This window comes from Diceros bicornis, chromosome 34 (assembly GCF_020826845.1).
Source record: "Diceros bicornis minor isolate mBicDic1 chromosome 34, mDicBic1.mat.cur, whole genome shotgun sequence".
Lineage (NCBI taxonomy): Eukaryota > Metazoa > Chordata > Mammalia > Perissodactyla > Rhinocerotidae > Diceros > Diceros bicornis.
Window position 1 is genome coordinate 27,998,783 of NC_080773.1, and position 288,358 is coordinate 28,287,140.

The 288,358-nt window shown below is 39.9% G+C and overlaps 12 protein-coding genes and 2 pseudogenes across 25 annotated transcripts; 7 read left to right on the top strand and 7 right to left on the bottom strand.

Annotated features, from left to right (window-relative positions):
- Positions 1-3,021: 3,021 nt before the first annotated feature.
- ZNF577 (zinc finger protein 577) lies at positions 3,022-51,565 on the bottom strand. Of its 4 annotated transcripts, XM_058530078.1 has the most exons (6): positions 27,473-27,892; positions 23,283-23,326; positions 19,369-19,569; positions 17,230-17,356; positions 16,857-16,952; positions 3,022-11,429 (listed from the first exon to the last, which is right to left on the bottom strand). In XM_058530078.1, the coding sequence occupies exons 3-6, from the start codon at positions 19,381-19,383 to the stop codon at positions 10,072-10,074; spliced, it is 1,596 nt and encodes a 531-aa protein (XP_058386061.1). In that variant the 5' UTR covers positions 19,384-19,569; positions 23,283-23,326; positions 27,473-27,892; the 3' UTR covers positions 3,022-10,071. The 4 variants fall into 4 exon arrangements, with proteins under 4 accessions (XP_058386061.1, XP_058386063.1, XP_058386060.1 ...); XM_058530080.1 differs by lacking the exons at positions 23,283-23,326; positions 27,473-27,892 and adding an exon at positions 51,481-51,565; XM_058530077.1 differs by lacking the exon at positions 23,283-23,326.
- On the bottom strand, positions 31,946-67,522 carry LOC131397287 (zinc finger protein 649-like). 5 transcript variants are annotated; one of them, XM_058530076.1, is made up of 6 exons: positions 66,955-67,522; positions 64,401-64,584; positions 60,193-60,319; positions 59,810-59,902; positions 57,649-59,220; positions 31,947-36,046 (listed from the first exon to the last, which is right to left on the bottom strand). In XM_058530076.1, exons 2-6 carry the CDS (start codon positions 64,413-64,415, stop codon positions 34,800-34,802), a joined length of 3,054 nt encoding a protein of 1,017 aa, XP_058386059.1. In that variant the 5' UTR covers positions 64,416-64,584; positions 66,955-67,522; the 3' UTR covers positions 31,947-34,799. The 5 variants fall into 5 exon arrangements, with proteins under 5 accessions (XP_058386058.1, XP_058386059.1, XP_058386056.1 ...); XM_058530073.1 differs by lacking the exons at positions 57,649-59,220; positions 59,810-59,902; positions 60,193-60,319; positions 64,401-64,584; positions 66,955-67,522 and adding exons at positions 42,223-42,318; positions 42,605-42,731; positions 45,650-45,854; positions 47,833-47,959; positions 48,330-48,441 and having other exon boundaries at positions 31,947-36,412; XM_058530075.1 differs by lacking the exons at positions 57,649-59,220; positions 59,810-59,902; positions 60,193-60,319; positions 64,401-64,584; positions 66,955-67,522 and adding exons at positions 42,223-42,318; positions 42,605-42,731; positions 45,640-45,854; positions 48,330-48,441 and having other exon boundaries at positions 31,946-36,412.
- Positions 67,523-72,338: 4,816 nt separating this feature from the next.
- Positions 72,339-91,662, top strand: LOC131397286 (zinc finger protein 613-like). The gene is made up of 5 exons (XM_058530070.1): positions 72,339-72,466; positions 76,945-77,152; positions 79,450-79,576; positions 79,859-79,951; positions 85,148-91,662. The coding sequence occupies exons 2-5, from the start codon at positions 77,138-77,140 to the stop codon at positions 86,839-86,841; spliced, it is 1,929 nt and encodes a 642-aa protein (XP_058386053.1). The 5' UTR covers positions 72,339-72,466; positions 76,945-77,137; the 3' UTR covers positions 86,842-91,662.
- Positions 88,984-97,030, top strand: LOC131397290 (zinc finger protein 350-like; annotated as a pseudogene).
- A 5,485-nt stretch (positions 97,031-102,515) lies between these two features.
- Positions 102,516-118,985, top strand: ZNF432 (zinc finger protein 432). Its single transcript, XM_058530069.1, has 4 exons — positions 102,516-102,576; positions 107,603-107,745; positions 108,930-109,025; positions 114,488-118,985. Exons 1-4 carry the CDS (start codon positions 102,569-102,571, stop codon positions 116,203-116,205), a joined length of 1,965 nt encoding a protein of 654 aa, XP_058386052.1. The 5' UTR covers positions 102,516-102,568; the 3' UTR covers positions 116,206-118,985.
- Positions 118,986-121,551: 2,566 nt separating this feature from the next.
- LOC131397292 (zinc finger protein 614-like) lies at positions 121,552-141,776 on the top strand. The gene is given in 6 exon segments (XM_058530088.1): positions 121,552-121,774; positions 131,703-131,924; positions 138,952-139,078; positions 139,358-139,453; positions 139,797-141,252; positions 141,254-141,776. Coding segments are annotated over 5 exon segments (2,010 nt in total). The 5' UTR covers positions 121,552-121,774; positions 131,703-131,840; the 3' UTR covers positions 141,501-141,776.
- A 4,420-nt stretch (positions 141,777-146,196) lies between these two features.
- On the top strand, positions 146,197-162,388 carry LOC131397291 (zinc finger protein 615). Of its 6 annotated transcripts, none has more exons than XM_058530085.1 (5): positions 146,197-146,280; positions 149,598-149,810; positions 152,545-152,671; positions 152,952-153,044; positions 158,138-162,387. In XM_058530085.1, exons 2-5 carry the CDS (start codon positions 149,796-149,798, stop codon positions 160,093-160,095), a joined length of 2,193 nt encoding a protein of 730 aa, XP_058386068.1. In that variant the 5' UTR covers positions 146,197-146,280; positions 149,598-149,795; the 3' UTR covers positions 160,096-162,387. The 6 variants fall into 6 exon arrangements, with proteins under 6 accessions (XP_058386068.1, XP_058386069.1, XP_058386066.1 ...); XM_058530086.1 differs by having other exon boundaries at positions 146,266-146,310; XM_058530083.1 differs by lacking the exon at positions 146,197-146,280 and adding an exon at positions 146,291-146,310 and having other exon boundaries at positions 149,345-149,810.
- A 4,622-nt stretch (positions 162,389-167,010) lies between these two features.
- Positions 167,011-167,089, top strand: LOC131398020 (U2 spliceosomal RNA; annotated as a pseudogene).
- A 994-nt stretch (positions 167,090-168,083) lies between these two features.
- Positions 168,084-184,604, top strand: LOC131397293 (zinc finger protein 350-like). Of its 2 annotated transcripts, none has more exons than XM_058530089.1 (5): positions 168,084-168,188; positions 173,155-173,360; positions 178,780-178,930; positions 180,136-180,231; positions 183,020-184,604. In XM_058530089.1, exons 2-5 carry the CDS (start codon positions 173,346-173,348, stop codon positions 184,366-184,368), a joined length of 1,611 nt encoding a protein of 536 aa, XP_058386072.1. In that variant the 5' UTR covers positions 168,084-168,188; positions 173,155-173,345; the 3' UTR covers positions 184,369-184,604. The 2 variants fall into 2 exon arrangements, with proteins under 2 accessions (XP_058386072.1, XP_058386073.1); XM_058530090.1 differs by lacking the exon at positions 168,084-168,188 and adding an exon at positions 170,208-170,301.
- Positions 184,605-203,624: 19,020 nt separating this feature from the next.
- On the bottom strand, positions 203,625-204,638 carry LOC131397306 (vomeronasal type-1 receptor 4-like). The gene has a single exon (XM_058530102.1). It carries the CDS (start codon positions 204,561-204,563, stop codon positions 203,625-203,627), a length of 939 nt encoding a protein of 312 aa, XP_058386085.1. The 5' UTR covers positions 204,564-204,638.
- A 15,029-nt stretch (positions 204,639-219,667) lies between these two features.
- On the bottom strand, positions 219,668-220,693 carry LOC131397297 (vomeronasal type-1 receptor 4-like). The gene has a single exon (XM_058530093.1). It carries the CDS (start codon positions 220,691-220,693, stop codon positions 219,668-219,670), a length of 1,026 nt encoding a protein of 341 aa, XP_058386076.1.
- A 15,020-nt stretch (positions 220,694-235,713) lies between these two features.
- LOC131397303 (vomeronasal type-1 receptor 4-like) lies at positions 235,714-236,733 on the bottom strand. Its single transcript, XM_058530099.1, has one exon. The coding sequence runs from the start codon at positions 236,653-236,655 to the stop codon at positions 235,714-235,716; it is 942 nt and encodes a 313-aa protein (XP_058386082.1). The 5' UTR covers positions 236,656-236,733.
- Positions 236,734-256,610: 19,877 nt separating this feature from the next.
- Positions 256,611-257,630, bottom strand: LOC131397304 (vomeronasal type-1 receptor 4-like). Its single transcript, XM_058530100.1, has one exon. The coding sequence runs from the start codon at positions 257,550-257,552 to the stop codon at positions 256,611-256,613; it is 942 nt and encodes a 313-aa protein (XP_058386083.1). The 5' UTR covers positions 257,553-257,630.
- A 21,148-nt stretch (positions 257,631-278,778) lies between these two features.
- LOC131397299 (vomeronasal type-1 receptor 4-like) lies at positions 278,779-279,804 on the bottom strand. The gene has a single exon (XM_058530096.1). The coding sequence runs from the start codon at positions 279,802-279,804 to the stop codon at positions 278,779-278,781; it is 1,026 nt and encodes a 341-aa protein (XP_058386079.1).
- Between the last annotated feature and the right edge of the window lie 8,554 nt (positions 279,805-288,358).

Sequence of the window (288,358 nt, forward strand, 5' to 3'; positions counted from 1 at the left end):
ACTGAAAAAGGAAACGCTATTGGCTGTGCACACTCTGAGTGACAGAGGGCAATCATTTTCAACTAGCTATAATTCTCCAACATCACATCCTGGTATAGGTTCTTCCGAGCAGATCTAGGAGCTGCCCCTCTTCCCAGGTAAAGTCCACAGACATATCGTCAAATGACATTAATAGCCGTAATAACACATCTTCTTCAATTTGTGGTGATCATTACTGATGTGGAAAAGATCTCTAAGTTTATGTTCTTGTTTTCACCATAAGTTACAAATGCTATATCTCTGTGTAATAGTTTTCATTATTCATTACGGAAAGAAGTAAAGTGCCATTAAATCTATGTTGCAAGTGAACACTTAATTATCAACAAATCCAATAAATTAGAAGTTTTTGAAAGGCATATTCATTAAATCCTACAGGCAAAAATATCCCTAAAATAGTAACCTCTAAAAAACATTTTAAACATCTATTTAAAAGTTGGAGAACAAAGGGCTAACATTTAAACACAGCAAATATCTGTCTTCAAGGAGCTTTTATTTTGAGCACGTTTCAGAAGAAAGAAGAAACAATAGAATCAGACACGAAATGATCACACACACAGGAATTATCAGCACAGAATATTAATATGAATGTTCAATATATTGAGAAATAAGATATCTAAAATATGAGGAAAGAATATTATTAAAATGACCAATCAGATGTATATGAACCAGCAGAAAGTTTAAAAATAAAGTACAGTCAATCCTCATTATTCATGGATTTCTTGTTTGTGACTTTACCTACCTGCTAAAATTTCTTCATAACCCCAAAATCAACAATCAAAGCACTTTGTGATCATTTGCAGACATGCATAGAATAATTTGAGTACAAATAATTTGAGTTGCTCATTGTGTATGTTCCCAGCTGAGTCTGAACAAAATGCTCTGTCTCCTTGTTTCAGTTCTCCTACCAGAACAAGTGTCCTTTTCGTGGTCTGTTTAGTGCCATGTTTTCTTTTTTTTTTTCACATTTTTATGCTTTTTGTTGGTGATTTTGCTGTTTAAAATGGCCTCCAAGCACACGTGCTCAAGTGCCGTCTAGTGTTCCTAAGTGCGAGAAGGCAGTGATGTGCCTTATGGAAAAAATATATGTGTTAGACAAGCTTTGTTCAAGCATGAGTTATAATGCTGTTGGCCATGAGTTCAATGCTAATAAATCAATGGTATATATTAAATAAGGTGTCTTTAAACAGAAACACACATAAAACAACATTATTCATTGATTGATTGACAAAAATGTAACCAGGGGCTCCCAGGATCCTAATCCATATTTCCCCTAGGAGCAACAGTTCAATACTTGCTAATTCAGTGTTCATGGCAATTTTACAGAATGTAAGTACTGTGAATAACAAGAATTGACTGTATATAGTAACTAAAATTAGAGACTCAATTGACAAAGTAATAGCATACAGATATAGCTGAAGAATTAACACACTGGAATAGAGATCTAAAAATACCCCAAAGAATGCAAAGAGACAGACCATATGAAGGAGGGGGTAAGAAATACAGAGGTGAGTTCTAAAATTTATATAGATGTACAAAAGACTTGGAATAGCCAAGGCAACCTTGAAGAAGAAGAAAAACTGGAAGACATAACCCTACCAGAGTTTAGGGACTTATTATGTAAAAACCCACTGTACCTAGGACAGTGTCATATTATTAGTACAAGGATAGTAAATACAACAATGGAACAACATACACAGATCCCAGAAAAAGATTCAGTATACATAACCACCTATTTTATGACAAGATGCCAATGTAATTCAGTAGGGGAAAAGGATGGTCTTTTCAATAAACTGTAGTAGTTGAATTGGATAACTATATGAGGGGAAATGAATGAACTTTCACCCCCTGCCTCACACATTCAGAAAAATAAATTCAAAACGGATCATAAGCCTAAATATAAACACTAAAATATTAAAATTTTAGGGGAAAACTTACAAGAGTACATTGATTATCATGGGATATGCAAAGATTTCATAAACAAGATGCAAAAAGCACTAACTAGAAAGCAAAATATTGACAAATTTGGTTATTATTGGGCATGATCTTTACCAAGTCTCACAACCATGTCCACTTTAAAAACATTGCTCTTTATGTGTTTGTCAGTTATCATACTGATAAGGTCTTATATAACATAAATGCAGCCTACCAGTGGTTACAGGTAAAGCAATCACTTTAATTGCTTGTGTTAGACAGAGAAAGGTGTAAAATCAATGATCTAATTCTCCATTTATGAGGCTAGCAGGAAAAAAAACAGTAAATTGAACCTAAAGTAGAAGAAAAAACTAAAGATGCTATAAGCAAATCAATAGTAAACTGATAAACAAAAGAGAAAACTGGAAAGTTTACTAAAATCAGCAAACCTATAGCAAGACTAAGAAAAAAGAGAGAAGACAAATTAAAACAAAGTGATGAAAATTAATCAACACTACAAATCCTAAAGACATTATCTTTTTTGGGGGGAGGAGGGAGGAATATTAGCCCTGAGCTAACATCCGTTGCCAATCCTCCTCTTTTTCTGAGGAATATTGGCCCTGGGCTAACATCCATGCCCATCTTCCTCTACTTTATATGTGAGACGCCTGCCATAGCATGGCTTGATGGGTGGTGCATGGGTCTGTGCCCGGGATCTGAAACCGTGAACCCCGGGCCTCCAAAGTGGAGCACACGCAAACTTAACCACTACATCACCGGGCTGGCCCTTTCTAAAGACATGAAAAGGACAATATGGTATCTGCTTTTTAATGACAAAAAATATGGTATCTATTTTTGAAAGACATCATAGTGAAACTCTGAAAACCAAAGATAAAAAGTAAATATTAAAAACAGCCAGAGGAAAAAAAAGACACATTATATACAGGGAAATACTAATATGAAAGATTGCTGACTTCTAACCAGAAACAATTCTGGGAGCCAGAAGATACTAGAATCACACTTTATTTTTAGGTATTTATTAATTTTCTTTCCTTTTTTAATTGAGGTAACATTGGTTTATAACATTATATAAATTTCCAGTGTACATAACTATATTTTGATTTCTGGGTAGAATCACACCTTTAAAGTGACGAAAGAAAAGCACTGTCAACCTAGAACCCAGAATACTTCCAGGGAAAATATTATTAAAAAATGAGTGTGAAATAAATATATTTTTAAATAAACAAAATCTGAGAGAATTCACTGCCAAAAGACCTGTACAGAAGAAACGTTAAAGGATGTTTTCAGGCTGAAGGAAAATTACACTAGTGGAAAACTCAAATCAACAGAAAGAAATGAACACCACCAGAAACGACAAACAGGATATTTATAAGACTACGTTTTTATTCTTCTCATTTTCCTTAAAAGACAAATTGTTTAGAACAGAGGTGGGCAAACCCAACCCACTGCCTATTTTTGTAAATTAAGTTTTATTGGAACATAGCCAAAGCCATTTGTTTACAAGCCTATGGATGTTTTCACTATAGAACAGAGCATTGAACAGTTGTGATCGAGACTGTAATGGCTTGCAAAGCTGAATATATTTACCATCTGGCCCTTTACTGCTTTGGAACAAAATAAATAACACTGTGAGTTTATAACAATAAAATACTAAAAGGTAGGGCAACAATAGCTCAAAGGACAGGGAGTAAATCCAAATGGAATTATACTGCCATAAGGTTATTAAATTTTTTGAAGTGTGAAATGGAATGTGTGAATTAGAAGTGTGAAGTGGGAAAGGTAAGGTGTCATGTGTGAAACGAGTAGTGTAAAATGGCACATATCAATTCTAAGTCAACCTTGATAAATTAAAGATGCCATATTGTTAGCCCTATAGCAACCACTAAAATAATAACAACAAAATCAATAATAATAATAATAAAAGGCACATTATTCAAGCTAGTACAGTCTGCCCTTGTGGCACCAAAATTCACGACCACTCCATGTGCAAAACACACTTTTCCATTCAGATTGAGAATGACACAAAGATTCCCACTCTCAAATTCTATATCATACTAGGGGACCTTACCAGTGCAATAAAACAAGAAAAATAATAGGATTAAAGATCAGAAAAGAAGTATTAGTTATTTGCAGACAACATAACTGTGTATAAAGGAAACCCAAGAAAGCCTACAGAAAACTACTAGAACTTATAAAACTAAAATGATACCAGTTACAATAGCAAAAAAAAAAAAATCCTAAAATATTCAAGAATAAATCTAATAAAAGATGTGCAAGATTGCTACAATGTAAACCACAAAACATTGCTGAAATAAAGAATATCCAAATAAAAGGAAAGCTATACCATGTTCATAGATTGAAAGACTGTACACTGTTTAACTGTTCTTCTACCTAAATAGATTTATTGCAATCACTATCAAAATTACAGAAGGCATTTTTAAAACAAATAAATAAGCTCATTCTCACATTGATAAGCAATGGATATAGAAAAGCCAAAATAATACTGAAACAGAAGGAAGAAGTTGGAGAACTTAATTTTATCTGATTAAAGACTTACTTTAAAACTATAATAATCAAGACAAGTGCAGCATTGATGTAGAGGCAGACACACAGGTAAATGGAAGAGATAAGAGTGTCCAAGACTAAACTCACACTAATACATTTAATTGATTTTTAGATCAAAATGACAAGTGAGTCCACTGGGTAAAGCCATTTTAACCAGTGTTGCTGGAACAACTGGATATCCACGTGGGAAAATAGAAACTTTGATCCTTAATTCACTTCATATACTTAAGTGCTGGCAAATAATTATTTCCTCTGAGGAGTTGGCCTGATTTCTCGTTATGAACAACATCTATCATATAACTTCTAGTGTTTCTCATGTTATTATTTATATTAGAATTCTAAAGATCACCCCTCAAGATTCCTGCCCCTTAACTGTTCAATCAAATATTAATTTAGGTACTACTGTGAAGGGAGTTTGCAGATGTAATAAGATCACTAGTCACCTGACTGCAAGATTGGGAGATTAACCTGAATTATCTAGGTGGGCCCAATGTAATCACATAAGCAGTTAAAAGCAGAAGAGGAAGGTGGAAGAGACAGTCAGCGAGACGTGTCAGAAAGGGAAGTTGGAGAGATCTGAAGCATGAGAGGAACTCAATCAATTGCTGGAGGGGGTCCACCTGGAAAGCATCAGAACGAATGCAGGCAGCCCCTAGGAGCAAAGATCGACCACCAGCTGACATCCAGCGAAGAAACAGGGATCTCAGACTTACAGTCACAAGGATATGGATTCTACCAACAACCTGCTTAAGCTTGGAAGCAGGTTCTTCACAGAGCCTTCCCATAAGAGCCCCATTGGCCCATACCTTGATTTCAGTCTAATGAAAAATAGAGCAATCAGCCAAGCCAACCCAGACTTCTGACTTAAAGAACTGTGAAATAATAAATTTGCATTGTTTTAAGCTGCTAAAAGTTTCTTTTGACACCAACAGAAAACTAACACATTATTGATACCAGAAACATTAGAAACAATTTGTAATTCAACTTAAGTACATCATATATTCTTACATATTTATTCACTAGTATTCCTTTATATGAACCCTATGACCTACATTTCCCCATTGTAACTTCATCCTAATCTTGATTTTAGTGTTTATTTTCTCTCAAACTCTGAATTTAGGAAAGTGTATGTTTCCATTTAATAGTTTTTTAAATTTTTTTGCTTGAGGAAGATTTGCCCTGAGCTAACATCTGTGCCAATCTTCCTCTATTTTGTATGTGGGTTGCCACCACAGCATGGCCACCGAGTGACGTAGGTCCACACCCGGGAACCGAACCGAGGCCACCGGAGCACACCAAACGTAACCACTAGGCCACGGGACCGGCCCCCAATAGTTATTTTTATAAGCCTCTGCAAATCCATGAGGATGAAAGGCAAAATGGAGAAACAAATAAAAACCCACCAGGGCCTTGGTCAATTTCTTCTGTTGTTAGGAAATGGCCAGCACTTTTAGGGTATTGTCTTTTTCTGGTTCTGAACACCTGACAAGAGATCTGTGATCAAGAGTAAAGGAGACACTGTTCAGAGAGAGGCCTAGCTTTTAGAATTTGGACAATTACTCAACTATTCTCTTTCAATGAAGGATGGATTCTTAAAAGTATAAGGCTGTGGTTGGAAAAAGGAGCCCTCGGAGATCAGACTAACCAGCCCACATACCACCTAGGAATTCCTAGTCTTCTCCCCCCATCCTCCCTTAAACAGATACAAACAGAGAGAAAGCCAGTGGGAACCTGGAGTAACTGCACCCCTGAACAAGATGAGTACCAGGCAACTTGTGGTGGGGTGGCTGCCTCTTGATTTATCTGGGGTCTGGCAGGTTCTAGAATCTAGAGACCCAAGTTCTGGACTGGAAATCAAGACAAAGTGGGTGGAATCCGTACATCTGTACACCAGCGTTGTAGGTTCTAAAGTGTGTAAATCAAATTTCTTTCTGCCTAAATCATCTTCCCATTCATAACAATAATACTATTTAAAAGTTGCTCACTTAGTCCTCAAGGCACTGCATGGCAGACATTGTTCTGTAAGCTTTCTGTTCATGGTAACAGGGCTGGGAAGAAGCGGCCTGGACTAGACACCCCATAGGACACACAGGACACATTCAAATTCCCCTTCTGGCCCCCAACATGGATCCATCTGGCCCCTAGACCAAGAAGAATGAGAGCAAATGCATCCCATGCAATGGAGTTCCCTGGAGCCACTTCCTGCCTGGGGCACACAGCAGGACAGACCCACCAAAATCCAACCAGGTCCCAGCCGAGCCACTGGATGGACTTGGAATTGAACCAAACAAGAACAATTCCCTCTCATGCTGCTTACAGAAGCCCCAGTGGCTTTTGGTCGGGGTTCTGACAGGTACCCTCTTCAACCACCACTCAGACTCAGGTAGAATTCACTCTTGTGGAGAAAAATGACTGAAGGCAAATGAATTGCGTGTCCCAGAAACCCCTGTGGCTGCCAAACAGCCAAGATGCACAAGCCCCTAACCAGGAAGACAATGTACCCCAAACTGTACCTCCCAGAAACCTCAGCAGCCCACCACAGGTGCCTGATCTCATAAAAAAAAGCAAAGAGGAACTGGACACAGGCCAAACTACACTCCCCAAATTCAGCTGGGCTTGGTCCTCCTCATGGGACCCCGTCCTCACTGATGACAACTGCTTCCTTTGGGCCCCTTCCTGGAAGGCTGAACATCCTAGGGACAGAGGCTCTAGTGCCTAGACTGGGCCTGGTCTGCCCCTTTGCTCACATGGAGAGAACCCCACAGTAAATTATATTTTATAATCTACCTGACACAACATTCTTGAGCATATAGCATATTTATAATAGCTGCTTTTAACATCATTTTCTACTAATTCTCTCACCCACACCACTTCTAGGTCTCTATTGACTTTTCTTCATGTTCATGGGTCCTATTTTCCTGCTTCTTTGCATACCTGCTAGGTTTTGATTAGATGCCAGACATTGTGAATTTTTCATTACCAGTTGATGGATTGCTTTCTAATCCTTTAAATACTATTGGGCTTTGTTCTGGGAAGCAGTTAAATTACTTGGAAACAGTTTGGTCCTTTAGTGGCTTGTGTTTATACTTTGTTAGGAGGGTTCAGAGCAGCCTGTAGTCTAGATCCCATGTAAGCCACCCACTGAGGCAAGACTCTTCTGAACTTCCACTGTGATTCTCCAAAAGTAAGGAGTTGTTTCCATTCCAGCTGGTGGAAACACAAATTATTCTCAACCTTGGGCAAGCTCCAAGGATGGTTCTGCCTGTTCATTTCCAGTGGTTCTTTCTCCAGCCTAGGGAGCTTCCTCACATATATGTGCTGATTACAACTTAAAAACTTGTAGGGGAACTCTACAGAACTCTGTAACTCTTTCTGGGTGCAGCTCTCTCCTCTCCTGTAATCTGCCCCACAAATCTGAGCCACCCTCAATTCTCCAAACTCTCAACTTTTTCTCAATTCAGGGAGACTGCTAGGATCTCTTTAGGTTCCTCCTCCCTATGCTGCAGAATGGAAACTCACTCTCAGCAGTAAGCTGGGGCAATTGTAAGGCTCACTTCACTTGTTTCCTTTCTTTCAGAGATAGCTGTCCTGCGCTCCCTCTCACCCCATGTCTGAAAACAGTGCATCCATATATTCCACTTTTTTAGCTATTTAAGGTGGGAGGTATACACATGAAACATTTAATGTTAAGAAAAAAGACTTTCTTGGAGTTGGCTGTGAAAAATATTGGTCAGTATTTAGGTGCATTATGGTATATGCAGATATGTCAATTTATACAATTTTAGAATACATACAAACATATGTGTGGCAGCATTTTCAGCAGCATAGATTTCATGTTCCTTTAGGACATTTAACAGTTCTTTTCCAGTGCTGATAATTTGATTTATACATTACAAGAGCACTCCATGGTACTCATATCTAACAACCACAGTGTAAGATTCACTGATTATAGAAAAAAAATGTTAGTGTACTTAGATCATAATTACTATAATTATTTCTCTGGGAACATGCTTTTTTAAATTTATTTGATGGCTAGGTTGGAATTTACTGCAGTGTAAATTCTCTGAAATCTAATGTTTTTTGGTAGGTGGAATAATGGCCTCCCAAAGATGTCTATGTCCTAATCCCCAGAACCTGGAAATATGTTACATTACATGGTAAATAGGAATTAAGGTAGAAGATGGAATTAAGTATTTTAGGACCATATAAATTGTTTCTCGAGTTTTAAAGCTTCACAGAAGGTTCACAGAGAGGAATTGTGCCTCTGGAATTGTTCACAGGATGGATTGTACCCAGAGCCTCATCAATACTTGATTTAGATGATGAAATTTGGCACTTTTGAGCTGATAAATTTTAGTGAGATTTTGGACTTTGAGTTGGTACTGTAACGGGTTGACACATTTAGAGATGTTGGGATAGGGTAAATGCTTTTTGTATGTGGGATGGACATGAATCATTGGGTGCCAGAGGGTGGTCTGTGGTAGGCAGAATAACCGTCTCCTAAAGATGTCCACATCCTAATCTCTAGGACATGTGAATATGTTGGATTATAAATCAAAGGGGACTCCAAACAGCAAATAGAGTTAAAGTTGCTAATTAGCTGATGTTAAGTGGGGAGATTATCCTGGATTATCTGGGTGGGCCCAATATAATCACAAGGGTCCTTAAATGTGGAAGAGGGAGGCAGAAGAATCACTGTTAGAGTGATGAAAGAGTTGACCCGCCATTGCTGCTTTGAGGATGGAAGGGGGTTGCGAGCCACGGAATTTGGGGCAGCTTCTAGAAGCTGGAAAAGCAAAGAAATAGATTCTCCCCTAGAGCCTCCAAAAAGAAATGCAGCCCTGCCAACACCTTGCTTTTAGCCCAGGGAGATGCATTTTAGACTTTAGACGTCCAGAACTGTAAGATAATAAATTTGGGTTGTTTTGAGACACCAAATTTGTGGTAATTTGTTACAGCAGCCATAAGAAACTAATATAGCTGTATTTCCACATTCATTATATTCGTAGGTTTTCATTACATGATGCAATTCCTGGTGTCAAGAAGGTTTCATTTATTAAAGAAGTCTTTCCCAGATTCCCAAGGTATAAAATTGTGATTCATGAGTTAATCTGGTGTTAGAATTTCCATCTTTTATTGCTTTCATGGGTTTCTCTTTTCTATGAGTTCTTCCACATTTTACTAAAAATATTTTCCACATTTGGTGTGTCTAGAGTTGTCCCTCCATGCTTCTCTGACATGTGGTGAGGCACAATTTATCACTGAAAACCATCACATTCTTTCCTGAGGTTTTAGTCCTGTGGGAATTCTTTGATACCAACCACGATATGACCTCCAGGAAAAGGCTTCCCCACAATAGCTGCATTTTTGCACAATATGCTTTCACTAACATTTAGTAAGTCTAACTTCTCACACAAGTGTTCTCCACAACCACTGCATCCATAGCATTTCTGTCCTAAGTGAGCTCTAACATAAAGGCATGGAGGATTCTTGCTAAAGGCTTTTCTGCATTTCTGGTTTCAGAGGATTTTTTTCCTACACAATATCCGTAACATATAAGACATAATTTATTACTGAAGGTGTTGTCACATTCACTGCATTTGCAAGGCTTATTCCCTGTGCAAAATCCCGATTATCTACTGAAGTCTGACTCCTTGGAAAAGGCTGTTCCACAATCACTACATTTCTACCCCCTAGGAGCTCACTGATGTTTAATAAGGGCTGAGTTCCCAAAGAAGACATTTCCACAGGCACTGTGTTCTTAGAGTTTTGCTCCCCTACAAGTTCACTCATGTATAAAGAGCCATGACTCCCTGAGGAAGGTTTCTCCACCTTCAGTGAGTTTATAGCTTTCTCTCTTGAATGAGTTTTCTTATGTTTAATGAGGACTGACATGTGGGCAAAGGCTTTGCCACATTCACTGCACGCATATGGTCTCTCTCCTGTATGAGTTCGCTGATGCTGAATGAGCTTCGATTTGCTTCTGAAGGCTTTTTCACACTCACTGCATTCATAAGGTTTCTCTCCTGTATGAATTCTCTGATGCTTGGTCAGGTCTGACTTAAAAAAGAAGGTTCTTCCACATTCACTGCATTCATAAGGTTTCTCTCCTGTGTGAAGTCTCTGATGTGCAATGAGGTATGCCTTCTGGGAAAAGGCTTTCCCACACACACTGCATCCATAAAGTTTCTCTCCAGTATGAGATCGCTGATGTCTATTGAGCCGGCACTTCCGGCTGAAGGCTTTTCCACATTCACTGCATCCATAGGGTTTCTCTCCTGTGTGAGTTCTCTGATGTACCATAAGCTGTGACTTTCTGGAAAAGGCTTTTCCACATTCATTACATTCGTGGGGTTTCTCTCCTGTGTGAGTTCTTTGATGTTCGGTGAGCTGAATCTTCCTCATGAATGTTTTCCCACATTCATTGCAACCGTGGGGTTTCTCTCCTCTTTCAGTTCTCTGATGTCTAACAAGCTGTGCCTTCCTGGAGAAGGCTTTCCCGCACTCATTGCATTCATGTGGTTTCTTTCCTGGATAAGCTTTTTGATGGTCATTGAGCTGTGATTTAGTGCTACTGGGTTTAACACACCCATGGTATTTAATTTCAGTAAGAGATTTATCATGCTGGATGTAGAGAGATGATTTCCCATATCTACTAAACTCATCAGAATCCTTTCCTGCATATCTTCCATTCTGGACTACAAAACCTAAATGTGATTTCAAACTTTTACAATGTGAGCCAAATTTATTGTGCCTTTGTTTTAAAGGAATAAGAGTTTTGCATACATCAAAATTATTTCCAAGTGCATAACTCTGCTGACATCTTTCCAAAGTTTTAATCTCGTTTTGGTTTTCTGGGTGCCACTGCATATGGTCAATCTCCCATATTTCTTCTAGGAAAAAGAACAATGAAAAAATCTATGATAACTTTAGGGAGCAAAAAGGTATAAAAATGCCATGGTTTGAGCTAGCTCTTATAAGATCCCAGTCTAAAAGAAATGTACCCTATGGATATGTATCCTATGCTCTGTGAAAAAAGAGAATATTATAAAGCAGTAAAAGAAAAAATAGCTACTTTAGAAACAATGATGTATAGTCTACAATGAATAAATATAACTTGGACTTCTTTCCAAATAGGACCTTGCAAAATTGGGACAGGAGTGGAAATAGAACCACACTGTGATTGGAACAGAACAAAAGAAGATGGAAAGGATGGATCCATTCATCCAATAAACATCGAATGGGCTGGTATTTGGGAATATATAGAATATTAGAATGTCAGAATTAGAATATATTAGTCATAGTAAAGTGACTAATTTTTTATTAAACTTTAGTATGACTAATATATTCTGGCTCCATGGAGCTGTCATTCCAGTAACAAGAGAGAAAGAGAAAGAGCGAAAGAGTGAGAATCAACAGGTAAGCAAAGAAATAAGAAAATTACAGAATGTGAAAACTGGTGTATGAGAAGGTGGTAGAGTATCTGTAGGCCAATCTTAGATAACAGTAGTCATCTACAAGAGAAAAAAAGTTAAGTTGACATCATAGGATAAGAATGAGCAATGTTATGCAAATAACTAGAAGAACATTCCAAGAAGAGGGAACGGCCAGTGCAAAAACCTAGAGGCAGAAAAACCTTAGGCCTTATCAAGAAACATAAGAGAGACTGATGTACCTGGACTATCCCAAGCTTGAGTGAAACAGAAATAGTTTGGAAAGGTAGGTAGAATTGAGAACAAACAGACCCCATAGAAAAACTTTGTTAGAAATTGGGGGGCCGGCCCAGTGATGTAGTGGTTAAGTTCAGCATGCTCTACTTCAGCGGCCTGGGTTTGCGGGTTCGGAGCCCAGGTGCAGACCGACACCACTCATCAAGCCATGCTGTGGCAGTGACCCACACACAAAAATAGAGGAAGATGGGCATAGATGTTAGCTCAGGGCCACTCTTCCTCAAGCAAAAAGAGGAAGATTGGCAACAGGTGTTAGCTCAGGGCCAATCTTCCTCAACAACAACAAAAAAAAATTAGTAATCATAAAAAAATTAAAAAAAAGAGAAACTGGGGTTTTATGCTAAGAGCAATGGCAACACGCCACCAAGCATTTTTTGGCAGGAATACAACACGTTCTGAATTGATATTTCTAAAATGTCACATGACTGTTGTATGGAGAATGAATTGGAGAGATGAAATTGTTGAGAGAATACACAAGAGGCTATGGTAGATTTCAGGCAAGACATAACAGAAGCTTCAGCATGAATGACTACACTGGAGATGGAGAAATATATAAAAACAAAGGACATAGTATAGAGGAGGAATAGACAAGACTCACTGTCAGAACTAATGTTGGAGGTGGAAAAGGGAAGAATCAAGGATAGCTCCTCGATATGTGGTTTAAGCAACCACATAGGTGCTGGTGTCATTTAAGAAGATGAGGAAGGTGTGGGAGACAGGTTTGACAATTGTGGGAGGATCAGGTGCTCCATTTTGAGACACACATCAGGTTTGAGATAACTAATACATATTCAAGAGAGAATATGAACTACCCAGTTAGATCTATGAGTGTGGAGAAAGGTCTAGCCTTAAGATAACAATTTTAAGTCATGAGTATATAAACATTATTTAAATATTTGGACTACATGGGACTAGGTAAGATAATTTAGGAATAACGGATAGAGAAAGAGGAAGGCCCAGGACAACAGCTTCATATGCTCTAAGTTTTAAAACTTTGGGAGAAGGATATGCACAGAGAGAGTATGACAGGCCCATCCACAGACAAACCATAGCTATGCTGATCAAACAAATAAGCACCATGGGTTTGAGTAACAGAGGGTTGGAATTGGGAAATCAGAATGTAGGATCCACAGCATCTCATTCCAACTTTATCATGGTAAAATATTCAATAATCACCTTGTTACTAAATTTTTCACCTCTCATTCCAACTGCACACCAAAGTTAAACTTTCCTACAACACTAATCACCTACTTAGAGTAATGCTGTCTGTAGTCAATACATCAACTTTCTATGTAGGTATGATACAACCTCACCCAGTCCAATGCATCCAAAAGCATATATATCCATCTGGAATTTAAAAATAGGTCCCTGGGCCATCTGCCCACGTCCCAGAGAAGAGCTACAGTTGTACTGATTTGTGGAAATATCACCTTCTCCAACCAGTTTAATCATATGGTAACTGTGTACAGCACAGTCCAATAAAACTTTCTGCAATGATGGAAATGTTCTATATCTGTGTTTTCCAATATGGCAGCCACTAGCCATGTATGGCTATTGAGCACTTGAATGTGGCTAGAGTAACTGCAGAACTGAATTTGTAATTTTAGTTAATGTTAATTAAATTTAAATTTAAGTAGCCACATGTGGCCAGTGGCCAGCACACTGGATAGCACAGGTATAGACCATCAGATCCTATATTTGCCATTATAATCTCCTTGATACAGGCATCTCCAAATTTTCTTCTTTCAACTAATGCCACAGTCTTCCTTAATCTCTGTTCCTACATCATCTCTGGCACCCATCAATTAAGAGATCTTGAAGAATCATTCTCCATCCAGGAACAAAACATTCATCTGTCCTATATCTTCCATTTATCCTAGAACTCCAAGCTATGCCTTCCTATTATTACAAAGCTAATATCCAGCTATCGAGCAAGACTCTCCAGAGCTAGCAAAAAAAGATAAAACCAAATTCACACTTTCTAAGCCAATAATTAACATAAAATCTAGAGTAATCAGCCATTTCCTTTCACATAATCTCCTAGAGGCCAATCCATTAAGACTGTCCCACATCATCTTCCTCCTTTCCATGTCTGAAGTCTTCTTTTTATATTATTACTGACGCACAAGGCCTTCCATCATCATTTTTATTCAAAACCCAGATATCTTTCTTGCAGAACTTATTTTATCATGCTTCCCAAAACAGCACTTGATTCTCTCTGTAACACTATCAAAGCTCAGTTTTCTCTAATTTTGGAAAACAGTCCCTGTCTGTGCTTCAAAATCAAATGCTAAAAATTTTAGAATTTTACGCACTCATGTCAACCCTTTCCAACTGGGACTTTTATACTTGGAAGGTATTTCTGTCCTTCAATATATCTGAATCTCTCTTGGAGCATATTAGAGGGGTGGTTCTTCAACTACAGGAATCAAAGCAGAATTGCCTGGCAAGCCTTTCAAGCTTCATATGCTCAGGTCACTCCCTGTATCTAGCAAATCGGAAGCCAAATCTCAAGAGACAAAGCCTGTAGTTTGAAAAAGTTCCCACATGGTTTACACACATCTCTGATTAAAAAACAAAATTAAAAACAAAATGAAACAAAACCAAATCTGATTTCAAGAAAGATGTAATGAATGGATGCAAGTGATGCTATCAGTGAATGATTATGTAGTCTACATTAAGTAAGGAAGAATCAGATACAGACCGTTTTATTTACATGGAAAAAAAAGCCTCATACCAACTAGTAAAACAATACAATAAAATATACGATCATGACCGAGTTAGTGTGGTGTAGATACAAAGTAGACATGAAGTCAGGAAAGAGGGAGTTCCATGTGTGCACCAGAACTTCAGAGATAGAAAAAGAGCTCAGAGCAAAAGAAGGCAGTATCGGTATCTGACATTCAATAAAATATATCACAAGCCAACCCTGATGGCCTAGTGGTTAAAGTCGGGTGTGCTCCGCTTTGGCGGCCCGGGTTTGGTTCCCGGGCACGGAACCGCACCACTTGTCTGTCAGTAGCCATGCCATGGTGGTGGCTCACACAGAAGAACCAGAATAACTTACAACTATACACAACTATGTACTGGGACTTTAGGGGGACAAAGAAGAAAAAAGGATGAAGATTGGCAACAGATAGTAGCCCTGGGAAAATCTTCCCCTAAAAAAAAAATATATATATATATTTGTTTGTCACTCATTCTTGGGACATCTTCTTCCGACCCCCCTCCTCCCATAGCCCCAATACTTCTCATTCTACTTGGCTGGATCTTATCTTCTCAACCTCTATATACGTGGACCTCTTGTTTTTCCAAGCAACTCTCACTCCTCATGTTTTCTCATCAAATTCCACTGCTTTTAATGCCCTCTACCCACAGAGGAATGCAGCCATAACATCAAAGGAACTAAGAGAAACACTGAAATCAGCCAATGTATGTAGCAATTGGGGCAGTGCAAGTCTACATTATCATGGGCTACTGTGAGGTGGGAATTGAGAGCGTGGAATTTCCAAAAGGCCTTTTCGAAACAAAGAAAGTTAACAGGAACAGCAGAGACCTTCAGAAATAATAGAGCAGATGAAATAGGGGAGACTCAAGGCAACTCAAAGGCATCCAGGCGCCATGGCACAGAGCAGGACAGGAGAACCTAAAAAAAATGCACCAGGAGGAAAAGGATCCACCAGGAGGAGAAATGATCTCAGGTTCTGACACTGAAGCTGAAGGAAAGAATTTAACAGGATAATTATCCTGGGTCCAGGCAAAATACAGAATTAGAGGCAGATTAGACTATAGCAAGTCAACTTGGGAGTATCTGTCAGAGTACAGAGCTTAAATCTTCGGTATATATGATACACTCTATGATGGTGAAGACATTACTGGGAGAAAGGATACTGGCTTTGCATCCAGGAAGTAGGACATCACAGGCCAGCTGCCCTGGTGGCTGGCAACATGCAGGGGATTTGAGTACAGATTAAGTCAATTTGGGGCTCTCCAGCAGAGAATAGAGAGCTTAGGCCTTGAGAATGAATTAAACTTTTAATACGAGAATCAAGCAGAATTAAAAAAACGGGGTGAATAAGTAGACAGAGGTGCCCTGAGAGATGAGGTGTGTGTGGTTCTTAGATGAATTAAGGTGAGGTGGATTGTCAGGGAGGGCTATCAGCCCTTTGAAAAGGGGCAGGGATACTGCAGCAGTAGAGAGCAGCGCTAAGTGCAAAGTGATCTGTGTGGGTAGTGAGAGGAACTTCATAGCAAGCAAGGTGGAAAACAGGAAGTGAGACTGTTACAAAGAAACAGAGAAGACAGGAGCATGCTGGGAAGAATGGAACCAGGTTAAGAGATCAAGGTCCCAGATGAGAAAGACTTTAATCAGATCTAGAAATTTTAACAAAGGAAGACGTCATCCTTTAAATAGCAGGCAAGGAAGAACAGCCCTAATAAAGAACAGAGATGTAGAAAGGTGTTAGGTTTCTGGGTTACCAACTGGGATTAAGAAAAGTTCTCTAAACATTTCAACAGTGTCAACCCTTCACTGATCAATTGGAATTTTAGTGTCATCTCTCCCCATTTTCTTGGTTTTCTCTCACTCACCTGGACAGGTTTGACTATGGGCTGCTCCCTCTACTATCCATGGTGGTTCTCCTTGCTCCAAATGGAAGAGTGAATCTGGTTTGGTAGCTTGATATCCTGTAAATGGGAAATCACTGAACACTTAGCACCAAGTCGTTAAGCTTGGGGAATCTATGAAAACTGGGTAAAGTTATATTTCAGGGACCATATCATTTGTACTTTGGTAAAGTAAAAGCCTTTTACTCGGGAAAGGAGAGCACACATTCTACGACCAAAGAGGAGAATAAAAGTCTACCACCTACAATGCTTTAGTCCAAACCATGAAATATTTCAGGAACCTTACAGATTTCACTGAATGAGAAAGAAAAGGAGCTGACTGTGATGCTGTCCTTACCTACTGACAGCAGGTTGCTGTAGTTCTCCAACATTACATCCATGTACAGGTCCTTCTGAGACGGATCCAGGAGCTGCCACTCCTCCCAGGTGAAGCCCACAGCCACATCCTCAAATGATAATGATTCCTGTAATAACAAATCCCAGTGCAATCTGAGGTGGAATAGATGATGTGGAAAAGAGGGACAGGAACATGTTCTCTCATTTTCCCCGTGATAAACTATGCACACTGTGACTATTTCACGCACCATAGGACCATGTGCCTTAGTGCACTCAGGTTACTGTAACAAAAAACACAGACCACGTAGCTTATATAAGCAGAAATTTATTTCTCACAGTTGTGGAGGCTGGCAAGTCCAAGATTAAGGTGACAGTATGGATGCATTCTGGTGAGGACCCACTTCCTGGCTCCTAGAGGGTTCATAACACCTTCTCACTGTGTCCTCACAGGGTGGAAGGGTGAGGGATCTCTGTGGATTCTCTTTTATAAGAACACTAGCCCCATTCATGAAGGCCTCAGCCTCATGACCCATGTACCTCCCAAAGGCCCCATACCTCCTAAAACCATCATCTTTGCGGGTTAAGATTTAAACATATGAATTTTGGGGGCACACAAACATTCAGACCACAGCACTGTGGAACGCTACACTGTGGAATAGAATTAATTCTATAATTAATTTTCCTAGCTTAAAAATGTACTAAAATAATATTTGTATAGATATAAAACAATGTGCAGTAAGAATATTTATTATTTCTTTGTTTGTAATAGTGAAAATCTATTAGTAATCTAAATGTCCATCAAAAGCAGACAGGGTTAGATTACAGCATGACAAAATGCTACACAAACATTAAAATCAATGAGGAAGATGTAAAAATACTGATAGCAATGATCTTCAAGGCATTCTCTTAAATGAGAGACATCAGGCCCCCAAAGAGTATACATAATATGATCCCAGACATGGAAAAAAATCTTAACATATACAATTATATATGTATAAGTACACATACATATGTATACATTTCTATGTACATATGTATGTGTACATATACATATATATGTGTACATATACATATACATATGTACATAGAAATGTATATAAACATAGACATATTCTACCACATGTCAATTATAGAAAGGGACTGGATGGAGACCCAAATTATTAATATTTGTTATCCTTTGGGTTGGGGGTTGGGAAGGAAAAAGGTGAAAGGGAATACTCTCTTTTGGCGCAAATACTTCCGTTAGCTTGAATCTCTTGCATGCAAATGTAGCCAGGTATCATTCGCATAGTTAAAAATATGAAGACCAAAACAAGAATAATTGGCTCTGACTTCATTTTTTGAACCTGAGGTTAAGAAGTATAAAAGGAGCATTGTCAATATGTGTACTCCAAGCTGTTATCAAAGAATGGAACTTTCAGCTGTCTCCTCCCAAATCAGTAAAAACATCTGGTGGAGAGAATTCTTCCTGGAGAATCACTCAAAGGTCAAGCGGCCCACTCATTCTATTGGATAATCCAGGCTCTATTCCTGGGTAAAGTCAGACTACCAGAAGGCTCTACTGTTGAGGTGCGCTGCTTTTGAACAATTTTGTCCAATCAAATTCTGTTCCGGCCTTACCTCCTTAGCTTACTTGGAGGAAAACAAGAAGAAAGAGCCAAAGGAAACATCCTATGCCTTTATTACATGACTGATATTGAGGACACTGTCTACCAAAAAAACCTCTCTGAAGAGCTAACAAAAGAAATTTCTTAAGACCTAACAGCAACGAAATGTTTACTTCCCCTGAAGAACTGGTTTGCCTTCTCACAGACATTGCAAATCATGTAACTTTTCACGTTTTTCTTGTTATTACGGATGCCAAGAAAAGCAGACACAAGTTCAAAGCTAAGGCAACCCTCAGGGTCTTACACGGTCACTTATCTAGGTTTGAACGTTAAGAACTTTGCATGAACCCTATGACCTACATATCTCGCTTCCTAATTCGCCCTGATTTTACGATTTTACGATTATAACCTAAACTTATTTTCTGACAGGTCCTGATTTTTATCAACACATACTGTCTCATTTCATCTGTCTTTTAGAAGCTTCCACAAATCCCTTGGGAAATAAAGGATGTAACAGGTAAAACAAACCTCACCTGGGCCTTGGTCATCTCTCCTGTTCTTAAGAGCAAGCTAGCAACTCCAGGGTGTGCTCTGTCTTCTGTCTACTCTGGGCCTGCCCAGAAGTTGTGGTCGGATATCTCAGGTCAGGCTGCTGCCAGAAACGATGATCTCCCAAGCCTGGAACCTCCTTCTTCCTGTATTACTGAAAACGTCTTGTTCCTGTAGACTAGAACCTGTGGATTCAAGAGCAAATTCAATTATAAGAGGACATGCACCTGGGACCTCAGCTCTCTCTTACCATGTGGACTTACTCTAACAGAAGGCTCCAACATTTCATCCATCTCTTTAACACCCTGGAAGCTTTTACATCTTGGGGCCATGCTCCATAGTAAGATATGGAATGGGCAAGAGGAATGCCTGTTTTTTGGCAAAGTTAAAACAGAGTGGATGTGAAAGAGGAGATGGGAAACAAAAACCAGTTCATGGTCTTGTCCACTGCCAAGTTCTCACAAAGATCAAGTTTCGGGAAGACAACATACAGAAGTAGTGGTTCTGGAAACTGACTTCAAACCACCTGTGCCCACATATGCCTAAATTTTTTGTTTATTGCACTGAGGTAATTATTCCAGTTTGAATACTAATATACTTAAGAAATCATAAGCAGCGTCTTATGTAATCCTCAACACTACTCTGTAGGGTACTCATTATTACCTCCATTTAAACACGAGTAAGCTGAGGCTTGGTCAGGTGAAGTGTGTTGCCCAGGTTAAAAACCTTCCTAAAGAGCAAGGTAGGAATCTGAATCCTCATCTGCTCTCTCCATTATGATGTTTCTCTCTCCCATCAGCCTCACAATACAAATTTGTTCTCTTTCTCATGCACTTTAAGAACTTTACTTCCTGGTGCATCATACTGTGAGGTGGCTGTACAGTCAGTTGCAAAAATAGGGCCCTTGGAATTGGCTCTTGTAATATTCACTGTGCACACCCAGCCAGCTCCTTTCACACAAGCAGGAATGCAAAGGTAGCCCCATCCTTGCCTCAGGAACAGCAGATCAGAGATCAGCCTCTCCAAGAGCCAAGCTGTGGAGCCACGCTAGAAGGTCACACTCTGAGGACACCAATACCAAGAGGTCGACTTGAATTTTGCTTTTACCCTTTCAGGCAGCAAATTATTCTCAAAGACTCTCTCTCTAGCTCCCCAGTATCCTCTGGGGATGGCTCATCTCTGACCCATTCTCTGACCAACTGGTAAACATACCATCCCACCACCATCTCTAATCCTGACACTGCTTTGTCCCAGTCTTGGCCCATCAGTCTAGTCTCCTTGCAGGGCCAGCCCAAAAAGGATGGCACACAGCTCAAATATAGAACTCCTTATGGACAGGAGAGAGGTAGAAAAGGTGCTTATGTGTGAATGAGTTAGAACTGAGATCTCTAGGGTCGGAGGATCAAGGGCCCAACCATTTCCCAGGAGCTCCCCGGCAGACTTTCCCTCACACCTAACAGATCAGAGCTGAACCAAATGCTCATGCCTGGAACACAGTAATGAAACCAAGAATGGCAATGGAACTACCCTGATTCGTAAAGCTAATCTGCATTTTCCTACTGAACTGAGGTTAAGGTCAAGTTCCCAGATGGATGGCTACCTAAATAAAATAGGGATTTTCTTAACAAAAGGAGGATAGATGTCAGTTTGGTAGCCAAGAGTAGCCAATTAATTTTATTAATTAATTTTAATAGGTTAGAGGAGAAAAGCCTAAATTGATATTGAAAAAACAGCTTGTAAAAATCAGTATTGCTTTTGTTACAAACCCATAATAGCCTAGGAATGGAGGGGCTACTTTTTTAGACTCACTGTGGCACAAGGGGAAATAGATATTTGGTCTTTGTCCCAGGTTCCTGGCACAAAGCTCCGAAAACCCTTGTAATCTCTCAAGTGACAAGAGTATCTTTTATATGCTAATAATATTACTGGTGGCTAGGGGGCCTCAGATAGCTTCAGGATGGGGGCTGGTCCCCAGAAAGACCAAGGCATGATTAAAGGGTTGGAACTTTCAGCTCCATCCTTGGACCCCCAGGGAGGAGAGAAGGGCTGGAGATTGAGGTTAATCACCAACAGCCAATGATTTAACCAACCATGCCTATGTAACGGACCCTCCATAAAAATTCCAAAACCACAGGGTTTGGAGAGCTGACGAACACTTTGAGGTGCTGGGAGGGTGGTGCACTCCAACTCCATGGGGACAGAAGCTCCTGTGCTCAGGACCCTTCTGGACCTTGCCCTATGTACCTCTTCATCTGGCTGTTCATCTGTATCCTTTATAATAAACTAGTCATAGTAAGTAAAGTATCTTCCTGAGTTCTATGAGCTGTTCTAGCAAATAACTGAACCTGAGAAGGAGGGTGGGAAACCTCTGATTTATAGCCAACTGGTCAGAAGTACAAGTGGCAACCTGAGACTTGCAACTTGCATCTGAAGTGGGAGCAGTCTTGTGAGCCTGAGCACTTAACCTGTGGGGTCTCTGCTGACTTCTCGTAGTTAGTATCAGAGCTGAGTTGAATTGCAGCACATCCAACTGGTATCCAGGGAGTTGGAGAATTGCTTGGCGTGGGGAAAAACTCCCACATATTTGGTGTCAGTAGCGTTGTGAGAAAAAAACAGCTCATGGATAAAAACAACAACAACACAAAATCCTATAAAAAGATACATAAAGTATAACACTATTTTTATAAATTTTTAAAATGCACCCGAGAATACCATATATTTGTTGGTAGATACAAACACACTTAAAAGTCCAAAAATGATCATGAGGTAAAATTTCAAGTTAGTGGTTACATCTAGGGAGGAAGAGGAAGGAATGGGGTAGGCACTTGGAGGGGGCACTTCATTTGTATATGTAACATTTTCTTTCCAAAAGAAAAGATGAAAAAAGGAAAAAGATGTAAAGCAAAACAAAAACCAAGCAAAAATGAAACACTTTATATGCTCAGTTGAAAGCCAGTGACCCCCTGTCAGCACTCCCACGCAGCATGGAAAGGGTGCAAGAATCACCATTCTCATTTGTCACTGGTCTGACCATGCCTCCAAATGCAATTAGAGGAAAGAATCAAATAGCAATTATCAATCTTAGAGAAAAGGAGGGAAATCACCAACGTTTGCACAACATTACTGTAGACCTAGAAAACCCAAGTAATAGAAATGGACAATCACAAAAAGTAAGAGTTTAGTCAGTGGTTGAAACTGACGTGACAATGACACATGAAAAACAACACTCCTTTACATAAATACTGTCTGTCAGTATTAAGTGATAGAACATTACTAGGGGATATTCTCAATTATGTACTGAAAATTCTCAAAATAAGCATCACTTCTGACTCAATGTTCTGTTTGGGGTAATTTATGCAGAGAAAACAGTGGCAAAGTGAGCAAAAACATATGTAAGGTACACTAAACATATGTTTATGTCCACTAATAGAAGATTAATTGAATGAATAACTATAATCCATCTAATGGAATACTCCATAATAATTTAATATTTTAATATACTTACTGAAATAAAAAATGTCCATAAAATACAGCTCAATGAATAAAGCACATTTATACTCTTATGTGTAATATGATCCTGTATTTCTGCAAAAGTAAAGCAATACAATCTATATCTGTGTGTGTGTGCGTACACACACTTACAAAAGAAAATATAACAATGTTAATAATTATTATGGCTGGTCCAATAGATCAGGAAAGTGAGTTTTATATCTTTTTTTTCAATAAGAACAAGATCTTTTAAATTAAAATTAAACATTTTTAAAATTTAAAAATTTTAAGCACAAAAATATCTCCACTTGAAAGGGAACCCTCATTCACTGCTGGTGGGAATGCAAACTGGTGTAGCCTCTATGAAAAACAGTATGGAGAGTCCTCAAAAAATTAAAAATAGAAATACCTTATGATCCAGCTATCTCACTTCCAGGTATTTATCCAAAGAACCTGAAATCAACAATCCAAAGAGGCTTATGCATCCCTATGTTCATTGCAGCATTATTCACTATAGCCAAGACGTGGAAGCAACCCAAGTGTCCATTGACAGATGACTGGATAAAGAAGATGCGGTATATACGTGCAACGGAATACTACTCAGCCATAAAAAATGACAAAATCATCTCATTTGCAACAACATGGATGGACCTGGAGGGTATTATGTTAAGTGAAATAAGCCAGACAGAGAAAGACAAACACTGCATGATCTCACTCATATGTGGAATATAAACTAACACACGGACAGAGGGAACCGTTTGGTGGTTACCAGGGGGAGGGGGGTTCGGAGGTTAGCACAAGGGGTGAAAGAGTGCATTTATGTGGTGACTGACAAACAATAATGTACAACTGGAATCTCACAATGTTATAAACTATTATGACATCAATAAAAAATTTTTTAAAAAATCTCCACTTGAAATAAAATTAAAGATATTGCCAAGTCATTATAAATCAATACAATATATGCTTTTGGAAGGAATGTAGGGAGGACGGAAGGGAATAAGCCATTCGTCCCATAGATGTACTACCTTCCAGATTTGGCTGATTGCTTCATCATGTTATAGTTTATCTTGTTCTTCCTCACCTCCCCTACTCTCAATTTTTCCTATAAACTGGGTAGTTGAACTGAGAGGTGTGATTACTTCCAATATCTAACTATTTAGGCAAGAATCTTTCATTTATGGTGCTGTATACTTCTTATTGCAATATGTTAAGAAGCATGAGGACAAAAGAAAAAAGGGAAGAGAGATTGCTACAGAATAAAAGAGACCTGAGAGATGTAAGCAGCAAACGCAACGAGAGCATGTTATTTGGATCATGATTCAAACAATCCAATGTTAAAAGACAACTTTGAGATGATCAGAAAAAAACTGAATATGGACTGGGTATTGGATGAAATAAAAGAATTATCATTAATTTTGATACATTTGAAAATGATCTGCTGCTTACAAATTTTTTAAATGACCTTACCAGTTGGAGACGCATACTAGAGCATTTACAAGTTTAGGGACGTGAAACCTTGAATTTGCCATGAAATTCTCCAGAGGAAAAACAAAAGTGGAAGAGGCATAGATGAACATGATTGGCCACAAGTTGATAATTGTTGAAACTGAGTGATGGGCACATATTTTACTATTCTCTCTACTCTGAATCTCCATGAAAAAAGGTTAAAAAGAGAAAAGTCATCAGGGCCTGATGAGTTCTACTAATCTTGACAGCATAGGTGATTCCAGTATTATGTAAACTCGTGTAGGTCACAGAAAAAGAGAAGTTTCTCTACTAATCGTATGAAGCCAGCATTTCCAAACACTAATCAATAAGATTAGAAAAAAGAGAATTATAGATGCTTAGTCATTGATTTTCATCCTTCCTTCTTTTCTAACATACACATTTAAGGCTATAAATTCCCTCCACTGAATGCTTTAGTTGGATTCAACAAAGGTCGACATGTAGGATTATTTTTAAAATGTAATTCAAAACATTTCCATTCTAATTTTCTTTGATTCATGGATTCATGGATTATTTAGACGTGCACAGCATACTTGTCAAACAAATGGGGACTTTCTAGTTATCATTTTGGTATTGCTTTATAGCTCATTCCACTGTAGCTAGAGAAAATAGTCTGATTTCAAACCTTGGAAATTTGTTTAGACTTGCTTTATGGCCCACCACATGGTAACTGTTCATAAATGTTCTATGCACATTTGAGAAAAATTGTTGGGTAGAGTGTTTTATATTGGTCAAGTTTGTTAACCATGCTATTCTAATCTTTCGGGGGTTGGCACTATGGTGGGTTGGTGGCCTGTTTTTGTAACTGTTTTATTGGAACACAGCCACACCCATTTGTTTATGCATTCTCTATGGCTGCTTTCACATTACAATGGCAGAGTTGAGTAGGTGCAGACAGATCACCTGGCCTGCAAAGCCTAAAATATTCACTGTCTCTTTACAGAAAAAGTTTACTGATCTTTGTTAATCTATAGCCTTCTAGCTTTTCCTCTTTTTGTTCTGTTACTGAGAGAGGCATGTTAAAAATCTCCCATTATGACTGGGCATTTGTCATTTCTTCTTGTATCTAGCATACCCTACAGTTTAGGAATTCTACTAAGAATATACCCAATAGAAGTCTGATGCACCAAAATGCATGTACAAAAATGTTCATATTAGGGGCCAGCCCAGTGGTGTAGTGGTTAAGTTTGCACGCTCTGCTTTGGCAGCCTGGGCTTTGCGGGTTTGGATCCTGGGCGCGGACCTATGCACCACCCATTAAGCCATGCTGTGGCGGTGTCCCACATACAAAATAGAGGAAGACTAGCACAGATGTTAGCCCAGGGACAATCTTCCTCACATACACACAAAAAAAGTTCACATCAGCATCATTCATAACAGTCACAAGTCAGTAATAATCCAAATGTCTATTAATAGCAGAATGGATAAATAAATTGGGGTATAATCATACAATGTAATACTACATAGCAATGAAAAGAAATGAACCACTGCTATATGCCACAACTTCGATGAACTTCACAACAAAATACTGAGCAAAAGAAGTCAGGTACAAAAGAACATGTACTATATGATTCCATTTGTATAAAGTTAACAATCAGACAAATTTAATATGCTGATTTTAGAACAATTACCTTGGGAGAGGAGGGAGGAGATTAGGATGAGATGGGGGTTTCTGGGGTGCTGTAATATTCTATTTTTTAATTTTTAGTGTTATACTCGAAAAAAACTTTTAAAGAAAAGTACAGACCAGTTTCACTTATAAATGTAGAAGCAAAAATTTTTTAATTTTTTATTATGAAAAATTTCAAGCAAAAGAAGGAACAGTTTAAAACCCACGTATAAAAAAAGAAAAGAAGAATAAGATAATCAAATTCCATGTATCCATCGTGTGACTTCAATAATTATCAACTCAAATCTAATTTTGTTTTATCTACAACACTACAACACACTCTCTCCTCTTCCATCACTGGATTATTTTTTTTTTATTATTTTTATTTTTTTGTAAGAAAGATTAGCTCTGAGCTAACATCTGTTGCCAATCCTCCTCTTTTTGCTGAGGAAGACTGGCCCTGGGCTAACATCCGTGCCCATCTTCCTCTACTTTATATGTGGGACGCTTGCCACAGCATGGCTTGATGAGCGGTGCATAGGTCTGCGCTGGGAATCCAAACCCGAGAACCCTGGGCCGCCAAAGCAGAGCACGTGCACTTAACCACTACGCCACCGGGCTGGCCCCATCACTGGATTATTTTGAAGCAAATCCAAGACATCTTTTTATTTCTAGATATAAAAATATTAAATATTAGCAAATAGAATCCAGCCCTATATTAAAAGAACAAATCATTATCGACAAGTATGGTTTCTTCCAGGAATACAAGATTTTGGGAAATCTAGTAACATACATCAGAGAAAATTTTAAAGAGAGAGAAAGAAATAATAAATGAAAATAATTTTAGGCCTGGTCCCGTGGCTTAGCGGTTAAGTGCGTGCACTCTGCTACTGGCGGCCCGGGTTCGGATCTCGGGCGCGCACCGACACACCGCTTCTCCGCCATGCTGAGGCTGCGTCCCGCGTACAGCAACTAGAAGGATGTGCATCTATGACATACAACTATCTACTGGGGCTTTGGGGGAAAAAAATAAATAAATAAAATCATAAAAAAAAATAATAATAATTTTAAAGATAAAAAGCCTTTGAGGAGATCTAATATATAGCATAGTGATTACAGTTAATAATACTGTATTATATACCTGACAGTTGCAAAGAGAGTAGATTTTAAAGGTTCTCATCACAAAAAAGAAATGATAATTATATGACGTGATACAGGTGTTAGCTAAAGCTATGGTGGTAAACGTTTTGCAATATATGTGTACCAAATCATCATGTTGTACACCTGAAACTTACAGAATGTTACATATCAATTATACCTCAATAAAGCTGGGGGTAAAGAAGGCTTTAGAGGAATAAAAACTTGATAAATCACAGTTACCATTTATTCAGACTCTACTATGTGCCAGGCACTACACACTGTACTTAAAAAACATTTACTCATTTAATCTTCATAATGACTGTACTCAGACATTAACCTACCCAGGTCATGAGCAGAAGCAGGTTCTTGTCACTCCACAGTCCATCCACTTACCACCTGGCCAAAATTACCTGCAGACGACAAAAATGCTCAACTAGAAAACATAAAGGAATCAACTTAGAAGCTATTAGTAATAATATGAGTAGAATGAGGTGACAAAAGAAGTATATCTTTTTAATTTTTCCTCTTGTGCATTACACTAGGGGAAAAAAAAAGACACCATTTACAATTACAACAAAAATATAAACTATTTAGGAATAAGCATAACCAGCTCTATGTCCAAGATCCACATGGAAAAACACCACAGCTGGTCAAAGAAACAAAAAACTGGGGTTAAAGGAAATCTATCATACATTCCTGCAAGTGTTGTACCTAAACGTACGTCAGTTCTACCCAAATTAAAGCACCCACTTGATGGAACATAACTGCAGCAGTTTAAAAAAAGAAAGAAAGAAGAAAACTTCCAAAGAGTGTGTAATACGGAAATGGTTATGCTAGGATGTTAGATTAAAAATGTATACAATTATGACAATACCTATACACTTGATCCCCACACTAAAAGTGAGATATACTGAATTTTCACAACAGCTATTTTTTGGAGGAGTACTTAGGAGGATGGGGATGTCATTACTTGGGTTGGGATGAACTTGAAAACAAATTTTCAGTAGAAATAGACTGTAAACATGGACGCAAAAGAACCAGTAACCTCATCTCTAAAATTAAGCATTCGATAAGCAATGAACACAGACTCCCCAAGAGCTGTCCCCAGCACGGACATGACTCCCACTTCCCCCAACCACGGACACCCCAAACGCTACTCTCCAACAAAGACCTCCCAAGTGCTCGTCCCAACACGGAACCCCACGAGCTCCCCCTCCGCGGGGAACCCCAATAAGGAACTCCCAACGGGGATTCCCACCCGCTTCCCCCAACGCCGACCCCTACGCGCTCCAGAACAAAAAAAAAAAAAACCAACGCGCTCTCCCTGGCCCCGAAACACGCACAGAACCCGACACTAACCTGACCGACGACCTCCGTGTTCACCGCTGGAGACAAATCATGGAACCACTTCTCTAAACACTTTGCCTCAGGATCCATAGCCCCGCAGCCCCACCTCCGCGGCTGACAGGCCCCTCCAAAGCTGAGAGGACGGCGCCCGACGAGGGTCATCTGCCTTCATTCCAGCGAACTAGACTCTGGCTCTCGGCCGTCTTTCTGTGACGTAATATATCCGCGCCCGGTTCGAGGATATTTATGGGAGCAGCCATTTTCCCACCTACTGCCGTACAGCGGGCGAAGTCTCTTTTGTTCTGCCTTTCGCGGGAGGGCGCAAGAAGGTGAGAAGTTAATGAAAACGACTTTTTTCATCCCACTTCCAGGCTGCTTGAACCACTGGGCCCCGACTGTGCAACATTCGCCAGGGGCGCTACACAAACCGCTTAGCTTCTCAGAAGCTCATGCCTGCCCAGATCTCTCTGCCGGATGCGGGGAGATGGTCGCGGACATTAAGGCACTTTGATCCTAAGGCTAGAGAGAGGATAGGTGGGCGCGGCCATGCTAGAGTAAGTTCAACCGGGAGCGAACCTGAGCCGAACCCGAGCAACAATTGGTTGGGAACCAGCTAGTATCCTGGGAATGCTGGCTGGAGGGGGCTTTGTGGAGGAAGCGGCATTTGAGGCCAGTCTAGGGTTTAGAGAACCCCTGACGAAGGCACTGGCCAGAGAGTGGGTAAAACGGCAGGATTATAAAGCTCACGTTACGATTGATGTGGAGGTAAATGGGGAACGCAGTTGACCGGGGCCGCAAAAGGGGCAGTGCCAACGGAGAGGCGTGGCTCTCCTTTCCACGGGGGAGGAGCCAAAGGCAGGGCAAGTTTTCCTTCCAGAAAAATGGGAACTACCTTGAATCAAAAGCTATAAGAAAGGGAAGTGGGTCTGTTCGATATTGCGGCCCAACTGATTAAACTGACATGACCCACTCCCCATAATTACACAACCAGGCTCAGAGCGCCTTCGAACTAAGGAGATTGATCATTCATTCACCTAGTAGATGTTTATAAAATACCTACTATGTGTCAAATACTGTTCTGCATGCTGGGGATACAAAAGCTATAAACGCAGACAAAAATACCCTTCTTTGTGGAGCTTCACATTCTACTAGAGATATCACATTAAATTGCTGGTTTGATTTCCTTATTACAGCAAGAGTGTTATGATTCCCACCTACAACGTGACCTATGATGCTTGGAAGGCAGAACGTTGAACCAAAGATGATTATTCTCAAGCTTTAAGATCTAATGGAATTTGCTTTGCTAAGTTTTGGATTTGTTTGGGACCTATCACCCCTTTCTTCCTTCCAATTTCTCTCCTTTGGAATGGGAATGTCTATCCTATTCCTGTCCCACCACTGTATTTTGGAAGCACGTAAATTTTCTGGTTTTAAAGGTTCACAGCTGTAGAGGAGTTTTGCCTCAGGGTATATTGTACCTCAAGTCTCACCCATATCTGATATAGATGATGTTTAGTTGAGACTTGGAACTGTAGACTTTAAGAGTTAGTGCTGAAATGAGTTAAGACTTTTGGGTCTGTTGGGGTTGAATGCATGTATTTTGCATGCAAGAAGGACATGAGTTTGAGGGGGGCAAGTGTTGGAATGTTATGAACTGAGTGTTTAGGTCCCCTCATATTCACATGTTGAAGCCCTAACACCAGCCTGGTTATATTTGGAGATGGGGCCCCTAAGGAAGTAAGTAAGGTTAAATTGTTACCGCACAAAGGGCATGATCTGCTCAACACGAGACAAAAGCCCATCGTCAAGAGGCAAGGTGTTGGAAAAGAAAGGGCAGTTTATTGCAGCTTGCTAGCAAGGGAGAAGATGGCCAAATAATGTCTCAAAGAACCATGTTAAGGGGGCACAAAATCTTACAGCAGTTATATAGGCTGGTGGGTTATAGGGGAGGGGTTTAGGAATGTTGACCCTCTGGTGTTACAAACTGGGAGTGCCACACCAGATCTTTCAGTTTTCATTGATGATGGCTATCAGCATAGACTCTCTGTTCAGGGGTAATCACAGTCCTGAGGAACTCAAAAGAACAAAGTTATCATCTTATCGCAGCTGGAAGGTATATGCACAAGCAGGGGTCATAAAATCTACAGAGCAGTTAGATCTCCTGGAGGGTGCATATCCAGCTGGGTTAGTTTGTCAGATGTCATTCAAAGTTACAATAGGGTTTTTCTTTTCTACAGTATGGCTTCCCTTATGTCAACTTGGTCATGAGTCGGTATCAAAATGAGGTCATAAGGGTGGGGCTCTGATCCAATAAGTTTAGTGTCCTTATAAGAAGAGACACCAGAGAACTCTCTCTTTCTGAGTGCAGACAAACTGAGGAAAGGCCATGTGAAGACATAGTGAGAAGGTGACTGCCTGCAAGTTAGGAAGAAGACCAAACTGAATCTGCTAGAACCTTAATCTTGGACTTCTAGTCTCTAGAATTGTGAGAAAATAAATTTCTATTGTTTAAGCCATCCACTCTGTGGTATTTTGTTATAGCAGTCAGAACAGTCTAATACAGTAGTGAATTACATTGCTTAGAAAATTAGACAAATTTTAAACTACTTTGCATTCTAATGTAGTCATGAAGTATTTATCTTTTTTATATATTGTTTATGTGTTGCATAGAAACTTGGGAAACATTTGCAGGATCATGGTGAAAAGAATATCATTTTGGATTAGGTAAATTTAATAATATGGGCTTACCATGAATTGATTCTGGCTCTAATGTGTGAGCTCAATTAGAGTGCTTCCAACAGTTTGCTTGGTTGGTTGACTGAAACCTGACTCAAAGGTGGCCTACAATAAAGTTTAAATGCCAGAAATTGGGGGGCCAGCCTAGTGGCATAGCAGTTAAATGCATGCACTCCACTTTGGCAGCCTGGGGTTCACAGGTTAGGATCCTGGGCACGCACCGAGGCACTGCTTGTCAAGCCAAGCTGTGGCGGTGCCCCATATAAAGTAGAGGAAGACGGGCATGGATGTTAGCCCAGGGCCAATCTTCCTCAGCAAAAAGAGGAGGATTGGCATCGGATGTTAGCTCAGGGCTAGTCTGCCTTACAAATAAATAAATGCCAGAAATTCCTTCATATTCTGTGAAGTACCCAAAAGTATATGGAATTAGCAACACTATTGTGGATTTATCATGTAAAACGAGCTTACTCATCCCCTAAATATGTATACCAGTACTGTCCAAAAGTCAATCTCTTCAATGAAGCTGATCTGGCTACAGAAAATGGAAGTATACTATTATAAGATTCTGTACCTCTATATATGAAGAGGTATAATAACAATTGAACTTACACTGCTAAGTTTATGATGCATGCTGTACTCAAGGAAGCACTTAAATAACAAAGTTACAGCCAATAAGCCAACAAAGGAGATAAATAATCTAAAACATACTCAGTTACTCCAAAAGAAGGTAGAAAAAAAGGAAAAGGGGAGAAAAGAACAGTTGGGATAAATATCATATTGCATGTTATTACATTAAACCTAACTATATTAATTCTCACAATAAATATAAATGATCTAAACACCCGAATAAGACAGATTGTCAACTAGATAAAAAAGGAAGGCCCAGCTATATGCTGTCTACTAGAAACTCACTTTAAATATTGTCACAAATAGGTTAAAAGTAAACCATGTTAAACAGAGATATGAAAGATAAAAAGAAAGGCCTGTCAAATTTCTAGAGATAAAAACTACAGTTTCTGAGATAAAACATACACTGGATGGGATTAATGGCAGATTAGACATTGCAGAAGAAAAGATCAGTGAACTTGAAGACAGCAATAAAAACTATCCAAAATGAAACACAGGGGGGAAAAAAGATTTAACAAGTATGAACAGTATTATAGCCTAATTTACAAAAGAAAAGATCAGTGAAGTTGATGACAAGGCAAAAGAAACTATACAAACTCAAGAACAAGAGAACAAAATCTAGTAAAAGCATTTATTAAAAAGAGAAAAGCCTTGAGCTCTTGGCCAATGAGGTAAGAGGTACCATTGTGAGGAACGCCAAGTGGAAACCTCAAATTGCCCTCCACTCTCTGATCAAGAGAGTGAATGAAAATATTGTGGGAGGGTTTATATGATATGAAGAAGTAAAATGTATTGCGTACCTTATAAACCCCACAACACATTGTTATTATTAACATGTTAAGCATTCCTCTACCTTTTTGATCTAATGAAATGCAGTTATGACTGTTTATAGTTATAATGTCCTTGTTTGTTCAGTCTAGCATTGATGTCAATTTTGATTGATTGTTTTTTCTCCTCAACATTGTTCTCACTTTCCTGCTTTTACACATGCCTGGCAATCTTCTAGATATCTGATATACAGGGGTTAACAGAAGTTCCATACCCTCATGAAGTTTACAGTCTTAGTCTATTACTTACACTCAAGACCTTGTACTTGAGCATAAACTCAGAAATTTGATATTTGTTGTCATATGCTTTGTATTGAGACTGATACAGTGAGTAATGTTTATACATGACCCAAGATCTTTATATATTCCATATTAAAATCTTTAAGAAAAAAATTGAGATATTCTCTTCAAATGATTCTAATGGTTTTTACATTGTGCATTGATTTTTAAAAATCACCGTTTACAATGTCATTAAGATACCTCATCTACTGACTGGCCTCCACTCTTAATTTCTCCCTAAGAGACCTGGCTTCATGCCCTTCCTCAAATCCGTTTTCCAGCAGTAGACTTGGTCTGAACTTTATGCTATATCAGTTTTGTGCCACCCTTACTGACCTTACCCCTGACTACAGTTCATATGTTGCATATGATTGTATCTGATTATACAGATCAGATTCTGAAAATATTTGCCAGATTGGTCAAAGGCTTGTAGTATTCCAGTCTGGAACTAGGTTGAGCCCCATCTTCCAGAGCTCTTTTACCTACTCCTGATCCTGTTCAGTCTCTTCAGCTCTGTGGAATCTGAGATACCAAGCCAGGGTTAATTCTCCTATGAAGATCTACTTTTCTCCTCCTCCTATACTCCCCATACTTCCTCCAAGTCCCCAAGTTGAGAGGAAATGAGAATAAATGTCAGGAAGAATGTTGGGGTGGTTCCATCAATGAGGCAAAGGGTAGAGTTTAGACAGGGAACTACCTCCTGGAAGGTAGTTCCAGGTAGTTCCACTACCACAAGGAAGAGTGCAGCTGATTAGTTATCCAGGAGTTTAGAACTTCATGTTCCCAAGATTCTGAGAATAATAATTTGAATCATCAGGGAAGGGGGAGAGCTAGGATGAAAGCAAGAAGAGTCATCTTAATTTGTGTTCAAATTGCCTTATAACTTTCTCTTTTCATGTTTTCAAAAAAATCACCAAGAGCTGTGTTGGAACGTATTTTGTTATTTAATTTATAGGTTTGAATAATTAATTGTCCTTGGGTCTTCAGTTCATTTTACAAACCTGATTTCTCTACTTTTTCAAATCTAGAAAAATTTTAAAGTCACATGGTAACATTGTATAATGCCTGGTCTTATTTATAAATTAAAGTTAAACTCATCCAAGGATGTTGTTACATTTATTAATTTAATATAGTCATTTCCTTTTTGAAGGACTTCAGTTGTCTGAAATAATATTTAAATAAATTTAGAGCCAAAGAAATGCAACAGCTAACCATCATCTGATATTGGGTGGGCATTGAATTTAAAAAAAAATAAAGGAAAGAAAGAAAAAGAATATACAAATGGGAGAAGTGAATATAATGTGATAACCACTGATGTGGGGCAGAGACTATCTCCCTTGAATTATGGAGTCATTAACACAGTAACTAGGAATATGGTTCAAGGTATCCTGTCCAAAAATGTACATCAGGTGTATTACGTGATGTATAATGCAGTTGGAAATGGTACATAAAGCTATCAAACATTCCTTATTTTCACAGGCCTTCTTTGCTTCACAAGAACTTTAATATTTTGTTAAAGGTATTCCACAATTAGTGTGTTCAGTGTTTTATTTCATATGATTGCATCTGCTAATGGAGCAGGCAAAATGTACCACTCACTGCCTTCTAATATTCTCTCTATTATGTACTGACATATATTGAGGCCAAAGAGTTTCCCACTATCGTTATATTTCTACCCACCAGGAGCTCACTGATGATCTATCATGATCACTGATGCTGGATAGGGTCTAATTTCCAAAAAAAATAGCTTTCCTAGCCTCTGCATTCAGAAACTTTCTGTTTATACATAACCATATAATCAGCTAGACATTATTGCTGAAGACTTTTTCAAGTTGAATGTACCAGTTTTTTCCTATGTGTTTTTTGTGACATAAAATAAGACATAATTGACCACTGAAGGCATGACCACATTCACTGCATTCCTAAGGTTTCTCTCCTGTGCAAACCTTCTGTTATCCCCTGAGGGTGCACATCTGGCAACTGGCTGTCCCACAATGACTACATTCCTATCTGCTAGGAACCCACTGATGTTTAATGATGTCTGTGGGATCACAGAAGGCATTTGCACAGTCACCGTATTAACAGGGTTTTTCCCATGCATGAGTTCACCAGTATCTAATAAGCTGTGACCCTTTCTGGAAAGATATTCCACCTTCACTGAATCTATACATTTCTCTCTTGTGTGTATTCTCTTATGTTTAACAAGGCATGACATGTGGGAGAAAGCTTTCCCACACTCGTTGCATCCATAGGGTTTCTCTCCTGTATGTGTTCTTTGATGTACAATGAGCATTGTTTTTGTGGTGAAGGCTTTCCCACAGTGACTGCATTCATAGGGTTTCTCTCCTGTGTGAATTCTCTGATGTTTGATGAGTCCTGATTTTTGTGAACAAGATTTTCCACATTCAGTACATACAAAGGGAGTCTTTCCTGTATGAAATCGCTGATGTGCTATGAGACAGGCCTTCTGGCTGAAGGCCTTACCACATTCAGTGCATCTATAGGGTTTCTCTCCAGTGTGAGTTCGTTGATGGATAAGGAGATTACCCTTCTGAATGAAACCTTTTCCACATTCACTGCATATATAAGGTTTCTCTCCTGTATGAGTTTTCTGATGTAGAATGAGCTGTGATTTTCTGGAGAAACCTTTCCCACATTCACTGCATCCATGGGGTTTTTCTCCTCTTTCATTTCTCTGATGTATAATGAGCTCTGCCTTCCTGCAGAAGGCTTTGCCACATTCAGTACATTCATAAGGTTTCTCTCCTGTATGAGTTCTCTGGTGTTCAGTTAGCTTGAACCTTCTGGAGAATGCTTTCCCACATATACTGCATACATGGGGTTTATTTCCTGTATGAGTCTTCTTATGTTCAGTGAGCTGAAATTTCCTGAGGAAGGCTTTCCCACATTCATTGCACTCATAGGGTTTCTCTCCTTTGTGAGTTCGCTGATGTTCAGTGAGCTTGAACTTCTTGGAGAAAGATTTTCCACATACACTACATCCATGGGGTTTCTTTCCTGTATGGATTCTCTTATGTTCGGTGAGCCGAGACTTCTTGAGGAAGGCTTTCCCACATTCAATACACTCATGGGTTCTCTCTATTTTGTGTATTTGCTGATATTTAAGGGATTGTAACTTAGTGCTGATGGGTTTTCTACTTTCATGGAATTTAATTTCAGTATGAGTTTGCTCATGACTAGCATGGAGAAAGGATCTCCCATCTCCATTAAACTCAGCAGGCTCCTTTATGTCACAGCTTCTACTCTGGTTGATTAAATCTAAATATGATTTCAAAGTTTTTCCATGTAAATCAAACATATCATGATTTGGCCTTGAAGGAAAACTACTTTTGTTCTGATGAACTATATTTCCAAATGCATCCTGTTCATAACATTGTTCCATCCTCTTCGGCATTTTTTGGTTTTGCAAGTGCTGCTGCAGATGATCATCAACTTTCTCAATTTCTAGGAAAGAAGAGAACAATGAATTCTTCCATGAGCATCATATGGAATAAAAGTGCTTCAAAAATACCTTGAGGTGGGCTGGCTCTTTAGTGGAAAACTTATGATATCAACATAAAAGAAATTCCAAGTATAAATGTGCTTTATCTCTTTTGTTTTAAACATTTTTTAATTGTAGTTAAATATACATGAGATAAAATTTACCATTTTAACCATTTTTAAGTGAACAGTTCTGTGGCCTCAAGTACATTCACATTGTCGTGCAACCATTATCACCATCCATCTCTAGAACATTTTCATCTTCTCCAACTGAAAAACTCTGTACCCATTACACACGAACTCCTTATCTCTTGGAAATGGTTAACAACACAATAATATAAAATATCAAACAAACCAAAAGATGACACTTATTAGTGTAAAACAGGGTAAATTCATAATGAATTAATGTAGATTTCTCTGCATTATAAACAGGGCCCTGGAGATGGTAAAATACAAAGAAGTCAGTGTTAGCATCAGATCATAGAGGTTGGAGGGACACCTTATCCAAAGTGGTGAAGGACACATTCATTCATTCAACACATCCTTCTTAAATGGCTATTACCACCAGGCATGGCGCTGGTGCTGGAGAAACACAAAAATATTCTTTATTTTCACTGAAGTCATATTCTAGGGATGGAAAGGGAAACAGAATAAATAAGCAAGAAAAGGAATAAAGTAGGCAGTTGCAAATGTGACTGTGGTTTGAAGAGGCAAAGGAAATGAAGAGAAGTGGAAGAAATCAGGATTTATTTGGAAGGAAAGATAAAGAAAATTTACTAATGGATTTGATGTGGGGAGAGGTAACAAGAGAGAATCAAAGGGTATTCCTCAGTATTTGGCTTGAGCCAATGGGAAGCTGGGTAGTGCCTTTTAACAAGGTGAGGAATATTGTTGAAGTTCAGAATGTGAGGGAAACCAAGAGTATTTTGAAGCATATCAACCTTGAGATAATTATTAGCTATCCAAGTACAGACATGGAAATCCCAGTCAGTTATATAAAACTTGAGAAAGGTCATGATTGGAAATAGTAATGTGGAAATCATCAGTAGTATTATTATAAGTATTATAAGTATTATTTAAGGTCAGAATATTGGAAGAGGTCACATTCTGAGAACATAAAGACTGAACGATGATGAAGACATAAGACCACGGCTTCAGTCACTTCAACATACACAGCTTTGGGATTTGCAGAGCCCACTGAAGAGACCTAAACATGAACCACAAGGTAGAGAAATAAGCAGATGCAGGTGTTAGAACAAATATCCCAAAGAGGCAAGCTGCAATGTTGGACACACCACACCTGCTTTCAAGATAATTCTAACAGACTTTTGGGTGCTCATCCTGTTGCTAAAATATGCCATTCTTCTTCATTATGGAGACGATTATCAAATTAACTTTCCCAATCACACAGTTTTACGGTCAACACCCTAACTTTGTATCTAGCTGTAACACATTCTCTCATGTTCCCACAGAGAGAGGGACATGATGATCCTTATGGACTTTCAAAACATTCTAGTGGGGCATGCAGTCTTCTCTAGAAGTAGATCTGCTGCTGCACCAGCTATGGGAACCCTCACCTTCTTCATCATGTGGTGCTTTTATAGATGTCATATTGGAATTTTTCCCATTTCACTAATCTTTCCTCTTGCCACTAACAGCATCTTCTTCCTACAGTTATGTCTCCGTTGGCATCCATTAAGGAGTGCTAAAGGACCACCTTCCTCCTGAATCAAGACTCGTGACAGCTTTACCTCTTGTTTTTCTTGGAACATCTGGCTATACCTTATTATTGCTACAATGCTGCCACCATGGTGAACGGTCAGACTACCTAGAGCTGGAAAAATAAAAAACCTTACCTTTATCATGCCAGCTTTATTATTAACACATAAAATTTGCAACAGTAAGCCTGGTAATAGAAGTTTAAAATTACCACAAGGTGCCCAGTTTATCTAAGTTTCTACTGTCCTAGTTCCCCAACAGATATCTTCTAAGGTGGGTCTCTTTGTGGCCAGTTTCAGGGCAGTCTTTTGACTGTCCCCACATGGGCTTGCACATTTCCAGTTTCATGCCTTCTTATCGTGTCTCTTCATCATCATCTTAACTCAAAACCCAGCTATATCTCTTGCATAAGATACTTTATGATACTGTCATTCTCCATTCTCTCTGTACTACTTTAGGCTACTTTTTTCTAAATTTCTAAAGTAGTCCCTATATTTACCCTTCACTTTAATTTTGTACAGATTTGCATTATAGCAAAAACGTTTCACACATTCAAAAGCTTAATTTGTAAATATTACATGATGATTTGTCCAACTTTTGCTCATAAAATCTTTGCTCCAGAAAGATATTTTTTTGTTTCCCACTAAATTCACTCTCTTCTACTGTGTATTAGGGCTGCAGTTCATCAACTAGCATCACAACAGTACCCCTAAAGAGCTTTGCATAAAGACACACACAGGCCCTCAACCCAATTCTATCCAAAGCAGACTCGCTGAGGAAGAGGCCTTGGTCCGGGTATTATAAAAGCCCCTTCAACAAAATTTAAGAAATGCTTGATAGGTAGAAAACTATGGTCTCTCTCCAGCCTGGCTAAACAGTCACTCGATGAAGAAATAAGTGAACAACCAAGATGTATTTCATTCTTGCACAAGGAAGAATGAAAACCAGGCCCTTGACTCAAGAGTGGTAAAAAAGCCTCAGGCACCACCAAATTATACTGAGACAGTATCTTCAGGAGTGGCTTGTGTGATTGGGGCACAAAGTACAATGGAAATTCAGAGAAGATATTGTTATATATTGTGTAGTATAAACCACTTCATGAAAAGAGAATTCAACGTGAAAAATATATACTGTCCGAAAAGGAAGGAAAAATAAAAATCACATGCTTACTTCTCAGTTCTTATCTTACTTGATGAATCAGCAACTCTAGACAATGTTGATGGCTCTTTCATGAAACACTTGCTCACCACCTGCTCTCTCCCAACCATGTTTATTACACACTCATCTGTCAAATCTCTAATTGTCCAAGGTGCTTGTTCTCTTTATCTGGACTCACTCCCTAGATCTCCTCTGGTCCCAGTTTCTATGCCTAGACCTAACCTCTCCCTGAACTCTCTGGGTACATCCAACCACAGCATAGAGCTCCTTGGATTCTAACAAACACCTCTAACTTACAATCTCCATTTTGAACTCCTGAATTCCCAACCCAAATCTCCTCCTCCACATATCTTCTCCATCATAGTAAATAGCAACTCCACTCTTTTCATTACACATGCCAAAAACTCTTAGCATCATCATCCATCTGTTTCTTTTTCTCTCTCACTCCATGTTGTGGGCTGAATTGTGTCCCCCAGAGAGATATGTTTAAACCCTAACCCCTAGAAGCTGTGAATGTGACCTTATTTGGAAACAGAGTCTTTGCAGATGTAATCAAGTAAAGATGAGGTCATAATAGATTAGGGTTGGTCCCTAATCCAATGACTGGTGTCCTTATAAGGAGAGGGAGGTTTGGGGATGGACACACAGAAACATGCAGGGAGAAGGCCATGTAATGACAGAGGCAAAGATTGGAATGATGTGTCTACAATCTAAGGAACACCAAAGATTTCTGACAACCACCGGAAGTGAGGAAAAGGCAAGAAAGGATTCTTTCCTAGAACTCTGAGAGGGAGCATGGCCCTACTAACGCCTTAATTTCTGAATTCCAGCACCTAAAACTGTGAGAGAATAAATTTCTGTTGTTTTAAGTAACCCAGTTTGGGTAATCTATTACAGCAGCCCTAGGAAACTAACATACCCCATATCTACTTCAATAGCAAATTCAATCAGCCGCCATATATATATATATATATATATATATATATATATATATACAGAATCTTCCAATACTTTCCCCTGAAGCCTAGCTGAAGTTACCAACAACCAGGTCTCCTATTTGCTTTCTGCTTCAACACCTGCTTATTCCAGTCCGTTTTCTACCCATAGCCAAAGTGATACTGCTAAAACATATATTATCTCATGTTGCTGCTATATTCTAAACCTCCTCAAGTTTTCTCAATTCATTAGGAATGAAGTTGAGTCCTTGAAATGGATTACAAGGCTCTACACGACCAACAGACCTATCGCCAACCCCCAACCCCCACTGATCTCATCTCCAGTTATTTTCCTTCTTGCTCACTCCATTCTACCCACATGGGCTTCCTTGATGATCCTCAAACACACTCCTGCCTCTGCTGTGAACTTCCCATTCTCTCTACTCTTCACTCAGGAAACCTACTCACGTCACTCATCTCTCTGCTCAAAGGCGCCTTCTTATAGAGGCACTCCTATTCCTGAAAGGGCCGTCCCCAGCCTTACCACCCACTGTTCCACTATGCTGATGGATTGATGTCCACAGCCCTTTTCACCACCAGACATAATGTCTACGCACTGTTTCCCATGTTTTCTTATTGCGATAAAATACACATAGCACAAAATTTACCATCTTAATCATGTTTGAGTGTACAGTTCAGTAATATTAAATACATTCATAATGTTGTGTAACCATCATCACATCACACTTTTCATCTTGCAAAACCGAAACTCTATACCTATATGTGTATTTTTGTTATATTTGTGCCTCCTCCTTTTCAAGAGTGGGGACTTTGAAGAGAAATTTCTGTGTCATAGTAATATGGTCAACTGGGACTTAATATCATCAGACTATGAGGAGGAAAAGGAAAGCTTTAGGGAGAAGAATTCAGCAACAAAATCTAAGTTGAACTAAGAGAAAGATTAGAATTAACAAATATACGAAGGAATTATAGTAAAGTGGACATGAGCTTTAGGCTAGGAACTGAGAATGAGAAATTTTATAAAGGACTTTTCTAATTAAACTAAGAACAGGAATAGGAGAGACTTTAACTACAGGAGCCCAGAGAGTAGAGAAGATTCAAGGTAATGCCAGGATGGGCAGAATTTAAGATGTAGAGAAGTACAAGAGAATCTCAATTTAAAAAAGGATGATGGAAATGGATTTTCTTGGAGAGAAAAGGGTTCTAGTTCCTCACAAAAAGTGTGAACTCACAGGGAGTTGCCATGGAGACAGGTAAAATGCATGGAATTCGCATATAGATTAGATCGTATTAAGAGAGATGTCATCTTGGGAGTCTCCACAGAGAACAAGAGCTTCACATATGTGAATAACATAAGGCTTTAAGGCCTATGAGACAGAGCGGAGGTTGAAAACAGAATCTTTGAAGAAGCTCAGAGTGCAGAAAAAGACAAATTAAGGAAGCAGATATATGCACACCAAGAGACCAGGTTACCATGGGCATAAAGCATCCAAGGTGGGGTAGATGTTATGAAGAGAAATAAATACTTCCCAGTGAGGCAGGAAGGTGTACTAGTCAGAAGACGTGATGAATTCAAAGTTTCCTCTTAGAAGAGAGACATGGAAGGAGGAATTTCATAGCAAGAGAGGTGAAAGGAACACAAAATCATACTCTGACAAGTGATGAAGACTGGGAAGCTTTGAAAATCCAAGCAAGAATAATCCCAGGGGACAAAAAGATGACATCTAAGAAGAAATAAATAGAGATTAGTTCCAAGACAAAATAAAGGGGCATATTTGCCTCTAAATTCCCGTAGAGAAAAAGAGCTCTTGCAGGGGGAGAGCGATGCACAGAGGTTGTTTCTGAATCCTCAGACAACCCCATGTGATGCCTTCCCTCAAAGATGAGGAAGTGATTTCCACAGCATTCCCCGTCCTGTCCTGCTGGTGCCCTCTCACTTACCTGGATGGGGTTGACTGTGAATTTTATCTTCTGAAGTCCATGGTGGTTCTCCTTGTTCCAATTTGGAGAGTACATCTGGTTTGTTGACTTGATACCCTGTTCACGGGAAATGAGAGAAGATGTAGTTAGTCTAATCAGATTGCACTAGGGATCTGTGACAATATGAGAATGGTACATTTTAGGGACTGCCCAATTTGCGTGTTTGCAAATTAAAGGCTTGTCTCTAAGATGAGGAGAGATTACACCTTCTCATCTGGGGCCCGGGAGGGGACTAAGAATCTACCACTTCAGACACCACAGACACTCCAGAGCTTTCAGAAACTGAGAATGGAAAGGCCATTGACTGGGGACCCTCTGAGTGACACGGGGGAGCTGTCCTCACCCACTGACACCAGGTTGCTGTAGTTCTCCAACATCACGTCCCAGTACAGGTCCTTCTGAGCAGGGGCCAGGAGCTGCCACTCCTCCCAGGTGAAGTCCACAGCCACATCCTCCAGTGTCAGCGATTCCTGTAATAACACGGTCCTGTTTAATGTATTTCTCTTGTTACTGAAATGGATGGTGTGAGATGATAGAAAATATATATACGGGTCTCTGCCTCTGGTTTCTGACACAGAGCTCCTGAAACCTTTGTAATTTCCTAAGTGGTAAGAGCATTAGGAACATCTTTTGTTCTAACAGTTGGTCTTTGACCCTGGTTCCTGACACACGGCTCCTGAAACCCTTGTATATTCCTAAGTGATAAGTATGGGGTTCAGAGAGCTTCTGGGCTGCTGAACAAGTGGAAATGCGAGGAGAGCAGCTCGCCCAGATGGGCATGGAAGCTCTGTGCCCCTTCTCACCTACCTTGCCCTATGGATCTCTTTCATCTAGATGTTCATCTGTATCTTTTATCATAACCTTTTATAATCTGGTAAATTTAAGTGTTTCCCTGAATTCTGTGAACCACTCTAGCAAATTAAGTGAACCCGAGGAGGGGGTCATGGGAACCTCTGATTTGTAGCCAAGTCAGACAGAAGTTGTGGATAACCTAGGGACCTACTATTTTCTATTGGCATCTGAAGTGGAAGTGATGCTATCTCCAGGTAGATGGTGTCAGAATTGAGTTAAACTGTTAGGACACCCAGCTGGCGTCAGAGAATTTCTTGGTGGGGGAAACCCCTCCACATCTGGTGTCAGAAGTGTTGTGAGTGTGGTAGTGGTATAAAAGTAAAGGAGAAACACAGGAGGAAGGATGAGGTTTTTCTCTATTCAAATGTGAAGGAAGCTGTTCTGCTCATTTTCATCATGTAGGCTACATCTATATTCCTATTTTTTTCAATGCATTGTGAAAGAAGCAAAGTCATATTAACATATTCAGTCATCGCACATTCAACAAATCACGAACTTCTGTAATACGCAGCCATTAAATCCCCTTGCTAACCTGAGATCATTTGCAATATATGTATTTCAGCACCTACTTGTCAATCACTGAACTATATGCTAGTGACATGAGAATGATGTAGTATGATTCCACTCATGTAAAAATGTCATAATAGATGTACGCATTTACGAACACAGATTCATGCCTATGTATGCACACACACGTGCACATATAAATACATATACAGATACAGATGTCCATACAAGTAAATGGCAAGAATTTGTTAATGATGTGCCAGAGAATTAGGAAAAAAATATACGGAGGGGGAACTTTGTTTGATCACTATGTGTACTAGATAATTTGAGACTTTTCACCAAATATGTGGTGTCTTTTCCAATGTTAATTTTCCAATTCTCTGACACCAACTGGGTGTCCTACAATTCAATCCGATTCCTGACGCTAACTACCCAGGGTTAGCATAAGGCTCCACAGTTTCAAAGGGCTCAGTCCCACAAGACTGCCTTCACTTTAGACACCAGAAGCAAGTACCAGACACCCAGGTTACCTGCACTTCTGTCCAACTTGCCTACAAATTCGGGGGTTTCCACAACCTCCGCCCTCAGGTTCGATAATTTACTCACAGAAGTCAGCAAAATGGTATACTTACTATTACAGTTTATTATAAAGGATATAAATGAAAAGCTACATGAAGAGGTACATAGGGCGAGGTCCAAAAGGATCCTGAGTGCAGGAGCCTCTGTCCCTTTGGAGTTGGGGTGCACCACCCTTCCAGCAGGTGGATGTGTTTGCCCCCTTGGAGGCTCTCTGAATGCAGTGGGGGTTTTTATGGAGGTTCCATTACATAGGCATGATTGGTTACATCACTGGCTACTTGGGAGAGAACTCAATCTCCAGCCCCTCTCCCAACCCAGAGGTCGGAGGGTGGAGCTGAAAGTTCCAACCCTCTAATCAATGGTTGGTCTTTCTGGGGACTAGCCCCCATCCTGATGCTATCTAGGGGCCCACCCTGAGTCACCTCCTTAGCATAAACTCAGATATGATTTGAAAGGACTTGTTATAAATAAGAAAAGACAGTCCTACCACTCAGGAAATTCCAAGGGTTTTAGGAGCTCTGTGCCAGGAACCAGAGACAAAGACCAAATATATATATTTTTTATTATGCCACAATGAGTCATTTGTGTAATTAAAATAAAGGCAATACAGAGGTGGGAGGTAATAACTAGATTTTGAACACAGGGAAGGGCTCTGTATTTTCTGAGATAAGGTGAAGTTCTAAAGCAAACCCTGTGGATCTCAACAACCCAAGCCATCATCAAACAACAGAACTTATAACTCCTTCTGGCCAAATCTGTACTCAAACCCCAGTTCAATGACCTGTTCATGGAAGACCCTTGAAAGCTCTGTGAACCTTCCATTTTCCTGGGCACTCTAGTTTTTAATGCTAGTTTTTATTCAAGGATAAACCCCGATTGCAACAAGGCTGGGTAGGTAAGTCATCAGGCTGTGGTCTCCTAAGAACTCTGTCCACTGAATTCTACTTAATCTAGTCCCACGAGGGACTCAGAATAATCATGTAAGAAACAGCCACACATAACCTGCTCGTATATCTTTTAGAGGAAGAGTACCAAGCACACACAGTCCACCACGTCACCATCAAAGAAATCTCCCAAGACTTAAGTGCCATGGTACAGTGACATCTCCCAAGGAACTGATCTGCTTTCTCCTCAGAGTCAGTGCATATCCTGTAACTTACCATGATCCTCTGGTTGTGATGGCTGTCAGAGATAATGAGCTACAAGCTGACATTTATGTAACCACCAGCGTCCTGCAGAGTCATACATTATATTCCAACACTGGTCATGTAGTATGAACAATATATTCCTGATTCCACTTTGTCCTGATTTTAAAGGTCCAGTTTAAGTTTATTTCTCCCTAGAGCCCATTTTTCCCAATTTATACTTTTCATTTAATTGAAATGATTTTTTTAGGCCTCTACAAATTCATGAGGGAATCAAGTTAAGAATAAAACAAACCAAAAGTCACCTGGGCCTTCATCATTTTCTTCTGTTTTGGGAGATGTCCAGTAACTGGGATGTTCTGTTTTCAGTCTCTTCTGGATCTGCCCTAAATTTCTGTTCAGAAATCTCAGTCTCAAGTCAAAAGATGTTGCACGAAATGACCATATGCAACTCCAGGAACCTCCTCCTCATCCTTTACTTCATCTCTCTTGCTCCTTGGAAGCCAGGACCTGTGGGGTGAAGAGCAAGTTCATTTTGGATGATACATTTCCTCTGGACCCAGATGCTGGCCCTGCTTCTGTGCACCCACCTTAAGTCAGGGCCAATATTCCTAACTGTGCCTTTATTTCATGCCTGTGATATTATGATTTATAAGAAATATATATATTTGGTTATTCAGATGACCAAAATACATTTCTCAGATATATTTGGTCTTAATCCACAGTTCCTGGCTCATTGCTCCCAAAACCTTAGAATTTCCTAAGTGTTGAGAGTGATAAGGTGTCTTTTGCGGAGTTTCGGGCCCAGCACAGTGGCACGTGGAACCTCTCCGAAAAAGGGGCTGATGAGCTGTCCCCTTGGATTTTTATGGAGAATTCGTTACATGGTCATGATTAACTAAGTCATTGGCCACTGGTGACTGATTCAACCTCCAGCCCCTCTCCTCTCCCCGGAAGTTGGGGGCTGTGACTGAAAGCTCTGACCCTCTAATCCCATGCTTGGCTGCACTGGCAACTAGCCCCCACCCTTAGATGCTTTCCAAAATTCACCTCAGTAATGTAATAAAGGATTATCACTCTCATCACTTAGGAAATTCCAACGGTTTTAGGAGCTCTGTGCCAGAAACGGGGATGAAGACCAAATAAATATTTCTTATTATAAATCACAATATCACAGTAACTCACCCAAGTCATCCAGTAAGAGCAAGAATCCAGATTTAAAAACCAGATTCATTTTATCCCAAAATCCACACACTTGTCACTGGGTCAATATTATTTGGAGATACTCAGATCTTTCATTTAGAAAATATAAAGGAATCAATTAAAAAGCAATTAGTAGAACTCCAGTTGATAGGAATGCTGAAATATTTAGGGGAAAGTATACTGATGTCTGCAACTTACTTTGAAATGCACCAAACATATTTTTAAAAAGAAAGGAAACAAGATGAATTAATGAATGGAGGGATGGATAGATAACAAAGAGCAAATACAGTAAAATGTTAATAGTACAACCTAGGTAGTAGGCATATGTTCACTGTAAAACTCATTCATCTTTGCTATATGTGTTTGGAATTTTTCATACAAAATGGTGAGTTAGAATAAGCTATTAGTAATAACAAAAGTTCAGTGGGGCTGGCCCAGTGGCGTAGTGGTTTAGTTTGCACACTCCATTTCGGTGGCCTGGGGTTTGCAGGTTCAGATCCTGGGTGTGGATCTATGCACCACATATGAAGACATGCTGTGGCGGCGTCCCACATAAAATAGAGGAAGATGGGCACAGATGCTAGCCCAGGGCCAATCTTCCTCAGCAAAAATAGGAGGATTGGCAACCGATGGTAGCTCAGGGCTAATCTTCCTCACAAAAAAAAAAAAAAAGTTCAGTGAAGTGACCATAACAAAATAAACATTTAATATTTTTAAATTGCTTTACTATGTTGAAGAAAATGAGATAAAAGATTAGGGGGAAAAAAAAAAGACCCTATTTACAACTGCAACACAGGCAAAAATCCAGAAAGGAGATGAGAGTCAGGGAAACACATCCTTGGGAAATGCCAAATCCTAATATAATCCTAAAAGTAATAACTAAATATTTTAAATATTTCAATGCAACCCAAATAGATGCATGTATTTAATCAGATTCTAGTCACAATGTCACTGGTTCTCTCTCCTGTTTATGTACTAATGTAGCCATTAAAAAGTTCTTAAGAAAATTTGCATTATGGAAATGTTTACAATATGAAATTAGCTATAAAAAAAAAAGCAAATTACACCAATGTTTCCACAGTTTATCTGAAGTATGAAAATTAAGCAGAGAAATAAAAGACAAAAATTGAAATACACTAACGTTGGAATAAGAGTTATCTTTGGAAAATAAAACTTGGGGGGCTAGAAATGTTATTTTACTGGTGTCAGAAAGAACCTGAAAGGAACTATCCAACTAAACTTGACGTAAGAAGGAAAGAAATCTCATCTTTAACAGAAAGCTTACCAGTTCAGATTTGCTCAATCCTTCATCTCCCTAAACTTCAAATCAGTAGGGACGAAAGGTGAGCGTGATGTAGGGGTCTAAGGAGATTCGCCAAAGAGTCCACGGAGAGGGAACTGTACTTGAAGAACTGAGGGGGAATGTAACCTTCATCAGGTGTGTCTCACCCCGGGGTTCTCCATCCCCGAGCCCCGCATTAAATTCGGACACCGCTTTCATTGACAAACACCAACTCCCCTCCAGTTCTCAATCACTGAGCCCTACCGACAGAGGGACCCGCAAAGACCCCAAACTCTTACCTCAGAACTCTCAGTCCTTGCTCGATAGACCTTTAATGCCTGACCACCAGAGCCTCCATGCCTGACAGCAAAGACATTCTAACTTCAGACCACGGTCCCGGACCACCAGCTCCCCCACGGACTCTGCGGCTCCTCCCTACACGGACACCCACAGATCCTCGCTCCCCTTAACCTATTCCACGGAGAGACTCACACACTGACCTGCTTGTCTTTTGATCCCTCTGCGATCTCCTGGCGGCTATGCGGAACTTTTGTGAATTCTTTCATTCCAGGTCCCCAAGCCAAGCACCGGCCTACGGCGGCCGAAGAGGGAGCGAGCACTTTCTACGCGGCACGGACAATCGGACTTCCGGCGCCTCTTTCGAGGGTAATATGTCCGCGCCCTCTGCGCCACGGCTCCCTGGGGGCGGCCATCTTTGAATATTTGTCCTACAGAAGGGGAATGGCTGTTTTTGTGCCGCTCATCAGGATGGCTCGAACAGTGAAAAGGCACTGAACTGTTCGCTCACCCAACACTTCAACCTCTGTGCGGGAGGCTGGAAGGGTTGCAAACAACGCTGCACAACCTGCATAGATTTTCAGAGGCTCGAGGCTACACAAGGCAAACATGGCCGGGCTACGACTACCTCGGCGAACAAGAAGGTGTTGGAAACGGCCCAATGAGCTGGGCCATCTTAGAGGAATTTCAGGTGTCCGTACAGCAGAGAACACGACCCCGAGACGCTAAGCTTAGATAATAAAAGGGCACGTGACAAGTCCCCGCACCTCAGCCACTGAGGTTAGACTCAGAAGGTGTGAGTGAGGATGAAAATATAAATTCATAGCTAAGGTCGCCTTTGTTTCAGGCCTCTTTGGAAAACACCAAGTGTTGACGTTTGAAATTGTGGTCTATGAAATGGTTGGATACACAAGCCACTAGGATGCTGTCGTAGCATCAGCAATGTGGTGCCAATGGTTTTTAAGAAATCACACACAACCATTCCTTCCGGGGCAGTGTCATCACAGCCTTAGAGCCTCCGCTTGCAACTAAGATTACTGGACAAAGATTCTGGAGCATCTATGTGCTGTTTTGTCACTTTCTTATGTCCTCCCCCACTCTGCTGCCATTTTACCCTCTCTCTGTGCCTTAAGCCAAGCTCCCTCCAGCCGTAGCAGCAGTGAGCTGTGGCAGAGACAAATCAAATATTCCTTAAAAACTTTTAAGACAATATAAGTTGGTCAACTATAACTTTATGGAAATGTCCAAAAGCTATTAAAACTATCCATTGAATAGGAGTTGCTATAATTTTTTTGAAAAGAGAAAATTTGAGAATTGGCCCATCCACAAATTGGGCTGCTTCCAAATAAAAATGGAGTTCAATATCTTTTCATGTTAATTGGCTATTCACAGTCGCCTCTTCTGCGAATATTTGCCCATTGATTTTTACTCTGTTGTCATTTTCTTATCGATTCCTAAGAGTTTTTTATGTAGTCTAAACTTTCCTCCTTTTTCAGTTGTGTTGTGAATATATTCTCCCAGTCTGCAGCTTATTTTTACTGTTTTTGATGTCTGTTATACGAAATTATCTAATTTTAATGTAGCTGAAATTTAACAATCGTTTTCATTGTTGTAAGTATTGACTTCCCATAGAGTATTGACTCCAATTATAAGTCTTTTTAAAGAAATCCTTCCCCCATTAAGATCATAAATTCATTCTTGTATATTTTCTTCTAAAACGTTTCGAGTTTTGTTGTTCATATTTAGGGTTCCAGGGCTCAGCAAACTCCCATGGATGAAATCCAGCCCACAGCAGGTTTGGCTTTGCCCTTAAGTTAAGATTGGTTTTTACATTTTCAAAAGGTTAAATCAATAGAGAATGTATGTGGTCTGCAAAGCCTAAAATACTTACTATCTGGCTCTACAAATAAGTGCTGATTTTTAGAGTCTAATACATATAGCATTGATTTGTGTAAAGTGTCAGGTAGACACCTAATTTTATTTACTTTTCCATAGGATAACTAATTATCCTAGCACCCTTTTAAAAATAACTCTAATAAAGAGTTTGGCTAGCCTCTGTCCCTGGTTTCTAAGAAAGAGGCAACCACTAAACTCAGAATTTCCTGAGTGATAAGAGTGTCTTTGATAGCTGGAGGCATCAAAATCTCTGGGTTCAAAATATACTAGAAAGCTAGAATAATCAAAACAGCATGGTACTGGTACAAAAACAGACACACAGATCAATGGAACAGAACTGAAAGCCCAGAAATAAAACCACACGTCTATGGACAGCTAATCTTCGACATGGGAGCTAAGAACATACAGTAGAGAAATGAAAATCTCTTCAATAAATGGTGCTGGGAAAACTGGACAGCCACATGCAAATGAATGAAAGTAGACCATCTTCTTTTACCATACACAAAAATTAACTCAAAATGGATCAAAGACCTGAAGGTGAGACCCGAAACTATAAAACTTCTGGAAGAAAATATAGGCAATACACTATTTGACATTGGTCATAAAGGGATCTTTTCAAATTCCATGTCTTCTCGGAAAGGGAAACAAAAGAAAAAATAAACAAGCTGTACTTCATGAGATTAAAGAACTTCTCCAAGGCGAATGAAACCAGGATCAAAATGAATAGACAACCAACCAGCTGGGAGAAAATATTTGCAAATCATATATCTGACAAGGGGTCAATCTCCATAATATATAAAGAACTCACACAACTAAACAACAAAAAAACAAACAATCAGATCAAAAAATAGGCAGAGGATATGAACATATACTTCCCCAAGGAAGATATACAGATGGCCAACAGGCACATGAAAAGATGTTCAACATCACTAATCATCAGAGAAATGCAAATCAAAACTATGCTAAGATATCACCTTATACCCATTAGAATGGCTATAATCACCAAGACAAAAAATAACAAATGTTGGAAAGGTTGTGGAGAAATAGGAACCCTAATTCACTTCTGGTGGAAATGCAAACTGGTGCAGCCTCTATGGAAAACAGTATGGAGATTCCTCAAAAAATTAAAAATAGAAATACCTGGGCCGGCCACATGGCTTAGCGGCTAAGTGTGCGCACTCCGCTACTGGTGGCCCAGGTTCAGATCCTGGGCACGCACCGACGCACCGCTTCTCCGGCCATGCTGAGGCCACATCCCACAAACAGCAACTAGAAGGATGTGCAACTGTGACATACAACTATCTACTGGGGCTTTGGGGGGGGGGGAGGAGGAGGATTGGCAATAGATGTTAGCTCAGAGCCGGTCTTCCTCAGCAAAAAGAGGAGGATTAGCACTGATGTTAGCTCAGGGCTGATCTTCCTCACACAAAAAAAAAAAAAGAAAAGAAAAAGAAATACCTTATGATCCAGCTATCCCACTACTGGGTATCTATCCAACGAACCTGAAATCAACAATCCAAAGAGGCTTATGCACCCCTATGTTCATTGCAGCATTACTTACTATAGCCAAGAAGTGGAAGCAACCCAAATGTCCCTTGACTGATGATTGGATAAAGAAGATGTGGTATATATATATACAATGGAATACTACTCAGCCATAAAAAAGATAAAATTATCCCATTTGCAACAACATGGATGGACCTGGAGGATATTATGTTAAGGAAAATAAGCCAGAGAAAGACAAACACCACATGATTTCACTCATATGTGGAAGATAAACTAACACATGGACAGAGAGAACTGTTTGGTGGTTACCAGGGGCAAGAGGGTTGGGGGGTGGGCATAAGGGGTGAAGGGATGCATTTATGTGGTGACTGACAAACAATAATGTACAACTAAAATTTCACAATGTTATAAACTATTAAGACATCAATAAAAACAAGTGTCTTTGTTATTCATGGAAGGACCCTCAAACCACAAGTAGTTTCTGCTAAGAAGATGGCTCAGGATAGGAGCTGGCCAGCCAGGAAGACCAACCATGTGATTAGAAGGTTGGAGCTTTGAACCATGATAGCAGTCTGACTTCCAGGGTGTAGAGGAGGCTGGACATTGAGTTCAACCCCAAATCAATCATGTCTATGTAATAAAACCTAAATAAAAACTCTGGATAGGAAGCTCAGGTGAAGTTCTCTGGTTGGCAATTCTCTTTTGAGTATTGTCATACCCCAATGCTGGGAGGGTAATGTATCACTGAGGATGACAAAAGATTCAGGTTCAGAACCCTCCCAGATTTCTCTCTCTGTGTCTCTTGTTTTGGCTCATTCCAATTTGTATCCTTATGCTATAATAAAACTGTTATTATAATAATAGGACTTTTGGTGAGTGCTGTGAGTTTTTCTCACCTGAGAAGGGGTCTATCGAACCTGAGGGTGGACATGGGAACTCCTAAATTTGTAGCCACTTGGTCAGAAGTGAGGGTGGCCCTGGCAACCCCTGAACTTGCAGGTGGTGGGTGAATTTAGGACAGTGCTCTTAACCTCAATTTTGGCTAACTCCATATAAGAACCCTTTTTGCACTGACTTGTAAGTTAGATATCTCAGTTAGATATCCAATTTCCATATATATAGATCAATTCTGAGCTGTCTTTTACGATTTGAAATATGTCTATCCCTGTACCTAATATCGCAATATATTAATTACTATAGATTTATAGTAAATCTTCTTTGTTATGAACTAGAGAAAAATCCCTATCATATTTCTTTGTTAGAATTGCTTGAAATGTTCTTGGCTATTTGTCTCCTATGAGAATTTTAGGACTGGCCTGTCTAGGATTATCAAAAGCCATGTTGAGATGTTTTTTGGTTACACAGCAATAGATAATTAAAACAAGGTTCTTGCATACCATATTAAGGAGATTGGACCTTTTTTTTTTTAAGTCCATAGAGAGTTGGAAATGAATTTATGAACAGGATTTCCAGATTGAGTAAGCACCTGTTAGGTTAGGTTATGTTATAATAAAACCAACCACAAAATATTGGTGGCTTAAAACAACAAAGATTTACTTCTCACTCATATTACATGTGCATGTGGGCTGTCTGGGAGTTCTGCCCTACATCATTATTGCCATAAATCGGGACCCAGGTAGAAGGAGCAACCCCTACCTGGAATATTACTGGTTACTAAGAGAGATGGAACCAGAACATAGAAGACTACACTCTGGCTCCTAAGGCTTCTATTGAGAAGTGACAATCACTTCCCCTCTCACTTCATTGACCAAAGCAAATCATACAGTGATATGTAACTTCAAATGGATGGAGAAATATGATCCTTCTATGTACCCAGAAGAAGAAAGGTCTGGAATATTTATGAACAGCCCTAATGACTAAGACAGCACTTCATAAAGACTGAACTATTGGGAGTATGGAAATGAAAATGGCAGCAGGAATGGAGGTACAATTGTGCACAGGGCTGCAGGTCACAGAAAGTTTACTAGCACTTAAATCAGAGGGTCTGACAGGTGTTGGAAACACATCTGTAGTTACACTGACAAAAGCAGGGATGTTATGGTTAAATTGCTGGATTAAAGGACAAGTCATTGATTTTAACACAATATTTTGCAACATCTGAACCCACATACATGGGGTAGCCTCACTCACACTGGGTGAGCCAACCTGGATATCTGGCTCAAGGGATGGAGGGTTAATCAGCAAAATCAAATGTGTACCTTTGCCTTTTGTCTTCCGGTAGTGTTTCTACAGCTCTCTGGGATCAAGTAAATGTTCCTTGTTTTTATTTTTCATTACAAAAATTTCATTTTCATTCGAGTCATATAAAAAATAGAAAGAATTCTTAATTCCTGTGTACCCACCACCCAGCATCAATATCATCCCTTCTATTCATCAAGAGTATTTTTGTGATTGAGGGATTATGAGATAAGCCAGTGATCCTTGGGTTTATGTAATCTGATGCTGAATGTAGGACAAGTCTTGATGGCAAAATGCCAAGATCACCTGAATCCATTCAACAATGGATTGGGCCATTGTTGTGGAGACTATCAAGGAGACCATCACCAGATAAATCCTCTACAGATACATCTTCAACATGCCAGTTCTCCTGAAAACCCACTGCCAATTTTAGGGTTGTTACCTGTTATGATAGGATGGGGAGGTAAACTTGGAGGGGACTGTACCACGTAGTGATAAAAAATCATAGAAAACTTTAAAATATTTATTCCTTGTGACATGGCCTTGGCATGCTTTTCCACCAGCTCCCACACTGCTGATAGTCAGCATAAGGTGAAAAAAGGTTAAGATTCTGTAACTCAGAATAGTCTTCTCATTGTTATCTCTTCCTTGCACTCCAGACAGGCCATAGCTACTAAGGAGAGACCTGATGGGGTCAGCAATATGATTGATCATTAGCTACCAGTCTCACATCACAGTGAAACAGGATTGAGTTACAAATGACAGAAGGCCAATGAGTTTGCCAAGCAAGAGGTAGTTTATTTAACAGTCAATCTCACAAGATCAAGTAGAGACTTTAAATATATGAGTGAGTTTAGGTTTAGAATTAAAATGTAACCTGGAAAGAGTAGGATAACACTTCATTGTTATCTTATAGCAGTTACTTCCCTGCAAATAGGGTTTGAGGGCGAATGTGAGAGATGGAGAGTGAGCAAGGATGAGGAAAGAAGATGAATCAGATATTTTCCACCTTTCCAGTGGAAAAGTTCTTCCCACTGAGACCCCTTTTCTTATTTTGAACATGTCAAGGGGAAGTTGAGAAGTACTTATCTCACTGTAGGTACAGTGACTTTCTTGTTGGAAAGTGGTTTGGGGTGGGAGCTGGTGAGGGACAAGGTGTGCGAAGACTCCTGATGTACTAAAATGATTTAGCTGCTCACAGGTAAGAATCTCTGTCTTCAATAGTACAGTGCCCTAGTCAACTTCCTGGGCTTTACACTCAAGACAATGGAGAGCTCCCAGTCACTCCTAAACAAATCCTTTGGAAATGCAGACAGAACAGGAGTGTTTAGATATCCCTAAAAACTACTTAAAATCTCTAGTCTTTTGCTAACCAATATGTCACACTGTACTTGAGATTTCATTATCACCCCTCATACCCCCAAGATTCTCAAACCTTCCCCATATGCAAGACTGTTGGTTTCTGGGTTTGGAATGTAAAGTCTGTCAGTGTCCCTGGGATTAATGTTAGCCCTTCTTATTTCTGTTTTTTTTTTTTTCTCATGCTATATTGTATTGCTTAAGGTGCATATACCAGCTTGTCTACATTGCTTACTGAAAATATGGAGATAGATGACTTACGCTTCTTCACAAAGGCTGGTTTTGGCGATGTGACCAGTGAGCATAAAAGACCTCTCAGCCAACTTATGCCTTGGTTCCCCTGAAACTGAGATACTGCACATATATTTTGGTGGCTTGTGATTTGGAGACGAGTAGTGTTCTATGTGACTGAAGAAGGTCCCTGCAATCTGTGCCTGCATGCTGCAGAACACTTTGATGTTTACCTGTGTTTTATTTTATTGTTGTTTCTCTCACGCTGCATTGTAGTTTTTGTCTTTTTTCAAGTTTATGTAAGTGTAACCCGTGGAGTCTCAGGAGTCCAGTCAATCACCTTAAAGTGGTGACTGCTGTGGTTGCAGTTCCCCCATTTTAATGCAAAAAGGAAACTTATTTTTGTAAAATTAAAATGAAGCTCATCATATCTTAGAGTTTAATCTTCATTTAAGAAAAGAATTTATGAGACTTTCCAGCTACATTCTAGAAAGGGATTAATAAAAACATCTCCAGAGGCCAGCCTCGTGGCCTAGTGGTTGAGTTCGGTGCACTCTGCTTCAGTGGCCCGGGTTCGTGGGTTCGGATGCCAGGTGCAGACCTACACCACTCATCAGCCATGCCGTGGCAGCAACCCACATACAAAATAGAGGAAGACTGGCACAGATATTAGCTCAGGGCTAATCTTCCTCAAGCCAAAAAAGAGGAGGATTGACCACAGATGTTATCTCAGGGCAAATCTTCCTCAGAAAAAGAAAAAAACACATCTCTAAATTTTGGCAAGGTCTGGCCCCATGGCATAACGGTTAAGTGCATGCACTCTGCTGCTGGCGGCCCAGGTTTAGATCCCGGGCGCACACGGATGCACCGCTTATCAGGCCATGCTGTGGCGGCATCTCACATAAAGTGGAGGAGGATGGGCATGGATGTTAGCTAAGGGCCAGTCTTCCTCAGCAAAAAAAAGAGGATGATTGGCATGGATGTTAGCTCAGGGCTGATCTTCCTCACATAGACCAAAAAAAGGAAATTAATAAATAAAGAAAAATAAATCTTGGCACAGCCTCTTTCAAAGGGAAGCACACCTTGTGCAGTATGGGGGAAACAGAAGCCTGTTTTATTTGGCCTTAGGAACAAGCCACATTGTCCAATCAAGCAATACTAGGACTAAAGCTAATACTAAATTTCCATCTTCTGATAGCAGGGGCTATCTCGCAACTGTTTAGAATTCAAAGGGGTATAAAACCTGTGAAGTGTCATTAATTTCAAGTCCTAAATATCTGGCTGGTTTAGAAGAAACAAAACTCTTTATAAAAAGAAGATGACTTCTACTGTATTTCATCTCATCTAAGATACTTTTGGTTGTTTGATGCACTGTTATTTTAAGTGCCAAGTTCTCCATTTACATATGTTAAGTCATCAACTGTATGCAGCATTTTAACAGCATTGTTTATATATGGGACAAAATTTCCCTCTTAGAATCAATGAAAATGTTTTACTCAAGAAAGGCTCAAAATCTTCCAGGCCCATTTACTAATACCAGCAAACAGTGGAGCGGGAGGAGGGCGGGGGCAGATATTCAGGATTTTATTAAGATTTCTTACTAAAATAGTGAACCGTGTAGTTCAGTTACAATTTATGTAGCATTATAATGACACAAAGACTCAATGCAGATATTCTATGGAAAAGGTTTATGGACATTTAAGCACATGGACCAGGGAGTCACAATTGTTATGCTAATACGTGCAATTCCCAAATATGAACAATCATCTTTATAACAAAAACAGATACAAAACACTTATTATCACATAGTTCTGATATAATATTTATTTACATATTTAAGACTTTCTATAATGCTGCTTATTATGTCATAATTGCAGAAAATGACTTCCCTTACAAAATGATATCCATGAAAGCATGATTCCCCAGATTCTTTAAAGCATAGAAGTTTTTCCTTATTGTCAATTCTCTGATACCAATGTAGCTGAATTTCACAACAACATCCCCACAATCAATACATACAGAGATGTTCCTTCCTATTTGTTCCCTCTGGGCTGCATTCAGTTGACGTTTATTGGGAAAGGTATTTCCTCCTGTCTGGCATTCTAGCCAGTACCATTCTCTGATAAGTAATGAGGTGTGAATTTGAAAAGAAAGCATGTCCACATCTGCTGCAGTCTCAAAGTTTCACTCCTATGTAAACTCTGGTGTAATGAGCTATTCACTCTCAATGACAACTTTTGGATATTTACTTCATTCATGATTTCTCTCCTCTATGAGTTTTCTGATGTAAAATGAGGCTGAATTTGTGGGAGAAAGTTTTCCAACAGTGACTGCATCCATAAGGTTTCTCACCTGTGTGAGTTCTTTGATGTATAATAAGATGTGACTTCTGGGTGAAAGATTTCTGACATTCGCTGCATTCATGGGGTTTCTCTCCGGTGTGTGTCTTCTGATGTAAAACGAGGCTAAACTTGATAGGAAAAGTTTTCCCACATTCACTGCATCCATAGGGTTTCTCTCCTGTATGGATTCTCCGATGAATAATGAGGCTAAACTTGTGAGAGAAAGTTTTCCCACATTCGAGGCATTCATAAGGTTTCTCTCCCGAGTGAATTCTCCGGTGAATAAGGAGATATGACTTCCGGCTGAAGGCTTTGTGGCATTCACTGCATTCATAAGGTTTCTCTCCAGTGTGAGACCTCTGATGAATAGTGAGGTGTGACTTTTGGGTGAAAGCTTTCTGACACTGACTGCATTCATAGGGTTTCTCACCTGTATGAGTTCTTTGGTGTAGGATGAGACTAAACTTGATGGAGAACGTTTTCCCACATTCACTGCATCCATAGGGTTTCTCTCCTGTATGAGTTCTCCAGTGAGTATTGAGGAGTGACTTTACACTAAAGCCTTTCCCACATTCACTGCAGTTATAAGGTTTCTCTCCTGTGTGAGTTCTCTGATGTCTAATGAGCTCAGATCTCTGGATGAAGGCTTTCCCACATTCCTTGCATCCATAGGGTTTTTCCCCTGTATGAGTCTTTTGATGTAAAATGAGGCTAAACTTAAGGGGGAAGGTTTTCCCACATTCATCACAACCATAGGGTTTCTCTCCCGTGTGAGATCTCTGATGAATAATGAGCTGTGACTTGTTGCTGAAGCTTTTCGGACATTCTCCACAACTGTAGGGTTTCTCTCCTGTATGAGTTCTTTGATGTAAAGTGAGTTGTGACTTATCACTGAAGCCCTTCTGACATATGCGACACTCAAACCGTTTCTCTCCTGTGTGAGTTCTCTGATGCTTATTAAGGCATGACTTATCAGTAAAGGCTTTCCCACATTTATTACATTCATAAGGTTTCTCTCCTGTATGGGTTCTCTGGTGTAAAATGAGGTGGGATTTTCGGCTGAAGGTTTTCTGACATCTACTGCAACCATAGGGTTTCTCTCCCGTGTGTGTTCTCTGATGCTTAATGAGGTCTGACTTCTGGGAAAAGGCTTTCCCACAGTCACTGCAGTTATAGTGTTTCTCTTCTGTCTGAGTTTTCCAATGTTTAATAAGCTGTGGCTTATGTCTGAAAGCCTTTACACATTCATTATATGCATTGTATTTTTCTGTGGTATAAATTTTCTCATGCCTAGTATAAAGAAATAATTTTTTATATCCATTAAGTTCAACTTCATTTCTTTCATAGCTTCTATTCTGAGTAATGTACTCAAGATTAGGTTTCAAATGTTTCCCAAGTGTGTCAAAGGTATGAGATCTTTGTGCTAAAGGCACATCAAGGTTTAAGCTCAGAGAAGATGTTTTTCCAAATGCATTATTTTTGTGGTGACTCCCCAGAGTTTCAGGGTTGCCTTGGTTTTCTTGGTGCCAGTCTATCTGATTATTAACTTGCCAGGTGTTGTCTAGAAAGGAGACCAATGAATCCACAATGACCATGTAATAGAAGGAGTAGAATCTCATAGAAAAGGCCAAGGAGAGAAGAGGAAATGAGACTGTGGGTATATAATGAAAGTCTGAGACATTTATAAGTGGAAGGAGGAAAAAAATGGATAAACTACAAGAGGTATGGGAGATACACAAAATGAGAAGAAGAGGGGAGAATTTATGAATGCCTGAGTATGTAAGAAAAGAGAGCTATAACCATGGACTAGGGAGATGGAGAGAAGGAGAAGGCAGGTAAACTGAGGATGCCAGGGAGAAAGATTAACTAGGAGAGCAAGTTCCAAGGTGAACTAAGGAGGGATCTGATTAGAATATATAAAAGAAGGAAATGTATTCTTTCAAAAACCAAGCAAAAGAGTCTTAATATGGAGAGATTAAAAAGTCGAGTCAATATTAAGGTATGTGGAAGCTCATGTCAACTGTTCTGAGTCACATTCAGAGCTTAAAAACTTCAAGATTACTCTAAACGACATTTCAGAGGTGCCTCCCTATTTCTGACCAACTGAGATTTTACTTCCATTTATTCCCCATGGCTGGTTTTTCACTCACCTGGATGAATCTGACTCTGGATTTCTTCCTCTATTATCCATGGCGTTCCTTGCTCCATCTGGTAGAATGCATCTGCTTTGGTAACTTGATACCCTACTCAAGGAAAATTATAGACAACCTATGGGCCCAAATACTTGGGCTACAAGGCCTCTGAAAAATGAGGAAGATTACATTTAAGGGGCTGAATACTTTGAATCTTGGCCAAGTAAAGGCCTTTTTCTTTGGAAGTGAGAGAAAAATACTGTTAGCCAGAGATGTACTAAAATCTATGATGTATTAAACACAAGTCTAAAAAGTACGGCTCTTGTAAGGCTCCATCCTTTCATCATTGAGAAAGGAAAGGCAATTGATTCCCTACATTACCCCAGGAAAGCTCTGCTTACCCACTGATACTAGGTTGCTATAATTTTCCAACATCACATCTTGATACAGGTTCTTCTGAACGGGGTCCAGGAGCTGCCACTCCTCCTGGGTGAAAACCACAGCCACATCCTTGAATGACAGTGACCCCTGTAACAGAACATTCCTATTCATTCTAAAGGGATTATCATTGGTTAATACTATAAAGATAAATGGGAATTTCTTATAATAAATTTTCCCATGGTAAGTATTTGACTGCCTTCTGTATAACCAGTTTTGCATTATACTTTGTACAAAATACTAATTTTTTAGTTAAAATATCCTATCTCTGTTCTTCCATCCAATCATTCACTGACTCACATGTTCATTCATTCACAAAAGCAAAACAGAATATAGCATTCTTAAATCCTTTAATCTAGAAACCATTTACAACCCATGTGTATGCACCTATATGTCAGACATTGTATTAGGCATTCCTTTATGAATAAGACTCACTCCTACCCCGAAGGAGCATATTAGTTTGCAAAGAGAGAAATGTAAGTGCGTAAGAGTACAATACACTTTTACAGGGCAAGTAAGAAATATATGCCATGTGGGCGCCAATGGGAAGGAAGAAAATTATAAAGGTTAAACTTCACTGAGGTGAATTTGGAGCTAATTCTTGAGATCAACTTTATGTTTTACAATGAGTTGCAGAGGGGAGAGGTGGCATAGCATTCCAGAAAGAAGTAACATGAACAACAGCACAATGAAACAATGAGCATTCAGAACACTGCAAATGTTTCTTCTGAACTTGTTGTGAAATTAAATGACTGAATTTAGAGCAGGTAGTGCACATTGTAGGCACTCAAATTTTTTTCACTTATTATTATTTGTTATTTATATGCTGATATGGAGAGATTTCCAAGGTACAGGATTAAGCGCATATAAGTTACAGAAAAGTACATAAACTGTAACCTCGATTATGACAATGTAGATTTTTAGGTTCTGTTCAGTAAAGGGTTAATCCAGCAGCCCTGGCATGCCCATGCCCTGCACGTTCCAAAGAAAGGCCTCTCTTCAAGAAGACTAGCCCTTGACTTGCTCCTGGGAGAGAACCTCTAAACCCCTGTAATATCCAGCCTGATAAAAGGGTTTTCATATTCCTGAGGCCCTGGGCTATGCTGTATCAGTTTGACTTCTAGAGGGCTGGAGACTGAGTAGCTAAGGTCAGTCATGTATGCTGAATGCCTGTGTTGACTGACTCCCAATAAAATCCCTGGACACCAAGGCTCAGGAGAGCTTCTTTGGTTGGCAACACTTTGCACCTGTTGTCACACATCACTGCTGGGAGAATTAAGTGGTGTTCATGCTACTGGAAGCCTCCAGATGAGTAAGCGGAAGCTCATGCCTCGTCTCTCCTGGACTCCACGTGTCTTTGCCGTTGCTGATTTTAATCTGTATCTTTTCACTGTAATAATCCATAACTGTGAGTATAAAAGCTTTTTTGAGTCCTGTGAGTTGAGTCCTAGAGAATCACTGAAACTGAGGATAGGCCAGGGACTCTCAGCTCAAATTCATACAAATTCACATTTACATATATAAATGCTGAGAAGTGAAGTCAGAAGAAAACACATAAAAGTTTTTAGATTGTTTACCTTGAGGGTGGTGGAAAAGGATTGATGGGGAACTTTTAGGTTTTGCTCTTTAACTTCTGTACTATTTGAAACTTTGACATTGAGAATACTCTAAGCTTCAATAATATAATTGGAAATTTTTTTAAATAGAAGAAATAGGTAAGTATTGACTATGTACTGAGAGTTGATGCTGCATTTTTGGGTGTGAAGAGATTATGAAGGGGATATTCTAAGATTTTACTAGTAAATCTAACTTGGAATTCTTTGCTAATCAATATAAATTGGAATTTCTCAACCTCAGCACTATTGACATTTTGGGCTCGATAATTCTTTGTGGTGGAGGCCTGTACTGTGCATTGTAGGAGGTTTAGCAGCATTCCTGGCCTCTATTCACTAGATCCCATTAGCATCCCTCCCCAGTTGTGACAATCAAAAATGTCTCCATACATTGTCCAATGTCCCCTGGGGGAACAAAATCATCCCCAAATGAGAACCACTGATTTAAATAAAAAACTGAATTTTGAGGGCTGTGCGTGGAAGACCATTTGATGGTCATAGAATCCATCCATTCTTCTTGATAATCCAGGTTTTATCCCTGGATAAAGTTGGACCACCAAGAGGCTCTAATTTGGGCAATACTGTTTTGAAACCCTGAAGCATGCTGATCACTAAATGTGGCTTTGGTATGACACCACTAGTTTATCTGAGGACTACTGAGAAATAACCAAAGGAAAGTTATCACTTTATTTATTAGTGGTTTGCTATTGAGGGCACTGAGCACTACATGATCTAAATAATGATCCATCACAGAAATTTCTTCCTACTCAAATGACATGAACTATTTACTTTCCTAGAGGACCTTTCTCCTTAAGGCAAAGCAAATCACCAATGATTTTTTATTATGGCCATGTGGTAGATTATATTTCCCAAAGATGACCACAATAGTATTTCCCATTCCAAAAAACCTTCTGCAAACCTTCTGCCACACCTCCATCAAGAGATGGAGCCTATTCCCCTCTCCTTGAATCTGGCTGGTCTTAGAGACTTGCTCATAACCAACAGAATGCAGCAAGAGTGACAAGTCATAACTTCCAAGGCAAAGACAGAAAAGGCTGTGCACCTTCAGTCTGGTTCTCTCAGAATCCAGCATAATGCTGTAAGAAGCCCACACCACATGGGGAGGTCATGCATAAGTAGTCTGGTCAACAGCCTCAGTTTAGCCTAGCATTTGAGTCATGTCATCTTGAATAGCAGACATGGGAATGAAGAAGCCTCCAGATGATTCTAGTCCCCATACTTTTAAGTTTCCAAGCTGAGGTTCCAGACATCATGATGTAGAGACAAGCTTGCAGTAAAAGATTAACACAGCGAGTCTGGGTTGTCCACACCTAGCACATGCCAAAGAAAAGTCTGGCAATTGCCTGTTTGTGGGAAGTAACCTCTAAGCCCTTGAAATATCTTTGTTTACCTGCGAGCCTTGGGCCACACCAGATAGTCTACGCTATCAATATGATTTATGGTGGGGGCCTTGGGCCACACTGTAGCAGCTTGACTTCTGAAAGGGGTGGAGACTAAGGTCAGCCATTCATGTAATCAGCTTTGCCTATGTGACTGACCACAAATAAAAACTCTGGACACTAAAGCAATACTCAATGTGTGTCGTTACACATCACTGCTGGGAAAATTAAACACTGTCTACAAGACTCCACTGAGAGAGAACAATTGGAAACTTTCACCTGGTGTCTCCTGGACCTGGCCTTATGCACCTTTCTCTGTTGCTGATTTTAATCTGTATCCTTTTGCTGTAATAAACTATAATCATGACTATAACAACATTGCTGAGTACTGTCAGTTCTTCTAGCAAATCACTGACCCTGAAGGTGGTCTTGGGAACCCAAAAATATCCAAGCCATCACCATGTGGCTCACTTCCTGACTCACTGAATCCATGAGGATGAGGACAATAAATTTTCACCACTAGGTTTTGGAGTGGCTTGTTATGTAGCAATAGATAACTGGAACAACGAATACTAGAGACGAGTTTGCAGCTCAATTTTATTAACTATTTAGAACCTCACAGGGTATAATCTATGTTCTAACTTTAAACGATTGTATACACATATGCATTCTCATTGCAACCTGGCTGTGAAGTTGATCTTTTGTCTCAATATTTTTTCCTGAATTCTGACATTTATCTTTTCATGCTGTATCTGGTATAGAGTAGTATTCATAAATATTGAATAAACGTATTCTTTTATTTATTTATTTATTTATTTATTTATTTATTTATTTTGCGAGGAGGACTAGCCCTGAGCTAACATCCGACACCAATCCTCCCCTTTTTTCTTGAGGAAGATTGGCCCTGGGCTAACATCTGTGCCTGTCTTCCTCTACTTTATATGGGATGCTGCCACAGCATGGCTTAACAAGCGGTGTGTTGCTGCGCGCTCAGGATCTGAACCTGCGAACCCCAGGCCACCGCAGCAGAGCATGCGCACTTAACTGCTGCGCCACCAGGCCGGCCCCAAACATATTCTTTTAATATATGTATTATTAAACCTCCTCAAACCTACTGGAAAGCCAAATGGAAAATAAACGTATAGAGAGACAACTCACTTGGGACTTGAACATTTTCTGGAGCCCTTGGACACAGCCAGAAACTCTAATATCTGCTCTGTTGTTGATTCTGGGCTCTTCTCTGAAGCTCTAGTTCAAGGTCTCTGGTCAAGGATATAGTGTTGATCTTGGTACTTTCACTTTCTTTCCTCATAGGAACTATTTTATCCCAGGAAGCCAGGACCTGGGGAGGACAGAAATTCACTGCTGTAATAAACTGTAACTGTGAGCACAACAGATTTTTTTGAGTTGTGTGAGTCTTTATTTGTATGTGTGTATGTATTTTAAATATACACACATATATAAATATCTAAAATTTAACTGTGTTTTCTTCAGGGGGTAGGCTAATATGATATGCTAAAGAAAAAAAAGTAATACATATTGCCTGATGGTTTATTTTACAGTAAACATATAATTAGTTCATAATAAAGAAATACAAAGCTTTCTTCATTATATTATGTAATTTTACCAAAATTGTACTCAAACCTAAATCTACATTTAGAGAAAGACTGTTATAAAGAAATAGGGGGGAAAAAGTCAAATGAGAAGTTTTTAAAAGCCAAAAAAATCCAGAAAAACAGATATAAATACTGGAATAATGCTTGCTAACCTGTCTTGGGTACCTGCTATGTGCTAGGTACACTAACTGTCTGAATAATTAGTACTGACTATTTTTTTTAAACAAATGGGAAAAGAATCTCAGAGAGGTTGAGAAACTTGCCCAACTTCACACAGGAAGTGGCAGAATATGGATAAAAACCTGCCCATATCCAAAGTCCATACTCTTTTCTCTGAGCTAAACTTACCTGCAGGTGTTCTGACTGCTTACCTGGAAAACCTACAAGAATCAAGTGAAACATATTAGAAAATAAGAGTTCAGTAATGAAATGAAAGATAAAATGCTCAGAAATGAAAGATAAAATGTTTTTAAAATTAGCTCCTTTTATACCCACCAGAAAATAAAAAATAATAAAAAGTTCAAGGGAAAGAGAAGCTATTTACAAGGGTAGCAAACATACATAGGCTCTAAGAAATAAACCTAACAAGCAATGTCCAGACCTATATGAATATTTTAACATGTCATGTCTATCCAAATTATTGCAAAACTTCAGTCAACGTTGCAAGGAGATCCACAACATTGAATACTATGCAGCTACCAACAAGACTTTGTACCAAAAGTCAGTAATACTAGAACAATTTCATCATACAAGGCTGTTTCTTTTAAGAAGCAAATTACAAACTACATATTACAAACTACATATGCAGTGTTATCATATCTTTGTAATAAAATGAGTCATAGAAAAGGAAATATACCAAAATTTTTAAAATGTGTATCTCTGAATATCAGGATTTTGGATGTGGGAATGTCCTCTCACGTATGTAAGGACCAAAAAGGGAAGATCCCAGAGAAATATGCAGTAAATTTGGAGACCAGAGGGCCTGACACCACATCTTTCATAATAAACATTTTACCTTAGATTTGTTTAGACCTTGATCATTGCAAAACATTTTTCATTACTGTGGAGACAGTGAAAGGAAGAGGTGATTTAGAGGACAGAGGAAGTTAGAAAGCAAGTTTTGAAGAAGGCACTAATATAACCTATGAGAAGTCAATGAGCCTTAAAAACCCAAAATGCAGACACTTCTCAAGCTCCAACTCCCATAAATCTCTCAGGTGTCAATGCTTAACATACCCAAAATATGGGCCACCGGCTACTTCAGTTCATACTTCATGAGTTCCATCAGATTATCACTGGCCTATTCAGACCCAGACCCAAACACTCAGACCCCCATGACTCTCAGTGACCATTGGAGACCCTTAAACACAAGAAATAAAGCTGCCCAGGCAGCTATCAACAGCACAAGGCCCCCCTATTTACTGACCACCCTCAATGGCCCCCCAATCACTGACTTCCTTTCCCAAACACTGACCTAAGCCAAAAACATCAAAAACACTGAACTACCCACCAAGGATGTTTCAGTCACTGACTTCCCTTCATGGACACTCCCATTAGTAAACCCTCCCACGGACGTCCCAATCACTGACGGTCACTAACGTTCTTCCAGGAATGCTCCAGTCGCTGACATCCCCCCCAAGGCCGTCATAAGAACTGATCTTCCCCCAGAAGACTTTTTCAGACACTGACACACCCTCAAAGACACCCCAATCACTGACCTCCTGTCATTCGCCCCCCTTCACTGACCTTCCCCCGAAAGAGGCTCCAACCATCGACCTATCTCCTAAGTGCATCTCAATCACTGACCCACCCCCTAGGTCACGCCAATCACTGATTTGCCTCCAAGACCGCCCAGGTCACTCACCCCCTCCAGAGGCTACCCGAAGCCACTCCAATCTTTCTCCAGGCCACTCCAATCCCTGACCATTCCTCTCCCTCAGTCACGGAAGGCATCCCCGCCCCACAGCGGCTTGCTCGTCTCAGGGACTCCTCACAGCCCTCCCCTACCACAAACCACAAATCTCCACAAACCCAGCTCAACCTGATTCCGCTCCCAAAACGGGAAAATGAGACCCCTTAACAGAGTCTTCGCGCACCAGCTGGATGGGTAGAAAGAGCCACGGTCCATCACTTCCGCTTCAGACTCAAGAAACCCTGCTGTTCCACCTCACTGGTCAAGTTTAACCTCTGCAGCACCCGAGCCTGCAGGCTGCCAACCACCACCCCGGGGTGTCCGTCCACAGACGAAGATTCGGTTCAGCTTTCGGGTCCTTTAGACAAAAGACACTATGAGAGAGTATGGCGGCACCCTGTTAGCGGATTTATGCGGGAGCCGCCATCTTGGAAGGCCGTCCGTACAATCTCTTTTCCTGCCGAAGAAAACGTTTCTTGTCCGCGTTACGTCAATCATTAGCGCCCCAAATGGGGATGTGCGTGCCCGTCTATGCGTGACCAGGGTTCCATCCCCTTCAGCAAGGCGCACCAAGCCCAAAGATGTCCGCCTGTGCTTTGCCGCTGGTAGGTGCGAAGCAGCCCAACTTTATAGTGGGCGCGGCCATCTTGGAAAAGGTGCACATATCCGTACAGGAAAGGAAGTCGACCGAAGCGGGTTGGGAGCAGGTGGAGCGAACCCGGGGAATGCTTCTGGAGAACAGTATAGGGTTTGGAGAAGCCAAGGTGGTACGGAGAACGCAGCATGCCTCACTGTGGGCAAAGAGTAAGCAAATTTAGTTGAAGGAAAAGATCTTCTCCAACCAGGATTGGTAGTGGGGTTTAGGTGACATCACCAGGGCGAAAGGTGAAGGGAAAGAGCTAGTGGGAGGATAGAGCTAATAGACACGGCGGGGCTATACTTTTAACCAAGGTGGAGAGTGGTGAAATGGGAAAAAATAGAAGCCCAGAAATGGTAGAAATTTTTGTGCAGGCTTTATCTCAGCTCAAATGTTTTCACATATAATTTCTAGTGAAGAAATTATTAGAATTGGAAATGTGGAGTCGTGGAGTCAAAGAGAATGAAAAATTTTAATTGGGTAATTACAGATTGTTGTCCAAAAATGTTCTATTAATTAATACTTTACTGGCTGCTATCTTTCCTCCCCCAAGAACTCCAACTTAAAACTAATGGCTGTTGACTGAAATAAAGAGTCCAGATAATATTAATGAAGGAGTTTATTCAATAATCAGTGTGGGGAGTTCGAGTTCTGGGAAACAGTTCAACAGAGTGCACTGATGGAACTGCTCCAAGGTGTCTGGGTTTAAGTCCAGCTTATATCTCTTTTACAAACAGTGTACGTGCGAAAAAGAAAAAAACCTTACAACTAATTTTCATTTATGTCAAAAGTGATAGAGTACATCTGGTTTTTCTCTAGATTATACATTAAAGATAACCTAAACAAGAATTTCTTGGCCTCAAACAAGGCCTAGGATGCTGATGTTATCTATGTATGGAGGGAGGCAAGGACCAGGGTCATTAACTATTCTTTCAATCTCTAAGAAATGCAGCTGGGTATGTAGGAAATAGGTACCCTTTATCTACCCTTGTTGCTGATGTCTCCAGCTGGCGTCCTCAATCATGAGGTCAGGAATTATAAAATACATTCTTAGACAGGCCTGCATGGCTGCTTCACAGTACAACATGGATTCTTGTACTGACTTAAGCCTATGCAGTTTGTTTGTTAGATTCACCTATGAGACCAGGGAGAGGGTCCCAGGTTTTGTTTACATAGCTAATTTTTATTAAGTATATACACAGTTTTTCTTATTTATTTATTTTTTTCGTGAGGAAGATTGGCCCTGAGCTAACATCTGTTGCCAATCTTCTTCTTTTTGCTTGAGGGAGATTGTCCCTGAGCTAACATCTGTGCCAATCTTCCTCTATTTTGTATGTGGGACACTGCCACAGCATGGCTCGATGAGTGGTGTGTAGGTCTGCACCCGGGATCCGAACCCACGAACCCCAGGCCGCCAAAGTGGAGTGCATGAACTTAACCACTACACCACTGGGCCAGCCTCAAGTGTATAAGATTTTAAACAGGGAACGATTTCAAGTGTAATAATTACATTATTTTAATACTCTGAAAGCTATAGATGGTGGACATGAATATTATCGTCACTTTACAAAATAAAAAAAGAAAGGCTATCAGAATGCCTGTTTCCTCACCACCTCATCAATCTTTTAATCTTTGCCCATCTTAAGGATGAATAAAAATCTTATTTTTGTTTTATTATTTTATAAATTGCTTCTTTATTTCCTTACTTTTTATTCTATTTTGGTTGATGTCTTTTTCTTAATCATATTGTGGATATTTATACCTATTAATTGTACCCCCATTCTCCCCACCTCTAAGCAACCACTAGTCTACTTCTGTCTCTATAGATTTGCCTATTCTGGATATTTTATAATTGCAATCCTATAACATGTAGTTTTTATGACTGGCTTCTTTCATTTGGCATAATGTTTTCAAGGTTCATCCATGCTATAGCATGTTTCTGTACTTAATTACTTTTTATACCTGAATAATACTCCATTGTATGGATATAGCACTTTTTATTTTTCCCTCCAGTTAATGGATATTTGAATGGTTTCCACTTTTGGCTGTTATAAGTAATTCTGTTATAAACATTTGTGTAGAAGTTTTTGTGTGGACATATGTTTTCATTTCTCTTGAATATAAACTGTGGACAGATTTTTGGCCCCTCTCCCTGGTCTAACAGGTGAATCTAGCAAGCAAATTGTATAGGCTTTAAGTCAGTACAATAAAATCCTTGCTGTACTGTGAAGCAGCCGTGCAGGTCACCTTCAGCCTGTGTCAAAATGACTTTGCAACTGCAACATTTTGCATTTCGTCAGTTTATAAGGTTTCCAATTCTTCAACATGCTCACCAACACTTGTTTTTTCATATAAATGAAATCATTTAGTTTGTACTTTTCCTGTTTGGCTTCTTTTCCTCAGTGTGATGTTTTTGAGATTTATCTATGTTGTTGCATGCACCTGTATTCCATTGTATGATTATACCACAGTTTGCTTACCCATTCGTATATTGATGGACACCTGGATTGTTTCTTGTTTGGGGCTATTATGAATAAAGGTGCTATGAACATTCTTGTGTAAGTCTTTGTGAGATTATATTTCAGTATTCTTGAGTAAATATCTAGGAGTGGAATTGCTGCCTCATAGGGTTCTCAGTTTTATTTTGCAATTCAAAAGTTTAGGAGGTAGTTTTGTAAAGTTTTTTACTCTTTCAAAGATTTTGATATTTTAAGTAACATGGATATACTGATAATGGATTTTTCATTTGGGGGCACTGTGTATAGATTTGTCATGAAGGAAGGGTCAAAACAACTCTCCTACAAACACAGTCTTCCACACTCATGCATTTCCTTTTCCCTTTCTTCCAATACAGTTATTTGTCAATTTTGGTTGCATGAGATTTAGTGTTTACATTATGATGACTATGTAAATACTATTTATAGCTCATCATGTAGTATATGTAAAGGAAACTGGGACCCCGCTCCCTGGTCTAACAGGTGAATCTAGCAAGCAAGCCACGTAGGTAAAGTCAGCATAAAAATCCATGCTGTACTGTGAAGCAGCCATGCAGGCCATGTGAAGCTTGTGTTAGAATGACCTTGCAACCCCCCACCCCTCATGACTGAAGATTCCAGGTGGACAGATCCACACAGGAAATGATAAACGCTACCTTGCTCTCACGTTTCCCAGCTGCATGTCTTACAAACTGAGAGAAAAAGTAAGGACCCTGGCCCTTGCCTCCTTCCACACATAGATAACACCAACACTCCAAGCCTTGTTGGATGTATAACCAAAAAGCTCTTGTTTATGTTATCTTTAAAGTATGTAGGTACTAAATGTGTGAGCCCTCTTTGGCACATACACTGCTTTGTTAAAAAAGGTGTATAAACTACACTCGTTATCTGTGGACCTTGGAGCAGTTCCTCAGAATCCTCTGTTGGACTATTTCCTGGGATTGGAATTCCTCACTTTGATTATCAAACAGTCTCCCTTAATTAACCTTTACCCAGACTCTTTATTTCAGTCTACAAATACTATGTTCACTTTTCCTTTCTTGCACAACCTTTTAATCTCCCTGGTGTTCTTATTTATTCCTTCCACAAATTATGGCCTTTGGTTCTGAGGAAGCCCCGCCCTTGATATTAGCTTCACCCATGGCACAGGAGAAGCCTGGCACCGCGTGTGGAGAAACTCCCACCTCTCATCGGATTCTCTCTCCCCATTGGCTCCTGACTGCTCCCCTCACCTTTATTCGCTGGTAACCACGTCCTACCCCCCAAAGTTAAGCTAGGTTTCTTTCAATCGCAGTTCTTCACTTCCTTTGATGGCCTTATCAGTATGCCCCTACCGGGAGTGCTTCTCCAGGCTCTTTTCCGTCCTCAGAATCTTCCTCCTGCCCTCCACATTCAGCCAGAAGCGTTCGGAGGAATTTGCCTTTCGGCGTGTAGGTTTGCTCTTTTTCCCGCGCTGAAAAGGCATTTTGTACGGACACTAATTTCTAAGATGGCTGCGCCCACTGTTTCGGTCCCAACTCTTCCTTTGTGCAATGTGGATTACTTTTCTCCCCAGCCCGTTGAGGTGGACGTAGCCCACTCCATGTTTGTCTCATGTAACCTCGAGCTTCTGAAAATCGGTACAGTTTGCGGCGCAGGGTTTAAAGTGCTGAAAAATGGTGTAGTCTCAGTGGCTTCTCTTCGGTCGGAGGCTGCCACTTCCCCTTCTGTACGTCAAACATTGCAAGATGGCCGCCCCCAGTGTCCGCGGCGAGTTGGGCGCGGACATATTACCCCCTAAGGCGAAGCCGGAAATCCAGGTGTCCGTGCTCCGTACCAACGCCTCAGACCCTCGTCGGCCGCCGTAGGCCGGCGCGGAGGCTGGGCGAGGGCGGAGTTGAGTAAGAATTCACGGAAGTGCGGCTTCTAGGAGGTCACGTTGGGGTCACGAGAAGATCAGGTCAGTGTGTGGCTCTCTCGGTGGAACAGGGTGAGAGGGCCAAGGCGTCTGTGAGTGTCCGGGTGGGGTAGAGGACCGTGGAGTCCGTGGGCGGAGAGGAAGCAAGTGGGAGTTGGCGGCTGGGGTGTCTGGTTGGGGTGCCTTTGGGGTCAGTCCTGAAAGATTCTGGTGGTCAGGGATTAAAGGCTGGTGGAGATCGACGATTTTAAGTCCGTGGTGAGAGTTTGGTGTGCTGTCTGTAGTGTAGTGATTGAGGACTGGGGTGGGGAGTAGTTTTGTCAGTGAAAGCTGTGAGTGGTTGGATTCGGGATTAAATATGAGGCTCGGTGACAGGAGGAGGGGCTCATGGTCAGTACACGCCGGTGTCTGGTCCAGGTTTCAGGATTATTCCTAAGGGGTGTGACTGCTGCTTGAGGAGGTCCAGGTGTGTCAGTCACTGGGAGGGCTGAAGCTGGTTGGTGGGTGGGTTGAAGTTCCAACGTTCCTTTCTCCCTCAGTCCTTCGGGTCCCAGCCCCTCTTCATGGCCTAGTTTGCAAATCGCCTTTGGCTTCCCACATCTCTTCCTCTCCACTGTGTAGATATGACAGCTTTGTTGGAGATCGAGGATTAAGCACATCTAAAGTGGTAAGGTTTCTACTAATAATGAGGATTTTGTCTTTCCTGCAAGTTTACTGTGTGTATACACACGCGCGCGCGCGCGCGCGCGCACACACACACACACACTCGTACATATTTCATCATCATTCTAACACAAGTAAAATAACATCTTTTACCCAGTTCTGTTCCCCAGTGGTAACATTTGTTAAATTTTTCATATATTTCCCTTTTAGTCTTCATTTTTCTATGCTTGATTTTCACAATTCCAATAAACTGCTGAAATATTGGTAAAATTAGCCTTGTGCATTTAATTTCATATCATAAATATTGATATAATAAAATTTTTTCTTTAAAAAAATTTTTTTTGTAAATTTCTGTAACAGTATACTAAGAGGCAAACCGTGCCATTATGAGCGGAATCACTCAATATGTGCATTCGTTTAGATAGAATTTAAGTACTTAAGATTATCACTTAAGTACTTAAGTTATCACTATTGGGAGCAGGTTATGATTCTGCATTTACTCAGGGGTGTGGTTCCCTGTCTCTCATCTCCACCTTAATTTTTAATTTTTTTGCCATTGTGAATGGCGTCTTTTTACCTTTGACCTTTTTTTCTCTTCTTTCAATTTACTATTACATAGAAGAGCAATTGCATTAAAAATATTTATTTTGTTTCTGAACTCTTTTTGTTATGAGCTTCCCGGTTCCTCATGACTTTATTCTGAAAATTTTCAAACATATAGCAAAGTTTAAAGAATTTTACATTTGAATATTTGTATACCTATCACCTAGATTTTATCATCATGATTTTATTGTGTTTCCTTTATCACATATCTATCCATATGTTACTCCTCTACTTGTCATTAGTGTATCTTTTTACATTTTTTAGTGTATTTCAACATAAGTTGAAAACATTTATACATTTCCCCCTAAATACTTCCTTAAGCTTATAATTAGAGTTCTACTCATAGCTTTTTTCTAGTAATAGCTTTATTATTCACATATGATAAAATTCATCCGTTTAAAGTGTCCAATTCTGTGGGTTTTAGTATATTCACAGTTATGTGCAACCATCGCTACAGTCAATTTTAGAACAATTTCATCACTTCAAAAAGAAACCCTCTAGTTACCACCCCTTATCCTTCTATTCCCCTCACCTCCAAGCAACCACAAATCTACTTTCTGTCTCTATGGATTTGCCTATTCTGGACATTTCATATAACATGTGGTGTTTTGTGATTGGCTTCTTGTTTTTGAGGTTTATCTGTGTGGTAGCACGTATATGTACTTCATTCCTTCTTATACCTGAATAATATTCCATTGTGTGGATCCAGCACATTGTGTTTTCCTTTCGTCAGCTGATGGCTGTTTGGCTCGTTTCCACGTTTTGGCTATTATAAATAATGTTGCTATAAAACATTTGTGTGTGAGCTGTCATGTGGACATGTTTTTACTTCTCTTGAGTATAAACCTGGAGTAGAATTGCTGGGGCATGGAGTAAATATGTTTAATTGTTTGAGGAAATACCAGACTGTTTTCCAAAGTGGCTGCGCCATTTTACATTCCCACCAGCAGTGTATGAGGGTTCCAGATCCTCTGCATACTCACCACCACTTGTTATTTTCATGTTCTTATTATAGCCATCCTAGTGGGTGTGAAGCGATATCTGTGGTTTTTATTTGCATTTCTCTGAAGACCAGTGATGTTGAGCATCTTTTCATGTGCTTATGCTATACATAACCTTGAAGTACATATCTTTTCACTAAATATGTATTGTTAGCATTTTTAATAACTGCATAGTATTTCACTGATTGTGTGTACTTGTACTTATTCAATTAATCCTTTATTAGTAGACTTAAATAATACCTTCACATCAACTTTGCATGTATGTGCCATTATTTCCTTTGCAAAAATTCCTAGAAGTAGATTTTTGGATTCTAGTAATAACTCTGTTGAAAGTATTCAATACAAAGTGTTAAACTATTTTCCAAAAATATTCAGTCATGCAACACTGCTATAAGAAGTGTGAGTTTTGAAATGCTATCAGTTTTTAGATATAAATTCTATAATTAGCCATCTGACTAAAACTTATTTTTGATCTATGTTGACTCGAATCTCTGAAACTCTGACTCTTGCTCAATCATATTGGGGGAACTTCTTATAATTGCTCCCTGTTATCTAATATTGACTAATCTTACTTGATTCTTTATCAAATTAACTGGGTAGCATTTCCAGAATAGTTATAGATGATGGTGGCGATACTGCTCATCCTTGCCTTGCTTTTGGCTTTAGACAAAGTACTTATATTGTTTCACTGGACGTTTGTAGGATGTATTTGATTTTTTTTAAAATTAAGGCAAAATCCACAAAGCATAAAATTAACCATTTTGAAGTCGGCTTTCAGTGCATTCACAGTATTGTACAACTACCCACTTCTATCTAGTTCCAGAACATTTTTATCACCCCAAAAGGAAATCTTGTACCCATTAAGCAGTCACTCCACATCCCTGCCTTCCCCAGACCCTGGCAACCACCAGTCTGCCTTCTGTCTCTATGGATTTACCTATTCTGGATATTGCGTACACATGAAATCATATAATATGTGACCCTTGTGTCTGGCTTCTTTCACTCACTTGGCATACTGTTTTCCTAGTTGTATGTTATGTCCTGGGGTACTCTTTTGGTGCTTAGCTAGGCCATTTACAACCCTGTCTTAGCCTTCATTTCCTGCTTGCACTGAACATAGAGATCAGCCAGAGGGAAAGCTTAGGATCTTCTCAGGTCTTTTCTGAGCAGGCGTTGCCCTGTGTGTGTACGTGGCTTTATGAATTCCCCAGTGTACACTGGTGCTTTTGAATAGCCTAATTTCCCAAAGAAACTCTCTTCTTCCCAGCCTTTCAGCTGTGCCTCAACTCTAATCTTTTGTTCCAGGCAGCTACAGGTTGTTCGTCTGCCTTAGAAGGTTTTTGAGAAATGCCTGCTGCTTTTCCTCCCTGAGTGAATTCCAAATTAGGTGAAACAGGGATGAGCATGTTGCATCCATCCTTCAGGTAGGCCCAAGACAGGTTAGAAGAGACAAACACCTTTCTTTTCGAATAAGGTCTGCTCTGCTCCTTCTAGGACCTAACCAGGGTCTCACTCTGGGAAGGCCGGCTGCCATCTCCAAGACCACCACCAAACTGGGGAGGGGGTGAAGAAAAGGCAAATCAAAATGGCACAGGGCTTTCCTACCATTCTTTTTTTTTCTTTGATGAGGAAAATTGGCCCTGAGCTAACATCTCTGCCAGTCTTCCTCTATTTTTTGTGTGTGGGATGCCGCCACAGCATGGCTGGATGGGCAGCGTGTAGGTCCGCGCCTGGGATCTGAACCTGCGAACCCCAGCCACTGAAGTGGAGCGCAAACTTAACCATGACACCACTGGGCCGGCCCCTTTCCTACCATTTTTAAGTTGCCTTTTTCTTCATTCAGAGTTCACTCTGTTGCTATGAACCTTTGACTGTTTTTCAGCGTTCTGACAGTTTTTACTTGATATTTTGATGTTTCTCTGGAGGATGAGCCCTTGGAACTTCCTACTCTGCCATTTTCACTCAGTGAGATTTTCCTCCATGATGTGCTTGATTGTTTTTTGTCATTGGCACTTTTTTAAAGAAAGAAACTGATGCAAATGCAACTTAAGTTATATCCTGTCGTCCATCTCCTTCTTCCCTCCCCAGAAATAACCTCTTTCTTGAACTTGTTTTATATAATGCATGGTTTTTTACGTTTACTAAACATGTATATGCACAAGTGATAGTTTTGTTCTATATGTTTTAATTTTTTTTCTATTAGTTTTCCTTTGTTTCTTTCACATAATGATTAGTGAAGATGGTCTGTTAGATAATGCTTTGCTTAGTAAATTTGTCTTCAAACTGAGGTGCGTCTACACATTAGGTGTACAAAGACTTCTGAACAGGTACATGAGCACACCTGGTTCTAAAGAAATAGATGTCCTGGGGCCAGCCTGGTGGCATAGCAATTAAGTTTGTGTGCTCCGCTTCGGGCTGCCCAGAGTTCGCAGGTTCAGATCCTGGGTGCGGACCGACGCACCGCTTGTCAAGCGATGCTGTGGCGGCGTCCCCATATAAAGTAGAGGAAGATGGGCACGGATGTTAGCCCAGGGCTAACCTTCCTCAGCAAAACAATAAAAAATAAAGGAATAGATGTCCAGATCCTCACCTTTTATATGTTCTCTTCCCAAAAACTGCTCTGTGTGGGAAGCCCCCTGCGGCGGGCGCATCGTGCTGTGCTAGTTCTCCTTTCCCATCTCCCCTCTCACGGTCACCCCACTTCCACTTCACAGAAAGAAGACAGATTCAGAATCTTACGTGTTATTGCTCCAGAGTATAATAGTCTCTGGGGCTCCGAATAAAGGGACAGATGGCCTTCAAATCAGGTGAGTGACAGTAGCAGTGACAACATCTGGGGCCAGAGGAACTGTACACTCAAAGTAAATTTACTTTTCAGCCCACAGGTCTCGGATCCAGGAGCAAGATACATCAAGTGAAGTGAGGAGGAGATTTCAAGACCTGGATATCATCATTTGTGGGGACACCATTGATCAGAGACTAAGATTTCTAACCTGAAATTTAGGGCAGTTCAAGAAGAGACTAGAGACACAGCATCCGAGTTACTGGCCATTTCCCAATAACAGAAGAAAATGATCAAGGACCAGGTGACTTCTGATTTGTTTTATTCTTTCCTTCATTCTGTGGTTGATTTCTGGAGGACTTTAAAAGTCAATTGAATTAATTGGAAGAGTATAAATTGGTAAAGTAGGATTGGTGCAGAAATAAATTTAGACTCTAACTTCAACATAAGGCAAAGTAGGATCGTGGGTATATTCTTCATAGGATCTACACTAAGTGACTAATGTTGGCACATCATGTGTGACTAGAGAATCTTACGGGTTGTATTAGCTGTCAACTTATGTCTGATTTCTCTGACAGCCATCACATCCTGTGGGAATTATGATGATCACAGAATATGCACTGACTCTGGGGAGAAAGCAGACCAGTTCCTCAGAGGATGTCACTGTGTAATTCATGGCACTTAGGTCTCAGGACTTTTTAAAAAGGATTCTTCCTAGAGGTGATATGGTAGACAATGTCCTTAACCTCAACCTTCTCATAAATGCAAGAGCCAGGTTCCTCAGAGACCCCTTTGTGAACAGACCAAGAGAACTCAGTAGGCACAGTTCTTCATGGGACCATAAGGTGACCCGTGGATCCAGCCTTGTGGTGGTCAGGGTTAATCTAGGAATAAAACCTAGATGACCTAAGAAAATGGAAGAATTGCATGACTTTCAAAGGTCCTGTATGAACAGGTGGCTGACCCGGTATTTGAGTTCAGATTTGGCAGTCAGGAGTTGAAAGTGCTATTGTTTGTTAAAGTTGTTGGCATCCCAGAGGATTTGCTGTAGAACTTCTCCCTATCTAAGATAGTACACTCTCCTTACCTGTAATCAAAGCCAACCCTACTGCTCATCTTCTATTGCCTTTTAAAAATGTAATCATACAAATGTGCCTGGATTCATTTTTACAACTCCAGGGATTACAAAGTTCATAGAGCAAAAAAGTAAGATTCCTCGTCATACACTTCTTTTCTAGTCCTCTAGTGTGGCTGAACAAATGGACAGTAGTGTGTACTTCCTGTCACTGTACTGTGTGTCCATCTATGTCTGTATAGATATTGACAGATGCATCTGTCTCAGCCCTTAGATCTTTGGGTAGTGCCTTTCCATTATTGTATTTGCTCTTTGATAAACTGAATTGGGAAACGTTAGACCTTACTGTATCCTCTATATTTATTATTCTCTCTTTTCTATATTCCATTATTTTGTTCTTGTGCTGCATTTTTTTTTAATATAAGCTCCATTGTGCAGCATGAGGTTTTCTACTACCAACAATTGAGCAGGAAGTTTTTTTTTTTCCACGGGGAAAGATTCGCCCTAATCTAACATCTGTTGCCAGTTTTCCTCCTTCCTCCCCCGCCCCCACAAAAGCGCCAGTACATAGTTGTGTATAGTTGTGCCAGTTTTCCTCCTTTTTTCTTCCCCCTCCCCCCACCAAAGCCCCAGTACATGGTTATGTATAGTTGTAAGTTCTTCTGGTTCTTCTATGTGAGCTGCCGCCACAGCATGGCTATTGACAGATGAGTGGTGTGGTCCCACGCCTGGGAATAGAACCCAGGCTGCTGAAGCAGAGTGCACTGAACTTGAACTGCTAGGCCCTCAGGGCTGGCTCATCCTTGTGCTTCATTTTGAGTAATTTCTTCAGATTTACCTTCCAGTTCATTATCTCTTCAATGTATCTGATATGCTGTGAACCTGCCTGGTAATGTAAATATAAATTATATGTGTATATGTATTTATATGTTTTTTGAAGGATGCTGTTTATTTTCTTAGCTTGCTTAATGTTCTTTAGTAGTCTCTGGTTCTTTGGACATGTTTTGGAAAGATGCTTTTATTCCTCCTAACACATAACACACTTATTTAATATATACTATCTTGTAATTATTGTGTCTGGAGTTTCTTCATGGTTGATTCTGATAATGGTTGTGAAGATTCATGGTGAATACAGGAATATGTTTTATTCATCCTGATATCACTAGAATATATTTAATGGCTACCAAATATTTGCTTGCTTCAAAACAATATATATAGCGCAAATGCTTCAAATATATATATTGCAGATGTTTCTAGTTTAGCAAGAGGATTTAATGCTAATTACAGACACTTCTGATTTGTTGAATGATGGTTGGCCGCACAATTACAGAATATTTTTCTAGACGTAGGTTCGAACATGGATAGATTTGGCTTCTTTAACAATGTAAAAAATCAAAAATCAAAACACCTAAGTATATAGATGCTGCAACCTATATGGTGAAAATGAGCAGAACGACTTCCTTCACATTCTTTCTATTTCAGTAACTAGAGAAACACTCATATTAAACAGGACCGTGTTATTACAGGAATTGCTGACACTGGAGGATGTGGCTGTGGACTTCACTAGGGAGGAGTGGCAGCTCCTGGCCCCTGCTCAGAAGGACCTATACCGGGACGTGATGTTGGAGAACTACAGCAACCTAGTGTCAGTGGGTGAGGACAGCTTCCCTGTGTCACTCAGAGGGTCCCCAGTCAATGGCCTTTCCATTCTCAGCTTCTGAAAGTTCTGGAGTGTCTGTGGTACTCTGAAGTGGTAGATTCTCAGTCTCCTCTCTGGTCCCAGATTAGAGAGTATAATGTGCCCTCTCCTGAGAGAAAAGCCTTTACTTTGCCAACCTGCAAATTGCATAGTTCCTAAAATATAGCACTCTTCCATGTTGGCAGGCCACAGCCCAATTCAAAGAGCCTACCCCTTCTGTCATTTCCCACGAACAGGGTATCAAGGCAGCAAACCACACGCACTCTCCAGATTGGAACGAGGGGAACCATGGACAATGGAAGATGAAATCCACAGTCAAACCTGTCCAGGTGAGTGAGAGAGAACCAGCAAGGAGGGTGCTGAGGAAGTCATATTCTAGTTATTCAGAGGAGTCACAGCTGTGAGAGTGTCTGAGGACATGTAAACTGAGCCTCCACAAATCTCCCATAGAAGAGCTCTTTTTCCTTTAGGTGTTTAGAGGATTTCACCCCTTATTATTTCATCTAGGTCTCGATTTGTTTTCCTCTTAGAATTCTCAAATCTTACTATCCTTCTTCCTCCTTCTTCACTATATCACTACCTATTCCTTCTACTTTTCTTGCTATGGAATTCCACCTTCCGTGCCTCTCTCCAGTGAGAGATATTTGATGTTAGCACTGTCTTATGGCTGCTGCACCTTCCTGCTCCTTTGGATAATGTTGATTTCGCTCCCTAACATCTGCCCTGTCTTGGATTAGGGGTTAGGATTTCTACATGTAAATTTAGTAGGGGACATAAACTTTGAGTCTGTAGTACCTTCTGTTATTTACATCACATATCCTGGCTGTGTAGGTAAACAGTCCTCCATCTGTGTTTCTCCTTCACTCTCACACCACTACCACACTCACAACACTTCTGACACCAGATGTGTGGGTTTTTCCCCACAATGAGCAATTCTCTGTGACACCAGCTGGGTGTCCTACAATTTAATTCAATTCGGACACTAGCTGCCTGTAGACAGCATCAGATCCCAAGGTTAAGGGCTCAGCCTGGCAAGACTGCCCACACCTCCACTTCAGACACGAATCAGAAGTCCAGGTGGTCACCTGTGCCTCTGACCGACTGGCTGTAGATCAGAGGTTCCCACAACCCCCTCTCTGGGTTTGATTAATTTGCTAGAGTGACTCACAGAACTCAGAAAAACATTTTACTGACTAGATGACTGGTTTATTATAAAAGGATATAACTCAGGAACAGCCAGATGGAAGAGATGCATAGGGCAAAGTATGTGAGAAGGGGTTTGGAGCTTTCATGCCCTTTCCGGGCCCACCATTCTCCACGAATCTCCGTGTGTTCAACAACCTAGAAGCTCCCCGAACTCCATACTTTTGGGACTGTGCGGAGGCTTCATCATGTGGGCACAATTGACCATTAGCTCCATTTCCACCCCTTCTGCCTGCTTCAGAGAATGGAGGTTGGGCTGAAAAGTCCAAGCTTCTGATCATCACCAAGATTCACCTCATCAGAACAAAAGACACTCCTATCACCCAGGAAATTGCAAGGGTTTTAGTTGCACAGTGTCAGAAACCGGGGGCGAGTGAAGTGTAATTTTTCCTAGATGCTTCCTTACCTCCTCAGCTTGTTTATTTCAAGTCTTTTCTATTTCTGTTCATTTCTTAAAATTTCTCATTCTCTGTTAGTAATTCAAACCACATCATTAAACCTCATGTCTGCTGTGCTTTAACTTCCTTGTGTAATTGTTCTTTCTGGTCATTATTTTAGTTTATCTTAAATGATACTGGTGGGCTGGATTCATTCCCTTGAAGCTTTCCTTTTCCTTATGATAGTCTGATGACATTAAGTCCCAGTTAATCATATTACCAATCATGTAAAATGGAAATTTCTCTTCTGTCAGCGACCTCCATGATATGGTATCATCTCGCTTATACAGAGTTTGCTTTCCTTTTTCTAAACTCAAAGTCAACTATCTTTAAAGGAGTCTCTCCAGTGTGTTCCATACATGAGAATCTTTCCTTGGCTCATTGCTTTAAATATTGTTTGATTACCTTAAATGTTTTTTGATAGCCTATCACACACTGGCACTGACAGCTGTGAAGAACAACAACAAGAAAATTCTTCTTGGAGATTACGTTCTAAAAGGAGGAGACACAAAATTCATCAAAATAAATATATAAATACAATGTCTTGTGGTGAAAGTGCCAGGAAGATCAATAAAACTGCAAAATGGAATAGTGTGTGAGGGGGCCAGGAGCAGCTCTTAGCAGCTAGGAATCTAGTGTAGGCACTGTGATCTTAGGTCCTCTAGGAATGGGAATGCCTCTCTGGTGGAATGCTTTTAAGCAGCTATATGAGGGATGTGAGTAGGTCCTTTAGGTGAATTGTGTTCCAGAGTAGACAAAATAGTAAGTTCAAGGGCCCAAGGCAGGAGTGTGTTTGAGGAACCTCAAGGAAGCTAGTGTGAATACAGTGGAATGAGCAAGAAGGGCAGTGGATGGAGATAAGGTCAGTGTGGCGGTAGCTAGAGTTTGAAGTGGACAGGTCACATAGGACCTTTCAAGGGCATTTCAAGGACTTGATTTTTTTTTAAATAATGAGATGAGAAAACATCAGGGAGTTTTCAGTAGAGGAGTGACATGAAATAATTTATATTTAAAACAATCACTTTGGCTACTTTGTAGGAAAGAGACAGTAGCAGTCAGAGGTTGAAGCCTGAAATCCAGTTGGGAGCCTATTGCTGTAGTGCAGACAGAATGCTTTCTTCCACCTGGGTAGAGGGGGTGAGGGTTGGTCAGCTTTTGAACATGTTTATAAAGGAGGACAGAAGGAATTTCCTGTTGAAGTAGGTATAGGGTATGAAAGAAAAATACAAATGAAGGACGATGATTTTGGCATGAGTCCCAGGAGGAGTGGAGTTGCCATTTCCTGAGGTGGAGAAGGAGATGTTGGGTTGTGAAATCATAAGTTCTGTTTTGCACATTGTAATTTAGATGAGCTTATTCACATCCAAGTGGAGCACTCTGCTGCATTTGGATATACCTGAGGAGTTCAAGGAGAATTTAGGACTAGAGATAGAAATATGGACTGAGTGAGATCTCCTATGCTATGAGTACAGATTGAGAAGAGCCTTGGACAACTAGCAGTCAGAAAGATGAGAATTTGTTAAATGTATGGTCTCCTAATGCTTGAATCAAGACCTCTGCTTTTGAGAGTGTGTTCTTGTTAGATTGGGGTGATGGCCTGGGCTGGTCTATATATAATGCTGTAAGCAAGCCCTCTTGAGTCCAGTTGGTGAACCACAACCTTAATATGTGCTAGAAGAGATTGAATTTAGTGAGAAATAAAGCAATACAGTCTAAGATAAGATTTTAGTAGCAAATAGAAATATACGTGTAATATGTAGAAGATTAGCTTTTGAATGAGGCATCTTTTGCTACAGTTCAGGGCTGTGTGAAGTTAATTGTCAAAATGAACAGTAAAGTTGGGGAATTCTTTAGAAATTTAGGGGAAACAGAGGTTAGAGTGATGTAGAATGGGGGAATGATGGAGAGGAGGCATATCTAGGATTTGAATAAAGATGATGAAGGGCAAAGAATGAAGGTGTGAAGCTGGAAATGGGCAAGCCCATGTGGGGACTGTCAAAAAAAAAAGATTGGTCTGAAGCCAGTCACACAAAGGCCAATGTTAGAAGGTATTTGTTGTGCAACGAGTGGAGTGTGAATGTGGATAAATGGGGTGATCTTTGGTAACATAACTTTTATTTCCAGGCTGACTTTTGTGGACCTTGTTAGTAATTGGGGTAGAACAATGGCGTTGTATGTTGAATTTGTATTTTCCTTGGATATGTAGTCTTACCCTTTAACTGGGTGGCAACAGTATAGCAATAGTAAAGTACATTGAGGAGTTTCTAAGAAAAATAGAAGGCAAAACTGCTAAGAGTCTTGTTCTGGGATCAGAAGTGTGATCCTTTAGGACCCCTTAAATGATGGAAACCAAGATGTCTATGTAGGATTTTGAAAGAAGATGCTGTTAATGGCAAGATGTGGGTTTGGGGATCATTACATTGAAATGGGAGCAATTTAAATATTACATGTGTACAAGTACAAAATGTGACTGAAAAAGGTGACAGTTCCCTAGTGTGATATTGTGATATAAGAAATATATATTTGGTCATTGGCCCTGGTTCCTGGTGGCACAGAGCTCCTAAAACCCTGGTACAGTCATGTGCTGCATAACAACGCTTTGGTCCACAACGGACCAAATATGCCTATACAACTGTGGTGCCAGAAGATTAGTACCATATAGCCTAGGTGTGTAGTAGGCTATACCATCTAGGTTTGCATAAGTACACTCTATGATGTTCACACAATCACCTAAGGATGCATTTCTCAGAAAGTATCCCTGTTGTTAAACCACACATGACTGTAGTTTCCTTAGTATAGGAGTGTTTATTTCCCGTATCAGTATAGAGTGTTTGGTTCTCCTCAGTGGGCTTTTTAAAACCCAAACTCTTATTGCTACAGTATCTATAAACTTGGTCCCATGCCTTCATCTTCTTTCAGTTTACACATTTTTCCAAACATGATCTTATCCAGTCCTCTGTCCTTATATAATATTTATATACTAATGATTTCCACATTGTTATCTGTGGTTAAGACCTTTCTCAAGATTTATATATCCAATTGAGTTCTTCATGTCTGTGTTGGATATCTAAAACCCATCTGAAGGTTGATATGCTTTGAAACGTACACTTAATTTCCTCATATTCCAAACCTCAGTAATATTTCCCATCTCATTAAAGCCACAACCCACCTATCTAGTGGCCTAGGTCAAATAATTAGGAATAATACTTGATTTCTCACATTTGTTAATCCCCCCATGTTGAAACCATGAGTGAGCCTTGTCTTTTCTCTCTCCAGATTATATCCTGATTTCCTGCACTTTGCTCTCCATTGCTCCCTCAAACCACTTTTCGCAGTTTGTACCTGCCGCCTTTATCCCTGCTTTCTTGTTCAGTTTTCCCTAACTTGAACATATGCTCAGTGAAAATAAGGAATATGTTTCTATATCCTGATCACTAGTACAATGCTTTTAGTAGATAGTCATAATTTAATAAGGATTTCTGGACATATGAATGTGTCCCACATAATTTTCAAACAAATATCCCTTTTTCTTCTGTCATCTAGTGCTAATAGTAACTTGATTTTATTTTACTATCTCTGCATGCTTCATAAGGTCACATTTAGAAAGCAGCCAAATCTATATTTACTCATTTTGAATGATCTAACTTTGTTTATACACTGACTTTTTACCTTTTATTTTGTTTATATTTTTTTAATTTCTATTATTCTTTGTTTCTATTATTGTGTTTTACTTTTGTCCAAGTGATAACGAACATATTTACTTGGAGTTTCTTTAAACTGAGGTCATAGTGTTGTCAATAAAACCAACCTACACAAAGCTGTTTGTGAAATAATTTTATTCTCTACCAAGCTCATGGGAAGATTCATTCTTCTCTTCTTTCCTAGAAATCAAGAAAGATGATGGTCATCAACAGGTGCACTTGCACAATCGAAGATGTCTAAAGAGAATGGAACAATGCCATAAACATAATGCATATGGAAACGTTCATCAGAGTACAAGTAATTTTCCTTCATGGCAAAAAGATATATCTGACTTACGTGGGAAAACTTTGAAATCAAATTTAAGTTTAGTCAACAAAAACAGAATCTATGCAGTAAAGAACCTTGTTGAAGTTAATGGAAATGCAAAATCCTTCCTCCATGCAAAGCATGAGCAATTTCGTACTGAAATTAAATTACCTGAATGTGGAAATTCTATGAATGCAAATTCACAATTCATTAAGCATCAAGGAACTCAAAAGGTAGATAAACCCCATGTATGCACTGAATGTGGGAAAGCCTTCATCAAGAAGTCTCGCCTCATCGATCATCAGAGAGTCCATACAGGTGAGAAACCTCATGGATGTAGTATATGTGGGAAAGCCTTCTCCAGAAGGTCCAAGCTCAATGAACATCAGAAGACTCATGTAGGAAAGAAACAGTATGAATGCACTGAATGTGACAAAGTCTTCCCCAAGAAATCACGGCTACTTATTCATCAGAAAATTCATACAGGAGAGAAACCCCATGTATGCAATGAATGTGGAAAAGGCTTCATGAAGAAGTCTTGGCTCATTAATCATCAGCGAGTTCACACAGGAGAGAAACCTCATGGATGCAGTCTGTGTGACAGGGCATTCTCCAGAAAGTCCAGGCTCATTGAGCATCAGAGAACTCATACAGGAGAAAAACCATATGAATGCACTGAATGTGACAAAACATTCCGCTGGAAATCACAGCTTAATGCACATCAGAAAGCTCATACGGGAGAGAAATCATATGTATGCAGTGAGTGTGGAAAAGGCTTCATTCAGAAGGGCAATCTCATTGTACATCAGCGAACTCACACTGGAGAGAAACCTTATATATGCAGTGAATGTGGAAAAGGTTTCATTCAGAAGGGCAATCTCCTTATACATCAACGAACTCACACTGGAGAGAAACCATATGTATGCACTGAATGTGGGAAAGGCTTCAGCCAGAAGACATGCCTCATATCACATCAGAGATTCCACACTGGAAAGACTCCCTTTGTATGTACTGAATGTGGAAAATCCTGTTCACACAAGTCTGGTCTCATTAATCATCAGAGAATTCACACAGGAGAGAAACCCTATACATGCAGTGACTGTGGGAAAGCTTTTAGAGATAAGTCATGCCTCAATAGACATCGGAGAACTCATACAGGAGAGAGACCCTATGGGTGCTCCGACTGTGGGAAAGCCTTCTCCCACTTGTCATGCCTTGTTTATCATAAGGGAATGCTTCATGCAAGAGAGAAACCTGTAGGTTCAGTCAAGTTGGAGAATCCTTTCTCAAAGAGTCACAGCTCCTCACATTCAAGTGAACTCATACAGGAGAAAAACCCTGTTAATACGGTGAATGGGCAAACACCTCCTGTGGCAGCTCAGACTTCATTCCATGTCAGTGGGCTCCTAGCAGATAGGAAGGTAGCCATTGTGGGACAGCCAGATGCCAGATGTCCATCGTCAGCAGATAAGGAATTGGCACAGAGAAACCTTATGAATGCAGTGAATGTGGTAGTGCCTTCTGTGATCAGTTACGTCATATTTTATGTCACAAAAAACACTCAGGAATAAACTGTGGTACAGTCAAGGTGGAAAACCCTTGAATAAAACCTTTTAGCTCATTATATGGCTGATAAGTATATACTGAGAGACATGGTGTGAATACAGAGAATGGGAAAGCCTTTTGGGGAAAGATAGACCTCAATGCTTCATAGGTCACATATCATCAGTGAGCTCCTGTTTGGTAGAACTGTAATGACCGTGGAAAAGTCCTTCACCAGAAATAAGACATCAGTAGGTGTCAGAGAGTTCACACAGGAGGGAAACTCTGGGACCTTTGAAGGCACTGAATGTGGCAGGGTTGTCAGTGTTACATTCTGCCTCATCACTTGGCAGAGGAAATCATATAGAAATAAAACTGAACACACCAACTGTGAAACCTTCAGCAAAATATCAGGAAAAATGCATGAAGCAAATAAGCCCTGTGAAAATGAAGAATATTTTAGAGATTTCTGTCAAAATTCTAACATACATCAGAAAATATACATAGTGTACATTTTAGGACAATATCCCTTGAATCAAACTCCTAGTTGATATGTCAGTGTCTCCTTAATTCAAAGGAGGTTGTCTGTGTTGCAGATCATTGGTTAAGGTTATAACACAGCGCACCCTCCCTCCCTTTTTTTGGGCACGAGTCTTTTTCCACTCAACATCATTATATGGTTAGCTCTTGCATTTCTTTGGTTCTAAATTTATTCAATTTATTTCAGACTAGAAGTCCTTCAAAAGAAACTGAATACATTTAGTTCAATAATGTAACACAGCATGTTTGGATCTGCTTAACTTTATGACTATTACCCCAAGGAACAAAGCTGAAAACTCATGAGTAACCTAGTAGCCAAGCTCTTACCCTGGAAGACAGTTCCCATCCGGCACACACACCACTCAGAAAAACTTTAACAACTATTTCCTTTACCTGCTACTGTCTAGGATCTATGAATGATGACAGTGATGAACTAAACAAAAAGTCCTTTCTACCTGTGAGCTAGCAACTTTTTTAAAGCTAGATTTCATGCATATAGCAATTTTGCCCTCTAGCAAATGTAATCAAAGGATGTATGCACCTACATTTGTTGAAAGGGACATACGGTATAAGGAACAAAGTGTCCTGATAATTTCTTGTTCATGGGGCATATTATTTGGAGGGAGAGAATGAAAGGATTCACTTAATTTTACTTACATAAAATAGGGTATGGATACTTTAAAAAAAATGTTTTGTGTCTTATCTCTCTACCTAGATTATAAATTCTTTGATAGTTTATAGATTATTGTATATTCCCCAGCACACAGAAAAATAGAAATGAATTATGTGTAGCATTGAAAGATGAGTGAATGACATAATGGAGTAGTCAATCAAAATTATTTTTGTCACTGGAGGAAAGGAGCTACTGAAAAGAAATTCTAAGGATCAGTGTTATTCCAAGAAACATTCAAAAAAAAATCCTGAATAGAGGCTCCTGTCAGAATATAAAAGGGACAGATCAGAGAAGGAATAGGATCCACAGAATAAGCCCAATTAATGGAAGAAAATAACATTAAAAATGAAGGGCAGCATGTGAGATGGGTGAAGGTGAGATCCTTTCAGATGTCTTGGAGAAGAACCCTTACATTTGTCCACAGGTCTGTCACCTTTTAGACTTGCCACCATTTCATATATCCTGGCTCCTCTGTGACGTGATGAATTGAGACGTGATTTAGCCTCATCATTCCTTCTCACTCTCCTGGGAAATGGGGCCCTTGTCCTCTTTTATACACAGGGTTCTTTCCCTTGCTTCAATAAAGACAAATCCAGCTTAAAACCAGTGAGTACTGCTTATAAGGAAAAAAAGTGGAAATTTGCTATGGAATGGTTGTCTCATAATTGAATTCCAAACTCTGGGTTTTTGAGTAATTCACTACAACAAATATTTTTTTTGAGCATCTGTACTGTGCCAGTCAGTGTCGTAGACACAGCTCGCACTGGTAACCATGCAAAATAATGGCCTCTAAAAGGATGGATTTGAGACAGATGCTCTTCAGCAGAGAATCAGAAATGGATTATTCTTCAACTCAGACTTCAGATCCACTCCACTTCTTGTCTTGTGAATCTGCACATCCTATCATAGCAGGCGTAGTGTCTTTCTCACTGAAACCTTCAGTCAGGGTCCCCGAATGGAGTGCCCAGGCCTGCCCTAACCCCTGAGGACCAAGTGCTGAACTCACCTTTCAGACATTGGCATTCCAGGTAAATAAAATGTTAATGGGGTAGACAATTCCAGCTCGCCTTATTTAAGAAAGCCGTACCAACTTATAGCTTGTACTGCTCCACTCCCTCGCCTTCATAAAAATTATTGCTGTGGCCAGCCCAGTGGTGTAGTGGTTAAGTTCGCGAGCTTCACTTCGGTGGCCCGGGGTTCGCAGGTTCTGATCCCAGGCGCGGACCAATGCACGACTTGTCAAGCCATGCTGTGGCAGTGTCCCATATAAAATAGAGCAAAGTGGGCACAGATGTTAGCCCGGGGCCAATCTTCCTCAGCAAAAAAGAGGAGGATTGGCAACAGATGTTAGCTCAGGGCTAATCTTCCTCACCAAAAAAAAAAAAAATTGCTAACATTTATTAAGTGTGCTCTTTGCCAAATGTTAACTGCATTATAATAATTAGTTATTTAGTACTCTCAAATGCTCCATTTCCATCTTCATGTATTTTAGAGAAACATTTATATACGTTTGAAGCCTCATTCCTTTCTCCTTAGTACAGGTAACCACATACTGTATGCAGTTGTACATGGCTAAGAACTGAGAGTACTGAGATCAGGGTTTGGGGTCTCAGAGGGTCACTCTGCCTTGTATGGCTCAGTGATGGAGAACTGGATTTGAGGGGTGATTGTATTTGCTAGGGCTGTCATAACAAAGTATCACAGACTGGGTGGCTTAAACAACAGACATTTTTGTCTCACAATTCTGGAGGCTTGAAGTCTGAGATCAAGGTGTCAGCAGGGTTAGTTTCTTCTGAGGTCTCGCTCCTTGGCTTGTAGAGGGCCTTCCTCCTGTGTCTTCACATGGTCTTCCCTCTGTGTGTATCTCTGTCCAAGTTTCCTCTGCCTACATGGACACCAATTATATTGGATTAGGGCCCACCCTAATGACCTTACTTTAACTTAATTACCTCTTTAAAGACCCTATCTCCAAATACAGTCACACTCTGAGGTACTGGAGGCTATGACTTGAACATATAGATTTTGGGGGAACACAATTCAGCCCATGACAGTGCTGCTTTTCAATGAATGCCGTTCAAGTTCGGAAGTTTATATTGGGCTAACTGATGGAGCTGGCAGGTTGTCAGTAAATGGTTGTGTCTTTTCTAGATTTGACAATTAATATAGTCATATGGTTAGTATCTGAGGAAGCCCATGTGTGTTTGTGGTTTAGAGGCTGAAGCTTTGTAGACCTAGGACCTCTGAGCTGCTGGGACAGACCTGTTGAATGTTAGTTTCCCCTTAGTCCTTCAGATAAGTCTAAATCCCTCTTCAAGGACTATTTATGTATACAGTCATGCATTGCATAATAACAAGGATACCTTCTGAGAAATGTGTCATTAGGTGATTTTGTCATTGAGCAAACATCATAGAGTGTACTCACACAGACCTAGAGGGTATAGCCTACTACACACCTAGGCTGTATGGTACTAATCTTCTGGGACCACTGTCATATATGCAGCCTGTCATTGACTGAAACAGGTGATGTGGTGCATGACTGTATACACAAACACACACACACACCCATACATATATTATACACACAAACACATATTTCCTGCAAAAGCAGTTGGTCCCTTTGGGGACAATGTTAAGGCAGCCACCACAGGTGAGAGGAGAGAGTCCATTATATTGAAAGTGCTTTAGGCTGAAGAATGAAGTGGAAGCTCTTCAGCCGTCCCTCAGTGGAGGACAATGGATGCTCGTGGGGAAAGGAGAGTTGACTTTTGAAGGAATATACCCTGGATGCGTCTAAGAAGTTGCATTCACTCATTTCTGCCCCTGAGTATCACTGCATTTGGGCTGTGTACCTTTTCCTCTGATGGTGTTACGGAGTCAAATATGAAGGTTCTGGGGCCTTAACCAAATTGCCCTGATATTTGAGATACAGGATGAGAGGTGAGTTTGGAGGATGCAGGAGAGTCATAGAAAGCTCATCAGAGAATGGTTTGTGGCCGTGAATGGTGGAAGATGAGATCAAGAAGATCCAAGAAGTCGGTGGTTTATCCTGGGAGTCTTTCACCCAAGCTCCCGAGTTTGGATTGTAGAAAGCCATGGGAGTGCTGATGTCGGATCTGCTGCTTTGGGGGCAAGCATGGAGCTTGCAGTTTGTGTGTTTCTATGTTTATGGTGTTTCATGTGCCACTGAGTATTGTAAGAGATGACTTCAGAGGCTCAAGTCTTGCGTCTGTGACTATATGGCCATCCTCCAAGGGGACTCTGGGTAGTAAACTCCTACAAGGTAGTAGCAGAGAGCTAAGTTTTATTATGAGGGTATCTGGTAAGGGAATGCAACTGTTGTTAAAGTCATGTGCTTGGAGACAGGCAGAGCTGGGGTCAAATTGTAGCTCTAACACAGAGTGTTCCTGAGCAAGATATTTAATCCCGAAGTCTTAGTGTGACATAATGAGAAATATGTATTTATTCTCTGCTCCTGGTTCCTGACACGGAGACCCTAAAACTCTTGTAATCTCCTGAGTGATGGGTTGATAGGAGTGTTTTACACAAAGCTGTTAAATCCCTTGGAATTGGGTGATAGGAGCTTCTTTTCTTCTAAGAAAGTGACTCTCTGTGGGCTCCTGGATGGCTCCTGGATGGCTCCTGGATGGGGGCTGGTCACCAGAAAGACCAAGGCATGATTAGAAGCTTGGAACTTTCAACCCCATCCCCTGTACTCTGGGGAAGGGAGAGGGCCTAGAGATTGAGTTGATAATTGATTATTCATTAAAATATATATATATAATCATTTGAGTCTTTTAGCATATCTATGAAATATATATATAATCATTGGAATTTTTTATCTTTAAAATGTATCCATGAATCAAGTAGGTCAATTTTTTAAAAAGTAAAGGCAACATATGTATGCATATATTTAGCACTAATTTTTTTTTTTTTTTGCTTGAGGAAGATTGGCCCTGAGCTAACATCTTGTGCCCGTCGTCTTCTATGTTGTATGTGGGACACCACCACAGCATGGCTTGATGAGCAGCCTAGGTCCTCGCCCAGGATCCGAACCTGCGAACCCCAGGCCACCAAAGCGGAGTGCGCAAACTTAACCACTATGCCACTGGGCCGGCCCCTATATGTATATATTTAATATTTATATAGATAGATATATTTACCAAACAAGTTCCCTTTTGTGTTGGGGCTCCCCAAGACCACCATTAGGTTTGATAATTTGCTAGGAGGACTCACAGTACTCAGAAAACTTGTCATACTCAAGGTTATGTTTATTATAGAAAGGATAGAGATTAAAATCAGCAAAGGAAAAAGGAAAAACCAAACCCACAGTGTGGTTTAGGGTGGGGGCCTTGGGCCAAGCCAAATGTGAACAATGTGTTTAGAGTGGGGGCTTTAGACCACACCCACACTGTGATTTAGGGTGGGGGCTATGGATCACGTGGTGTCAGTGGACCTCTGGAGGGGCTGGAGACTGAAGTCAGACACCTGGGTGTCCTACCAGACTGACGTGACAAGCCCCAGTAAAGACTCTCGACATCAAGGCTCAGGTGAGCTTCCCTGGTGGGCAGTACTCCCAGCCTGCTGTCACACATGCAGAGAAAGGAACACTGCCCATGAGTCCACTGGGGGACGACAATTGGGAGCTCCAGGTTTGGAACTTTCCTGGACTCTGCCCTTTGTGCCTCTTCTCTTAGTTGATGTTAATCTCTATCCTTTAACTGTAATGAACTGTAACCGTGAGCTTTTGATGAGTTCTCAGTCCCTCTAGTGAATTATCATGGTTTTATGGAATATTCTCCCTAACTCCCGTAGCTCTGTGCTGCATTTTGGGTAATTTCTAGTTCACTAATTGTCCCTTCAAAGCTCTAATATGCTTTTAACATATGCATGCACCCGTGTGTGTGTGCGCGCGCGTGCATGTGCGTGTGCTGCTTTTTTCAGAAATACTTTTTTCTCAACTCTGCCTGTGTCTTTATAGTTTTCTGTTCTTTAGACAATACTTTGTTCCCTACAACATTTTAAACACACTATTAAACATGTTGTATCTTGTAACTCTGGCATCTGTTGTCTCTACATGGTTAATTCTGATCCACCAAGTTTGGGAAGGCCCTTGATGAATGTAATAATATGTTTTATTAATATTGACGTCACCCAAATGTGTATAGTGTTTGGCAAATAAGTGCTCATATATATATATGATTCTTGGTTAGTAAGAGGATTTAATGGCTACACATTATAGAAATTTCTAATTTGTTGAATAAATGGAATAATGAATGTATAATTGCAGAATATTCCAGTGGTATTTTCCTTCTACTACAAAGTTTTTTTTTTTTAAAAAACTGCTTGTATTGGTGCAGCCTATATGGTAAAAATAAGCAGAACAACTTCCTTACCATTCCTTCTGTATCAATAAAAGGGAAATACTTCATGTTAAATAGGACTGGATTATTACAGGAATCGCTCATGTTGGAAGATGTGGCTGTGGAGGCCCCTGCTCAGGACCTGTACCAGGACGTGATATTGGAGAACTATAGCAACCTGGTGTCAGTGGGTGAGGACAGCTCCCCTGTGTCACTCAGAGGCTGCCTCATCAGTGGCCTTTCCTCTCAGCTGCTTAATGCTTCAGAGTCTCTACAGTCCTTTAAGTGGTAGATTCTCAGACCCTTCTCTGGCACCAGACAAGAATGCATATATATAGTTCCCTCTCCTGAGGGAAAAACCACTACTTTGCAGATGTGAAACTGTATAGTCCCTAACATGTAACATTCTCCCATCTTGACGTCCCAGCCCAATTCAATGTGTCTAAATCTTCTGTCATTTCCCATGAACAGAGTATCAATCCAGCAGCCAGATGCACTGTCCAGGTTGGAGCAAGGGGAAGAACCATGGACAATGGAAGATGAAACCCACACTCGAACCTGTCCAGGTGAGGGGGTGAGAACCAGCAAGGTGGGCGGCCGAGGAAGTCACATTCTAATCAGTCAGAGAAGGTGCCGTGGCTGTGAGAGTGTCAGAGGCTATTTAAACAGCAGTTCCTCATATCCTTCTTCCCATATGAGAGCTTTTTCTTTGTAGGAGTTTACAGGAAAATTTACCCTTTTTTCTTTTTCTGAGATCTGATCCCTGTTTATTTTATGTACATTTTGATTTTTTTTCTTGTTTGCCTAGTTGTGTTCTGTGAGAGAATAGAAAATATGTCTATTGGTCTCTGCCCCTGGTTCCCGGCACAGTGCTCCTGAAAACCTTGTAATTTCCTGGGCGATAGGAGTGTCTTTTGTTCTAATGAGGCAGCTCTGGGTGGGCTCCTGCATGGCTCCTTGGTAGGGACTGGTCACTGGAAAGACCAAGCTGTGATTAGAAGCTTGGAATTTTCAGCCCTGCCCCCTATTCTCTTGGAGAAGGGCTGAAAATGGAGTTAATGATCAATCATGCCCACATGATGAAGCCTCCATAAAATCAAAAGCATGGGGTTCAGGGAGCTTCCAGGTTGGCAAACATACCCACACTGGGAGGTTGACACAGCTTAACTCCCTTGGGACAGAAGCTTCTGTGCTCAGGACCCTCCCAGACCTCGCTGTATGTATCTCTTCATCTGGCTGTTCATCTGTATCCTTTATTATATAATGAACTGATGAACATAAGTGTTTCACTGAGCTCTGTGAGCTGCTCTAGCAAATTAATAGAACCCAAGGTGGGGGGAGGGTGTCTTTGGAACTTCTAGTCTATAGCCGGTTGGTCAGAAGCACAACCTGGGCTTATGACTGGCATCTGAAATGTGTGTGTGTATGTGTAGAGGGGCAGTCTTATGGGATTGAGTCCTTAACCTGTGGGATCTGATGCTATCTCCAGGTAGATAGAATTGAGTTGAACTGTAGGACACCCAGCTGGTGTCTGGAGAGTTGCCTGTTGTGGGGAAAAACCTCCACACATTTGGTGACCAGAAGTGTCAGAAGTAAAATGTTCTGTGTCAGTAGTTAAGGAGACTCACAGGAAAGAAACACATAGGAAGGAAAAAAGGTATTTCCTTAACATCTTCCTAGGTTTCTCACATCTCCTCCTTTTTTGTCCACTGTCACAGTGTCTCTGTCTATTTCTTCCACCTCCCTTGCTATGAAATTCCACCGTCCAGCCCTCACTCCAAACAGAGATCCTTAAATTCATAGTCTTCTAACTAGAGAGAGAGACTGCCAAAAGCTTGGCCTGAGGCCAGTCATGTGAAGGCTAATCCTAGATAGTATTTGTGGGGGAACTGGTGGAATGGAAACGTGGGTAAATGGAGTAATCAAGGCAGCCTTAACTTTTATTGCCGGGCTGACTGTTTGGAATTTATGTATTAGTAACTGAGGGAGCATGGTGGATGGTGGGAGGAGGGTTGGATGTTTTCTAGCTCTACATAGAATCAGGTTTTCCTTCCACCTCTATTTTCTCTTGTAACAGTGACTTTCTTGTTGTGTACTATCTCTGCATGTTTTGCAAGGCACTTTTTAGAAAGCAGCCAAATCTATATTTATTCATTGTGAATTATCTAAGCTTGTTTGTATACTTACTGTTTTTGCCACTTGATTTTTGTGTATTGTGTTTTTACCAATGTCCAAGAAATAAGGAATATTATTAAAGTTTCTTTTGTACTGAGATCATGCAGTCAACATGAAAGAGCCAATGCACACCTAGGCATTCATTGGTCCCTTCTTTCCTAGAAGTCAAGAAAGTCGATGATCATCTGTGGGGACACTTGCATAACCAAAGATGTCTAAAGAGAATAGAACAATGCTTTGAGCATAATGCCTTTGAAAATATTGTTCATCCAGACCAACATCATTTTCCTTTAAGGCAAAATCATGGAAAAACTCTGAAATCAATTTTAAGTTTAGTCAATCAGAACAGAAGCTGTGAAATAAAGAATCCTGTTGAGTGTAATGGAGATGGGAAATCCTTTCTCCTTACAAAGCATGAGCAAATTCATACTAAAATTGCCTGAAATTGGAAAACCCATCAGCACTAAGGGTCAATTTATTACGCCTCAGAGAGCTCACAAAATTGAGAAACCCCATGTATGCAGTGAATGTAGGGAATCCTTCATCAGGAAGTCTCAGCCCACTAAACATCAGAGAATTCACCCGGGAGAGAAACCTCATGGATGTAATATTATGTGGGAAAGCATATACCACAAAGTTCAGGCTCACTGAATACTGGAAAATTCATATAGGAGAGAAACTTTATATATGTGCTGACTCGTGTCTCATTTTGCATCAGAAAATTCATACTGGAGAGAAACCCTATATGTGGAATAATTGTGGAAAGGGCTTTACCCAGGTCAGTTTCATTGTGCATTGGTGAACTCATACTGGAGAGAAACCTTATATATGCCGTGAATGCGGACAAAGCTTCGGCCTCATATCACACCAGGGTGTTCATACAGGCAAGACTCCCTTTCAATGTAGTGACTGTGGAAAATCCTGTTCTCAGAAGTCAGGATCTCATTAAACATCAGAAAATTCACACAGGAGAGAAAGCCTCATAAATGTAGGGATGTGGGAAGCCTTCACCACGAAGCATCAGTTCATTGTCCATCGAAGAACTCATACAGGAGACAGATCCTTTGAATGCACTGTGTGTGAGAAAGCTTTTGCCTAGGAGTCTTGCCTTATTAAACATAAGAAAATACACACCTGGGAGAAACCAAAGACACAGTGAAGGTGGAAAATCCTGCAGAGAGTCACAGCTCCTTATATACAAGTGAAACCCTGTTAACTTGGTGATTATGTAAATACCTTCTGTAACCCCTCAGACATCATTAAATATCTGTGGGTTCCTGGCAAATAGAAACATGGTCCTTTCAGAACAGCCTTGTGCTACATGTGCACCCTTAGGAGATAGCAGAGAATTTGCATAGGGGAAAAAAAACCCTTATAAATGTAGCAAATGTGGTAGTGCCTTCAGTGATAAGTTCCATCACATTTTATGTCTCAACCCATAGGAAAGAAACTCAGTTACACTCAATGTAGAAAAAGATTGAGCAAAAAAATTCTAGCTCATTACATAGTTGATAAGTGTGTACTGACAGAAATCATGTGAATGCAGACACTGGAAAGGCCTGATAAATTCATCGTACATTAAATATATTCATTGATATAGAGAGAGGATCTGATGTTAACCCCAGGGCCCATACATCCTGATTGCTCAATTTTGCCAGCTCATTTCTGGAATGCCGAGATCTTTTAAGTGAAGCAAAACATTACTGTGATTATGAAAAGAGGTAAGTCAACTGGATCTGGATGTTGCTAGAAATGGAAAACTTTATAAGTGGTTGGTCCGAAAAAGCAGTATTTGATTAATGGAGTTTGGGACACATACATAATACCAGTTCAGTTTCCCAAGGACAGTGTGAAGTATTAATTGAAAACCAGTACTTTATATCATTGAGAGGTACCTAAGAAACAATAGCCTTACGCTGAATCTAGTTGTTCATTCAATGAATATTTATCAAGTATGTACCTCCTTTGCACCTGAGGACTGAGGACACAGTGATGAAAGAAACAGAAATGTCATTGCCCTCCTGAATGAGCATTGAGTTAGCTGAATTATATGTAAGTGGTATCTTCAGACTCTATCTAACACACTCAGAGTATGTAAACTGTACATTAGGTGAAATGGACATGGAGTAATTGGATCAAGGGATTTGTATTTAGAATGAGGTAGGGTTAGAAAAATCCTAAAATAAATTTTTCCCTGAGGAGAGTATTATTTATTTGAGATGGAGAGGGGGGAAGGACTCCTATTAACAATGTGTAAGTAATCCAGGATATAAATGCTTTTTAAAAAAATGTCCATGTCTTATCTCCCCATGTTGATTATACATGCCCTGATAGTTTTGCACTAATTCAGTAGCTACTAGCCACATGTGGCTATTTAAATGGAAATTAATTATAAATTAAAAGTTTAGTTCTTCAGTATCACTGGCCACATTTCAAGAGCTCAGTAATCATATGTGGCTAGTGACTACCATATTGGTAGAACATTTCCATCACCACGGAACAGTCTGTTGAATGGTGCTGGTTTATAGAATCATATATTCCTCATGACGTAGGAAAATTAAAATAACTATATATTGATTTGGAGGATGAAGGTGAAAGGACTAAAGGAAAAAGTATTTTGTCATTGTAGAGAATGAGCAATTGGAAGGCAGTTCTAAAGAACGGCGTTGTTCAAAAAATGTTTTGTGTGTCTGTGTTATTAGAGAGACTCAATGTCTGTCTGAATATAAATGGAGGAGAGCAGAAAAGGAATAGGATCCTCAGGATAAGTAAAATAAAAAGCATGAGAACCTTGGCTGACATGAAGGAAAGTATAGGAGATGAAAGAAGGTAAGATCCGCTGGGGGTGTACTGGAGAAGAAACCTATTTATTTGTTCACAGGCCCGTCATCTTGGACAGTTGCTATCATTTCAGAGATCCCATCTCCTCTGTGACTCGCTTAATTGGACATGTGATTTTCCTTATCTTTTTCATTCCTTCTTACTCTTAAGAGTGGGGCTCTTGGCCTCTCTCCAGAGTCTTTCCCTTGGTCCAATAAAGATATCCTGGTAAAATTTGAGTCCTGTTTAGAGAACAAGAAGTGGAAATTTGCTATGCAGTAGCTGTCTTACATTTCCATCAAAGATCCTGGATTATTGGATCTAATTATTTTATATTATAATATAAAAACATATATTCACTCCAATATATGTTTTTAAGCACCTAACCTTGGCCATCTCAGTACTTGAGATTTTATTCTGTAATGCAGTCATTAGATAAGTGATAACAGGAACATTTCATGATTGATTTGTTTTATAAGGACACCTTGCCTTCTGTGTGATGACGAGATAGTAAAGGCCAAGGGTGCAAGCAGGGACAATTCTAGTTTCTCAGGTGAGAGATTGGGCCAGCATAGTAATGATGGAAGAGTGAGGAAGGATGGAACTGACTTCCTGCTTTGACCTGTGGTTACGTGATTTTATCAGGTGCATTCTGAGAATTATAATGGCTTATGGGATTGAACATAATGCGAGCAAGTAGGTGAACTTGGCATCTGTGCCACAGCCTGTGTTCTCAAGATCTCTGGTTCCTCAGGGTGAGTGAGCCTTCTAGCTCAGGGCTGGGGTAGGGGGAGGAGGAGAATAGGAGCTGCAGCAGGGCTAGAAATGGGTAGTAAGCCTGCAAATGGCTGGCCAAGACCTCTTGGTGAGGTGATGCAGATGCAGAACTATGGGAAATCCAGTTCTTTGAGGTCGTTTTATTTTTTGCACATGAACGTTCACTGTAGTTCCAGTTGCAATATCCAAAACACTGGAAACAACCCAAAGGTCCACCAACTGGTAAATGATTAAACGCGTTTTAGAATACTCATCCAGTGGGATACTAAGTAACAAAAAGGAATGAACTATTTGAGATAGGTAGCTAGGTAGACATGAGCAGGGGATCATAGTTGGAGACCTTGCTGCATCAGTGGAGGGTCTTACTGGCATCCAGACATGAGCGGGGGGTCATGGCTGGGGACCTTACTGCATCAGTGAAGTGTCTTGCTGGCATCCTACAAGATGCAGCTAGAGGGGAACTGAGACCCACCTGGCACCACCACTGGAGCCTGAGGGCATCAACTGTGACGATAAAAATAATGGGGGCACAAACAACACATACAAAACCTTCTGCTATACACCTCTAGAGGATATTGGCCTTTAATTTACATACAAGTTCCATATGCATTAGCCCCCCCTTCCTGGGGGGGGGATGACTGCCATGACAGTTCCGGAGATTCCTCTAGAAGGTCAAGAACTCCCCCTCCCAATGTGTGAGTGGAGGAAAGAACATTATTGGTGAATAACCATGCAATGCTAATTCCCTTCTAAGCAGCCCAAATAAAAATAAAACTAACCCAAGAAAGGGGGCAGAGGCGTTCTCTGGCACTGCCCGCTCCTCACTTGGAGTGTGTCTGACCTTCCCTCTAATAAATCTTTGCTTGCTTGCTATTGCCGTTGTGTCGGTGTCTGAATTCCTCTCACACTGACCAAGAACCTGCGCTATCAGACTTTTCAGTCTGGTTACATATTGATATGTAAAAACAGTGATGAATGTCAAAACATTTATGCTGTGTGAAAGAAGCCAGATTAAAAAAAATACATACTGCAAGGTTCTATTCATAAAACGCAAACTAATCTATAGTGACAAAAGCCGGTTCATCGTGCCCAGCATGTAGCATGTTTTGTACTGGGACCAGGTGAGGGGCATGGTTGGGATGAGGCTGGAAAGAAGCTCACAACGTTCATTGTTTGTACTCACTTTGTGATCGCTGCATCCCCCATACCATCTCGCTTTTCCAAACCTTGTTGGTCTTCCAAAGGCACTGCCACCTGCAGGTGCACGCTGAGCTGCCCAGACAGCGTTTGTTCCGTACGGACACCGCCCCTCCTCAAAGATGGCCGCGCCCATGGTGCTCCTGCCTAACGGCGCAAACGCTGTATGGCTAAAGTAAAGCTGAAGTTTTTCTACGACTTCTAAATCTTTTCGCATTTAGACTAGTGATTGAGGAGTTCATAAGTTATTTTAATTTCCCACCGAGCATAGACGTCACAGCTTTAAAAGCCGCTCAGAATATACGCTGCGTCCTTTTGGCCGTGATGGGCTCTGGCGTTTGAAAACTTTGAGCTGTTCACCGACCCGTACGAGGCGGCCCCGTCCATTCAAGGTTATCGCCACGTCATGTTTGCCTTGCGTGAGCTCGAGTCCCTGAAAAATCTCTCCATTTCCCTATAAGGGCTCAGGTGCGGAGAAACCGGACAGTTTCAGCAGCGCGCTCTCACCGTCACGTCATTGTCGCAGAAGCGACCGCCTTGCCTTCTGTACGTTAAGCACCGAAAGATGGCGGCCCCCAGAGCGCCGAGGCGACGGCGGCGCGGATATATTACCTTGTAAGGACAAGCCGGAAGCCCGTATTCCGTTCTCCATAGAAACGCGGCAGAAACGCAGATGAACGTCCTCCGACGTTTTTCGGGAGAGAGGGGTGGGCGAGAAGACAAGAATTGAAAGAGGTGTAGGGAAGTAAGTTTGGGTCAGAAGAGGTCGATGCAGGTTCAGGAGGGAATCAGGTCAGTTTGTGGGTCTGTCTGTAGAAACGGCGGGGAGAGGGGGCGATCTGTTGGCACCCACGTAGATTGTGGCTCCTATGAGTCGATGAAGGTAGCGCAGAGCGGGTGTTTTTTTTCTTTTTTTTGGAGAGGAGCATGAAGGAGTCTGTACTCGGTGTCTGTGATCTGGGTGTCTTTGGGGTCAATCATTGGGGCTCTGGTGGCCGGTAATTAGAGGTCTGAACAGATCAACTACCGAGAGTCCTGAGGTCAGGATTTAGGGTCTTCGCGGGTCACTGTTCCTGTAGGTGATTGACAACTGGTGGGGTGGTGTTTGTCATTGAATATGGCATCTGGTTAGGGTTCTGGAATAATTTGGAGCTCAATCATAGAGGAACCGTTAAGGGAGGGCAGTGTACCTGTGTATCTGTCTGGTTTTGGTATTAATCAGGGGGGTAGAGGCCACTGTCTTTTGTGCAGAGATGTGTGGCAGCAGAAGGCTTGGAGGCTCAGAAGTCCTGGCTGGTATGTGTGTTGAACTCAGACTTTGGCTGCTGGAACAGACTTACTGAACGTTAACATTTCCCAAAAGTTTCAGGTCCAAATCCCTCCTTCACGACGAATTTTCTAATTCCTTTCGGCTCCCCACATCATCTCATCCTTTTGAACCCGCAGAAATGAAAGTTTTTGGGGAGATGAACGATTCAGCATGTTTAAAATTAATAAGCTTTTTATTTAAGTTTCTATTTTTATCTTTCCTTCTGCAAGTTCACTGCATATTTTCTTTCAGGTTCTATATGTGAGTATATAAAGGCTGCTGTTTTCCCGGCATTTATATTTTTGAATTGTTTTTCAAATTTATAATTATAGCTCATATTCCTTCTCTCTCCTTTTTTTTGGTGTGCTCATTGTTGGTCATGTTGAAGTGTGTATATAAATAGGATATATAAAGACTTTTAATAAGGTCCGAGAGCAACAGAATTTAAAAGAAAAATCTACAGTTCCTCACTATCCATATGGCCTCATTTCTATAATTGTTGTGAAAATCACCTGCCACTGAGGCACAGTGCTGTGCACATTCTCCTTTGCCACTTTTTCTTTCACATTCATGCTGCTTTCACACTTTCAGCATCTGATGTTTCATTAGCCTGAGGTGTGATCCTCTGGGGAAACAAATAAAGAGACAGAAATACTGGGGACCACGTGTACAGGTGAGTGTACAGCAAGAGGGAATGTACCCATGAAAGTAATTTTGCTCTTCAGCCCACAGGTCCTGGCCAGAGACAAGAAAAGAATGAAGAAAGAGGAGGTCCCAAGACCTAGATATTGTCATTTCTGGGGACACTTGTGACTGGCGACTGAGATTTCTAACTACAAATTTAGGGCATATCCAGAAGAGCATCGCAGTTGCTGGCCATTTCCCAAAACAGAAGAAAATGAGCAATGCCCAGGTGACTCTTGTCTTGTTTTATTCTGTCCTTTATTCTCTAATGGATTTGTAGAGGCTTGTGAAAAATCAGTTCAGTATCTAAAAAGAAATAAACTTTGAATCTGGGGGCCAGCCCAGTGGCGTAGTGGTTAAGGGCGCCGCTCTGCTGCGGCGGCCTGGGCTTGGCAGGTTCGGATCCCGGGGACAGACTTATGCACCACTCATCAAGCCAAGCTGTGGCGGCGTCCCATGTACGAAGTGGAGGAGGATGGGCACAGATGTTGGCTCAGGGCTAGTCTTCCTCGGCAAAAAGAGGAAGATTGGCAACGGGTGTTAGCTTAGGTCCAATCTTCCTCCCCAAAAAAACAAAACAAAACTTTGAATCTAACTCCAGCATCATGGCAAAGAAGGATCAAGAATATAGTGCTCAGGGGCCGGCCCCATGGCTTAGTGGTCAAGTGTGCGCACTCCGCTACTGGCGGCCCAGGTTCAGATCCCAGGTGTGCACCAACACACCGCTTCTCTGGCCATGCTGAGGTGGCGTCCCACATACAGCAACTAGAAGGATGTGCAACTATGACATACAACTACCTACTGGGGCTTTCGGGGAACGAAAAAAAGAGGAGGAGGATTGGCAATAGATGTTAGCTCACAGCCGGTCTTCCTCAACAAAAAAAAAAAGAGAAAGATTGCCATGGATGTTAGCTCAGGGCTGATCTTCCTCACGAAAAAAAAAAAAAATATATATATATATAGTGTTCATATGATTTCTAGTAAATGACTAATATTGAAACATAATGTGTCACTGAAGGATCTGCTGGATTATGTTAGCTGTCAGTTTGCACTGAATATCTGTGACAGCCAACACAACAATAGGATCATGCTAAGTTACATGATATGCAATGACTGTGAGGAGAAAGCAGACAGGTTCCTCAGGGGATGTCAATATTTTATGGCACTTGGGTCTCAGAAAAATTTTTATATTCTTCCTAGAGGTGATGGGATAGACAGTGTTTTGAACAGTAGCCTCCTAATAAATGCAGGAGCAGATTGCCTACTGCTGTTTATTACAGGGTTTCTCAGAGACCCCTGTGGGAATAGACCAACAAACTCAGTGGACACGATTTCTCAGGGGACCAATGCAGAGTCACTCAGAGGACTCAGCATTGTGTCTGTCTGGGTTTAGCCAGGAATAAAACCTAAATGGTCTAGGTAAATGGAAGGATCACCTGGCTTTCAGGTGGTCCTTCCTGAACAGGCATTAAAGTACAGATTTGGCATTAGACAATTGCAAGAAATTTTGTCTGGTAAGGGCTTGAGTTATTGGGTTCTGGGGTGTTTGCTTTATAACTTCCCGTCATTTCAGGAAATGCAGAGTCTTACCCCATTTTCAAAGCCAGTTCTTACCTGCTCTTCTTTTATTGCTTTTATTTTCTGTAACTATACAAATTATTCCTGGATACATTTTAAAGAAAAAATTTCCAATGATGGAGTGCACATGGGCAAAATGTAAATTCCTTCTACATAACGTTCTTGCTCATCTGCTCATACTGCTTTAACAAATGTTTGGTAGTATGTTCTTGCTGTCACTGAATCTGTGTGTGCATGTGTATATGGGTGTCTACTGACAACTCTCTGTGGATTTATTTACATATCTGTGTACACGAACACATTTATTATGACATTTTGTGCATCAGAGGAATCATACTCCAAAGAACATACCCTGTTGGCCTAAGATGGTATAATTAAAGCACCTAAAGGAATAATGACTGCAATTGATTGATGAATATTAATTATATAAAATTCCACTTGTCTCTAGTCCTATGCAGAAAAATAAGTTAAACTATGTAAAGCATTTAGATGAGTGCCTGCTACATAGCAAATGATGTGTGGGATCATCCATGCCTTAAATCTTTGCCAGTACTTAATAACAGGACATTATCGAATTGCGTAATTTTCAACAGTCTGAATGGTCCAATGTTCTTTTTCCTTATTTTGCATTTTCCTCATCACAGGCAGGGTTGAAATCCTTCTTGTAGATTTGTTGGCCAGTTGGATTTGCTCCTGCAAAATACCTATCCTTATCATTTTTACATTAAAAAAACTATTTTTTTCTTAATGATTAATAGGAGTTATTTATATCCACTTGATGTTGATCCTTTCTTTTGTTTATAAAAAATATTTTCCAAGCTTGTTACTTTTCTCTTAGCTTTGTCCATGATATCTTTTCCAAAGCAGATGTTTTAATTTTTCCTCTCACAAAATTTATTTATTTATTTTTAAAGATTTTATTTATTTATTTTTCCCCCAACGCCCCAGTAGATAGTTGTCTGTCATATCTGCACATCCTTCTAGTTGCTGTATGTGGGACGCAGCCTCAGCATGGCCGGAGAAGCGGTGCGTCGGTGTGCGCCCGGGATCTGAACCCGGGCCACCAGCAGCGGAGCGCGCGCACTTAACCGCTAAGCCACGGGGCCGGCCCTGTTATTTTTTTAATAGTTTTTGGCTTGTAACATGAATATACTTCATATTTGCCTCTATTGCTTTTATAGATTGTTTTATGGTTGGGACTTTAAACAGGAAAAGGTATTTTTGAGTGTGACATGAGATAGTAACCTAAGTTTTCGTTTTTCCAAATGGATCTATATCTCATATGAAATAATGCAGAATGTGATAAGATCAGCAGTGTTAAGAATTTACCAAGTCTGCTGTATTCTCTCTGTAGTAATCTCTGCAGTAACATGGGGAGAGGTTATTCCATCAGTTTTCCCTGATCTGGAAGTTCAGTTGATAAGCAAGTCTCAGTTCATTCCTTGGTGGCATTCGGGCCCTGGCTGCGTGGCCACAAGATCAGGACATTGAAGATATTCCACGCTTCTGAACTGTTTTTATTCACAGGACTTCTGACACCAAATGTGTGGGTATTTTCCTCACACCTACTAATCCTCAACTCTCCAGACACCAACTGGGTATCCTACAGTTCAACTCAATTCTGACAAAACTACAGTTAGCCTCAGATTCCACAAATTAAGAGTTCACTCCCACAAGACTGCCCCTACTTTTAAGTGGCAGTCAAAAGTCCCAGGTTGTCACATGTACTTCTGGTGACCAGCTCTAAATTTGGAGGTTCCCACAGCCCCCTTGTCTAGTTTGTTAATTTGCCAAATGGCTCACATTCTCACAGAACTCTGGAAAGTGCTTTACTTACGTTTACTGGTTTATTATAAAGGCTACAACTCAGGAATAGCCAAATGGTAGAGATGCTGGGGGAAAGGGTGCAGAAAGTCTTCTCAAGGAGCACCACCCTGCCAGCACCTCAATGTGTTCACTAACCCAGAAGCTCTCCAGACCTATTGTTTAGGGTTTTTTATGGAGGCTTCATTACATTGGCAGGATTGATTAAATCACAGGCCATTGGTGATTGAACTCAACCTCTAGTCCCTCTTCCCTCCCTGGAGATTGGGGGTCTTTCTGGTGACCGGCCCCCATCCTGAAGCTATCTAGGGGCCCCCAGCCATCAGTTATCTCCTTAGCCCACAGAAGACACTCTTATCACTGTGGAGATTCTAAGGGTTTTAGGAACTGTGTGCCAGGAACCAGGGACAAAGACCAAATATATATTTATCACAATATTCTGAGGGCTTCTGTTGTTTTTATTTCAGTCAGTTTTGTCTTTCTGGTGATGGGAATGAGTCTTTTCTTTCTGGTTGTTTTCATAATCTGACTTTTGCAACTGGTGTTCCATAATTGCAATCTGACGTGTCTAGAGGCAGATTTCCTGTTTGGCTTTGCTGACTTACTAAGTCCGAGTTATGGGATGTTGACTCAGTTCTGATATTTTCTCCTCCTGAGGTCTTCCTCTTGCTTCTCTGTTTTTCTATAATGTCTTTCAAAAACTATGTATAGGTATATGTTAGACCTCACCCTATCCTTCATATTTATTAAACTGTTCTTTATATTTCCCATCTCTTTGTGTGGCTGCTTTATTTTTTGGTTGTTTTTTAAAATGCAGATTCCAGTTCACTAATTATCTCTTCAGTGTAATCTAATATGTTAACCTTTTGTGAAATAATAAGAAATGTATACATTGGTCTCTGCCCCCAGTTCCTGACGTAGGGCTTCTAAAACCCTTGTAAATAGAGGTGCTGGGAGAAGCTTCTGGTTTTTGATCCCAGTCCTGGCAGAGAGCCCCTAAAACTCTTTTAATTTCCTAAGTGATTAGAACACTAGGAGCATCTATGTTCTAATATTTGGTCTTTGACACTGATTTCTGACACTGAGTTCCTAAATCCCTTGGAATTTCCTGGGTGATAGCACTGTCTTTTGTTCTAATGAGGTGACTTGTGGTGGGCTCCTTGAGTGGGGCTGGTCGCCAGCAAGACCAAGCCATGATCAGAAGCTTGGAACTTTGAGCCCTATCCCCCATTAACCAGAGAGGGGAGAGGGGCTAGAAATAGAGTTAATGATCAATCATGCCTACGTGATGAAGCCTCCATAAAATCCCAAAGGTACGGGGTTTAGAGAGCTTCTGGGTTGGTGAACATGTGCAGTGCTGGCAGACTGGCACACTCCTTGCCACATACCTTGCCCTATGCATCTCTTCCATCTGGATGAAATCTGTATTCTTTATCATACCCTTTTATAATAATCTGGTAAACAGTAAATAAACTGTTTTCCTGAGTTCTCTGAGCTGCTCTAGCAAATTAATCAAACCCAAGGAGGGGGTTTTTGGAACCTCCAATGTATAGCTGGTTAGTCGGAAGCACAGGCGACAACCTGGACTTGCATTTGGTGTCTGAAGTGGGGATGGGGGGCCAGTCTTGTGGGACTGAACACTTAACTTGTGGGATCAGAGGCTATCTCCAGGTGGATAGTGTCAGAACTGAGTTGAATTGTAGGACATCCAGCTGGTGTCAGAGAATTGCTTGGTGATGTGTTAAAAAAACACACACATCAGAACTCGTATCAGAGTCGTAGTTAATATGAGCAGGACAACTTCCTTTATGTTCCTTATGAATCAATAAAAGGGAAACACTCACATTAAACAGGACTCTATTATTACAGGAAACCCTGTCATTCAAGGATGTGGCTGTGGACTTCACCTGGGAGGAGTGGCAGCTCCTGGCCCCTGCTCAGAAGGACCTGTACCGGCACGTGATGTTAGAGAACTACAGCAATCTGGTGTCACTGGGTGAGGACAGCTCCCCTGTGTCACTCAGAGGGTCCCCAGTCAGTGGCCTTTCCTTTCTCAGCTGCTTACACTTCGAAGTCACTATAGCGCTCTGAATGGCAGATTCTCAGTGCTTCCTCTGGCTCCTGATAAAAGGGTATAATGTGCTATGAACTGTTTTTACTACCAACACAACTGACACCAAATGTGTGGGTTTTTTTTTTTACACCAAGAACCAATTCTCCAGCTCTCCAGGTACCAACTGAGTGGCCTGCAATTCAGTTCAATTCTGACACTAACTACCCAGAGTTAGCGTCAGACTCCACAGGTGTAAGGGCTCAGTACCACAGGGCTGCCCTCACTCCAGACACCAGTCGCAAGTCTTGGGTGCCCATGGTACCCACACTTCTGTCTGACATGTTTATAAATTGGGTGTTCCCATAACTTCCCCTCAGGTTTGATAGTTTGCTAGAATGGTTCACAGAACTCAGGAAAGCACTTTACTTACCATTACCAGTTTATTATAAAGGATAAAACTCGGGAACAGCCACATGGAAAAGATGCACAGGGCAAGATATGGGGGAAGGGGTATGGAGCTTCAGGCGTGTCACCCTCCCAGCACCTCGATGTGTTCACCAACTTGGGAGCTCTCCCAACCGGGTTGTTGGAGGGATTTTTATGGAAATTTCATTATGTAGGCATGATGGCTGAAATCATTGGCCATTGGTGATTAACTCAATCTCCAGCCCCTTTCCTCCCTGTGGTGGAGGGAAGTTAGAGCTGAAGGTTCCAACCCTCTAATCATGCCCTGGTCTTTCTGGTGACCAGCCCCCATCCTGAAGCTACCTAGGAGCGCCCAGCCACCAGTCATTTCATTAGGACACAGAAGACATGTAGCACTCCGAGAGTCCAAGGGTGTTAGTTCTTGTGTCAGAAACTGGAACTTAGACCAACTACTTTAACATAAGATGCTCCTATCCTGCCTTTCACTTAGGAAATTACAAGGGTTTTAGGAGCTCTGTGCCAGGTACTGTGGACAAAGACCAAATATATATCACCATGTCACATGTGCCCTCTCCTGAGAGAAAAGCCTCCTCTTTGCAAATGTGAAAACTTTCTAGTCCCTTAAATGTAATAATCTCCCATCTTGACATATCCCATCCCAATTTAATATGTCCAAGTCTTCCTTCATTTCTCATGAGCAGGGTATCAAGCCAGCAAACCAGATGCACTCTCCAGGTTGGAACGAGGGGAAGAACCGTGGACAATAGAAGATGAAATCCACAGCCGAACCTGTCCAGGTGAGTGAGAGAGAACCAGCAGGGCGGGTGCTGAAGAGGTCGTATTCCAGTCAGAGAAGGCTGGGAGGGTGTTTGAGTATGCAGAGACAGTGCCCCCATGGATATCTCTTCCCACAGCAGAACTTTTTCTGTAGGTCTCTGGAGGGAAATATACCCCTTTTTTCTCTTCTGAGATCTGATCCTTGCTTATTTTATTTTACATCTTGATTTTTGTTTGTGTGCCTAGTTTTCTCCTTCCTGGGGTTCTGTCACCTACCCCTTCTTTGTACCTGTCACAGTGTCTGTCCCTATTACTTCCACTGCCCTAGCTATGCAATTCCACCTTCCAGGCCTCACTCTAAAGAGAGATCTCTGAACTCATCTCTGTTTTCTGACTGTTGCACTTTCCCACTCCAATGAGAAATACTGTGGGGCTGGCCCAGTGGCGTAGTGGTTAAGTTCATGTGCTCTGCTTCAGCGGCCTGGGGTTCACAGGTTTGGATCCCTGGTGTGGACCTACGCACCGCTCATCAAGCCACCCTGTGGCAGCATCCCATATAAAGTAGAGGAAGATGGGCACAGATGTTAGCCAATCTTCCTCAGCAAAAAAGAGGAAGATTGGCGGCAGATGTTAGCTCAGGGCTAATCTTCCTCAAAAAAAAAAAAAAAAGAAAAGAAAGAAATACTGATTTCCCTTCCTAACATCCAACTCTTCCTTGTGTGTTGTGCTGTCACAGTAACCTAGTCTCATACTGTTCATCAATCCGGTTCCTTAGTTTCTCTTTTTCCCCCACTCTCAGGTTCTTCAGCGGTTTTGTTTTCCATTTTCTCTACTGTATTCCTAATCCTTAAAATTTTCCTTCAGTGTCATGAATTAACCTCTTTCTGTTCTCGGGATGAGACTCCCAATTGATATCTTCCTTAATACTGTCTAGCATACACTTTTAGTTCTAGATATTTTACTGGCCTAAGATTTCCCAGTTCCTGAGTAAGGCAATAGGAATCATCTTCCCTCCACAAAAAACCCTTTCCACCATCCTATTTTAATGTTAGATTCTCCTTTAGTACTGTATCTCTTATCCTGTCCACACTGGTGTTATCTCGAATGTTCTTTACCTACAGAGTTCTTGTCTTAAAGGTCTGGGCTCTTTCTGTTGACTGTTTAACTAGAAAAGACTGTTTTACATCCTACATCAGTTCTAGCCTAAATCATAGCTTATCTCTTCTTCAGTTTACTTCCTTCATACATTTGATATTTCTGATTTTCCTTTGGTTCATCTTAGGTTTTAGCATTGTATTCATTTCCATAAATCATTTGTTTGTCTCATTATATTCTTGTTATTTTTTTTAACAGCTTTATTGAGATAATTCACATACCTTACAATTTGCCAACTCAAAGCAAACAATTCAGTGTTTTGTAGTATATTAACTGAGTTATGTAACTATCACCACAAGCGATTTTGGAAGATTTTCATCACTTAAAAAAATATGTTTCTGGGGCTGGCCCGGTGGCATAGTGGCTATGTTCATGTGCTCCACTTCGGTGGCCCGGGGTTCACAGGTTCAGATCCCGGGTGCAGACCTACGCATCGCTTACCAAGCCATGCTGTGGCAGGTGTCCCGTTTATAAAGTAGAGGAAGATGGCATGGATGTTATCCCAGGGCCAGTCTTCCTGAGCAAATAGAGGAGGATTGGCAACAGATGTTAGCTCAGAGCTAATCCTCCTCACACACACACACAAAGTATGTTTCTTCCCAAGCCCCAGCCCTAGGCAGCCGCTCATGTACTTTCTATCTCCGTAGATTTGCCTGTTCTGGACATTTCACATAATAGAATCATAAAATATGTGGTCTTTTGTGTCTGGCTTCTTTAATTTAGCATAATGTTTTTGACGTTCTTCCATGTTATAGCATGTATCAGTACTTCATTCCTTTTTATTGCCAAATAATATTCCATTGTATGGAGATACCACATTTTATTTTATTTTATTTTATTTTACTATTTTTTTGGTGAGGAAGATTTGCCCTAAGCTAACATCTGTTGCTGATCTTCCTCTTCTTTTGCTTGAGGAGGATTAGCCCTGAGCTAACATCTGTGCTGATCTTCCTCTATTTTGTATGTGGGTTGCTGCCACAGCATGGCTGATGAGTGGTGTAGGTCCGCGCTCAGGAACCAAACCCGTGAACCCTGGGCCACTGAAGCAGAGCATGGTGAACTTTTTTTTTTAATTAATTTATTTATTTAGTGTGTGTGTGTGTGTGTGTGTGTGAGGAAGATCAGCCCTGAGCTAACATCCATGCCAATCCTCCTCTTTTTTTGCTGAGGAAGACTGGCCCTGGGCTAACATCTGTGCCCATCTTCCTCCACTTTATATGGGACGCTGCCACAGCATGGCCTGACAAGCGGTGTGTCAGTGTGCGCCTGGGATCCGAACCCAGGCCACCAGCAGCAGAGCGCGAGCACTTACCCGCTACGCCACGGGGCCGGCCCCCAGCATGCCGAACTTAACCACTATGCCATGGGGCTGGCCGTGAGACCACATTTTATTTACTCATTCATCTATTGATGGACATTTGGATTGTTTCCACTTTTTGGCTTGTATGAATTATGCTACTGTGAACATTGGTGTATAAGTTTTTTGTGAACATGTCTTTTCATTTTTCTTGGGTATATACCTAGAAGTGGAATTCTCGGGTCATGTGGAGTCCAGGAAGGGTTCACACATGGTGCTTCTAGACTCAGGGTCAGCATTACCTCCTCCCAGCCAAGATGTGTGACAGTACGCACAGAGTATTGCCAAGCAGGGAAGCTCACTTGAGTCTTTGGTGTCCAGAGTTTTTATTGGGGCTCAATCACATATTGCCCACATGGCTGACTTTTAGTTTCTAGCCCCTCCTGAAGTCAGACTACCTGGTTCCTCTGAAGGTCCAGAGGTCGGAACTGATACAGCATGGCCCAAAGCCTCCATCATAGATCACACTGTTAGACTGTCTGGTGGCGAAAGCTCCTGGGCAAACAAAGACACTCCTATCAGGCAGGACATTCCAGGGGCCTAGAGATCACCTCCCAGTAGCGAAGTGCTAGGGCCAGACGTCTCTTTGGGTGAGGTTAAATCTTCACTGAAGGTGACTGTGAAAATGAACAATAAAGGGATTAACTTAGAAATATAGAGGAAATAGAGCTTATGGTTGTATAGTAAGAATGGGAGTGACAGCATGATATGTACGAGGTATATCCACATTTTGAATTAGGAAGATGGTGCCATGAATTAGGAAAGAAGGCATGAAACAGGAAATGAGCAAGGCCATGGGGTTGACTCTCAAGAGTGGCCTGAAGTCAGCCAAATGGAAGCCAGTGTTAGAATGTGTCACAGGAGAAGTGGAGTGGAAACACAGATAAGTGGAGTATTCATGGTGATGTCCACTTGTGCTGCCAGGATGACTGTTTGGATCTGACTTGTGAATAATTGAGGTGGCATGGTGGAGGGTGGCTTGGTTTTGTATTTTTGTAGCTCTAGGTTGTCCTACCTTTCACCTGGGCAGTGGTAGTATAGGAATAATAAGGAACAGCCAGATGCTCTAAGAAAAACTGAAGGTAAAGCTGACACTACCTCGGTCTTAAAGGAGGAAGTTGATCCTTTTGTACAACCTAACTGTTGCCAACTGAGACATAAATGTAGAATTCCTAAAGTAGATGCTGCTGGTGGCAAGTCAGGGAACAGTATATCAGGGACGTTGAAATGGGAAAAATTTGGATGTGACTTCCCTACGAATGCAGAATTTGATTGAAAAAGGTGACAGTTTCTATATCCCATGCAGCAGCACATTGGCTTCTGAAGATGACTGCAGGGTACACTGGCCAGCTGCAAAATTTACTAACAATCGTTGCCATATTTCATTATGAATGGAACATAAGATAACATCACACAGCTAGACTAAAGGTTGGTGTGTTGATTATAGGAGTTGTCCACTAAAAATGACTGATGTTTTGCAAAGTTAGTGTGATGGTGGTCTACAGAAGGGCAAATTTAGGAACAGGATTATGATGCAAGAGTCTGTCTCAGCTCACTTTAATTCAAATACATTCTAACCTGCTAGGTCACAAATATATTTATTCAATATACCTCAATATGCATATTTCCCTGATCTCTATCATCTGAATTTGGTTCCTCTAAGTGGACTTAAAGAATCCCAAAACTCTAAATGTTGGACTGTCTAAAACCTTGGTTCTATACCTTCATAATCTTTCATTCTACATGTCCTCCCAACATATCACCCAGTCCTCTTTTCTTGAATATTAGGTATATATTGATTATTTCCACATTTTATCTCCATTTGTACCTCCAACTGGATCTTGATGTCTGTACTCCATATGTAATAATCATCTCCAAGTTTATGTTCCACGATGCGTACTTTTTTCTACACATTCTGGGTTTCAGTAATATTCCTCATCTCAATTTGAGATGCTTCCACCCACCCAGTGGCTGAAGTCATCTAGTTGGCGGAGTAATCCTGGATTCCTTAGTTTCATTAACCACTCTCCCCACTGAACCCATTATTCAACCTTGTCTTTTCTTTATGCGGATATATCCTGATTTCCTCCACTTTCCATCATCTCCATTGCTCCTTCAAACCACATTTAACAATCTCCAACTCCCTTTTTTTCTTTCCTTCTTCTTGATTCGGTTTTTCCAAACTAGATTTAAGATCAATGAAAGTAGGGCATATTTTATATATTCCAAACACCAGCATAGTGCCTTGTACATGGGAACCATTCAATGTATAGTGTTGGAGTGAACAAATGCAAGCCCCGTCATGTTGGATCAGTTCTCTCTGCCACCTCTGATCTAGTGTCTTTCCAAGTTCTGTCGAATGGTTTCCTCCAAACCCTGTCATTTGCTGTGAACAGTGACTTGCTTGTATTTTACTATTCCTGCACGTTTTGCAAGTTCCTATTTAGAAAGCAGCCAAATCTACTTAGATTGTCAACTGTGTAGCCTTATAGGTAATTGGTACACCAACTGCCTTTTACTTTGTGTTTGTTGATATTATTGTGTTTTTACCAATGTGTAAGAAATAAGGAACATTTATACGTGGCATTTCTTTTATACTGTTATCATAGGGTTGTCACTGAAGTGCCATTCTTTTTTTTGTGTGTGTGAGGAAGATCGGCCCTGAGCTAACATCTGCCAATCCTCCTCTTTTTGCTGAGCAAGACTGGCCCTGGGCTAACACCATGCCCATCTTCCTCCACTTTATATGGGACACCACCACAGCATGGCTTGCCAAGCGGTGCGTCGGTGCGCACCCGGGATCCGAACCGGCGAACCCCGGGCCACCGCAGCAGAGCGTGCGCACTTAACCGCTTGCGCCACTGGGCCAGCCCCCTGAAGTGCCATTCTTTTTAAAACACCAAGGAATTTTTTAAACATTTTTATTCTAAACAAGATTATGAAAGCATTCATTGTTTTCTTCTTTCCTAGAAACTGGCAAAGTTGATAATCATCTGCAGGGTCGCTGGGAAAGTCAAAGAATGCTGAAAGGTATGGAACAACACCACGAAGACAATGCATTTGGAAATATTGTTCCTCAAAGCAAAAGTCATTTTCCTGTCAGGCAAAATCATAGGTTCAAGTTCTATATAAAAACTTTGAAATCAAATTTAAGTTTAGTCAACCAGAGCAAAAGCTATGAAATGAAGAACTCTATTAAATTTAATGGAGATGGGATCTTATTTCTTCCTGGAAAGCATGAAGATTTTCATTCTCCAGTTAAATACCCTGTAAGTGCAAAACCCATTAGCAATAAGTCCCAAGTCATTAAGCATCAGAGAACTCATGAAATACAGAAAGCTAATGTATGCAGTGAATGTGGGAAAGCCTTCTTTAAGAAGTCTCAGCTCACTGATCATCAGAGAGTTCATACAGGAGAGAAACCTTACGGATGCAATCTGTGTGCGAAAGTATTCTCCAGAAAGTCCAGGCTCAACGAACATCAGAGAATTCATAAAAGAGAGAAATCCCTTATATGCAGTGATTGTGGAAAAGTCTTCACCATGAAGAGCCGTCTGATTGAACACCAGCGAACTCACACTGGAGAGAAACCCTATGTATGCAGTGAATGTGGAAAAGGCTTCCCAGGGAAGCGTAATCTCATTGTACACCAGCGAAATCATACTGGAGAGAAATGCTATGTATGTAGTGACTGTGGAAAAGGCTTCACTGGGAAGAGCATGCTCATCATACATCAGCGAACTCATACAGGAGAGAAACCCTACATCTGCAGTGAATGTGGGAAAGGCTTCACCACAAAGCACTATGTCATCATACATCAGCGAAATCATACAGGAGAGAAACCGTATATATGCAGTGAATGTGGGAAGGGTTTCACCATGAAGAGTCGCCTGACTGAACATCAGCGAACTCATACAGGAGAGAAACCCTATGTATGCAGTGAATGTGGAAAAGGCTTTCCCAGGAAGAGCAATCTCATTGTACATCAGAGAAATCATACAGTAGACAAATCCTACGTATGTAGTGAATGTGGAAAAGGCTTCACTGTGAAGAGCATGCTCATCATACATCAGCGAACTCATACTGGAGAGAAACCCTACATCTGCAGTGAATGTGGGAAAGGCTTCCCCTTGAAGAGTCGGCTGGTTGTACATCAGCGAACGCATACTGGAGAGAAACCTTACAGATGCAGTGAATGTGGGAAAGGTTTCATCGTGAATAGTGGACTGATGTTACATCAGCGAACTCACACTGGAGAGAAACCCTATATATGCAAGAAATGCGGAAAAGGTTTTGCCTTTAAGAGCAATCTTGTGGTACATCAACGAACTCATACTGGAGAGAAGCCCTTTATGTGCAGTGAATGTGGGAAAGGCTTCACCATGAAACGCTATCTCATCGTACATCAGCAAATTCACACAGAAGAGAAATCCTATATATGCAGTGAATGTGGAAAAGGCTTTGCCATGGAAAATGAGCTCATTTTACATCAGCAGATTCATACTGGAGAGAAACCTTATGCATGCAATGAATGTGGTAAAGGCTTCACTGTGAAAAGCCGTCTAATCGTTCATCAGCGAACTCATACAGGAGAGAAACCTTTTATATGCAGCGAATGTGGAAAAGGCTTCTCCTCAAAGAGAAATCTCCTTGTACATCAGAGAACTCATAATGGAAACAAACCCTAACCATGCAATGAATATGGTTACACCTTCAGGAAGAAAATACACCTTGTGTAACACCAGAGATTTCACAGAGGATAGACTTCCTTTATATGTACTGACTGTGGAAAATCCTATTCCTACAGTATTGGTCTCATTACCCAGCAGGGAATTTACCCAGGAGACAAATGGTATGTATGTAATCAATGTGAAAAAGACTTCAACGTGAATTCAGCACCCATCAAAGAACTTACTAAAGAGAGAGACCCTATGGATTCAGCGATTGGAGGTAACCTTTCTCTCATTTGTTAAGCCTTGATAAAAATATGACAATACATATGAGAAATGTATAAATCAAGGTACATAATCCATTGCAGAGAATCTGAATTCATTCCATACAAGTGAACTCTTGCAGGGGACAAACCATGATGGTTCAGTGAACTCATTAAACATCAGTATGCTCCTAGCCTACTTGAATATGGTCAGTGTAGATTAGCCTGTTGCTAGATTTTTCACCCTTGGGAAATTATGGAATTTGCATAGGAGTGAAATTTAATGAATGCAGAGAATGTGCTAGTGCCTTCAGTGATCAATTACCTCATGTTGTATGTTAAAATTTACGTAGAGAAAAACTGAAACATTCAATGCAGAAAAGGCTTGAAGAAACATTTCTAGGTAATTAGATGTCTGAAAAGTATGTACTAGGATAAATCTTATGAAGGGAGAGAGCAGGAAAGCCTTCTATGGAAATAAAGAGTGTATCTCATCAGTGATCCTAAGACATCACCAGTGAGCTCATACACAGTAGATGATCATGGGAAAGCCTTTGCCTAGAAATAAAACCCCAATAGTTGCCTGATATTCATGCTAGAGAAACATTTTCAGATGGCAATCAATATGCCAGGAATTCAGTGATACTTTCTGTCTCATCATTTCTCATGAATTCATACAGAAATAAAACTGTATGAACATACTCAATGTGGCATAACTTCAGCAAAATAGCATAGAATTCTGAAGGAAAGAAGCCTTGTGAAAATGATGTATACTTGAGTTTTTTATTACCAGGATATCACCTGATATCCATTTTGGGACAGGATACCTTGAACCAAATTCTCAATGATTCCATAATTTTAAAGTAGCCTATTCTCAACACTGATTGAATTTTTTTTTTTTTTGTGAGGAAGATCAGCCTTGAGCTAACATCCATGCCAATCCATCTCTTTTGTTTGCTGAGGAAGACTGGCCCTGTGCTAACATTTATTGCCAATCTTCCTCCTTTTTTTTTTTTCTTCCCTTTTTTCTCCCCAAAGCCCCAGTAGATAGTTGTATGTTATAGTTGCACATCCTTCTAGTTGCTCTATGTGGGACGCCGCCTCAGCACGGCCCGACAAGAGGTGCATTGGTGTGCACCCGGGATCCGGACCCAGGCCGCCAGTAGTGGAGCGCACACACTTAACCACTAAGCCACGGGGCCGGCCCCAAATTTTAATGTTATATACGATGCAGGGGTGTTCTGTGCTCACCTCGTATCATTATATGATTAGCCCTTGCATTTGTTAGGCTCTAAATTCATCTCTTTCAGTCTGCTATGTACTTCAAAAGAAAAAGGAGTATATTCATAAATGTAATTCAGTATATTTGGATGTATTTATCCAAGTTTATAAGTAGCATTAAGTAGTTTATAAAAGCACCTTAAATATGATTTTTCTAAAATTTGTTTCGAAATAATTTTAGACTCACAAGAAATTATAAAATATACAAAGTTGCTGAGTACCTTTGCTCAGCTTCTTCAGTGATATTTTTACATAACCATACTACATAGTCAAAACCAATAATATGACATTGGTACAATGCTGTTAAGTAAACTATAGATCTTATTTGGATTTCACTAGTTTTTGCATGCACTAATTTGTGTGAGGTTTTTTCTGTTTTGTTTTTTGGTGTAGAGTTCTAAGAAATTTTATCACATATATAGATTTATGTAAATCCCACCACAAGCAGGATGCAGAATTGTGCCAACATGAAGAAACATCCTCGTGCTACCCCTTTATGGTCACACTCTGCCCCCAACCCTGACCCATGGTGACCACTGATGAGTACTCCACCACTCTAAATTTTGTCATTTCAAGAACACTGTTAAAATGGAATCATACAGTATGTAACCTTTGAGGTAGGCTTTCTTTCACTCAGCAAATGGCCCTTAAGATCTATCCAATTTGTTGAGCATATAAATAGATTTACTTTTTGTTACTGAGTGGTATTCTTTGGTATGGATGTCCCATGGTTGGTTTGTCCATTCACTGATGACAGACATTTGGGTTATTTCCAGTGTTTTACTGTTATGAATAAAGATGCTATAAACATTTGTCTACCCAATTTTGTGTGAACGTAAGTTTTCCTTTCTCTGGGCTAAATACCCAGGAGTCACATGTTAAGTTTGTGTTTAACTTTATAAGAAACTGCTAAATTTTCTAGAGTGGCTGTACTAATTTACATTCCCACCAGCAGTGTAGGAACGCTTCACTGGTTCATATCCTTTCTAGCACTTGGCACTGTCATATTTGAGTCTAGCCATCCTGTCGGGTGTGTGGGAGTATATAATGATGGCCTTGACTTACATTTCCCTAACAGCAAATGATGTTCAACACCTCTGTGGACATTGAGAACCACATTGGGTAATGTCATCATTTTTGCTTTCAACCATTAAACATAATCTAAAAAACTCAAATGGAGAATAGCCTATTATATGTGGTGATATATTTACCCTTTGTATTCCTTTTTCTTATTCCTGATGTTACACGTTTCCTTTGTTATTTCCTTTTTGTCAGAACTTTTATCAGTTCTCTTTTAGCAGGTCTGCTGGCAACAAATTCTTAGTTTCCTAGCAATAGCGCTCCTGTTTTCTTTTCTATCCAGAGTTACTTCCCTTGATATAATAAGGATATTCAATCCAGTTTACAAAAGGTGAGTCCTGCTTTTGACAAAAAAAAAAAGACATCTCCCATATAGTGTTGTGGCAGAGTTCAATCCCCAACTTCGTGTTGAGTAGTTCATTCCTTTAGAAACATTTTTTGAGCATCTACACTGTGCCAGGCACTGGGGACACGTCAATGAAGAAAACAGGCAAAGTCATGGCCTTTATAGAGCATACAGTCTAGTGAAGGAGATTGAGTAAAATAAATACATAATAGAATGTCAGTTCTGATAAATGCTATGAAGAAATATCAAGCCTAGTAGAAAGGTTGTACTGGAGGAGATGTTTTAGTAAGGGTTTTCAAGGAAAGCTGCTCTGGGCGGATGTAATTTGAATCAAGACCTAAGTGTACTGAGGGGAGCCAGCCAGCATAATATTTGTAAGCCAGGAACACCCCAGATCTGTTTCTAAGTGTTTTCTCGGGGCTTCCTGCCTCAGGATTCTCTGAGAAGCTTGTAAAAGATATAAATTCGCGAGTCACATCCAGACCTCCTAAACCAGAACTTCTGGGACTAGGGCCCAGGATCTGGGTTTATAAAATGAGCTTTCTGTTCTACATTTAAATTTGAACATCTCTGCCCTAAATCCTGGATTAGTGCTCCCGCCCCCCCCCCCCCGGGGTATTAAGATGGACTTGAGGCAGATATTCTGTAGCAAAGAACCAGACATGAGTGCTCCCCTAGTCTGACGCTCAGATCCTTTCTACTTGTCCTGTGAACCTACACATGCTGTCATGGCAAGGGGTCAGATCAGCTCATGCCTGAAACTGATCAGTCAGTGTCCCAGAATGGGCTGCCCAGGCGGCTCTGAGCTCTCTGATGCCCACCAGATGCTGAACTTACCTTTCAGAGCTTGACATCCCAAGTGAATGGGGCTGAAATTTAATCCCTGAAGGGAATATAATATTCTTACTATTAAGAAATTATGAAAACAAATTCTTAATGTATCAAAATTTGAAAACATATATAAGCAAATGAAATTTTAAATCATCCATAATTGTACCTGAATCAAGCATTGTTAACAGTATATTCTCCCCAAATTTTCAAATGCATGTAAGTGTATTTCTCTTATGAAAGAAAAATGAGTCTATTTTATATTTACTATATTATTAACATGTACATCATTAAATATTCTAAAACTTTTCTAAAATTGACATCTTTTTATAATACTAAAGTAATACATATTTATGATACAAAGATGTATTAATGGAGAATTGCAAAAATTGAGAACGTGAAAACTTCTGACATTCTCCACCCGTTTAGCACAAACCCTAATGTAATCCAAACTAAACATTTTATTGAACCAATCACAATTTTCAAAAAGACAAATGTTTATGACCCCCTCATAATGGGATCATAATATATATATTATCTTGCAGATACGTTTTTTGTCCTCTGAAGAATATGGTTATCTTTCCTTATTTATACTGACAATTGTAGTATATTCTTTTTAATTGCTATATACTGTTGAGTGGATCTTCCATAACTTACTAAAGTATTCCTCTATCATTGTACATTTAGATTTTTCCCTTTTTTTAAATTACAAAAGCGCCGTGGTTAATATTAAGAACACTTTTTACCGAATTAACTGTTAGAATTGCTGGGTCAGAGAGAATGAAAAATTTAAATTGGATCCAGGTTGCCTTCCAAAAAGGGGGTGTCTACTTAAATCCTCTACAAGTAAACCTCCAACACCTGCATAAAAATAACACTTTAAAGTGTGCTCTATTTTTACTTTGAGAACTATGCAAAGTATAATTGCATTATCTCATAATTTCATACTCTCAAATGCACCCGTCATTTATTTTTGGAAAAAATATGTAGACATTTGCTCCTTCACTTCATCCCCTTCCCCACCAGAGGTCGCTGTGTATGTACTCCCCTGTGGGTACAGTATTAGCATTTTTATGGAAATCCGCCGCATTGGCTTCGCCCCTTCAATGGCTGTCTTACTTCCTTCTAAACCGCAAAGGCCTTACCCACTCCACACACAACCGCTCTCTCCCCAAACCTAAGACTTTAAGTGACCACTGCTTTTCTCAACCCTGTGACTGCCGCCTCTCCGGTGACATCTCGGCGTCTACAAACCTTTTTTATCTTCCCAAGTCGTGGGGCGGTCTGAGCCCACTCTGCCGTACGGACACACGCCTTCCTCTAAGATGGCCGCGCCCATGGCGCTCCAGCGTAACGTCTCCGATCTAGAGTGCACACAGGGCGCCGCCATCTTTCTTTGTTCCCCAGCCGGCTGAACGTGCCATGTTGGCCTTGAATAGGCAACGGCCTCTGAAGTCTTACGCAGTTAGCACAGCATTGTTGCCTGTCCCTCGCAGCGAGCAGGTAGAAGCATTGAGGTGGCCAGGAAAGACTTAGATTCTTCCCGCAGCCGTTATGGCCCCTCCCTTCAGAAACGCCGAGGTGGGCGTGGCCATGTTACGTCATAGAGCGGGCCCGCAGCCGGAACTCGGAAATCCGGCAGCGCTCGGAGGTCCTTGCCGGACTCCCGGGTCCCAGCCGGTCAGCGTCCGTAGGGACCGCGAAGGAGGGCGTTCGAATAGGAAGTGCTTTCGGACGTGGGCTCAGCCTTTTGGCGCTGCCAGGGATGTCTGGACAGGTTCGGGATCAGGTGAGTCGGATTCCGGGCTTGGATTCCCGGCCCGTGGGGACCGTGAAACGTGAGCATGTGTGAAGGACCGTAGTTGGGACTTTACTTGGCTTCAGTCACTGAGGGATCTGGGCGTTAAGTGATGGGGCCTTTGGCACTCGGTGATTAAGAGTCTGAAGAAATCATCCACCCCGAGGCCGACTCTGTCAGGTTCGAGGTCCACGTGGAGCACTGGCTTGTGGGACTGTGGTTGAGAAGTGGGATGTAAAGTTTGTATCAGTGAACGCGGGGTCTCTTCCAGGTTCGCGATTTAAAGTGGGGCAGTGTTAGAGAAGCCTGGGTTAGGGGATATCCCTGTTGGTTTCTTGGGCATATTTGGGGTTTAATATGCCGTTGAATATAGGACTCAGTCATAGAGGCGCCAGGTGGAGGTTGTCGGTGTTGGAGGAGGTCCAGGGCCCCTGGAAAATCGGTAGGTTCAGGCTCAAACCTTGAATGCCGGAAACAGACTGGTGGGGTGCATTTCCCCGGTTAACTCAAATCCAGTTCACTCCTTCAAGTTCAAGTCCGTCCTCACGGACCTTACTAAAAACTTTTTGTCTTCCCGCATCACCACTTTTCTCACTGTCCCCTCAAAATTCAGTGTGGTTGGCAGTGATCTAGTGATATGTTTACTATTAAAGATGTAAACATCTTGCCTCCAAATTTATTATACTTCTTTTGGATATTTCCTTTTAGGGTCGTTCTAACTCAAGTAAAAGCATCTCCTTTACCCTAATTCTGTTTCACAGTGAGAACCTTTTTTTTTTTTTTTTTTTACATTTGGGATAATCTATATAAACATAAGGACAGTTGATTGTATAACTTCATTTCTCATCCTCAACATATTTGCATATGAGATGATATTTTATACATTTTTTAATAGTTGCAATAGTATCAACACAGATTGGTGAGCCAGTGGCATGGTGCCTGGAATCCAATGTATTCATTACTGTGAGTAGTATTGACATAAAATACTCAAAAGTATTCAATTATAATTTCAGTAACCCATTTTGACTTTCTCATTGCACAGATTCTTCCACTTCATTTAAACTTTTACTGTGTCCTCTTTTTTTTGTCTCAGAGATTTCTGGCTATGTTTATTTCGTGGTAAACTTTTCCTTGACAGCTTTTTGCAATTAGAGTTGGTGTTTTTTCATTCCCTCTTTTTTTTTTTTTGGTGAGGAAGATCAGCACTGAGCTAACATCTGATGCCAGTCCTCCTCTTTTTGCTGAGGAAGACTGGCCCTGGGCTAACATCGTGCCCATCTTCCTCTACTTTACATGGGAGGCTGCTACAGCATAGCTCTACAAGCAGTGCATTGGTGCGCGCCTGGGATCCGAACCAGCGAACCCCGGGCCATTGCTGCGCGCACCTAACCACTTGAGCCACGCGGCTGGCCCCCGTTCCCTCTTTTTTTTTGTACTATAGAAAAGGAAGTCCTTGTTGTTGTTAGTCTGAGGTTTAATTTGTTGTTAGTCTGAGGTTTAATTGACATACCATAAATTCGCCAAGTATAAGTATACACTTCAGTGATTTCAACTGAGTTTCTAAAGTCAACCATCAGCACAATCTAATTTTAAAACATTTCTGTCACCCCAAAAAGTTTTCTTGGTTCTCCATGCCCTCAGTCTCCACTCCTACCCCCAGCCATGCACAACCACTGATCATCTTCCTGCCTCTGTTAATTTGCAATTGCTGGACATTTCATATAAACAGAATCATTAAATATGTAGTTTTTTGTGGCTGCCTTTTTTTCATTTAGCATAATATTTTTGAGGTCTGTCTATATTATAATTATCACCAAGTTTTTTCTTTTTTTTTCAAATGACTTCGGGCAAAATTGACATACAGTAACCTGCCCATATTTAAATCGTACAGATTGGTAAGTTTGACATATATACTCATGAAACTGTCACAATGAAGATAGTGAACACACCCATCACCTCCGGAAGTTTCTTTGTGCCCCTTTTTAATCTATCCCTCTTATGTTTCCCCACCCCTCCCCAAGCAACCACCGATCTATTTTTCATTACTATAGGTTAGTTTATATTTTTTAAAGTTTTATTTAAATGAAATCATACAGTATGTACTTGTTTTTATTCTGATTTGTTTGCCTCAGCATTAATATTTTGAGATTCATCCTTGTGTGTCTCCATAGTTCCTTTTTGTTGCTTTGTATTCCGTTGTAGGGATATCAATTTATTCTGTAGGGTTTACTAATTCACCTGTTGAGGGGCATTTGTGTTGTTTCCAATTTGTAGCTATTACAGATAAAGCTTCTATGAATGCTCATGTTCAAATCTATATTTGCATATATTTTCCTTTTTCTTGGGTAAATCCCTAGGAGGTGAATGGCTAGATCATATAGTGGGTGTATGTTTCACTTTTTAAGAAATTGCTAAACTGTTTTCCATAGTGATTGTACTTTGTATTTCCACCAGAAATATATGGTTGTTCATGTTGCCACATCTTTGCCAACACTTGGTATCACCATTCTTTTTAATTTTAAGCATTCTAATAGGCGTAGAGCAGTATCTTGTGGTTTTAGTTTGTATTTACCTAATGGTGGCTAATGATGTTGAGCATCTTTTCATGTGCTTGTTTACCATCCATATGTCTTCCTTGGTGAAGTCTCTGTTCAAGTCTTTTGCAGTTTTCTGTTGTGTTTTCTTATTGTTGATTTTTAGAATTCTTTATATGGTCCGGATACAAGTCTTTTATCAGATAAATGATTTGCAAATATTTCCTTCCTATTTATAGTTTACCTTTTCTTTTTGCTTTAGAATGTCTTTTGATGTGCAAAATTTAATACCAATTCAATTTATCAGTTTTCTTCTTTTATAGCTCACTGGTTTGGTGACACATCTAAGAATTCTTTGCCTAACCCAAAGTCATGAGAAATGTCTTCTGTGTTTTCTACACAGTAATGTGTGTGTATATGTGTGTGTGTTAGATAGATAGATAGATAGATATAGATATGGATATGACTACTTATTTATTTATTTTGTGAGGAAGACTAGCCCTGAGCTAACAGCCGTTGCCAATCCTCCTCTTTTTGCTGAGGAAGATTGGCCCTGGGCTAACATCCGTGCCCATCTTCCTCTACTTTATATGGGACGCTGCCATAGCATGACTTGGCAAGCGGTGCGTCGGTGTGCGCCTGGAATCTGAACCTGCAAACCCCGGGCCGGCGCAGCAGAGTGCACGCACTTAACCACTGCGCCACCGGGCTGGCTCCTGGATATGACTTTCTTTTTTAGAACAGTTTTAGGTTCACAGCAAAATTGAGTGGGAACTACATAGAATTCCCAAATACCCCCTATTTCCACACATGCACAACCTTCTTCACTGTCAACATCCTGCACCAGACTGGTATATATTTTTTTTTTTTTTTAAATATAAACAGCATTTCTTTTTTTTTAAAGATTTTTATTTATTTATTTTTTCCCCCCAAAGCCCCAGTAGATAGTTGTATGTCATAGCTGCACATCCTTCTAGTTGCTGTATGTGGGACTCGGCCTCAGGATGGACGGAGAAGTGGTGCCTCGGTGCGTGCCCGGGATCCGAACCCGGGCCACCAGCATCGGAGCGCACGCACTTAACCACCAAGCCACGGGGCCGGCCCCAGACTGGTATATTTGTTAGAATCATTCAACCTCTGTTGACACATCATTATCACCTAAAGTGCATAGTTTACATTAGGGTTAAGTCTTGGTGTTGTACATTCTGTGGGTTTTGACAAATGTACAGTGACATGTATCCATCATTTACTATCATACAGAGTAGTTTCACTGCCCTCAAAGTCCTCTGTGTTCTGCCTGTTCATCTTTACCCTCTCGCCAACTCCTGGCAACAACTGATCTTTTTACTGTCTCTATAGTGTTGCCTTTTCCAGAATGTCATATAGTTGGAATCATACAGTATGTAGCCTTTTTAGATTGGTTTCTTTCACTTAATATGCATTTGTATTTCCTCCTTGTCTTTTCGTGGCTGGATAGCTCATTTACTTTTAATGCCTAATAATATTCCATTGTCTGAATGGATAAAACTGCTATAAACATCCATGAACATGTTTCTGTGTGGACATAAGTTTTCAGCTCATTTTGGTAAATACCAAGGAACGTGATTGTTGGATCATATGAGTATGTTTAGTTTTGTAAGAAACTGCCAAACTGTCTTCCAAAGTGGCTGCTCCATTTTGCATTCCCACCAGCCATGAATGAGAGTTCCTATTGCTCTGCACCCTCTCCAGCCTCTGGTGGTGTCAGTGTTTTGAATTTTGGCTATTTTAATAGGTGTGTAATGGTATCTCATTGTTTTAATTTGTTATTCCCTGATTACATATGATGTTGAACATCTTTTCATGTGCTTATTTGCTATCTCTATATCTTCTTTGGTGAGGTGTCAATTCAGGTCTTTTGCCCATTTTTTAATTGAGTTGTGTTTTCTTATTGTTGAGTTTTAATAGTTCTTTGTATATTTTGGATAACAGTCTTTTATCAGATATGTCTTTTGCAAATATTTTTTCCGGCCTGTGGCTTGTCTTCTCATTCTCTTGAGATAGTTTATAATTTTAGCTGTTACATTTAAATTTATTATCTATTTTAATTTAATTTTTTAATGTATGGTGTGAGATAAGGATCTAGGTTCAGATTTTTGGAAATGGATATCCAGTTGTCCCAGTACGATTTGTTGCAAAGACCATCCTTTCCCACATTGCATTGTCTTGCATTTTTATTGAAAATCAGTTGACCATACGTGTATTTATTTCGCAACTCTCAATTCTATTGCACTGAATTATATATCTATCATTATCTCACTACAATGCCTATCTTTATTACTATGGCATTATAGTAAATTTTGAAATAGGTTAGTATAAGCGCTCCAACTTTATAATTCTATTTTACAATTGGTTTGGCTATCCTAGGTTCTTTGCCCTTTTTTTGTGTATTTCTTTTTTTGCTGAGGAAGATTCACCCTGAGCTAACGTCAACGTCTGTCGCCAATCTTCCTCTTTTTTCGCTTGAGGAAGGTTAGCCCTAAGGTAACATCCGTACCAGTCTTCCTCTGTTTTATATGTGGATCTCTGCCACACCATGCTGATGAGTGGTGTATGTCCGTGCCTGTGAACCTGGGTCGTGAAAGTGGAGTGCACTGAACTTAACCACTAGGCCATGGGGCCAGCCCTAGGATTCTTTACCTTTTAATGTAAGTGTTAGAATCAGCTTCTTGATATTTATAAAATTCCTGGGGTACTTTTGATAGTGATTTCATTGAATCTTTATCCATTTGGGGAGAATTGCCATGACAACCATACTGAATCTTCCAATCCATGGGCTTGGAATGTCTCTCCATTTATTTATATCTCTTTAAATTTGTCTCAGAAATGTTTTATAGTTTTCAGTATATAAGTCTTGCATTAGTTTTAATTTCTTCTTAAGTATTATTTTTTCTTTTCAATGCTATTGTGTGTGGAATTTCTTCTTAAGTTTCCTTTTTGACTGGATCATTGCCAGTGTAGAGATATACAACTTACTTTAATATATTGATATTGTACCCTGCAATCTTGCTAAACTTATTATTATTATTTTGTGTGCGTGTGAGGAAGATCAGCCCTGAGCTAACATCTGATGCTGATCCGCCTCTTTTTTGCCGAGGAAGATTGGCCCTGAGCTAACGTCTGTGCCCATCTTCCTCTACTTTATATATGGGACGCCGCCACAGCATGGTGTCATAAGTGGTGCATTGGTCCACGCCCAGGACCCAAACCCGCAAACCCTGGGCCGCTGAAGCGGAGCGCGCACACTCAACCACTTGCGCCACTGGGCCGGCCCCATTTGTTTGTTATTTTTAATACGGGTTTTTTGCATGTATTTTTTAGGATTTTTCTATATACAAGATCATGTTGTCTATGAATAAGGACAGTTGTACTCTGCATTTCTCATCTGGATGCCTTTAATTTTTATTTCCTTATTTATTTATTTATTTATTTAATGTTTGTTACCGATTGAACTGGTTAGAACTACTAGTGTAGTAATGGATACAAGGGGTGAAAGCAGCCATCCTTGTCTTGTTCTCACTTCTAGGAGAAAAACATTCAGAATTTTACCATCAAGTGTGATATTAGTTTTGTTTTTTTGTCAATGCCCTTTGTCAGTTTGTCTCCTACTATTCCTAGTGTTTTGAGAGTTTTAATCATGAATGGGTATTAGATGTGGTCACATACTTCTTCTGTATCTATTGAGAAAAACACATGGGTTTTATCCTCTACTGTATTAATTTGGAATATTATATTAATTTATTTTCACATGATAAACCAACCTGGTATTCTTGGGATAAGTCCACCTTAGTTGTTAGCCATGGTAATAATCTAGGTATTGTAGTGACATAATGGTAGATACATAATTCAGTGCAATAGAATTGAGAGTTGAGAAATAAATACATGTATGGTCAATTGATTTTCAACAAAAGTGCATATAAAAAATACATGTTTTTTATGTTATGCAGCACTTATTTTGCTAGTATGTTGTTAATGATTTTTCACGGAAGAGAAATCTTTTTCCGTGCTTTGTCTGGCTTTGGTATCCTGGTAATACTTGCTTCATAGAGTGAAGCCACCTGGGCCTAGGCTTTTCTTTGTGAGATGACTTTTAATTACTAATTCAATTTCTTTACTTGTTATATATCTATTCAGATTTTTAAAGTTTTTATTATTTGTCTCTTTTTGTTATTTGTTTTGTTATTTGTCTCTTTCTAGGCATTTGTCCATTTCATGTAAGTAGTATATATATTACTTTTTAACCAGTGGTTATTCAGAAGTGTGCTGTTTAATGTCCAAATGTTTTTTTGTTTTTAATTTTTTGTTTATTGCAGTAACATTGGTTTATAACATTGTATAAATTTCAGGTGTACATCATTATACTTCTATTTCTGCCTAGATTACATCATGTTCACCACCCAAATACTAATTACAACCCATCACCACACACATGTGCTGAATTATCCCTTTCGCCCTCCTCCCTCCCCCCTTCCCCTCTGGTAACCACCAATCCAATCTCTGTCTCTATGTGTTTGTTTATTGCTGTTATTATCTACTACTTAATGAAGGAAAAAATACGGTATTTGACCTTCTCCCTCTGACTTATTTCACTTTGCATAATGCCCTCACTGTCCATCCATGTTGTCACAAATGGCTGGATTTCATCGTTTCTTATGGCTGAGTAGTATTCCATTGTGTATATATACCACATCTTTATCCATTCGTCCCTTGATGGGCACTTAGGTTGCTTCCAAGTCTTGGCTATTGTGAATAACGCTGCAATGAACACAGGGGTGCATGTATCTTTATGCATTGGTGTTTTCAAGTTCTTTGGATAAATACCCAGCAGTGGAATAGCTGGATCATATGGTAGTTCTAGCCTTGATTTTTTGAGGAATCTCCATAGTGTTTTCCACATTGGCTGCACCAGTTTGCACTCCCACCAGCAGTGTATGAGAGTTCCCTTCTCTCCACATCCTCTCCAACACATGTTGTTTCCTGTCTTGTTAATTATAGCCATTCTGACGGGCGTGAGGTGATATCTCATTGTAGTTTTGATTTGCATTTCCCTGATAGTTAATGATTTTGAACATCTTTTCATGTGTCTGTTGGCCATCTGTATATCTTCTTTGGAGAAATGTCTGTTCAGGTCTTTTGCCCATTTTTAATTGGGTTGGTAATTTTTTTGTTGTTGAGATGCATGAGTTCTTTATATATTTTGGAGATTAAGCCCTTATCAGATGTATGGTTTGCAAATATCTTCTCCCAACTGTTAGGTTGTCTTTTCATTTTGTTGATGGTTTCCTTTGCTGTGCAGAAGCTTTTTAGTTTGATGTAGTCCCATTTGTTTATTTTTTCTATTGTTTCTCTTGCCCGGTCAGACATGGTGCTTGAAAATATGTTGCTAAGACCGATGTCGAAGAGCGTACTGCCTATGTTTTCTTCTAGAAGTTTCATAGTTTCAGGTCTTACATTCAAGTCTTTAATCCATTTGGAGATAATTTTTGTGTATGGTGTAAGGTAAGGGTCTACTTTCATTTTTTTGCATGTGGCTGTCCAGTTTTCCCAACATCGTTTGTTGAAGAGACTTTCTTTTCCCCATTGTATGTTCTTGGCTCATTTGTCAAAGATTAGCTGTCCATAGATGTGTGGGTTTATTTCTGGGCTTTTGATTCTATTCCGTTGATCTGTGTGTCTGTTTTTGTGCCAGTACCATGCTGTTTTGGTTACTATAGCTTTGTAGTATATTTTGAAATCAGGGAGTGTGATACCTCCAGCTTTGTTCTTTTTTCTCAGGATTCCTTTAGCTATTCGGGGTCTTTTGTTGTTCCATATAAATTTTAGGATTCTTTGTTCTATTTCTGTGAAAAATGTTGTTGGAACTTTGATAGGGATTGCATTGAATCTATAGATTGCTTTAGGAAGTATGGACATCTTAACTGTGTTAATTCTTCCAATCCAAGAGCATGGAATATCTTTCCATTTCTTTGTGTCTTCTTCTATTTCTTTCAGCAATGTTTTATACTTTTCCGTGTACAGCTCTTTCACCTCTTTGGTTAAGTTTATTCCTAGGTATTTTATTCTTTTTGTTGCAATTGTAAATGGGATGGTATTCTTAATTTCTCTTTCTGCTACTTCGTTGTTAGTGTATAGAAATGCAACTGATTTTTGTATGTTGATTTTGTATCCTGCAACTTTCATTCTGAAGTTGATACCTAATTCAATTTTGTTGTGGTTGAAAATATATTTTTAATTGATTGACGTTTATTTTATATCCTAACATGTGATCTTTCCTGGAGAATGTTCCCATGTACCTTTGAAAAGAATGTATATTTTGTTGCTGTTGAGTGTAGTGTTACATAAATGTCAGTTAAGTTGATTGACTGTGTTGTTCAATTCTTCTTTATCCTGGCTGATTTTCTGTGTGTGTGTGTGTGTTTTAGTTATTGAGAGTGGGATATTGAAGCTTTCAGCTGTTATTGTTGAATTGTCTCTTCCTCTCTTCAGTTTTGTTATTTTTTGCTTCACGTGTTTTGCAGTTCTGTCATTAAATGTGTATAGATTTATAATTATATCTTCCTCGTATATACACACTTTTATCATTATTGCCAACCAGGGAAAACTCACATAAGCTTTGGTGTCCACAGTTTTTGTTGGGGCTCAGTGAACATAGACATGATGGACCACCTGTGTGGCTGACCTTAGTCTCCAGCCTCTCCAGAGGTTGAGCTGATACCACGTGGTCCAAGGCCTTTTACCATAAATCACATTATTAGCATAGACTATCTTACATGGAAGCCTCCCAGGTAAGCAAAGACACTCTTATCAGGCAGGATGTTCTCAGAGCTTAGAGGTTCCCTGCCAGGAACTGAGAGCAAAAGCCAAACCTCTTTTGGGCCAGGTTAATCCTTTAGTGCACAGAGTGAAATAAGACAGTCCTTAGATTTGCTTAGTGCATTGATCGTCACACTGAGGTGTGTGTACCCATAGAGCATATAAAGACTTCTGAAGCAGTATATGGGCACACGTGCTTTTTAAAGACACAATGTCCAGATCCTTGGGACCTTCCATATGTCCTCTTTCCTGACATTGATCTGCCTGGTAATTCACCTGCCTCTAGAGGCAAATGCTCTGCCGCTTCTACTTTCCCACCTCTCCTTTATAGTCTGCCGCTTCTGCTTCACAAAGGCATGCCTTTCACTTGTTGAGAACCTTGTTGTATTGCCCAAGAATGCAAAAGCCTCTGGGGCACCAAAGAGAGGAACAGTTGGAAATACTGGAGTCCTTTATTTAAGGTAAGTGCACAGTAGCAGTGACAACATCTGGGCCCAGAGGGAATGTACACTCAAAGTCATTTTGCTCTTCAGCCCACAGGTGCTGGCTCCCCAGGAGCAAGAGCCATCAGGTGAAGGAATGAGGGAAGAAAGGAGGTTCTTGGACTTGGATATCTTCATTTCTGGGGACAGCTTTAACTGGACACCAAGATTTCTGACCATAAGAACCTCATGGCAGATGCAGGAGAGACAAAAGACTTAGAATCCATGTCACTTACTATTTCCAGAGCACAGAAGAAAATGATCGAGGCCCAGGTGATTTGTTTTGTTATATCTTTCCTTTGTTTTCTGACGAATTTGTGGTGACCTGAAAAAAACCAGTTCAACTAAAAGAAGTATAAATTGGGATAGTTGGGTTCTGGGGAGAAATTAACTTAGACTGTAAATTCAAAATCGAGGCAAAGTGGGATCAAGAATATATTGTTCATAGGGGTCAGACTAAATGATTAATATTGGAACATAATGTGTGACTGTGGTGGTTCCTATGGGTTACATTAGCTGTCACTGTGTGTTTAATGTCTCTAACAGACATCACAACCAGAGAAACACGGAAAGCTACATGATATGCACTGACTGTGGGGGGAAGGCAGTTCCTTGGGGGCTTCAATAGTTTATGTCACTTAGGTCTCAGGAAATTTCTTTGATGGATTTTCCTAGAGGGAATCAGTGGACGGTATCCTTAACCACAGCCTTCTGATAAGTGGGAAAGCAGATTTCCTACAGCTGTGTCTTACAGAGGGCCTCAGAATCTCCTCTGGGTATATATCAGGCAGAGCTCAGTGGATACAGTTCTTCAGAGGACCATAGCCTGGTGTCCCAGGGACCCAGCTTTATGGCAGTCTGGTTTTGTTCAGGAATAAAACCTAAGTGGCCTAGGAAAATGAAAAGGTTGCATGACTCTCAAATGGTCCTCCCTGAACAAGTAGTTGAAGTGGAGTTTGAGTGCAAATTTGGCAATAGTGAGTTGAAAGTAATTTGCTCAAGTAAGAGCTTGGGTTGTCACCATTCATAGAGTTTGCTTTATAACTTTCACTCCATCTCAGAGTAGAGTGAGAGTGGAGTCTTTCTCTATGTTTAAATATAATTCTTATTTACTTTTTCCTTTTTTTACCATTTTTTTTTAAGTACACAGATGACTCATGGTAAAAGAGTGCCTCTTAATCCCCTAGTGTAGCGTTAACAAACACCTGGTAGTGCATACTTCTTTCCTTGTACGTGGGGGTGTATTTACAAGTGCATGTGTATATACATGTACATATCTACATACCTGAATGTGTACATCTATTATGACATTTTATAGGAATGGAAGGATACTCCAAACAACATAGATAACAGTAAGGGGCTCCCCACTAGCTAAAGTACCACTGGCCTGGTACCAAATTGAGCATCTAAAAGCAAGATGACTGCAGGCCAGCCCGGTGGCGTAGTGGTTAAGTGCGTGTGCTCTGCTTTGGCAGCCTGGGGTTCGTGGGTTTGGATCCTGGGTGCGCACCGATGCACCACTTGTCAAGCCATGCTGTGGCAGTGTCCCATACAAAGTAGGGGAAGATGGGCATGCATGTTAGCCCAGGGCCAGTCTTCCTCAGCAAAAAAAAAAAGGAGGATTGGCATTGGGTGTTAGGTCAGGGCTAATCTTCCTCACAGACACACACAAAATAAATAAATAAAAGCAAGATGACTGCAGTTGACTGAAGAACATTACCAATATAGCTATATAAAATTCCATGAGTTTATAGTCATACTCAAAAAAAAGACCATTGGAGTTTGAGAAAACAAAATCTTTAATCTTTGGAATGATAAAGTAACATAAACATATGTTGTTTTTGGGAACAGAGGTGGAGGCTCACCCTGAGTTTGAGAAATAGATTCAATGTGAAATAATGCGGGCTTCGTTGATAACAGCTGAATACTCCTTGACTATTGCACTCATATATGAACCACCTCTCCAGAATGAACCACAGTGGTCATTTTCATGTACATCCTCCAGACTGTTTTCAGTGTATTGATGTTCTTTACATATTAGTGCTGACAGGTCAGCTTTCTTCTTTTTCACCTGATGCAATGAACTCCAAATTATGTATGTGTGATAATTTAATAATTCACCTATTGATGAATATTTAGTTGTTTTTTTTTGTGAGGAAGATTAGCCCTGAACTAATCTGTTCACTAATTGGTAATCTGGTACTAATTGGTAACTATCTGTTATCAATCCTCCTCTTTTTGCTGAGGAAGATTGGCCCTGGGCTAACATCCATGCCCATCTTCCTCTGCTTTATATGTGGGACACCACCACAGCATGGCTTGATGAGCAGTGGATAGGTCCACACCTGGGATCCAAACCTGCAAACCCTGGGCCGCCAAAGCAGAGCAGGCTAACTTAACTACTACGCCACTGAGCCAGCCCCTGAATATTTAGATATTTTTGTTATTGTAAACCATATAACCATGAACGTCCTTGTTAATGGCTTTTTGTGAAATTGTATCTGTATTTCTTCAAAGTGGCTACAGAGAAACCAATTACTGGGTGTGGTTATTTCACATTTTAATGTATACTTCCAGTTGCTGTACAAATGGCTGTTCCAATTTATGGTCAATGTAGCATTGCGGTAAACAGCATTGACTCTGGAGCCAGTTGCTAGTTATGTGACTGCGCACTTCATTTAGCCATTACACACCTTAGTTTTCTCATCTTTAAAATGGGGATAATGATGATGATACCTACCTCATCAGATAGAGTATAACATGAGTTAATCTATACAAAGAGTTTAGAAGAACACGTGGTGTATAGAATGTGATATGTAAGAACATCCAGTGCCCTGAATCTTGCCAATACTTGTTATTATGTTATCAAATTGCATATTTTCCACAATCTGTATGATTCCACAAACTGTAGTATTCTTTTGCCTTATTTTATTTTGCATTTTATTAATCACCAGCGGGGTTCAGATTCTTCTTATGTCTTTGTTGCTCCTTTGGATTATTTCTTTTTTGATATGTGGTCCTCATTCTTTGCTCCTTTTAAAAATTCTCTTTTTGTCTTACTGATTTATAGTTGTTTATCTCGACTGTATATTGATCCTTTTATAGGTTACAAACATTTTTCTAGACTCTTACTTGTCTTTTAGCTTTGTTCTTAATATCTTTTCCCATGCAAAAGTTGTATTTTTGATTGAAATTAAAATTGTCAGTCTTTTTCTTTATGGCTTTTTACTTGTGTTGTAAACATTCTATATTTTCTTCTATTCTTTTGTAAGTTCTTTCTTTAAAAGTTTCTGTCCAATATTCATTACCTATTGGTGCTGTGAAATAATAACAAATATGTTTATATTGGTCCCTGCCTCTGGTTCTGCTAATATTTAGTATTTTAGCCTGGTTCCTGACACAGAACTCCTAAAACGCTTGTAATTTCCCCAATGATAGGAGTGTCTGACACAGAGCTCCTAAATCCTTTCAGATTTCTTGGGTGATAGCAGTATCTTTTGTTCTAATGAGGTGACTCTGTCTGGGCTCCTGGATGGCTCCTGGATGGGGCCTGGTCACTAGAAAGACCAAGCCATGATTAGAAGCTTGGAACTTTCAGCCCCATCCCCCATCCTCTGGAGAGGGGCCAGGGGCTGGGAACTAGATAATGAGTTAATAATCAATTATTAGATCATGCCTATGTGGTGAAGTTTCCATAAAAATCCCAAAAGTACAGGGTTTGGAGATCTTCTGGATTGGTGAACACATCTACGTGCTGGGAGGGTTGTGTACCCCAGCCCTGGGCTCGGGACTCTCGCCCTATGTACCTGTTCATCTGGCCGTTCATCCGTATCCTTTATAATATCCTTTATTATATGATAAACCAGGAAACATAAGAAGTGTTTCCCTGAGTTCTGTGAACTGTTCTGGCAAGTGATTGAGCCCAAAGAGAAGGTTGTGGGAACCTCCGATTTGTAGCCAGCTCAGACAGTGAGTTACCCAAAGACCCACCAGTTGAGATTGCTGTCTGAAATGGGGGGCAGTCTTGTGGGACCGAACCCTTAACCTGTGGAGTCTGCGCTAATTTCACTTGGTTAGTGCCAGAATTTCTTGGTGTGGAAAACCCATGCCAGGGTCACAGAATTCTGGTCACAGAAGTGTTCTGTATGAGTGTGTAAAGGAAAACAGAAGTGAGTTTTTCCTAGACAAGTGCCTAACAAATTACTCCAAAAACGTAGCAACTTCAAACAACACATGTTTTTTATCTCTTCCTTTCTGCGGGTCAGTAATACTGGTTGGCATAGTTTAGGTGGTCTGTGTTGTTTTTACTCACAACACTTCTGACGCCAAATATGTAGTCTCTTTTCCAACGCCACTTCTCCAGCTCTTTGACACTTAACTACCTGGAGTTAGCATCAGATTACACAGATTTAAGGGTTCAGACCTGCAATAATGCCCCCCAGTTCAGATGCCAGTCACAACTCCTGGGCCTCCTGTACTTCTGACTGACCGGCTATAAATCAGGGCTTTCCACAGTCCCTTCTTCGGGTTTGATAACTTAGTAGAACACTCACAGAACTCAGGAAAGCACTTTACTTACGTTTACAGGTTAGGATACAACTCAGGAACAGTCAAATGGAAGAGAGAAATAAGGCAAGGTATGGGGGTATGTCACCCTCCCGGTACCTGAATGTGTTCACCAACTTGGAAGCTTGCTGAACCTGTAGTTTTGGGGCTTTTATGGAGGTCTCATTACTTGGGCATGATTGATTAAATCATTGGCCATTGGTGATTGAGCTCAATCTCCAGCCCCTCTCTCCTCTCTGGAGGTTGGGGGAGTGGAGCTGAAAGTTCCAACCCTTTAATCATATGGTTTTTTCTGGCAACCAGCCCCCATCCTAAAGCTGTCTAAGGGCCCTGGCTACCAGTTCTCTCATTAGCATACAAAAAATACTTATAACTTTCGAGTCGGCCCAGTGGTGTAGTGGTTAAGTTCGTGCGCTCTGCTTCAGAGGCCCAGGATTCACAGGTTTGGATCCTGGGTGCACACCTGCACACCACTCATCAAGCCATGCTGTGGCAGCATCCCATATACAAAGAAGAGGAAGATTGGCACGGATATTAGCTCAGGCACCATCTTCCTCAACCAAAAAGAGGAGGATTGACAATAGATGTTAGCTCAGGGCCAGTCTTCCTCACCAAAACACAACACTTTGGAGATTCTAAGCATTTTAGGAGCTGTGTACTAGGAACCAGGGATAAAGACCAAATATTTACTTATCATATCACTGCTGGGTACTTTGTTTCACAGCCTCTCATGAGGCTGTAGTCCATGTGTAAGCCAGGGTGGAGTCTGATCTGAAGGCTTAAATGGGGAAGGATGCACTTCTGAGCTCACTTCTGTGGTTGTTGGCAAGATTCATTTCCAGAAGGGCTGATCAGATGAGATCCTCAGTTTCTACCTGCGTGCTCGTGTAAGACTACTTAGTTCCTTACGGCCTGCCTCGCTAACGTGCCAGCTTGTTTCATCAGAGTCATCAAAGGACAGATTCTTTTGGCAAGGTGGAAGTCATGTATAGGCTAATTGTAAAAGTGGCATCTCGTCACTTTTACCTTATTATTTTCTTTAGAAACCATTCACTAGGCCAGCCCATGCTCAAGGGAAGGGTACTGCACAGGGCCATGAATACTACTGTATACTAAAGAATTTGGCTGACCTTTATCTCTGACTCCTGAGAGGTAACCTCTAAACCCCCGGAATTACCCATGTGACAGGAGTATCTTTATTATTCATCCTGGGCCACTGGGCCCACACTTTATAGTTTATGCTAATGAGGTGATTCATACGAGCCCTAGATAATTTGTCCTAATGAGATAACTCAAGATGGGGACTGTCCATGCCAGAGAAACCAACCATGTGATTAGAGGCTTTGAGCCATGTGATATCAGTCCAACCTCCAGGAAGGGGAAGGACCTGAAGATGGAGTTCAGCCAGGTGGTCACTGATTCAGTAAATCATGCATATATAATGAAGCCTCAATAAAAACTGGACACTGAAGTTTAGACGAGCTTCCTTGGTGGGCAGTACTCTTGAGTATTGTCACACATTGTAGCTGGGAGGAGATAATGCTGTCCAGGACTCCACGAGGAGAGCCATGTGTTTCAATACCAAATGGCCTTCACGTCTGGCCTTTTTTGGCACCAAAATCAGGACTTTGAAGCTAATATTCCATTCTTTCCTGAATTTTGTAGTTTGTGGTAGGTAATTTGCCTTGTCTCTGGATGCTTTTATAGTTTCTCTTTGTATTTGGTGTATTGGAGTTTCAGTCGGATGTGTCTAGGTATAGACTTCCTGTTTGGAATTTCTTGGGATTCCTGAATCTGAGGTTTGGAATGTTTAATCAGTCTTGAAAGTTTTCAGCTTTTAGATCTTGGTGTACTGCTTCTCCATTACTCTGTTTTCTCTTTCAGAAACTATAAGTAGGCATACATTAGATCTTTTGATGCTATACTTCATATTTATTAACCTCTTACTTATGGTTTTCTTCTTCTCTCTGTGCTGCATTTCCTGTAATTTCTTCAATTATATATTCCAGTTCACTACAGCATATCTAATAATGCTATTAATCTGTCCATTAATACATGTATGTATTATATGTCTGTCAGAAGTTTTTTTTTTTTTTTCAGATCTTTCTAATCAACTTTAATAGTCTTTCTGGCTTTAGATCTATCTTGTATAGTTTCTTTTATTCTTTTATATTTATTAAAAATACTATCTTTTAGGGGCTGTCCCTGTGGCCTGGTGGTTAAGTTCGGTATGCTCTACTTTGGCGGACCGGGTTTGGTTCCCAGGTGCGGACCTACATCACTCATTGGCGGCCATGCTGTGGCAGCAACCCACATACAAAATAGAGGAGGATTGGCACAGATGTTAGCCCAGGGTGAATCTTCCTCAAGCAAAAAGAGGAAGATTGACAACAGATGTTAGCTCAGGGCATCTTCCTCAGCAAAAAACAAAACCCCACTATCTTGTGAGTTCTGGATGTGGAGTCTGGTCATGGTTGATTCTCATGTTGGCTGTGAAGTTTCGTGGCAATGGAAGAATATTTTATTTGTCCTGATGTCATTTGCATGTTTTTAGTATTTGGAAATAGGTGCTAAAATACATAGATAGTAAGATAGGATTTTGCTTCTACTAAAATGTGTTTGAGGAAAGTATATAGATACAGGCTACATGGTAAAAATTCAAACAATTTCCCTCACGCTTCTTCCATATTAATAAAAGGAATTCACATCATATTAAACAGGACTGTTATTACAGGAATCGCTGACACTGGAGGATGTGGCTGTGGACTTCACCTGGGAGGAGTGGCAGCTCCTGGACCCTGCTCAGAAGGACCTGTACCGGGACGTGATGTTGGAGAACTACAGCAACCTGGTGTCATTGGGTGAGGACAGCTCCCCTGTGTCTCTTAGAGGTGCCCAGTCACTGGTCTTTCCTCTTTCACTTGATGAAAGTTTTATAGTCACTATGGTCTTCTGAGGAGTCAAATTTTCAATCCTTCCTCTGGCCACAAACGAAGGGGTGTAATCTCCTCTATCCTGAAAGAGATGTTTTATTTTGCATATGAGAATTGTTTTGTCTCTAAAATGTAATATTTTCCCATCCTGACATAACTATACCCCAAGTCACTGTATCTAAGTCTTCTATCATTTCTCATGAATAGGGTATCAAGTTACCAAACCTGATGTGCTCTCCAAGTTGGAACATGGAGATAAACCATGGATAATAGAGGATGAAATCCAGACTAGAACTTGTCCAGGTGAGTGAGTGAGAACCAGCAAGGGGAGTGGCTGTGGAAGTTGGATTCTAGTCATTTAGAGAAAGTGTCACAGCTGTGAGGGTGTCTGAGCCCACCTAAACAGCTCTTCCACATGTTCATCTCACATGAGAACTCTTGTTCTTTGTGGTGTTTAGCTTTAAATATACTCCTTGTCTCTTCTTGGATCTGATACTTATTTATTTCACCTTACATCTTTGTAATTTTCTTGTATAGTGGAATTATATGGTCAACAATAAAGAGCCAGCCCCCACCACATCATCTTTTAAGCACTTTTATTCTATACCAGTCTCATGAAAGAATTTGTTATTCTGTTTTTTCCTAGGAATTGGGAAAGTTGACAGTCATCTGCAAGATGAGATCTGCAAGACATCTCAAAACCAAAGATTTCTGAAGAGCGTGCCACAATGCAGTGAACAGAATGCATTTAGAAATATTGTTCATCTGAGCAAAACACATGTTGCCCTAATGCAAAGTCATATGTTTGACTTATGTAGAAAAGCTTTGAAATCAAGTTTAAGTTTAGTTAACCAGAAGAGAAGATGTGAAATAAAGAACTTTGTTGAGTTGAATAGAGATGAGAAATCCTTTCTACATGGTAATCATGAAAAGTTGTATACTGGAATTAAATTCCCTGAAAGTGCAAAACGAATCAGCACTAAATTCCAAGTCTTGAAGCATCAGGGGACTCACAAAATAGAGAAACTCCATGCATGCATTGAAGGTGAGAAAACCTGCCTCAGGAGTTCTCAGCTCAGTGACAATGAGAGCATTCACACAGGTGAGAAATCCCATGGATGTGATCCATGTGGGAAATCCTTCTCCAGAAATGTCATGTCCACAAAACATCAGAAAACTCATACAAGAGACAAACCCTCTACAACCAATGAATACAGAAAAGGCTCTACTGTGAAGAGCAGCCTCATTGTAGGTCAGCAAACCCACTCAGGAGACAAATCCTATATATGCAGTGAGTGTGGAAAAGGCTTTACAATGAAGCGCTATCTAATTGCACATGAGCGAACTCATAGTGGAGAGAAACCTTACGTATGCAATGAATGTGGAAAAGGCTTCACTGTAAAGAGCAATCTCATTGTGCATCAGCGAACTCATACAGGGGAGAAACCCTATATATGCAGTGAATGTGGAAAAGGCTTTACCATGAAGCGCTATCTTGTGGTACATCAGCGAACTCATACTGGAGAGAAGCCCTATATATGCGATGAATGTGGAAAAGGCTTCACTGTGAAGAGCAATCTCATTGTACATCAGCGATCTCACACAGGGGAAAAATCTTATATATGCAGTGAATGTGGAAAAGGCTTCACTGTGAAGCGCACTCTCATTATCCATCAGCGAACTCATACGGGGGAGAAATCTTATATATGTAATCAATGTGGAAAAGGCTTCACCACGAAGCGCACGCTCATTATACATCAGCGAACCCATACAGGAGAGAAACCGTATGAATGCAATGAATGTGGGAAAGCCTTCAGCCAGAAGATCTGCCTCATACAACATGAGAGATGTCACACAGGAAAGACGCCCTTTGTATGTGCTGAGTGTGGCAAACCCTATTCGCACAAATATGGTCTCATTACCCATCAGAGAATTCACACCGGAGAGAAACCCTATGAGTGCAATGAATGTGGAAAAGCCTTCACCACAAAGTCAGTACTCAATGTACATCAAAGAACTCACACAGGAGAGAGACCCTATGGATGCAGCCATTGTGAGAAAGCCTTCTCCCACTTGTCAAACCTTGTGAAACATAAGAAAATGCACACAAGAGAAATGGGTAGATTCAGTCAAGTTGGAAATTCCTTTAAGAGAGAGTCACAGCTCATTACTTATGAATGAACTCACGCAGAATGAAAACCCTGTTAATGCAGTAACTGTGGAAATGCCTTCTGTGGCAACTAAGACTTCATTAAACATCAGTGTTTTGGACAGATTGGAATTCAGTTATGGTACTGCCTGTTGTCAGATGTGTGCCCTGAGGAGATTAGAGAATTTGCCCAGGAGATAAACCTGGTGAATACAGTGAATGTGGCAGTGCCTTTAGTGATCCTTACCTCACATTTTCTGTCAGTGAAAACATGTTGGAAAAACTCTGATACGCTCAAGGTAGAGATGCCTTGAGCAAAACTTTTAACTTCATTCTATGTCTGAAAAGTGTATACTGAGACAAATTCTATGAATGCAGAGACTAAGAAAGCCTTCTGTGGGGAGATAGAATTTATTATCAGGGATCGTCATAGATCATATGAGCTCATTATTGATAGAAATATTAAATATATATGATATATATATATATAAAATGACTATGGGAAAGCCTTTACCTAGAAAGAAGACCTCAGTGAGTGTCAAGAGTTCACACTGGAGAAAAATTTTAAGAGGACAATATACATGGCAGGATTTTCAGTGATACGTTCTGCCTCATCATTTGCGAGGAAACCATATAGAAATTAAAACTTGATGAACATGCTAACTGTAGAGCACCTTTTGATGAACATGCTAACTGTAGAGCACCTTTAGTCAGATATCAGAACTCATGAAGGAATGAAGTCCTGTGAAAATGATACATGTTTGAGTGCTTGTTACAAGTTTAACCTCATTAGACATCAGATAATTTACCTGATGTGCATTTTCAGACAATACTTTGAACCTCCTTTCTAGTTGCCTTGTCAATTCCATAGTTTTCAAAAGTAGTCTGGTTTCCTCATCACTGACTCCTTGGGATTACTCTACACAATGCAGTAATTGTTCATTCTATGGAATGTTCTATAACTGCCTCCATAATGTATGATTAGCTCTTGCCTTTCTCTGGCTCTAAATTTGATGGTAAGTTTAGCATACTGAACGACTTTAAAAGGAAATTGAATATGAACACGTATTTGCACTTGCTTAACTAAGTTTATAAATACAACCAAATATTTTACAAAACCACTTTCAAAGTTATTTTTATAAAATGTATAATTTGAAATCATTTGAACTTATAAGAAAATGCAGATGTAGTCCAGAGACTTCCTTAGTATCCCTTCCCCAACTTGTCCCAGTAAAAACATTTTATGTAACCATATTTTATTATCAAATTCAGGAAAATGATGTTGGTAGTAGACTGTTAACTAAACTCCTAACCTTATTTGGGTTTCACATGAATTTTTTTTTTTTTTTTAGTTTGTAATTCTAAGAAGCTTTATTATGTTTATAGAATCATGTCAGCACCACCACAACCAGGATGTAAACTGTTTAATCAATACAGACTCCCTCATACTATCTGTTTATGCTCACACCCTCTATCCAAACCTACCTCTGGTGACCACTTATCTGCTTTCCCTCAGTATAATTTTGTCATTTCATGAATGTTATAAAAATCATTTTTATAACTGGATTTTATACATTTTATATAAATAAGTTTATACAAATTTATAATTTTTTATTAATAGGGAGCATGTAAGCTTTTGGTGTTTTTGTCACTCGGCAAATTGCTCTTAAGACTTATTTGAGTTCATGAAGAGTTGTTTTATTTTTATTAGTGAGTAGCATACATACTGGATGTGCCAGTTTGTTGATCCATTCACTCTTGAAAGAGATTTGTATTGTTACCTGGTTTCAACTGTTATAAATAAAGATGCTGTGAAATCTGCATACAGGGGTTGTGTAACATAAATTTGCATCTCTCTACAATAAATACTCAAGTGTGTGATTGTTGGGACATATGGGAAGTTGTGTTTAGCTTTATAAGAAACTACCCAACTTTCTTCCAGAGTGGCTATGCTATTTTACATTCTCCCCAGCAGTGTAAGAAATGTAGTTGTTCCACATCCTCTCCAGCACTCAGTATTTTCCGTATATTTCATTTTAGCTATTCTACTAGCAACATATGAGAGAATCAGTTGCTCTTTATCCTCACTTGGTGTTATCATTATATTTTACCTTAACCACTCTATTAGGTACATAGTATTATCTGATCTTGAGCTTAACTTGCATTTTCCTGATGTTCAATGATGTTGAACTAATGATGTTCAACACTTTATTATTATGGTTATTATCTTTGGACTTATTTATCTTATAACTGGAAGTTTATACCTTTTGAGCACCTTCACGCATTTTGCCCACCCCTACCCCCGTACCTCTGGCAACCACCAGTTTGTTCTCTGTGTCTATGAATTCAGGGTTTTTTTGGATTCCACATATAAGTGAGATCATATGCTATTTGTCTTTCTCTGTTTGACTTATTTCGCTTAGCATAATGCCCTCAAGGTCCATCCATGAGTCACAAAAGGCAGGATTTCCTATTTTTGTGGCTGAATAATATTCCAGTGTGTGTATATGTCTGTATACAAACCACATTTTCTTTATCCATTCATCCATTGATGGACACTTGGGTTGTTTCTATGTCCTAGCTATTGTAAATAATGCTGCAGTGCACATGGAGGTGCAGATATCTTTTCGAGATAGTGATTTTGTTTCCTTCAGATAAATACCCACAAGTGAAATTGCTGTATCATCTGGTAGTTCTATTTTTAATGTTTTGAGGAACCTTCATACTGTTTTCCATAGTGGCTGTACCAATTTACAATCTTCTTAATTCTTTTTATGTCTGCCTACTATTCATGAAGAGACATCCCATGTATTCAACAGATCACCTATTCATGTTCATATTGGTTATTAGTTACCTCTGACTGCATTACAAACCTACCTCCCTAAAACTTAAATGTCTAAAGACATTTATTAATTCTCTGTTGTGTGGGTTGAGGGTTGGATTGTCTGGTGTGGGCTGTCTCTACTGGGGCTGCATGGTCTGGATGTCTTTTTTCATATATCTGAGTCTCCACTGGAATGGATGGGGCCATTATTCCCACAGTCTCTCATCCTGCAGGAGGCTAGCCTGGGCTCTGTTATAATGTGTTAGAAGAGCTCCAAGAGAACTAGAACATACCTCAATGAGCAAGTCTATTTCTATCCTCTGTTTGTGTCATGCTTGCTATTGGACACCTTGTGCGGACTCACTGTGGAGGGATACTATCCAAAGATGTGAATACAAAGATGAAATAATAAGTTTATGTAACAATCACAAGATTATTTCTTATTTCCTTACAATTGTCAAAATGGATGCGCTATGTATCCCTGGTCATGTTTGTTCTCACAAAGATAATTTCTACTGAGTCAATTCTTAAAATTGATTGGTGGCTCAAAGAGAATGAGAAGTTTAAGTTGAGTAATTGCAGATTGTACTCCAAAAACATTTTACTAATTTATATACTCTAGACTCGATCCTGTCCCCCTAAAAAAGACTAAATATAATGTCTAATATTTATTAAGTGTAGTGTGCATTTTTTGAACTTAAAACTATATTAAGCATGATAATAACATCTCCATTCAAAACTGTATGTGGTGGGCACTATTATCTACTATGCAGATGAGAAAAATAAGACTTAGAGAAAAATAAGACTTAGAGAGGCTTAGCATAATAGAATGCCTTTATCCCACAGCCTCGCCACTCTTAATATTATTCATCATTCAATCTTAAGGGTTGAAAGTTTTTGTTTCATATTTACTTTGCATTTATGTGAATAGCAGTAAGACTGGCATTTAAAAAAATTGTTTATTTGCAATTTTAAAAAATGGCCCGTTTATTAATTATTTGGCTACTAAAAAATTTGGATTGTTTTTTTTCTTATTCCTTTTAAAATCTCTGTAATGCTGGTGGTGAGGATGCTGGGAAAGTGGATCTCTCCTATGTTGATGGTGGGAACGGAAAATGGTACATCGGAAAATAGTTTGGCGATTTCTCTTTCTCAATCTACATACCTATATCTATATCACACACACACACACACACACACACACACACACACACACGCATTTCCTTTCCTTCCAATATATATCACCGGTTCAGCTGGATCCATATTTATTCTTTACATTACTATGACTTTGTTGATGCTATTCGCAACTGACACACGTAGGATAACATCATTACTTCCCTTTTTTACACAAACTTTTATTCTTCTGGAAGTAGTCATATTTCCCTAATTTCTGGTCACTGGTCTTCAGAGGCCTGCCCTCCTCTTTGGATCCACAGGGTCTAAAGGGAAAGCTCCGCCTCCGTCACAGGTTCCGCCCTTCGCATCGGGTACTGACCTGTTTTGGCTTTTACTGGCCTTTAGTGGCCTCTTCCCCATGACTCGCCCCAAAACATAACTTTCGCGCCCTCCAGCCATTTTCGTTTCCTGGTCTATGGCCGCCATCCCTGTACCGTCAGAGCTTCTCCAAACCCTGTTCTCTGTTCAAAAGTCGCTTCGACCCGATTTCTGCGACAAACTCGGCCCTCGGATCCTCTATACGCCAGTTCGCCTTTTCCCAAGAGCGAGTTCTGTGCTGTACGGAGACCTCCACTTCCTGTAAGATGGGTGCGCCCACGGGAGAAAAATATCGTGGGTTAATGTCGCTGACATTTTAATTTTCCACTCAGCTCGCTGAAAGGGATTGACCCCGGGCTGTTTTTGTCTTGTGTAAGCTCGAGCTTTTGCACATATGTCCGTTTTCATGAAGGGTTGCGGTGCCAAGAAATGGGACCGGCTTCTTTGCCCCCGTACGGCCGAGATTCAAAGATGGCCGCCCCCAGGGGCGGTGGCGAGGGCGCGGCCATGTTACCTCTCAGGGAAAGTCTGAAATCCAGATGTTTCTTCTCTGTAGAGAAGCCTCAGACCCTCGTGGGCCACCGTACGGCAGTGATGAACGTAGCGGACCAAATTCAGCCAAGTAAGTTCAGCCTCCCGCCGGTCACGGGCGTGTGTGGACAGGTCGGTGGCCGGGTCTCTGCGTGGACGGTGGTGAGAGAGGGTCTGCAGGCGTTCACGGTGGATGATGCATGTGGAGTTCCAGCGGGAGGATAGCGTGCATGGGTGTTCTTTTGCAGGGAAGCGCCAAGGGGTGTGATTGGGATGCCTCTGGCCTCAGTCAGGAGGTGCTCCTGTGCTTAGTGGTTAAGGATCTCTAGAGATAACGACTTAGTCCCGCGGGCACATTTTGGGGTCTTTGCCGATTACTCTCTGTAGGGCTCAGTGATCGCGGACTGGAGGGTTGTGTTTGTCAATCAATGCTGTCAAAATTTTAGTGTATTTCAATGTTAGGCTTTTATATTACGTGCTTAATACTCATAATTCAGATAAATTGCGTAAATGGTACTATGATTTTTCTTCTTTCAGTTTATTTCGTGTAATAAACATTTACAAATTTTTAATATGTGAACCAGTGGTATTATAAGTGGATTCATATTAAGTGTTTGCACACATTTATATAGAGGTGAAATGTTTAAAATATTTAGGTATCATTTTTAGGAACATTTTATGATTATGCATTTACTCGTGGATTTGTTCCCCTACCTTTCAACTCCAGTTTAGACTATTTATTTTTATTGCAATTTTAAACGTCTTATTATTTTCTAACTCCCTTTTCCTTATAATTTTCTATCACATAAAAGAGCAATGAACTTTACATATTTGCTTATATTTGGTCACTTTATGAAATTCTTAATACTACAATGTCTTTCTCTCCACCTAACAGTTTGTGAAAATTTTCAAACCTACAGAAATAATGAAAGAATTTTAAAGTAACCACCCATATACCTACCACCTAGATTTTACAGTTACTAGATTTTACATGATACTAGACTAGCTCTACCAGTTATCTAACCCTCTCTCCATTCCTCTGTGATTGACTAGAGTTCTACTAATAGCTTCTACTTGTTTCTTTTGTTTACTTAAAGAACGGAAATCTAGGGCCGGCCCCGTGGCTTAGCGGTTAGGTGCGCGCTCCGCTGCTGGCGGCCCGGGTTCGGATCCCAGGCGGGCGCCGACGCACCGCTTCTCCGGCCACGGTGGGGCCGCGTCCCACATACAGCAGCTGGAAGGCTGTGCAACTATGACATACAACTATCTACTGGGGCTTTGGGGGAAAAAAATAAAGTAAATAAAAATTAAAAAAAAAAAAGAACGGAAATCTTTACAAATAATTTTGGCCTGATATAAAGTGGAATGAAATGAATCTGATTTTTCAATCCAGATTCTTCCCCTTGCTCATATTACAATTTATGTGACCTGCATCTGTTACCTCGTTAGCAAAAAGAGAAGTTAAAATCTCTTCCTCAGTGTTATTTTGCCTATTAAGTGAAGTAAAATTCCTAAAATAGTGAAATGTAATGGCAGGGACATCATACATCTGAGTAAAAAAGGCTGCTTATTTCTCCATATTTATGGGTTTGTGTTTTGTAAAATTTGTATCTATAACTCATTTTCTCTCTCCCTGCCTTCCTCGATGTTTCTCTCTCTCTTTTTTTAGTAATGAAAATTTTTAAAACCATGAATTTACACTAATGACCTAGCAAGAGCAACTTTATTTTAAATGTAGAATGCTGATACTTTTCTGGTTTAAAACTTAAGTGTACTTATATAAAATATAATGCAGAAAGTTAAAATGACCTGTCAAATATTTCCTTTTCAGAAATTCCTGGAAGTGGAGTTTGAGGTTAGCAGTGATTCTTTCATTGGCCGTTTTCAATCAAATGTTAAATTACTGCCATGAAATGTTCTCTTCTTTAACACTGACGCTTGACCTGTGTGTGCTTTACGATATTATAGGACTGTTCTACATAAACTTTGTAACCAGCCACCTGACTAAAGAGGTACACAGACGTATTAGGCAGATACTGATAATTTGCCTCTTCTTATATTCAAAAGTCGTCTTTGATTATTTTTCCAAACTGCGTTGCATTGGGTAATGTTTCCAGACCCAAATTCTCACAAGATGAGCGGGGCATCTTGCGTTGTAGTGTGCAAACAGCCTGAGACAATAGTCAAAGGATGGATCTCACTGTGTTGCCATAAAACTTTATTTACAAAAGCAGGTGGTCCAAGCCCTGGACGTTATGTTACTGACCCTTGATTTAGATGATTGTATGGCTTTTCTGCTCTAATTTGGAGTTGGGCAACTAGATCCCATGGACTAAATCTGGCCCTGTGACTGGTTTTGTTAATAAAGTTTTATTGGAACCTAGCCAGCCCTATTTGTTTTTGTTTTGTTTTTCTGATTTGGCTGCTTTTAAGCTACAGTGGTAGAGTTGAGCAATTGCTGCAGAAGCCATATGCACTACATTTTCCCTCTCTTAATATGGAAATTATGTATGTTTTAAGAAACTATTAGTTTTATTCCTGACATAGGGATTACAAATAACATACAACCTTTATTTGTCAAAGTATTATGGTAATTAGTACTTTTTTACTCTTCTCTATCTATACAGAGATCTTACGACACTTTTTCATTTACCCACCTCCTAACTTATATGCTATCATGGTAGCTCTTTCTGTTTTTAACCTCTCTATGTTTTTAAAACCTCCTGAGATATGATCATTATTTTTCATGTTGGTACTAATTTAGACCTAACCTCTTATTTACCAGTTTTGTTCCTCTCACTTCTTGCTCCTCTGATTACATTGGAGGGTCCTTTCCTTTTGCCTGAAGAACACTCGCATTTGCTGTAATACCAGTTTTCTGATGAAGAATTCTCTCTGGTTTTGCCTGAAAATGTCTTTATTTCAGTTTTATTCCTAAAGGACATTTTTGCTGAGTATCCTGTATAGGTTTATACTTACAGTACTCTACAGAGTATCAAGAAGTGGATGGTAATGAGAAATTAAATAAGGCAATGCTTATTATTTGCTTAGTGTCATGTTCCTCAAATTGAAGTGTATGCACCTTGAGATGTAAAAAGACTTTGGAAGAGGTACATGGACACACATGGTCTAAAAGAAAAATTGTGTCCATCCTAACTCTCTTGATGTCTTCTTTCCTAAAATTGATCTACCTGAGGATTCCCCTGCCACTGGGGCATCATGCTCTGTTGGTTCTCCTTCCACGTTCCCTTTCACAGTCATACGGAGAAACGTGTACTTCTCGCGTTCTGAATGTTATGTTTTATCGGCTCAGAGGTAAAATCTTCTGGAACACTTCAAAAAAAGGACAGGTAGATCTTTGAGGGCCTTGATTTAAGGTGAGTGCACAGCAACAGTGACAACAGCTGGGCCTAAAGAGAATGTGTCACTCAGAGTAATTTTCTCTTCAGCCCACAGGTGCTGGCTCCCCAGAAACAAGAGGGGTCAAAGGAAAGAAGGAGGAGGAGATTCCAAGACTTCGGTATCATCGTTTCTGGGGACGCCCTTGGCTGGAGACTGAGATTTTTTGTACAGAAATTTAGAGCTGATCCAGAAGAGCTGAAGACAGAGCCTCCCAGTTAGCAGCCATTTCCCAAAATCAGAAGAAAATGATCCAGGCCCAGGTGACTTTTGGTTTCTTTTGTTCTTTCCTTTATTCCTCAATGGAATGGTAGAGGCCTGTAAAAATCAGTGCAATTTGGAGGCTGGCCCAGTGGCGTAGCGGTTAAATTTGTGTGTTCCCCTTTGGCAGCCCAGGGTTCACCGGTGCAGACCTACTCACTGCTCATCAAGCCATGCTGAGGCAGCATCCCACATGAAAGAACTAGAAGGACCTACAACTAGGATGTACATCTAGGATATGTACTGGGGCTTTGGGGAGGAAATTGAAAAAGAGGAAGTTTGGCAACAGATATTATCTCAGGGCCAATCTTCCTCAAAAAAAAAAAATTAGTGCAATTAAATAGAAAAGTTTAAATTGAGACTAGCAAGATCTGGAGAAATCTGGGCAAAGTAGGATCATGAATATATTATTCATAGGATTCATATTACGTGATTCATGTTGAAATATAATATCTGATTGTGCAAAACCCTGTGGGTTACATTAGCTGTCAACGTACGTCAAATATCTGACAGCCATCGCAAGAGCATCTTGGTAACTTACATGATAGGCATTATTATGATCTGCTTCTACTCTCAACACTTGTGACACCAAATGTGTGGGTTTTTCCACACCAAACACCACTTCTCCAACTCTCCAGACACCAACTGAGTGTCTACAATTTGATTCAATTTGACACTAACTACGTGGAGTTGCTATCATACTCCACAAATTTAAGGGCTCAGTCCCATAAGACTGCCTTCATTTCAGATGCTAAGCATTGGGTGTCCAGAGTACCCATACTTCTGCCATGGCTACAAATCAGAGGTGCCCACAATCCCTTTTTCAGGTTTGATAGTTTACTATAATGGCTCACATAACTTGGGAAAACACGTTACTGGGCCGGCCCCGTGGCTTGGTGGTTAAGTGAGTGCGCTCCACTGCTGGCAACCCGGGTTCGGATCCCGGGGTCACACCGACGCGCTGCTTCTCCGGCCATGCTGAGGCCGCGTCCCACATACAGCAACTAGAAGGATGTGCAGCTATCACACACAACTATCTACTGGGGCTTTGGGGGGAAAAAATAAATAAATAAAATCTTTAAAAAAAAAAAAAAAAAACACGTTACTTACATTTACCAGTTTATTATTGTTATTATTGTTGTTATTGTTATTATATTATTATTTTTGCAGGGGAAGAGTCTCCCTAAGCTAATATCTATTGCCAGTCTTCCTCCTTTTTTTCTTCCTTTTCCCCCTACAAAGCCCCAGTACATAGTTGTGTATAGTGGTAAGTTCTTCTGCTTCTTCTATGTGAGCCACTGCCACACCATAGCTACTGACAGACAAGTGGTATGGTTCCACTCCTGGGAGCCCAACCTGGGCCACTGAAACAGAGTGCCCTGAACTTTAACCACTAGGCCATCAAGGCTGGCTCTTACCAGTTAGTTATAAAGGGTACAACTTGGGAGCAGCTAAATGGAAGAGATGCAGAGGGCAAGGAATGGGAGAAGGAGCAAGGACCTTCCATGCCCTCTCTAGGCAAGCCACCATTCCAGCACCTAGATGTGTTAACCAACCTGGAAGCTCTCCAAGCCCTGTAGCTTAGGGTTTTTTATGGAGGTTTCATTACATAGATGCAATTGATTTAAATTATCAGTCATTGTTGATTAACTCTACCTCCAGTCGCTCTCCCCTCCCTAGAGGGCTGGAGTGAGGCTGGAAGTTCCGACCCTCTAATCACAAGGTAGGTTCTCTAGCAACCAGCCGTCATCCTTAGTGTATCTAGGGGCCCACCCAGAGTGACCTCGTTAATAGAAACTCAGGGATGGTTGAAAGGGGCTTGTTATGCATAACACAAGATGCCCCTCTCACCCCTGTCACTTAGGAAATTCCAAGGGCTTTAGGAGCTCTTGTGCCAGCAACCGGGGATGAAGCACCACATACAGATTTCTTATTATATCACAATATCATAGGCGTCAACTGTTAGGAGAAAGCAGACTAGGTCTTCGAGGGATGTTAATATTTCATGGCACATAGGTCTGAAGTCCACATAGGTGTTTGATAGTTCTTCATAGAGGTGATGTAGTAGATGGTATCCTTTACTGTCTTTACTTCTCATAAATGTAGAAACATGTTTCCTACAGCTGTTTCTTCATTGTATCTAAGATGGTATTAACCCCACCTAATGAAATACACACATACATGTGCATTTGTCTATGGGTCCATAAATATATTCTTTAAAGAATAGTTTTGTTTACAAATTTGCTTAATCATCTAATAATTTTTATGCCTCATATATATTTTATAGTTTCTTTTATTTTGTTTAGTATATTAACCACTGATACTAGTATGTATTGTCTTGTGATTCTAGCATCTGGAGTCTCTTCATTACTGGTTTTGGTATTGGCTCAAATGCTCATGGTGAATTTAGGAATCTGTATTATTCATCTACTTATAAGTAGCTTATAGTTCACTATTGGCAAATAGATGCTCAAATTTATATAGATTGCAGATGTTCTTACATTAGCAAGAGGATTTAATGGTACATACTAAAGAAACTTTCACTTTTCAGCTTTGTTGAATGAATAGAAGACTGCACAATGACATTTTACTAGAATCCTTATTATATCACAGCATATTAAGAAAAAACCCCACCAATTTCCTCTATGGCGAACATAAGCAGAATAATTTCCTCTGCACTTTTTTCCATATCACCAAAAGAACATCACTGCATTAAACACGACCGTGTTGTGACAGGAATCCCTGACATTTGACGATGTGGCCGTGAAGTTCACCTGGGAGGAGTGGCAGCTCCTGGACCCGGATCAGAAGGACCTGTGCCAGGACGTGATGTTGGAGAATTACAGCAACCTGGTGTCACTGGGTGAGGACAGCTCCCCTGTGTCACTCAGAGGGTGTCCCTCCAGTGGCCTTTCTTTGTCAGCTACTTAACTCTTCAGAATCACTGCACTACTCTGAAATGGTAGATTCTCAGATCCTTCTCTTGACACAGACAGGAGGGTGTAATCTCCCCTTTCCTGAGAGAAAAGCCTTGATGTTACAGATATGAAATCTGATTATTCCCTAAAATGTAACGTTATCCCTTCTTGACATATCCCATCCAATTCAATATATCTAAGTCTTCTATCATTTTTCACGAGCAGGGTATCAAGCCTGCAAACCAGATGCGCTCTCCAAGTTGGAACGAGGAGAACTGTGGACAGTAGAAGATGAAATCCACGGTCAAACCCATCCAGGTGAGTGGATGAGAACCAGCAAGATGGGCAGCTGTGGAAGCCATATTCTAATCAGTCAGAGAAGGTGTCAGAGCTGTGACAGTGTGTGAGGAAATGTAAACAGCCCCTCCATGTATTTCTTTTCCCATAGGAGAACTCTTTTTCTTTGTAGAAATTTAGAGGAAAATATACCCCTTGTTCCTCTTCTGAGATCTGACCCCTGTTTATTTTATATACATCTTGTTTTTGTTTTCATAACTATCTTCTTCCTAGGATTTGTAAATCTTCCTCTTTTTTTTTTTATGAGGAAGATTAGCCCTGAGTTAACACCTGTTGCCAATCCTCCTCTTTTTGTTGGGGAAGATTGGCCCTGGGCTAACATCTGTGCCCATCTTCCTCTACTTTATGTGGGATGCCTGCCACAGCATGGCTTGATGTGCGGTGTGTAGGTCCACGACGGGGATCCGAACCTGTGAACCCCGGGCCACCAGAAGCAGAGCGCACAAACTTAACTGCTACACCACCAGGCCGACCTAAACATTCCTCTTCTTTGTCCCCTGTCACAGTGTCTCTACCTCTCTTGCTGTGAAATTCCACTTTCCAGGCCTCTCTGGAAAGAGAACTTTGAATTCGTCACTTTTTTCTTCCTACTATACCTTCTTCCTGCCCTGTTAGGAAATAATGATTTCTCTCCTTAGTGTCCAACCCCACCTTGGATGCTGTGTCCCCGTGATAAGCTGGTTTTCACTGTGCATTCATGTGAAACTCATTGGTCCCCCCTTTCCCTGCCCCAGGTTCTCCATACTTTTCATTTTCTTCTCGGTTCTCATAACTCTTAAAAGTTGCCTCCATTCTCGTGAGTTAACGTCTTTCTATTCCCTGAAAGAAATTCCCAAATTGACTTCTCCCTTAATATTGTCTAATGTACATTTTATTTCTATGTATTTTACTCTTCTTCATGGCAACTGGCCTATGGCTTCCCATTTTGTGAGAACAAGAATCATCTTCCCTCCATCCTTTTTGAAATTTAGATTCTCTTTATGCACTACACGTTTTCAATTCTAGCCATCCTGACATTACCTTGAATGTTTCCTACATACATCTCTTCTTAAAGGTTTCTACAGTTTCTTTTGATTAACTAGAAAAGATCTTATTAATGTGCTGTGCGTTAAAACTAGGTCATAATTTCCGTCTGCTTCAAATTACATCCTGCATAGTTCTGCTAATTCAGATTTTCCTTTAGTTCTTAGATGTTGTCACTGCATTTATTTTAACGCTATTGTTTTTACATCATATTTTTTATTGGTTTTATTTAGATTTAATTCACAACCATACAATGTATCTGTTAAAGTGTATAATTCATTGGTTTTTTAGTATATTCACATAGTTGTGCAAGCATACCACAATCAATTTTGGAACATTTTATATGTATATATCCTCATAGTAGCCTTTTTTACTATATTTTTATAGTAAGTTTTGAAATTGGAAAGTGTGAATCCTCCAACTTTGTTCTTCTCTTTCAAGACTATTTTGAACTATTCTGGACCCTTTAAATTTCCATTTGAATTTTAGAATCATCTTGTGAATTTATGCATAAAAGATGGCTAGGATTTTGATAGGGATTACATTGACTCTGTATATCAATTTGGGGAGTAATTCCATCCTAACCATATTAAACATTCTGATCCATGATCATTGGATGTTTTTCTATCTAATTAGGTCTTTAATTTCTTCCAACAATATTTTGTAACTTTCAGAATATAAGTTTTGCACTTCATTTTTAAAATTTATTCCTAAGTATTGTATTCTTTTCTCTTAGGTCGTAAATGGAATTGTTTTCTTGATTGCGTTTTTAGACTATTCATTGCTAGAATATAGAAATACAAGTGATTACTTTTCCATCATGTTCTCATGACACTGTGTCCTAGTTAATTATGTTTCCTGCCATATGAGATTGCAGTTTCTCTGTCAGTGATCTCCATGATACATCATCTTAATTATAAAGAGTCTCTACCCTCTTCCTGAACACTCTTTAATGTGTTCCATACATATGATTGCTTCCTGCAATTGATGTGATTGCTTCATTCCTTTAAAACTTGCATTTTGATAGCCTAATAGCCTAATATTTTTGAAGATAACAGCAGTACAAAAAAGAAAGAAAAAATATACCTTGTCCCTACTCTTCACATTGCTTTCATTCTCAGTGGAAGTACTATATAATCAGTAATAAATGTATATAAATAACATGTCTTAGGGCAAAAATTGCTGTAAGGAAAATTAAATCAGTGACTGGAACAGTGGGTGTTGAGTCCTAGATCGGTGCTTTTAGGAATGGGAATGGCTCTTTGATAAGGTGCCTTCGAGCACATAGATGAGGGATGTGAGGAAGCTCCATGGAATTCTCCAAATGTGGGACAATGGGAAGTTCAAACACCTGAATCTGTAATGTTTTTGCGGAGCTTCTAGGAAGCTTGTGAGGACAGAGTGTAATGAGCGAGAGGGAACCTGACTGGAGATGAGGACAGTGGGGTAGTATCTGGAGGTTCTGGTACATAGGTCACATGTTGCTTATTAAGGGCATTTAAGACCTTGATTTCATTCCAGATGAGCTGAGAAACCAGTAGAGAGTTTTGAGTAGAGGAGTGGCATTATATAACTAATTTTCAATGCATCACTTTGCCTATTGTATAGAAGGTAGACATTATCAGTGAGGGGAGTGTACTTCTTTTGGGTTTCCGGACCCAGTTCCAACATGTGTGTGTGGAGGCGTCCCCACACCAACAAGCACCTTCGTTAACATAAACTAGAAATTCCAAGGGTTTTGGAAGCTGTGAGCCAGGATCTATGGATGAAGACCACATACGTATGAGAAATATATTTTGGTCATCTGAATGACCAAATATACATTTCTTATAAATCACAATATCACAGTACTGTTATGGTTACAATTTGTGACAGTAAAATGATACAGATTAAAATCATCAAAGATAAAAGGTGCATAGGAAAGAATCCAGGAGAAAGTAGACACAAAACTTTCAGTTTTCCTCCACTGGTAGTCACATGAACAGTGCTGAATTTTCCCAGCAACAACGTTGACAACACATGTGAAGCATTGCCAACCAGAGAAGCTCACCCCAGCCTGGTGCTTCTAGCCCCTCAGAGTCAAAATGTTACAATGTTGTCCAAAGCCCCAGGCATACAAAAACAGGCATCCGTCATAAATCACATCATTAGCATAAACCATCTGGTATCACCTAAGACATTAGGCCTAAAAAGACACTCATCAGGCAGAATATTCCAGGGACTCAGAGGTTATCTTCCAGTAATCCAGTCAGGACCAGTCCTTTCTTTGGAATGTGCGGGGATGCAGTAACCCAAGCCCACTGAGTTAAAACTTGACTGCATATCATCCTTCTCTCTATGTAGGAACATAGGAGAGTATGTTCCAATTAGACTACTGGTTGGAGTTTTGATTACAGAAGATTTTGTCTAAATTTGAGATTAGTGCTTTGGGAGAGTTAGGTTAATGGTGGTCTGCAGAATGAAGAAGAATGTCAAGTTTTTGGAATATGATAACCCTCAATAGTCTGTCACATTTATCTTGAAATCAGATGCTGAGGATTCACATTCTTACTCGTCATTGTGTTTATTCTCTACACCTGGGTCTGAGGTGTGTGCCTGATCACAATACTCAATGATTGGTTTTCTCCCATGGGCTTATTGAATTCCAAAACTCCACATGTTGGAATGACTAAAGCTTTGGCCCTGTGCCTTCACCTTTTCTTCTACATGTATCCACACACAGTCTCATCCAGTACTTTTTCTTTGAATAATTAGTATATGTTGATGATCTCCACATTGCTATTTTCAGATAAGACCTTTTTTAAGATATATATATATTCAGCCAGTTTCATGTTTGCACTTAGATATGTAATAATCATCTTAAACTTTATGTTTCACAGTGAACACTAGATTTTCCCCTCATTCTGGACTTCAGTAATATTCCTCATTTTATTAAGAGGCATTCCACCCACCCAGTGGCTCAAGTCACATAATTCCTGGAGTAATCCTTGAGGCCTCTTTCATTAACCTCTTCCCACTTCTCCCATTGAGCCCATCAGTGAACCTTGTCTTTCCTTTAGATATATCCTGATTTCCTCCTCCTCTTATGTCTCCACTGCTCCTTTAACCATGTTTCACAGACTGCAATTGCCTTCTTTATTCTTTTGCTTCAGTTATCTATACCTAGAACTAAACCTGGGTTTCCTACACATGTAATTGAATTCTGACACTATCTACCTAGAAATAATGTCAGATCCTACAAATTAAGTGTTCGACCACAAGACTGCCCACGCTTCAGATGTCAGTCACAAGTCCACATTGTTACCCGTGCTTCTGACCAAGTGGCTATAAATCAGAAGTTCCAACACCCCTTCTTTGGGTTCAGTTAATTTGCTAGAGTGGCTCACAGAACTCAGAGAAACATTTACTTATGTTTACCAGTTTATTATAAAGAATATTATAAAGAATACAGATGAATAATCAGATGAAGAGGTACATAGGGCAAGGTCTGAAGGATTCCTGAATGCAGGAGCTTCTGTCTCCATCAAACTGAGCTGCACCACCCTCCTGGCACGTGGATGTGTTCACCAACCCAGAAGCTGAGCAAATCTTGTTGTTGTAAGAGTTTTTATAGAGCTTTAATCTCTAGGGCCTCCCCTTCTTTCCCAGAGGTTAGTGGTTGAGGCTGATGTTCTAATCTTCCAATCACTTGGTCTTTCTGGTGACTGGACCCCTCCTGAGGCTATGAAGGAACTCTATGCTAAGTCACCTCATTAGTATAAACTCAAGTGTGATTGAAAGGCCTTGCTATGAATAACAAAAGATATTCCTATCACTTAGGAAATTACAAGGGTTGTAGGAGCTCTGTGCCAAGAACTGGATGAATGAAATATATTCATTCTTGGATGAAGAACAAATATATTTCTTATTATACCACATATAGGATTGCCACCAAATAGTTACTTCACATGAAGACATTTTTTGAAATAGTTTTATTCCATACTAAGATTATGAGAGATTACAGAATGACTAATTGTTCTCTTCTTTCCTAGAAATCAGGAAAGTTGGTCCTCTGCAGCATCAGTTTCAAAATCAAAGCAGTCGGAAGAGTATGAAACAATGCTGTGAACATAATATGTTTGCAGATATTGTTGATGAGAGCAAAAGTCATTTCCTGTTAAAGCAAAATTGTGATATGCTTGACTCATGTGAAAAACCTTTAAAATCAAATTTAAGTTTCGAAAACCAGAACAGAAGCTGTAACTTACAGAACTCTGCTGAGTTTAATGGAGATAAGAAGTCACTTCTCTATGCTAACCATGAACAATTTTATACTGAATTTAAATTCCCTGTAAGTGCAAAACCCATCAACAATAAGTCCCAGGTCATTAAGCAACAGAGAACTCACAACATAGAGAAAGCCCATGTATGCAGTGACTGTGGGAAAGCCTTCATCAAAATGTCTCAGCTCATTGATCATCAGAGAGTTCATACTAGAGAGAAACCTCATGGGTGCTGTATGTGTGGGAAAGCCTTCTCCAGAAAGTCCAGGCTCACTGAACATCAGCGAATTCACGCAGGACTGAAACATTATGAATGCACCGAATGTGACAAAACCTTCCTCAAGAAATCACAGTTTAATATACATCAGAAAACTCACATGGGAGAGAAACCTTATGCATGTAGTGAATGTGGGAAAGCGTTCATCAAAAAGTGTCGGCTCATTTATCATCAGCGAACTCATACAGGAGAGAAACCGCATGGATGCAGTCTATGTGGGAAAGCCTTCTCTACAAAGTTTAGTCTGACTACACATCAGAAAACTCATACAGGAGAGAAACCTTATACATGCAGTGAATGTGGAAAAGGCTTCATTGAGAAGAGGCGTCTTATTGCACATCATCGAACTCACACTGGTGAGAAACCCTTTATTTGTAATGAATGTGGGAAAGGTTTCACGTTGAAGAACAGTCTTATCACACATCAGCAAACTCATATAGAAGAGAAATTGTATACTTGCAGTGAATGTGGAAAAGGCTTTTCAATGAAGCACTGTCTCATTGTACATCAGCGAACTCATACTGGAGAGAAACCCTATATGTGCAATGAATGTGGAAAAGGCTTCACCTTGAAGAGCCCTCTCACCAGACATCAGCGAACACATACAGGAGAGAAACCCTATGTATGTAGTGTATGTGGAAAAGGCTTCACCATGAAGAGTGATCTCATTGTGCATCAGCGAACACATACTGCAGAGAAACCATATATATGCAATGACTGTGGGAAAGGCTTCACGGTAAAGAGCCGCCTGATTGTCCATCAACGAACTCATACAGGAGAGAAACCTTATGTCTGTAGTGAATGTGGGAAAGGCTTTCCAGCAAAGATTCGGCTGATTGGACATCAAAGAACTCATACGGGAGAGAAACCCTATATATGCAGTGAATGTGGAAAAGGCTTCACAGAGAAGAGCCATCTCAATGTACATCGGCGCACCCATACAGGAGAGAAACCCTATATATGCAATGAATGTGGCAAAGGGTTAACTGGGAAAAGCATGCTAATTGCACATCTGCGAACTCATACTGGGGAGAAACCATATATATGCAATGAGTGTGGAAAGGGCTTCACCATGAAGAGTACTCTAGGTATACATCAGCAAACTCATACTGGAGAGAAACCATACAAATGCAATGAATGTGGTAAAGCCTTTAGGAAGAAGACATGCCTCATACAACATCAGAGATTTCAGACAGGAAAGACTTCCTTTGCATGTACTGAATGTGGGAAATTCTCTTTGCGCAAAAACGATCTCATTACCCATCAGAGAATTCACACAGGAGAGAAACCATATGAATGCAGTGACTGTGGGAAAGCCTTCACTACAAAGTCAGGGCTCAATGTTCATCAGAGAAAACATACAGGAGAGAGGCCCTATGGATGCAGTGATTGTGGGAAAGCTTTTGCCCACTCGTCAATCCTTGTTAAACATAAGAGAATTCACAGGTAGTCACTTTGGGAAAGCCTGTTGCCAGTTGTAGGCCCTCAAGATAATAGTATGCAATCAAGAATAACTTAATGCAAAGAATGTGTTGGTGTGTTTAGTGAACAGTTACCTCATGTTTTATGTTGAAAAAAATTACAAAACAACTCAATCAACCTTGATGAAGATATTTTAGAACATATGTCTAAAAAGTGTATACTGAGATAAATCCTATGAATGTGATGGACTAGGAAAGCCTTCAGTGGGGCAGTAGACTCTATCATATGTTATCATAGATCATGAGTGAATGAGTATTTCTAACTGGTAGAGATATAATTGTGGGAAAGCCTTTACCCAGAAGTAACACCTCAATAAATGTCAGTTCGCACTAGAGAAATACTTTCCTTTGGCAATGAATATGGCAGGGTTTACAGTAATATATGTTGCCTCATCATTTGCCAGGAAATCCATACGGAAATAACTTATGAACACATTCAATGTAGTGGACTTTAGCAAAATATCAGACAACTTCATGGAGGAAAGATGTCTTGGGGAAATGATGAATGAGAACAGTCTGTCACAAGTCTAAACAGATAACACACCTCACAAGCATTCGGGGACAGGATACCTTCAACCATATTTCTAGTTGCCTTGTCATTGATTTTATAAATTTTAAATAGTGGCAGTTACTCTCATCATGGATTAAATTTTAATATATACAATGCAGGAGTGTTCTATGCCTGTTTCCTTATATTAACTTTTGGATTTCTTTGGTTCCAAGTTTAAGTGTCAGAATACTTAAAGTACTTCAAAATGACACAATATATTCATTGCAGAAGTATAACTCCACACATTTGGATGTGTTTAACCAAATTTATAAGCAGCATAGCATTAAGTGGCTTATAAAATTAAAATAAATATGATGTTTTGATAACTTTAAATTTTGAAATATGTTTAGAATCACAAAAACTGAAATATTCCAGAGATTCCTAAATGCCCTTCAGCCAGCTACTCCCAAAGGTAAAACCTTATGTAACCATAGTTCATTATCAAATAGAGGAAAGTGAAATTATTGAAATGCTGTTAACTACAGGATTTATTTGGATCGTACCAGTTTTTTTCTTTTTTTTTTATAGATTTTATTTTATTAATATTTTTCACCCCCAAAGCCCCAGTAGATAGTTGTATGTCATAGCTGCACATCCTTCTAGTTGCTGTATGTGGGATGCGGCCTCAGCATGGCTGGAGAAGCGGTGCATCGGTGTGCGCCCAGGATCCAAACCCGGGCTGCCAATAGCGGAGCGTGCACACTTAACCGCTAAGCCACGGGGCCGGCCCCTGGATCGTACCAGTTTTAACATGTGCTCATTTTTATTTGGTTTTTATATATAGTATTAGGAAACTAGCACATATGTAGGTTCATGTAACCAACACCACAGTAAAAATTCAGAATGTTTTGTCAACACAAACTCCCTCATGCTACCCCTTCATAGTCACATCCTTTCCCTGACCCTAACCCTTGGCATCATAGATCTCTATGTATCTATAATTTTGTCATTTATAGAATATTAGAAAAATGGAATCATTTAGCATGTATTCTTTTGAGATTGGCTATATGACCTTGTGAGATCAGTAGAAAATATATATATTGGTCTATGCCCCTGGTTCCTGGCACAGAGCTCCTGAAACCCTTGTAATTTCCTAAGTGATAAGAGCACTAGGAGCATCTTTTGTTCTATGGAGGTGACTGTTGGTGGTCTCCTGGATGGGGGCTGGTCACTGGAAAGCCCAAGCCATGATTAAAAGTTTGGAATTTTCAGCCCCACTCTCCATCCTCCAGAGAGGGAAGAGGGGCTGGAAATGGAGTTAATAATTGATCATTCCTGTGTGAGGGTACTTCCATAAAAGCCCAATAGTACAGGGTTCGGAGAGCTTCCAAGTGGATGAACATATCCAAGTACAGGGAGAGTAACACACCCCAACTCCATGGGGACAGGCCCCTATGCTTGGGACCCTCCCAGACCTCACCCTATGTATTTCTTCATCTGGCTGTTCATCTGTATCCTTTATCCTTTAATAAACTGGTAAATATAAGTAAGTGTTTCCCTGAGTTCTGTGACCGGCTCTAGCAAATTAATTGAACCCAAAGAGGGAGTTATGGGAACCTATTTGTAGCCATGTTGGACAGAAGTTGTAGGTAGCCTGGGGACCTACTACTTGCAATTGGCATCTGAAGTGGAGTGGGAGTAGTTTGTGGGACTGAGCCCTGAACCTGTGGGATCTGACTCTATCTCCAGATAGATAGTGTTGAAATTGAGTTAAATTGTAGGACACCCAGCTGGTGTCTGGAGAATTGCTTGGTGTGGGGAACCCCCCCCCACCAGACATTTGGTGATCAGAAGTGTCAGAAGTGTTGTGAGTGTGGCAGTAGTGTGAAAGTAAAGGAGAAATAAAAGGAGGAAGACTGAACGATAGGTTTTTCCAATACAGACCTCAAGTAAATTCAACATGTTGACACATAATCAATAATCATTCTATAGCAGAGAGTTTTATTTGAATGAAATTGAGGACTAGCCCAGAAGTGCAGTCTTCACCAAGGAAGAAAGCTCTCCAGGAAAGTGTGGTTTTCAGCACAGTTTATACCATTTCAGAAAAAGAACATATGTTAAGCATGACAGGGCTAATTTTTTTTCTTCCTGTTTTCAAGATTTCAAGGAGACATTCTGTTTACAGATTAGCACGTACTCAGAGGGTCAACATGACCTTGGTGCCGTGGGAAGGGAGATTCATCTGGCAACACAGGAAGGGAGGCATTAATTCTTATCGTCAAAGAGCACATTCTTTACTGTAGGGTAGTGAATGAATGCATCCTTTACTGTAATGGTTAGAGCAGATGTACAATGTATGTTTGACAGGCCATAATTCAGCCTTCTTTAGTTTAAGTAAAGTTCAGGCCAAATAAGGTATAAACCAGAATGGCTTCCCCCTATACCTTAATATGTAAAAATTTCATATCAAACCTAAGATCCAGCCAGAAGCTCTCTGGTATCTTCTCTGCCATATGGACGCTGGACTCATGCAAACTGGCCACACCCAACATATTCCTGCCTAAGGCTCAAGGGCACCGTCAACTTTCCGTTTTGCCTAAACTGATGATTAGAATGCATTGCACATCACATTGGCCTTGGACAGGTTCAGTCTTTGAAAACTTAAGAGGAAGGCACTGGGGTGCCCATAAGACATTTCCATTTCTTCCCACCCAGCAGAGTCCTAGCAGCCGTTATGGCCACGCCCATCAGAAATGCCAGAATACTGCTCTATGAGGTAACAGTGCCATGTTACCGAGTTCTGTGCAAGGCCAGAACTCGGACTTCTGGGAATGACTCCGAGCCCTTGCCAGACACACTCCTCCCAGCCCCTCAGTGTCCCTAGCGACAGCGACAGCCGAGGAAGCACTAGTGAGAGAACACCGAATCAGAAGTGGTTTTGGACCTGGGTTCAGCCTTTGGCAGCTGCCAGTGGAGCCTTCGGAGGCTTAAGATCTGGTGAGCCTGATTCTGGGCGTGAATCTTGAGTGAGGGGCCTGTGGGGTCGGTGAAGAGGGAATGCATGTGAATTTCGTGTTTGGAGATTTATTTGGGTTCAGTGACCGAGGAATCTGGGTGTTAGTGTGGGGCTTTTGGTTAAGGCTTAGTCAGGAGAGATTAAGGAATGAAGGTCTAATGTTCAGGGCTTAGGGTCAATATGTTAACTCTTCAAGACCCAGTGATTGAAAACTGGGTGGGAGGTGTGTACCAATGAACACTGCTTCTTGTCTAGGTTAGTGATTTAATACGGAGCTCATGACATGGAGAACCTGGAGTTCTTGTCAGTGGACAAGAGCTTCTGTGGTAAATTTCAGATTGAATTTGAGGTCAGTGTTGTTTGGGGAGTGCAGAGTTTGTCTGTTTGAGAGCATAGGAGTCTAGAAGCTTGAGACCCACAGCCTGAGGCTAGTGAGTGTTTTGAAGCTCAACCTTTGGATACTGGAAACTTTCCTTTCAGTCTTTCAAGTCCAAGTCCTTTTTCAATGTTCCTATTAAAAATTTGTCTCCCACATCCACTCTTCTCATTGTCCTCACAAAAATTAGAGTAGTTCATTCATCATGATCAAGTGGTATGTCTATGAATAAAGATAGGACTTTTGTTCATTTTACAGCAAAGTTTACTCTTGGATATTTCCCTGTTCAGGTTGGTTTGACACAAGTAAAAACAACCATTTTCCTAAATTCTACTCCTCAGTAAGAACGATTTCATTAAAAAAAAATTTTTTTAGAGTACCTTCCTAAAAATTGGGATCTTCTGTATAAATATACATTCAAGAATCCGCTTACCTTCTAACATGGCTTTACTTTTTTGCATTGTGTTTGGCAAATAAGGTCTCATTATTTAATAAGAGTTCCTATTACTCCACCTTATCACCAGCACTTCATATTTTCAGTTTTTTGGATTTCAGCGTATTCTAATAGCTGGGTACATGTATCACATTGCAGTTTTAATCAGCAATTATCTAATAATAAATGGTGTTGACCATCTTTTCATATGACTATTTGCCATCTGTTTATCTTTAATTAAGTTTCTGTTCAAGGTCTTTGCCCATTTTTAAAATTGGGTTTTCTTAGTTTTGACTTTTAAGAATTCTATGTTCTGGATACCAGTCCTTTATCAGATATGTGACTTGTGTGACAAATGTGGTGAAATTCCTTCTTCTTTTTTTTTTTTTTCCCTGAAGATGATTCACCCTGAGCTAACACCTGTGGCAAATCTTTCTCTATTTTGTATGTGGGCTGCCACCACAGCATACCCACTGACCAGTGGTGTATGTCCGCACCCGGGAACTGAACCCGGGTGAAGCAGAGCACACTGAACTCAACCACTAGGCTACCATGGCTGGCCCGAGATTCCTTCTCTTTTTTTTTTTTGCCTATGGACCTCCAAGTGTTTCAGCATCATTTGTTGAAAAGTCTATCTTTTCTCCATTGAATAGCCTTTGTACCTTTGTCAAGTAATTGAGTATATTTGATTTATGTAGGTCTTTTTCTGGGATCTCTATTCTGTTCCATTGATCTATGGTTTTTCCTTTCACTAATACTATCAATACCAGTACCTCTATAGGTTTATAAGTCTTGAAATCTGTTGATGTGAGCCCTCTATCATGGTTCTTTTTGGACAGAATTGTTTTTGCTATTTTCAATGGAGAAACCTGGCAAACGTTACCTTTACCAGGAGATCAACCTTAAGTCATTTTAATATTTTGTACTCCTTAGATATGATGTGATAAAGGGACTTAATTCTGAAGTGTCTTTTCCAAAATACATAACCCCTGTTTAATGAAGAAAACAGACCAACCCAAAAGACGGGCAATATACAAAATACTTGATCAATACTCCTCAAAATAATTGAGGACATCAAAAAGAGAAAAGACTGAGGAATGGTCATTGAGCAGAGAAAATCAAGGAACATGCAAGGGTTGAATCCAGTGACAGAAAAAGGACAGTAGTGGAAAAACTTGTGAAATCCAAATAGACTCTGTAATTTAGTTGAGTATTATACCAATGTTAATTTCTCAGTTTGACAAATTTACCATGGTTATGTAAAATGTTCACATGAGGGGAAGTCAAATGAAGGTATATGTGAACTCTTTGTAGTACCTTGTGAGTTTTGTGTAAATGTAAAATTTTCCCAAAATAAAAAGTTTATTAAAAATAGGTATAATCTGGGGCCGGCCTCGTGGCACAAGCGGTTAAGTGCGCGCGCTCCACTGCAGCAGCCTGGGGTTCGCCGGTTTGGATCCCGGGCGCGCACCGACACACTGCTTGTCGAGCTACGCTGTGGCAGCGTCTCATATAAAGTAGAGGAAGATGGGCACGGATGTTAGCCCAGGGCCAGTCTTCCTCAGCAAACAAGAGGAGCATTGGCATTGGATGTTAGCTCAGGGCTGGTCCTCCTCACAAAAAAAAAAAAAGAAAAATAGGTATAATCTGGGCCGGCCCAGTGGCATAGTGGTTAAGTTTGTATGCTCCGCTTCAGTGGCCCGGGGTTTGCGAGTTTAGATCCCAGGTGCGGACCTACACACCCCTCATCAAGCCATGCTGTGGCAGTGTCCCACATACAAAGTAGAGGAAGATTAGTACAGATGTTAGCTTAGGGTCAATCTTCCTCACCAAAAAAAAATAAAAGGTATAATCTATGTCAACTATATCTCAAAGTTAGGAAAAAGTTAGGTGTAATCTAATTTTAACACTTAATTTCTCATTATAAACATATTTCCATATTATAAAATGTTTATGTACATATATAATTAAGTGGCTGTAATAATATCATTTGTGAACCAGTAGGAAGGTAACTAGAGTCACATAAAAAGTATGCATTAAAGTGGGGTTTACTTGAAAAACATAAAATATTCAATTATGTTCAGGTTATATTATGATCCTCTCCTGAACCAAATTCTTACATTCTCACTCCAAGATTCATTGTACCTTTTTTCTTGTATGTCCCAGACATCTCATTTACTTTTAATCTAGGTAGTTTATAATTTTTCAATTATACTTCCTGTCTTTTAAAAAAAAATCCATACCCCGTAAATTTTGTAGTATGGAACAGCAATTAATTTTAACAGCTTTATGGTCATAATTGACATAGAAGATTTACCAGTAGTAAGTGTACCACTCAATCACATTTAGTAAGTTTACAGAGTTGTGCCATCACCACAATCCAATTTTTAGAAATTTTCATGACCCAAAAAAGTAATTAGATAGTTGTTTTGTGATTAGGCTTTGAGAATTCTTTATATATTCTGAATACAAGTCCTTTATCAGATGTATAATTTGGAAATATTTTCTCCCAATCTCTGGCTCCACTCTTCACTTTCTTAAATGTTGTTCTTAGAAGTACAAAAGTTTTATCGCTTCTTGGCCTTTTGGCTAAGATCAAGTGTAGAAGTACAAAAGTTTTTAATTTTAACTCCAATTTATTATTTTTTCTTTTGTGGCTCATCTTTTACTGTCTTGTCATAGAACTCTTTGGCTAACTTAGGTTCATAAAGATTATCTCCCATTTGCTTCTCTAAGTTTTATACTTTTACGAACTCTTCTATTTAGGTTTGTGATCTATTTTGAGTTAATTTTTGTGTATGGTTAGAGTTAAGGGTCTTAGTTTATTTTTCTGCAAATAGATATACAATGATCCCAGCATCATTTGTTGAAAAGGCTAACCCCATTGAATCATCGCGGTACCTTCGTCAAAAAACTATTGACCTTAATATTTTTGGACTCTCAATTCCGGTTGTGCCTTTCTGGCTCCAGACCTTTGCTGGCCTCACTTTTAGTGGCCTTTCTCCCAATCAAAATCAAAACTTCTCTCAATTTCTCCCAATCCCAATCAAAACTTAGGCTCGTCCCAGCCGCTCTTTCCCCCTTGAACCAGCCTCACACTGTACCAGTTTCTCGGAATCTTTTTCTGTTCTTAAAAACCGCTTCCTGCAAGCAATTTTCCTCCAGAAGCTTTCCGTGGGTGTCCGTTTACCGGATGTGTTACCTTTTCTCTTTGCAGGAGGTCGTTCTCTGCTGCCATACCGACACCTGACGCCTACTTGTCCGTTTCGAAACCTCTTTTTAAAAAAAAAAATAAATAAATAAAGAATGTAAAATAAAGGCGGCAGCAGTATTACTTTTCTGCCCACCCCTCCGCACGCAATTTTGCTCGCTCCATATTTGCCTCGCGAAGCTCGAGTCTCTGAAAATCGACCCATTTTCCGTAAGAGTCGAAGGGCTGGGAAATGAGATAATTTCAGCGTCTTCTCACCTGCCCGCCATCCCTAGCTACCGGCTGCAGACGCGCCCCTCTGCCTTCTGTACGGCAGGCGTCCCAACATGGCCGCCCCTATGTGATGGCGAGTTGGGCGCGGACATATTGCCTCCGAAGGCCATGCCGGAAATCCGCTTGTCCTTGCTCTTTCAAATGTCTCAGACCCTCTTCGGCCGCCGTAGGCGAACGAAAAATCTGAGCGACGCGTTCAGAAGTGGAAGCGGTTCGCGGAAGTGTTGCGTTTGGACTCCGCTTGTGGGTCTGGAGAAAATCAGGTCAGTGTGTGGTTTGTCCCTTGAAGGTTTTTGTTTTGTCCCCTGGGAGGTTTGTCTCTCACAGGGTGACGTGACGTCTACGAGGTGGAAATGGTGTAGGGTGGACCTGTGGAGTTATTGGCGGGGGTCGGGTGGGGGGAGCGCGAGGTGGAGGTATTTGAGAGGAACCAGTGGGGAGTCTGTGACGCCTTGTCTGTGGTTGGGGTACCTTTGGGGGGAGAGGGGCTCATTAAAACGATTAAGGGTCTGTAGAGATCAACGACCGTGTCCCGACCGGCAGAGTATGGGGTCTTTGCGGAGCTCTCTGTTTGTAAAGGATGCAGGTGGTATTTACCATGATCGCAGTGTCTGGTTTAGATTTGGGATTTAATGTGGGGCGCAGTGATGTTGGGGCGGGGGCGGATGGTCATCATATGGGCGTGTCTGGTCCAAGTTCCAGGTTAATAAGGCGGTGTGTGATCAGTGTACCGCAGTACAGAGAGGCTGTGAGGGCTGAAGCTGTGGCCGCATAGGTTCCCACGTCGGCCGTTGGGACAGCAGACGGTACAGCCCAGGGCAGTAGTTGGAAATCATCTGTTTTTTAGCCTTTTATCAGGGATTGACTAACTGCAGACCAAGGGACTAATCCAGCCACGCCCATCTGTTATGTAGTATCATCTATGGCTGCTTTCGCCCTGCAAAGGCAGAATTAAGCCCTTGTGGCAGAGACCTTAACTCTCAAAGTCGAACATGTATAATATTTACCCCCTTGCAGGAAATGTTTGCCAACGCCTGCACTCACCTCTTAATATATAGCATAGGACACTGTTGCTTATTTGCCTAACGTACATTCACACTTTGTTAACAGAATCTCCGGTTTGCTTAGTATCCATGCTTCTGGCAAAGTGACCCATATCCCAGTTTATTAGTAAGTTCTGGTTGGTCTTAGTCAGTCATGATGGTTCCAGTTCCCACTGCTAGTGATTGAATTTCTGTGCAATGAGCTTAGGTGTATGGTGCAGTTGTAGCCAGCTATATATGTGAAAATCTGCTTAGTGGTGTCAACCTACAAAAACTGAAACCCGTTTAAGAGGCACAGTGTTTATTTGGGATCAAAGAATTGCAGTTCAGGGAGCACAGATTCAGATAGAAATGCAAATAGTGTCCCGATTACAGGAGAGGGGCTCAGGGTTTTTATGGGAAAAAGGGAGGATGAGGTAAGTTGTATTAAGGAATAAGAGCTCATTGGTGCTAGATGAGGTAAGGCTAGGTTTCTACTTCACAGGTTGGCTTGAGATTCAGTCATCAGCAAAGTCCAATTTCATCAGTCCTTACAAATAGCATATTCTTGTTCTTACTCACTTCTTGGAATGTTGGTGGTTTGGTCCAGTTTGGAAGATAAAGAAAACAAGACGTGCAAGGCAATGCCTCTGAAATGGCTGCTCCGGCTCTATTTTAACATGGCTCCACTCATGTCATCTTTCACATTGGTTTCTGGGGGAGCGTTTTCTCTCTTAAATAAGAAATTCTTTGAATCTCTTTTTTCCATGTTGATGATGATATTGTCTGAATATAACCTTAATTTTCTGCCCTATTTTCTAATATTTGTAACTTATTCTGATGTCAGTGCTTTGGTTCACCTCTGCAATACAAAGCTGAAAAGTGGGGTGTTAGTGGACATCTTTGTCTTGTTGCCCACCCGTAAAATTCATTTGCTGTATTGTCTGGAGTTAACAGTTCCTGGGAGGTTAGGATCATAGAATTATAAATTCTTCCAGGATTTCAAATTTAATAACATGAAAACATTCATGGTATTCTTTCAAGACCAAAAAAATGTTTGTTTTGTCTGATTTATGTCTCCCATTAATTCCTTATAGTCTTTATTTGCACCAGTTTTCTTTTGATCTGTCTCACAACAAATGCCTATATTTTATCGATGTTTTTAAAGAGCAAGCTTTTGGTATTGTTGAGCTCTTCCATTTTTTTGTTAATTTAAAAGATCTGCAAGTTCGTCAGTATAAAAGCAATATATCTATAAATAGTCGTTGCCCAGGTCAAGAAACAGGACATTGCCAACCCCCCAATGGTGCTCTGTGAGTCTCTTCCTGATTATATCACATCATCACACTCAAAGGTAATTACCATCCTGCTCTCGATACCAAGTGCTTTAAGGCTGTTCTTTATAGTTTTATCATATAATTAATCATTCTTAATCATTATATTTTATTTAGTTGTGCCTATTTTGAACTGTGTATCAATGTAATTGTAGATCATGCATTTTTTTATGTCAGGCTTCTTTTGCTCAGTATTTGTAAGAATCATTGATGTTTTTGCACATAGGTCTCTTTATATAGGTGTCTTTTTTTTTTTGCTCTGTAGCAAGGGTCAGGCAGACTTAGTCTATAATGTTTACTGAGTAAATATTTTAGGAATTGCAGGCCACAGAGGGTCTCTCACATATGCTTTGTTTTTTGTGGGTTTTTTGCTGAGGAAGGTTCACCCTGAGCTAACGTCTATCACCAATCTTCCTCTTTTTGCTTGAGGAAGATTCAGCCTGAGCTGACATCCGTGCCAGTCTTCCTCTATTTTGTATGTGGGTCGCCCCCGCAGCATGGCTGCTGACGAGTGGTGTAGGGGAACTGGACTGGGGCCGCTGAAGCTGTGTGCACTGAACTTAACCACTAGGCTACCGGGCCGGCCCCTGCTTCTTTGTTTTTTGTTTCACCATCCTTTAACAACTTCTTAGCTTGCAAGCTGGGCCAAGGTACTAGTTTCACCATAGCATTCCATTGTTTGAGTGTATGGCAGTTTTTCCTACTATTAATTAAACTTGTATTCTTTGCAGTTAAACTTGTATTGTTATGGATAATGCTGCTATGAAAATTCTTGTCCATATCTTCTGGTTCAAATGTGCCCTTATTTTTTTGGGAGTGGAGGATAAATAGCTTAGATGCATACCTCAGAGTGAAATTGCTGTGTCTTAGGGTGTGTATAACTTCAATTTAAATAGATGATGCCAAAATGTTTTCCAGTGTGGTTGTACCATTTACCCTTCCTCCAGCAGAATATAATTTGCTTTATAATGTGCTGTATGTGGTGTGTTTAAAATATCTTCCCCTACCCTAATATCATTGAGAGATTCTCCTGTATTATCTTCTTAAAGTTTTATCGATTTGCCTCTCCCAGTGAGATTGACAGTTGACCCCCAAAATGATTTTTGTTTGTTTTGTGAGGTGGATTCAACCTTCTTCTCCCCGTCTCTCTAGCCCCAGCATGGAAATCTGATTGTCCCAGCCCCATTTATTAAAAAGACATCCTTATCCTCTTCTCTGAAGTGCTGCCTTTGTCATCAAGTTTGTATATCTATGAGTCTGTTTATAGGCATTTAATTTTGTTCCTTTGTCCTATTTTTCTATTATTGTACTAATATTGTGCTGTCATCATTAGTGTAACTTTAAGTCCTCATGACTGATTGAGCAAGTCTTCCAAAGTTTTTTTTTAAAGATGTATATAGCTTTCAGTTTAGGATTTTGATTGGGATTTCATTGGATCTATATACATATTTTGGAGACATGACACTTTAAAATGTTTGGTTTTCTGAGTAATCTTCATAGACTGTCTTTCCATTTATTTAAGTCTGTTAAAATTTCTCTCAGTATTTCTCCCTACTTATCAAATATTTTTGATGTTCTTCAAAATTATATTGTTTATAAATTTTATTTTGTTTATCGATGGCCTGTTTGTCCTGTCAGTTACAGGGAGAGATGTGTTGAAGTCTTCTATTAGTCTGCATTTGTTTATTTCTTCTTGTGTTTTGGTCCATTTTTGCTATATACATTTCAATGCTATATTGTTAGGTGCACAGAAATTGCAAATTTTTATAATGTGGTGAATTGAACTTCTTACCAGTTAGCTTTGTTTCTCTTTCTCTGTGGTAATTTTTGGGTTTTCTGGTCCATTTTTTCTGAGTATATAGTTACACCAGATTATTTATGGTTACTCTTCCCATGGTATATCTTTTTCTAACTTTTTATTCTCAAGCTTTCCATATCATTATATTTCAGACATGTCACCTATAATAGTGTGTTATTGAGTTTTAAATTTTAATCTCGTCTCACAGTTTTGAAGCATTTGTATTTAAGGTAATTAACTAGAATCCTTGTTCTGTTTATACTTACTATAATTCTTCGTGTGTTTTGTTTTAAAAGTCATCTAAGTGCGTGATATTTGTCCCACTTGTTCTCTGTTCCTTATTCTCTTTTTTTGCCTTGTTTTGGCTGAATTTCTTACTATTACATTTCTGCCTTCCATTAGCATGGAAATTATGTACTTTAAGACAATTGTTAGTCATCATGACACTAAAGGTTCCATACAGCATGGAACCTTTCTTTCTCAAATTCTTTTGTTAATTAGTACTTTTACATTCTTCTCCAACAACACAGAGATCTTAGAGCACTTCAACTTCATTTACCGCCTTCCAGTTTATCTACAATATTGTGTCCTCTTGTTTTTTGTGTATTTAAAACCTCCTAAGATATTATCATTATTGCTTATGAAGACAGTGCTTCTGATTTGCCCAGTTCATTGGTTTTCAAACTGAAATGTGTGTACTCATGGGGTGTATAAAAACGTTTGAAGAGGCACGTGGGCACACATGATTTAAAGGAAAATAGTGCCCAGATCCTCTCCTTCCTTATGGTCTGTTTGGTATAGTTCATCTGCCTGAGATTCACCTGCTCCTGAGGCATGGTGCTGTGGTGGATCTCATTTCTCTGGTCTTCTTTGACAGTCACCCTACTTAAACTTTATAGAGTAAAGGAATACCTCCACCACATTCAGAACCTTAAGCTTTATTGGCCAGAAGAATAATATCTTCTTAAGGTACACTTATCAATATTGCAGGCGTTATGTTAAGGTGAGGGCTCAGAAACAGTGAGGCATCTGGGCCCAGAGGAAATGCACCACTCAGATTGAATTTTCTCCTCAGCCCACAGGTCCTGACTCCTCAGGAGCAAAAGAATCATGCGAAGGAGGAAGAAGTTACAGGATTCGGTGTCAGTATTTCTTGGGACACACTTGACCGAGGACTGAGATTTCTGAACAGAAATTTAGAGCAGATCCGGAAGACACAAAGACAGAGCCTCCCCATTGCCAGCTGTTTTCAGAGAAGAGGAGAAAATGATCCAGGCCCAGGTGACTTTTGCATTGTTTTATTCTTTCCTTTGTCCTCTAGTGGATTTGTAGAGGCCTGTGAAAAATCACTTCCATTAATCTGAAAAGTATAAATTTCAAGAAGCAGGATCTGGGGAGCAATAAAGTTAGTTTTTAAACTCAACACCAGGCAAAGTGGGATGAGGAATATAGTTCATAGGATTGACCCCAATTGCTAATTTTGGGATATAATGCATGACTAGAGGGTCCTGTGGGTTATATCAGCTGTCCACTTGAGTCTAATCTGTCTGACAGCCAGCACCACAAGAGAATCTTAATTTACATGGTACATACTGGTTTTGAGGAGAAAGCAGATTACATCCTGGGAAACGTTTATCATGGTTCTTTCTAGACATGATGTGGTGGGTGGTGTCCTGACCAGCAGCCTCCTCATAATGCAGAAGCGGATTCCCTGTGGCTGTTTCTTAAAGGATTACTCATTCCCTGTAGGAATAGACTAATTGAACTCAGTGAGAATGGGACCAGTGCAAGTTAATTTCAACCTTGTGGTGGTCTGGATTTATCCAGAAATAAAACCTAAACATCCTAGAAAAGTGGAAGGATTGCAGGGCTTTCAAATGGTTCTCAATGAACAGGTAGCTGAACTGGTGTGTGAATACAGACTTGAAAGTGGAGAGTTGAAAGTACTGTTGTCTGGGAAGGACTTGGGTTGGTGGAATTTACAGGATTTGCTTTAGACCTTCCCCTTGTCTTAGAAAATGCAGTCTTTCCTCATTGTGTAGTGAAGAAGTGACCTTATGTAAAGAGAGATCTGGCCTTTGCTGTTGGCTACTCGGGGGTGATCTCTAGGCCCCTGGTATGTCCTGCCTGATAGAAGTGTCTTTGTTTGCCTGGGGGCTTGGACCACTGGACAATCTAAAATGTGATTTATGATGGCAGCTTTGGGCCATGCTGTATCACTGCCAACCCTAAGTGGCAGCCAGAATTATTAACCCAACTTCCAGAAGGGGCTGGAGACTGAAGTTTAGTCATGCGGGCAATAGTTCATCAAGCCCCAATAAAAACTCTGCACAACCAAGGCTTAGGTTAGCTTCCCTGGTTGGCACTAATCTGCATATTGTCACGTGTCATGGTTGGGAGGAGGTAACACCATCCAGGACGCCACAGGGAGAGCTTTATGTTTGTGCCCTCCTAGACTCTGCCATATGCGTCTCTCTCATTGGCTGATTTTACTTTATACCCTTCCTCTTTAATAAAATTTTCATTATAAGTGTAGCACTTTCCTTAGTTGTGTGAGTCGTTCTAGTTAGTTATGGCTCTGGAGGGTGTCATGGGGACCCTGGATTTTGTAGCCTGCTCTTCTGAAGTGAGGGTGATCCTGGGGACCCCTGAGCTTACAGCTGGTGTCTGAAGTGAGAGCAGTTCTATAGGGAATGTTTCCTCACGCTCTGCAATATGACTAACTCTTGGTATCCATGTGCAAATCCAAATTCTTAACTACTTTTTCTTATATTGCCTTTATTTTTATTAATTACGCAACTGACTAAAGGATATATTTAAAGACTGGAATCATAACAAAGTACACATACCAAAAAATAAGTTTCTTCATACACTTTCTTCTTAATTCTCTTTTGTAAATATTTGGTAATGTTTATTTCCTGTTATGGTATCTGTGTGTGGATCTATGTCTATATGTGTTTTGAGGAAAGTATGAGTATATATGTATGTATTTGTAGATGAAAACATATACATCTGTTATGATATTTTTTACATGAATGGAATCATATTCTGAAAACTTAGCAGCCAACTTGAAGGGACTCTCTTTTGGCCTAAGATGGTCCATTTTGAGCATCCAAAGACCAGTGACTGCAATTGATTGAAAAACATTAACTATAAAATTGCATCAGTTCATAGTGATACTTGAAAAACTAAAATGCATTTGTCACTGGAGGTTGGGAGAGAACCAAGTATTTAATCTAAAAAATGATGAAGGAACATAATCAAATGTATGTTCTCTTTTATGGGGGGAGTTGGTTGTCTGTAACTTGAAAAAATATATTCTCTATCTCTATAGATTTGTCATCTCAAGAATGTTATGTACATGGAATCATACAGTTTGTAGCTTTTTGAAATTTAAGTGAATTAGTGGTTGCCAAGGGTTGAGCATGGGGGTAGAAGAATATGGCTGTGGCTGTCAAGGGTCTGGTGAGGGATCTTTGTAATGGAGCTGTGCTGTGTCTTACTGGCGATGACCACAGGAACCTACACATGTGATAAGATTGCATCGAGTTAAGTAAACAGAGACCCACAGAAATGAGTGCATGTAATCTTTTATTTATTTATTTATTTAATTTTTTGTTTATTGCAGTAACATTGGTTTATAAAATGTGAATAAGGTTTGTATTGGTGTCAGTTTCCTGGCTGTGCTATTGTACTAAGTTATGCAAGATTTTACCACCAGGGGAAACTGTGTGAAGGGTCTGTGTGTTCTCTGTGCATTATTTCTTACAACTGCATATGATAATCTATAATTATCTAAAATGAAAAGTAAAAAAGCATATTTAAAAAAAGAATAAATATATTCAATGTAAAAAAACCTAAGCAGCATTGATAAAGTCCAAGACTCTTTGACCAATACACTCTTATGTGATCCTTCTTCCTGAAGGAATGAGCGTTATCAGTTTAATCTATATCTTCTGTACTGTTTTCTGTGTAGACATAGTTTTTGTTGTTATCTTTGTTATTTATTTATTTTTTTTGGTGAGGAAGATTAGCCCTGAGCTAACATCCAATGCCAATCCTCCTCTTTTTGCTGAGGAAGCTTGGCCCTGGGCTAACATCTGTGCCCATCTTCCTCTACTTTATATGGGACGCCAACACAGCATGGCTTGATGAGCAGTGCGTTCTTGTGCACCCTGGATCCGAACCCTGGGCTGCCGCAGTGGAGCGTGCGCACTTAACTGCTATGCCACCAGATCAGCCCTATTTTTGTTATTTTAAGAAGAATCATACTGATAATATTTATTGTTCTTGTTTTTTCCCTTTTAAGTGTCTTTGCATTGGTTCCTGTTAGTACATACCAATCTACCTTTTTCTTTTTGACCCGCTGTACTTTCCTCTTAAGTGATGTGTGCAGTGCGTTAGCTATTCTCCTGTTGATGAACATTTAGGTAACTTTATTATTACAAACCATGCAACAGTACAAATCCTTGTTAAGCCCTTTTTATGAAGTTGTATGAGTATTTTTGAAGGTGGCTACAGAGAAGTCAGTTGCTGGGTGTGCTCATCTCAGATTTTAATGAATATGTCTGATTGCTGTCCAGAGTGACCATTCTAGTTTGTGGCCATTGTAACATAATGTCTAAAAGTGTTGCCTCTGAGCCACTTGCTGGCTCTGTGACCTTGCACACATCATTAGCTATTCTATATCTCAATATTCTCATCTGTAAAACGGAAAGATGATAATGGGACCTACCTCATAGGGTCTTGTGTGGATAAAATGAGTTAATCCATAGAAAGCATCTAAAAGAGTACCTGGCTCATAATACGTACTATGTAAGAGTGTTCGGTGTCCCTGATCTCTAATATTTGTTATGATGATGATAGCAAATTTCATAACTGTCCGCAATACAAATAGGCAAATATTCTTTTTTTATTGAGATATAATTGACATGTTCGTTTCAGGTGGTCAGATATTCTTTTGTCTTGCTTCCTTTTGCATCCTTCTAATTTCTGGTGCATTTGAGATCTTTCCTGTGTCTTTCTTAGTCACTTAGATGATTTGTTCTCTGAAATACCTGTCGTTATCCTTTGCTCATTAAAAAAATCTGTTTTGTCTTACTGATTTATAGGAGTTGTGTATATCCGCTGTATATTGATCATTTCTTTATATGTTGCGAATATTTTTCTCCAGACTGTCACGTGGTTCTTTCCATATGGAAGTTTTAATTTTTGATTAAAACTTTTGTCACAAAACTATCAATGTTTTCATTTCTGGCATTTAATTTATGTCATAAATATATTCTATAGGGCTTTTTTTAATTTAACATTTAAGTCTTATATTAGTTTTTTTGAAATAATGGAAAATATATATGTTGGTCTCTGCCTCCAGTTCCTGGCACAGAGCTCCTAAACCTCTGTGATTTCCTAAGCGATAAGAGCACTAGGAGCATTTCTTGTTCTAATATTTGGTTTTTGACCCCATCCCTGACACTGAGCTCCTAAATTCCTTGGAATTTCCTGGGTGATAGCGGTGTGTTTTGTTCTAATGAGGTGACTATTGGTGGGCTCCTGGATGGGAGCTGGTCACCAGCAAGACCAAGCCATTATTAGAAGCTTGGCACTTTAAGCCCTACCACCCATTCTTCAGAGAGCAGGGAGGAGCTGGAAATGGAGTTAATGATGGGTCATGCCTATGTGATGAAGCCTCCATAAAATCCCAGTAGTCTGAGGTTCAGAGAGCTTCCAGGTTGGTGAACATATCCACGTACCAGGAGAATGATGCACCCCAACTCCACGGGGACAGAAGCTCATGTGCTCGGGACCCTCCTAGACCTTGCCCTATGTATCTCTTCGTCTGGCTGTTCATCTGTATCCTTTATCATGTCCTTTAATAAACGGGTAAACTTAAGTAAACGTTTCTCTGAGTTCTGTGAACTGATCTAGCAAATTAATCGAACCTGAGGAGGGGATCATGGGAACCTCTGATTTATGGCCAGTTGGTCAGAAATACAGGTAACAACCTGGACTTCGCAATTGGCATCTGAAGTGGGGGCAGTCTTGTGGGACTGAGCCCTTAACCTGTGGGGTCTTTGTCCAGGCAGTTAGTGTCAGAATTGAGTTAAGTTGTAGGATATCCAGTCAGTCCACCAAAAGTTGCTTGATATGAAAAAACCCACACATCACAAGTGTTGTGAGTAGTAGTGTAGAAACAAGTTCTTCCCTTTATGTATCTAATATGCTGATAACCTCTCTTTTAGTATATGTTTGTGTGCATATATATATATATATATTTCATATTTCTTTAAGCATTTTTGATAGTTTCTTTTATTCCTTTTAATATATTAAACATGCTTATTAAACATGTAGTTTCTGATAACTCTGGTATCTTGAGTCTCTTCACAGAAGGTTCTTCTGATTGATTGGCTATGAAGATTCAGTCATCCTGATGTCATTGGCATCTATGTCTGTCATATATATATGAATGTGGTGTTCTAGGTTAACAAGAAGATTTAACTCTTACACATTATAGAAACTTCTAATTGGATGAATGGATGGATGACTGACTACACAAGTACAATTAGTCGTATCCTAATATTTTATTAGGCTTTTGCTTTTTCCATAGTGCATTAAAAACAAACAACCCACTAGATATATAGATATAGCCTATAAAGTGGAAATGATCAGAAAACCTTTAACATTTCTTCCATATCATCAAAAGGACATCACTTCATTAAACAACACTGAATCCCTGACATTTGACGATGTGGCTGTGGACTTCACCAGGGAGGAGTGGCAGCTCCTGGCCCCTGCTCAGAAGGATCTGTACCGGGACGTGATGTTGGAGAACTACAGCAACCTGGTGTCAGTGGGTGAGGACAGCTCCCTCATGTCACTCAGAGGGTCCCCAGTCAGTGGCCTTTCCATTTTCAGCTTCTGAAAGCTCTGGAGTGTCTGTGGCGCTCTGAAGACGTAGATTCTCAGTCTTCTCTCTGGCCCCAGAGAAATGGGTATATTCTCCCTTCTCCTGAGATAGAAGCGTTTACTTTGTAGATATGTGTGATATTGTGATTTATATTAAGAAGTATACATATTTGGTCTTCATCCTCAATTCTGGTACAGAGCTCCTAAAATCCTTGGAATTTTCTAAGTTATAAGAGGATAAAGGTGAAATGTGTGTCTTCTGTTATTCATGTAACAAGACACTTTGAACCACATCTGAGTTTATGTTACTGAGGTGATTTTTGGAAAGCTACTAGATAACCTAAGGATGGAGCTGGTTGCCAGGGGGCTAACCATGCTTAGAGGGTTGGAACTTTCAGTCCCACCTCCATCCTGGGGAGGAGAGAGAGGCAGGAGGCTGAATCAATCACCAAAGGCTAATGATTTGATCAATCGTGCTTACTTAATGAAGCCTCCATAAAAACCAAAAGGACAGGTTCAGAGAGTTTTCGAATTGGTGAACACGTGGAGATGCTGGGAGAAAGGTGGACTCAGAGAGAGCATGGAGGCTCTGTGTCCCTTCCACATACCTCGTACTGTATATCTCTTCCATCTGTCTGTTCCTGAGTTGTATCCTTTTATAATAGACTGGTAATCTAGTAAGTAAACTGTTTTCCCAAGTTTTGTGAGAGGCTCTAGCAAATTAATTGAACCCAAGAAAGGTAGTCATGGGAACCTCTGATCTATACATGGTCGATCAGAAGCCCAGGAAACAACCTGGCCTTGCAATTGGAGTCTGAAGTCGGGGGAGGCAGTTTTGTGGGAGTGAACCCCTAAGCTGCCATATCTGACGCTAGCGCCAGGCAGATAGTGTCAGAATTGAGTTAAATTGTAGGACACCCAGTGAGTGCCTGCTGGTGTCGCAGAATTCACTGATGTGTGGAAAACCCACATATCTAGTGTCAGAAGTGAAGTAGTGTAGTAGAGTATTGACAGTAGAGGAGACAGGTAGAGGGGTGTGTTTTTCCTTTATAATGTGAAAATTATTTTGTCCTCAAGTACAACATTCTGTGGTCTTCACAGACCCTATGTCCAATTCAATGTGTCTAACTCTTCCGTCATTTCCCATGCGCAGGTTATCAAGCCAGCAGACCAGACACACTCTCCAAGTTGGTTCAAGGAGAACCACCATGGACAATGGAAGATGAAATCCACTGTGGAACCCATTCACGTGAGTGAGAGAACCCGCAAGGGCAGGCTGTGGAAATCACATTCTAGTCGTTCAGAGAAGAGTCACAGTGGCGAAGGGAGTTTAAGGATAGCTAAACAGAGCCTCCAGGCGTGTCTCTCCCCACGTGAGACCTCTTTTTCTTTGTAGGAGTTTAGAGAAAAATATATCCCTTTATCTCTTCTTGGATCTGTTCCTTCTGTATGTTATTTACATTTTGACTTTTTGTTTGTTTGCATAGTTTTCTTCTTCCTAGGATTCTCAAATCTTTCCCTTCTTCTTCATATTATTCCATCTCCTTGCTATGAAATTCCACTTTCCAAGGCCTCTCTCCAGAGAGGAAACTTTGAATTCCTCACTGTTTTCTGACTACTGCGTGTTTCTGCCCCATTGCTAATGTTGATTTCCCTTCCTTACCTCCACCCCATCTTGGATGCTGTGTCCCCAAAGGAAACTGGTCTTCACTGTGCCTTTGTCTGATTCTCTTTTTCTCTTAGGTTCTCTTTTCCCCACTCTGAGCTTCTCCAAAGGTTCTGTTTTCCATTTTCTCAAATGATCTCCTAACCCTTCAAAGTTTTCTTCATTCTAATAAGCTAAGCTCCTTCTGTTCACTGGGGAAGACTCGCAAATTGACATCTCCCCAGTGTGATCCACCACAGCCTTTAGTTCCATATAATTTACTCATCTTGATGACAACTCTCCTGAGTTCCCAGTAAGTTCAAGGAACTAGACTCATCTTCTTCCCTAGAAAACCCCTGTAAGTTTAGGTTCTCCTTTACTCCTGTGCATCTTACATCCTGGCCATCCAGGCATTACCTCAAATGTTCCTACCTGCAGAGCTTCCTTCTTTAAAGCAGTCTGCTGTTCCTGAAGAATTTTTAACTAGGAAGGATATTTTTAACATCCTACATTCTCAGTTCCAGCCTAAACCAGATCATAACTCATGCCTACTTCGATTTACTACCTTTGCGTATTTACTCATTTTGAACTTTCTTCTCGTTCATCGTAGACATTACCATTGTATTCATTTCCCTAAAACTTTTGTTTTTCTTCCCATCGTATTCTGGTGACATTAAGTCTCAGTTAACTCCATTACCTGTCATATGTCATTAAAATTCTATTTCTTTCCGTGATCTCCATGATATATCATCTTGCTCACAAAGAGATAGATTTCCATCTTCTTTCCTAAACTCTCCCCAATGTGTTCCATATGTGATTGCTTCCTTGATTTATTCCTTTAAAAATTAATTTTTTGATAGCCAAGTGTATGCTAGAAGGTAAGAGCAGTGAGAAAAAGCATACAAATAGACCAAGAGCTTTCATTCTAAGAGAAGGAGTCAAAAAATTAATCAAAATAAAGAAATACTTTATCTAGGGAGTGAAAAGTGCTGGGATAAAAATTTAGTCAGCATAATGGAACAGTAGGTGCTGGGACTGGGGCTGCTCTTTCCGGAAGGGAGCACTCTCTGATAAGGTGCCTTTGAGCCAATGATGAGGGAAGTTAATCAGCTGCTGAGTTAGGAGTGTTCCAAGTAGAAAGGATCGCCAGTTTCAAAGACCAAAGCAGGAATGTGTCTGAGAAACATTAAAGATCCTGTGTGGCTAGAGCTGAGAGTGCTGTCAGGAACATAATTAGATATAAGACCAAAGAGGCAGTAGCAGCAGGGGGAGGGGAGAGTAAGGCCGGTCATGTAATCCATTTCAGGGAATCAGCATTTTACTCCTAGTAAGATGAGAAAACATGAGGCCTGGAGTATTGGAATGACATGAAATAACTTACATTTTCTAAGAATCCCTTTGGGTACTGTGTAGAAAGCAGACAGGAGCGGGTAGGGATGCAAGCAGGAAAGCCACGTAAGATGCTATTGCAAAACCTGGTGGAAGAGAGAATGTTGCCTTCAACCTGGGTGGAGGGGTGGGGTTGGTCCAGTTCTGGGTATATCTATAAGGAGGGCAGGCAGGATTTATCATTGAAGAAGATACCGTGTGTGAGCATGAGAAACAGATGATGGGTGATGCCGAGAAGTTTGTCATGGTTAATGAAAAGAGTAGAGTTGTCATTTACTGTGAAGGAGATGATATGTGGAGAAGGAGATTTGGGGTGGGAAGTCAGGAGTTCTGTTTTGGAGAGTATAAGTTAGATATGCTTGGAGCTTTCTGCTGTGTCAGTATCTTTAGTTCCTCATGCCAACCACAGCAGCGAATCCACCAGCGAGGCCTGGCTTCCTCCACAATGTAACTTGGTTTCCTCTCTCTCTCCCCACTCTCCATTGCTCCTTCCCACCAGTTTTCACAACCTGTTTTCCTTGTGCTGTCTTTGCCCTTTAAGTGGTTTTACCAAACTGCAGTGCAGGCTCTGTGAACATAAGGAATACGCTTGTGTGTCCCCAATGCCAGCACGATGCCTGGCCCACGTGGTCATCAGTAAGGATGTGTGCACTGAATGAGTGTGTCCCTCACCAGTTTGAAGGAGGTGGCCCTCCAGCTCACAGTAAATTGCTTGTATTTTACAGTCTCTACATGTTTTGCAAGACCTTGTTTAGAAAGCAGCCAAATCTGTATTTATTCATTGTGAATTATCCAACCTTGTTTTTACACTAACTACTTTTTCCTTTTGGTTTGTTTATATTATTGTTTTTTCCAATGTGCAAGGAACATTAAATATGAAGTTTTATTTACACTCATTTCATAGAGTCATCACTAAAAAGATACCTCACATCAAGGTATTTTTTAAACTACTTTTCTTCCAAATAAAGATGATGGATGAATTCATTGTTCTTTTCTTTTCTAGAAATCTGGGAAGTTGATGATCATCTGCCAGAACACTTACAGAGTGAAAGCATGGAGAATAGACTGGAACAATGGAATGAACGTAACACCTTTAAAAATTCTGTTCAGAACAGAACACATTTTGGGTTAAGGCAAGATCATGACACATTTGACTTACATGGAAAAAGTATGAAATCAAATTTAACTTTACTTAATCAGAGCAGAAGCTGTGAAATAAGGAATCCTGCTGAGCTTACTGGAGATGGGAAATCCTTTCTCCGTGCTAACAGTGAACAATTTCATAATGACACTAAATTCCCTGAAAGCCGAAAACTCATAGGCACTGAGTCCCAATTCACCAGGAATCAGAAACCTCAAAAAATAGAGAAGCCTCATGTATGCGGTGAATGTGGGAAAGCTTTTATCAAGAAGTCTTGGCTCACTGATCATCAGATCATTCATACAGGAGAGAAACCCCATCAATGTAGTCTGTGTGGGAAGGCATTCTCCAGAAAGTTCATGCTCACTGAACACCAGAGGACGCATACAGGAGAAAAACCTTATGAATGCCCTGAGTGTGGCAAAGCCTTTCTCAAGAAATCCCGGCTCAATATACATCAGAAAACACATACAGGAGAGAAACCATATATATGCAGTGAATGTGGGAAAGGTTTCATCCAGAAGGGAAATCTCATTGTACATCAGCGAATTCATACAGGTGAGAAACCTTATATATGCAATGAATGTGGAAAAGGCTTCATCCAGAAGACATGCCTCATAGCACATCAGAGATTTCACACAGGAAAGACTCCCTTTGTGTGCAGTGAATGTGGAAAATCCTGTTCCCAAAAGTCGGGTCTCATTAAACATCAAAGAATTCACACAGGAGAGAAACCCTTTGAATGCAGTGACTGTGGGAAAGCCTTCACTACGAAGCAAAAGCTCATTGTCCATCAAAGAACTCATACAGGAGAGAGACCCTATATCTGCAATGAATGTGGGAAAGCTTTTGCTTACATGTCTTGCCTTGTTAAACATAAGAGAATACACACAAGAGAGAAACGTGGAGATTCAGTCAAGGTGGAAAATCCTCCCTCAGAGAATCACAGCTCATCACAAACTAGTGTTGTCCTGCAGGAGAAAAACCTTGTTAATTCAGTGACTATGCAGGTGCCTTCTGTAGCCCCTCAGACATCCTTAAACATCAGTGGGCTCCTAGCAGATAGGAATGTAGTCATAGTGGGACAGCCTGTGGCTAGATGTGCCCCCTCAGGAGGATTTGCACAGGAGAGAAACCTTATGAATGCAGTGAATGTGGTTGTGCCTTCAGTGGTCAATTATGTCTTATTTTATGTCACAGAAAACCAGTAGAAAAAACTCAGGAGACATTCTGTGTGGAAAAGGGTTGAGCAAAAATTTCTAGCTCATATTATGGCTGAAAAGTATATACTGAGAGAAACTGTATAAATGCTGAGACCGGGAATGCCTAATATCCTATTCAATATATGCGTTGATACAGAGGCATAATCCAATGTTAACCCAAACACAAACACATCAGTTGCTCTAGTGTGTCAACTAAAAGAATAAAATAATCTTGGTCCAACTAAGTGGAAGAAATAAGTAGATGAATTTTTAAAACATAAGATAATTTGTATCTGGAATGTTGCTTTGAATGAAAAACCCGGAAAGGGCTAATATTGGATTGGTGGGATGTAAGTCATGTATATATCAATTCAGTTTCCCCAGGCCAGGGTGAAGCATTAATTGAAAACCGTGATGGCTACCATAACTCTTAGAAGTTTATATTACGGAGAGGGACTTATGAAACAACATGTTTAGGTTGAATCAATTCGTTCATTTACTGTTTGTCAAATACTTCCTTGTGCTGGATCCTGTTCCAGGAGCTGAGGATACAGTGGTGACCAAAACAGAGAAAGCCCATGGTTTCTTGAGGAGAGCGTTGAGGTAGTTGGATTATCTTTCAGTGGTACCTTTACACACCAGCTAATGCAGTGAGAGGATGTAAAGATCTACACTAGGTAAAATAGACATTGCTTAGTCTTTTCTGGTTGCTACAAGAGAATACCACAGGTGGTGTATAAAAACAGAAATTTATTTCTCACACTTCTGGAAGCTGCAAAGTCCATGCTCAAGGTGCCAGCAGATTTGGTGTCTATTGAGTGCCTGCTTCTTGGTTCATAGAGGATAGTCATCTTGTTGTGTCCTCACATGGGGGAAGGGGCAAGGGAGCTCTCTGGGATGTCTTTTATAAGGGCACTAATCCCATTCACACCCTCATGACCAAATTACCTCTCAAATGTCCCCCCCTTTTTTCTTTTTTTAGGATAAGGGATCTTGGTAGAGTTTTTTTTTCTTTCTTTTTTTTTTTTGAGGAAGTTTGGCCCTGAGCTAACATCTGTTGCCAATCTTCCTCTTTTTCTTTTTTCCTTCCCAAAGCCCCAGTACATAGTTGTATATCCTAGTTGCAGGTCCTTCTAGTTCTATGTGGGATGCCGCCTCAGCATGGCTTGGCAATCGGTGTGTAAGTCCGTGCCCAGGATGCGAACTGGCACACCCCAGGCCACTGAAGCCGAAGGCGTGAACTTAACCGCTACACCACCGGGCCAGCCCCACAAATGTCCCACTTCTTAATACAATCACATTTGGGATTAGGCTTCAATGTATGAATTTTGGGGGGACACAAATATTTAGTCCATAGCAGATATGGAGCAATTGGTTCAGAGGATTATGATAATTTTTTATTCAAGTGGTATATTATTTTGAGGGCGGACAAGGACTCTTCTTAATGGACTTTAAGCACCTTAGGATACGCATGAATTATTTTTTTAATGCGCATGTCTTAACTCTCCTATTTAAATTTTAAAGTTTTTAAAACAATAAAAAATCAGTTCCTCAGTTGCACTACACCGCATTTCAAGTGTTCAGTAGCCATATGTGACTAATGGCTACCTCACTGGACAGCACAGACAGTGAGCAATCTTTGTAGCTAACTCTATGGCTGAGAAGTATGTACATACTGAGAGAAATTTGTCATCATTTCCGTCAGCCCAGAAAGTTATATTGGAGAGCACCGGTTTACATGATTTTATATTTCCCAGCACGGAAAAATAAAAACAAATTAGATATTGATTTGGAAAGTGAATGGATGAGCTAATGGACTCTCAAGAGTATTTTGCCATTGAAGAGAATGAGCCATAGGAAGGCAGTTCTAAAGAACAGTTGTCTCCCTCCAAATTGTGTAGGATTAGAGACTCAATAACTGCACCTAGACGGGGCAGAGCAGAAAAGAAAAAGCATTCTCAGAATAAATAGAACAAAAAGGAAGACAAGAATCTTAGTCTCTAAGAATGGAGGGGAATATAGAGATGGAAGGTGAGATCCTTAAGGGATGTCGTGGAGAAGAACCTTTGTATTTGTCTGTAGGACTGTCACCCTTGCAAGCTGCCACCATTTCAAAGATTCCAGCTCCAGCTACCTGCTGAGTTGAGATGTGCTTTCTCTTTTATTATTCCTTCTCTCTCTCCTGGGAGTGGGGCTCTTCACCTTTCACTATCCACAGTACTTGCCCTTAATCTTGTAACTATCCCATAGGTATCCACCTATCCCAAGTTATTAACAGTGAATCTTACTCATAGGAAAAGGAATGGAAATTTGCCATTCTGTAGCTGTCTCAGAATTCAATCTGAAATGCTGGGTTATTGGGCAATTCATTCCTTCAGATATGTTTTAAAGCACCATCACCGTGCAAGGCACTGCGTTACACACTGAGGATACATCAGTGAACAAAATAGGCAAAGGAGCAGCCTTTATGGAGTTTACAATCTAGTGAGAGAGAGAGAGACAGTACATGGATTACACAGTGTCAGGAAGTGATAAGTCCTATGAAGAAAAATAAGGCCTAGTAATAGTAATTTATAGTAATCTATGGGTAGTAATGGGGGAGGCTTTATATCCTTTCCCCTCTCCGCTTCATAGGCTTTTCTGGATATAATGTGAACCAAGACTGAAAGACTAAGGTGAGTCACCCATCATATTTGTAATCAGAACATTCCAGGACTGTTTCTAAAGATTGTCTATGACAGGCTTCTTGCCTCAGATTCTCTGAGAAACTTAAAAGAATGCAAATTCCTGAGTCATACTTGTCAACTGAAATAACGAGTCTAGGTGATGTTGGTGAAGGAGTTTATTCAATAATCAGCGTGAGGAGTTCAAATCCTGGGGAAACAGTTCAACAGAGTGCTCTGATGGAACTGCTCCAAGGTGTGTGAATTTAAACACAGCTCATATCTCTTTCACAAAACTGTGTGCATGCAGGGAAGAGGAAAAGAAAAAACAACTAGATTTCATATATGTCAAAAAAAAAAAAAAAAAGGATAGAGTACATCTGGGCTTTCCTCTAGATTCTACACTGAAGGTGACACAGACAAGAATTCCTTGGTTATACATCAAATAAGTTCAGAGATGCCGATGTGATCTATGTGTGGAGGGAGGCAAGGACCAGGGTCCTTAATTAGTCCCTCAGTCTCTAAGAAATGCAGCTGGGAAATGTGAGAGCAAGGTACTCCTTTATCTCTTTCTGTTGTGGGTCTGTCCAGCTGGTGTCTTCAGTCATGAGGTCTGGGGTTGTAAGGTCATTTGACACAGGCTGAAGATGGCCTGCACGGCTGCTTCACAGGACAGCTGTTTCACAGTACAGCGTGGATTTTATCGTACTGACTTAAAGCCTATGCAGTTTGCGTGCTAGCTTTGCCTGTTAGACCAGGGAGAGGGGTCCCAAAAAATCTGTCAACATCCCACCTTTAGGTCATTATCAACCCGTGGTTGCATTTATGACCAGTGAGGTGTTTCTTATTCTTTTTTTTCTGGTACAGTGGGGTACCTCTCATCTCCTTGCCTATCTTACATATCATTTACTGAAAACGCATTCCAGATCACTTCGACCTTCCTGGCTAACGTGATCTGGGTCTTGTCCTGTTGTCTCCTTCAACACCTAGCATAGTATTGGAATAATATGATAATTAATACAGTCAAAATTACAATTGTGAATACAGTTTTTATAATATCAATGTTAGTAGATGAGCAAAAAAGAAAACCATCCAATGAACCCTGAACAAATGTCAGCATATTATTGGACTTATTGGACAATTCTTTTCCCTCCTTTATCTACAGTTAATTGTACTTTATGGTAAGTCTCCCCAAACCACTGAAGTGCATCTCGCACTTCTGGGGAAGCTAAATCTAGCTTTTCTTCAGGCCATCGTCTTCCATGATTTTAACCTTGGCTGGGGGTCTGAATTTGAGCTCCCAATAGGCATAAACTTCTTCATCTGTGTTATTGTAACTCTTATTAACCTCTGGAAGGTGAATCTTTCCTATAATTTCTGTATTATACCAAATGCCTGAACTGTTCATCTTAAATTCAGTTTGGTTTCAATGGTGATCTGACAGTTGAACAATATCATTTTTTATTCCCTCCCAGCAAAATCGATCCCTTCCCATATACCATAAGTTGTTTTGGATAGGAGTTTTTATCACAGGCCAAGTAAGGGTTATTTCTGAATTCCATTTTTCCTGTGGGCATAGCCATATCCTTTCACGTTGTTTACAATCTAGCACCGAGATAGGTTCCCATTGTGGCGTAGTTTCATTTGGGGCCAGAAAGGCCCACTGGCTTCCTATAGGAAGTATCTGATAGTTGTCATGGATAGTCTCTATCCGCACAAGTTATACCACCTTATATTTTTTATTCGGCCATAGTCTAGGCACTAGAGTAGTCAGGGAACAACGTTGCAGATGGCAAGTTCTCTCAGATCCCTTAGGTTTGGTGGCCCATGAGTTTCCCATAAGTAGGTTTCTTGGGCTTCTGCAGCTAATGTGGTTGGCCACTGTTTCACAGCCACCTCTGATTCCATCTGGAGCAACATGTCATTCAACTTAGCTATGTGGAGACACAAGCTCTCTCCCATAAATGAGACTTAGCATTTTTTTGTCGTAATTTTTAGAATCCAATCTATTCATTTGTTTAAGACCTAAGTTTCCCATGCATCTTCCAAGTCTTTCACCTTCTTTTGAAAGAGTAGTGCCCCAAGTTTCCTTGATTCAGTTATGTATTCTTTCTCTGGGCTGTGGCAGTATTCATTAAATGCTCCTTCCACCTGGCCTAAAATGCCCATTCCAGCAACTGTTGCTCCCCAAATACTCCTCTTTTCTCTCTTAGGCCAGTGCTGGTTTAGCCACCAAACATGTTAATTCCATTGAGGCATTATCATCTGGCTATCATTTGGATATAGAGTGTTTACCCAGAAAAGTTGAGTCTCCCAAGCCAAATTTAAATGGGTGGTTGTAACCCCCAGGTGTAGTGTGGTTTGTGTTGACCAGAGGGCTTCCCGTAGTTGGCCCTTGCAGATTTTAGGAGGACGATTATTTATTGTAGTCCATCATGTTATCCCAATAGGGCTCAAGTGTCCTCTGTTGCCATAAGGCCTAGTTTTGGAGGTTCACTCACAAAACAAGGTTGGGAGGAATGGGGGTACATTGCACTGTGACAGGAGACACAGGGTTTGATAAAAATTCACTATTGTAACCAGGTATCAGCTTTGAAGTTTCATTGTGTATCCCAGTAACCACACAGTAATGCTGATATTGGTTCATTCTGTTAATTCTTTGGATTTCTCTTCCAAAAATGTCTCCTGGTAGAATTTTTCTGGAGGTTATTCCTGGGGAATATCCTATATCATAAATGTATCCTATGAAGTCAAAATTAATAGGAAGATTTAGAACAGGATCATGTAAGATGGATCCTAAACTCTGGGTTTTAGAGTTGTACAAAACCATTTGACTTTAAGAACTAAATTGACATGTTGGGTCATCATTTGGTGGATTTAAAGTTGTGCCCTTTTCCCAAGACCAGCAGTAAATATCTAAGAATTGGCGTTGCTTGGAAAGACAAATGCTGTGACAAGAATGGATGAGTTCAGTAATAAGCAAAAATAATGCATATTGTCTCTTAATTACTGGCCTGGTCTGGACTCTTGGGGGAGCCATCTACATCAGCTGTTGGCTGCTTCTCATCCTGGTATCATCAGCATGATTTCAGTTGTAAATCCAAAACAAACTCTGTGGACCACTCTGGAGTAGGCGCCCTTTTTAAGTGAGAAATATGGATCCAAGAGTTAATTCCCTGTAATTTATCTGTGCAGGAGTTAGTCAAAAGGACTTGATAAAGTCCTTTCCACTTAGGCTGCAAAGAGTTTCACAAAAGGTGATATTTCCAGTAAACATAGTTACCGGGCTGTAAATCATGAGTCTGTATATCTTCCTCTATGGGTAATTTGCATCATATGCATCACTAACCAATTTTGAGTGTTTCTTTATTAGTTTGGTTAAAATTTTACAGCAGTGAAGTATGTCACCTTTTAGTAATGAAAGTTCATATAATTCTTCATCAAGACTCATAGGTCTCCCAGTAATAATTTCAAATGGAGACAATTGATGCTTGCCAAAGGGTGTTGATCTTAGGTTAAGCGATGCCAGTGGAAGGGCTTTAGGCAATGATAAAAAAAAATGCATCTGTAAGCTTAGCCAATTGGGTCTTAATACGCCATTTGTTCATTCCACTAAGTCTGATAATTGGGAGTGGTAACTCCACTGAAGATGCTGCAAAATAGGCCAGATTTTACAAATGTCCTTTATAATTTGTCTGGTGAAATGACTCCCAGGTCACTGTAGTTCCCTGGGACTCCCCATACTGGAATAATGCATTCCAGTAGTAGTTTTCTTACTGATTGAACTGTAGCCCTTTGCCATGGAAATGCTTCAGCCGAATGAGAGAACATGCAAATTATCAAAATTACATATTGGTAACCTTGAGATGGAGGAATTTAGATAAAATCCACCTGCTGAATTTCAAACGGTCCCGCTGGCAAAGGGGAACTCCCTTTTAACTATGCAGGGGCCTCTCTGGTTTATGTGTGGGAAAGACTAAACTCTTAGAGTGTATCTTCTGTCTATAGTAAAGGAGGGTTAACAAAAGTATTGTTTTTCCCAAGAGATCATTTTCTCCAGGGCGCAATGTGTCAAATCATTACTGCTGCTGCTAGTGCAAGTCTGACGACTCTATGACATGATGCAGGATTTGCACTTAAAAGATTGGATGTTGGGAGAGGGGCATCTGCAGGCACCATCTGTGCAGGAACTAGTGTGGGAGGGGCCAGGTGGAGCAGGCAGGGTACCGCGGGGCTGACCCTGTTCACATGTGTTCCTTCCAGTGCTGAAGACGGTGCCTCTGGGCATTCTCAGCTGCATTTACTAGCTTCAGGATGCTCAAGAGGAATGAAAGCCAGGCTTGGACCTGTGGATTCTCCATCTGGGCAAATAATTTTGAGAGAATGATGACCTGTTAGGGCCTCTCGACCCGAAAAACATAGAGGACAACATACTGAATGCAGATTCTGGATGCAGCTCAGATCTATGAAGTTGAAGAGAAACAACAGGCACAAAATGGAGTCACTTCTGCTAGGCCCAGGTCAATTTGAAATCTAATACCTAACCTTACTGCAGTTCCAACCTTTCCCAGGAATGGAATCTTGACCACGTAGTCTGGGATTTTCTGGTCAGCAGCAATGAGGTAATCTGCCACATTGACCCTTTCCATCCCCCAAAGAAAGATGAGATCTGTTCTTTCGTTGTCCTTCGCCCTTCTGCCTGTAGAAGCCTTCCATTTTGTACAGCTCCTCAAAGCTCCTTTCTACTAGCTAGATGAGCTGCTGCTCAAATCATGCATTGTTTCATAAAGCCAATTAGACCTTTGAAGTTTACTCAGTGAAATTTTTGTTATTTAACATATTTTGTGGCAGAGATGAGATGTGAACCCAAGTTCTGATGGCATTTGGGAAGAACCAGAAACAGAGGCATGGTACTCTTAAACTGTTTTTGAGATCGCTGTCTTTCTCACAATTTCTGGGGGCCATGTGTAAGTTCCTCTCAGTACTGAGCTCTGCTTTCTTTGCATCGAGCTCCCTATCTAATTGACTTTCCAGTCTGCAATTCCCATTTGTTTGGAAACCCAGTCCAATCTTCAGTCCTCATTTTTGGAGTCTCCTATCTTCAGTCATTTTCCCCAGTCCCCAGGTCCTGCTTGGGAATTGTGAGTGATACACCCGGGTACTTTGCTTGGCCAATTTGCAGTAACATCTTTTGGTTACTGATGGTGTGTTAAGGTTCTGAATGGCTGCAAGATTCCAAAATAGCTTCATTAAAAGACTTGTTACAAAATGAACAAATTTAATGAGAAAATAAAGTCACAAATAGCCCCTAAAACAAAAGACGACAGGATGGATGTAACTCCCACTGCTCCCCTCTATAACATTTCTCATCTGAGCACTCATGTTTACTGATTCTCTGTCTGAATTGTCTTTCCGCTCTGAAGATTCTATTAAGCAGTTATCTTTTAAAATAAAATTGCCTGAGGTTGCAGACAAACCTTTCAGGTATCTTTCACCCCTTGGTCAAGACCAGATTAAGGGCCACAGTTAAAACAATTCCTAAACCCAGGGAGGATCCCCAAAAGATTTTTTTTAAGAATTTAGAGACATTCCTAGAGCCTATAACCCTAGACTTCCAGATCTTTATCAGCTTGTGCAATGTTGGTAGGACCTGGCGAAGCCCAAAAGTGGAAGCAAGAAGCAAAATGGCAAAAACACGAGGATGATATTCAAGATCCTCGATCTTCACTCTGTTCCCCTGTGGGAGCAGAAGGGGCTCCAAAAAATAGCGATTGAACTTGTGCAAGCCATCCCACGAGTCTTCCCTGCCTGCAGTGTTTGGCCTAATATGCAAACAAAAAGGAAGTTGAATCTGTGGCCAACTTTAAAGTTGGTTTGGAAGCCCTCTTCCTTTGGCATTCCAGTTCCATGCAATAAATAAGGTCCCCCAACCTGCTCTAGCTGCCTGCTTCTAAGTGGATTACCTCTTGAGATTAGTAAATTGATAAAAAGACAGAAAATAGGATGAGAAGTTATGAAACTGACTGAAATCATGACTATATCTGAGCATTTTGAAATGATCCTGGAGCAAGACCACAAACAAAAATGTGCCAAGTTGTTGACCTTACAGCTACAACTGCTCCAAGGCTAGAGACCTAAAGCAACATGTGGACCTCTCTCATGGCAGCGTCTTAGAGGTCCAATATAAAAACTGGCCTAGAAATCAATGCCTCAGTTGTAGTCAACTGGGACACTGGAAAAAAGCTTGCACTCTAAGATTGTATACAAATTATTCAACAACAAATTGAATACCTCCAAGGGAAGACCTCCATATTGGGCCAACCCAGAAGTGATAGGATTCTGAGGGATTCTCTGGTAAACTGGTACCAGGAATTCCCTTAAACAGCCATGGAGAAACTAAAACTAAAATTAATGGGAAACATTTCCAAATACTCATTGATATCAGAGTTACCCTTTCTCTATTAAATCCCACTCTCCTAAGACTACAAATCCCTCAGAGTGAAAAAAAGCTTTGTATGGTAGACATATGTAATAAAGTTCAGAGATAATTTCTATTTCAACTGGTACAAATGACTGAAAAGCTTCCTTTTTGCTAAGTGATACAGCTCCAGGCAAACTATTAGGTAGAGATCTCCTTTCTAAGTAAAAGGGGCTAACATGCTTTCCTTCCAGTGGAGACCTCACCTTAGAGTCTCCTGACCAACCAGAACCTGATCTTTTATGCTCTTTATAATTTGCCTTCACTTGGAACATTCAACAAGATACCTGGACAGTCAAGTATCAAGGGTTGACCGAGGCCCCTTCTTATTTCTCCAAATTATGTACTCCACAAAGTTTTAAGCACCAATCTGATCCCCGGATTATTGACCCTTTTAAAATATTTAGAGGATTTCTGCTCTTCTCAGTAATCAAAGAGGCGTCCATAAGATTCCATTTATTTGCTGACACAGTTAGCTGAAAAAGACATAAAGTCTCTAAGGAAAAATTACAATTATCTCTAGACACTGTTCATTACTTAGGTTATAATCTAAGTGCTGAAGGAATCCAGCTCTCTCCAAAAGAATTAAGCTAATCAAAGAATTTCTTAGGCTTACAACCAAGTGACAGCTTAATAGATTTCTAGGCTTGGCTGGTTATGGCAGACTGTGGGTTCCTAATTTTTCTCTATTGGTTTCCTCACTTTATGAACTTACCAAATTTCAGTCCCTGAATCCCTTCCTTGGGAAAATAAATATGAGCCTGATTTTATAAGACTAAAACAAGTGCTGCAAGAACCACCTGCTTTAGGGCTACCTAACTATTCAAATATCTTACTTCATTTGTGCAGGAAAGAGATACCCAGGCCTGAGAATGTTCAGACAAGAAGATTGCAATAAACATAGGCCTGTTTTTATTACAGCAGACAACTTGATTCAGTTGCTTGTGCCTAGCCCCGCTGTCTTAAGGCTATAGCTGCAAATGCAAAGTTAGTAGAAACCTCAGCATATTTAACCGTAGGAAATGACTCTTATTTACAAACACTACCGTACTGTCCAAAGTCTACTTAACTCTGAATTGACTCAACATGTCTCTACAAGAAGACTAACCTCCTATGAGATCCTTCTGCTTTCACCACATAATCTACATCTTAAAAATTGCAAAGTCCTTAATCCTGCTACGTTACTATCTCTACCTGCAGAAGGCAAGCCCCATGGCTCAGGTAATAATATCCCATTTTGTGACACTGTGTCCTAATTTATGAGACATCTCTTTACTGAAATTATCTAATCTACTTTGTTGATTGGTCATAGTGCAGAAATGAAAAAGGGAATTTCCAAGCTGTTTGTGCTATTACTACCCAATATGAACTACTTGGAAGGGGAAACCTCCCACAAGCTAAATCAGCTGAACAAGCAGAGCTCCATGCCCTTACAGAACATGCCAGTTATTAGAAGGACAATCCGTTAATACTTATACCAATAGCTGGTGTACCTTTGTGGTCGTCCATGATTTGGGGATGTTATGGAGACAAACGGGTTTTCTTATGTCCTCTGAGAACCCAATCCAAATTGGACAAGAAGTAAATGATCTTACGGCTTTTCTCTTACCTTCTGAAATTGCTATAATCAAAATTGAGGCTCACACTAAAAGAATTTAATCTGATTATCAGGTAAATCCCCTGCTTAACTTTCATACAGAGGCAGAGGCAACAGAATCTATAGACTGTGGCACATGTGGATGAAATCCTTTCTGCTTCTGTGAAAAATAACTCCTGTTGACAAACTTGCACCATCTTGAGGCCCTTGCAACATGGAATAGTTTGCTCCTGAATCAGAGAAATTAAGATGGACAAATAATGGTTATAAAGTAAATGAACATTCAGGGCTATGGGAAACCTAAATGGCTGCTTGGTTCTACCCTGCTCTTGGTTCTACCCATTTTTTAGTTTTTCATTCCTTCACCCAGCATGGTGCATTTAAAATGACTCAAATTGAGCATAGACATTAGTAGGGAGACTTCTATAACATTACAACAGCAGTTTACCCCTAATATGTGACCTGTCAGGTCCATAATCCTAGAATAAGTATTTTTATCTGCAAAGGCTTCAGATCTCCTCCTTCTGGACCCATTGAGCACCTGCAGCTGGATTTCATTCAACTGTCACCTGGTCTGGCTTATCATTCTGTTTTTGTTATTATATGCATGTATTCAGGATGAGTTGAACTTTTCCCTTAGCACAAAGTTGATGCCTGCACAGTATCAAAGAAGTTGTTTGAAAACATGTTTCCCACTTAGAGTATACCTTCCACAGTCTCCAGTGATTGAGGCACTCACTTCAGTGGACAAATCTTACAAGCCATAACAAAAACTTTGCAAACTTCTTAGAATTATCAATGCCACTGTCACCCTGAATCATCATACAAAGCTGAAAGAACGAATGGGATCTTGAAAGTTAAAATCTCTAAACTTGCTGAAATGACTGGACTCCCTTGGCCTAAGATATTGCCTTTGGTCTTGCTGACTGTTCTCAGTACTCTCTTTGGGAAATAGAAGTTCACTCTACATGAGGGTGTCACTGGCAGACCAACGTCCATTTGTATACAACTTTCTGCTGACTCATTGATTTCACACACTAGTATGACCAGCTACTGTAACTCTTTTATATCTTATGCTAAACCCCATCATCAACAGGTTAAAGTAACACTCCTGAAGCCCAGTTCACAGGATCCTGTTGGACGTAGCCTGCCGTCTGGTCACTGGGTAGTCTGGACATTTCATCAGAGGAAGACAGCTCTCAAACCCTGTTGGAAGGGAACTTCTCAGTGTCATGACTCTGACACTGCTGTGAAATTAGAAGACGTTAAGCCTGGGGTAGACATCTCACAGTTAAGGAAGGCTCCATGTGACATGTGGTCCTGTACAGATACTGGAGACCTCTTATCAAATTGACATGAAAGAGAAGAAGCTGACATTGAGGTAGACTGCTTCCACCCAAGAAAGCAGATCAACACTTCATACTTTTATTAAACATGAAAGCTTCTCTTCTTTTCTTTCTTTCCTTTACTCCGGCATTGCCCTGGAAAGATAACACACTCATCTGTATCTCCCATGCCATTGCCAAGGGGGTAACCTTTCAGAGGCTGGATTTGTCATCAAAGATTCCAATCTACCCATGATGTGGAGAGCCCCAGTCTTCCCTGTGATCAATTTCTCTTTTGTTCCCAATGTCACTGTAAACACAATCGACACCCCCCACTTAGAAGTCACTTACTGAGTTCAACTTTTATGACCAGAACATGAAGTGCCTTGTTATTTTCTCTCTCTGATTATTACTGTGTTTGTCCAATAAGACACAATTACCTACTTAAATCTTAGTACATTTGCACCCCCACACTCCCATTATTATCTAGATCAGATCTGCCACCGCACAAAGAGATCTCACCAGCAGCACCCATCTTTGCAGGGTATGTAGAATAACACTTTATTTCAGGCTAGATTATTTTCTTACCATATAGAGAAAAAGTAACTGACCCTTGTTTGAAAGAGTAAATGCACCAATCCCTGCAAATGGATTCAATAACAATTAATGGGAATGGTTTGTTCCCTGACAGGCTCTGTCTTTGTCTTGTCTGTGGTGGTTCTCATTTTCGTTGGGCCTATGAATGCCTAGGCAGCTGGTGCACTGATTGATAATGCTTCTTAGATTACCTAAATGTGCCCCAAACTTTCCACAAAAAAAATAAGACCATTCATGGGCCAATTCCCCTAGATCTACATCATCAAGTTAGAATCAAGTTAGAATGGACCTTCCAGAAGGTGTTCATGACCCAGGATTCACTTTCTTTGGCCAGGCCACACTTCCCTGCTTAGGAGTAAATGTAAATGAGAATATGATCAGAAATCTCTTCTTAACTCTTGAGAATACACAGAATCTGCTGCTCAGACAATAGATGCCTAACAGAGATCCTTAGACTTTCTGGTCAAAGTTGTTTTTGATAATAGATTGATTATTATTTATTATAATAAATAATCCATAATATATTGATTATCTTTGAGCTGAGCAAGGAAGTGTCTGAGCTGTGGCCAACACCACCTGCTGCACCTGGATTAACACATCTGGGGAAGTTGAAACTCAGAAATAAGATCACTGAGTAAGCTACTTGCTCAGAGGTGAACTTGTCTGCAAGATCTTTCTTTAACTTATTTGATTTTGATTGTTTCGAGTTGGGGACAGTGGCTCTAATGTGAACTCCACACATTGTAAATTATCCTGCTTATAGTAATCATAATAATCTCCCTAGTGTGTTGTATTCTCTAAAAGGAATGCATCTTAAATGCATGTTTGTAGCTGCTAACCACCAAGCATATGATCTCCCTAAGACTGGAATGTCAGAAAAGGAACAAAGAGAATGACCAACCCAAAGATTTTGATCCTGAAGCCATGACCTGTGAATATCACAGGGATTAAACAAAAATTTCATGACCTATGGATACCACACAAATAATCAAGAAAAGGTGCGAGTGGTCGTTGAGAGAGGTGCTAATATCTTTTATTTTGATCATATCTATCAGTTAATCTAAGAGTCTAAATAAAAGTGAGGAATTGTTAAAAGGAGACAGCAGGCCCAAAATGGAGTCACTGGTGCTAAGCTCCACATCAGCAAACCAAGACTTAATACCTAACCTCATTGCAGTTTCAACCTCCCTTGGAATATGAACTTTGACCGGTCAAACTGAAATTATCTGATCAACACTAGTGAGGTAATCTGCCCCATAGACCTCTACCATTCCCCTAAAAAGTGTCACTTTACTCAAAACAATGCATTCTTTAGAAATAATTCCCTTTTCTCAACCCCCTCTCTGCCTTTAAAAGCTTTTCCTTTTCTGTAGCCCTTTGGAGCTCCTGTTTATTTGCTAGGTAGGATCCTCCCAGATTCATGAATCATTGAATAAAGCCAATTTCATCATTAAATTTACTTGATTTAATTGTTATTTAACAAGCTGAAGAGTCACAACGTTTCTAAAACTCAGGGTTCAGTTTGGAAGATAGTTCACTAGGAAGGTAATTACTTCTATCTAAAGAGAGCACCTATTAATAGTGTCAGGGTGGCCCTGAGTTAATACATCAAGGGAGGCTTCTAGATGGAGGCAGCCTACCTTTGCCAGAGACTCTAAATGATAAGATCATCACTTGCTGAGACTCGTGCCATCTCCCATATGGCAGGAATCCAGTAAGGGCTGGGCCTCCTTTTAGATGATGAGGAGCCAAAGAGACAACAGTTTTTTCATCCCTCCTGGAAGGGTTGAGGATTGTAAATCTGCCCACAGACTCCCAATAGAGTTTCCTTGGAAATCGACTCTGAATTTTGGTAAGATTTTCTGAGCCACCTACACTGACAGAGAGATGATAATATGTTCTAAGATGGGCTGCTGAGACTGAATCCTCTAACTTACCAGCAAAGAGAATATCATTTACATAACAAAAGTTTGTACATCACAAGTTAGTGGCACTTGATCTTAATCCTTACCCAACCTCTTGGGGCAAGTGAAAGGGTAATTTGTCCCACTAACACTTATCTACCTGCAGCACCTCTTGATTGGGATAAGCCCCTCTGACACTTTTGGGGTTGGGGAATCAGAAGCATAAAACAGAACAATTACCATTACAGTCTGATGTAAAAAGAAGAGAATATTGAATGTTTTAAAGGGTCCTACTATCGTGTAGTCATGTCCCCCCAAAATTTATATATTGAAATTTATTACCCAAGATGAGGTACTAGGAAGTGGAGTCTTTGGGAGGTGAATAGCTCATGAGGACTGAGCCCTCATAAATGGGACTGGTGCCCTTTAAACGAGGCCTGACGGCCAGGTCGAGCAAGCAGTTGAGCGCGCGTACTCCGCTGCGGTGGCTAGGGGTTCGCTGGTGCGGATCCTGGGTGCGCACCGTTGCACTGCTTGGCAAACCATACTGTGGCGGTGTCCCATATAAAGTGGAGGAAGATGGGCATGGCCCAGGTCCAATCTTCTTCAGCAAAAAAAGAGGAGGATTGGCAGATGTTAGCACAGGGCTGATCTTCCTCACACACACACAAAAAAATACAAGAGGCCTTAAAGAGTTCTCTTGCATCCTTCTGCCTTATGAACATACAAAAAGTCTGCAACCCAGAAGAGAGTCCTCACCCGACCATGCTAACACCCTGATCCCAGACTTGCAGGCTCCAGAAGTGGGAGATATAAATTGTTGTTTATAAGTCACCCAGTTAGTGGAATTTTGTTATAACTGCCCAAACAGACTGAGATAGGCCCCCAACTACCTCATCGTTAGCTTCCTTTTGATACCATGACAAAGCAAAAAGGCTGTTCGTTCTATGGCTCACTCACTATCCCATCCTAATTGCCAAGACTGCCAAGAAATGCGAAGTGTGTAAGATTTTACCCTGTTGCAGACCAACAAGTGAGCCTGCCGGTTCCATGGATGCTGGCACAAGTCATGAGACTCCTGGGATTGAGACAAGACATTGTTATTTCTTGCCCAACAGGCCTCAAGAGCTTTGTGTTTACATCTGTTCCTGTTGCTCCCATAAGCTCAAAGAGGGACATGCAAAGAGGTCTCGGAGGATGTTGCACGCATAGTGTGTTTGTGTTACATCTGGAGAACGTTAAGCTTAACAAACTGCAATCTTTTATTGTAGGTTATAAGTACATCTGCCCCATGTTTGCTTCTAGTAAAGGCATTATCTTTATTATATAGGTAAGGTAACTAATCTGCCCTTGCACCCAAGACAGACACTATTGCCGCCTTTCAAAGCTGTTATACAAAAAACTTTGCAAGGTCGTCCAGAAGAGTATCTGATACCAGATGTGAAAAAAATTTGAGAGGCCCATGGAAAATTGTCTCCCAGTAGAGTGCACCTTTCTCTTTAAAATTTGAGAATAACTGATTCAGTAAAGAGAGTCATTGATGTTTTTTGATCCCAAGACTGACCTTGGTTGTGTGGTGCTATGGTGTTGTTAAAGACTGAAGGAGGCAGGAAGAGACATAGATTTACCAGGAGACTTCATGGGAAAGATAGATCCAAGCGAGGGGTGTTGTTAACCTAGGTGAGCAATGAGAAGTGAGAACAATGAAAAGAAGGAAAAATATCACATATTCTGAATGAATTGAAATTTTTTAGCTTAGAATAAAATATGCTATGTACACATACATCAAATCAATTTTGAATGGATTGCCAATGTAAATTTTAAAGTTCTAAAAAGTTTCTAAACTAAAAAACAGAGAACATCTCTGCAGTCTTAGAATAGGAAACTATTTCTTAAACAGAGTAATAAACATTACCTACAAAGGAGGAAATATCAAGTTATATTACAATTAAGACTTTCTCTTCATCAAGGCGCACACACACACACACACATAAAGACAAAGACAGAAAGAACCTGAGAGAGATAGAGAATCAAGAAAGGTAACATGTCCGGCTGATATTGAGAACCACCAGAAATCAATAAGAAAACGATAACACAATAGAAAAAAATGGACAAAATAGACTAACACATAGTTCAACAATAGGTTGCTCAATGGCCAATACATAAGTGAAAATATGCTCAACTTCCATAATAATCAAGAAAATGCGACTGAATTCACTGCTTGCTACCATCACACACCAACTAGAAGCCTAAAATAAAAATGAAAAAAATAATAAAAGTATTGATAAGGATGTGGACAAACCGAGAATCTCCTACACTGCTGGTGGGTGTGGAAATTGACACAAATATCTCCCAAACCTCTTTGGCACTATCTCCTAAAGCTAAAGAGATGTAAACCCATCACCTGACAATTCCACTATTACATATATAGCCAACAGAATTTGGTATGAGTGTCATCAAAACATGTCCTAAACATACATACCAGCACTATTCCCAATAGTCTCAAACTGAAATCCACCCATATGCCTATTAACAATGGAATGATTAAATTAATTGTTTTATAGTCACAGAATAGAAACCTATACAGCAATGCAAATGAATGATCACTAACAACACGCAGCAATAAATTCACAAACAACATAAGGAATTCCAAAATCCAATTCAAATAGTTAAGGCTTTATTATTTTTTTCATATAAAATTCAAAACAGACCTGTGCTGTAAGATGTCAGAGCAGTGGTTCCTCTGAGGAGCAGTGACTGGGATGGAGCACAAGAGACTCCTAGGAATCTGTTAGACAATATTCTCTTGATTGATCTAGGTACTGAGTAGAGAAATGTGTTCACTTTGTGAACTGTCATTGAGCTTTGCATTTATGACCTGTGCATGTGTCTTTGAATTTTTAAAACACATATCACCACTCAGAAAGGTGGGATATGGTGAATAGATTAGTGTTGTCATGTCCTTATATTGTAAAGGTGGGGTTGAAGAGTATTAAATAAAGTGACACTGTGATTAGCTTTTTAAATGTAGGCTGAAACTTCTGGGCAAAAATTAACAAATAATGAGTATACAACTTTCAAAGAAAAGGGGTCAATTATAATGTAGAATTACAAGGTAGACTCAATTAAAAATTAATACAATAGAAGTTAACATAGATAAAATAACAAACTCTATTGACACTGAAATGTGTGAATTATTAAATAAAACTTAAATAGACCAATTACCTGTTTTAAAATCAAGCATTGTTTTACTATATTCATTGGATTTTTTAAAGAGATATGGCCAAAGATAAAAAAGTAGGAAAGATAAAAATTCATTCTATGCAATTTTAACAATGAAAGAACTAGCATAGCAATATATATATCAAATAACATACAATTTAAGATTTGTCATTTTTGTAATTGGAACTATTTTACATTTTTCTTAATGTACAAATGGATAATGGATAACAAAGAGAGCTGACTTTATATGTGTATAAATATACACAGGTATACACAATCACACACACATACATATACACACACAGATCACACAGAGACATATTATGTATATAATCACAATTGTAGGTGTGCGTATGTCTATATACATGCATTTTTTTCTACTACTTGTTTTGTGATATAATTTGTGCTAAATATTTAAGTGTCTCATGGGAGCTAACAATATGCATTTCTCTTTGTTGTACAAGATTCAATATACATTGTTTAGGTAAAATATTTTTGTTTTTGAAGTTAGTGAATTCTCAGTCCTTTGCATCAGCTCCAGAATGTGAATACAGAGAAAACTACATAAAAATCTCTTCTAAAATTAAGGAAATACTCTTTGCTCCTTGAAAATCAAGAAGCCACAAACTCTACATAAACAGAATGGATTCATGTCTTTCCCTTTCAAATGGCTCTCCCTACAATGCTCCAAATTTAATGGCCATCTAGTTAATCGTATTAGAGATATGTTAGGGGTATGCACCTCCAAACCCCTTTGTTGCCAACATGCTAAAATCATCATCTCAAAAGAGAAGACTCTGCCTTCTACAGATCCCAATTCCATGCAATTCATGTCTTTTAAAATTGTCCTACTCACATGATATTGTTTAAAAATCAGCTAATGTTATTTTATGCTTTCCTTTGCCCCTGTACAGACGCATCTGGCCATTTCCACCTGAAAATGCTAAATGTTTAAACATGGTCATCTCGCTCCATAAGATCATATTTCAAATAAAGGACAACCATCTCTTTAAGGATGTAATATAGAAAACTCATAGCTGGCTCCAAAAACCTTTACTCATTGACTGAATTTCTCCTCCAGCAGTATTGTCTTCAGTTTCAGTTATGATCTGCAACATGCTGTTCTATTTTTATGTACTTTTTCCAAAAATTTCATGCCTAGTTCATGGCTGGGAAATTTACTGTGTTTGTTTCAAAGACTTCTCCATAATACCCAGATTACTGCAGGACCTGGTGTTCATTGTTGCATAAATTCTGAACTCCTCCACTGGAAGCATTAGTAACACATCAATCACATGAGTTTATACATGATAACTATATAATATTGCAGTACAGTTACTATCATAACCTATTGTCTATTATGAAGAAGATATTCAGCATGTCCTGTTAACATTATCTGGTCAGCCAGACATAATTGTACTTAGGACTACAAGGAGGATGAGTGAGTTACCTAATGAACATTGTACAAATACATACAATTTACATATTTCTCATTAGATTAGGGGATTTTGTATTTCTTATCCAGGCAAAGCACAGCCTGGATACACTGGATTCACATCTCATGAGCAGAAAGGGACTGACACTTGGGAAAGACAGAGTGCTTACTGAATTGGCATTTAAGAGGAACCAGTTGGAATTATTAAAAAGAGCCAAAACTGTCTCAAAAATGAAGGAAAGGGTGTTAAAAAAGACAAAGGTGCTCACCAGGAGAAGGATGGTTTTGGTAGCTCTGGACTCAGGGGAGGTTCTGAGGGAGACATTGGTCTTATGAAGGTGTTGAACCCTCTGCCTTTGCCTGTACAGGATGAAAACAATGCAGCCACTGGCCCAGAGCATGAGCCCCAAACAGAAAACATCAGGGAAGGACAGCAATGCTGCATATAAGGAGTCTCTGGTTTTGTCATGACGAACAGAAGAACAGTATCCAAAACTTTTTCTGTTTGTGATGTTTTTGTGGCTCCCACTGCTAGTCAGAAACATAGGATAAATGACATTTATCAACATTTGCAGGGTCCAGCACAGGAAAATTGAAGGGACAATGCACTTGAGAGCTTTCACTTTAAGCTCTGCCCACCTGGAGTTCCTGGGGCTGATCATGATGGCCTGGACTACACTCAAGAGGCAGGTGTTACAAACGGACACACCCCTGCCCACTACATGAACATAGGGGAAAAATGTGTATACAAAGTCATTTGGGTGATACCACCCAAAAGGTGACATTGTGTAGTGGATTCCACTAGAGAACAGGACCAATAAGTTGGCTACAATCAGGCTCTTGACAATCAAATCTCCGGACCTTGTCCTACACCCAGTGGAATAAAGGAAGAGATAATGGTAAAGAAGAAAGAAATTCCCCAGGATTCCAAATAAAGTCTGTAATGAGAAGATCATTGCTACTGCCAAATCCCTGGCGGCCATCTTGTCAGTTCTCCATGACTGATATTTGTCTTCTGAGCTAGAAGATCCTGCAGGGGAATAGGAGGTGTGAGCCACATGTATCGTATCTACCTAAATCCAACATTCTCACCTTACCAACAGTTCCTACTTTGAAATAATTACTTAAAGTTTTTCTGTCCTTTTTAGGCTTCCAAACATTGAAAGTATAACATTTAAAGAATGCTTCAAACGAATGAATTCCTGTCATGAAGGCCAGAGATGCAGTAATTTCTTTATTCATTAGGCAGTCACTATTACATTCCTTATAAAGGTGAGGACAACATAGACACAGAATGTTAAGCGTTTCCTCTAAATTCACACACTGGTTGGGAGCACAGTGGGGATTTTAACCTGGTAACAAAGACGGTGCATTTAATCCATAATATACTAAAATACTAGTTAGTTGTGTTGGTCAAGTGAACAAGATAAATATTCAGTTTTGTTTCTGCTCCTTGTCATTTCAATTTAGGTTTTGTTTAAAATTTGGTAATGATGAGTTTCCACTTACATATGAAGACATTTTATAGGGAAATATAAACTTCAACTAAATCTTTAGAGATCTTAATAAAATGCAGATGCCCTAGTTGCAGTTTAAAAATGCAAGATCCTGTCCTAGTACAAGTTGAGTTTAATGAATGCAGGAAGGCCTCAACATTAGGATGTCAAGAGAAAGATTCATTTGCTTTTACCTCAGGAACAAAAGTTCAATGATTTGAATCACAGGAAGTATGAGACAGAAACACTGATGCCTGAGGAACAGTGTATGGTAGAAACAAATTATTACTCATTTCAGATCATATACATGCACATTTATTAATTCATAAGTAAAATGAAATTATTAGCAGTAATGCCGTAGTTATGAAAAATACTAAAATACAAGATATACATGCAACATGCAATGAAGCAATGCTAAGGCAAAAAACTTGTGCATTGTATAAATGCCTTACATTTTTGTTGTTATAATATATAGTGTTATAATATTTAAAAGCAGCAGAAACAGCAAAAGATAGATTTGAGCCTAAAAATATTTCCTCAACATATTTTTATTTTTCTAAGATGCTGCTTCCCTCACTTTAAGTGGGAAAGTCGCTCCATAATCAATAGAGACACAATTATTAAATCTATTAAGCACTTCATACACCCTGAGTTAGAGAAAACATTTCTACTCCAGCAACTGCTACCAGATACACTCTTTCTGCACAGGATCAGATGTTTCCTGTAGGTGCATCCTGCTCTTTTTACAAAAATTGAGGTACCCTGGGTGCACCTCTAGAAACCTGAAAATTATGTTTGTGATTTCTGTAAAGTAAGCTGAACAGCAGATTGACTCTGGAACTGCAGTCCTTAAGCACGTTAAAAATCAGATTTTCTATTACTTGGATTAAACCACAATAATCACTGTCAGTGATTATTACATTACATTAGCAGCCATCCTGGATTGGGGAAGATCTAGGAACACATCTCTCTTTATTGTCTCAGGTCATGCCTCAGGATTTATTCCCTTCCTATGTGGCTTTGGTGCTGGACCAGGTTCATACACAGAAGATTTCCTTTGTCTAATGTATTCACTTACCTGGACTCCTGATACATCGCCCTGTCTTACAGATTCTAAGTCTCAGATGAATATAGAGAAAATTCACCCACTTTTACCTGATGCCTTTTGGTGGGCTCAGCATGAAGGTCAAAGCAGTCAGTACATGTGTGAGAGGGTAGCTAGACCCTGAGGTATGAGTTTGTGATTCTGTGACCTCACCTCCCCTCAGAATTGCAATTATCATTTCACCTGTAGCAGCATTGGCAGTAACAGGCTGGGGAGTTGAGAATATTTTTTCAAAACTTTTTTCCTAGGTGTTAATTACCAAGAACAAGTTTGTAGCTAGCATCTCTTAAGAGACCATTGGAGTGTTTGTGGGAGACTCTTACTTTTCCATGAACCCTGGAGACAGACAGTATCTCACATGGAGGAGAGAAGGAAATCCTTAGGTCTGACACATGATTGACTGGAGGTGAGTGTGTGCGTCTCCATGGATATTCTACTTCACCCAGAAGTTCTACCTAAAAGTAGTGAGTTCTTTCCTAATTTCACACAACTGAGCTGCATCATTAATTAAGTTGTGATCAAAGAAGTGGAATGAGTCAAAATATCTGAGAAGGGTTTAAAAAAAGGTGCAAATAACAAGAAGAACACGATGCCAATAACTTACATTAGATATCATTGCACTCATTTGCACAACTCAATATCAACGAATATGTAAACTGTTAGGGAACTCTGCTTTACCAATATTGACCCTCACTAGTGATAGGAAGCAGAGGCAGACTAATATCCATAAAAGAATAACAGAACATTTTAAAACAGTTCCTCAGAAAGAAAGCACCAGAATCAAATGGTTGAACAGGGAGATTCTTGTAACTATCAGATAAGCCAATGCTACTTCCTTAATTCAAGACCATTAAATAGTCAATGCAGTCCCCTATACTTTCTTTTTTCATGAAATTTTCAGGAAGGAACTATGATTGCTTTTTTAATTTAAGAAATATATTTTTGATGGGTCAGAAAAAATATAATTATACATTACAAATTGAGTTTAATTCTTTAGGTTTTCCTACACACAAATCAACTCTTTGATGCAGCTTCACTGTGCTCATGCCCACTTGTCAAGTCAGTTGTTAGAGCCATAATGGTGGACAACCCATCTCACAGAAGCACACAAACTCATTTCTACACAGAAGCAAAACACACGTGCATGCACATTGTCTCACACATTCAAACTTATAGTCACACACATTCACATTGTTATACACATACACAGTCACTCAAATGATCTCACAAGTTTAATTCTACACTCACAAAAAATAATGCACACATTGAACACATAAAAATTTACACTCAAATATGTAAATACTTATAAATACATACACTCACATAAATGCATAATTATACTCTTTCATATAATAACAGTCACCATGTATGTGTGTATCTCAGTTATGTGATCTTATATAGAAGAATAGTTGTGTCTCTAGATTTCTGGATGTCTGCAAAGGGGGGCCCTGCTACCCTCTGTAGTTTTTATACCCCTGCGACCATCACAAGGGTAATATATATTGCAATGCACAGCACTTCAAATGTGCTGTGAGCATTGTCACCTTATATTGAGACACATGCTGGAAACTTGGCCTCTTTGTAGAAGTGACAGCATGTGATTATATGATAGAGTGGAGTAAGCATAGGCCACAGGGCAAAAGAGACATAAGGATAACATGAGGGCACAGAGCCTGGGGGCTTGGAGTTATAGAGATGCCGGGGAAGAGAATGAACAGAAAAGAAAAGGCAAAGCATTATTAATATTGGTGGTTTATTACAGTGCAATGCTGAGGATGAAGGTGCAAGGGGGAAAACTGTGCAAGGAAGTGAAGGTGGGGGGATATTGGGATCTGAGGAGATAATGGGGGGATAGGATCAAGGGAACAAAAGTGCTAATGGGGATTGGAAGTTAATGGCAAAAGTGAGGGAAGGCCAGTGGTGATTGCATTTAAACAACCTGGTGTGGGGAGAAGGTGAATTCAGATGGGGTAGGCAGATCATGGTAGATGGTAACAATCCAATTTGGGCAGAGTGTGGGAAAAGGAGATGGCATTAGGGGACACCGTGGACACGGACATGAAGGCCAAATAGGCATAGGACAATGAGATGTCTGGAAAGGACAGTGGGCATGTGTGAGCTAAAGAGCCCAGCAGAAAGTGTCAGGAATTATAGGGTTAGATATAAGGAGTGCAGGGTGGGGATTGGGTTCCTGGGGGTCATTGATGAGCCTATGAGTTCAGGGCTTGTATGAATGAGAGTTCAGGGACATAGAAGTCCCAGGGCATGGGATGAGATGTTGGAATTGGGTGTAGACAGAAGGCAAGAGGAAGGACAGTATGGGTGACAGACTTTGCAGAGGTGATGAAGGCTGAGGAAGGTTAGACTGAGGTCCCTAGAATACTCCTTACAGGGGGTTGGAGGTGAAAAAGGTCACAAATGAAGGTGGAGAGTGTAATACTGAAGTCAAAAGTGTTCAATGGGGGTCAGAGAGCATGTGGAGTGTTATTGGATGTCTAAAGGTCACAGGTGGACAGATGAAGATATAGAAGGGGGCATAGTCTAGGGATGAGTGTATGGATGAGTCTAGGGGTGATGGAGGTGGCAAAGAGGAGAATGGAGGCCACTAATTGATTCTCTCATTTATCTATTTCCTCACTTATGATCAAAACAGAGCAGTCATGTACAGTTTCTTCTTTTATTGAAATATATTTGGCATATAACGTTGTGTAAATTCAAGGTGTGCATCATGTTGATTTGATACATTTATATATCATAATATGATTACCACTGTAGTGATAACACCTATATTACATCAACTAATTATCATGTCTTTATGTGTTTGGAATAATTGAGATATAGACTCTTAAGAAGTTTGGTAACTACAATGAAACAGTGTAGTCTATATTCATTATACTGTGAGTTAGATCTCCAGGACCTATTTGTCTACTAGTTGAGAGTTTGTACCCTTAGACAATATCTCACCCATTTCCCCAACCCTCTGCCCCTGGTAACCACCATTTGAGTCTGTGATTTGATGAGTTTGGCTCTTTTAGATTCCATATAGAAGTGAGATCATACAGCATTTTTCTTTCTCTCTCTGACTCATCTCATGTAGCATAATATCCACAAGGTCCATCCATGTTGTTGCTAGCGGCAGGAATTCTTTCTTTTCTTCTTATGATTGAATAATAGCCCATTGTACATCTATCTCACATCTTCTTTATCCATTCATCCATTGACAGACACTTAGGTTGTTTCCATATCTTGGCTGTTGTAAATCATGCTGCAAGGAATATGAGATTACAGGTGTCTCTTCAATAACTGTTTTCATGAGTGTTGGATTCTAATTTCAGCTCAGGTGCAAAAATATTGCTCATATAAGATGTTCCTGGATACCCCTTGAATTTAATCTACAGTAGAGAAGAGCACCTAAAATTTGAGGTGAACAACACTCCACAGTATGTTCTCTTTCCTTTTGTGGTACCCTGTACAGGATCTAATAGCATGTCTAATAGAAGACGCTATTCACTAGTATCCAGTGTTCAGTGCTGAAAAAAGGTGCCAAATCGTCCCTTCAAAAGGCCTGCTTACAGATTCAAAAAGTTTAGTTCCACAAGAATTTTTATGTTCCAAGACTGACATGATGAAAATATCTTTCTTTATTGTGGTATTTCTAAAATAGAACACTTTAGCTAACCTTTATGTGCTCTTACAAGCTTATCTTTTAAGCTTTATCATAAAAATAATACAGAATAATTTAGCTAAAAATTTTCTGGACATATTTCCATTTTCTTCTATCATATAAGAAATCATCACAAGGGGTAAACTGTGGAAATAGTTTTTTAGATATATTGATAGTTCAAAAATAGTATTGTTTATTCCAACAAATTTACTGGTCTCATATATACTATAGGCAAATCTCCGACCTTGTGTGTAATGTCACCTAGATGGTCATGATTAGTGCATTGTAAAGAAATTATGTAGTTCAAACTAAGGTTACTAATCAGCTGAAATTAAAATAGGCAGATTGTCTTCAATTATCTGGTGGACTCAACATGTTACAAGAGATCTTCAGGCAGAAAGAGAAGGCAGAGAGATGGGGTACAAGAGGAAATCCGAGATTTGAAACATGAGAGAGATTTAACATGCTATTCCTGGGCATGAAGATGGGATGCAGATAGGCACAGCAGGAAACTCTGAGAAGGAAATCAATTCTGCCAGGAAGTTAAGATCCTGGAAGTGGATTCTTCTTCAGAATTTTGAGAAGATAGTCCAGGCTGGCTAATTAAAGCTTGTGACACCCTAATCAGAATACTCAGCCAAGTCCACCATATTTCCAATAAAGAAATATAAGAGGATGAAATGGGTTTTGTGTTAGTCTGCTAAAATTGTGGTAATTTGTTATGCCAGTAAAATTAAAATAATATACATGGGAACAAATTGAACAGTAAAACATTGCAAGAACAAAATACATTCAAAATCTTCATGAATTTCCCATAACCAATACTATTTTGATCTGCAGATCTAACAATTTTCATCACTGAGGTGTATCCTACTTCCTATGCAGTTTGAGGATATATCTGAGATTGTCTCTGAAATTGTACTATACACACACAAACATACCCACACACAACTAACACATTTGTTCTTGGCTCAATATGTCAGAGTTAGAGAAGTAAATGTTTCCAAGTTATAAAAACATGGCATTTCAGGAGCAAGAAAGGACACAGCAAATGACCTGGGACTCATTATTTTCCTGAGAAAGACATTTTCCCTTCTCTTTTCTCTTCTCTAGGCCTCTTTCTTCCTATCTTGGAAAACCACATTTTGCAAATGTGCCTTTTTTCGGTATCAACATACCCCTTCTGTTAAGGGTTGTATTGTGTTCTTTCAAAATTAATGTGTTGAAGTCTTAACTCCCAGTACCTCAGAATGTGTCGTTATTTGGAAATGAGTCATTGCAGATATAATTTGTTATGATGAGATCAGAGGTTGGTGTCAAGATGGTGGCATAGGTGGACTTTGAACTCACCTCCTCCCATGGACACAACAAATTTACAGCTACTCTTGGAACAATTACCTCTGAGAGAGAACTGAAAACTGGACTAAAAGAACCCCCACAACGAGAGATAATCCTGACTGAGGTGGAAGAAGCAGAAATTCCTTTCTGGAAAGACAAAAGCCACCTTGGTGGCTGCAGCAATTCACAGCCATCCAGGAGCAATCCAAGGGTATGCAGCCTTCCCTGGAGGAGTGGGGGACGTGAGCAGGAGAGTGTTACCGCTATAAGCATCTTTTTGTCCCAGCACAACTCAGACGAGTGTCATTGTGTCTGGCTTGGCTGGCTACGAACAGCAGTGGGGAATACCCCCAGAAAACCTATAGGACATAAGGCAAGATAAGCCAGCTCTCAAAGGCCCCATGGACCAATTCACCCAATTCAGAAAACAAAATAAAATCACCAGAAAGAAAGGTGCACAGTCCTTTGGTGAAAAGAGACACACCTGATAGGCTCTGGGCGCATCTCAGTGAGAAGGGAGACCTCTCCAGGGACTGAGACATTGGTGGCAGCCATTATTGTGACCTAGTACAGGTGTGCCGACATAGATGCTGGCAAATGCCATTGGAGTTCTTCCCTTGGCTTGTTAGCACGGGGGTCTGCCCCACCCACTAGAGCATGGATTTAATCCAGCTCAGCCAGTGCAGGCAGCCTGTTGTAGGGACTGGCCCTGTCCAACAGCAAGCCCTTGGGTAACTGGTGGGTCTGCATAGGCGGGTATCTGGATCCTCTGCAGCCAGGGGAGTGGGTCCACCTCTGCCAGGTAGGGGTGTGCACTAGGAGTGGGTGGAGTGTGTTGGGCCTCTACAGTGGGGTGATTGGGTCTGCTTCAGGGGGTCAGGATGTGCAAATGGGGCAAGACTGTGTTGAGAGGGTGTGTGGCCCTGTGGGTGGTGGGGTTTGTCAGCTGCAGAAGACTTGTGCTTCTTGAACAGCAACAGAGGAGATCGGTCCCACCTTCCAAAGCTTGAAGCAATTGGGTGCTCCCATGCCTCAGGCCAGCCCCACTCAGCTGCAATCCTGAGAGAGCTGACAACAACCTCATAGTCCGGAGCCCTAGAGGAATTGTAAGCCCCTGAGCCTAACAACTAGCCATGCTGGGGACTAATGACTTAACAGAAATAACAGAAAGGGAAGGTGCTATCAGATTTTGCAGCCAACTGGGCTGGGAACCCCCATACCCAATAAAGGGACTGAATGTCCACAGCAGCCACACACAGCTGAGCAATACAACCAGTCAGCCAGGGCAACAGCCCAGGCTCCCTGGGCACCTGCAGCAAGAGGACCCTGCCACAAGAAAAGGACACATGTAGCCCACACAGGGGACACAGGTTTCATTCCTGGAACATTTGGAACTGATGATGAAAGGAAAGCACACTATTGGGCCTCATAAGGCATCTCTTACATAAGGCCACCTCTTCAAGATCAAGAGACATAGCTGACCTACCTAATACATGGATAAAAGCACAGAAGAAAGAGGCAAAATGAGGAGGCAAAGGAATAAGTTTCAAATATATTTGTTTGAACAGGACAAAACCCCAGAAAAAGAACTAAATGAAACAGAAATGAGCAATCTACCTGACAAAGAGTTCAAACAAAAAGTCATAAGGATGCTCACTGATGTTCAGAGAAGAATGGATGAACCATGAGAACATCAAAAAAGTATTGGAAAATATAAAAAAGAACCAATCAGAAATGAAGAATATAATACTGGAAATGAAAAATTCACTAGAGGGACTCAATAGCAGAGTAGATAATACAGAAGAATGGATCAGTGGGCTGGATGAAAGACTAGAGGAAATCTCTCAAGCTGAACAGATAAAAGAAAAAAGAATTAAAAAGAACAAGGACAGTCTAAGGGACCTCTGGGACAACATCAAGCACACTAACATCTGTGGCACAGGTGTCTCAGAAGGACAAAAGACAGACAAAGGGGCAGAGAATCTATTTGAAGAAATACTAGCTGAAAACTTTCCTAACCTAAGGAAAGATACAGATACCCAGGTACAGGAAGCACAGAGAGCACCAAACAAGATAAACCCAAAGAGGCCCACACCAAGAACCATCATAATTAAAATGCACAGAATTAAAGATAAAGAGAGAATCCTAAAAGCCACAAGAGAGGCAACAAGTTACATACAAAGGAAACCCCATAAGTCTATCAGCTGACTTCTCAGCAGAAACCTTACAGGCTAGAAGAGAGTGGCATGATATACTTAAAGTTTTAAAAGGAAAAAATCTACAGCCACGAATACTCTACATGGCAAGGTTATCATTCAGAATGGAAGGAGAAATAAAGAATTTCCCAGACAAGCAAAAATTAAAGGAGTTTGTCACCAAGAAACCAGTTCTACAAGAAATGCTAAAGGGACTTATTTAAGGGGGAAAGAGAAGACCAAAAATAGGAAAAATTATCTATTACCATGATTAGAGGGTAATGGATACAAATGCACAAAAAAGAGGTTAGATATGATATCAAAACATAAAATGTGGAAGAAAGGGAGTTAAAGAATAGAACTTTCACAGAGAGATCAAACTACAGAGACCATCAACTTAATATAGATTGCTATATACATAGATTACTGTCTATGATACTCATGGTAATCACAAAACCAGAAAGCTTTAATAAATACACAAAAAAACTCGGTGAAAGGAACCCAAACATAATATTAAAGAAAGCCATCAAACCACAAGGGAAGAAAGCAAGCAAAGAAGAAGCGAACAGAGAAGAACTACTAAAACACTGAGAAAAAAAAGTTACAAAATGGAAGTAAGTACATACTTATCAATAGCTACTTTATATGTCAATGGACTAAATCCTCCAATTAAAAGGCATAGGGTGGCTGATTGGATAACAAAACAAGACCCATATATATGCTGCATACAAGAGTCACACTTCAGACCTAAAGACCCTCACAAACTGAAAGTGAAGGGATGGAAAAAGATGCTCCACGCAAATGACAATGAAAAGAAATCTGGGGTAGCAATACTCATATCAGACAAAATAGACTTTAAAACAAAAACTGTAACAAGAGACAAAGAAAGGCACTACATAATGATCAAGGGAACAATCCAACAAGAGGATCTAACACTTGTAAATATCTATGCCCCCAATGTGGAAGCACCTAAATATATAAAGCAATTATTAACAGACATAAAAGGAGAAATATACAGTAACACAATAATAGTAGGGGACTTGAACACTCCACTTACACCAATGGATAGATCATCCAAACAGAAGAGCAATAAGGAAACATTGGCCTTAAATGACATACTAGAACAGATGGACCTAGTAGATATATACAGAACATTCCATCCAAAAACCAAAGAACATACATTCTGCTCAAATGCACATGGAACATTCTTCAGGATTGATCACATATTAGGCGACAAAACAAGTCTTCATAAATTTAAGAAGATTGAAATAATACCAAGCATCTTTTTTGACCACAACAGTATGAAACTAGAAATCAACTATAGGAAGAAAATCAGAAAAGCCACAAATATGTGGAGATTAAACAAAATGCTACTGAACAACGATTTGATCAACAAAGAAATCAAAGGAGAAATCAAAAAGTACCTGGCGACAAATGAAAATAGTACATGCCAGAATTTACAGGATACAGCAAAAGTGGTTCTAAGAGGGAAGTTTATAGCAATGCAGCCCTATCTCAACAAACAAAAAAATCTCAAATAAACAATCTAACAGCACATGTAAAGGAACTGGAAAAAGAAGATGAAACAAAGCCCCAAATCAGTAGAAGAAGGGAAATAATAAAAATCAGAGCAGAAATGAGTGAAATAGAGACTAAAAAAACAACAGAAAAAATTAATAAAACCAAGAGCTGGTTCTTTGAAAAGATCAACAAAACTGACAAACCTTTAGCTGCGCTCAAAAAAAAAAAAAAAAAAAAAAAGAAAAAAAAAGAGAGAGAGAGGGCTCAAGTAAATAAAATCAGTAATGAAAGAGCAGAAATTACCACAGACACCTCAGAAATACAAAAGATCATAAGACAATACTATGAAAAGCTATAGGCCAACAAATTGGATCATCTAGAAGAAATGGATAATTTCTTAGAACCATACAACCTTCCAAATCTAATCAAGGAGAAATAGAGAATTTGAATAGAGAAATCACCAGTAAGGAGATCAAAACAGTAATCAAAAACCTCCCCAAAAATAAAAGTCCAGGACCAGAGGGCTTCCTTGGTGAATTCTACCAAACATTCAAAGAAGGCTTAATACCTCTCGTTCTCAAACTCTTCCAAAAAAGTGAAGAGAAGGGGAACCTTCCTAACTCATTTTATGAAGCCAACATTACCCTGATACCAAAACCAGACAAGGACAACATCAAAGAAGAAATTTACACGCCAATATTACTAATGGGCATCGATGCAAAAATCCTCAACAAAATACTAGCATATCGAATACAACAATACAATAAAAAGATCATATAACATGATCAAGTGGGATTTATTCCAGGGATTCAGGGATAGTTCAACATCTACAAATCAATCAACGCAATATACCACATTAACAAGCACATGATCGTCTCACTTGATGCAGAGAAAGCATTTGACAAGATACAGCATCCATTTATGATAAAAACTGAATAAAATGGGTGACAAAAACAAAGCTAATATCATTCTCAGTGGTGAAAAACTGAAAGCTTTCCCTCTAAGAACAGGAACCAGACAAAGATGTCCAATTTCACCACTCCTATTTAAGACAGTATTGGAAGTCCTAGCCAGAGCAATCAGGCGAGAAAAAGAAATAAAAAAGAAATAAAAGGGACCTAAATTGGAAAGGAAGAAGTGAAACTGTCACTATTTACAGATGACCATATTTTATATATAGAAAACTCTAAAGAATCCACCAAAAATCTTTTAGAAATAATACATGAATATGGTAAAGTTGCAGGATACAAAATCAACATACAAAAATCAATTGCTTTTCTGTATGCTAACAAAAAAGTAGCAGAGAGATTAAGAATACAATCCCATATAGAATTGCAACAAAAAGAATAAAATACCTAGGAATAAACTTAACCAAAGAGATGAAAGATCTGTACACTGAAAACTATAAAACATTGTTGAAAGAAATTGAGGAAGACACAAAGAAATGGAAAGATATTCCATTCTCTTGGCTTGGAAGAATTAACATACTTAAAATGTCCATGCTTCCTAAAGCCATCTATAGATTCAATGCAATCCCTGTCAAAGTTCCAACAACACTTTACACAGAAATAGAACAAAGAATCTGAAAATTTATATGGAACAAAAAAAGACCCCAAATAGCCACAGGAGTCCTGAGAAAAATGAACCAAGCTGGAGGTATCACACTCCCTAATTTCAAAATCTACTACAAAGCTATAGTAACCAAAACAGCATGGTACTGGCACAAAAACAGACACACAGATCAATGGAATAGAATCGAGACCCCAGAAAGAAACCCACACATCTATGGACAGCTAATTTTTGACAAAGGAGCCAAGAACATACAATGGAGAAAGGAAAGTCTCTTCAATAAATTGTGCTGTAAAAACTGGACACCCACTTGCAAAAGAATGAAAGTAGACCATTCTCTTACACCACACACAAAAATTAACTTAAAGTGGATTAAAGACTTGAATTTAAGACCTGAACTCATGAAAATTCTAGAAGAAAACATAGGCAATATGCTCCTCGACATCAGTCTTAGCAACATATTTTCAAGTACCATATCTGACTGGGTCAGGGAAACAACAGAAGAAATAAACAATTGGGACTGCATCAAACTCAAAAGCTTCTTCATAGCAAAGGAAACCATCAACAACATGAAAAGACAACCTAACAATTGGGGGAAGATATTTGCAAACCCTATATCTGGTAAGGAGTTAATATCCAAAATATATGAAGAACTCATACATCTCAACAACAGAAAAACAAACAATCCAATTAAAAAGTGGCCCAAAGATCTGAACAGACATTTTCCCAAAGAAGATAAACGGATGGCCAACAGGCACATGAAAAGATGTTCAACATCATTAACTATCGGGGAAATGCAAATCAATACTACCATGAGATATCACCTCACACCCCTCAGAATGGCTATAATTAACAAGATAGGAAACAACAAGTATCAGAGAGGATGTGGAGAGAAGGGAACTCTCATAAAATGCTGGTGGGAGAGCAAACTGGTGCAGCCACTATGGAAAACAGTATGCAGACTCCTCAAAAAATTAACAATAGAAGTAAAATATGATCCTGCTATTCCACTGCTGAGTATTTATCCAAAGAACATGAAAACTCAAATGTGTAAAGATACATGCACCCCTGTGTTCATTGCAGTGTTATTCACAATAGCCAAGACTTGGAAGCAATCTAAGTGCCCATCAAGGGACAAATGGATGAAGAAGATGTGGTATCTATACACGATGGAATACTACTGAGCCATAAGAAATGATGAAATCTAGCCTTTTGTGACAACATGGATGGATATTTGAGGCTATTATGCTAAGTGAAAAAAGTCAGAGGGAGAAGGTCAAATACCATATGATCTCACTCATTAAGTAGTAGATAATAATAACAACAAACACATAGAGACAGAGATTGGATTGGCGGTTACCAGAGGGGGGTCGGGGGAGGAGGGCGAAAGGGATAATTAGGCACATGTGTGTGGTGATGAATTGTAATTAGTATTTGGGTGGTGAACATGAGAACATCATGTAATCTATGCAGAGATAGAAGGATAATGTTGTACATCTGAAATTTATACAATGTTATAAACCAATGTTACTGCAATAAACAGAAAATTAAAAAAAAAACATAGGCTGAAATTTCTAGGCAAAAATTAACAAATAATGAGTATACAACTTTCGAAGAAAAGGGATCAATTATCATGTAAATTCATATTTAAAAATTAATACAATGGAAGTTAACATAGATAAAATAAAATAAACTCTATTGACACTGAAATCTATCAATTATTACATCAAACTTACATAGACGAATTATATATTTTAAAATCAAACATTTTTTACTATATTCACTGGATTTTTAAGAGATATGGCAAAATATAAAATTAAAGTAGGAAAGAGAAAAATTCATTCTAGGTAATTTTAACAAACAACTAGCATAGCAATATACACATCAAATAACATACAGTTTAAGATTTGCCATTATTGTAATGAGTATTATTTTAAATTTGTCTTAATGTACCAATTTCCAATGTATTGAAAGATGGATAACAAAGATAGTTGACTTGATATGTATATGAATATCTACATATATACACACATACAGACATATACATATACACACAGATCACACAAAGACATATATGTACATATACATATGTACGTAATCACTGTTGTAGGTATGTGTGTGTCTATATATGTGCATTTTTTTTTAGTATTTGTTTTGTGATATAATTTGTGCTAAATATTTGTGTCTCATGTGAGCTAAAAATATGGATTTCTTTTTGTGGTACAAGATTCAATATGTATCGTTCAGGTCAAAATACTGTTTTTTAAGTTAGTGAATTCTCTGTACTTTGCATCAACTTCAGAATGTAAATACAGAGAAAACTATATAAAAATCTCTCCTAAAATTAGGGAGATACTGACTGTGCTCCTTGAAAATCAAGGAGCCATAAACTCTACATAAACAGAATGGATTCATGTCTTTCCCTTTCAACTGGCTCTCTCTACAATGCTCCAGATTTAATGGTTGTCTATGTAATTACTTCAGAGACAGGAGTATGCGCCTCCAAAGCTCTGCATTGCCCACGTGCCCAAATCATCTTCACAAAAGAGAAAACACTGCCTTCTATAGATCCCAATTACACGCAATTCAAGGCTTTTAAAATTGGCCCACTCACCTGATGTTTAAAAATCAGCTAAAATGTAATTTTATGCTCTCCTTTGCCCCTCACAGATCTACATTGACCATTTCTACCTGAAAATGCTAAATGTTTAAACACGCTCGTCTCCCTCCATAAGATATTTCAAATAAATGACTACCACCTCTCTAAGGATGTAATGTACAAAACTCATAGCTCGCTCCAAGAAGCTTTACTCATTGACTGAATTTCCCCTCTAGCACTATTGGCTTCAGTTTCAGTAATGACCCGCAACAAGCTGTTCTATGTTTATATAGCTTTTCTAAAAATTTTATGCCTCGAAGAATTCTCCATAATATCCAGAATATTTTAGGATCTGGTGTTTATTGTTGCGTAAATTCTAAGTCCTCTGCTGTAAGCATTAGTACCACATAAATCACATGATTTTATACATGATAATTATATCATATTACATTAGAATTACTATTATAACTTGTTGTTTATTTGGAAGAAGATATTCAGCATGTCCTGTTAACATTCTCTGGTCAGCCAGACATAATTGTACTTAGGACTCTGAGGAGGATGAGTGAGTTACCTGATGAACATTGTAAATACACATACAATTTATGTATCTCTCATTAGATTAGGGGATTTTGTATTTATTATCCAGGCAAAGCACAACCTGGATACACTGGATTCACGGCTCATGAGCAGAAAGGGACTGAGACTTGGGAAAGACAGGGTGCTTACTAAATTGGCATTTAAGAGGAACCAGGTGGGATTATTACAAAGAGCCAAAACTGCCTGAAAAATGGAGGAAAGCATGTTAAAAAAGACAAAGGTGCTCACCAGGAGAAGAATGGTTTTTGTAGCTCTGGACTCAGGAGAGGTTCTGAGGGAGACATTGGTCTTATGAAGGTGTTGGACCCTCTGCCTGTGCCTGTACATGGTGAAAACAATGCAGCCACTGGCCCAGAGCATGAGCCCCAAACAGAAAACATCAGGGAAGGACAGCAATGCTGTATACAAAGAGTCTCTGGTTTTGTCATGATGAACAGCAGAACAGTCTCCAAAACTTTTTCTATTTGTGGTGTTTTTGTGGCTCCCATTGCTAGTCAGAAACACAGGACAAATGGCATTTATCAACACTTGCAGGATCCAGCACAGGAAAATTGAAGGGACAATGCACTTGAGAGCTTTCACTTTAAGCTCTGCCCATCTGGAGATTCTGGGACTGATCATGATGGCCTGGACCACACTCAAGAGACAGGTGTTACCAATGGACACACCCCTGCCCACTGCACGAACACAGGGGAAAAATTTGCAAACAAAATCCTTATGGACAAGATACCACCCAAAAGATGACAATGTATAGCCGATTCCACTGGAGAACAGGACCAATAAGTTGGCTACAATCAGACTCTTGATAATCAAATCTGTGAACCTTAGCCTACACCCAGTGAAATAAAGGAAGAGATAATGGTAAAGGAGAAAGAAATTCCCCAGGAATCCAAATGTAGTCTGTAATAAAAGGATCATTCCTACTGCCAAATCCCTGGTGGCCATCCTGTCAGTTCTCCATGACTGATATTTGTTTTCTGAACTAGAGGATCCTGCAGGGGAAGTGGAGGTGTGAGCCACATGTATCATGTCAACAGAAATCCAATATTCTCCACTTAGCAACAGTTCCTACTTTGAAATTATTACTTATAGTTTTTCCTGTCCTTTATAGCCTTCCAAGAAATGAAAGTATAACCATTAAAGAGCACTTGCATTGTATGAATTCCTGCCGTGAAGGCCACAGATGCAGTAATTTCTTTATAAATCACAAATTCATGAGGCAGTCACTATTACATTCCATGTAAAGGTGGAGACAATGTAGGCTCATTGCTTAAGTGTTCCCTCTAAAATCACACACATTGGGAACACATTGGGGTTATTAACCTGGTAACAAAGATGGTGCATTTAATCCATAATATACTAAAAACACTAGTTAGTTGTGTTCTTCAAATAAACCAGATATGAATGCAGTTTTATTTTTGCACCTTGCCATTTCAATTTAGATTTTATTTAAATTTTGGTAATGACGAGTTTCCACTTACTTGTGAAGACTTATTTTATAGGCAAATATAAACTTTGACTGAAGCTTTAGAGATCTGAATAAAATGTAGATGCCCTCTTTGCAGTTTAAAAATGCAAGATCCTGTCCCAGTACAAGTTGAGTTTAATGAATGCAAAAATGCCTCAACATTAGGATGGCAACAGAAAGATTCATTTCCTTTTATCCCAGGAACAAAAGTACAATGATCGGAGTCACAGGAAGTAAGACATGGAAACACGGATGCCTGATAAACAGTGTATGGTAGAAAAAAATTATTACTCATTTCAGATCATATATATGCCTGTTTATTAATTCCTAATTTCAACGAAATTATTAGCAGTAATGCAAGTTTTGTGAGGAATATTAAAAAGCAAGATACACATGTAACATGCAATGAAGCAATGCTAAGGCAAAAAACTTGTGTATTGTATAAATGACATACTTTTTTTGTTATGATATATAGTGTTATAATATTTAAAGCAGCAGAAACATCACAAGATATATTTGAGCCTAACAACGTTTTCTGAACTTATTAAGTTATATTTTTCTAAAATGCTCCTTCCCTCACTTTGGGTGGGAAATGTCTTTCCATGATCAATAGAGACCCAATTATTAAATCTAATAAGCATTTCATACACCTCGAGTTAGAGAAAACATTTCTACTCCAGCAACTGCTACTAGACACACTCTTTCTGCACAGGATCAGATATCTCCTGTAGGTTCATCCTACTCTTTTTAGAAAAATGGAGATACTGTGGGTGCACCGCTAGAAACCTGAAAATTATGTCTCTGATTCCTGTAAAGTAGGCTGAAGAACAGATTGACTCCAGAACTACCATCCTTAAGTGCATTACAAATCAGATTTTACATTACTTGGATTGAACTACAATAATCACTGTCAGTGATTATTACATTACATTAGGAGCCATCCTGGATTGGGGAGGATCTAGGAACACATCTTTCTTTATATCTCAGCTCATGCCTCAGGATTTATTTCACCTTCCTACCTGGCTTTGGCACTGGACCTGGTTCATACACAGAAGATTTCCTTTGTCCAATATATTCACTTACTCAGAATCCTGATACATCTCCTAGTCTTATAGAGTCTAACTTTCAGATGAATAATGAGAAACCTCACCCACTTTTTCCTGTTGCCTGGATGGTGGGCTCAGGGTGAAGGTCAAAGCAGTCAGTACATGAGTGAGAGGGTTCCTAGACCCAGAGACATGAGTTTGTGATTCTGTGACCTCAGCTCCCCTCAGAACTGCAATTATCATTTCACCTGTAGCAGCATTGGCAGTAACAGGCTGGGGAGCTGAGAATATTTTTTCAAAACTTTTTTCCAGGTGCTAATTACTAAGAACAAGTTTGTAGCTAGCATCTCTTAAGAGACTATTGGAGTGTTTGTGGGAGACTCTTACTTTTCTACGAACCCTGGAGGCAGGCAGTATCTCACATGGAGGAGAGAAGGAAATCCTTAGGTCTGACACATGATTGACTGGAGGTGAGTGTGTGTGTCTCAGTGGATATCCTACTTCACCAGAAGTTCTACCGAAAAGTGAGTTCTTTCCTGAGTTCACACAACTGAGCTGTATCATCAATAAGTTATGATCCAAGAAATGGAATGAGTCAAAATATCTGATAAAGGTTTAAAAAAAGACATAAATAACAAGAAGAACATGATGCCAATAGTTTACGTTAGATATCATTGCACTCATTTGCACAACTCAATGTCAGTGAATATGTAAACTGTTAGGGAACTCTACCCTCCCTAGTGATAGGAAGCAGAAGCACACAAATATCCATAAAAGAATAAGAGAAGATTTTAAAACTGTCCCTCAGAAGGAAAGCACCAGAGTCAGATGGTTTAACAGGGAGATTCCACCACTCCTGTAACTATCAGATAAGCCAATGCTACTTCCCTAATTGCAGACCATCAAATGGCCAACACAGACGTCTATGCTTTGTTTTCTCCACAAAATTTTCAATAAGGCACTATGATTGCTTTTTTAATTTAAGAAATATCTTTTTGGTGGCTCAGACAAAAATATAATTATGCATTCCAAGTTGAATTTAATTCTTAGGTTTTCCTACACACAAACCCCAATTCTTTGATGCAGGTTCAGTATGCTCATCCCCACTTGTCAAGTCAGTTGTTAGAGCCATAATGGTGGACAACTCATGTTACACAAACACACAAACTCATTTACACACAGAAGCAAAACACACATGCATGCACATTTCCTCACACGTTCAAACTCATAGTCACACACATTCACATTCTTATACACATACACAGTCACTCCTATGCTCTCAAAAGTATAATTGCACACTCACAAACAGTATGCACACATTGAACACATAAAAATTTACACTCACATATGTAAATACTTATTAAATACATACACTCACATAAATGCATGATTACACTCTTTCATATAATAGGAGTCACCAAGTATGTGTGTATCTCAATTATATGATCTTATACAGAAGAATATTTGTATGTCCAGACTTCTGCATGCCTGAAAAGGGGGGCCCCGCTACCGTCTGTAGTTTTTACACCTCTGCAACAATCACTGGGCAATATTTGTTACAATGCACAGCACTTCAAATGTGCTGTGAGCGTTGTCACCTTATGTCGAGACACATGCTGGAAATTGGCCTCTTTGGGGGAGTGACAGTGTGTGGGTACATGATAAAGTGAAGTAAGAATAGGCCCCAGGACAAAGGAGACATAAGGATAATATGGGGGGTGCAGAGAGCGTGGGGGCTTGGAGTTATAGAGAGTGCAGGGGAAGAGAGCAAAAAGAAAGAGAAAAGGCAAAAGGTTTTTAATGTTGGTGAAGTATTACTGTGCAATGCTGGGGTGAAAGTGCAAGCAGGAAAACTTAGCGAGGAAGTGAATGTGGGGGCATATTGGGATCTGAGGAGATAAAGAGGGAGATAGAATCAAGTGAACAAAAATGCTAACGTGGATTGGAAGTTAATGGCAAAAGTGAGGGAAGGCCAGAGGTGATTGCATTTAAACAACATGGCGTGGGGAGAAGATGAATTCAGATGGGGTAGGCAGATCATGGTAGATGGCAACAATCCAATTTGGGCAGAGTGTGGGAAAAGGAGTTGGCACTAGGGGACACCGTGGACATGGACATGAAGGCCCAATAGGCAGAGGACAATGAGACAGCTGGAAAGGACAGTGGGCATGCGTGAGCTAAAGAGCCCAGGAGAAAGTGTCAGGAATTATAGTGTTAGATGTAACAGGTGCACGGTGTGGATTGGGTTCCTGGGGCGTTGGTGAGCCTATGAATTCAGGGCTGGGATGAATGAGAGTGCTTGGGCATAGAAGTCCCAGGGCATGGGATGAGATGTTGGAATTGGGTGTAGACAGAAGGCAAGAGGAGGGAGGGCATGTATGACAGACTTTGCACAGGTGATGAAGGCTGAGGAGTGTTAGCCTGAGGTCCCTAGAATACTGGTCACAGGGGGTTGGAGGGGGAAAAGGGCACAAGATGAAGGTGGAGAGTGTAATACTGAAGTCAAAAGTGTTCAATGGGGGTCAGAAAGTGTGTGGAGTGTTAGTGGATGTCTAAAGGTCACAGGTGGACAGATGAAGATGTAGAAGGGGGTAGAGAGGGAGAGTGAGAGGATGGATGAGTCTAGGTGATGGAGGTGATAGAGCGGAGAATGGAGGCCACTAATTGATTCCCTCATTTAGGGAAAAACTATTCCCTCACTTATGATCAAAACAGAGCAGTCATGTATGGTTTCTTTTCTTATTGAAATATAATTGACATATAACGTTGTGTAAATTCAAGGTGTATATCATGTTGACTTGATACATTTAGATATTGTAATATGATTGCCATTGTAGTCATAGCACATCTATGACATCAACGAATTATCATTTATTTACGTGTTGGAGTAACTGAGATATAGACTCTTAAGAAGTTTGATAACTTCTTAAGCAGTTTAGATTCCACATATAAGTCAGATCATAAAGTGGTATTCTTTCTCTCTCTGACTCATCTCATGTAGCATAATGTCCATAAGGTCCACTCATGTTGCAAATGGCAAGATTTGTTGCTTTCTCTTGACTGAATAATATTCTATTGTACATATATCTCACATCTTCTTTATCCTTTCATCTATTGACAGACATTTGGGTTGTTTCCATGTCTTGGCTACTGTAAATATTGCTGCAAGGGATATGGGATTACAGGTATCTGTTCATAACTGTTTTCATCCCTGTTGGATTCTAATTTCAGCTCAGGGGCAAAAATCTTGGTCATATAAGATGTTCCTGAATATTCTTTCATTGATCTACAGTAGAGAAGAGCACCTAAAATTTGGGATGAACAACACTCAACAGTATGTTCTCTTTCCTTTTGTGGTATTGTGTACAGGATCAAACAGCAGATCCAACAGGAGAGGCTACTTACTGGTATCCTGTTTTCAATGTCGAAAAAAGGTGCCACATCGTCCCTTCAAAAGGCCTCTTACAGATTTAAAAACTTTAGTGCCACAGAATTTTTATGTTCCAAGACTGATATGATGAAAATATCTTTATTATGATATTTCTAAAATATAACACTTTACTCTAACTTTTATAAGCTCTTAGAAGCTTTATTTTAGGCTTTGCCATAAAAAATAATACATACAAAGATAGCTAAAAATTTTAAGGACATATTCCCCTTTGCCTCTATAATGTAAGAAACCATTGCAAGGGGTAAACTTTGGAAATAGTTTCCTAGATATAGTTTAAAAATAATACTGTTTTATTGCAACAAATTTACTGGCCTCATATAGTACTATAGGCAAATCTCCAACCTTGTGTGTAATGTAACCTAGATGGTTATGATTGGCACATTGTAAAGGAATTATGCAGTTCAAATTAAGAGAGAAGAGGGCACAGAGGAAAGGGGTATATCGAGAAGATCACGGTGGAGAAAACCCGACATATGGGAGAATGGAGAGTGCAGGAAGAAAGAGAAGGGAGAAGGATAAAAGAAAAAACAGTGTCAAATGTCGCAGAGAGGGGCCGGCCTGGTGGCGCAGTAGTTAAGGGCATGGGCTCCGCTTCCACGGCCTGAGGGTTCGCAGGCTGGCACGCACACAGATGCACCGCTTGTCCAGCCATGCTGTGGCGGCGTCCCATGTAAAGTAGAGGAAGATGGGCACAGATGTTAGCCCAGGGCCAATCTTCCTCAGCAAAAAAAGAGGAGCTAACATTGGATGTTAGCTCAGGGCTGATCTTCCTCACACACCAAAAATAAAGAAAAAACACATGTCCCAGAGAAGTTCAAGTGCATTGCTGGATGTGAGGGCACAAGGTGACAAAGTGTGCAAAAGCGTTAAGGGTACAGGCATATTGGATTCTGGGGAAGTAGGAGCGTGGGTTTTATGAGAATGAAGCAGACAATTGGGATAGAGAGTTTGGGGCAAAAATGTTAACGGTCAGTGGCTGGTAAAACTCACAGGAGACTTAATGCCTTTGATGGGTTAAAAACATGGTGAGAGAGGAGGAATGGGAATATGTATGGGGTAGGCTGATCTGGGAAGTAGAAAGTGTGGTCCAAGGTAGATCTAGAGTTTGGAAAGAGGAGATGGAATCTGGGGGAGATAACGTTTACAAGGAGGGAGGTGAAATAGGCACTGGACATGAGGGAGCTGGGAGGGTAGTGGGCATGAGTGAGCCAAGGAGCCCAGGAGAAAGGGCCTGTAGGGATGGGTGTAATAGGTGCCAGGTGTGGATTGGGTTCCTGGAGGAGTTGAGGGTGCCTGAAAGCTGAGCCTAGGACATGCGATGGTGTGGGGCAGAGAGGACCTGAGGAATAGGCTGTGATATTTGAATGAGAGTGGACATAGGGCAAGAAAAAGAAGGGTGTGGACGATGTGGTTTGGAGGAGTGATGAATAGTGAGGAGGGTCAGACTGTAGTCCTTGGAATAGTGGTCACATAGGGATGGATGTCAAAAAGGTGACAGGTTGGGGTGAAATATAAGAGTCTAAAAGGGTTGAGTTGAGGTGAGGGTTGAGTGGAGGCTCAGTAGATCGCTTCAGCTCACAGTGGGGAGGCACGGAGGATGTAGCTGGATGAGGAGGGAGATAGGTGGGGGAGAGGAGGGATGGAGCTGGGAATGATGGAGGTGTCAGAGGGCATATTGGAGGCCACTATTTGATTCCTCATTTATTAATTCCCCAATTTATGGTCAAATCACAAAAGTCATGGATAGTTTCTAATTTCAGCTCAGGGGGCAAAAATTACTTATGTAAAATGCCCCGTAAAACCACTTAAGTAGAACATACAGTAAAGGAGGGAAGGTAAAACATTAGGTAAACAGCACAACAGCATTCTCATTCTTCCTTCACGATATTGGGGACAGGATGTGACCTCAATGGGTCAGGCAGGATAAGCAGTTTACTGGTATCCAGCATTGCAAGCATTGGGAAGAGTGGCCAGTGCCTCAGATCCCAACCTCTGCATTGTTGCTGAAGAACTGTTATAACCCAAATAAATCTTATGTCTCAAGACTGAACCGATGAAAATACCATTAAGTATTGTGGTATTTCCAAAATATAACACTTTATTTTAAGCTCTATGGACTTGCATAAGCTTTTATTTATAAGATTTACTGTAAGAAAATAAAACATAAAAAGCCAACTAAAAGTTGAAACGACATTTTCCCCGTTGCTTCTTCCTTGTAAGAAACCATCACAAGGGGTATTCAATGGTAACAGAGTTGTAGATATATTGATAATTTTTATGATAATAGACATATCTCCAACCCTAGATGTAGTACAAACTGGATGGGTATGTGTTGTTACACGGTAAAAGGAATTTTGCAGGTGTAATTAAGGTTACTAATCAGATGATCTCAAGATAGGGGAATTGTCCTGGATTATGTGGTGAGCTCAATGTAATACATGAGTCCTTAAAAGAGGAAGAAGCCAGAGAGATATGGTAGAAGCAGAAATCAGAGATTTGAAGAATGAGACAGATTTAACACATTATTCCTGGAGCTGAAGATGGAGTGTAAGTTGGTACACCCAGAAATTGTGAGAAGGAAATGAATTCTGAAAACAACCTAAAAGATCCTGGAAGTGGATTCTTCCCTACAGTCTGGAGAATAGAACCCAAACTTAGTGATACCTTAATTTTGGCTTGTGACACCCTAATTAGAGTACTCAGCCAGGTCCCCCAGATTTCTGACCTAAGATCTGTAAGAAAATAAATGGGAGTCACCAGAACTTCAAGTTGTATGTCTTAAACATATGCAATGTCTACTTGTCAATTATACCACAATAAAGCTGAAAAAAATGGATGCTGTGGTAGCACGCTTAGCTTGTGGTAAATTGTTATGTTTGTAATATAAAAGTCATACACTTAGGAACAAATTTAATGGTAAATATTTAATCAATAACATAAAGTAAAAGTATTCATGAATTATCCATGACTGATAGTATTTTGATCTCCAGATGTAACATTTTCATCACTTAGGTATATCCTCCTCCTTATGCAGTTTCAGAATATACCTGAAATTGTATCTGAAAATGCACTACACATACACACTCACCACAAACACACACACACACAATTAACATATTCTGTTTGGCTCAATATCTCAGTGGTATAGAAGCAATGGTTTCCAAATTATTAAAATACGGCATTTCAGGGGGAAGAGAGGACACAGCATCTGACCTGGAACTCAACATTTGCCAGAAAAAAGAGATATTCACTTTTGTTCTCTCACCTTCTTTCTCGTTGTCTTGAAAAGTCACACCTGCATTTTGAGACTATGTCTTTTTATGGCATTAATATACCCAGTCTGTTATGGTTTGAAATGTGTTTCCCAAAATTCATATATTGAAGTCTTAAGCCCTAATACCTCAGAATGGGACCTTATTTGGAAGTAAGGTCCTTGCAGGTGTATCTCCATTCCCTCAATCTCCATGCTGTCCCTCTTTCCACCTCTATAGCCCCCTAGACCTCCATCCCACAACCTCTTAGATCTTTATCCATCCCCTAGACATTCACCTGCCCTATCACCCTTGAAACCCTTGTTCTGCTCCTGCCCCATCCCATTCCACCTGACCTTTCTGGACTTCCATACCTCATCTCCATCCTGCACCCACTTTGAAATCCATCCTTCTGTCCATTCTCTCTCCCCTACCCTTCCAGAGAGCTCAGCCCAACACTCCTCACTTTCCATTGCCTCCACATCCTCCTTCCCCTTTGACATATATTTGCCCCCATTTCAGTGACTTTAGCCCATTTTCCATATCCTCTATGGTCCATCCCTCAAAATCCCAGCCCTCAAACATCGGGTATTATTAGCTCCCCACGTCCCTCATCCATACCGTCACATCTGCCCTGTTCTTCTGGGTCCTTTAGCCTCTTCAAATCCACTATCTCTCCAGCTGACTTTATCCCCTATAACCATTTTGTTTCCGTGAGCCTTTTATCCCCCCATGCAAGGTTCCAGCACCCCGTCCCCTCTCTGTCTCTCTCTTGGACCACTAACTACATCCAGCACATTCATACCCCAACAACATGCTGTAATGCAGTTTGTATCTTTTGTGTTTTAAATGCTGTCTTGACCCACTTGTGAGGGCCTAGCTAGTGGGTGGTCAGTTTTTCTTCTTGAGCAGCTGACCACGTCCACACCTCAACCACTTCCCTAACTGGGCTCTCACTCTCTGGGCCACTGTGCACCAGCTGTAATCACTCTAGAACAGGTACCAAACAACGGGAGACAGCTCCTTTACTCTGGAGCCTGGGAAATTATTCAGATCAGCCAACGGACAAGGAGTCTCTAACTCTAGCTAACCCACTCCACTTGCCATGTGCAGGCTGCCCTTACAGCTTCGGGTTCCTGGTACCCTGTCACCCTGTCCCTGGGTGCCACCCTCTATGTGACCCTACCTGGCTTTCTCTATTTTGGAGCTGTAAGTATTAGAGTTCTGCCTTTCATCTATTAAGCATCATGGTGTTGTGTTCCACCATCAAGAGTCTTTAAATCTTATAAAACATGTATGCCTCTTCCCACTGTATTTTTTAACCCCTTGTGGAGACGAACTCTCCTGTGCCTTTTACCAGCCCCTGCCCTTGACTAATGTCTGCCTGCTGTCCCCCCCAATTATCCCATGAGTTCCCATGACTGCTATACCCCTTATCCCCACAGAGCCCAATATGTGCTACAACCTTCAATTCTTTGCACATTTTGCCCCCTTGTGCCCTTAAAACCCACAGAGCCCTTTAGACACTCAGCAGTTTTCCACCTCCATGTGCATTTTCTCACTCTCTCCTCCTGCACACTCTCCCCAAACCCCATACTCTCTGCACCCCTATATCCCCTTTCCTGTGTCCTCTTTCTCACCAACTTTCTCTATTACCCCCATTCTCTGCCATTCACCACATACTCCAACTTTCTCATCACATTCTCCCAGCCTCCACTTCACACAGCAGAGCTCGCCTTCCCTGTCTCTCATGTCAGCTCAAGTCTTTATTGGGATCTTGGAATTCCATAGGCCAGTATTGGAATGAAGATGCAGAAAAGAGAAGAAGGGATCAAGTAGTTAAAAAAAAAATAAAAGAAGTTCCAATGGTACCTCAGTTTTTATCTACTGACTCTCCAAGATGAGAAATAGGAGACTGATGTAGATGTGGTGAAATTAGGAGCAAAGGGATTTTATAGGAAGGTCAGAAGAATGCCCTTTTTGAGTGGGGTCTAGTGATTTTAGATTCTGGGAAGGTCAGGAATTAGGATACAAGGTCAAATGTTCTGAGACTATAATACGAAGGCTCGGGCATGTGCAGTGCTTTATATTTATCGAGTGCTTTCATAGGCAGAATCCTCTGTAGTACTCACAATATCCCTGTGAGGAATGCAGGCAACTTGCCATCTCACCAGAAGATTCTGAGAATTAGAAGAGTTAACAATGTATCCCAAGCTTAACCAGAAAGTTCTGCTTCCAAAACCAACCAATAGTCCTCCCACTACATCTCCAATCCCCCTAGTGGAGAAAACCCTTTGCTGACTCCATTAACCTTTAATCTCCATGGTTGGACAGACCACAGATTGAGAAAAGTGTCCCAGGTTTGGCTTCCTTCCTTTGTCCCCTCTCTGAGGTCTCTGCTACCTGAGAGGGTCAGGCTCCAACAGGTGACATTCTCAGAGATAGGGAACAAAGGACCCCAGAGAAAGGAGAGATTAGGGGTAACCCTTGGAGGTCTCAGAACTGAATAGATAGAACCTTGTATTTTGCATTAATTTTCTAGAGCTTCCAGAACAAAATACAATAGCATGGATGGTTTAAAAAATGGACATTTATTTTTTCACAGTTCTGTAGCCTAGAAGTCCAAGATCAAGGTGTCAGTAGGTTTGGTTTCTTGTGAAGTCTCCTCCTCAGCTTGCTGATGGCCACCTTCTCAGTGTGTTGTCACATGGTCTTTCTCCTGAATGCGCATAGGTCTGGTGTCTCTCTGTGCGTCCAAATTTCTTCTTATAATGACACCAGCCAGAGTGGATCAGGGCCCACCCTACTGGACTCATCTTAACTTGATCGCCACTTTAAAGGCCCTATCTCTAAATATAGTCATCTTCTGAGATACTGGGTTTTAGGGCCTCAATCTATCAATGTGTGATGACACAATTCAGCACATAACACTCAGCCCTCTCAATGCCCCAAATTCATGTCCTCCTCACATGCAAAATACCTCTGCCCCCCCATCGCAAATGCCCAAAAGTCTTAACCCATTCTTGCATCAATTCTAAGTCCCAAAACTCATCTAAATATCAGCTAAATGAACAGTGTTTGAGATGTGAGATATAATTCACCATGAGATGAAGTCCTTTCCAGCTGTAAACCTTTAAAGTAGACAAGTTATGTGCTTCCAAAATAAAATGGTCACACAGGCATAGGATAGACAATCCCATTCCAAAAGGGAGAAACTCGAAAGAAGAAAAGAGACACCTGTCCCAAGAAAGAAAAAAACCTAGGAGGGCAAATTCCATTAGGTTTAAAGCTGGAAAATTATCCTCTTTGGCTGGTTGTTCCCTCCTCTATGCCTGCTGGGTTGGGACCCACCTTCTGGACCCTCTGGAGCAGCATTGACAAGGGGGGCTTTTGAAGGACAAAGCTCCTTATATTCTCATCCCCATGCCTCCTGCCGGCCAACAAGTTCCATATCCGGTGTTCAGTTGTTCCTCTTCCTCTACCTCTACATAATCAGAGTGTCTCATTCTGATGCCTGCAATTTCAACTTTTTGGCAATCATCCCATTTCACTCAGAAACTTTGTCCAGAAGAACCAGGTACAAAGGGACAAATGTGTTTATACAAAACTTAACCAGAAATGATTTTGAATCACATGGGCAGATGGTGCGATCCAGGTTTCTCTCTGTTGGAGAGAGAGGTTACAGATGAGCCAGGGCAAGAAGCTAGAATGATCCTTGTGTGATGTCAGAGAGGTCAGTATGAACTAATGTTAGCTTAAGGTAGAATTGGATGATTCCATATAGACATATTTATAGATATGTGCATACGGGTGATGAAGTATACACATAGATATGTTCTTACTCTTTGAGCCGAGAGGGCATAGAAACAATGACACTCCAGTATCCATGAGAACAACTACTGGTATGTACATTTACGACTTATTTTGATGACACACATACCAATTTCTGTTGGCTATATATGTAATAGTGGACTTGTCGGGTGACAGGTTTACATCTCTTTAGCTTTAGGAGATAGTGCCAAAGAGTTTTGGAAAATGTTTGTACCAATTTCCACACCCATCAGCAGTGTAGGAGATTCTTGGTTTGTCCACATCCTTGTCATCACTTTTAATTTTTTTTTCATTTTTGTTTCTCAACTTCCGTTTTGTGTGTAGTGGCATCAAGTAGTGACTTTAGTTGCTTTTTTTTGATTATCATGGCAGTTGAGCATATTTTCACCTAAATGTAAGACACTGAGCAACCTCTTTTTGAATCATGTGTTAGTTTATTTTGTCTATTTTTTTCTATTGTGTTGTCTTTTTCTTACACATTTGTAGTAGGTCTGTATATCAGCGGACATATTCCCTTTCCTGGTTCTCTCTCTTTCTCTCGTGATCTCTCTGTGACCTCTCTCATGATCTTTATCTTTCTCTGTGTCTCTGTGTGTGTGTGTCCTAATGAGGAGAAAATCTTAATTTTAAATTAATTTGATATTTGAATCTTTATAGATAATTTTTATTTTGTTTAAGAAATATTTTCCTATTCTAAGGCTAGAGAGATGTTCTCCTGTGTTTTATTTTTAAAACATTGTGTAGCTTTATAAGTTAAATAGGCAATCTATCCATAATTATACGTTGTGTGTGTGTCTCAAATTGAAAACCACCCATATACCTCTTAACAGTGGAATGATTGAAGTAATTGTTATATTCACACAATAGAATCCTATACAGCAATGTCAATGAATAATCAACAACAGCATGCAAAAATAAATTCACAAATGACATAAGGAATGACAAAAGCTAAATACGAAGATGTTAATTGTCTATTATCTCCTTTCTATAAAATTCAAAACAGGCTTAAGTGACCTGGGCTGTTAGACTTCAGAGCAGTGGGTCTTCTGAGGATTAGTGATGGGGAGGTAGCACAAGGGGTTTCTGGCGGTCTGACGATATTCTCTTGATTGATTTAGATACTGAGTGCAGAAATGTGTTCAATTTGTGAACTGTCATTGAGCTATGCACTTATTACCTATGCATGTGTATTTAAATTTTAAAATACATATCACCAATCAAAAATGCGGGATACGGTTAATAGATAGACGGATAATAATAGTTGCAACATCCTTATATTGTAAACATGTGATTTAAAACTATTACATACAATGATACTGTGACTAGCTTTAAATATATACTGAAATTTCTAGGTTAAAACTAACAAATAACGAGTATACAACTCTCAAAGGGTTGATTATAATGTAGAAGAATATTTAAAAATAAGGGAAAAGAAGTTAACATAGATAAATAAGAAAATAAACTCTATTGACCCAAATGTATTGATTATTATACTAAAGTTAAATAGTGTAATTACTCCATTTAAGATCAAACGTATTTTTTTTTTACTTTATTGAATGGATGTTTTCTCAAGAGGTATGGTCAAATAATACAATTAAAGCAAGAACATCAGAAATATATTTTGTGGAATTTTAACAATTAGACAACTAGCATGGTAATATACACATCAGATAACATACACTTTAAGATTGTCAATATTGTAACTAGCACTATTTTAAATTTGTTTTAATGTACAACTTTCAGTATATTGATTGATGGACAACAACCATGATTACATTATAGGCTTATGTACATATACACATATACTCACAGATCACATGCAGAAAGAGATATACATGTATTTATACATATACAATTGTAGGTTGTGTGTCTATCTGTATTCTTTTCTTCCTGTTGTTTTGTGAATTAACTTCTGGTAAATATTTAAGTGTTTCTTCTGAGCCAAAATGTGGGTATCTCTTTGTGGTAAAAGTTTCGATATATACATCCTTTATGTCAAAATAACTCTTTTTTTGTAAAATTGTTGAATTCTCAATATTTTGCATCAGTTTCAGGGTGTAAATACATAGAAAACTCCACAAAAATCTTTCCCAAAATTGAGGAAATATCCATTTTGTGCATTGCAAATCAAAGAGCCAGGAATGCCACATAAATAGACTGGATTTATGTCTTCCCGTTTCAAATGGAGTTCCCTACAGTGCTCCAAATATAATGGAAGTCTAACCCATAAAATAATTTCAAAACTTTAAAGACAAGAGTGTGAAATGACAAACTTCTTTCTTGCCATGTGGCCACATCATCTTCACAAAGGGAAAAATCTGCCTTCTGCAGATCCCAATTCCATGAAATTTGCATCTTTAAAATAATCACACTCACCTGATATTGTTTAAAAATGAGCTTAAATGTAATTTTATGCTCTCCTTTGCCCACTACAGACCAATCTGGCCATTTTGCCCGAAAAAGTTTAAACATGCTCATCTCCCTTCATAAATTCATATTTCAAATAAATAACTACCACCTCTCTAAGAATATAATGTGCAAAACTCATAACAGGCTCCCAAAGGCTTCACTCGCTGACTGAGTTTCCCCTCCAGCCTTGTCCTCAGTTTCAGTAATGACCTGCCACATGCTGTTCCATTTCCATGCACCTTTTCTAACAACGTTACACCTAGTTCAGGTCTGGAAATTTACTGTGATAGATTTAAGTTACACACTCGAAGACGTCTCCATAATATCCAGAACATTTCAGCATCTTGGTGTTTACTATTGCATGAATTCTGAACTTCTCAACTTTAAGGATTAGAAAAACTTCAATCACATAAGTATTTATAAGATAGTTATATAATACGACATTACAATCACTATTTTACCTTTTTGGCTACTCTCAAAAAGATGTTCTGCGTGTTCTGTTTACATTCTCTGAACAGCCATGCATAATGTTACTTAGAACTCTGAGGGAAATAAATGAATTACTAAATGAGCATTGTGTAAGTACATACAATTCACATATTTCTGACAAGATTAGGGGATTTTTCCTTCCTTATAAAGACAAAGCAGAGCCTGGATAAGCTGGAGTCACGGCTCATGAACAGAAAGGGACTGACAGTCGGGAAACACATATTGATTATTGCAGTGGTGTTCAACAGAAACCAGTGAGGATTGTTAAAAAGAGCCATACACACGTGAACGATGGAGGAAAGGCTGGAAAAACAGACAAAGGTGCTCACCAGGAGAAGGATGGTTTTGGTAGCTCTGGACTCAAGGGACGACCTGGGGTAGATATTGGTCCTATGAATGTGTTGGACCTTCTGCTTATGCTGGTAAAGCATGAAAACCATGGAGACACTGGTCCAGATCATGAGCACCAAACAGAAAACATCAAGAAATGATAGCAATGCTGCATATAATGAGTCTCTGGTTTTGTCGTGCTGAACAGCAGAACAGTATCCAAAACATTTTCTGCTTGTGATGTTTTTGTTGCTCCAATTGCTAGTCAGAAACATAGAATACATGACATTTATCAGCATGTGCAGGATCCAGCACAGGAAAATTGAAGGGACAATGCACTTGAGAGCTTTCACTTTAAGCTCTGCCCACCTGTAGTTCCTGGGGCTGATCATGATGGCCTGGACCACACTCAAGAGGCAGGTGGTGCCAATGGACACCCCTCTGCCCACTCCATGAACATAAGGAAAAAATCTGCATCCAAAATCATTGAAGACCTGATACCCCCCAAAACATGATACCATATCAGGGAATCCGCTAGAGAACAGGACCAAGGAGTTGGCTACACTCAGGTTCTTGATAATCAAATCTGTGGACCTTGTCCTACACCCAGTGAAATAAAGGAAGAGATAATGGTAAAGAAGAGAGAAATTCCCCAGGATTCCAAATATAGTCTGTAATAAGATGATCATTCCTGCTGCCAAATCCCTGGTGGCCATCCCGTCAGTTCTCCATGACTGATATTTGTCTTCAGAGCTCGAGGATCCTGTCCGGGAATAGGAGGTGTGGGCCACATCTATTATGTCAACTAAAATCCAATACTCTCCACTTACCAACAGTTTCTACTTTGAAATAGTTAAAGTTTTTCTGTCTTTAGAGACTTTCAAAAGTTAAAAGTATAGCCATTAAAAAACACTTGCAACGTATGAATCACTGCTATAAAGTCCACACATGTGGTTACTTCTTTATCCCTCACAAATTCGTGGGGCAGGCACTATTACATTGCTTATACAGATGATGACAAAACAAGGACGGAGAGGTTAAGTGTTTCCTCTACATTTACACACTGTTTAGGGGCAGAGTGGGGATTTGAACCTGGTGGGCCTGGTAACAAAGATGGTGCATTTAATCCTTAATACACTAAATGCCAGTTAGCTGTGTTCCTCAAGTACACTGGATCTAAATTTATTTTTGTTTTTACACCTTGTTATTTCAATTTAGATTGGTGGTATTTCATTTTAAAATTTTGGTAATAAGTTTCTGCTTATTTATGAAGATTTATTCTATAGGTAATATAAACTTTGAATAAAGCTTTAGAGATCTTAATATAGTGTCGATGCCTTGGTTGCAGTATAAAACTGCGGGATCCTGCCCCTGGATGAGTTGGTTTTAATGAATGCAAGAATGTCTCAACATTAGGATGGCAAGAAAAAGACTCATTTGCTTTTACCCCAGGAACAAATGTACAATGTCCTGAGTCACAGGAACTATGAGACAAAAACGCTGATGCATGATAAAGTGTCTGAGAGAAACAAATTATGACTATTTTCACATCAAGTACATGTCTGTTGATTAATACCTGAGTTAAATAAAATGATTAGCAGTCAGGTAAGATTTAAGAAAGATAATAAAATAGAAGACACACATGCAAGTTGCAATGTAAAGGCAAAATCTTGTATATTATATTAATGACATACACTTTTTGGATTGATATAATATTTAAAAGCAGCAGAAATATCACAAGATTCGTTTGAGCCTAAAAACGTTGTCTGAAATTTACAAAGTTATATTTTTCTTAAATGCTGCTTCCCTAACTTCAAGTGGTAAAAGTCTCTCTGTGATCAATAGAGACACAATTATTAAATCTCTCAAGCACTTCACACCCCCAGAGTTAGAGAAGACATTTCTTCTCCAGCAGCTGCTGTTAGACTCACAGTTTCTGCACAGGATCAGAGGATTCCTGTAGGCTCACCCTATCCTCTTTATTACAAGTGTGGAGTTATTGTGAGTGAACCTCTAGAAACCTAAAAATTATGTCTATGATTCCTGTAAAGTAGGCAGAACAGCAGACTGACTCTGGAACTATAGTCCTTAAGCACATTAACAATCAGATTTCATCATGACTTGGATTAAACCACAACACTCACTGTCAGTGAGGATTACATGACATCACACAAGGAACTATCAGGGATTGGTAGAAGGTCTAGGACCTCATCTCTCTTTACTATCTCAGCTCAGGCCTCAGGATTTATTCCACCTTCCTATGTGGTTTTGTAACTGGACCAGGTTCATAAGCAAAAGATTCCCTGTGTCCAATGTGCTCGCTCACCCAGACTCCTGATACATCTCCCTGTCTCACAGCTTCTGCCTCTCAGGTGACTATAGAGAGAGCTCACCCACTTTTTCCTGCTGCCTGGATGATGGCCTCAGTGTGAATGTCAAAGCAGTCAGTACATGTGTGAGAGGGTAGCTAGACCCAGAGATATGAGTTTGTGATCCTGTGACCTCCCCTCCCCTCAGAACTGCAATTATCATTTCACCTGTAGCAGCACTGGCAGCTTGGGAGCTGAGACTATTTTTTGAAAACTTTTTTCCCAGTTGCTAATTACAAAGAATAACTACAAGTTTCTAACTAGCATCTCTTAAGAGACTATTGGGGTGTTTGTGAGAGATTTACTGTTCCATGATCCCTGGTGGCAGACAGTGGCTCGCATGGAGGAGAGCAGGAAACACTTAGTTCTGACACATGAGGGACTGTCAGCAAGCGTATATGTCTCACTGGATGTTCTACTTCACCCAGATGTTGTACCCAAAAGTGACTTCTTTCCTCATTTCAGAAAACTAAGCTGCACCATCAAGTAAGTTATGATCAAAGAAAAGGAATAAGTCTAAATATCTCAGAAGGATTCAATAAGAGATAGAAGTGAAAAGAAGAACATGATGCCAATAATTTACATCAGATATCATTGCCCTCATTTGCACAACCAAATACCGATTAATATGTACGTTTTTTGGACACTATAGCTGATCATATTGACTCTCACTAGTGTTGGGAAGCAGAAGCAGACTAATATCCACAGAAAAAGGAGAGAAGTTTCTTAAAGAGACCCTCACAAAGAGAGCACCAGGATCTGATGGTTTAACAGGGAGATTCCACCATTCTTGTAAGTATCAGAAAAGCCAGTGCTACCTGCTTAATTCAAGACAATCAAATGGTCAACACAGTCTTCCACACCTACTTTTTCAAAAACTTTTCAGGAAGGAAATAAGATTACTTTTTCAATCAAAAAATATTTTTCCTAGATCAGAAAAAAATAAATATAAATTTCATGTTTAATTTAATTCTTTAGGTTTTCCTCTACTCAGATAAACCCTTTGATCCAGGTTCACTATGTTATCGCACCCAATTTTCAGTTCAGTTGTTAGAGCCATAATGGTGTCTAACATCCTACACACACGCACAAACTCATTTACAAACAGATGCAAACTGTCACATGCATGCACACTCATTGACACACTCACACATGTAGTCACACATACATTCTTATACACATACACAGCCACTGATATTCCCACAAAATTTCAATGGCACACTCACAAACAGTAATGTACACATTGAACACATGAAAATTTACACTCACATATGTAAATACTCATAAATACACACACTCACCCAAACTTGCAGTTATTCTCTTTCATCAAATCACAGCCACCAATCATGTGTCCATTTCAATTACATGCTCTTACACAGAAGAATAGTTGTATCTCCAGACTTCTGGATAGCTAAAAATTGGGGCCTTCCTACAACTTCTAGTCCTCTTAAAACTGCAACAACCAAAACAGCAGTATTTCTTACAATTCACAACACTTCAAATGTGCTGTGAGCATTGCCATCTTATGTCAAGACACATGCTGGAAATCTTGGACTGTTTGAGGGAGGGACACTGTGGCTATGTGATAGAATGGAGTAAGAATAGGCCACAGGACAAAGGCAACATAGGATAATATGGGGGTGCAGAGAGCCTGGGAGCATGGGGTTATAGAGAGTACAGTGGAAGAGAGTGTTTAGAGAGAGAAAAGGCAAAGGGTTTTTAAAGTTGGTGAAGTATTAATGTAACATGACAGAGATGAAAATACATGTGGGGAAAGTGTGCAAGGAAGTGAAGATGGGGGGTATTAGGATCTGGGATATAAAAGGGGAATAGAGTCAAGGGATCAAAAGTGCTAATGGGGATTGGAAGTTAATGGCAAAAGTGAGGAAAGGCCAGTGGTGGGTGCATTTAAATGACATGGTGTGGAGAGAAGGTGAATTCAGATGGGATAGGCCGATCTTGGAAGAAGATAATGATCCAAGTGGGATAGAGTGTGGGAAAAGGAGATGGCACTAGGGGAAACCATGGACATAGGCAGGAAAGTCAAACGGGCAGAGAACAGTGAGGCAGCTGGAGAGGACAGTAGCCTGAGTGAGTCAAAGGGTACAGGAGAATGTGTCAGGGATTGCATGCTTGGGCATAACGGGTGCAGTGTATGGTTTGGGTTCCTGGGGACATTGATGACGCCTGAGAGTTAAGGGCTGGTAAAAATAAGAGTGAAGGGGCATAGAAATCACAGGTCATGGGATGAGATATTGGAATTGGGTGTAGATAGTAGGCAATAGGAAGGAGGGCATGGACAACAGGCTTTGCAGAGGTAGTGAAGGCTGAGGAGGGTTAGACTGAGGTCCCTAGAATACTGGTTGTAGAAGGTTGGAGGTCAAAAATGTCACAAGATGGGGATGGAGAGTACAATATTTGAAGTCAAAGGACTTGGAGGGAGGTGAGAGCATGTGGAGTTTTAGTGGATGTGTAAACATCACAGGTGGCCAGATGAAGATATAGAAGAGGGAATAGAGGTAGATTGAGAGGATGGATGGGTCTAGGGGTGATGGAGGTGGCAGAGGGCAGAATGGAGGCCACTGATTCATTCCATTATTCATCTATTCTCTCATTTATGATCAAATCACAACAGTCATGTATGGGTTCCTTTTTTATTGAAATGTATTTGAGATATAACATTGTGTAAATTTGAAGTATACAACATGGTGATTTGATACATTTACGTGTTGTAGTATGATTATTATGGTAACAATAGCACCTCTATCACATCACCTAATTGCCATTTCTTTATGTGGTTGGAATAATTCAGATCTAAACTCTTCGCAAATTTGATAACTAGAACGCAATGATGGTGTCTAAATTAACTATACTGTGCATTAGATCTCCAGGAGCTTTTTATCTACTAGTTGCAAGTTTGTTCCCTTGACCAACAACTCTCCTATTCTCCCAGCCCCCTGCCCTGGTAACCACAATTTTACTCTCTGTTTTTACGAGGTTGGCTTTTTTAGATTCCACATATAAGTGAGAACATACAGTATTTGTCTTTCTCTGTCTGACTTACCTCACTTAGCATAATGTCCTCAAGGTCCAACCACATTGTCACAAATGGCAGGATTTCTTTCTTTCTCATGACAGACTAATATTCCATTGTATATATGTACATATATATATACACACATTGTATATATAATGTGATATTCCGTTGTATACATATATACAATGTGTTGTATATATAACAACTTGTGTATATAACCATGTTATGTATTTATATATATATAACAACTTCTGTGTCCATTCATTGGTTGATGGACATTTAAGTTGTTTTCCATAACTTGACTATTGTAAACAATGTTGCAATGAAAGTTGATATCAGCTATCTCTTCCATAACCTGTTTTCACATCATATGACTTCTAATTTTAGGTCAGGGGCAAAAATCTTACTCCTACCAGATGCCCCTGAATACCCTTAAATTGAATCTACAGTAGACAAGAGCAGCTATAATCTGGGTGAACAACACTCAACAGTATTTTCTCTTTTCTTTTGTGGTATTGTGTACAGGATCAGACACAGCAGGTCTAGCAGGAGAGGCTATACACTAGTGTTCAGTGCTCAGTGTTGGAAAAAGGTGCCAGACCATCCCTTTGACAGGCCTGCTTATAGATTCAAAAACGTTAGTTCAACAAGAATTTTTATGTCCCAAGACTGACAGGATGAAAATATCTTTCTTTACTGTAGTATTTCTAAAATGTAACACTTTATTTTAACCTTTGTGTATTCTTACAAGGTTATATTTGTAAGCTTTATGAAAAAAAATAAAACATAGTAAGACAACCAAAGATTTTAAGGACATATTCCCCTTTGCTTCTTTTATATAAGAAACTATCACAGTGGATATACAGTGAAAATAGTTTTGTTGATATACTGATAGCTTAAAAATAATATTTTTATTGCAACAAAGATCCTAATCTCCAGCCATGCATGTAATGTAACTCAAGTGGTTATGTTATGTTACATAGTAAAGGAATTTTGCACTTCAAATTAAGTTTATTAATCAGCTAGTCTAAAATAAGCAGAATGTTCCTGATTATCGGATGGACCAAACAGAATACAAGCACCCTAAAAGGAGAAAGAGAAGACAGAGTCATGGGGTACAAAAGGAGGTCAGAGATTTGAAACATGAGAGAGATTCATCATGATGCTGCTGGCATTGAAGATGGGATCAAGGTGGGCTCATGAGGAAAATGTATGAAGGAAATGAATTCTGCCAAGAATTTAAGATCCTGGAAATGGATTCTTGCTCAGACTTTTGAGAATAAAACCTAGGCTGACTGATTAAGGCGTGTGACATCCTAATCAGAATACTCAACCAAATCTCCCAGATTTCCAATATAAAAAACATAAGAAAATAAAACGAGTGTTGTGTTAGGCTGCTAAAGTTGTGGTAATTTCTTATGATGGTAAAATTAAAGTAATGTGCATGGGAAAAAATTGAATAGTAAAATATTTAAACAGCAAAATAAAGTCAAAGTCTTCTTCAATTACCCATGACCAATACTATTTTGATCTCCAGATGTAACAATTTTCACCAATGAGCTGTATCTTACTTCCTATGCAGTTTGATAAGATCACTGAAATTGTACTATACACACACAAACATACACACATACAATCGACACATTCTGTTCTTGGCTCAATATCTCAAGATTGAAAAGGAAAGATATTCATGGCATTTCAGGAGCAAGAGATGACACAGCATATCACCTGGGACTCAATATTTGCCTGAGAAGGACATTTTCCCCTCTCCTCCTTTCTCTTTTCTTCTCTAGGTCTCTTTCACATTATCTTAAAAACCACATTTTGAGACTGCTTGTTTTATGGCATCAAAACACTCCTTTTTTTATGAATTGAATTGTGTCCCCTCAAAATATGTTGAAGTCTTCTTCAGAAGACTGCCACTGCCTCAGAATGTGTCCTTATTTGGAAATAGGGTCATTGCAGATATAATTAGTTAAGATGACTTCCTACTGGAGTAGTGTGCACCCCTAATCCAAATTACTAGTGTCCTTAAAAAAAGTGGATATTTGGAGAGAGACATGCATTCAGGGAGAATGTCTTGTGAAGGTTGGAGTCACATTGCCACAAGCACAGAAACCAGAACTGGGTGAGTGGCCTGGAATAGATACTCTTTTAGGGATTTTAGGGGGAGCATGGCCCTGTTGACACCCTGATCTCAGACTTCCAGCCTCCAGAACTGTGAGACAATAAATTTCTGTTGTTTAAGCCTCTCAGTTCATGGTCCTTATTATGGCAGCACCGCCAAACAAATACACCTTCCCTTGCCACCTCCATACCCACAGGCAGAAGGACCATGAAATGCAGAGATGGCTGCCCTTCACTATGCTTTCCCACAGGAGGGATTCAAAGACAAACAGCTCTGCTCTGAAGGTCAGAAAGTGAGTTTCTTCTCCCTTGTCTTTGGGGACATTCCCCTCCTAGAAACATCCGAAATCCTGCTACAGTATTGGAAATGAGACTGACTGAAATTCCCCTACAAAACCCATGCAAAGTGGACCCCTGTTACCTAGCCATGGGCCAGAGCTTGGGCTCGACTCTTATAAATGCATCCTGAGGGCTTTAACATGTGACATAACTGAAGTAGGGGAGATAGGATAGCACAGGTGTAGGTGTTTCTTGAAACTCTCCAAGTGGTCCTAAATGGAAAACCAACATCAAGGACCATTTAGTTACACAATACTTCTCAAATTGTAATGAGCATACCGATCATCTGAGGATCATGTTGAAGCAGATCCTTTGGAATATGCCAATCTAAGAAGTTAAGGTTCAGTACATCTGTGGTGGGGTCATGAATTTTCATTTTTAACATGGTCCATTTGGTGGGCTGGCCACTCTCCCCAGACTCGTCTTTCAGTAGAACTAATGAGGAAAAAGAAGCACAGAACAGTTGAGCCCCGACACAGTACCATCACATCTCAACACAAATACTGTTGGTTCCTGGCATTTAGTAATATGGTCAGCAAGGGAGGGGACTCTGGATGTGTGATCTATGTGGGGAGGAATGGGGCTGCTATTAGTGAAAGCCTGAGGACCCCATGGCACGATGCAGGTTTTGCAGTTAAAAGATTAGATTTGGGGAGAGGGGCATCTGCAGGCACCATCTGTGCAGGAACTAGCATAGGAGGGGCCAGGTGGAGCAGGCAGGGTAGTATGGGGCTGACTCTGTTCACGTGTGTTCCTTCGAGTGCTGGAGAAGGTGGCTCTTGGTATTCTCAGCAGCATTTACCAGCTTAAGGATGCCCAGCAGGAATGAAATGCAGGTTTGGAGCTGTGGATTCTCCATCTAGGCAACTAATTTCGAGAGAATGATGATCTGTTAAGGCCTCTCGACCCCAAAGAGATAGAGGACCACATACTGAATGCAGATTCTGGATGCAGCTCAGATCTATGAAGTTGAAGAGAAACAACAGGCCCCCAAATGGAGTCACTTGTGCTAAACCCAGGTTAATCTGAAATCTAATACCTAACCTTATTGCAGTTCCAAACTTTCTCGGGAATGGAATTTTGACCACTCAGTCTGGGATTTTCTGGTCAGCACCAAGGAGGTAATCTGCCACATTGACCCTTTCCATCCCCCAAAGGAAGATGAGTTAATCTGTTCTTTCCTTGTCCTTTCCCCTTCTGCCTATAGAAGCCTTCCATTTTGTACAGCTCCTCAAAGCTCCTTTTTACTAGCTAGATGAGCTGCTGCTCAATTTATGCATCATTTCATAAAGCCAATGAAATCTTTGAAGTTTACTCAGGGAAATTTTTGGGATTTAACATATTTTGTAGCAGACATGAGATCTGAACCAAAGTTCTGATGGCATTTGGGAAGAACCAGAAACAGAGGCATGGTACTCTTAAACTGTTTTTGAGATCTCTGTCTTTTTCCCCATTTCTGGGGGCCATGTGTAAGTTCCTCTCAGTACTGAGCTCTGCTTTTTTTGCATCGAGCTCCCTATCTAATTGAATTTCCCGTCTGCAATTCCCATTTGTTTGGAAACCCAGTCCAGTCCTTAGTCCTTATTTTTGGAGTCTCCTAGCTTCAGTCATTTTCCCCAGTCCGCAGGTCCTGGTTGGGAATTGTGAGTGATACACCCAGGTACTTTTCTTGGCCAATTTGCAGTAACATCTTTTGGTTACTGATGGTGTGTTAAGGTTCTGAATGGCTGCAAGATTGCAAAATAGCTTCATTAAAAGATTTGTTACAAAATGAACAAAGTTATTGAGAAAATAAAGACACATAAAGCACCTAAAGCAAAAGACAGGTTAGATGTGACTCCCAATGCTCCCCTCTATCCTTCCTCACCTGAGCACTCATGTTTACTGATTCTCTGTCTGAATTGTCTTTCCACTCTGAAGAGACTATTAAGCAGTTATCTTTTAAAATAAAATTACCTGAGTTGCAGACAAACCTTTTCAGGTATCCTTCACCCCTTTGTCAAAGACCAGATTAAGGGCCACAGTTAAAACAATTCCTAAACCCAGGAAGGATCCCCAAAAGATTTTTTAAAAGAATTTAGAATCATTCATAGAGCCTATGACCCCGGGCGGCCAGATCTTTATCAGCTTGTGCACATGTTGGTAGGACCTGGCGAAGCCCAAAAGTGGAAGCAAGAAACAAAATGGCAAAAACACGAGGATGATATTCAAGATCCTCGATCTTCACTCTGTTCCCCTGTGGGAGCAGAAGGGGCTCCAAAAAATAGCAACTTAACTTGTGCAAGCCATTCCACAAGTCTTCCCTGGCTGCACTCGTTGGTCTAATAGGCACACATGGGAACAAAAAAGAAGATGAATCTGTGGCAGACTTTAAAGCCCGTTTGGAAGACTTCTTCCTATGGCAACCCAGTTTTGTACAGTAAATAAGGTCACCCAACATGCTCTAGCTGCCTGCTTCTAAGTGGATTGTTACTTGAGATTAGTAAATTGATGAAAAGGCAGAAAATAGGATGAGAAGCCATCAAACTGACTGAAATCATGACTCTATCTGAGCACTCTGAAAGGACCCTGGAGCAAGACCACAAACAAAAATGTGCCAAGTTGTTGACCTTACAGCTTCAACTGCTCCAAGGCTAGAGACCCACAGCAACACATGGGCCTCTCCCATGGCAGCTTCTTAGGGGTCCAATATAAAAACACTGGCCTAGAAGTCAATGTCTCCATTGCAGTCAACTGGGGCACTGGAAAAAAGCTTGCACTCAAAGATCCTATGCAAATTCTTCAATATCAAATTGAATACCCCCAAGGGAAAGCCCTCACATGGGCCCCGCCCAGAATTCACAGGACTCTCGGTGGTTCTCTGTTAAACTGCTACCAGGAATTCCCTTAAACATCGAAGGGGAAACTAAAACTACAATTAATGGGAAACACTGCCAAATACTCATTGATACCAGAGTTATGCTTTTTCCATTAAATCCCACTGTCATAAGACAACAAATCCCTCAGAGTGAAAGAAAGGTTTCTATAGTAGAGAAATGTAATAAAGTTCAGAGATAATTTCTATTTCTACTGGTACAAATGACTCTGAAAAGCTTCCTTTTTGCTAAGTAATACAGCTCCAGGCAAACTGTTGGGTAGAGATCTCCTTTCTAAATGAAAGTGGCTAACATACTTTGCTTGCAACGGAGACCTCACCTTAGAGTCTTCTGACCAACCTGAACCTGATTTTTTATGCTCTTTATAATTTGCCTTCACTTGGAACAATCTACAATATACCTGGACAGCCAAGTACGAAGGATTCACTGAGGTCCCTTCTTATGTCTCCAAATTACTTCCTCCACCTAGTTTTAAGAACCAATCTGATCCCGGGGATATTAACCGTTTTAAAATATGTACGGTACTTCTTGCTGTGCTCAGTAATCAAAGAGGCATCCATAAAGTATTCCATTTATTTGCTGCCACAGTTAGCTGAAAAAGGACATAAAGTCTCTAAGGAAAAATTACAATTATCTCTAGACCCTGTTCATCACCTAGGTCATAATGGAAGTGCAGAAGGAATCCAGCTCTCTCCAAAAAAAATTAAGCTAATCAAAGAATTTCTTAGGCTTACAACTAAGTGACAGCTTAGTAGATTTCTAGGCTTGGCTGGTTATGGCTGACTACGGGTTCCTAATTTTTCTCTATTGGTTTCCTCACTTTACGAACTTACCAAATTTCAGCCCCTGAAACCCTTCCTTGGGAAAATAAATCCGAGCGGGCTTTTAGAAGACTAAAATAAATGCTGCAAGAACCACCCGCCTAGTGCTACTTAACTATTCCAATATTTTACTTCATTTGTGCAGGAAAGAGATAACCGGGCCCTGGGAATGCTCAGACAGGAAGATGGTAATAAACACAGGCCTGTTTTTTGTTATGGCATACCACTTAATTCAGTTGCTCATGCCTATCCCTGCTATCTTAAGGCAATACCTGCAGATGCAAAGTTAGTAGAAACCTCAGCATGTATAACCCTAAGAAATGACTCTTATTTACAAACACTACATATTGTCCAGTCTACTTAACTCTGAATTGACTCAACATTTCTGTGCAAGATGACTAACCTCCTATGAGATCCTTCTGCTTTCATCATGTAATCTACATCTTAAACCTTGCAAAGTCCTTACTCCTGCTAGATAACTATCTCTGCCTGTGGAAAGCAAGCCCCATGGCTCAGGTAATAATATCCCATTTTGTGACACTGTATCCCAATTTATGAGACACCTCTTAGGTAATAGTGATATAACGTGCTTTGTTGATTGGTCATACGGTAGAAATGAAAAAGGGAATTTCCAAGCTGGTTGTGCTATTACTACCCAATATGAACTACTTGAAAGGGGAAACCTCCTGCAAGCTAAATCAGCTGAACAAGCAGAGCTCCATGCCCTTACAGAACATGCCAGTTATTAGAAGGACGATCTGTTAATACTTATACTGACAGCTGGTGTGCCTTTCTGGTCATCCATGATTTGGGGATGTTATGGAAACAAAGGGACTTTCTTATGTCCTCTGAGACCCCAATCAATAATGGACAACAAGTAAACAATCTTCTCATGGCTATTCTCTTACCTTCTGAAATTGCTATAATCAAAACTGAGGCTCACACTAACAGGATTGAATCTGACTATCAGGAAAACTCCTGCCTGACTTGCATGCAAAGGCAGCAGCAACAGAATCTATACAGATTGTGACACATGTGGATGAAGTCCTTTTTGCTTCTGTGAAAAATAACTCCTGGTTTACAAACTTGCACCATCCTGATGGCCTTGAAACATGAAAATATTTTACTCCTGAATCAGAGAAATCAAGATGCACAAACAATGGTTATAAAGTAAATGAACATTCAGGCCTATGGGACCCAAATGGCTGCTTAGTTCTACCCTGCTCCCTGGTGTATCCACTTTTTAGTTTTTCATTCCTTCACCCAGCATGGTGCATTTAAGATGGCTCAAATTAGGCATAGACATTGGTACGGAGACATCTATAAAATTGCAACAGCAATTTACCCCTAATATGTGACCTGTCAGGTTTGTAATCCTGGTCTAACTCTTTGTATCTGAGAAGGCTTCAGAGCTCCTCCTTCCGGACCATTTGAGCACCTGCAGCTGGATTTCACTCAACTGTCACCTGGTATGGCTTACCAATATGTTCTTGCTATCATATGCATGTCTTCAGGATGAGTTGAAACCTTCCCTTGCCACAAAGTTGATGCCTGCCCAGTGCAAAGAAGTTGTTTGAAAACTTGTTTCCCACTTGGAGTGTACCTTCCACAGTCTCCAGTGATTCAGGCACTCACTTCAGTGGACAAATCTTACAAGCCATAACAAAAACTTTGCAAAATTCTTGGAATTATCAATGCCACTATCACCCTGAATCATCAGAGAAAGCTGAAAGGCTCACACTAACAGGGGTCCCGAATGTTAAAATTACTAAACTTGCTGAAATCACTGGACTCCCTTGGCCTAAGGTATTGCTTTTGGTCTTGCTCTCTGTTCTCAGTACTCTCTTTGGGAAACAGAAGTTCACTCTACATGAGAGTGTCGCTCCCAGACCAATCTCCATTTTTATACAACTTTCTGCTGATCCGTTGATATCTCATGCTAGTATGTCCAGCTACTGTAACTCTTTAATATCTTAGGCTAAACCCCATCATCAACAGGTTAAAGTAGAATTCTGGATCCCAGTTCAAAGGATCCTGTTGGAAATACCCTGAAGTCTGGTGACTGGGTATTCTGGACACATCATCAGAGGAACACAGCTCTCAAACCCTGTTGGAAGGGAACTTACCAAGTGCTCATGACCTTGACACTGCTGTGAAGTTAGAAGGCACTAAACCTGGTATAAACATCTCACAATTAAAGAAGGCTCCACCTGACATCTGGTCCTTTACAGATCCTGGAGACCTCTGATCAAATTGACAAGGAAGGGAAGAAGCTGCCATTGAGATAGACTGCTTCCACCCAAGAAATCAGATCAACACTTCATACTTTCATTAAACATGTAATCCTTTCTTCTTTTCTTTATTTCCTTTACTCTCCCCTTGGCCTGGAAAGGTAATACACTCCTCTTATCTCCCATGCCATTGATAAGGGGGGTAAACTTTCAGAGGCTGGATGAAAGAGTAAATGCACCAATCCCTGCAAATGGATTCAATAACAATTAATGGGAATAGTTTGTTCCATGACAGGCTTTGTCTTTGTCTGTGGTTGTTCTCATTCTCCTTGGGCCTATGAATGCCAAGGCAGCTGGTGTATTGATGGATAATGCCTTTTAGGTTATCTAAATGTGCCCCAAACTTTCCATAAAAAAAAAAAATAAGACACTTCACCAGCCAGCTCCCCTGGATCTACATCACCAAGTTAGAATGGACCTTCCAGAAAGTGTTCATGACCCAGGATTTACTTCCTTCGGTCAGGCCACACTTCCCTGGTTAGGAGTAAATGTAAATGAGACTATGATCAGAAACCTCTCCTTAACTCTTGAGAATATACAGAATCTGCTGCTCAGATATAGGTGCCCAAAAGAGATCCTTAGACTTTCTGGTCAAAGTTGTTCTTGATAATAGATTGATTATTATTTATTATAATAAATAATTATTAATATATTGATTATTTTTGAGCTAAGCAAGGAGGTGTCTGTGCTGTGGCCAACACCACCTTCTGCACCTGGATTAACACATCTGGGGAAGTTGAAACTCAGAAATAAGATCACTGAGTAAGCTACTTGCTCAGAGGTGACTTTGTGAGTAGGTTCTTTCTTTGTCTTATTTGATTTTGATTTGTTTGAGTTGGGGACAGTGGCTCCAATGTGAACTCCACATATTGGAAACTATCCTGCTTATAGTAATCATAATAATCTCCATAGTGTATTGTAGTCTCTCAAAAGAATGCATCGTTAAATGCATGTTTGTAGCTGCTAACCACCAAGCATATGATCTCCCTAAGAGTGGAACATTAGAAAAGGAACAAAGAGGAAGACCGACTCAAAGATTTTGAGCCTGAAGCCACGACCTGTGAAGATCACGGAGATTAAACAAAAATGTCATGACCTATCGACACCACACAAAGAATCAACAAAAGCTGTGAGTGGCAGTTGAGAGTGGTGCTGATACATTTAATTTTGATCACAACTGTCAGTAAATCAAAGAGTCTAAACAAAAGTGAAAAATTGTTAAAAAGGAGAGACAGGCCCAAAATGGAGTCACTTGTACTAAGCTCCACATCAGCAAACCAAGGCTTAATACCTAACCTCATTGCAGTTTCAACCTCCCTTGGAATGTGAACTTTGATCAGTCCAACTGGAACTATCTAGTCAACACTACTGAGGTAATCTGCTCCATAGACCACTTCACTCCCCTCAAAAGGGTCACCTTACGCAACACAATGTGTTCTTTAGAAATAATTCCCTTTTCTCCCCTCCCTCTCTGCCTTTAAAAGCTTTTGGTGTTCTGTAGCCCTTCAGAGCTCCTTTTCCTTTGCTAGGTGGGATGCAACCAGATTCATGAATCATTGAATGAAGCCAATCTGATCATTAAATTTACTTGATTTAATTTTTGTTATTTAACAAGCTGAAGAGTCACAAGGTTTCTAAATCTCAGGGTTCAGTTTGGAAGACGGCTCAGTAGGAAGCTAATTACTGCTATCTAAAGAGAACACCTATTAATTGTGTCGGGTGGTCCTGAATTAATACGTCCTGCAGGTCTTCTAGATGGAGGCAGCCTGCCTTTGCCAGAGACTCTAAATGACAAGATCATCACTCACTGAGACTCATGCCATCTCCCATATGGCAGGAATCCAGTAAGGGCTGGGCCTCCTTTTAGATGATGAGGAGCCAAAGAGACAACAGTTTTTTCATCCCTCCTGGAAGGGTTGAGGATTGTAACTCTACCCATAGAGTCCCAATAAACACTCGTTGGAAAATCGACTCTGAAATTTGGTAAGGTTTTCTCAGCCACCTATCCTGACAGAGAGATGAGAATATGTTCTAACTTGGGCTATTTAGACGGAATCATCTAACTTATCAACAAAGAGAATATCATTTACTTCACAAAAGTTAGTACATCACAAGTTCGTGGCACTTGATCTTAATCCTTACCTAACCTCTGGGGACAAGTGAAAGGATACTTTGTCCCACTAACACTTATCTACTTGCAACTCCCCATGATTGGGATAAGTCCCTCTGACTCTTTTGGGGTTGGGGAATCAGAAGCATACAACAGAACAATTTCCATTACAGTCTAATGTAAAAACAAGAAGAGGATATTGAATTTTTTAAAGGGTCCTGCTATGGTGTAGTCATGTCCCTCCACAACTTATATATAGAAATTTATTAGCCAAGATGAGGTACTAGGAAGTGGAGTCTTTGGGAGGTGAATAGGTCATGAGGACTGAGACCTCATAAATGGGAGTGGTGCCCTTTAAAAGAGGCCTGAGATAGTTCTCTTGCATCCTTCTGCCTTGTGAAGATGCAACAACAAGTCTGCAACCCAGAAGAGGGCCCACACCTGACCTTGCTGGCACCTTGATCCTAGCCTCCTAGCCTCCAGAACTGGGAGATAGAAATTGTTGTTAACAAGCGACCCAGTTTGCAGAATTTTGTTATAACTGCCCAAACACACTGAGTTAGGCCCCAACTACCTCATCAAGTTAGCTTCCTTTGATTCTGTGACAATGCACAAAGGCTATCGGTTGTATGGCTCACTCACTATCCCATCCTCATTGTCAAGACTGCCAAGAAATGCAAAGTGTGTAAAATTTTACCCCACAGAGGACCAACAAGTGAGCCTGCCAGTTCCATGGATGCTAGCACAAGTCATGAGACTCCTGGAACTGAGACAAGACGTTGTTATTTATTGTTCAACAGTCATCAAGAGCTTTGTATTCACATCTATTCCTGTTGCTCCCACAAGCTCAAAGGGGGCCATGCAAAGAGGTGCAGGAGGATGTGGCACACATAGTAGGTTTGTGTCTCATCTGAAGAACATTAAGCTTAACAAATCCCAATCATTTAATGTGGGTTATAAGTATACGGGTCCAAGCTTTGCTTCTGAGGAAGGCATTATTTTTAATACGTTGGTCAGGTAATTAATCTGTCCTGGCCCCGAAGACAGACACTACTGCCATCTTCCAAAGCTATTACACAAAAACACTTGCAAGGTAATCCAGAATAGCATCTGATACAAGATGTGAAAAAAAATTGAGAAGCCTATTGAAAATCGTCTCCCAACATAGTGTGCTGGTCTCTAAAATTTGAACTTAAATGATTGAGTAAAAAGATCCATTGAAGATTTTTTTTTCCTTTTTTTTTTTTGTGAGGAAGATCAGCCCTGAGCTAACATCTGTGCTAATCCTCCTCTTTTTGCTGAGGAAGACCGGCTCTGAGCTAACATCCATTGCCAACCCTCCTCCTTTTTTTTTTCTCCCAAAGCCCCAGTAGATAGTTGTATGTCATAGTTGCACATCCTTCTAGTTGCTGTGTGTGGGGTGTGGCCTCATCATGGCCAGAGAAGCGGTGCATCTCTGCGTGCCCGGGATCCAAACCCAGGCCACCAGTAGCAGAGCACGCGCACTTAACCGCTAAGTCACGGGGCCGGCCCCCATTGAAGATTTTTGATACCAAGACTGACCTTGGTTGTGTGGTGCTGTGGGGTTGTTAATGACTGAAGGAGGCAGGAAGAGGCACAGACTTACCAGCGGACTTCACAGGAGACGCAGATCCAAAGGGGTGTTGACGTTAAACTAGCTGAGCAATGAGAGGTGAGAGCAAATGAAGAGAAAGAATAATGTCACATATTCTTAATGAATTGAACTTTGTTAGCTTATCAGAAAAAAATATAATTTGCTATCCACACATATACAAGTCAGTTCTGGATGGATTGCTGATCTAAATTTTAAAGCTTGATAAAATGTCTAAAATAAAACAAAGGAGAACATCTCTGTAGTTTTAGAAGAGGAAAATATTTCTTAGAATAATAAACGTTATCCATGAAGGAGGAAATATCAAGTTATATGAAAACTAAGACTTTCTCTTCATCAAAAGGTGCACACACACACAGAAAGACAGATAGAGAGAGCATGAGAGAGAGAACCAAGAAAGGAAACATGCCCAGCAGATGTATAGAGCTACTAAAAATAAGTAAGAAAAAGATGACACGATAGAAAAAATGGACAAAAAAACCCTAACATATACTTCAAAAAGAGATTGTTCAATGTCTAATAAATATGCTCAACTTCCATGATAATCAAGGAAATGCAACTGCAATCATTGTTTGGTACCATCACATATCAACCAAAAGTCTAAAATAAAAGTGAAAAAAAAATTAAAATTGTTGACAAGGATGTGGACCAACCAAGAATCTTCTACATTGCTGGTGGGTGTGGAAATCAGTACAAATGTCTCCTAAACCTCTTTGGCACTGTCTCCTAAAGCAAAAGAAGTGGAAACCCATCACCCAACAATTCCACTGCTACATATATAGACAACAGAAATTGGTGTGTCATCAAAACATGTCCTAAATCTAAATACCAACACCATGCCTAATAGTCTCAAACTGAAAACCACCCATATGCCTATTAACAGTAAAATGATTAAATTAATTCTTTTATATTCACACAATAGAAACCTACACAGCAATGGAAATGAATGATCACTAACAACATGCAGCAATAAATTCACAAACAACATAAGGAATAACAAAAGCCAAATACAAAAGAGTTAAGGCTCTATTATTTTTTCAGATAAAATGCAGAACAGGCTAATGTGACCTGTGCTGTTACATGTCAGAGCAGTGGTTCCCCTGAGGAGTGGTGACTGGGAAGGAGCACAAGAGACTCCTAGGAATCTGTTAGACAATATTCTCTTGATTGATCTTGGTACTGAGTATAGAAACGTGTTCACTTTGTGAACTGTCATTGAGCTATGCACTTATGACCTGTGCATGTGTCTTTAAATTTTTACAATACATATCACCAATCAGAAAGGTGGGATATGGTGACTAGATTAGGGTTGTAATGTCCTTATATTGTAAAGGAGGGGTTGAAGAGTATTAAATAAAGTGGCACTGTGATTAGCTTTTAAATATATGCTGAAACTTCTAAGCAAAAATTAACAAATAATGAGTATACAACTTTCAAAGACAAGGGGTCAATTATAATGCAGAATTATAATGTAGACTCATATTTAAAAATTAATACAATAGAAGTTCACCTAGATAAAATCAGAAAATAAACTCTGTTGACTCTGAAATATATCAATTATTATACAAAACAAATAGAACAATTACATGTTTTAACATCAAACAGTTTTTCTACTATATTCATTGGAATTTTTAAAGAGATATGGCCAAATAATAAAATTAGGGTAGGAAAGTGAAAAATTCATTCTATGGAATTTTAACAATTAAACAACTAGCATAGCAATATACACATCAAGTAACATACAGTTTAAGAATTGTCATTTGTAATTAGTACTATTTTAAAGATTTCTTAATGTACAGATTTCTAATGTATTCCATGATGGATAACAAAGAGAGTTGACTTTATATGTATATGAATATATCCATGTATACACACATCACACTTATATACACACACAGACAGATATATGTATATAATCACAATTGTAGGTATGTGGATGTCTATATACATGCATTTTTTTTCCAATATTTGTTTTGTGGTGTAATTTGTGCTAAATATTTAAGTGTCTCATTTAAGCTAAAATATGCATTTCTCTTTGTGGCACAAGATTCGTTATATACTCTTGAGGTCAAAATATTTTTGTTTTTTCATTTAGTGAATTCTCAGTACGTTGCATCATCCTCAGAATGTAAATACAGAGAAAACTATATAAAAATCTCTCCTAAAATTAAAGAAATACTCATTTTGCTCCCTGAAATTCAAGGAGCCAAAAACTCCAGGTAAACAGAATGGATTCATGTCTTTGCCTTTCAAATGGCTCTCGCCACAATGCTCCAAATTTAATGACCATCTATATACTTACTTCAGAGACAGGAGTGTGCTCTTCCAAACCTCTTTGTTGCCAACATGCCCAAATCATCTTCACAAAAGAGGAAAATCTTCCTTCTATAGATCCCAATTCCATGCAATTCATGTCTTTTAAAATTGTCACACTTACATGATGTTTAAAAATCAGCTAAAACATAATTTTATGCTCTCCTTAGCCCCTCTACAGATCAATCTGGCCAATTCTACCTGAAAATGCTCAATGTTTAAACACACTTATCTCCCTCCCTAAGATCATATTTCAAATGAGTGACTACAGCCTCTCTAAGGATGTAATGTACAAAACTCATAGCTCATTCTCAAAAGCTTTACACATTGACTGAATTTCCCCTCCAGTACTATTGTCTTCAGTTTCCATTATGACCTGCAACATGCAGTTCTATGATTAGGTACATTTTTAAAAAGTTTTATGTCTAGTTCATGTCTGGGAAATTTACTGTGACAGTTTTAAGTGATGCACTCGAAGACTTTTCCATCATAACCGGATTATTTCAGGACCTGGTGTTTATTGTTGCATCAATTATGAAGTTCTCCACTGCCAGCATTAGTAACCAATCAATCACATGAGTGTATACATGAAAATTATATAGTATTACATTACAATTACTGTTATAACGTTTATTTTGAAGAAGATATTCAGCATGTCTTGTGAACATTCTCTGGTCAGCCAGACATAATTGCACTTAGGACACTAAAGGAGGATGAGTGAGATACCTAATGAACGTTGTAAATATCCATACAATTTACATATTTCTCATTAGATTAGGGGATTTGGTATTTCTTATGCAGGCAAAGCACAGCCTGGATATACTGGATTCATGGTTCATGAGCAGAAAGGGACTGACACTTGGGAAAGACAAGGTGCTTACTGAATTGGCGTTTAAGAGGAACCAGTTGGGATAGTTAAAAAGAGCCAAAACTGCCTCAAAAATGGAGGAAAGGGTGTTAAAAAAGACAAAAGTGCTCACCAGGAGAAGGATGGTTTTGGTAGCTCTGGACTCAGGGGAGGATCTGGAGGAGACATTGGTCCTATGAAGGTGTTGAACCCTCCGCCTGTGCCTGTACAGGAGGAAAACTATGCAGCCACTGGCCAAGAGCATGAACCCCAAACAGAAAACATCAGGGATTGATAGCAATGCTGCATATAATGAATCTCTGGTTTTGTCATGACGAACAGCAGAACAGTATCCAAAACTTTTTCTGTTTGTGATGTTTTTGTGGCTCCCACTGCTAGTCAGAAACATTGGATAAATGACATTTATCAGCATTTGTAGGATCCAGCACAGGAAAATTGAAGGGACAATGCAGTTGAGAGCTTTCACTTTAAGCTCTGGCCACCTGGAGACTCTGGGGCTGATCATGATGGCCTGGACTACACTCAAGAGACAGGTGGTGCCAATGGACACACCCCTGCCCACTACACGAACATAGGGGAAAAATCTGCATCCAAAATCGTTATGGATATGATACCACCCAAAAGATGACATTGCATCAGGGATTCCACTGGAGAACAGGACCAATAAGTTGGCTACAATCAAGTTCTTGATAATCAAATCTGTGGACCTTAGCCTACACCCAGTGAAATAAAGGAAGAGATAATGGTAAAGAAGAAAGAAATTCCCCAGGGTTCCAAATAAAGTCTGTAATGAGAAGATCATTCCTACTGCCAAATCCCTGGTGGCCATCCTGTCAGTTCTCCATGACTGATATTTGTCTTCTGAGCTAGAGGATCCTGCAGGGGAATAGGAGGTGTGGGCCACATGTATTATGTCGACAGAAATCTAATATTCTCAACTTACCAACAGCTCCTACTTTGAAATAATTACTTAAAGATTTTTTTTCTGTCCTTTTTAGGCTTCCAAGCATTGAAAGTATAACATTTAAAGAATGCTTCAAATGTATGAATTATTGCCATGAAGGCCACAGATACAGTAATTTTTTTTTAATCACAAATTCATGAGGCAGTCACTATTACACTCCTTATAAAGGTGAGGACAACACAGACACAGAAGGTTAAGTGTTTCCTCTAAATTCACAGACTGGTCGGGAACACCGTGGGGTTTTTAACCTGGTAACAAAGATGGTGCATTTAATCCATAATATACTAAAATACTAGTTAGTTCTGTTCTTCAAATAAAGAAGATAAATATTCAGTTTTGTTTCTGCACCTTGTCATTTCAACTTAGACTTTATTTAAAATTTGGTAATGATGAGTTTCCACTTACTTATGAGGACATATTTTATAGGCAAATATAAACTTTGACTAAATCTTTACAGATCTTAATAAAATGTAGATGCCCTAGTTGCAGTTTAAAAATGCAAGATCCTGTCCCAGTACAAGTTGAGTTTACTGAATACAAAAATGTCTCAACATTAGGATGGCAACAGAAAGATTCATTTGCTTTTATCTCAGGAGCAAAAGTACAATGGTCTGAGTCACAGGATGTATGAGACAGAATCACTGATGCCTGATGAACAGTGTATGATAGAAACAAATTATTACTCATTTCAGATCATATACATGCCCATTTATTAATTCATAAGTAAAATGAAATTATTAGCAATAATTCAAGATTTGTGAAAAATATTAAAATACAAGATACACATGTAACATGCAATGAAGCAATGCTAAGGCTAAAAACTTGTGCATTGCATAAATGCTTTACTTTTTTGTTGTTATAATATATAGTGTTATAATATTTAAAAGCAGCAGAAACAGCAAAAGATAGATTTGAGCCTAAACGTATTTTATGAACTTATTAAGTTTTATTTTTCTGAAATACTGCTTCCCTCACTTTAAGTGGGCAAAGTCTTTCCATAATCAATAGAGACACAATTATTAAATCTATTAAGCACTTCATACACCCCGAGTTAGAGAAAACATTTCTACTCCAGCAACTGCTACTAGACACACTCTTTCTGCACAGGATCAGATGTTTCCTGTAGGTGCATCCTACTCATTTTACAAAAATTGAGCTGCCTTGGGTATACCTCTAGAAACCTGAAAATTATGTACATGATTCCTGGACAGTAAGCTGAACAGCAGATTGACTCCAGAACTACAGTCCTTAAGCACATTAAAAATCAGATTTTCTATTACTTGGATTAAACCACAATAATCACTGTCAGTGATTACTACATTACATTAGCAGCCATCCTGGATTGGGGAAGATCTAGGAACACATCTCTCTTTATATCTCAGCTCATGCCTCAGGATTTATTCCACCTTCCTATGTGACTTTGGCACCGGACCAGGTTCAGACACAGACGATTTCCTTTGTCTAATGTATTCACTTACCCAGACTCCTGATACATCTCCTTGTCTTACACATTCTAAGTCTCAAATGAATATAGAGAAAACTCACCCACTTTTTCCTGCTGCCTGGATGGTGGGCTCAGCATGAAGGTCAAAGCAGTCAGTACATGTGTGAGAGGGTAGATAGACCTGGAGATATGAGTTTGTGATTCTGTGACCTCACCTCCCCTCAGAACTGCAATTATCATTTCACCTGTAGTAGCATTGTCAGTAGCCGGCTGGGGAGCTGAGAATATTTTTTCAAAACTTTTTTCCCAGGTGCTAATTACCAAGAACAACTACAAGTTTGTAGCTAGCATCTCTTAAGAGACTATTGGAGTGTTTGTGGGAGACTCTTGCTTTTCTATGAACCCTGGAGGCAGACAGTGTCTCACTTGGAGGAGAGAAAAAAATCCTTAGGTTTGACATGTGATTCACTGGAGGTGAGTATGTGAGTCTCAGTGGATATTCTGTTTCACCCAGAAGTTCTACCTAAAAATTACTTCTTTCCTAATTTAACACAACTGAACTGCATCATCAATTATGCCTATAACTTACATTAGATATCATTGCACTCATTTGCACAACTCAATATCAATGAATATGTAAACTGTTAGGGACTCTACTTTACCAATATTGACCCTCTCTAGTGATAGGAAGCAGAAGCAGACTAATATCCATAAAAGAATGAGAAGATTTTAAAACAGTCCCTCAGAAAGAAAGAACGAGAATCAGATGGTTTAACAGGGAGATTCCACCATTCTTGTAACTATCAGATAAACCAATGCTACTTCCTTAATTCAAGACCATCAAATGGTCAATACAGTCCCCCATACTTTCTTTTTTCCCAACATTTTCAGTAAGGACCTATGACTGCTTTCTTAATTTAAGAAATACATTTTTGATGGGCCAGAAAAAATATCATTATACATTACAAGTTGAATTTAATTCTTTAGGTTTTCCTACACCCAGATCAACTCTTTGATGCAGGTTTACTATGCTCATCCCCACTTGTCAAGTCAGTTGTTAGAGCCGTAATGGTGGACAACCCATCTTACGCAAACACACAAACTCATCTACCCACAGAAGCAAAACACATGTGCATGCACATTTCCTCACACATTCAGACTTATAGTCACTCACATTCACTTTCTTATATACATACACAGTCACTCACATGCTCTCACATGTTTAATTGCACACTCACAAAAAATAATGCACACATTGAACGCCTATAAATGTACACACACATATGTAAATACTTATAAATACATACACACACACATAAACTCATGATTACACTCTTTCGTATAACGACAGTCACCAAGCATGTGTGTATCTCAATTACATGATCTTATACAGAAGAATAGTTGTGTCTCCAGATTTCTGGATGTCTGCAAAGGGGGGCCCTGCTACCCTCTATAGTTTTTATACTCCTGCGACAATCACAAGGGCAATATATATTGCAATGTACAGGACTTCAAATGTGCTGTGAGCATTGTCACCTTAAGTAGAAACAAATGGGAAACTTGGATTCTTTGGGGGAGTGACAGCATGTGGGTATATGACAGAGTGGAGTAAGAATAGGCCACAGGACAAAAGAGACATAAGGATTATATGAGGGTTCAGAGAGCCTGGGAGCTTGAAGTTATCGAGAGTGCCAGGGAAGAGAAGGAACAGAAAAGATAAGGCAAATCATTTTTAATATTATGAAGTATGACAGTGCAATGCTGAGGATGAAAGTGCAAGTGGGCAAAATGTGCAAGGAAGCGAAGGTGGGGGGATATTGGGATCTGAGGAGATATAGGGGGAATAGGATCAAGGGAACAGAAGTGCTAATGGGGATTGGAAGTAAATGGTAAAAGTGAGGGAAGGCCAGAGGTGATTGCATTTAAATAACACGGTGTGGGGAGAAGGTGAATTCAGATGGGGTAGGCAGATCTTGGTAGATGATAACAGTCCAATTTGGGCAGAGTGTGAAAAAGGAGATGGCATTAGGGAAAACCATGGATGTGGGCATGAAGGCCAAACAGGCAGAGGACAATGAGACAGGTGGAAAGGACAGTGGGCATATTCGAGCTAAAGAGCCCAGTGGAAAGAGTCATGAAATATAGAGTTAGATGTAATGTGTGTAGCGTGTAGATTGGGTTCCTGGGGGACATTGATGATGCCTCTGAGTTCAGGGCTGGGATGAATGAGATTCAGGGGCATAGACAACCCAGGTAATAGGATGAGATATTGGAATTGGGTGTAGACAGAAGGCAAGAGGAAGGACGGCACGGACAACAAGCTTTTGCAGAGGTGATGAAGGCTGAGGAGAGTTTGACTGAGGTCCCTAGAACAGTAGTCACAGAAGGTTGGAAGTGAAAAAGATCACAGGATGGAGGTGGAGAGTGCAATATTTGAAGTCAAAGGGCTTGGAGGGAAGTGAGAGCATGTGGAGTTTTAGTGGATGTGTAAAGGTCACAGGTGGACAGATGAAGAATGTAGCTGGGGCAATAGAGGTAGAGTGAGAGGATGGATGGGTCTAGGGGTGATGGAGGTGGCAGAGGGCAGAATGGAGGCCACTAATTGATTCCCCCACTCATCCATTCTCTCATTTATGATCAAATCACTGTAGTCATATACGGTTTATTTTTTTATTGAAATATATTTGACATATAACATTGCATAAATTCAAATTGTACAACAAAACCCCCCCAAAAGTGTACAACATGGTGATTTGATACATTTATATGTTGTAATATCATTATTATTGTAGCAATAGCACCTCTACACATCACCTAACTATCATTTCTTTATATGGTTGGAATAATTAAGATCTAAACAATTAGCAAGTTTGATGACTATAATACAACTATGTTGTCTATGTTCGCTATACGGTGCCTTAGATCTCCAGGAACTTTTTGTGTGTTAGTTGCAAGTTGGTAGCCTTAAACAACTACTCCCCTATTCCCCCAGCCCCCTCCCACAGTAACCAGCACTTTACTCTTTGTTTTTATGAGTTTGGCTCTTTTAGATTCCACATATAAGTAAGATCCTAGAGTATTTGTCTTTCTCTGTCTGACTGACCTCACTTAGCGTAATGTTCTCAAGGTCCATCCACATTGTTGCAAATGGCAGGATTTCTTTCTTTCTCACGACTGAATAATATTCCATTTTGTGTACATATGTTGTGTGTATATATAACAATTCCTTTGTCCATTCATTGGTTGATGGGCACTTAGGCTGTTTCCATACCTTGGCTACCATAAACAAAGCTGCAATGAATGTAGGATTACAGATATCTCTTTGGTAACGTGTTTTCACATCATATGATTTCTCATGTTAGCTCAAGAGCAAAATTCTTACTCATATAAGATGCCCTTGAATACTCCTTAAATTGAATCTACAGTAGAGAAGAGCAGCTATAATCATGCGTGAACAACACTCAACAGTATTTTCTCTTTTCTTTTGTGATACTGTGTACAGGATCACACACAGCAGATCTAACAGGAAAGGCTGTTGACTAGTATCCAGAGTTCAGTCTTGGAAAGAAGTGCCAGACCATCCATTTGAAAGGTCTGCTTACAGATTCAAACGCCTTAGTTCCCCAAGAATTTTTATGTCCCAGCATTGACATGATGAAAATATCTTTCTTTATTGTTGTATTTCTAAAATATAACACTTTATTTTAACCTTTATGTGCTCTTACAAGCTTATATTTCTAAGCTTTACCATAAAAAATAAAACATACTTAGACAACTAAAATTTTTAAGGACATATTCCCCTTTGCTTCTTTCATATAAGAAACCATGACAATGAGTAAATTGTGTAAATAGTTTTGTCCATATACTGAGAGTTTAAAAATAATATTTTTATTGCAACAAATTTACTGGTCTCAATACGACAGGTAAATCTCCAACCATGAGTGTAATACAACCCAAAATGTTATTTTACGGTACATGGTGAAGGAATTTTGAAGTTAAAAATGAGGTTATTAATAAGCTAAACTTAAGATACATAGATTATCCTCAATTGTCCGGTGGACCCAACAGAATACAAGAGCCCTTAAAGGAGAAAGAGAAGGCAGAGAGATAGGGTACAAGAGGAGGTCAGAGATTTGACATGAGAGTGATTTAACATGCTATGCTGGGCTGTGAAGATGGAGTGTAGCTGGGCATATGAAAAGACTGTAAGAAGGAAGTGGATTCTGCCAACTTTTTAAGATCCTGGAAGTGGGTTTTTCCTCAGAGTTTTGAAAATAGAGCCCAGGCCGGCTGATTTAGAATACTCAACCCACCCTGATCAGAATACTCAACCAAATCTCACAGAATTCCAATTTAACATTCCATTCCAATTCCAACGTAAGAAAATAAAATGAGTGTTGTGTTAGGCAGCTAAAGTTGTGGTAATTTCTTATGTTGGTAAAATTGAAGTTAAGTGCATGGGAAAAAGTTTAATAGTAAAATATTTAAACAGCAAAATAAAGTCAAAGTCTTCTTCAATTACCCATGACTGATACTATTTTGATCTCCAGATGAAACAATTTTCACCAATGAGGTGTACCCTACTTCTTATGCAGTTTGATAATATCTCTGAAATTGTAGTACATACACACAAACATATGCACACACAACTAACACAATCTGTTTTTGGCTCAATATCTGAAAGATAAAAAAGGAAAGGTTTTCATGGCATTTCAGGAGGAGGAGTAGATACAGCATGTGACCTGGAACTCAATATTTGCCTGAGAAAGACATTTTCCCTTCTCGTCCTTTCTCTTTTCATCTCTAGGTCTTCTCATTATCTTGAAAAACCACATTTTGTGATTGCCTTTTTTATGGCATCAAAATACCACTTTTTATGAGTTGAATTGTGTTTCCTCAGCATTAATATTTTGAAGTCTTGTTCCCCAGTGCCTCAGAATGTGTCCTTATTTGGAAATAGTCATTGCAGATATAATTAGTTAAGATGAGATCCCACTGGAGTAGTGTGCACCCCTAATCCAAATTACAAGTGTCCTTATAAAAAATGGATATTTGGAGACAGACATGCACACAGAGGAATGCCATGTGAAGATTGGAGGCACGTTGCCACAACCACAGAAACCGGAAGCTGGGTGAGTGGCCTGGAATAGATTCTCCTTTAGAAATTTCAGAGGGAGCATGGCCTTGCTGACATCTTGATCTCATACTTCTAGCCTCCAGAACTGTGAGACAACAAATTTCTGATGTTTAAGCCTCTCAGTTCATGGGCCTTATTATGGCAGCCCTGGCAAACAAACACGCCTTCCTTTGCCACCTCCATACCCACAGGCAGAAGGACCATGAAATGCAGAGAAGGCTGCCCTTCACTATCTGTTCCCACAGGAGAGATTCAAAGACAAACAGTTCTGATCTGAAGGTCAGAAAGTGTGTTTCTTCTCCTCTGTCTTCAGGGACATTCCCCTCCTAGAAACATCCCAAATCCTGCTACAGCACTGGTGATGAGACTGGACTGAAATTCTCCTACAAACCCCATGCATGGTGGACCTGTGTTACCTTTCCATGGGGAAAAGCTTGGGCTCACATTCTCATAAATGCATCTTGAGGGCTTAACAACTGACAGAACCAAATTAGGGAGCTAGGAGAGCACAGGTGAAAGTGTTTCTTGAAACTTTCCAGGTGATCCTAAATGGGAAACCAACATCAAGGAACATTTAATTGAACATTGCTCCCAAATTGTAATGAGTTGGTGGATCATCTGGGGATCCTGCTGAAGCAGATTCTTTGGAATATGCCCATCTAAGAAGTTTGGGTTCAGCAGGTTTGTGGTGGGGCCATGAATTTTCATTTTTAGCGTGGTCCATTTGGTGGGCTGTCTACTGTCTACAGACCTGTCTTTCAGTAGCATTAATGTAGAGAAAGAAGTACAGCACAATTGAGCCCCTACACGTTAACTTCACATCTCAACACAAATACTGTTGGTTCCGGGCATTTAGCAAGGTCAGGAAGGGAAGGGAATATGGATGTGTGATCTATGTGGGGAGGGAGGGGGCAGCTATTAGTGAAAGCCTGAGGACTCCATGACATGATGGAGGTTTTGCAGATAAAAGATTATATTTTGGGAGAGGGGCGTCCTCAAGCACCATCTGTGCAGGAACTAGCATGGAAGGGGCCAGATGGAGCAGGCAGGGTAGGATGGAGCTGACTCTGTTCACATGTGTTCCTTTGGGTGCTGGAGAAGGTGAATCTTGGCATTCTCAGCAGCATTTAATAGTTTAAGGATGCCCAGCAGGAATGAAAGGCAGGGTGGAGCTGTGGATTCTCCACCTGGGCAACTAATTTTGAGAGAATGATGATCTGTTAGGGCCTTTCAACCTGAAGGAGTTAGAGGACCACATACTGAATGCAGATTCGGGGTGCAGCTCAGATCTGTGAGGTTGAAGAGAAACAACGGGCCCCAAATGAAGTCACTTATGCTAAGCCCAGGTGAATTTGAAATTTAACACCTAACCTTATTGCAGTTCCAAACTTTCTCAGGAATGGAATCTTAACCACTTAGACTGGGATTTTCTGGTCAGCACCAGTGAGGTAATCTGCCACATAGACCCTTTCCATGCCCCAAAGGAAGATGAGTTAATCTGGTCTTCCCTTGTTCTTTCCCCTTCTGCCTATACAAGCCTTCCATTTTTTACAGCACCTCCTTTCTACTAGCTAGATGAGCTGCTGCTCAATTCATGCATCATTTCATAAAGCCAATGAGATCTTTGAAATTTACTCAGTGAAATTTTTATTTAACATATTTTGTGGCAGAGATGAGATCTGAACCGAAGTTCTGAAGTCTTTTGGGAAAAACTAGAAACAGAGGCATAGTACCCACAAATTCCTTTTGAGATCTCTGTCTTTCTTGCCATTTCTGGTGGCCACTTGTAAGTTCCTCTCAGTTCTGAGCTCTGCTTTCTTTGCATTGAGTTTCCTATCTAGTTGCCTTTCCAGTCTGCAATGCCTTTTGTTTGGAAACACAGTCCAGTCGGTAGTCCTCAGTTTTGGAGTCTGCTAGCTTCAGTCAGTTTCCCCAGTCCCCACTTCCAGGGTGGGAATTGTGAGTGATACACCCAGATACTTTTCTTGGTCAATTTTCCATAACATCTTTTAGTTACTGATGGTGTCTTAAGGTTCATATGTTGGTTCATCTTGGTTTGTGAAAATAAAGGCTGGTGGAAACTTTTGGGGATCTCAGAATCCAAAAAGCCACAAAAATTGGGGTTCACTGGTCAAGCACTTAAACGCTGTTAGTGTGCTCACCACCTAAATCAAAGACTCCCATGTTAGGATAAGTTGGTCATGGAATAAGTTAGATTGACACTAGGTTACCTGCCAAGCTCAAGGAAATTTCTGTGCAATGAAGTACATTGTAAAACACCACACAATCTCCACCCCTGCACCATGTCCCTTCTAGGTATTAATCTGGCTCCCAGAGACTCAAAGTCTACTTAAAAGAGATGGAATCAGTAATTTCTAAAAGTCAAATAAGCCCCCTTCTGATGCACCGGTTTCTTTCATGTCTAAGAATTATAGTCTGAAAAGCTGTAGACTTCTAGCAAAATGAAAAAGGTCTTACTAAATACAACCCAGAATTACTATGGCCAGTACAAGGAATGTTCCAATTAGACAAGATCGTTTATTTAAGAAGTGCACTTGAAAGCAACGGTTTCTAAATTAAACAAACATAATTGGATATCTATTTTATTTTATTTTTTGTCTTTAACAATGTATTTTTTTTTCTAATTTTTTATTGTAGTAACATTGGTTTATAACATTGTATAAATTTCAGGTGTACATCATTATACTTCTATTTCGCATAGATTACATCATGTTCACCACCCAAATACTAATTGAAATGCAGAAGCTTGCAAATGGCTGCAGAGTTCCAAAACAGCTTCATTAAAAGACTTGTTACAAAATGGACAAATTTAATGAGAAACTGAAGACACCAATAGCACCTAAAACCAAAGATGACAGCATGGATGTGACTCCCATGGCTTCCATCTATCCTTTCTCACCTGAGCACTCATGTTTACTGATTCTCGGTCTGAATTGTTTTTCCACTCTGAAGAGACTATTAAGCAGATACCTTTTAAAATAAAACTGCCTAAGGTTGCAGACAAACCTTTTCAGACATGTTTCTCCCTTGGTCAAAAACTAAACTAAGGGCTACACTTAAAGAAATTCCTAAACCCAGGGAGGATCCCCACAAGATTTTTTTAAGAATTTAGAGTCATTCCTAGAGCCTATGACCCCAGACTTCCAGATCTTTCTCAGCTTGTGCACATGTTGGTAGGGTCTGGTGAAGCCCAAAAGTGGAAGCAAGAAGCAGAACGGCAAAAACACGAGGATGCTATTCGAGATCCTCGATCTTCACTCTGTTCCCCTATGAGGGAAGAAGGGGCTTGAAAAATAGCAACTGAATTTTTGCAAGCCGTTCCAAGTGTCCTCCCTGCCTGAAATGTTCAGTCTAACATACACACATGCAAACAAAAAAGAAGATGCATCTGTGGCAGACTTTAAAGCCCACCTGGAAGCCCTCTTCCTTTGGCATTCCAGTTGCCTACAATGAATAAGGCCCCCAACCTGCTCTAGCTGCCTGCTTCTAAGTGGATTAGCTCTTGAGATTATTAAATTGATAACAAGGCAGAAAATAGGATGAGAAGCCACCAAACTGATTGAAATCATGACTATATCTGAGCATTTTGAAAGGACCTTTGAGCAAGACCACAAACAAAAATGTGCCAAGCTGTTGACCTTACAGCTACAACTGCTCCAAGGCCAGAAACCTAAAACAACATGTGGACCTCTCCCATGGCAGCTCTTAGGGGTCAAATATAAAAACACTGGCCTAGAAGTCAATGTCTCAGTTGTAGTCAACGGGGACACTGGGAAAAACCTTGCGCTCAAAGATCCTATGCAAATTCTTCAACATCAAATCGAATACTCCCAAGGAAAGGCCCCCGTATGGGCCCCTTCTAGAATTGACAGGACTTTGAGGGGTTCTTTGGTAAACCGCTACCAGGAATTCCCTTAAACAGCCAAGGAGAAACTGAAACTAAAACTAAAATTAATGGGAAACCTTGCCAAATACTCATTGATACCAGAGCTATGCTTTCTCCATTAAATCTCATTCTCATAGGACAACAAATCCTTCAGAGTGAAAAAAAGGTTTGTATAGTAGAGACATGTAATAAAGTTCAGAGATAATTTCTGTCTCAACTAGTACAAATGACTCTGAAAAGAGTCAAATTTTGGTAAGCGATACAGATCCAGTCAATCTCTTAGGTAGAGATCTCCTTTCTAAATTAAAATGGCTAATATATTTTGCTTCCAATGGAGACCTCACCTTAGAGTTTCCTGACCAACCCGACCCTGATATTTCATACTCTAAATAATCTGCCCTTGACGTAGAAGAGGAAGAATGCCAACAAAAGTTCTATAACATAATTGAGGTACTTGAATATCTGTGGGCAAATTCTAAAACGGACACTGGGAGAATAAAAAGTTGAGAGCCTATAAGATCCAGACAGATACAACGAAACTTATTCTTAAATTGCCTCAATATCCATTAAAGCCTGAGCCATAAAAGGCCTCACACCCATAGTAGAAGACCTACTCACCCAGGGGTTGATCATTCCCTGTAAAACAGAGATCATGCCAGTTCAGAAATCAAATGAGAGAGGATGGTGATGTGTCCAGGACTTTAGAGCTATTAATAAGATAGTTAATTCTTGATTCCCAGTGGATCCAAACCTGAACATCCTGTTATCACAAGTTCCACCAAACTCAAAATGGATCACTGTTGTAGAACATTTTACAGCATCCCTGTAGACCTCAACAGCCAATATCTATTTTCCTTCACTTGGAACAATTGACAATATACCTGGAAAGTCAAGTATCAAGGGAGCCCTGAGGACCCTTCTTCTTTCTCCAAATTATGTACTGCACAAGTTTTAAGCACACTCCTGATACCCAGGATATTGAGCCTTTTCTAATATGTAGGGTACTTCTTGCTGTGCTCAGTAATCAAAAAGGCATCCGTAAAGCATTCCATTCATTTGCTGCCACAGTTAGTTGAAAAAGGACATAAAGTCTCCAAGGAAAAATTACAATTATCTCTAGACACTGTTCATTACCTAGGTCATAATCTGAGTGCTGAGAGACTCCAGCTGTCTCCAAAAGAAATTAAGCTAATCAAAGAATTTGTTAGGCTTACAACTAAGCGACAGCTTACTAGATTTCTAGGCTTGGCTGGTCATGGCAGACTACTTTTTTCTCTATTGGCTTCCTCCCTTTATGAACTTATGATCCTAATTTTTCTCTATTGGCTTCCTCCCTTTATGAACTTACCAAATTTCAGTGTCTGAATCCTTTTCTTGGGAAAATAAATATGAGCAGGCTTTTATAAGACAAAAGCAAGGGCTGCAAGAACCACCTGCCTTAGGGCTACCTAACTATTCCAATATTTTACTTCATTTGTGCAGGAAAGAGATAACCAGGCCCTGGGAAGGCTCAAACAAAAACACGGCAACGAACACAGGTCTGTTTTTTATTATGGCATACAACTTGATTCAGTTGTTCATGCCTATCCCTGCTATCTTAAGGCTATAACTGATAATGCAAAGTTAGAAGAATCCTCAGCATATTTAACCCTAGGAAATGACTCTTATTTACAAACACTACATGCTGTCCAAAGTCTACTAAACTCTGAATTGGCTCAACATGTCTCTACAGAAAGACTAACTTCCTATGAGATCCTTCTGCTTTCATCACATAATCTACATCTTGAACATTGCAAAGTCCTTAACCCTGCTACGTTAGTATCTCTGCCTGTGGATGGCAAGCCCCATGACTCAGGTAATAACATCCTATTTTGTGACACTGTGTCCTGATTTATGAGACACCTCTTTACTAATCCTGATCTAATCAGCTTTGTTGATTGGTCATACTGTAGAAATGAAAAAGGGAATTTCCAAGCTGGTTGTGCTATTACTGCCCAATATGAACTACTTGAAAGGGGAAACCTCCCACAAGCTAAATTGCCTGAAGAAGCAGAGCTCCATGCCCTTACAGAACATGCAGGTTATTAGAAGGACAATCTGTTACTACTTATAATGATACCTGGTATGTGTTTGTGGTCATCTATGATTTGCGGATGTTATGGAAACAAAGGGTTATTCTTATGTCCTCTGGGATGCCAATCCAAAGAGGACAACAAGTGAATGATCTTTTTACTGCTATTCTCTTACCTTCTGAAATTGCTATCATCAAATTTGAGGCTCACACTAAAAGGACTGAATCTGAGGATCAGGAAAATCCCCTGTCTGACTTTCATGCCAAGTCAGCTGCAACAGATTCTATAAAGATTTTGTCATGTGTGAATGAAATCCTTTCTGATTCTGTGAAAAATAACTCCTTGTTGACAGACTCGCACCATCCTGAAGCCCTTGCAACATGGCAACCATTTGCTCCTGATTCAGAGAAATAAAGATGGACAAACAATATTTGTAAATTAAATGAACAATCAGGGCTATGGGAAACCCAATGGCTGCATGGTTCTACCCTGCTCCCTGAAATACCCAATTTTAGTTTTTCATTCCTTCACCAAGCATGATGTATTCAACATGACTCAAATTAGGCATAGACATTGGTAGAGAGACCGCTATAAAATTGCAACAGCAGTTACTCCTAATATCTGACCTGTCAGGTTTGTAATCCTGGAATAACTATTTTTATCCAGAAAGGCTTCAGATCTCCTCCCTCTAGACCCTTTGAGCACCTGCAGCTGGATTTCATTCAACTATCACCTTGTATGGTTTACCAATGTGTTCTTGTTATTGTATGTATGTTTTCAGGATGAGTTGTACCCTTCTCTTGCCATGAAGCTGATGCCTGCATAGTAGCAAAGCCGTTGTTGGAAAACATGTTTCCCACTTGGATTATACCTTCCACAGTCTCCAGTGATTGAGGCACTCAAGTCGCTGGACAAATCATATGAGCCATAACAAAAACCTTGAAAACATCTTGGAATTATCAATGCTTCTATCACCCTCAATCATCACGCAAGGCTGAGAGAACTAATGGGATCCTGAAAGTTAAAATCTCTAAACTTGCTGAAATCACTGGACTCCCTTGGCCTAAGATATTGCCTTTTGTCTTGCTGACTGTTTGCAGTACTCTCTTTGGGAAACAGAAGTTCATCCCACATATGATAGTCACTGGTAGAACAATGTCCCTTGGTATACAACTTTCTGCTGATCCATTGATATCACATGCTAGTATGTCCAGCTGCTGTAACTGTTTAATATCTTATGCTAAAACCCATCATATACCCCTTAAAGTACCATTCCTGGATTCCAGTTCAAAGGATTCTGTTGGAAATAGCCTGGAGTCTGGTGACTGGGTATTCTGGACACATCATCAGAGAAAGACAGCTCTCAAACCCTGCTGGAAGGAAACTTACTAAGTGCTCATGACCACTGGCACTGCTGTGAAATTAGAAGACATTAAGCCTGGGGTAAACATATCACAGTTAAAGAAAGCTCCACCTGACATCTGGTCCTGTACAGATACTGGAGACCTCTGAATCAAATTGTCGTGGAAGAGAAGAAGCTGACATTGAAGTAGACTGCTTCCACCCAAGGAATCAGATCAGCACTTCATACTTTTATTAAACATAAAACCCTTTCTTCTTGTCTGTCTTTCCTTTACTCTGGCATTGGCCTGGAAAGATAACAGACTCATCTGTATCTCCCATGAAATTGCCAAGGCGGGGTGACATTTCAGATGCTGGATTTGTCATCAAAGATTCCAATCTATCCATGATGTGGAGAGCCCCAGTCTTTCCTATGATCAATTTTTTTTCTGTGCCCAATGTCACTGTAAACACAATCAACTCCCCTTAGAAGTCACTTACTGAGTTCAACTTTTATGAGCAGAACATGAAGTGCCTTGCTATTATCTTTCTCCAATTATTATTGTGCCAGTCCAATTAGACACAAGTACCTACATAAATCATAGTACATTTGCATCCCCACATTCCCATGATTATCTGGATCAGATCTGCCTCACAGTAAGAGATCTCAGCAGCAGCGCCCATCTTTGCAAGGTGTATAGAATAGCTGTCTATCAGGCTAGGTTATTTTCTTTCTCTACACAGAAAAACTAATTGACTCCTGGCTTGCAAGAGTAAATGCACCAATCCCTGCAAATGGATTCAATAACAATTAATGGGAATGGTTTGTGCCCTGATGGATTTTGTTTTTGTCTGTGGTACTTCTCATTCTTCTTGGGCCTATGAATTCCTAGGTAGCTGGAGCATGACGGACAATGCCTTTTAGATTATCTAAATGTGCCCCAAACTTTCCACACACACACACAAAATAAGACAATTCATGGGACAACTCTCCTGAATCTACATCATCAAATTAGAATGGACCTTCCAGAAGGTGTTCATGACCCAGGTTTCACTTTCTTTGGGTCAGGCCGTACTTCCCTGGTTAGGAGTAAGTGTAAAGGAGAATATAATCAGAGACCTCTCTTTAACTCTTGAGAATATACAGAATATGCTGTTCAAATAATAGATACCCAACAGAGATCCTTAGACTTTCTGGTCAAAGTTGTTCTTGATAATAGATTTATTAGTATTGATCATAGTAATATAATCAACAATATATCGATTGTCTTTGAGCTGAGCAAGGAGGTGTCTTAGTTGTGGCCAACACTACCTGTTACACCTGGATTAACACATCTGGGGAGGTTGAAACTCAGAAATAAGATCACTGAGTAAGCTACTTGCTCAGAGATGACTTTGTCAGCAGGTTCTTTCTTTGACTTATTTGATTTGGTTGGTTTGAGTTGGGGACAGTGGCTCCAATGTGAACTCCACACATTGGAAACTATCCCACTTATAATAATCATAATGATCTCCCTAGTCTGTTGTATTCTCTCAAATGAATGCATCTTGAAATGCATGTTTGTAGCTGCTAACCACCAAGCATGTGATCTCCCTAAGACTGGAACATCAGAAAAGGACCAAAGAGAATGACTGACCCAAAGATTTTGAGCCTGAAGCCATGACGTGTGACTATCACAGGCATTAAACCAAAATGTCATGACCTATGGATACCTCACAAATAATCAACAAAAGATGTGAGTGGCAGTTGAGAGTGGTGCTATTAACTTTTATTGTGATCATATCTCTCAGTTAATCTAAAAGTCTAAACAAAAGTGAGAAATTGTTAAAAGGAGACAGCAGGCCCAAAATGGAGTCACTTGTGCTAAGCTCCACATCAGCAAACCAAGACTTAATACCTAACCTCATTGCAGATTCAACCTCCTTTGGAATGTGAACTTTGACCAAACTGGAATTATCTGATCAACACTAGTGAGGTAATCTACCCCATAATTCCTATCCATTTCACTAAAAAGGTTGACCTTACTCAAAGCAATGCATTCTCTAGAAATAATTCCTTTTTTTCCACCCCCCTCTCTGCTTTTAAAAACTTTTCCTTTTCTGTAGCCCTTTGGAGCTCTTTTTCCTTTGCTAGGTGGGATCCTCCCAGACTCATGAATCACTGAATAAAGCGAGTTTGATCATTAAATTTACTTGGTTGAATTTTTGTTATTTAACAAGCTGAAGAGTCACAAGTTTTCTAAGACCCAGGCTTTAGTTTGGAAGACGGCTCACTAGGAAGCTGATTACTGCTATCTAAAGAGAATACCTATTAATTGTGTCAGGGTGGCCCTGAGTTAAGACATCAAGGAACGCTTCTAGATGGAGGCAGCCTGCCTTTGCCAGAGACTCTAAATGACAAGATCATCACTCACTGAGACTCAAGCCATCTCCCATATGGCAGGAATCCAGTAAGGACTGGGCCTCCTTTTAGATGATGAGGAGCCAAAGACAACAGCTTTTCCTTCCCTGCTGGAAGGGTTGAGGATTGTAAACCTGCCCACAGACTCCCAATAAACTTTCATTGGAAAACGTGACTCTGAATGTTGGTAAGGTTTTCTCAGCCACATATACTGACAGAGAGATGATAATATGTTCTAACGTGGGATATTGAGACTGAATCCTCTAACTTGCCAAGAATGAGAATATCATTTACATAACAAAAGTTTGTATATCATATGTTAGTGGCACTTGATCTTAATCTTTACCCAACCTCTGGGGGCAAGTGAAAGGGTAATTTGTTACATTAAAACTTATGTACCTTCAACTTCCCCTGATTGGGATAAGCCCTTCTGACACTTATGGGAAGTGGAATCGGAAGCATACAACAGAACAAGTCCCATTACATTCTGATGTAAAAACAACAGGAGGATACTGAATTTTTTATAGGGTCCTGCTATTCTCTAGTCATGCTCCCTCAAAATTTATATATTGAAATTTATTACCCAAGATGAGGTACTTGGAAGTGGAGTCTTTGGGAGGTGATTAGATCATGAGGACTGAACTTTCGTAAATGGGACTGGTGCCCTTTAAAAGAGGCCTGAAAGAGCTCCCTTGCATCCTTCTGCCTTAGGAACATACAAAAACAAATCCGCAACCCAGAAGAGGGCCCTCACGTGACCTTGCTGTCACCTTGATTCCAGCCTCCCAGCCTCCAGAACAGGGAGATATAAATTGGTGTTTATAAGCCACCCAGTGTGTGGAATTTTGTTATAACTGCACAAACAGACAGAGATAGGCCCCAACTACTTCATCAAGTTAGCTTCCTTTTGATACTATGACAATGCACAAAGGCTATTGGTTGCATGGCTCACTCACTATCCCATCCTCATCGTCAAGTCTGCCAAGAAATGCAAAGTGTGTAAGATTTTACCCCATTTCAGACCAACAAGTCAGCCTGCCAGTTCCATGGATGCTGGTACAAGTCATGAGACTCCTGGGACTGAGACAAGACATTGTTATTTTTTGCCCAACAGGCATCAAGAGCTTTGTGTTCACATCCGTTCCTGTTGCTCCCACAAGCTCAAAGCAGGTCACACAAACAGGTCCAGGAGGATGTTGCACACGTAGTGGATTTGTGACACATCTGGGGAACACTAAGCTTAACAAACCTCAATCTTTTAACGTGGGTTATAAGTACATCTGCCCAGTGTTTGCTTCTGAGGAAGGCATCATAATATTATATTGGTCAGGCAATTAATCTGCCCTTGCCTCCAAAAAAGACACTATTGCCATCTTCCAAAGCTGTTACACAAAAACACTTGCAAGGTAGTCCTGAACAGCATCTGATACCAGATGTGAAAAAAATTTGAGAGGCCCATGGAAAATTGTCTCCCAATAGAGTGCACCTTTCTCTTTAAAATTTGAGAATAATCAATTCAGTAAAAATATCCATCAAAGATTTTTGATCCCAAGACTGACCTTGGTTGTGTGGTGCTATGGTGTTGTTAAAGACTGAAGGAGGCAGGAAGAGACATAGATTTACCAAGAGACTTCACGGGAAAGACAGATCCAAGGGAGAGGTGGTGTTAACCTAGATGAGCTATGAGAGGTGAGAGCAACGAAAATAAAGAATAATATCAGATATTCTGAATGAATTGAAATCTGTTAGCTTAGAAAAAAATATAACTTGCTATCTACACATACAACCAATCAATTCTGGATAGATTGCTGATCTAAATTTTAAAGCTCTATAAAGGTTATAAAATAAAAACAAAAGGAGAACATCTCTGCAGTCTTAGAATAGGAAAATATTTGTTAAACAGAATAATAAACATTACCTACAAAGGAGGAAATATCAAGTTATATTAAAATTAAGACATTTTCTTCATCCAGAGACACAAACACACAGAAAGACAGAGATCAAAAGAGCACGAGAGAGAGAGAGAGAGAATCAAGAAAGGAAACATGTCCGGCTGATGATGAGAGCCACTAAAAATCAATAAGAAAAAGACAACACAGTAGAAAAAATGGAAAAAATAAACTAACAGATAGTTCAAAAATACATTGCCCAATGGCCAGTACGTAAGTGAAAATATGCTCAACTTCCATAATAATCAAGAAAATGCTACTGAATTCACTGCTTGGTACCACCACACACGAACCAGAAGCCTAAAATGAAAATGAAGAAAATAAGAAAAGTCTTGATAAGGATATGGATAAACCAAGAATCTCCTACACGGCTGGTGGCTGTGGAAATCAGTATGAATGTCTCCCAAACCTCTTTGGCAGTATCCCCTAAAGTTGAAGAGAGGCAAACCCATCAACCAACAATTCCACTGTTACATATATGGCCAACAGAAATTGGTATGAGTGTCATCTCATACCATGTCATCATGTCTTAAATATACATACCAGTGCTATTCCTAATATTCTCAAACTGAAAACCACCCATATACCTATTAACAGTAAAATGATTAAATTAATTCTTTTATATTCACACAATAGAAACCTACACAGCAATGCAAATGAATGATCACTATCAAGACGTGGTAATAAATTCACAAAGAACATAAGGAATGACAAAATCCAAACACAAAGGAGTTAAGGCTCTATTATTTTTTCGTATAAAATGCAAAACAGGCTAACGTGACCTGTGCCATTACATGTCAGAGCAGTGGTTCCCGTTAACAGTAATGACTGGGACAGAGCACAATGGGCTTCTAGGGATCTGTTTGACAATATCTCTTGATTGATCTCAGTACTGAGTACAGAAACGTGTTCACTTTGTGAACTGTCATTGAGCTATGCACTTATGACCTGTGCATGTGTCTTTACATTTTTAAAATACATATCACCAATCAGAAAGGTGGGATATGGTGAATAGATTAGTGTTGTAACGTCCCTATATTGTAAAGGTGGAATTTAATTGTATTGCATAAAGTGACACTGTGGTTAGCTTTTAAATGTAGGCTGAAACTTCTAGGCAAAAAAATAACAAAGAATGATAATTTGTTTTCCAAAGAAAAGAAATTTTCCAAAGAAAAGGGGTCAATTATAATGTAGAATTATAATGTGGACTCATATTTAAAAAGTAATACAATAGAAGTTAACATAGAGAAAATAACAAAATAAATGCTATTAAAACTGAAATGTATCATTTTTTATATAAAACTTAAATAGACCAATTACATACATTTTTTATGTATGTATGTATACAAAACAGTTTTTACTATATTCATTGGAGTTTTTTAAAGAGATATGGCCTAATGACAAAATTAAAGTAGGAAAGTGAAAAATTCATTCTATGAAATTTTAACAATTGAGCTAGCATAGCAATATCCACATCAAATAACATACAGTTTAAGATTTGTTGTTATTGTGATTACTACTATTTTATATTTTTTAATGTACAAATTTCCAATATATTGAATGATGGATAACAAAGAGAGTCAACTTTATATGTTGTATTGTATACATATATACACACATATCACACATATACATACACACAAACAGATCACACACAGCCATATATGTGTATATATATATAAAATCATAATCACTGTTGTAGGTATGTGTGTGTCTCTATACATGCATTTAATCTAATATTTGTTTTGTGATATAATTTGTGCTAAATAATTGAGTGTCTGATGTGAGCTAAAAATATGGATTTCTCTTGTGGTATAAGATTCAATATATATCGTTTAGGTCAGAATGCTGTGTTTTCTAAGTTAGTGAATTCTCAGTACTTTGCATCAGCTTCAGGAAGTAAATACAGAGAAAACTATATAAAAATTTCACCTAAAATTAAGGAAATACTCACTGTGTTCCTTGAAAATCAAGGAGCCACAAACTCCATGTAAACAGAATGGATTCATGTTTTTCTCTTTGAAATAGCTCTCCCTACAGTGCTCCATATTTAATGCCCATCTATTCAATCATTTTAGAGACAGGAGTGTGACACTGAAAGCTCTTTGTTGCCAACATGCCCAAATCATCCTCACAAAAGGGAAAACACTGCCTCTATAGATGGCTATTCCATGCCATTCAAGTCTTTTAAAATTGTTCCACTCACCTGATGTTTAAAAATCAGCTAAAATGTCATTTTATGCTCTCCTTTGCCCCTCTACAGATGCATCTGGCCATTTCTACCTGAAAATACTAAATGTTTAAACATACTCATCTCCCTCCATAAGATCATATTTCAAATAAATGACTACCACCTCTCCAAGGACGTAAGGTACAAAACTCATAGCTCGCTCCAAAAAGCTTTACTCATTGAATGAATTTCTCCTCCGGCACCATTGTCTTCAGTTTCAGTTATGACTTGCAACATTCTGTTCTATTTTTTGTAACTTTTCTAAAAGTTTTATGCCTAATTCACGTCTGAGAAATCTACTGTGATAGATTTAAGTTACACACTCAAAGAATTCTCTATAATATCCAGAATATTTTAGGACTTGGTGTTTATTGTTGCATGAATTCTGAAGTTACGCACTGCAAACATTAGTAAAACCTCAATTACGTGAGCTTATCCATGATAATTATATAATATTACATCACAATTATTATTATAACCTATTGTTTATTTTGATAAAGATATTCTGCATGTCCTGTTAACATTCTCTGGTCAGCCAGACATAACTGTACTTAGGACTCTGAGTAGGATGAGTGAGTTACCTAGTGAACATTTTACAAATATATACAACTTACATATTTCTCATTAGATTAGGGGATTTTGTATTTTTTATCCAGACAAAGCACAGCCTGGATACACTGGATTCACGGCTCATGAGCAGAAAGGGACTGAGACTTGGGAAAGACAGGGTGCTTACTGAATTGGCGTTTAAGAGGAACCAGCTGGGATTATTAAAAAGAGCCAAAACTGCCTGAAAAATGGAGGAAAGAGTGTTAAAAAAGACAAAGGTGCTCACCAGGAGAAGGATGGTTTTGGTAGCTCTGGACTCAGGGGAGATCCTGAGGGAGACGGTGGTCTTATGAAGGTATTGAACCCTCTGCTTGTGCCTGTACAGGATGAAAAAGATGCAACCGCTGGACCAGAGCATGAGCTCCAAACAGAAAACATCAGGGATTGATAGCAATGCTGCATATAATGAGTCTCTGGTTTTGTCATGACGAACAGCAGAACAGTATCCAAAACTTTTTCTATTGGTTATGTTTTTGTGGCTCCCACTGCTAGTCAGAAACATAGGATAAATGACATTTATCAGCATTTGCAGGATCCAGCACAGGAAAATTGAAGGGACAATGCACTTGAGAGCTTTCACTTTAAGCTCTGCCCACCTCGAATTCCTGGGGCTGATCATCAAGGCCTGGACTACACTCAAGAGACAGGTGTTACAAATGGACACACCCCTGCCCACTGCACGAACATAGGGAAAAAATCTGCATTCAAAATCATTACCGACATGATACCACCCGAGAGATGATATTGTATAGTGGATTCCACTGGAGAACAGGACCAATAAGTTGGCTACAATCAAGTTCTTGATAATCAAATCTGTGGACCTTGTCTTACACCCAGTGAAATAAAGGAAGAGATAGTGGTAAAGAAGAAAGAAATTCCCCAGGATTCCAAATGAAGTCTGTAAGAAGAAGATCATTCCTACTGCCAAATCCCTGGCAGCCATCCTGTCACTTCTCCATGACTGATATTTGTCTTCTGAGCTAGAGGATCCTGCAGGGGAATAGGAGGTATGGGCCACATGTATCATGTCGACAGAAATCTAATATTCTAACTTACCAACAGTTCCTACTTTGAAATAATTACTTACAGTTTTTTCTGTCGTTTATAGCTTCCAAGAGTTGAAGGTATAATAATTAAAGAATGCTTGAGATGTATGAATTACTGCCATGAAGGCCACAGATGCAGTAATTTCTTTATTACTCACAAATTCATGAGGCAGTCACTATTACATTCCTTATAAAGGTGAGGACGACATATGCACACATAGGTTAAGTGTTTCCTCTAAATTCACACACTGGTTGGGAGCACAGTGGAGTTTTTAACCTGGTAACAAAGATGGTGCAATCAATCCATAAAATTCTGAAATACTAGTTAGCTCTGTTCTTCAAATAAACCAGACAAAGTCAGTTTTTTTTACACCTTGTCATTTAAATTTAGATTTTTAAAAAATCTGTAATGACAATTTTCCACGTATTTATGACAACTTATTTGATAGGCAAATATAAACTTTGACTAAAGCTTTAGAGATCTTAATAAAATGTAGATGCCCTAGTTGCAGTTTAAAAATGCAAGATCCTGTTCCAGTACAAGTTGAATTTAATGAATGCAAGAATGCCTCAACATTAGGATGGCAACAAAAAGATTCATTTGCTTTTATCTCAGGAACAAAAGTACAATGGTCTGAGTCACAGGAAGTATGAGACAGAATCACTGATGCCTGATAAACAGTGTATGATAGAAACAAATTATTACTCATTTCAGATCGTATACATGCCCATTTAATTCATAAGTAAAATGAAATTATTAGCAGTAATTCAAGATTTGTGAAAAATATTAAAATACAAGATACACATGTAACATGCAATGAAGCAATGCTAAGGCAAAAAACTTGTGCATTGTATAAATGCCTTATTTTTTTGTTGTTATAATATATAGTGTTATAATATTTAAAAGCAGCAGAAACAGCAAAAGATAGATTTGAGCCTAAACATATTTTATGAACTTATTAAGTTTTATTTTTCTGAAATACTGCTTCCCTCACTTTAAGTGGGCAAAGTCTCTCCATAATCAATAGAGACACAATTATTAAATCTATTAAGTACTTCATACCCCCAGAGTTAGAGAAAACATTTCTACTCCAGCAACTGCTACCAGACACACTCTTTCTGTGCAGGATCCGATGATTCCTGTTGGTTCATCCAACTCTTTATGACCAAAATGGAGGTACCCTGGGTCCACCTGTAGAAACCTGAAAATTATGTGCATGATTCCTGTAAAGTAAGCTGAACGGCAGATTGACTCCAGAGCTACCGTTCCAAAGCACATTAAAAATCAGATTTTATACTACTGGGATTAAAACACAGCAATCACTGTCAGTGATTGTCACATTACATTAGGAGCCATCCTCGGTTGGTGGAAGATCTAGGAACACATCTCTCTTTACTATCTCAGCTCATGCCTCAGGATTTATTCCACCTTCCTACGTGGCTTTGGCACTGGACCAGGTTCACACACAGAAGATTCCCTGTGTCAATATATTTACTTACCCTGACTCCTGATACATCTCCTTTTCTTACAGATTCTGATCTCAGATGAATATAAAGAAAACTCACCCACTTTTTCCAGCTGCCAGAATGGTAGGCTCAGCATGAAGGTCAAAGCATTCAGTACATGTGCAAGAATCCCATAGCTAGACCCTGAGTTATGATATTGTGTTTCTGTGACCTCGCCTCCCCTCAGAACTGCAATTATCATTTCACCTGTAGCAGCATTGGCAGTAACAGGCTTGGGAGCTGAGAATATTTTCGAACACTTTTTTCCAAGTTGCTAATTATCTAGAACAACTACAAGTTTCTAGCTCGCATCTCTTAAGAGACTATTACAGTGTTTGTTACTTTTCCACGATCTCTGGAGGCAGATAGGGGCTCACATGGAGGAGAGCAGGAAATACTTAGGTCTGACACATGAGGGACTGGTGGTGAGTATGTTTTTCTCACTGAGTGTTCTGCTTCAGTTAGAAGTTCTACCCAAAAGTGAATTCTATCCTAATTTCATATAACTGAGCTACACTATAAATTAAAATTTGATTAAAGAAGTAGAATGAGTCAAAATGTATGAGAAGAATTTGAAAAGAGATACAAGTAACAACAAGAATATGATTTACATAATAATTTACGTTAGGTATTATTGTCCTCAATTGCACAACTCGATATCAATTAATAAGTAAAGTGTTAAGAAACTGTACCAATATTGATCCTCACTAGTCATAGGAAGCAGAAGCAGACTAATATCCACAGAAGAAAGAGAAAAGATTCCATAAGAGACGCTCACAAAGAGAGCACCAGGATCAGATGGTTTAATAGGGAGATTCTTTCATTCTTGTAACTATCAGATAAGCCAATGCTACTTAATTCAAGACCAGCAAATACTCAACACAGTCCTCTACACTTTATTTTTTTTTTTAATTTTTTGTTTATTGCTGTAACATTGGTTTATAACGTATAAATTTCAGGTGTACATCATTATACTTCTATTTCTGCATAGATTACATCATGTTCACCACCCAAATACTAATTACAACCCATCACCAAACACATGGGCCAAATTATCCCTTTTGCCCTCCTCCCTCCCCCCTTCCCTTCTGATAACCACCAATCCAATCTCTCTCTCTATGTGTTTGTTTATTGTTGTTATTACCTACTACTTAATGAAGGAAATCATACGGTATTTGACCTTCTCCCTCTGACTTATTTCACTTTGCATAATGCCCTCACTGTCCATGCATGTTGTCACAAATGGCTGGATTTCATCGTTTCTTATGGCTGAGTAGTATTCCATTGTGTATATATACCACAGCTTCTTTATCCATTTGTCCCTTGATGGGCACTTAGGTTGCTTCCAAGTCTCGGCTATTGTGAATAATGCTGCAATGAACACAGGGGTGCATGTATCTTTATGCATTAGTGTTTTCAAGTTCTTTGGGTAAATACCCAGCAGTGGAATAGCTGGATCATATGGTAGTTCTATCCTTGATTTTTTGAGGAATCTCCATACTGTTTTCCATAGTGGCTGCACCAGTTTGCACTCCCACCAGCAGTGTATGAGAGTTCCCTTCTCTCCACATCCTCTCCAACACATGTTGTTCCTGACTTGTTAATTATGGCCATTCTGACGGGCGTGAGGTGATATCTCATTGTAGTTTTGATTTGCATTTCCCTGATAGTTAATGATTTTGAACATCTTTTCATGTGTCTGTTGGCCATCTGTATATCTTCTTTGGAGAAATGTCTGTTCAGGTCTTTTGCCCATTTTTTAATTGGGTTGGTAGTTTTTTTGTTGTTAAGATGCATGAGTTCTTTATATATTTTGGAGATTAACCCCTTATCAGATGTATGGTTTGCAAATATCTTCTCCCAAGCGTTAGATTGTCTTTTTGTTTTGTTGATGGTTTCCTTTGGTGTGCAGAAGCTTTTTAGTTTCATGTAGTCCCATTTGTTTATTTTTTCTATTGTTTTCTATTGAAAGAAGAGACTTTCTTTTCCCCATTGTATGCTCTTGGCTCCTTTGTCAAAGATTAGCTGTCCATAGATGTGTGGGTTTATTTCTGGGCTTTCGATTCTATTACATGGATCTGTGTGTCTGTTTTTGTGCCAGTACCATGCTGTTTGGTTACTATAGCTTTGTAGTATATTATGAAATCAGGGAGTGTGATACCTCCAGCTTTGTTCTTTTTTCTCAGGCTTCTTTTAGCTATTCAGGGTCTTTTGTTGTTCCATATAAATTTTAGGATTCTTTGCTCTATTTCTGTGAAAAATGTTGTTGGAACTTTGATAGGGATGCATTGAATCTACAGATAGCTTTAGGAAGCATGGACATCTTAACGATGTTAATTCTTCCAATCCAAGAGCACGGAATATCTTTCCATTTCTTTGTGTCTTCTTCAATTTCTTTCAGCAATGTTTTATAGTTTTCAGTGTACAGATCTTTCACCTCTTTGGTTAAGTTCATTCCTAGGTATTTTATTCTTTTTGTTGCAATTGTAAATGGGATGGTATTCTTAATTTCTCTTTCTGTTACTTCGTTGTTAGTGTATAGAAATGCAACTGATTTTTGTATGTTGATTTTGTATCCTGCAACTTTACCATATTCGTTTATTACTTCTAAAAGTTTTCTGGTGGATTCTTTAGGGTTTTCTATATATAAAATCGTGTCATCTGCAAATAGTGAGAGTTTCACTTCTTCCTTTCCAATTTGGATCCCTTTTATTTCTTTTTCTTGGCTTATTCCTCTGGCTAGGACTTCCAGTACTATGTTAAATAGGAGTGGTGACAGTGGACATCCTTGTCTGGTTCCTGTTCTTAGAGGGATAGCTTTCAGTTTTTCAGCATTGAGGATGATATTAGCTGTGGGTTTGTCATATATGGTCTTTATTATGTTGAGGTACTTTCCTTCTATACCCATTTTATTCAGATTTTTTATCATAAACGGATGCTGTATCTTGTCAAATGCTTTCTCTGCATCTATTGAGATGATCATGTGATTTTTGTTCTTCATTTTATTAATGTGGTGTATTACGTTGATTGATTTGTGAATGTTGAACCATCCCTGCATACCTGGAATAAATCCTACTTGATCGTAGTGTATAATCTTTTTAACGTATTGTTGTATGCGATTTGCTAGTATTTTGTTGAGGATTTTCGCATCGATGTTCATCAGTGATATTGGCCTGTAATTTTCTTTTTTTGTGTGTTGTCCTTGTCTGGTTTTGGTATCAGGGTAATGTCAGCTTCGTAGAATGAGTTAGGGAGCTTCCCTCCATGTGCATTTGAAAAGAACGTGTATTCTTCGGTTTTTGGATGGAACGCTCTGTATATATCTACTAGGTCCATCTGTTCTAGTGTGTCGTTTCAGGCCAATGTTTCCTTATTGATCTTCTGTTTGGATGATCTATCCATTGGTGTAAGTGGAGTGTTAAAGTCCCCTACTATTATAGTGTTACTGTCTATTTCTCTTTTTATGTCTGTTAATAATTGTTTTATATATTTAGGTGCACCTATATTGGGTGCATAGATATTTACAAGTGTTATATCCTCTTATTGGATTGTTCCCTTGATAATTGTGTAATGCCCTTCTTTGTCTCTTGTTACAGTTTTTGTTTTAAAGTCTATTTTGTCTGATATGAGTACTGCTACCCCAGCTTTCTTTTCATTGCCATTTGTGTGGAGTATCTTTTTCCACCCCTTCACTTTCAGTTTGTGAGTGTCTTTAGGTCTGAAGTGTGTCTCTTGTATGCAGCATATATATAGGTCTTGTTGTTTTATCCAATCAGCCACCTTATGCCTTTTAATTGGAGCATTTAGTCCATTGACGTTTAAAGTAGCTATTGATAAGTATGTACTTACTGCCATTTTTTAACTTTTTTTTTTCTGAGTTTTAGTAGTCCTTCTCTGTTCCTTTCTCCTTCTATACAGAATTGATGGTCTCTTTAGTTTGACCTCTGTCTGAAAGCTCTTCTCTTTAACTCCCCTTCTCCCTCATTTGATGTTTTGATATCATATCTAACCTCTTTTTTGCGCATTTGTGTCCATTACCCTCTTATCATGGAAATAGATAATTTTTCCTATTTGTGGTCTTCTCTTGTCCCCTTAAATCAGTCCGTTTAACATTTCTTGTAGGACTGGTTTCTTGGTGACAAAATCCTTTAATTTTTGCTTGTCTGGGAAATTTTTGATCTCTCCTTCCATTTTGAATGATAACCTTGCTGGGTAGAGTATTCTTGGCTGTAAGTTTTTTCCTTTTAGCACTTTAAATATATCATGCCACTCTCTTCTAGCCTGTAAGGTTTCTGCTGAGAAGTCATCTGATAGCCTTATGGGGTTTCCTTTATATGTAACTTGTCTTTCTCTTTCAGCTTTTAGGATTCTCTCTTTATCTTTAATTCTTGACATTTTGATTATGATGTGTCTTGGTGTGAGCCTCTTTGGGTTTATCTTGTTTGGGGCTCTCTGTGCTTCCTGTACCTGGATGTCTGTTTCCTTCCTTAGGTTAGGGAAGTTTTCATCTATTATTTCTTGAAATAGATTCTCTGCCCCTTTGTCTCCCTCTTCTCCTTCCGGGACACCTATCACACGGATGTTAGTGTGCTTGATGTTGTCCCAGAGGTCCCTTAGACTGTCCTCACTGTTTTTAATTCTTTTCTCTTTTACCTGTTCAGCTTGGGTATTTTCTTCTAGTCTTTTGTCCAACTCTCAGATCCGTTCTTCTGTATCCTCTACTCTGCTTTCAGTCCCTCTAGTGAATTTTTCATTTCCAGTATTGTATTCTTCATTTCTGATTGGTTCTTTTTTATATCTTCCATTTCTTTGTTGACATTCTCACTGAGTTCATCTGTTCTTCTCCCTACATCAGTGAGCATCCTTAACACTCTTAGTTTGAACTCTCTGTCAGGTAGGTTGCTCATTTCTGTTTCACTTAGTTCCTTTTCTGGGGTTTTGTCCTGTTCCCTTACTTGGAATGCATTCCTTTGCCTCATCATTTTGCCTCTTTCCCTGTGCTTGTGTCTACGTATTAGGTAGGTCACCTACGACTCCTGCTCTTGGATAGGTGACATTATATAAGTGATGCCTTAAGATGCCTGCAGTGTGCTTCCTCAGTTCTCAATGTTCCAGGGGTGATCCCTATGTGGGCTACGTGTCTCCTTCTGTTGGGGCCTGTTTGGTCTCTCTGTAGGTGCCCAGGAAGGTGAGCTATGCTCCTGGCCAGCCATTGTAATGCTCAGCTGCTTGTAGTTGTTGTGGGCCCTTCAGTCTCTTTATCAGGTGTGGGGAGTCCCAGCACAGTTGGCTGCAAGTTCTAATACCACATTTGTGTTGCAGTATTTCTTTTAAGTGAGTAGGCCCCCAGCGTGGCAGGTTGTTAGGCTCAGGGGCTTACAATTGCTATAATCCTCTACCCTTTAGGTCTCTTGTCAGCTCTCTGAGGATTGCAGCTGGGTGGGGCTGGCCTCAGGCATGGGAGCACCCAATTGTTTCAGGTGGGGCAAACCCCCTATGTGGGTCTTTGAGAAGCAGAAGTCTTCTGCAGCTGACAAGCCCTGCCACCCACAGGTCCACACACACAGTCAACACAGTCCTGCCCCGTGTGCGCGTCCCGACCTCCTGAAGTGGACTCAGTCTCTTCACGGCGGGAGCCCCACACACTCCACCACCTGCCCCACACTCTCCACCCGCTCCTTGTGCACACCCTGCCCCACCGAAGTAGGCTCAGTTGCCAGGCTGTAGAGAATCCAGTCACCAATCTATTCAGGCCCACAAGTTGCCTGAGGGCTTGTTGTTGGGTGGGGCCAGTCTCTAGGGTGGGCTGCCTGCCCTGGCTAATCTGCATTAAATCAGTGCTCTAGTGGGTGGGGCAGACCTGGGCTAGCAGGTCCCAGGGAGAACTCCAATGAAGTCTGTGTCAGCACGCCCACACCAGGCCACAACAATGGCTGCCGCCAGTGTCCCAGTCCCTGGAGAGATCTCACCTCTCACTGAGATGCACTCAGGGCCTATCAGGTGAGTCTCTTTTCACCAAAGCGCTGTGCACCTTTCTTTCTGGTGATTTTAGGTTGCTCTCTGAAATGGGTGAGTTTGCATGTGGGCCCTTCAAGAGCTGGTTTTAATTTCTTTGTGAACCAGCTTTTCTGGGGGTACTCCCCAATGTTTTAGTAGCAGGCAAATTCAGATATTATGCCACTCGTCTCGATTGTGCTGGGTCCACAAAATGCCCACAGCAGGCGTGCTCCCCGGCTCACCGCCCCGCTCCTCCAGGGAGGGCTGTGTACCTGTGGGCTGCTTCCGGCCAGCTGTGAAGCTGGTGGCTTGTGAAGGTGGCGGTTTTCCTCTCCAGAAGGGAATTTCTGCCTCTTCCACCGCAATTAGGATTGTCGTTTGTTGCAGGATTTCCCCTTATCCAGTTTTCAGTTCTGTCTCAGGGGTAATTTTTCCAGGAGTAGTTGTAAATTGGCTGTGTCTGCGGGAGGAGGTGAGTTCAGGGTCTGCTTATGCCGCCATCTTGACTTCTCTCTCTACACTTTCTTTTTGCAATATTTTCAGTAAGGAACTATGATTGCTTTTTGAATTAAGATGTATATTTTTAATGGGTCAGGAAAGGAAAGAAATACAAACTACAAGTTGAATTCAATTATTTAGGTTTTCCTGCACACAAATCAACTCTATGGTCCAGGTTCACTACTCTATCCCCCCCAATTTCATCAGTTGTTAGAGCCTCACGATGGACAACTCATCCTACACACACTGAACTCATTTACACACAGATGGAAATGCACACATGCATGCACACACACACTCACACATATAGTCACACACATTCACATACTTATACACTACACAGTCATTCATGTGCTCACACCTTTTCAATTGCACACTCACAGACATTAACGCACACATGAAAATTGGGAGGGATTTCAGATTGCAAAGTCTGGTTCCATGAGAAGTGGAGTCATGCCAGTGGCCTGGGTGCAGGTCCTAGTGTTGGCTAGTTGTCCTAGCTGTTTACCGCTATGGATTCTGGGATGGGAGGGG

Excerpts from the sequence above, each read along its gene's own strand:
- ZNF577 (XM_058530080.1), bottom strand. Across the intron at positions 16,953-17,229 it reads CAGCAACCTGCTGTCAGTAG|GATATCAAGCTACCAAACCA; the intron begins GTAAGGACAGCA and ends TCCCATTTACAG. Across the intron at positions 11,430-16,856 it reads CCATAGTCAAACCTGTCCAG|AAGAAATATGGGAGATTGAC; the intron begins GTGAGTGAGAGA and ends TCTTTTTCCTAG.
- LOC131397287 (XM_058530076.1), bottom strand. Across the intron at positions 59,903-60,192 it reads TAGCAACCTAGTATCAGTGG|GGTATCAAGTTACCAAAGCA; the intron begins GTAAGCAGAGCT and ends TTCCTTGAGTAG. Across the intron at positions 59,221-59,809 it reads CCAGAGTCAGATTCATCCAG|ACAACACCTGGCAAGTTAAT; the intron begins GTGAGTGAAAAA and ends TCTCCTTTCTAG.
- LOC131397286 (XM_058530070.1), top strand. Across the intron at positions 79,577-79,858 it reads CAGCAACCTAGTGTCAGTGG|GGTATCAAGGCAGCAAACCA; the intron begins GTGAGGACAGCT and ends TCCCACGAACAG. Across the intron at positions 79,952-85,147 it reads CCACAGTCAAACCTGTCCAG|AAATCAAGAAAGATGATGGT; the intron begins GTGAGTGAGAGA and ends CTTCTTTCCTAG.
- ZNF432 (XM_058530069.1), top strand. Across the intron at positions 107,746-108,929 it reads CAGCAATCTGGTGTCACTGG|GGTATCAAGCCAGCAAACCA; the intron begins GTGAGGACAGCT and ends TCTCATGAGCAG. Across the intron at positions 109,026-114,487 it reads CCACAGCCGAACCTGTCCAG|AAACTGGCAAAGTTGATAAT; the intron begins GTGAGTGAGAGA and ends CTTCTTTCCTAG.
- LOC131397291 (XM_058530085.1), top strand. Across the intron at positions 152,672-152,951 it reads CAGCAACCTGGTGTCACTGG|GGTATCAAGCCTGCAAACCA; the intron begins GTGAGGACAGCT and ends TTTCACGAGCAG. Across the intron at positions 153,045-158,137 it reads CCACGGTCAAACCCATCCAG|AAATCAGGAAAGTTGGTCCT; the intron begins GTGAGTGGATGA and ends CTTCTTTCCTAG.
- LOC131397293 (XM_058530089.1), top strand. Across the intron at positions 178,931-180,135 it reads CAGCAACCTGGTGTCAGTGG|GTTATCAAGCCAGCAGACCA; the intron begins GTGAGGACAGCT and ends TCCCATGCGCAG. Across the intron at positions 180,232-183,019 it reads CCACTGTGGAACCCATTCAC|AAATCTGGGAAGTTGATGAT; the intron begins GTGAGTGAGAGA and ends TTTCTTTTCTAG.
- LOC131397306 (XM_058530102.1), bottom strand. The coding sequence starts at position 204,563 with ATGGCCGCCAGGGATTTGGCAGTAGCAATGATCTTCTCATTACAGACT.
- LOC131397297 (XM_058530093.1), bottom strand. The coding sequence starts at position 220,693 with ATGATACATGTGGCTCACACCTCCACTTCCCCTGCAGGATCCTCTAGT.
- LOC131397303 (XM_058530099.1), bottom strand. The coding sequence starts at position 236,655 with ATGGCCACCAGGGATTTGGCAGCAGGAATGATCATCTTATTACAGACT.
- LOC131397304 (XM_058530100.1), bottom strand. The coding sequence starts at position 257,552 with ATGGCCACCAGGGATTTGGCAGTAGGAATGATCTTCTCATTACAGACT.
- LOC131397299 (XM_058530096.1), bottom strand. The coding sequence starts at position 279,804 with ATGATACATGTGGCCCATACCTCCTATTCCCCTGCAGGATCCTCTAGC.